A 288358-nucleotide genomic window follows, 5' to 3' on the forward strand; every position below is an offset into this window, starting at 1 on the left:
TCCGCACACGCCTGAGTTTTCATTATCCTTCATTTATTTGGCATTTTTTGTTGAAAATTTAGCAGGTGAACACTGGGTGTGTTTAAAACAATATTGTGGGTGCTCTTAATTCATAATGTGAAGTAAAACAGAGCATGCCATGTAAAAGAAACAGTTTTATTTTTGCTTAATAAACTGTACTATGTGGTCAAGACTATTTCTATTTAGTTTCTTTTGTCTGTATTAGCATATTTGATGTTGGAGTAATCCAGAAGTAATTGAAAGTAATCAAATTACATTACTTTAATATTATGGTACTTGGATTACATTACTGATTACATTTTTCAACAGGTAACTAGTAACTGTACCGGAATACATTTTTAAAGTAACCCTCCCAACCCTGTGCGGGACGTATGAGTCACATGTTGGCATTCGTTGAAAATTTTCAGCATGCCCAAAATTTTTTGAGGAGCTCAGCATATTAGGACGTATATCAGCTTCAATGTGCTCTTAACTTATTAGACTTATGTCAGCATTTTTTAATACGGTTGGCATAATATGCTGACTAAATCCTCAAGGTGTGACATGGCCTTAATGGAGGCCAGCAGGAGTTACTGTACATATGTAGCTACTAAACCTCACTCCCAGCAGCTTATAAGGATTCTCTGGTCGCAAGTCCAGAGCCCTGGGTTTTAGACTTCTGATGAGAGAGTCTGTCCTCTGAGCTGAAAAATAACATTGATCTGAAAGAGCAGGCGGCGGAGAAATGGAAGTGTAGGGACCATCTACGAAGTGCAAAAACAAGACAGCAAAAAATTTTCAACAAAATCATGTCTGGTATCACCAGAAGGACAATCATCTCTGCAGCAATATACCAATCAGGCCTGTATGATAGAGTGGCCAGAGTGACTGTCCTTGAGTGGCCCAGCCAGAGCCCAGACAATCTGATTGAACATCTCTGGAGAAATCTGAAAATGGCTGTGCACCGATGCTCCCCATCCAACCTGATGGAGCTTGAGAGGTGCTACAAGGAGGAATGGGCAAAACTGCCCAAAGATAGGTGCACCAAGCTTGTGGCATCATATTCAAGAAGATTTGAGGCTGTAATTGCTGCCAGTGGTGCATCAACAAAGTATTGATCAAAGGGTGTGAATACTTATGCACTCGTGATTTTAGTTTTTTATTTTTAATAAATTTGCAAAAATTAAAAAAAAAATTTTTTTCATGTTGTCATTATAGGGTGTTGTGATTTTTTTAAAAGAATTTATTACATTTTGGAATAAGGCTGTAACATAAAATGTGGAACAAGTGAAGCAGTGTGAATACTTTCTGAATGGACTGTATGTGCGCTCAGCTGGATCCTTTGCATGAACAGAGAAGCAATTAGCTTGTGAATTTTGGGACAGCTCCATAAAACATCAAAGGTCAGATGTCTTCAGCGTTTCCAGGAAAATCTCAGGCAGACTGATGTGACCCAGAGCCTGTTTACAGTAATAGAGGAACAGAAGAAGCCATTGTCAATGGCACATACAGGACAGAATGAACAGACTCGTCCTGTCCTAGAGTCCAAAGCAAACCCTGGAGACGCATGACTCTGGATGAGTGGACTGCAGATTAAAACACACGAAAGAAAACCACCAAATGACAACTGCTGACCGACGGATACCTACAGAGAGCTGATACAGAAACAGGCAGGAAGATGGAGAAGACCAAGAGCAAATCCTTTTCTTACTACTGGAGGAACAACAAGAAGAGCCGAGATCTTCTGTTGAGATCCAGAAAGCTGCGGCTGGTTCCTTCACAGATGTGAGTCTGATTCTCCAGAACAGGTCCAGGTTCTGGGCTGAAATTATAAACTATGGATTACTGTGTCTTTGCTGATGGAAACGGTCACACGGGAGATTGAAAATTGATCAAAAACTAATCCTGGTGATCTGTCTGTGATCCAGCCAACATGCCAAAACTTATGGGCACATATGAGTAACATTCCCTCAAAAATTACAAATTACAACTGAAATATTTGAAGTTAATGTTGCACAGATCTTTTGATGGCAGTTCATTTAAAATTTCTAAGTAACTCATGTTTTCACTTATTTCATCTTATAGAATTCAAACTAATAATACAGAAACATTTTAAGTGCACCAACCAGAATATTCAGACAGTACTTGAGGGAAAGCTGCAGAGTTAACAGGTAACACTGTTATTTCATGAAATTGGGACTTTAGCTGTTTGGGATTTAGGGACTTTTTCAAAAACACTTTTAGTGGAGAGGTTAAGGCAGAAATTGTTCAGTTTTTGAAGAAAGCATGAAACTTGGCACAGTGATACTATAGGACCTAAGGATCATGAAAAAAATAGACCCCCAAAAATAACGCCCCCTGGTGGCTGCAATACTGGATTAAAAATGGCCATTATTTTCAACATATTTTTTCCATTTACTTTCAAATTAGATTAGATTAGATTAGATTAAACTTTATTGTCCACCTCAGTGGAAACTTGTCTTTGGTTCACCACAAAAAAAGTTTAAACAATCACAAAACATGACAGTTAATATACAATAGATAAAATTACAATAAATAATGGTTTCATAAAAATTCATCCAATTTCATGTGCTGCATAACTTCTGCATAACTTCACTAGCACATTAAGGCAGATAAAAGCACAATTCCAAAATATTTACCAATGTTTTTGGGGTCAGGGAATCCAAATCAAATCAAATCAATTTTATTTATATAGCGCCAAATCACAACAAACAGTCGCCCCAAGGCGCTTTATATTGTAAGGCAAAGCCATACAATAATTACGGAAAAACCCCAACGGTCAAAACGACCCCCTATGAGCAAGCACTTGGCGACAGTGGGAAGGAAAACTCCCTTTTAACAGGAAGAAACCTCCAGCAGAACCAGGCTCAGGGAGGGGCAGTCTTCTGCTGGGACTGGTTGGGGCTGAGGGAGAGAATCAGGAAAAAGACATGCTGTGGAAGAGAACAGAGATCAATCACCAATGATTAAAAGCAGAGTGGTGCATACAGAGCAAAAAGCGGTGAGTAAAAAGAAACACTGGGTGCATCATGGGAACCACCCCAGCAGTCTAAGTCTATAGCAGCATAACTAAGGGATGGTTCAGGGTCACCTGATCCAGCCCTAACTATAAGCTTTTTCAAAAAGGAAAGTTTTAAGATTAATCTTAAAAGTAGAGAGGGTGTCTGTCTCCCTAATCTGAATTGGGAGCTGGTTCCACAGGAGAGGAGCCTGAAAGCTGAAGGCTCTGCCTCCCATTCTACTCTTACAAACCCTAGGAACTACAAGTAAGCCTGCAGTCTGAGAGCGAAGTGCTCTATTGGGGTGATATGGTACTATGAGGTCCCTAAGATAAGATGGGACCTGATTATTCAAAAACTTATAAGTAAGAAGAAGAATTTTAAATTCTATTCTGGAATTAACAGGGAGCCAATGAAGAGAAGCCAATATAGGTGAAATATGCTCTCTCCTTCTAGTCCCTGTCAGTATTCTAGCTGCAGCATTTTGAATTAACTGAAGGCTTTTCAGGGAACTTTTAGGACAACCTGATAATAATGAATTACAATAGTCCAGCCTAGAAGAAACAAATGCATGAATTAGCTTTTCAGCATCACTCTGAGACAAGACCTTTCTAATTTTAGAGATATTGCGCAAATGCAAAAAAAAAACAGTCCTACATATTTGCTTAATATGCGCATTGAAGGACATATCCTGATCAAAAATGACTCCAAGATTTCTCACAGTATTACTGGAGGTCAGGGTAATGCCATCCAGAGTAAGGATCTGGTTAGACACACCAGTTGCTAAGATTGTGGGGCCAAGTACAATACTTCAGTTTTATCTGAATTTAAAAGCAGGAAATTAGAGGTCATCCATGTCGTTATGTCTGAAGACATTCCTGCAGTTTAACTAATTGGTGTGTGTCCTCTGGCTTCATGGATAGATAAAGCTGGGTATCATCTGCATAACAATGAAAATTTAAGCAATGCTTTCTAATAATACTGTTGGGAAGGTGTCGTGACACGGACCCACAACAGGGGCGTTAATGAACAGACAATGGATAAGCCAAAAGTAACAATTTAATGTTGTGAATCGCACAACGAAATACAGACAATAACAATAATGTGGATTGTCAATTATACACAAGGTGACGTGTGGGCAGGCTCGAACATAGAAGACGTCTGGTGAGAGAAGAACACCGGAGCCTCCAAGCCCTGCGCCCCAGGTGGCCACTGTCTTCAGCAGTCAGACCCGGTACTGCTGGCAGAAAACAGAAACAGTTAATGGTGGGTGTGTGAATACACACCCAGCAATCGTGTAAAGCTTAGTTCCTCCGGGAGGGAGAACCTCCACCTCCAGACACAGAATCACCCGTGCAGCTCCTGTCAGTCACTCTCCCTGGAAGGAGTGTGAGGCGAAGACGTCGCAAGTCACACTATCCGCCAATCCAGTTACAGACTGAGTCCACAGGATAAACGGCTGCACACAGAACAATGTTTAAACACTCAGAAAAATCACAGCAGAGAAAGATTACCTGGAACGGTAGCTGATTTCTCGGCGAGGAGGTGGAGTTGCAGTCCGGCTTATATGGTGATGAGTTGAACGAGTGACAGCTGGTGCTGATAAGTGACAGCTGTCACTCCCAGCGGCTCCGACGCCCTCTCGTGCTTGAAGCCCGCACTCCAAGCAGGGCGCCATCTGGTGGTAGTGGGCCAGCAGTACCTCCTCTTCAGCGGCCCACACAACAAATACTGCCTAAGGGAAGCATGTATAATGTGAATAAAATCGGTCCTAGTACAGAACCTTGTGGAACTCCATAATTAACCTTAGTCTGTGAAGAAGATTCCCCATTTACATTAACAAATTGTAATCTATTAGATAAATATGATTCAAACCACTGCAGCGCAGTGCCTTTAATACCTATGGCATGCTCTAATCTCTGTAATAAAATTTTATGGTCAACAGTATCAAAAGCTGCACTGAGGACGAGCACAGAGATGAGTCCACTGTCTGAGGCCATAAGAAGATCATTTGTAACCTTCACTAATGCTGTTTCTGTACTATGATGAATTCTAAAACCTGACTGAAACTCTTCAAATAGACCATTCCTCTGCAGATGATTAGTTAGCTGTTTTACAACTACCCTTTCAAGAATTTTTGAGAGAAAAGGAAGGTTGGAGATTGGCCTATAATTAGCTAAGATAGCTGGGTCAAGTGGGTCAATCCAATCCTACTTAGCATACAGTGCCATATATGTTAAGTATACATCAGAGAATTACCTTTCAAATTAAGTAACTGGTAATAAAGATCTATGTTTTAAATCCTGGAGGTAGAAATCTAGTTCAAACATGTCCATGCACCATGGCAACTTTAAAGGTAAAATTAGATGGGTGGGCTGCCAAATTAATATAAAAAAGGCCAAAAGATTGGTTCATATTAGCCATATCCAGCTAATCAGTTGAATTATTTTAGCCATAGTGGAATAATCTGTATCGCTCCTGGGATACTTCATTATAAAGTGTGTTATTTACAAGGAATTACCTGCGCAAACTGATATTATTGACCCAAATTTATATATATAAAAAAAAAATTAAGATTATAACAAACAGCTGATTTATTATAACAGAACAAAACAGATTATTTAAAAAGCACAATGCAAAAACTGGAGATTTTTATGCTATCTTTGTTACAGCAAACTTGAATATTCATTTTTTTTTTCAAACAGAATGATTTAAAGTTGCATCAGTAAATGTTTAGTGCTTTAAAAACATATATGAACATTTTCGTCCATTTCAAATAGCCCAAGTGTGGGGAAATCTTACCCAGATGGCCAAATGTCCAGCAAGTTTATCATTAAAAGCTGCCCTGCTGGCATGTGTCTGATCAATGTCAGAAGCTTATCCATCGTAGCACTCCCCATTGCATTTGCACAGCTGGGTACAAGTATTTTTAGATAGATATTTAAGATAAATAAGCATTATTAAGCAAACAAGAGATAAAGAATTTAAATAGGATTTTAAGTTGCATTTTGCTTTGGAAATTTAGCACTGTCTTAACTGTAATCTCTGATGTATTGGGCAGCTTGGCAGCATGAAATAGTGCCATAGCATCCATATAGGTGTTTTTATTATTACATACTGGTATAAGAACCTCAAGACCCTCTGAGGTTGACTGTCATTGATATTACTGATTTTAGAACCAAAAAATACTAACTATGATCAACTTCTTCCCTGCATTAGTCATTTTTAAGAAAAAGCAAAGAAAAGTAAAAAACAAGGCAGCCATCTGAAATCCAATATGGCTGCCATATGACTAGATTCAGAAGTTCATTGAAATATATATATATATATATAATATATATAATGCTGCCTCCATAGTTCAGTTATATTTTCTCCACCAAATACACCCTCAATGTTACATGGCAGTGCTGTTTTTAACCCTGTTTATATTCTTCACTTCTTTCCAGAAGCCAGTAACATTGCTGTCAAGCAGTTTTCCAGCCATAGAGTCAGCTCTCAAGGCTTGCTCATGCTTGCAAACAAAGCGTACTGCATATTGGTATCTAGTATTGCTTACCTTTTTATGCTCATAAACCGGCCCCTGCCTAGGTCTACCAGCAATTACCAGGCTTTATGGGCCGCCTTAGCTTCTGCATGGGGGCCAGCGACATACCTATTCCACCCAGGCTGAGCATTTACAGCTTTATTAGGGAGAGTGAGTAGAGGTCTGCTGGCTTCTGATAAGGCAAACACAATACAATTCTACATTTCACAGAGGTCATCACAGTGAGAAGTGTCACTACAGTTAACATTCAAACATCGAATGGCATGCATAGGTAAATGTATTTTTCTCCAAAGTGCATCTGATCTCCCACAATAAACAATACATCCTCTGAGGACAGTTTAGTCCAGTCTATCTTAGCCTCACTTATGAAGTTATCCTCCCTCATTATCTCAGGGAGACACACAGTGTTAAGTATGAACTCAATAGGAAAATGATCAGTTGTGGTCACCTCATATAGTACTTTCATAGGCCCAAGCGTTGCATGAGCATCTGCAGTACATATCAGATGATCAAGCCAGCTAGTTGTTCTATGGGCAAGACTATAGTAAGTAAAACTGTCTGCAGGTAGAAGCACCTGACTAGATAGAACCAAATTATTGTCTTCACACATCCTGATCATATGCTTAGCAAAGGGAAGAAGCATTATCAGAGATATCTGCATTCATGTCTCCAACAACATAAACGGTTGTACAGCAATTATCAACAATAAAAGAGTTAATAAATTGCCAACCTATTCACATATTCATCATCATTATGTCTTGACTCATATGGTGTGTAGACATTCAGAATGATAACAGTCCATATAATAATATGATTTACGGCGAGCACGGTGGATTGGTGGTTAGCACTGTTGCCTCACAGCAAGAAGGTCATGGGATTGCTTCCCACCTGTGGCCTTTCTGTGTGGAGTTTGCATGTTCTCCCCGGGTTTGTGTGGGTTCCCTCCGGGTGCTCCGGTTGTGTTTGTCTGTCCACATGTGGCCCTGCGACAGACTGGCGTCCCGTCCAGGGTCGACCTATGACTGCTGGGATAGTCTCCACCCCCCATGACCATAAATTGGAGTAAGCTGGTATTGAAAATGGATACACACACACATTTTCAACCGCCTAGTCCAATTAAGGGTCGCAGGGGGCTGGAGCCTATCCCACTAGTCATAGAGCGTGAAGCGGGGTACACCCAGGACAGGACGCCAGTCTGTCACGTGGCCACAAACAGACAAACAAACACAGTCACACCCACTTGCACACCTACGGACAGTTTAAAGATTCCAATCCAGTTAACCCACATGTCTTTGGATGTGGGAGGAAACCAGAGCACCCGGAGGAAACCCATGCAAACTCCACACAGAAATGCCACAGGCGGGAATTGAACCCATGACTTCTCGGTGTGAGGCAACAGTGCTAACCACTAAGCCACAGTGCTGCCCCAGCAAATGGATAGTTGGATGGAAATGGCTTTATAAAATAATGGTATTATTGACTCATTCACTAGGGCCTCAAACTGTGTCAAACCTGGAGGGTCCATTGTTGTTGGTGGCATTTCTCCCCATACAGTGCATAGTATAATTAAATGATTCAAGGAATCTGGAGGAATTTCAGCATGTAAAGTGCAAGGGTATGCCCGTGATTTGCGGTCTCTCAGATACCACTGCATCAAGAACTCTTTCATCAATAGCTGATATAACCACATGGGCAAGGGATTACTTTGGGAAATCTTTGTCAAGGATTACAGTACAGAGTTAGATTCACAAATGACACTTAAAACTTATGTTAACCCTGTCTAGAAGCAGCATCAGTATGAATTGAAATGAACTTGTTGTGAAAGTGTAGGAACACGGACCCACAACAGGGGGCGCAAATGAACGGACAATGGAGGAAGTCAAATAACAACACTTTACTGTTGTGAATAAGCACAACAAACAACGGATTACAACAATAGACAAAGAAGTCACTTCACAAAAATGTGTCACGTGGGCAGGCTCGAAGATAAGAGACGTCTGTCCAAAGCAGAACTGGAACCACACGATTTCCTCCGCCACCGAACCCCGGGAATACTGGAGCCGCCAAGTCCCGAACTCCCAGGTGGCCACTGCCTCCGCGTGTTGGATCTGGTACTGCTGGCGAGGAACAAAAATAGTTAAATGTGGGTGCGTCTGCACCCAGCAACCCGTATGGCGGGAAAACCACCTCCACCTCTCGTTGGAAGAATGTCTGCTATTTAACGCACAAAAGTAATAAAGGGTTACTGTCAAAAAAGACAACACAGTCAGCTGAGTACGGTACCTTCTAGGTAGAGCGATATCTCGGCAAAGAGGTGGAGATGTCGTCCTGCTGATAAACCACTGCTGATCAGATGATTGGTGACAGCTGTTGTAGGCGATAAGTGACAGCTGTCACCCCGGCTGCTCCTCTGAGGCGGCAGCGCCCTCTGGTGCCTGGAGCCCGCACTCCAGACAGGGCGCCCTCTGGTGGTGGTGGGCCAGCAGTACCTCCTCTTCAGTGGCCCACACAACAGAACTGAACTTATTAGGCACCAATGCTTACAAAAAAACCCACTCATTTACAGACCACAAAATCAATACAAAAACAAACAAAACAAACAAAACAAAAGTTACAGGAAAGAACAAGAAAACAATGAACATGGTGCCCAAAAGGTGTAGGGAGAAGCAACGCTTAATGTCTCTTTGCTCTGAGGCCTCTGGGTTGGAGCATCACTCGGTCAAAATCTGTATTGTGTTTAACATGAAAACTCAAACACTTGACAATATAAAAGTAGATACAAATGCTGACAGACAGATATCACAGCTCCAGTTTTCCCGGCACACTGTCTGGATTATCCTCACCTGCTTCAACCATCAAACCTGCCAATCATTACACCATCAGTACCGAACTCATCCATTTAGTCACTGTTACATTCATTGCTTTCACTGTTGGTACGACAATACAGACATGATAATAAATAATTTTTTTTTTTTTTGCAGAATGTTATGTATAAAAGAAAAATGGCTGAACTCAGGCAGACAGTGAATCCAGAGCTCTGGAAACCTGAGAAAATGTAGAATTTAATGCAGTCACATTACACAGGGTTATAAATTTAGAAATCTTCCAGGGGAAGCTGGCCCCGGGGCACACTGACACTGCAGGACAACTTTAGCGGCTTCGGTTCTGTCGACTACGCCGTCTGGAAGCACTTTAAAATTAAAATGGCCATGTAAAAGTTCCATGCCCTTCTCCATGTCCGCAGCAAAAGTCAGTGACAGACTTAAAAAAAAACTGCGTTGGCATTAATTAATGAATGCGTTAAGGCGATAATAACACGTTAACTTGCCAAGACCTAATTAATACTACTAATAACTTCATATCTCCTTATACAGATAATGATAGCAGCAAATATTAATAACTTTATGTTGTATGCCATGATGCATACTGTCCTTCTGCTTATCACGCTACACAGACAGAACACAGTTTTACTTTTATACATACAGTAGTGTTCAGAATAATAGTAGTGCTATGTGACTAAAAAGATTAATCCAGGTTTTGAGTATACGAGGTCTATTAGAAAAGTATCCAACCTTATTTAAAAAAAAAAAAAACATATGGATTTGAATCACGTGAGCTTGCGTGAGCCAACCTTGAACCTTCATGCGCATGCGTGATTTTTTTTCACGCCTGTCAGTTGCGTCATTCGCCTGTGAGCAGGCTTTGAGTGAGGAGTGGTCCAGCCCCCTCGGCGGATTTTCATTGTCAGGGAAATGGCTGAGAGACTGCTGCTTTGCTTGATCAAATTTTTTTTTGAAACTGTGAGGCACATCCATGTGGACACCATTCGAGAAATTCAGGTGGTTTTTGGTGAAAATTTTATGGGCTTCAAAGACATTAAGGGATGTTACTGTTGCTTTAAGGACGCCCTCAGCAGCTGTGGGGTGCGCCGCACTCCAGCTGCCATCGACAGGCTGAACGACCATTTCATTTCTAAACGGATCGCTCTGTGGATCCATGACCATCGTGTGCACTTTCTCTGGTTATCACAAGAGCTGGACATCACCCATTTTCCTGCAGATTTCACTTTTAACAAGACATTTTGTCATGGAAAGCCGAGCGGATGCTTCGCGCATCATGATGGATTCGCTGCTGGACCGACACAAACCACCTCCGCTTTGGTCTCACAGGACGGCTTTGAGATGGCGTTCAGACAGCTGTCGGTGGTTTTTCAGTCGAGTGATTATCCAGGAATGTTGGGAAAGTGTAGTGACACGGACCCACAACAGGGGGCGTAAATGAACGGACAATGAAAGAGTCGAATATGAGCACTTTACTGTTGTGAATGAGCACAACCACAATACAGAGGAATACAGAATTTTGCAAACAGTCAATCCACAACAGTGACGTGTGGGCAGGCTCGAGGATAGAAGACATCTGTCCTGAGAAGAACCGGAACCACACAATTTCCTCTGCCACCGAACCTGGAGAATACTGGAGCCGCCAAGTCCCGGGTCCCCAGGTGGCCACCGTCTCCGAATGTCGATCTGGTACTGCTGGCAAGGAACAGAAACAATAAGAAGTGGGTTGTGTGTACACCCAGTAACAACAATGGTGGAGATTCCACCTCCACCTCTCACACACACTCGTGCAGCTCCTGTCTCAACACTTATGGTTGGCTGGGGTTGTGAAGCGAAGCTGTCGCTGATTACACCGACCTCCACTGATAAGGCACTCCACAGGAAAGCAACTGCCGAAATGAATTCAGACTAAGACACAATTAGCTTCTGGCTGAGGATATTACCTTCACCGGTAGATGATATCTCGGCAACAAGATGACGTCCGGGTTTTTATGAGTAGTATGATGAAATGTAGATGGGTGACAGCTGTCATGAGATAATGAGTGACAGCTGTCACCCCCGGCTGTGTCCGTGGCGGCAGCGCCCTCTTCGTGCCTGAAGCCCGCACTTCAGGCAGGGCGCCCTCTGGTGGTGGGCCAGCAGTACCTCCTCTTCTGGCGGCCCACAACAACCAAAGAAATTGTGGATGTGCCTGGACATGCCAGAACATGTTCTGTGACACTTCATCACGGCGTTGCTTTGGCATCGCGGCACCGCGTGTCACGGCGGTGCCGCGTTTAGAAATGAAATGGTCGTTCAGCCTGTCTATGGCAGCTGGAGCGCGGCGCGCCCCACAGCTGCTAAGGGTGTCCTTAAAGCGACAGTAACATCCCTTAATGTCTTTGAAGCCAATAAAATTTTCACCAAAACCACCTGAATTTCTCGAATGGTGTCCACATGGATGTGCCTCACAGTTTCTAAAAAATTTGATCAAGCAAAGCAGCAGTCTCTCAGCCATTTCCCTGACAATGAAAATCCGCCGAGGGGTGGACCACTCCTCACTCAAAGCCTGCTCACAGGCGAATGACACAACCGACAGGTGTGAAAAAAATCGCGCATGAAGGTTCAGGTTGGCTCACGCAAGCACACGTGATTCAAATCCATATGTTTTAAAAAAAAAATAAGGTACGGATACTTTTCTAATAGACCTCGTATTTCTTATTGTTACATGGGAAACAAGGTACCAGTAGATTCAGTACATTCTCACAAATCCAACAAGACCAAGCATTCATGATATGCACACTCTTAAGGCTATGAAATTGGGCTATTAGTAAAACAAACTAGAAAAAGGGGGTGTTCACAATAATAGTAGCATCTGCTGTTGATGCTACAAACTCAAAACTATTATGTTTCAAACTGCTTTTTTTTAGCAATCCTGTGAATCACTAAACTAGTATTTAGTTGTATAACCATAGTTTTTCATGATTTCTTCACATCTGCGAGGCATTAATTTTGTTGGTTTGGAACCAAGATTTTGCTGGTTTACTAGTGTGCTTTGGGGTCATTGTCTTGTTGAAACACCCATTTCAAGGGCATGTCCTCTTCAGCATAAGGCAACATGACCTCTTGAAGTATTTTGACATATCCAAACTGATCCATGATACCTGGTATGCGACTATATAGCCCAACACCATAGTAGGAGAAACATTGCCCATATCATGATGCTTGCACCACCATGCTTCACTGTCTTCACTGTGAACTGTGGCTTGAATTCAGAGTTTGGGGGTCGTCTCACAAACTGTCTGCAGCCCTTGGACCAAAAAGAACAATTTTACTCTCATCACTCCACAAAATATTCCTCCATTTCTCTTTAGGCCAGCTGATGTGTTCTTTGGCAAATTGTAACCTCTTCTGCACGTCTTTTATTTAACAGAGGGACTTGGTGGGGGATTCTTGCACATAAATTAGCTTCACACAGGAGTCTTCTAACTGTCACAGCACTTACAGGTAACTCCAGACTGTCTTTGATCATCCTGGAGCTGATCAATGGGTGAGCCTTTGCCATTCTGGTTATTCTTCTATCCATTTTGATGGTTGTTTTCCATTTTCTTCCAAGTGTCTCTGTTTTTTTTTTTGTCCATTTTAAAGCATTGTAGATCATTGTAGATGAACAGCCTATAATTTTTTGCACCTGCGTATAGGTTTTCCCCTCTCCAATCAACTTTTTAATCAAGCTACGCTGTTCTTCTGAATAATGTCTTGAACGTCCCATTTTCCTCAGGTTTTCAAAGAGAAAAGCATGTTCAACAGGTGCTGGCTTCATCCTTACATAGGGGACACCTGATTCACACCTGTTTGTTCCACAAAATTGACGAACTCACTGACTGAATGCCACACTACTATTATTGTGAACACCCCCTTTTCTACTTTTTTTTTACTAATAGCCTAATATCGTAGCCTTAAGAGTTTGCATATCATGAATGCTTGGTCTTGTTGGATTTGTGAGAATCTACTGAATCTATTGGTACCTTGTTTCCCATGTAACAATAAGAAATATACTCAAAAACTGGATTAATCTTTTTAGTCACATAGCACTACTATTATTCTGAACACTACTGTACCGTTTAATACAACGCATGCACTTACCACAGATAATGGTCAAAATGCAACATCTTTCAACAGGGGCGTAGCACCAATTTCAGGGCCCTAGGTATTAGCCATATTGAAGCCCCCCCAGTTATGTTCTTTTTTATTAACGGAAACACCAAATTTCTAATGTGTAGTCAAACCAGGTCTAAATCATGTATACCTTAGATCACACTTGGGAGTTAAAACCCTTTTTAAAGTTGGGGGAGCAATATTGAGTTGGGGGATCTGGGGGACCAAATTGCACCATTTTCTAGAAAAATGGTGCAATTTGGTGCATTCCCGTGCATTTTAACATACATATACCCCAATGTTAACTTGACTACAAATTAGTGTAGTGTTCTATGTGTAGTACTATGTAGTGTTCGTTGCAGTTTTCCTGACATCTGATAGAATACACTACATTGCTCTGTTTGTAACTAGGGATCCTGTCCTTAGGGTGAACTAATTTTTGTCTCAAGGTGTTAACAGGTTTAAAGTAAACTGGGATTTTGTGCTGTCTGAAGATCCTCTGTAGTTTTTCCCCTACTCCTGCTAAATAAGGGAGAGACACTCCTCTTCTTCCTGTCTCCGTCTCCTGTCTGTCTGGTCTCTTTGTTCTTTGGGATTTCTGCACTTTATCCAGGGACCATCGTGGGTACCCACATATTGTGAGGGCTTTTCCGGACAAGTTGTTGCTCTTTAGCCCTTCCCTCTGTAGTTGTGGGCACCTGTAGGGCTCTGTGTTGAAGAGTCCTGATCACCCCGAGCTTGTGCTCAAGGGGGTATCTGCTCTTTGGCTCAAACCACCCCCTATTTGAAAAAAGAAGGTAATTCCTGTTATTACTTAACAATATTAGACTGAATAAATCAATGAAATATATTTTTGTTTGTTAAAGAAAAAGGTTCATTCATATTATATACGCTCTACATTCACACCATAATAGTTCTATTCTTATTCTGTATACTTTGTAATTCTCTGTAATATTGTATAGTTTGTATAGTCATCTTCTATCTGTCCCTCAGTTCCTGCGACGACAAAGACACACCATTTATTAGGTAATCCTAATATCAGCTCAACAAAAAACAAATACACAAAACAGGAATAAAATGTTGTAAAGGTTACTAAAATTCAATTACATTTTACTTAAATCATTTGCTTTGTAAAGTGGCTCCATAAGCTCACCTTCACTAACGTCCTCATTGTTGCTTGTATTCTTTATGGTTTTATCTTTTTATTGTGTTTTTAAATTTTTAATTCAGTTTTTCTCTGTTTTTATTATGTTGTGTGAAGTGCCTTGAGGCGAACTCATCACAAATTGGCGCTATATAAATTAATAAATTTGATTTGATTTGATAAGATGAGGGACCAACACCTGGACCAGCAGCTTCTGCTTTGTCTGAAACTAAAAGCCATGAGGTTCATAATGTTAATATTGCATTCTGATAATACATTTTTTATTGTAAAAAGTTTAACTACTTTGTGTGTGTGCATGTGTTTTTGTAGGCAGGTGAGTGTGCAGCTGGACTGTGGTCATTTTATATCCCACAGTAGACAGGCAGGCTAATGCATATTTTTTCTGTCATTGTAATAAAACAGACTTTTCCAAATCTGCACATATATGAGGTCTATTAGAAAAGTATCCGACCTTATTATTTTTTCAAAAACCATATGGATTTGAATCACGTGTGATTGCGTCAGCCAGCGACTCCAGTTTGAAGCATGAATCGAAGCAATGCTTCAATTCAATGGCTTGTGGCTCTTTGATTCGCTGCTCTTCAGAAGCGGTAAGTCAGCTTCTTAACCCCTCTGAAAGCCATTAAAATATCATGAGTCACTTTTCTGTGGATTAAAGTCAGTAACTGGGACTCTGGTCTTGTTGCAGTCGAGAAACGAGAATCGGCCTCTGTTTTGTCACAGCTTCAAATGCTGCGCGGCTCTCTGTTGAGACAGAGTCTGCTCGGAATTAATAACTTCAAAACGAATCCCCCGCTTTAAATAAAATGAAGTCCGTGTCATCGGGCAACACAGGTACGGCAGGAGACATACAGCTGTTTATCATCCAAATATCACGGACAAAGTGACAAGAAAAACCAAAACCACTTACTTATAGAAGGAAATATTGTCTCCCTTGTTCCTCCGTTTGTGGCTTTGCCAACGTGCACAGCTTTCCGGCATATTCCACCTGTTTCTTGAACTTCTATGCACGCAAATCACTAACTTGCCCGGAATTAAAATGGCGATCACGCCTCCTTACTGACAGTATTTACTTAATGGTTTTCATTATGCTGTTCTTATTTGAAAGTTCAATAAGTGGACTGATATGTTAAACATGGTGCAAATTTACTGAACAAGTAGTAGACTTTTTTTTGTTGTGTATATTGTTCTGCCACTTTAATTACAAATTAATCCGCACACACGCCTGAGTTTTCATTATCCTTCATTTATTTGGCATTTTTTGTTGAAAATTTAGCAGGTGAACACTGGGTGTGTTTAAAACAATATTGTGGGTGCTCTTAATTCATAATGTGAAGTAAAACAGAGCATGCCATGTAAAAGAAACAGTTTTATTTTTGCTTAATAAACTGTACTATGTGGTCAAGGACTATTTCTATTTAGTTTCTTTTGTCTGTATTAGCATATTTGATGTTGGAGTAATCCAGAAGTAATTGAAAGTAATCAAATTACATTACTTTAATATTATGGTACTTGGATTACATTACTGATTACATTTTTCAACAGGTAACTAGTAACTGTACCGGAATACATTTTTAAAGTAACCCTCCCAACCCTGTGCGGGACGTATGAGTCACATGTTGGCATTCGTTGAAAATTTTCAGCATGCCCAAAATTTTTTGAGGAGCTCAGCATATTAGGACGTATATCAGCTTCAATGTGCTCTTAACTTATTAGACTTATGTCAGCATTTTTTAATACGGTTGGCATAATATGCTGACTAAATCCTCAAGGTGTGACATGGCCTTAATGGAGGCCAGCAGGAGTTACTGTACATATGTAGCTACTAAACCTCACTCCCAGCAGCTTATAAGGATTCTCTGGTCGCAAGTCCAGAGCCCTGGGTTTTAGACTTCTGATGAGAGAGTCTGTCCTCTGAGCTGAAAAATAACATTGATCTGAAAGAGCAGGCGGCGGAGAAATGGAAGTGTAGGGACCATCTACGAAGTGCAAAAACAAGACAGCAAAAAATTTTCAACAAAATCATGTCTGGTATCACCAGAAGGACAATCATCTCTGCAGCAATATACCAATCAGGCCTGTATGATAGAGTGGCAGAGTGACTGTCCTTGAGTGGCCCAGCCAGAGCCCAGACAATCTGATTGAACATCTCTGGAGAAATCTGAAAATGGCTGTGCAACCGATGCTCCCCATCCAACCTGATGGAGCTTGAGAGGTGCTACAAGGAGGAATGGGCAAAACTGCCCAAAGATAGGTGCACCAAGCTTGTGGCATCATATTCAAGAAGATTTGAGGCTGTAATTGCTGCCAGTGGTGCATCAACAAAGTATTGATCAAAGGGTGTGAATACTTATGCACTCGTGATTTTAGTTTTTTATTTTTAATAAATTTGCAAAAATTAAAAAAAAAATTTTTTTCATGTTGTCATTATAGGGTGTTGTGATTTTTTTAAAAGAATTTATTACATTTTGGAATAAGGCTGTAACATAAATGTGGAACAAGTGAAGCAGTGTGAATACTTTCTGAATGGACTGTATGTGCGCTCAGCTGGATCCTTTGCATGAACAGAGAAGCAATTAGCTTGTGAATTTTGGGACAGCTCCATAAAACCTCAAAGGTCAGATGTCTTCAGCGTTTCAGGAAAATCTCAGGCAGACTGATGTGACCCAGAGCCTGTTTACAGTAATAGAGGAACAGAAGAAGCCATTGTCAATGGCACATACAGGACAGAATGAACAGACTCGTCCTGTCCTAGAGTCCAAAGCAAACCCTGGAGACGCATGACTCTGGATGAGTGGACTGCAGATTAAAAACACACGAAAGAAAAACCACCAAATGACAACTGCTGACCGACGGATACCTACAGAGAGCTGATACAGAAACAGGCAGGAAGATGGAGAAGACCAAGAGCAAATCCTTTTCTTACTACTGGAGGAACAACAAGAAGAGCCGAGATCTTCTGTTGAGATCCAGAAAGCTGCGGCTGGTTCCTTCACAGATGTGAGTCTGATTCTCCAGAACAGGTCCAGGTTCTGGGCTGAAATTATAACTATGGATTACTGTGTCTTTGCTGATGGAAACCGGTCACAACGGGAGATTGAAAATTGATCAAAAACTAATCCTGGTGATCTGTCTGTGATCCAGCCAACATGCCAAAACTTATGGGCACATATGAGTAACATTCCCCTCAAAAATTACAAATTACAACTGAATATTTGAAGGTAATGTTGCACAGATCTTTTGATGGCAGTTCATTTAAAATTTCTAAGTAACTCATGTTTTCACTTATTTCATCTTATAGAATTCAAACTAATAATACAGAAACATTTTAAGTGCACCAACCAGAATATTCAGACAGTACTTGAGGGAAAGCTGCAGAGTTAACAGGTAACACTGTTATTTCATGAAATTGGGACTTTAGCTGTTTGGGATTAGGGACTTTTCAAAACACTTTTAGTGGAGAGGTTAAGGCAGAAATTGTTCAGTTTTTGAAGAAAGCATGAAACTTGGCACAGTGATACTATAGGACCTAAGGATCATGAAAAAAATAGACCCCCAAAAATAACGCCCCCTGGTGGCTGCAATACTGGATTAAAAATGGCCATTATTTTCAACATATTTTTTCCATTTACTTTCAAATTAGATTAGATTAGATTAGATTAAACTTTATTGTCCACCTCAGTGGAAACTTGTCTTTGGTTCACCACAAAAAAAGTTTAAACAATCACAAAACATGACAGTTAATATACAATAGATAAAATTACAATAAATAATGGTTTCATAAAAATTCATCCAATTTCATGTGCTGCATAACTTCTGCATAACTTCACTAGCACATTAAGGCAGATAAAAGCACAATTCCAAAATATTTACCAATGTTTTGGGGTCAGGGAATCCAAATCAAATCAAATCAATTTATTTATATAGCCGCCAAATCACAACAAACAGTCGCCCCAAGGCGCTTATATTGTAAGGCAAAGCCATACAATAATTACGGAAAAACCCAACGGTCAAAACGACCCCCTATGAGCAAGCACTTGGCGACAGTGGGAAGGAAAACTCCCTTTTAACAGGAAGAAACCTCAGCAGAACCAGGCTCAGGGAGGGGCAGGTCTTCTGCTGGGACTGGTTGGGGCTGAGGGAGAGAATCAGGAAAAAAGACATGCTGTGGAAGAGAACAGAGATCAATCACCAATGATTAAAGCAGAGTGGTGCATACAGAGCAAAAGCGGTGAGTAAAAAGAAACACTGGGTGCATCATGGGAACCACCCCAGCAGTCTAAGTCTATAGCAGCATAACTAAGGGATGGTTCAGGGTCACCTGATCCAGCCCTAACTATAAGCTTTTTCAAAAAGGAAAGTTTTAAGATTAATCTTAAAAGTAGAGAGGGTGTCTGTCTCCCTAATCTGAATTGGGAGCTGGTTCCACAGGAGAGGAGCCTGAAAGCTGAAGGCTCTGCCTCCCATTCTACTCTTACAAACCCTAGGAACTACAAGTAAGCCTGCAGTCTGAGAGCGAAGTGCTCTATTGGGGTGATATGGTACTATGAGGTCCCTAGATAAGATGGGACCTGATTATTCAAAAAACTTATAAGTAAGAAGAAGAATTTTAAATTCTATTCTGGAATTAACAGGGAGCCAATGAAGAGAAGCCAATATAGGTGAAATATGCTCTCTCCTTCTAGTCCCTGTCAGTATTCTAGCTGCAGCATTTTGAATTAACTGAAGGCTTTTCAGGGAACTTTTAGGACAACCTGATAATAATGAATTACAATAGTCCAGCCTAGAAGAAACAAATGCATGAATTAGCTTTTCAGCATCACTCTGAGACAAGACCTTTCTAATTTTAGAGATATTGCGCAAATGCAAAAAAAACAGTCCTACATATTTGCTTAATATGCGCATTGAAGGACATATCCTGATCAAAAATGACTCCAAGATTTCTCACAGTATTACTGGAGGTCAGGGTAATGCCATCCAGAGTAAGGATCTGGTTAGACACCATGTTTCTAAGATTTGTGGGGCCAAGTACAATAACTTCAGTTTTATCTGAATTTAAAAGCAGGAAATTAGAGGTCATCCATGTCTTTATGTCTGAAAGACATTCCTGCAGTTTAACTAATTGGTGTGTGTCCTCTGGCTTCATGGATAGATAAAGCTGGGTATCATCTGCATAACAATGAAAATTAAGCAATGCTTTCTAATAATACTGTTGGGAAGGTGTCGTGACACGGACCCACAACAGGGGGCGTTAATGAACAGACAATGGATAAGCCAAAAGTAACAATTTAATGTTGTGAATCGCACAACGAAATACAGACAATAACAATAATGTGGATTGTCAATTATACACAAGGTGACGTGTGGGCAGGCTCGAACATAGAAGACGTCTGGTGAGAGAAGAACACCGGAGCCTCCAAGCCCTGCGCCCCAGGTGGCCACTGTCTTCAGCAGTCAGACCCGGTACTGCTGGCAGAAAACAGAAACAGTTAATGGTGGGTGTGTGAATACACACCCAGCAATCGTGTAAAGCTTAGTTCCTCCGGGAGGGAGAACCTCCACCTCCAGACACAGAATCACCCGTGCAGCTCCTGTCAGTCACTCTCCCTGGAAGGAGTGTGAGGCGAAGACGTCGCAAGTCACACTATCCGCCAATCCAGTTACAGACTGAGTCCACAGGATAAACGGCTGCACACAGAACAATGTTTAAACACTCAGAAAATCACAGCAGAGAAAGATTACCTGGAACGGTAGCTGATTTCTCGGCGAGGAGGTGGAGTTGCAGTCCGGCTTATATGGTGATGAGTTGAACGAGTGACAGCTGGTGCTGATAAGTGACAGCTGTCACTCCCAGCGGCTCCGACGCCCTCTCGTGCTTGAAGCCCGCACTCCAAGCAGGGCGCCATCTGGTGGTAGTGGGCCAGCAGTACCTCCTCTTCAGCGGCCCACACAACAAATACTGCCTAAGGGAAGCATGTATAATGTGAATAAAATCGGTCCTAGTACAGAACCTTGTGGAACTCCATAATTAACCTTAGTCTGTGAAGAAGATTCCCCATTTACATTAACAAATTGTAATCTATTAGATAAATATGATTCAAACCACTGCAGCGCAGTGCCTTTAATACCTATGGCATGCTCTAATCTCTGTAATAAAATTTTATGGTCAACAGTATCAAAAGCTGCACTGAGGACGAGCACAGAGATGAGTCCACTGTCTGAGGCCATAAGAAGATCATTTGTAACCTTCACTAATGCTGTTTCTGTACTATGATGAATTCTAAAACCTGACTGAAACTCTTCAAATAGACCATTCCTCTGCAGATGATTAGTTAGCTGTTTTACAACTACCCTTTCAAGAATTTTTGAGAGAAAAGGAAGGTTGGAGATTGGCCTATAATTAGCTAAGATAGCTGGGTCAAGTGGGTCAATCCAATCCTACTTAGCATACAGTGCCATATATGTTAAGTATACATCAGAGAATTACCTTTCAAATTAAGTAACTGGTAATAAAGATCTATGTTTAAATCCTGGAGGTAGAAATCTAGTTCAAACATGTCCATGCACCATGGCAACTTTAAAGGTAAAATAGATGGGTGGGCTGCCAAATTAATATAAAAAAGGCCAAAAGATATGGTTCATATTAGCCATATCCAGCTAATCAGTTGAATTATTTTAGCCATAGTGGAATAATCTGTATCGCTCCTGGGATACTTCATTATAAAGTGTGTTATTTACAAGGAATTACCTGCGCAAACTGATATTATTGACCCAAATTTATATATATAAAAAAAAAATTAAGATTATAACAAACAGCTGATTTATTATAACAGAACAAAACAGATTATTTAAAAAGCACAATGCAAAAACTGGAGATTTTTATGCTATCTTTGTTACAGCAAACTTGAATATTCATTTTTTTTTTTCAAACAGAATGATTTAAAGTTGCATCAGTAAATGTTTAGTGCTTTAAAAACATATATGAACATTTTCGTCCATTTCAAATAGCCCAAGTGTGGGGAAATCTTACCCAGATGGCCAAATGTCCAGCAAGTTTATCATTAAAAGCTGCCCTGCTGGCATGTGTCTGATCAATGTCAGAAGCTTATCCATCGTAGCACTCCCCATTGCATTTGCACAGCTGGGTACAAGTATTTTTAGATAGATATTTAAGATAAATAAGCATTATTAAGCAAACAAGAGATAAAGAATTTAAATAGGATTTTAAGTTGCATTTTTGCTTTGGAAATTTAGCACTGTCTTAACTGTAATCTCTGATGTATTGGGCAGCTTGGCAGCATGAAATAGTGCCATAGCATCCATATAGGTGTTTTTATTATTACATACTGGTATAAGAACCTCAAGACCCTCTGAGGTTGACTTTCATTGATATTTACTGATTTTAGAACCAAAAAATACTAAACTATGATCAACTTCTTTCCCTGCATTAGTCATTTTTAAGAAAAGCAAAGAAAAGTAAAAAACAAGGCAGCCATCTTGAAATCCAATATGGCTGCCATATGACTAGATTCAGAAGTTCATTGAAATATATATATATATATATAATATATATAATGCTGCCTCCATAGTTCAGTTATATTTTCTCCACCAAATACACCCTCAATGTTACATGGCAGTGCTGTTTTAACCCTGTTTATATTCTTCACTTCTTTCCAGAAGCCAGTAACATTGCTGTCAAGCAGTTTTCCAGCCATAGAGTCAGCTCTCAAGGCTTGCTCATGCTTGCAAACAAAGCGTACTGCATATTTGTATCTAGTATTGCTTACCTTTTTATGCTCATAAACCGGCCCCTGCCTAGGTCTACCAGCAATTACCCAGGCTTTATGGGCCGCCTTAGCTTCTGCATGGGGGCCAGCGACATACCTATTCCACCCAGGCTGAGCATTTACAGCTTTATTAGGGAGAGTGAGTAGAGGTCTGCTGGCTTCTGATAAGGCAAACACAATACAATTCTACATTTCACAGAGGTCATCACAGTGAGAAGTGTCACTACAGTTAACATTCAAACATCGAATGGCATGCATAGGTAAATGTATTTTTCTCCAAAGTGCATCTGATCTCCCACAATAAAACAATACATCCTCTGAGGACAGTTTAGTCCAGTCTATCTTAGCCTCACTTATGAAGTTATCCTCCCTCATTATCTCAGGGAGACACACAGTGTTAAGTATGAACTCAATAGGAAAATGATCAGTTGTGGTCACCTCATATAGTACTTTCATAGGCCCAAGCGTTGCATGAGCATCTGCAGTACATATCAGATGATCAAGCCAGCTAGTTGTTCTATGGGCAAGACTATAGTAAGTAAAACTGTCTGCAGGTAGAAGCACCTGACTAGATAGAACCAAATTATTGTCTTCACACATCCTGATCATATGCTTAGCAAAGGAAGAAGCATTATCAGAGATATCTGCATTCATGTCTCCAACAACATAAACGGTTGTACAGCAATTATCAACAATAAAAGAGTTAATAAATGCCAACCTATTCACATATTCATCATCATTATGTCTTGACTCATATGGTGTGTAGACATTCAGAATGATAACAGTCCATATAATAATATGATTTACGGCGAGCACGGTGGATTGGTGGTTAGCACTGTTGCCTCACAGCAAGAAGGTCATGGGATTGCTTCCCACCTGTGGCCTTTCTGTGTGGAGTTTGCATGTTCTCCCCGTGTTTGTGTGGGTTCCCTCCGGGTGCTCCGGTTGTGTTTGTCTGTCCACATGTGGCCCTGCGACAGACTGGCGTCCCGTCCAGGGTCGACCTATGACTGCTGGGATAGTCTCCACCCCCCATGACCATAAATTGGAGTAAGCTGGTATTGAAAATGGATACACACACACATTTTCAACCGCCTAGTCCAATTAAGGGTCGCAGGGGGCTGGAGCCTATCCCACTAGTCATAGAGCGTGAAGCGGGGTACACCCAGGACAGGACGCCAGTCTGTCACGTGGCCACAAACAGACAAACAAACACAGTCACACCCACTTGCACACCTACGGACAGTTTAAAGATTCCAATCCAGTTAACCCACATGTCTTTGGATGTGGGAGGAAACCAGAGCACCCGGAGGAAACCCATGCAAACTCCACACAGAAATGCCACAGGCGGGAATTGAACCCATGACCTTCTCGGTGTGAGGCAACAGTGCTAACCACTAAGCCACAGTGCTGCCCCAGCAAATGGATAGTTGGATGGAAATGGCTTTATAAAATAATGGTATTATTGACTCATTCACTAGGGCCTCAACTGTGTCAAACCTGGAGGGTCCATTGTTGTTGGTGGCATTTCTCCCCATACAGTGCATAGTATAATTAAATGATTCAAGGAATCTGGAGGAATTTCAGCATGTAAAGTGCAAGGGTATGCCCGTGATTTGCGGTCTCTCAGATACCACTGCATCAAGAACTCTCCTTCATCAATAGCTGATATAACCACATGGGCAAGGGATTACTTTGGGAAATCTTTGTCAAGGATTACAGTACAGAGTTAGATTCACAAATGACACTTAAAACTTATGTTAACCCTGTCTAGAAGCAGCATCAGTATGAATTGAAATGAACTTGTTGTGAAAGTGTAGGAACACGGACCCACAACAGGGGGCGCAAATGAACGGACAATGGAGGAAGTCAAATAACAACACTTTACTGTTGTGAATAAGCACAACAAACAACGGATTACAACAATAGACAAAGAAGTCACTTCACAAAAATGTGTCACGTGGGCAGGCTCGAAGATAAGAGACGTCTGTCCAAAGCAGAACTGGAACCACACGATTTCCTCCGCCACCGAACCCCGGGAATACTGGAGCCGCCAAGTCCCGAACTCCCAGGTGGCCACTGCCTCCGCGTGTTGGATCTGGTACTGCTGGCGAGGAACAAAAATAGTTAAATGTGGGTGCGTCTGCACCCAGCAACCCGTATGGCGGGAAAACCACCTCCACCTCTCGTTGGAAGAATGTCTGCTATTTAACGCACAAAAGTAATAAAGGGTTACTGTCAAAAAAGACAACACAGTCAGCTGAGTACGGTACCTTCTAGGTAGAGCGATATCTCGGCAAAGAGGTGGAGATGTCGTCCTGCTGATAAACCACTGCTGATCAGATGATTGGTGACAGCTGTTGTAGGCGATAAGTGACAGCTGTCACCCCGGCTGCTCCTCTGAGGCGGCAGCGCCCTCTGGTGCCTGGAGCCCGCACTCCAGACAGGGCGCCCTCTGGTGGTGGTGGGCCAGCAGTACCTCCTCTTCAGTGGCCCACACAACAGAACTGAACTTATTAGGCACCAATGCTTACAAAAAAAACCCACTCATTTACAGACCACAAAATCAATACAACAAAACAAAACAAAACAAACAAAACAAAAGTTACAGGAAAGAACAAGAAAACAATGAACATGGTGCCCAAAAGGTGTAGGGAGAAGCAACGCTTAATGTCTCTTTGCTCTGAGGCCTCTGGGTTGGAGCATCACTCGGTCAAAATCTGTATTGTGGTTGGACAAATCAGAGTTTCAGGGCCCGTATCCACGAAGCATCCTAAGGCTAAAAGTAGCTCTTAGTGATCTCATTCTAAGAAAAATTTTAGACTTCCTCAAATTCTTAGACATTTCTTAGAATTTTCCCTTGATAAGATAAAACTGATCATCTGCAGAGGAATGGTCTATTTGAAGAGTTTCAGTCAGGTTTTAGAATTCATCATAGTACAGAAACAGCATTAGTGAAGGTTACAAATGATCTTCTTATGGCCTCGGACAGTGGACTCATCTCTGTGCTTGTTCTGTTAGACCTCAGTGCTGCTTTTGATACTGTTGACCATAAAATTTTATTACAGAGATTAGAGCATGCCATAGGTATTAAAGGCACTGCGCTGCGGTGGTTTGAATCATATTTGTCTAATAGATTACAATTTGTTCATGTAAATGGGGAATCTTCTTCACAGACTAAAGTTAATTATGGAGTTCCACAAGGTTCTGTGCTAGGACCAATTTTATTCACTTTATACATGCTTCCCTTAGGCAGTATTATTAGACGGTATTGCTTAAATTTTCATTGTTACGCAGATGATACCCAGCTTTATCTATCCATGAAGCCAGAGGACACACCAATTAGCTAAACTGCAGGATTGTCTTACAGACATAAAGACATGGATGACCTCTAATTTCCTGCTTTAAACTCAGATAAAACTGAAGTTATTGTACTTGGCCCCACAAATCTTAGAAACATGGTGTCTAACCAGATCCTTACTGTGGATGGCATTACCCTGACCTCTAGTAATACTGTGAGAAATCTTGGAGTCATTTTTGATCAGGATATGTCATTCAAAGCGCATATTAAACAAATATGTAGGACTGCTTTTTTGCATTTACACAATATCTCTAAAATCAGAAAGGTCTTGTCTCAGAGTGATGCTGAAAAACTAATTAATGCATTTATTTCCTCTAGGCTGGACCATTGTAATTCATTATTATCAGGTTGTCCTAAAAGTTCCCTAAAAAGCCTTCAGTTAATTCAAAATGCTCCAGCTAGAGTACTGACGGGGACTAGAAGGAGAGAGCATATCTCACCCATATTGGCCTCTCTTCATTGGCTTCCTGTTAATTCTAGAATAGAATTTAAAATTCTTCTTCTTACTTATAAGGTTTTGAATAATCAGGTCCCATCTTATCTTAGGGATCTCGTAGTACCATATCACCCCAATAGAGCGCTTCACTCTCAGACTGCAGGCTTACTTGTAGTTCCTAGGGTTTGTAAGAGTAGAATGGGAGGCAGAGCCTTCAGCTTTCAGGCTCCTCTCCTGTGGAACCAGCTCCCAATTCAGATCAGGGAGACAGACACCCTCTCTACTTTTAAGATTAGGCTTAAAACTTTCCTTTTTGCTAAAGCTTATAGTTAGGGCTGGATCAGGTGACCCTGAACCATCCCTTAGTTATGCTGCTATAGACGTAGACTGCTGGGGGGTTCCCATGATGCACTGTTTCTTTCTCTTTTTGCTCTGTATGCACCACTCTGCATTTAATCATTAGTGATCGATCTCTGCTCCCCTCCACAGCATGTCTTTTTCCTGGTTTTCTCCCTCAGCCCCAACCAGTCCCAGCAGAAGACTGCCCCTCCCTGAGCCTGGTTCTGCTGGAGGTTTCTTCCTGTTAAAAGGGAGTTTTTCCTTCCCACTGTAGCCAAGTGCTTGCTCACAGGGGGTCGTTTTGACCGTTGGGGTTTTACATAATTATTGTATGGCCTTGCCTTACAATATAAAGCGCCTTGGGGCAACTGTTTGTTGTGATTTGGCGCTATATAAAAAAATTGATTGATTGATTGATTGATTAATCACAAAGCATATAAACCCCGTTTACACTGAGTCAACGACCGAGTTGCGATTGAAAAACGTCCTCTGCTTGCCATCGCTCTCACTGACTTCCACTGGAGTTGCAGGCTGGTCACAATGGGGTCTCCACATTCGGAAAAACAATCCCTCTTGGTTGCCATCACTCCCCATCGGTGTCCAACAGGTATGCGAATGTATTGAAGTGTTTAAACACTTGCACAACTTGTGTGATCAGTTAACAGACACATGGGTCTGATAATCGGTCTTGATAAACTCTCACATGTCTCACCTCACTTTCAACTTGACCCTATGGGTTGTAATAGATTCTCAGTTGATTCTGCATGGGGTTGCACTCCATGCAGTCCAGGACCTTGAAATGCTTCTTACAGAGCCCCTCCTTAGTTTCCCTGGCTGTGTGTTTGGGGTCATTGTCATGCTGGAAGACCCCGCCAAGACCCTTCTTCAATGCTCTTACTGAGGGAAGGAGGTTGTTTGCCAAAATCTCACGATACATGATCCCATCCATCCTCCCTTCAATACGGTGCAGTCATCCTGTCCTCTTTGCAGAAAAACACCCCCAAAATATGATGTTTCCACCCCCATGCTTCATGGTTGGGACGGACTTCTTGGAGTTGTTCTCTTCCTCCAAACATGGCGAGTGGAGACCAGAAGTTCTATTTTGGTCTCATCTGACCACATGACCATGACTGTGGTCCCAGCTCTCTTCAGGTCATTGACCAGGTCCTCCTGTGTAGTTCTGGGCTTTCTCAGAATCATCCTTACCCCACGAGATGAGATCTTGCATGAGCCCCAGACCGAGGAAGATTTACAGTCATCTTGTGTTTCTTCCATTTTCTAATAATTTCACCAGCAGTTTTTGTCTTCTCACCAAGCTGCTTGCCTGTTGTCCTGTAGCCCATCCCAGCCTTGTGCAGGTCTACAATTTTGTCCCTGGTGTCCTTAGACAGCTTTTTGGTCTTGGCCAGAGTGGATAGGTTGGAGTGTGATTGATTGCGTGTGTGGACAGGTGTCTTTTATAGAGGTAATGAGTTGAAACAGGTGCAATTAATACAGGTAAAGAGTGCAGAATAAGAGGGCTTCTTAAAGAAAAATTAACAGGTCTGTGAGAGAGAATTCTTGCTGGTTGGTAGGTGATCAAATAATTATTTCATGCAATAAAATGTAAATTAATTATTTAAAAGTCATACAATGTGATTTTCTGGATTGTTTTTAGATTCTGTCTCTCACAGTTGAAGTGTATCTACAATAACAATTACAGACCTCTACACTGTTTGTAGGTAGGAGAACCTGCAAAATCAACACTGTAACAAATACTTATTTTCCCCACTGTAGGTCTTATATAGGGAGTCCAATGTAAACTGGGCATTAGGCCTTAAGAGAGCTCCTAACTTGCCAAACTGTTAAGAGTGGGGAGGAGAACTTTTAAGATGCCTAAGAATGTCTTAAGCAGAGAAGATGGTGGAAAAGACAGAGAAGAAAGAGAGATATTCCCTGTATGTTGAATGTCAGTAAGTCAGTAACATGCTACTGACTTGATGGGGCAGGGATAATGTTTGCTGTTGACCTCATCAGGAATGAGCTTTCTTTTCCCACCCAACGTAGTAACGTAATAACGTCTGCAATGAAGGTAATGTGTGAAACACTATATGGACTGAAGTGGTAATCAGAAATAATCTAATGTGTTTTTATCAGAAAGATGAAAATGTCTCAACTGAAACAAGAATACAAAACGAGTAAAATACATTCAGTTCTCTTTTGACTAAAATTAACAGTCTTTTAGTTGACTAAAACATATGGCACCATTATTTTAGTATTTGCAAAGGTGTATTTCGATCCACAAATGTGTAACCGTGTGTCTGAAAATCAGGCCACTCAATTGAATGTGTTCTTACGTGTGACTTTTGCTACATTTCTGCCGCGGAAGATCCATAAATGCGTGTATCAGTCACCAGAGACCAGGAACATGGGTGGACCTTCTTGCGTCTTTTAATTTTAAGTAAACACAAGAATAAAAATGGTAATAATAAGAATATGTTAACACAAATAGTACTGTATCCTACACAAGAGCTTTGCATTCACAGGATTAAAAAAAGTTCTGATCTTGTAATTACGAGAGCTGGAAGTCTGGAGGGGGCGAGAAGCGGGCTAAAGTTAGCCGATGATGGCTCACTGTGATCGACACAGTGGTGATTCTCCACTAAGGTCTTCCTGGATGAATGAAATTCCTCCAGGGAGGGGCACGGGGCCCCCAGACTGATATGCACCTGGCCGGGACTTCTGGAATCAATAACTTCAAAGTGAATCGCTGTTTGACACTTCATTCCAAATGTTGTAATGTAGACAACAAACTACAACAGACCAATTCCATTTTTCTCCAAAGTGAGACGTCCTGTGTTCTTTGTGAATTATACTGATCTTGACATGCAGCTGACTGCAAGAGACTACCAACATTTTCTTATTATTACCATTTTTATTCTTGTGTTTATTTAAAATTAAAAGATGCATGTTCCTGGTCTCCAAAACACAGGAAAAAGAAAAACCCCACGCCCTCAAAAATGTTCTTCGGGGGCTCCGCCAGGCTTAAAATGGTAGCGGTAACTGATATCATTGGTGCTTGCGCCACCTGGTGATTAGTATCCACACAGGTACAAATCACTGCACGCATTTGTGGATCTTCTGCTGCAGAAGTGTAGCAAAAGTCACGTGTCAGAACAGATGCAATTGAGTGGTCCGATTTTCACAGACACACGGTTACACACGGACTGATTTTTTTTTTTTTTTTTTACACATTTGTGGATCTGGTTACATATCTGCAAATACGTTTGCTACAATAACGGCCCCATAAAAACGCAACTAAATAAAAATGGTATGTGAATGACTAAATATGACTAAAACTAATAAGACATTTGACACATGACTAAGACTAAATTAAAATTAACACTAAACCAAATTCCAGTTATTTCACCTTTAAGAAACAGCAAATATTCATATTGAGAACATCGAGACCTTTAGTCAGGCTGTGGGACAAAAGGAATCAGTATTGTTTTTTCTTGCCGCCTCTGTAAGTTGTCCCAAAGAGACCTGTGTTTGAGTTTCACTTCTTTTCTCTGAGGTAAACCTGTTGTTTATGTTTGAATTATGCTGACATGACAAAATGCTGATTTGTTATCTTAGTAACTTTCACTCGTTCTTACTGACCTGTGTGTCTGTTTGTTCCCTCTACCAAACAGGACACGATTGTTCGGAGACAGTGCAGTTCGGTTGGCATTGCAAAATGCCAGGATGGCTCCTCTGCTGCCCCCTGTTGGTACGGAGGTGTTCAGGCCATTCACATTGGCCTCACTGGAAGAGATTTTGCGTCGACAAAAAGCTGAGCAGGAGACGAAACAGAAGAAGGAAAAGAGCACAGAGGTACTGTGTGTGATTCAGCTATCAATGACAGTCGATACCTGGAGGATAAAACTGTTGCATCATAGAAACCTCAGAAAATATTAAAATCAATCAATCAATCAATCAATTTTTTTTTTATATAGCGCCAAATCACAACAAACAGTTGCCCCAAGGCGCTTTATATTGTAAGGCAAGGCCATACAATAATTATGTAAAACCCCAACGGTCAAAACGACCCCCTGTGAGCAAGCACTTGGCTACAGTGGGAAGGAAAAACTCCCTTTTAACAGGAAGAAACCAGGCTCATGGAGGGGCAGTCTTCTGCTGGGACTGGTTGGGGCTGAGGGAGAGAACCAGGAAAAAGACATGCTGTGGAGGGGAGCAGAGATCAATCACTAATGATTAAATGCAGAGTGGTGCATACAGAGCAAAAAGAGAAAGAAACAGTGCATCATGGGAACCCCCCAGCAGTCTACGTCTATAGCAGCATAACTAAGGGATGGTTCAGGGTCACCTGATCCAGCCCTAACTATAAGCTTTAGCAAAAAGGAAAGTTTTAAGCCTAATCTTAAAAGTAGAGAGGGTGTCTGTCTCCCTGATCTGAATTGGGAGCTGGTTCCACAGGAGAGGAGCTTGAAAGCTGAAGGCTCTGCCTCCCATTCTACTCTTACAAACCCTAGGAACTACAAGTAAGCCTGCAGTCTGAGAGCGAAGCGCTCTATTGGGGTGATATGGTACTACGAGGTCCCTAAGATAAGATGGGACCTGATTATTCAAAACCTTATAAGTAAGAAGAAGAATTTTAAATTCTATTCTAGAATTAACAGGAAGCCAATGAAGAGAGGCCAATATGGGTGAGATATGCTCTCTCCTTCTAGTCCCCGTCAGTACTCTAGCTGCAGCATTTTGAATTAACTGAAGGCTTTTTAGGGAACTTTTAGGACAACCTGATAATAATGAATTACAATAGTCCAGCCTAGAGGAAATAAATACATGAATTAGTTTTTCAGCATCACTCTGAGACAAGACCTAATAATACTGCCTAAGGGAAGCATGTATAAAGTGAATAAAATTGGTCCTAGCACAGAACCTTGTGGAACTCCATAATTAACTTTAGTCTGTGAAGAAGATTCCCCATTTACATGAACAAATTGTAATCTATTAGACAAATATGATTCAAACCACCGCAGCACAGTGCCTTTAATACCTATGACATGCTCTAATCTCTGTAATAAAATTTTATGGTCAACAGTATCAAAAGCAGCACTGAGGTCTAACAGAACAAGCACAGAGATGAGTCCACTGTCCGAGGCCATAAGAAGATCATTTGTAACCTTCACTAATGCTGTTTCTGTACTATGATGAATTCTAAAACCTGACTGAAACTCTTCAAATAGACCATTCCTCTGCAGATGATCAGTTAGCTGTTTTACAACTACCCTTTCAAGAATTTTTGAGAGAAAAGGAAGGTTGGAGATTGGCCTATAATTAGCTAAGATAGCTGGGTCAAGTGATGGCTTTTTAAGTAATGGTTTAATTACTGCCACCTTAAAAGCCTGTGGTACATAGCCAACTAACAAAGATAGATTGATCATATTTAAGATCGAAGCATTAAATAATGGTAGGGCTTCCTTGAGCAGCCTGGTAGGAATGGTAGGGTCTAATAAACATGTTGATGGTTTGGATGAAGTAACTAATGAAAATAACAGACAGAACAATCGGAGAGAAAGAGTCTAACCAAATACCGGCATCACTGAAAGCAGCCAAAGATAACGATACGTCTTTGGGATGGTTATGAGTAATTTTTTCTCTAATAGTTAAAATTTTGTTAGCAAAGAAAGTCATGAAGTCATTACTAGTTAAAGTTAATGGAATACTCAGCTCAATAGAGCTCTGACTCTTTGTCAGCCTGGCTACAGTGCTGAAAAGAAACCTGGGGTTGTTCTTATTTTCTTCAATTAGTGATGAGTAGAAAGATGTCCTAGCTTTACGGAGGGCTTTTTTATAGAGCAACAGACTCTTTTTCCAGGCTAAGTGAAGATCTTCTAAATTAGTGAGACGCCATTTCCTCTCCAACGTACGGGTTATCTGCTTTAAGCTACGAGTTTGTGAGTTATACCACGGAGTCAGGCACTTCTGATTTAAAGCTCTCTTTTTTAGAGGAGCTACAGCATCCAAAATTGTCTTCAATGAGGATGTAAAACTATTGACGAGATACTCTATCTCACTTACAGAGTTTAGGTAGCTACTCTGCACTGTGTTGGTATATGGCATTAGAGAACATAAAGAAGGAATCATATCCTTAAACCTAGTTACAGTGCTTTCTGAAAGACTTCTAGTGTAATGAAACTTATTCCCCACTGCTGGGTAGCCCATCAGAGTAAATGTAAATGTTATTAAGAAATGATCAGACAGAAGGGAGTTTTCAGGGAATACTGTTAAGTCTTCTATTTCCATACCATAAGTCAGAACAAGATCTAAGATATGATTAAAGTGGTGGGTGGACTCATTTACTTTTTGAGCAAAGCCAATAGAGTCTAATAATAGATTAAATGCAGTGTTGAGGCTGTCATTCTCAGCATCTGTGTGGATGTTAAAATCGCCCACTATAATTATCTTATCTGAGCTAAGCACTAAGTCAGACAAAAGGTCGGAAAATTCACAGAGAAACTCACAGTAACGACCAGGTGGACGATAGATAATAACAAATAAAACTGGTTTTTGGGACTTCCAATTTGGATGGACAAGACTAAGAGTCAAGCTTTCAAATGAATTAAAGCTCTGTCTGGGTTTTTGATTAATTAATAAGCTGGAATGGAAGATTGCTGCTAATCCTCCACCTCAGCCCGTGCTACGAGCATTCTGACAGTTAGTGTGACTCAGGGGTGTTGACTCATTTAAAGTAACATATTCATCCTGCTGTAACCAGGATTCTGTAAGGCAGAATAAATCAATATGTTGATCAATTATTATATCATTTACCAACAGGGACTTAGAAGAGAGAGACCTAATGTTTAATAGACCACATTTAACTGTTTTAGTCTGTGGTGCAGTTGAAGGTGCTATATTATTTTTTCTTTTTGAATTTTTATGCTTAAATAGATTTTTGCTGGTTATTGGTAGTCTGGGAGCAGGCACCGTCTCTACGGGGATGGGGTAATGAGGGGATGGCAGGGGGAGAGAAGCTGCAGAGAGGTGTATAAGACTACAACTCTGCTTCCTGGTCCCAACCCTGGATAGTCACGGTTTGAAGGATTTAAGAAAATTGGCCAGATTTCTAGAAATGAGAGCTGCTCCATCCAAAGTGGGATGGATGCCGTCTCTCCTAACAAGACCAGGTTTTCCCCAGAAGCTTTGCCAATTATCTATGAAGCCCACCTCATTTTTTGGACACCACTCAGACAGCCAGCAATTCAAGGAGAACATGCGGCTAAACATGTCACTCTCGGTCCGATTGGGGAGGGGCCCAGAGAAAACTACAGAGTCCGACATTGTTTTTGCAAAGAAGCTTCTTCTTTTTGTTTTAAAAGAAGAAGTTCTAAGGGAAAGTAGTTTGTAGTCTTTCTCTGTTCACTTCTTTTCTGTGTGGAGTTTGCATGCCCCCTCGTGTGTGTGTGTGTGTGTGTGTGTGTGTGTGTGTGTGTGTGTGTGTGTGTGTGTGTGTGTGTGTGTGTGTGTGTGTGCGTGTGTGTGCAGGTTTCCTCTGAGCACTTCACTGTTCTCTCATATCAGCCTGAGGCCACGACTGGATGTCTTTGGTACAGGGTCTCTTTGGAGGGTCCTTGGGTACCTCTGGACTGACTTTGTATTAAATGAGTGCTTAATAAGTAAGACTCAGATGAGGAGCATTTGTTGTGGGTGTACCCGGTCTGTGTCTGTGCATGGATTTGGTCATGTTTATGTTTATGTGTGATTGTCTCCTCCTTATGTTCCTTGGTGTGTCTGGATGTGTGTGTTTCTGGGGTTGGTCTCTGTGCTTTATGTGGGTGTGTCCCGTCTGTCAGCTATGTTTACATGTGATCATGTCTGCCTTCCTGCTTCTTGTCCGTGTCTGGTGCACTCCCTGCATTTGGTGTGTGTGTGCGTGCTCTGCACCTGGGCTCTGTGTTTTCAGTGGTTCAACACAAAAGGTTACAGGAAGTGTGTTAATACTTCCCAGTTAGTAAAATCCCCAGAAAGTGACAGGAAGGAAATACTTATCTTCGAGGGAACAAGGAGTTACCAGGAACTGACATACAGTCAACATACACAAGAGAACATGGAACCAGGAAAGTCTGAATGGCACAGAGACAGATTACTCACTAAGACCAAAACACACTGACAAATGTACTTCAACAAACCCGCCCCGTGTGTCTGTTAGAAAGCCCTGTTAAAGTGCAACGACTGTGAGCACTCCTCTCTGTCTCTCCTCCCCTTTCTCTTCTTTTGTGTAGTAGTGACTGTTTTGTTAAATTTATTGATGAACCAAGCTTGTAAGCCAATCTGCTCGTATTTCAAACGAATTTTCCCCATTGAAAATAATTAATAATTTGAATCCATTCCAGCCTTGTAAAACATCCCCAAACCACTCTAAATTATGAAAAAAAAACCCACATTTTTTACTAACAAATAGACATGTATACTTTACCTGTGCATAATAAAATATATAAAATAAAAGAAAAAAGTTTTATTAAATGTTCTTGCCTTAGAAACACACAAATGCGGTTAACGGAGGTGGGTGGCAGTGGAGAAAGGAGGGAGGGAGGAAGGTTTGCATACATTGTAAACACAAACTAACCTTAAACTGTAAATCCTGAAGAGGATCATACAGACGTAACTATAATTGTAAACCTGCAGGTCTTCTGGATAAAAATCTATCCAAGGAGGTTTGCTTCTGCCTGCCTTTCAAAATGTTGCAGAAATGTGATGGACAAGTGTCAGTAAAAAGTGCTGAAGCGCGACCAGTGGACACCTTTTCTGGGTGTCTCTTTTCATTGAAGCAGCTTCTCCTCTGCTGTTATATACATCCTCAGTGGCACAACACTTCTTGCGGGGCATAGCCTTCCTTTGCAACAAGTGCAGCAAAACGTGTGAGGCATTCATCCGCTGCCTTAACATCCGCACTAGAAGCTTCTCCTCCTTCTTCTCTCCACTTTTCTTTTTGCTCTGGTGGCGTCCTGAAGCGCGACTCGTAACTCAGATTTCCGCTCGTATTCCAAACAAAAATATGGACCGAGCGACGGCTCGTATTTCAAAAAAGTCATACGTTGAGTCACTCGTATGTCGAGGTTCCACTATATTAGAATTGTGGGGTGATTGCCCCCCCAATTATACTTGTATATTTGCAGCCTTGCTTCCAGACTTATTTTGACAGTCTCATTTTCCAGGACCTGTTTGTGTAGTTTCACAGCAGGAAGCTCTGGATTGACCACAATGGCCGGATGCTGGCACAGGATCTGTGTCTTCTTCAGGCTGATTGTTGTGGGCTGGGGTGTTTGGCTGGCTTGGTTTTTGTTTTCTGTTTCTCCCACCAGGTGGTATGCATTCAGGACTGAGTGGCTGAGCATCAGGACCTCACCCTGAACACCTGAGGCTTGTTATCACGTGCAGGTCATCAGGACTCACAGCTGCGGTGTATTTTGTCTTAATCAGAGATTGCTGCATTTAAACCTTGAATGCACAGTGTATGATTGCCAGAGACTCGACCTTGTGAGCAGATGTGTGAGATCGACGTCAGGAGAACAATCTCACCATCACGGATGCAGAGACCTCTCCAGGTTTGACGCCACAGTCTGTGAAGGAGGATTGGGTGAGGTCTCACGCTCTTCAGCACACTTCCTGAGGTAATTAGGTTTTGATGACTTTTATGAAGTAATGACAGTGGATTTGGTGTCCCTCACACCTTGTGTTAGTGAGCTGTCACGTTATGCTAATTGTCTAATCAGCTTCTGCTGCAGTGGAGATTTGAACTGAGTTGTTCCGTGCCTGCAGGGTAAGAAGCTGATGTATAGATTTAAGCCAGGAAGTGTTTGCTGATTGCGTGCACCTTTGAGTTGTGTCTCTCTGTGTGGAGTTGGACTCACCTCATGTTTTCTTTCTTCACAGACTCGGTTTGTCGCGGCCACCTGGGGGGTGTCGGCGGGGTCCCTGGGTCCGAACTGCTGTGGCTCCGGAACGTTTGCGCTGCTGAGAGGGCGCCGTGTTTTCACCTCACCAGACCGCGGACTGTTTAGTTGTTTATCATCACTCACTGTTATGTTTATTAAATTCTGTTATCCTTTGAACCGTGCTCTGCTTATTTTATGCTGGGTCCTTCAAAAGCTGGGTCGGTTCTTCGCCCGCGTCCGACACATAACACTGATGTGAGGATCAAGCTTTGTGTAGGCTTCATTGTTGGCTTCCAAGATTTTTTATAGACTTTAGTCCGTAAAGGACAACACATTGCTGTCTTTTTCATACTGGAGGTCCAGGAGTGAAGTGGTGGTGATTTTCTTCTTGAGAGCGAGCCAGCTGACAAGCAGTGATCGACATGGTAAAAAAAATGTGGACAAACAACACAGAGAAGAAAGAGGAAGGAGAGAGAGCAAGATCCTCACCGGCAGAAGCTTCCCACAGCAACCACGTGCATCATCTGTCGGAAACAGCGCCCGTCAAGACTGGGCCTGTTCAGTCATCTCTGCGTCCACCATCCCCTCCAGGAGTCGATCAGGAAACCATCTTTCTCATCACCGAATGATTGCCATGATGATTTTAATCACGTCTGTCCTTGTTTCTTTAGTTCTCTTTACATTTCCTGTTTCCTTCCTGCGCTCGATTGCCCTGCATTTGCCCTCGTGACTCCCTGCGTATTTAAACCCAAATCCTTTCTCGGATTATTTGTTTCTAATTGTTCTTGTTACCTTTGAATCTTCATGTTGACTGATTTTGGATGCTGTTGCCTTTCTGAACTGATTTCTGTGAACTGAATCTAGACTTGATTCAGTTCACGTGCCTTAACTAAAGCACTCCCTCTGCTGAATCACCTCTAAATTATTTACACATTATTCACTTTGTGTGTTTTTAGGAATCCGCTAACTTAGCGCAGCTACTAGCTCTTAGCCGGTTTAGCATGGCGGCTTCTCCTGTCTCTCCTGTACTTTTCTGCTCTGGGTGTGAAATGTTTAGTTATTCCTCGGCCTCCTTTAGCAGTAATGGTACTTGTAATAAGTGTAGCTTATTCGTAGCTTTGGAGGCCAGGCTGGGCGAATTGGAGACTCGGCTCCGCACCATGGAAAATTCTACAGCTAGCCAGGCTCCTGTAGTCGGTGCGGACCAAGGTAGCTTAGCCGCCGTTAGTTTCCCTCTGGCAGATCCCGAGCAGCCGGGAAAGCAGGCCGACTGGGTGACTGTGAGGAGGAAGCGTAGTTCTAAACAGAAGCCCCGTGTACACCGCCAACCCGTTCAGATTTCTAACCGTTTTTCCCCACTCGACGACACACCCGCCGAGGATCAAACTCTGGTTATTGGCGACTCTGTTTTGAGAAATGTGAAGTTAGCGACACCAGCAACCATAGTCAATTGTCTTCCGGGGGCCAGAGCAGGCGACATTGAAGGAAATTTGAAACTGCTGGCTAAGGCTAAGCGTAAATTTGGTAAGATTGTAATTCACATCGGCAGTTATGACACCCGGTTACGCCAATCGGAGGTCACTAAAATTAACATTGAATCGGTGTGTAACTTTGCAAAAACAATGTTGGACTCTGTAGTTTTCTCTGGGCCCCTCCCCAATCGGACCGGGAGTGACATGTTTAGCCGCATGTTCTCCTTGAATTGCTGGCTGTCTGAGTGGTGTCCAAAAAATGAGGTGGGCTTCATAGATAATTGGCAAAGCTTCTGGGGAAAAACTGGTATTGGTAGGAGAGAATGCATCCATCCCACTTTGGATGGAGCAGCTCTCATTTCTAGAAATCTGGCCAATTTTCTTAAATCCTCCAAACCGTGACTATCCAGGGTTGGGACCAGGAAGCAGAGTTGTAGTCTTACACACCTCTCTGCAGCTTCTCTCCCCCTGCCATCCCCTCATTACCCCATCCCCGTAGAGACGGTGCCTGCTCCCAGACCACCAATAACCAGCAAAAATCTATTTAAGCATAAAAATTCAAAAAGAAAAAATAATATAGCACCTTCAACTGCACCACAGACTAAAACAGTTAAATGTGGTCTATTAAACATTAGGTCTCTCTCTTCTAAGTCCCTGTTAGTAAATGATATAATAATTGATCAACATATTGATTTATTCTGCCTTACAGAAACCTGGTTACAGCAGGATGAATATGTTAGTTTAAATGAGTCAACACCCCCGAGTCACACTAACTGCCAGAATGCTCGTAGCACGGGCCGAGGCCGAGGATTAGCAGCAATCTTCCATTCCAGCTTATTAATTAATCAAAAACCCAGACAGAGCTTTAATTCATTTGAAAGCTTGACTCTTAGTCTTGTCCATCCAAATTGGAAGTCCCAAAAACCAGTTTTATTTGTTATTATCTATCGTCCACCTGGTTGTTACTGTGAGTTTGTCTGACTTAGTGCTAGGCTCAGATAAGATAATTATAGTGGGCGATTTTAACATCCACACAGATGCTGAGAATGACAGCCTCAACACTGCATTTCATCTATTATTAGACTCAATTGGCTTTGCTCAAAATGTAAATGAGTCCACCCACCACTTTAATCATATCTTAGATCTTGTTCTGACTTATGGTATGGAAATTGAAGACTTAACAGTATTCCCTGAAAACTCCCTTCTGTCTGATCATTTCTTAATAACATTTACATTTACTCTGATGGACTACCCAGCAGTGGGGAATAAGTTTCATTACACTAGAAGTCTTTCAGAAAGCGCTGTAACTAGGTTTAAGGATATGATTCCTTCTTTATGTTCTCTAATGCCATATACCAACACAGTGCAGAGTAGCTACCTAAACTCTGTGAGATAGAGTATCTCGTCAATAGTTTTACATCCTCATTGAAGACAACTTTGGATGCTGTAGCTCCTCTGAAAAAGAGAGCTTTAAATCAGAAGTGCCTGACTCCGTGGTATAACTCACAAACTCGCAGCTTAAAGCAGATAACCCGTAAGTTGGAGAGGAAATGGCGTCTCACTAATTTAGAAGATCTTCACTTAGCCTGGAAAAAGAGTCTGTTGCTCTATAAAAAAGCCCTCCGTATAGCTAGGACATCTTACTACTCATCACTAATTGAAGAAAATAAGAACAACCCCAGGTTTCTTTTCAGCACTGTAGCCAGGCTGACAAAGAGTCAGAGCTCTATTGAGCCGAGTATTCCTTTAACTTAAACTAGTAATGACTTCATGACTTTCTTTGCTAATAAAATTTTAACTATTAGAGAAAAAATTACTCATAACCATCCCAAAGATGTATCGTTATCTTTGGCTGCTTTCAGTGATGCCGGTATTTGGTTAGACTCTTTCTCTCAGATTGTTCTGTCTGAGTTATTTTCATTAGTTACTTCATCCAAACCATCAACATGTCTATTAGACCCCATTCCTACCATGCTGCTCAAGGAAGCCCTACCATTATTTAATGCTTCGATCTTAAATATGATGAATCTATCTTTATTAGTTGGCTATGTACCACAGGCTTTTAAGGTGGCAGTAATTAAACCATTACTTAAAAAGCCATCACTTGACCCAGCTATCTTAGCTAATTATAGGCCAATCTCCAACCTTCCTTTTCTCTCAAAAATTCTTGAAAGGGTAGTTGTAAAACAGCTAACTGATCATCTGCAGAGGAATGGTCTATTTGAAGAGTTTCAGTCAGGTTTTAGAATTCATCATAGTACAGAAACAGCATTAGTGAAGGTTACAAATGATCTTCTTATGGCCTCAGACAGTGGACTCATCTCTGTGCTTGTTCTGTTAGACCTCAGTGCTGCTTTTGATACTGTTGACCATAAAATTTTATTACAGAGATTAGAGCATGCCATAGGTATTAAAGGCACTGCGCTGCGGTGGTTTGAATCATATTTATCTAATAGATTACAATTTGTTCATGTAAATGGGGAATCTTCTTCACAGACTAAGGTTAATTATGGAGTTCCACAAGGTTCTGTGCTAGGACCAATTTTATTCACTTTATACATGCTTCCCTTAGGCAGTATTATTAGACGGCATTGCTTAAATTTTCATTGTTACGCAGATGATACCCAGCTTTATCTATCCATGAAGCCAGAGGACACACACCAATTAGCTAAACTGCAGGATTGTCTTACAGACATAAAGACATGGATGACCTCTAATTTCCTGCTTTTAAACTCAGATAAAACTGAAGTTATTGTACTTGGCCCCACAAATCTTAGAAACATGGTGTCTAACCAGATCCTTACTCTGGATGGCATTACCCTGACCTCTAGTAATACTGTGAGAAATCTTGGAGTCATTTTTGATCAGGATATGTCATTCAAAGCGCATATTAAACAAATATGTAGGACTGCTTTTTTGCATTTACACAATATCTCTAAAACTAGAAAGGTCTTGTCTCAGAGTGATGCTGAAAAACTAATTCATGCATTTATTTCCTCTAGGCTGGACTATTGTAATTCATTATTATCAGGTTTTCCTAAAAGTTCCCTGAAAAGCCTTCAGTTAATTCAAAATGCTGCAGCTAGAGTACTGACGGGGACTAGAAGGAGAGAACATATCTCACCCATATTGGCCTCTCTTCATTGGCTTCCTGTTAATTCTAGAATAGAATTTAAAATTCTTCTTCTTACTTATAAGGTTTTGAATAATCAGGTCCCATCTTATCTTAGGGACCTCATAGTACCATATCACCCCAATAGAGTGCTTCACTCTCAGACTGCAGGCTTATTGTAGTTCCTAGGGTTTGTAAGAGTAGAATGGGAGGCAGAGTCTTCAGCTTTCAGGCTCCTCTCCTGTGGAACCAGCTCCCAATTCAGATCAGGGAGACAGACACCCTCTCTACTTTTAAGATTAGGCTTAAAACTTTCCTTTTTGCTAAAGCTTATAGTTAGGGCTGGATCAGGTGACCCTGAACCATCCCTTAGTTATGCTGCTATAGACTTAGACTGCTGGGGGGTTCCCATGATGCACTGAGTGTTTCTTTCTCTTTTTGCTCTGTATGCACCACTCTGCATTTAATCATTAGTGATTGATCTCTGCTGCCCTCCACAGCATGTCTTTTTCCTGGTTCTCTCCCTCAGCCCCAACCAGTCCCAGCAGAAAACTGCCCCTCCCTGAGCCTGGTTCTGCTGGAGGTTTCTTCCTGTTAAAAGGGAGTTTTTCCTTCCCACTGTTGCCAAGTGTTTGCTCACAGGGGGTCATTTTGACCGTTGGGGTTTTTCCGTAATTATTGTATGGCCTTGCCTTACAATATAAAGCGCCTTGGGGCAACTGTTTGTTGTGATTTGGCGCTATATAAATGAAATTGATTGAAATTAATTGATTGATTAAAGCTCTTTTTGTGTCACTTCTCTGTTTTCTCCGCTGTCGCATCCCAGTTTGTGCTCCACTCATTCCAAAAACAGATTTTTTTTAAGTTCAAGCTTAAAAGATTCCACACAACCCTTAAGTGGAATAAGTGGCTGAGTGAGTGAGATTCCACACATGTGGCCTTTCTGACATCTGCAGGTATATTAGTCCAGAACTCTGACTTGACCCTAACCCAAACCAGTTACCCTCCACATTTAGGCAGCTTCTCTGATTGGCTGGCGCTCTGGTTTTCAGATAGCAGAGGAAGACCTCCCAAAACCATCCCGTGACCTAGAGGCTGGAAAACCCCTCCCCTTCATCTTTGGAGATCCACCTCCTGAGTTACTCAACACCCCACTGGAGGAACTGGATCCCTTCTACCAATCGCAAAAGGTCTTAATTCTGACATTGCAAATCTGACATTGCAAAAAAGAATGAATAAATGATTAAAACCTCAAACAGATTTGGTGGGACAGTAATTCTGACCAGATCACTGACCCATGACCTTGTGTGTCTTTGCAGACGTTCATCGTCTTAAGTAAAGGAAACATCATCTACAGGTTTAACACTGAGCCGGCCTGTTACATACTGAGCCCCTTAAACCTGCTGAGACAAATCGCCATCAAGATCCTGATTCACTCATATCCTTTTCTGACCAAAATGGATTTTATCTGATGAAGTTTCTGACATAATTTTTTGTTTTTCTGTGTATCCATGTATTGTGGAGCAGGTAGCTCGGTGGACAAGACCTGGGTTCCATTCCCGGCGGTTATGCTATGCCTCTGTGTCCTTGAACAAGAAGCTTCCTCAGCCAAGCGTTATCGGGATTATCGGGCACAGACAGCATACCAGGTTATTTATAGATACCTGTGACAATTATCCAAAGAAAAGACTTCAGGCTAACAAAGAAACACTAAATCACCAAATAAAACACAAGCACAAAACTCCCTGAACCAAACTTAAACAGGCCTAAAAGGTAACATAATTTACAAAATGAAAAGTTCTGTCTCCTACTCAACTATTTGAAAAACAAGCAAGATGCTCACATGAACAGCATATCTGCTTAAAGCACATGTCGCATGTGTTTTAACGTCCCAGTTAGCAACACAACATCAAAGTACTCATGATTGTAAGTCTCCCTGCGCACATGCGCTCAGAATGAGTAGTTTCTGATGTTTTTTATTCCTCTCCCGAAGCGAGGAAACAGATGCATTTCCGGATAACGTCTCACTTGGCAATTCTCTGCATTTTTCTGTGTGTGACGTAGTTAATAGCATAACAGAAATATCGCAGACTGAGACAGACAGAGGGAAACGAATGCAGTTATATCTGATAACAAAGTTTCAGAGCTTTTCTTTGAAAGTGACAGGCGAGTTTGGTTGGAGGCAAATGCAATGCTCAATGTCATAGCTCTGTGTGCAAAAAGACTTTAATGAATAGGCAAGCAATTGTCGGTACACGGAAAGGCAGTCAAAAAAACTCAGCAGCAGTACAAAGATCATCAGGCGAGACGTGGTCAGAAAAAACAGGCAGGAGGTCGAGAACACACTGAAGCAGGCAGATCTAGAAAACACGAGAACAAGGGTTGGAATGATGGCACAAGGCGCAGCAAACTGGCAAACAATCAACGCAACCTGTGAGCTTATAAAGCCCCAGGTGGCAATCAGCAGAATACAGACAGGTGTGCATGGTGAGACCCAGAAGTTGGGCGTGGCCAGAGAGAGAGAGAGAAAACTACAGACAGACCCCAACACCAAAATCCCACAAGCACAGAAAAATAATACAAAAGCAAGATGAGAATAAAAACAAACCAAAAAAAACCCGCACCAGACCAGACAAACCGTCAGGCCCTGACTGAAAGCAGCGGCTCGGATTTACAGAGGAGATGACGCACTTCACCCCCATCTGTTGGATTTTGGAACTTAAAGTGTCATGACGCTGCTGTTTGTTGCAGCTGTTGGTTTTACTGCTGCTGTGATCACGGACACACCTGGGGCCTGTACTACGAAGCGGGGTTACTGGCCTATCAGGGTAACTTCAGGAGTAAGTTGATGACGTGTGGAGTAACTTCCCGGTTAACCCGTACTACGAAAGGTGGATAGGTTTTGATCGAGGTATGCTGCCATGGCAATTTATGCTGTGTGCCAAACCTGCTCCGAGCAGGTTACGTTCTAGGTTAGCTTGAGGTTTTCTCTTAACCACTCCCTTTATAAGTACCGTCCATCCACCTTCAATCACTCCGAAGACAATGCCGGCCTACCTGGATGATCCGTTTGATATTGGGGCACAAATTGTGAGGGGCTCTCTTCGCAGGGCGAGGGTTTTTAAAGACCGCCAGAATCCGCTGACATACCCGCACAATATTCTCTATGAAAGATATTGATTCTCAGCCGAGGGAATTCGTTATCTTTGTCAGCTGATCGCGCCAGACGTCTGTAACGTCACCCATCGTACACTGTAAAAAAAGGCTGTTTTTACAGGAAAACGCTGGCAGCTGTGGTTACCATGGAATTCCTGTAAAAAATACAGCAGTTAAATGTACAAAAAAAGAGAGCTCTTGTTTGTAGATTTAACAGTTCCTTTAATGTGAGTCAGCCATGGTTCATTCACTGTAAATCCATATACATATTATGTCTGTAATGTTATCTACTGTGCTGCTTTACAGGAATTCCCCGCTGATGAAGCGAGACAAAGGAACACCTCTGTTTCGGAGTGTTAGAGGACAAGTTGGGACATGTCCAGCTTTCCACAAGTTCTTTTATACTCACTCGACTGGTAAGCACTGAAAGCTGAGATAGACATGTCCCAACTTGTCCTCTAACACTCCAAAACAGAGGTGTTCCTTTGTCTCGCTTCATCAGCGAATCGGTTGTGACGCACAAAGCCTCCGCGCGGCTTTCCATGACAAAATCTCTTGTTAAAAGTGAAATCTGCCAGAAAATGGCTGATGTCCAGGTCTTGTGATAACCAGAGAAAGAGCACACGACAGTCTCGTATCCACGGAGCCATCAGCTTAGAAATGATCCAGTGGTTTGTGCCGCATCATCGCAGCTCGCAGCGCGACGCACCGACCGTCCTTAAAGGGGTCCTTAAAGCTGTAGTTAAAGTCCTTATTCTCTGTGATGCCCGTAAAATTTTCACTGAAAGCCAGATAAATTTTTCGAATGGTTTCTAGGTGCCAGTCTCTAACAGCTTCTGAAAAAATTCTGATGGAACAAAAAGTCCTTTTCATTCCGCCATTTCCAGACAGTGAAAATCCGACGAGGGGGCGGGACCACTCCTTCCACAAGGCGTGCTCACAGGTGAATGACGTCACCGACAGGTGTGGAAAAACTCATGCATGCGCACGAGGGTTCAATCAATCAACTTTTTTCTTATATAGCGCCAAGTCACAACAAACAGTTGCCCCAAGGCGCTCCATATTGTAAGGCAAGGCCATACAATGATTATAAAAAACCCCAACGGTCAAAACGACCCCCTATGAGCAAGCACTTGGCAACAGTGGGAAGGAAAAACTCCCTTTTAACAGGAAGAAACCTCCAGCAGAACCAGGCTCAGGGAGGGGCAGTCTTCTGCTGAGACTGGTTGGGGCTGAGGGAAAAAACCAGGAAAAAGACATGCCGTGAAGGGGGGCAGAGATCGATCACTAATGATTAAATGCAGAGTGATGCATACGGAGCAAAAAGAGAAAGAAACAGTGCATCATGGGAACCCCCCCACAATCTACGTCTAAAGCAGCATAACCAAGGGATGGTCCAGGGTCACCCGATCCAGCCCTAACTATAAGCCTTAGCGAAAAGGAAAGTTTTAAGCCTAATCTTAAAAGTAGAGAGGGTATCTGTCTCCCTGATCTGAATTGGGAGCTGGTTCCACAGGAGAGGAGCCTGAAAGCTGAAGGCTCTGCCTCCCATTCTACTCTTACAAACCCTAGGAACTACAAGTAAGCCCGCAGTCTGAGAGCGAAGCGCTCTAATGGGGTAATATGGTACTACGAGGTCCCTAAGATAAGATGGGACCTGATTATTCAAAACCTTATAAGTAAGAAGAAGAATTTTAAATTCTATTCTAGAATTAACAGGAAGCCAATGAAGCGAGGCCAACACGGGTGAGATATGCTCTCTCCTGCTAGTCCCCGTCAGTACTCTAGCTGCAGCATTCTGAACCAACTGAAGGCTTTTTAGGGAACTTTTAGGACAACCTGATAAAGCAACCTGATAAAGGTTCAAGCATGTCTGACGTAAAAACATATGAATGAAATCCATATAGTTTTTGAAAAAAATAAAAAGGTACGATACTTTATGGACAGACTGCGTATCAGACATTCCACGGGTTAATCATCTGTAACAGATTTGGAGAACAACTGAATTGTACGTACGCATTTACCCGATCAGCAATATGTTGCCAACAAGCCTGTCTTGCTTTATTGGCAGATGATGTGTTCGATTTCCCCCTTAACGTTAATTTAAATTCCTCGTAGCTCCGCATAATAATCGTGCATTCTTCTCCGGTAAAGTAAAGTGACCGCGCCATCATTGAAATATGGTGACGTGTGCTGCAACCCGCCCCTTTTATGTGAATGCGCACATACTCCACTTAGGTTAACACAGGTTCAACAAATCAACATCTTATTCAGCGTCGTAGTACCGATTAACACCACTTGAGAAAACCAGGTTTTGTCAACCCCGGTTTGAGAGGTTGACCCTGGGTTACATCTGAGTAAGTTAACCCCGCTTCGTAGTACAGGCTCCTGGACATGCAGATGTATGTCGCGTATTGGAAAAACTCAAAAGTCACTATTTTCAGGATGTAATGGACTCTCTAATGTGCTACAAGGCAGAGCTGTGAACCTGAGAACAAGTGGATCTGGACATTATTCTCTGGCCGAGTGGAACTTGAAAATGGCTCTCTGGCTGTGGATTCGAGTGACAAAGAACGAGTGATGATTGATTGATTTTTATTTGTATAAAATGTAAACGTGTAAGAAAATACCGTATAAAAATGTATTAAATAAACATGGATACATAAATATAACCCACCATGGACCGTTCCATGGCTGGGGTCACAACTGAGATCATGCACGGGCGTGAAGGCTTGTCTTTGTTGTGGACTTATTTGCAAACCTTTACACTGGGGTGAGTGCAATTTTTTTTTTATCTTTTGCTTTGCATTCTTTCAATGAAAGTACTTTTTTTACTTTGTGTGTATGGCAGCTGTTTTAACCCCCAATTTACACGGACTTCACGGAAACTCAGCGCCCACAAGATCTGGACTGTACAGTGGCTGCAGTAACTTCTTGTAAAACTTGAGCCACTGCAATGTTTTTTGACTTGTGTATGGACAATAGACTGTATATATAATGGACAAGATCTGCATGCTGTTTGTTCTTTAACAGTCAAACTTTGTTCAGTTTTTTCATCATGGTGACCATTTTGACAAACTGTGTGTTCATGACGATGAGTGAAGCTCCAGCCTGGAGCAAGAATGTAGAGTAAGTACACACATACACACACACACACACACACACTGATTCACAATTTTGCCGTTTTTCTTGCTATCCTGCACTTTGTCTGGAAGTGTAGGGATCTGTGGTCGTGGGGCTGGACCTCTTCTCTTGGTGGAAATGGAAACAGTCTTTGCTTCCACTTCAGCTTTTTCAATTTTCTATTTATTTCATTTTATCTAGAGCCAAATCATAACAAAGCTGCTGCAAGGTGCTTCACACAAGTAAGGTCTGACCTTACCAGCTCCTAGAGCAAGCACACAGGTGACAGTGGTAAGGAAAAACTCCATCTAATGATACTGAGGAAGAAACTTCAAGCAGACCAGACTTAGAGGGGTGACCCACTGCTTGAGCCATTCTAACCATTACAAACATTTTACAAAGATTTACAAAGGTGAAGAAACAGAAAACAGCTTCAGGCATGGCATCTCGCTGTCCCATTGTCCACAGATGCCAATCCCGCGCAGTGCCCTTTGCACCTCTGCAAAGGTGTTCATATTGCACTTTTTTTCTGGCAGTGAAGCACTGAGAGTCCTGAGCAATGACTCATTCCAGCTGCTCATTGTTTCTATGATAACAATAAAAAAGAACAAATTCTTGCTATCTTGTAATGAGTGCAGGGATAAAAGTACTCACTCTCTGATGGAACATAGAGTGTGTGCAGTCTGCCACTGTAGAGGAGCTTGATTTTATCCCTGTATGATAGATTTTGTGTGATACATATGTTAGTTGACTGTGGACAGAGATGGCAAAAGCATGATTCTTTAGTTTTCTTGGATGTTCCAGCTGATTGTTTGTCTGAAAAGGTGCTGTAGTGATGGCACAGCATCTTTCTGAAAAGTCCAGAGATTTTCAACTTAATGGGCTCAAAGCAGTTGCCCAAAAAAGGCAGACTGCTCTGAACAAAGATGCTGGGCGCAGCACTTTTTCTCTAGGTGACTGCATGCACCCGCTTACGCTCTGTTCTCATTTAGAGCAATTGAATAAAAGACACTGGCACTCAGAAAAAAATGCTACATGGACGTGAGACCTAAAAAGTGTCTCAATTTTCATTAACCCTGGATTGAGACTAAGACCCAAGCTCTTAATGACTTCCTGGGTTTAGCCATCAGTTGTGAATCTTTATGTATTAAAAGTGTCACATTTGTTATGTACTTACATCTCAGCAGTGCTCTGCTTATTTCGTGCTGGGTCCTGTCAAACGCTGGGTCAGTGCTTCGACCGCGTCCGACACATAACATCCTTGGGTACGACTGGAATGACTTTGAGTCATATGAATGGTTACTTAGTGAGACTCAGATGAGAAGGATGAGTCACATTGTGAGAGAACATTAGAGATGATATTTTGTCCATGTGGGATGTTTCTCTGGACATGCTCTAGCACACAGGGGCTGCAGGGTTGATGGCCCCAGTCACTGGAGAAGGTCAAGGACAGGCCCAGGTTCAACCTTGCTTTCAGCAGATAGATGGTTTCTTTGGAGAGGTGGGGATGGACTGGTTGTCAGGTGGGATATAGAGTGCTTCCATGAGGTTGTAGATGGGTTACTATGCTGCACCTGCGTGTGGTTCATGAACTGACCTGTTGTGTAAAACTCTGTCTTCTTTCCATTATTCATGGTGTAAATTTGTGTGTTTCTGCAGATATGTCTTCACAGCCATCTACACATTTGAAGCTGCCATCAAAGTTTTGTCTCGAGGTTTCTGTGTGGGACAGTTCACCTTTCTCAGAGATCCATGGAATTGGCTGGACTTCATGGTCATCACCATGGCGTAATATACAACTCCACACAGACACACAGATAACGTCAACGTTATAGTACATCCAGAACGTATCCACACGTTTCACTTTTTTTTGTTATGTTACAGCCTTATTCCAAAATGGAGTTTGTTTTTTTTTTTTCATTTTTTTCCCCTGAAAATTCTACTCTCAACACCCCATAATGACAACATGAAAAAGTGTTTTTTTTTGGAATTTGTTCAAATTTATTAAAAATTAAAAAAAACTAAGAAATCACTTGTCCGTAAGTATTCATACCCTTTGCTCAATACTTTGTTGATGCACCTTTGGCAGCAATTACAGCCTCAAGTCTTCTTGAATATGATGCCACAAGCTTGGTGCACCTATCTTTGGGTAGTTTTGCCAATTCCTCTTTGCAGCAACTCTCAAGCTCCATCAGGTTGTATGGGGAACATCGGTGCACAGCCATTTTCAGATCTCTCCAAAGATGTTCAATTGGATTCAGGTCTGGGCTCTGGCTGGGCCACTCAAGGACATTCACAGAGTTGTCCTGAAGCCACTCCTTTGATATCTTGGCTGTGTCTTTATGGTCCTTTCACACATAACATGATTTAGGCCGAATGGCGCATGGTGGAGGATTCGATTGGCAGTCGTGAAAAATCAGAGCTGCCTCGAATGCCTCATACAGCAGTTGGCACAGCCATTTGGGCACAGCACATGCACTCCACATTTGTGTCGCGGTCATACTGGAAACCTAATCAAACGGCGTCAAGATGAGGTCATACTGCCATCTGACCATGGTCACAACATTCGTACAGCATGCGCATTCAGGTCAGACCATTCAAGCCACGGTTGAGGAGCTGCATGAAATGATCAGTCACATCGCACCCTGGCTGAATGTGGTGAACGAGCTAGCCTTCATACCAGCAGCAGAATGAGGACAAATGGTGCCGAATGGCCATTCGACCCACACTCAGCCAGAATCAAGGTGCCACCCACAAACTTCCAACAGCAGTCACTGGGCACTTAGAACATGTGGTCCCATTTGTGCAGCCAGCAGGAATATAGAGCACAGGACACCACTTTCAAGCTGCCGTCCAGGTGGCAAAAGCTCAAAGGGCGGTCAGTGTGTCGTGTCCACCCCCAAATAACAAAAATGGTGTGCGAGTGTGTCACCCCCCCCAAACCATGATCCAACATTGTCGAGGTGCAGTTGAGGTGGCGAAGCCTCAAATGGTGACTGGAGTGCAGTACGATCGCTGTGCAATGCAGCGCGAACATCTGGACAGCTGTCATGTCCATGATGGAACAGCTGACAGCTGTGGAAAACACATCATGTCATATCCAGCATGTCCTGCTGGAGGTAGAATCACCAGCTGGCAGCGTGCCCACACAGCCACAACAGAGATAAAAATAAAAACTCAGCTGCTCCAGCTGTGTGTCACAGTGCCAGCATGCCACCTGACCGGACAGCCACGTCACGTGACACATGATTGCTGATGATCACGGCCCAGGTGCACCCACAGGCAATCAGTTGTTGCCACCGTACGCGGGCACGCCAAAGCCGTCAGATGATCACATGTGCGTTCACCATGTCGCAGCTGACCACTATGTCATCACTACTCACAGCTGGAAAACACATATTGTACACGCCACTGCGATGCACATGTGTAGGCAGGCTCTCATGGCATGGTGAAAAATAAAAACAGCTCACCGGCCCGCTGCACCTCACGTGACACGTGATTGCAACATCCACACAGTCAGTCTGTCATGTGACAGCCTGACTGACAGACAGTGTGGGCAGCTCATTTGCCCCTCATCCTGGAGCCAGGAGCCCATTCATGTGAGCGCTTTGCTGCTCCGGACAGGTGGGTGTGTCGCTCATCTGTGATGTGATGTCCGTACTGACATGATCACGCGCTTACACCCGCTACAGTTATGCGTTTGTCAAGAGACTGTTGTTGACATGTAATCACATCATGGGTTGGATGTCATTCGAAATCAAGCAGGGAGGGAGCTGACTGCATTCGTGCAGCACATTACAGACACCGCGTCAACACATCGCAAAGCTGGGGAACACATGTTGTCACGTGTTCCAGTCACCCATGTACAAGGCATGGTGGTGCACACATGTCTGCAAACGATGATGACATGGGAAAAAAATAAAAACATATCACCTATGGAAGGCGTTCAGCTGCGCATCAGTGTGCACTGCAAACACCATCAGACAGGCTGCCCCTTGTGAAAATATCCATCTGATCATGTAAACAGCCAGCTGGCAGGGTAAATGGCACGTCCTCCACGTGAGTTATACTCCACATGACGTGTTCTTCAGCGCATTGCACGCCAATTGGCCAGACACAGCTGGACACGCAGAGCCGGCTCATGTGTTCATGATGTGAACGCATGAATTCATTCATATTTGTTCATTATTTCCTTGTTTACATCCACGGGCATGGTTCGTACACCATCCATACACAGCTGTCCGACCGTCTGTCCATCACAACAGCAGTTGCCACCACCATGCTTCAGTGGAGGGATGGTGCCTGGTTTCCACCAAATATAACACCTGACATTCACCCCAAAGAGTTCAGTCTTTGTCTCATCAGACCAGAGAATTTTGTTTCTCATGGTCCAGAGTCCTTCAGGTGCTTTTTGGCAAACTCCAGGTAGGGTACCATGTGCATTTTATTAAAGAGTGGCTTCCATCTGGCCACTGTACTACATTCAAAAAATGGCTGTTTGGATTAAATCAATTCAATTATGTGCAGGATTTCCATCTAATAAATACGAGGTCTGTATTTATTTAAATACGAGGTCTAGAAAAGTATCCGACCTTTTTATTTTTTTTCAAAAACCTGAATGATTTGAATCACGTATGCTTGCATGAGCCAACCTTGAACCTTCGTGCGCATGCATGAGTTTTTTCACGCCTGTCGATTGCGTCATTTGCTTGTAAGCAGCCTTTGTGTGAGGACGGGTGGAGTCTCTCGTCGTTTTTTTCTTTGCAAGGAAAATGGCGGAACAACTGGAGCAGAGCGACTGCATCAAATTTTGCCAGAAACTGAGCAACAGCCAGGTGGAAACCATTCGGATTATTCAGACAGCTTTCGGTGACGATCCTGTGGGCATCACACAGATTAAGGAGCAGTACAACCGGTTTAAAAACGTCTGCACAAGGGTGGAGAGCGAGCCACGCTCCGGTCGACCATCAACATGCTGAAATGACCAGATCATTTCCAAAGTGAACGCTGTGGTGATGTGGGACCGTCGTGTGACTATCTGAGAAATTGCGGAAGAGGTGGACATCAGCGCTTTTTCGGCACATTCCACTGTGACAGAAGATTTGGCCATGAAAAGAGTGGCTGTGAAATTGAAGTTGATCGAAGCTGATGGCGGAACAAAAGCGCCACCGTGTTGAAGTCTCACAGGACATGCTGGACAAAAAATGATGCCCACCTCTTCCACCATTCGGAAGATTCAGACGGCTTTCGGTGGCTTTTCAGTCGTGTGTCTATCCAAGAAATTGTGGAAGAGGTGAGCATGTCCTGTGAGAATTCAACACGGTGGCACTTTTGTTCCGCCATCAGCTTCGTGCCGAAGCCATCGGCACGGATTTCACAGCCACTCTTTTCAATGCCATATCTTCTGTCACAGTGGAATCAGTCACAAAGATTACATTAAGAACGCATGATGCTGTCATGGTTTAAAATCCTGCAGGGCAGCAAGGTCCCCCTGCTCAAGTCAGCACATGTCCAGGCCCGTTTGAAGTTCACCAGTGACCATCTGGATGATCCAGAGGAGGCATGGGAGAAGGTCATGTGGTCAGATGAGACCAGAATAGAGCTTTTTGGAATCAACCCCACTTACCATGTTTAGAGGATGAGAACAACCCCAAGAAAACCATCCCAACTGTGAAGCATGGGGGTGGAAACATCATACTCTGAGGGTGCTCTTCTGCAAAGGGGACAGGATGACTGCACCATGTTGAAGGGAGGATGGATGGGGTCATGTATTGCGAGATTTTGGCAAACAATCTCCTTCCCTCAGTAAGAGCATTGAAGATGGGTCATGGCTGGGTCTTCCAGCATGACAATGACACCAAACACACAGCCAGGGCAACTAAGGAGGGGCTCCGTAAGAAGCATTTCAAGGTCCTGGAGTGGCCTGGCCAGTCTTCAGACCTGAACTCAATAGAAAATCTTTGGAGAGAGCTGAAACTCCAAACCTGAAAGATGTAGAGAAGATCTATATGGAGGAGTGGACCAAAATCCCTGCTGCAGTGTGCAAACCTGTTGAGAAACTACAGGAAACGTTTGACCTCTGTAATTAACAAAAGCTACTGTACCAAATATTAACAGTGATTTTCACAGGTGTTCAAATACTTATTTGCAGCAGTAACATATAAACAAATTATTAAAACATCATACATTGTGATTTACTGATTTTTTTTTTAGATTATGTCTCTCACAGTGGACATGCACCTAAGATGAAAATTTCAGACCCCTCCATGATTTCTAAGTGAGAGAACTTGCAAAATCGCAGGGTGTTCAAATACTTATTTTCCTCACTGTAATTGAATTGAGTTCATCCAATGCATCAGTTTTTTGAGTACATACAAGCCTGATTGGTGATTGCTGCAGAGATGGTTGTCCTTCTGGAAGGTTCTCCTGTCTCCACAGAGAAATGCTGGAGCTCTGACAGAGTGACCATCAGGTTCTTGGTCACCTCCCTGACTAAGGCCCTTCTCCCCTGATCCCTCAGTTTAGACGGGTGCCCAGCTCTAGGAAGAGTCCTGGTGGTTCTGAACTTCTTCCATTGACGGATGATGCAGGCCACTGTGCTCATTGGGACCTTCAAAGCAGCATAAATGTTTCTGTGCCCTTTCCAGATTTGTGCCTCAAGCCAGTCCTGTCTCAGAGGTCTACAGACAATTCCTTTGACTTCATGCTTGGTTTGTGCTCTGACATGCACTGTCAACTGTGGGACCTTATATGTACACAGGTGTGGGTCTTTCCAAATGATGTCCAATCAACTGAATTTACCCCAGGTGGACTCCAATTAAGCTGTAGAAACATCTCAAGGATAATCAGTGGAAACCAGATGCTCCTGAGCTCAATTTTGAGCTTCATGGCAAAGGCTGTGAATACTTATGATTTCTCAGTTGTTTTTTTTAATACATTTGCAAACAATCTCAAAAAGCCTTTTTCACATTGTCATCATGGGGTATTTTGTGTAGAATTTTGAGGAAAAATTAATTTCCATTTTGAAATAAGGCTGTAACACAAAAGAAATGTGGAAAAAGTGCAACACTTTGAATACTTTCTGGATGCACTGTAAAATGTGAGGTTGGACTGTAAAATCCTTTCATTTATTTTGCTTCCTTCAAGGTGTTTAAAATTTATGTGTCAGTACGTCTTCTACCCCTCACTTAGAACTGAAATTGATCAAAAAGACTGTTTTTGACAATCTGACTTTCTTAAACTGTTTTTCAAAACACTTCATGACTTCCGAGCGATAGGGTGGAACTCATTTAGCACCTTTGGTTGCAGGAATTACTGTAGATCGCTTACAAAATTTTGGGACTTTGATAAATCACAGAGTCTGGTCCAGGACTTTTACTGGCTTTGGAGTGTTTAAAAATCATTACCACAGCTTGTTCCTGAAAAGGAATATGTCCATTTTGCAACAACTGAATTCTCTGTGCATGAGTCACATCCAGTGTTGGGAGCAGTGATGTGCGGTGAGGTTGATGGCTGGTGAGGCACTGACTTCATCACAGTCAGATTTACAAACATATAACCCCACAGAGTAGCTTATTCACTGTTTGATTGGCAGCCGTTAACGGGTTATGTTTAAATCTCATATTAGCATTCTTTACACATACAAACTGAAGCACACAAAAAAGCAGATTTAATTAAAAAAAAAAAAATTATTATTGTCTTACCTTTACTTATAAATGAAGTCCATGTGCCGCTCCTTCTGAACAAAAGCATCGATGACTTGCTTGTGGACGTTTACCTTATCTTCTTTCAGTTTTAAAAGTCTCTGTCTCAGTGGAGATCACTGTCAGGGAAGAAAGTCGTCCTTCATCAGTCCTGCTCCAACTGTATGTTTTGAGTTTTTCTGGCTTTGAATGTGAGTGGTCGACCGCTCGCGTTTGATGAGAAAATTCTTCAGGTCACAATATCCCATCTGAGTCCAGACATTGTCACAAGTGGAGAAAAGAAGACAGGAAAAGCAGAAAAAATTAGTTTCTTGCTGGATATCCACACAGTTAGACTTTAGTGTGTCCTACTCCATTTGAAAAGAGCAGGTCTTCTGTTGTAAGTCAAGTTTAGAAAATTGTTTCAGTTTGGATATGTAATCCTCCATTCTGAAAGTAAAGTCCAGGCAAGAGGAAGAAATAAATGAACGGCTGCTCTCGTAGCTTGCTGTCACTTTTTCTGCAGCTGAGGAGATGCTGCAAGAAGAATCCCTATGATCACTAGCGCCCCCTACCAAGAGGCAGGAGAACTGCTTGCCTCACATGGTGTCTTTTTTGCAGCCGTTTTATGATCATTCAACACACAAAACACGTTACACATATACAGCTGTTGACAAAAAAAAAAAAAACACTGTACATTATGTCCATCAGCTAAACTATGGAATTTAAGTTCATATAACCAAAGTGTTTGACCATTTTAATAGTGACATACAGAGAGACAGTGAGACAGTCTCACTGCACAGCATGCCTGCAGTTAGCCCAGTGATTGTGCAATCCAAGGTGAGGCACAGCTGGCTGCTTCCTCATCACACGTCTCTTCTCAGTATTCGAATGGCAAATGTGAAAATTCAGCGATTTTGAATAAAAAATAATCTAAAACTGGTGAAGTTAACACCATCCAGGTTCCCCTGACCAGCACTGAACCCCCATCCCCCCAACATCCCCAGTAAAAAGCCCCACCCTGCAAAAGCACTTCATAGTTCCAACCACTGGTTACATTGGAGATGTGGGGATGGACCGGTTGTCTACCTAGATGGTTTCTATCGAGGAACCAAGGCGGTTCTGTAGTGTGTTGTTACAGCGAAGCAGGATATACAAAGAGATGCTGCTGGGTCTGACCTGGACATACGGGACTCCTGTAATGACCTTATAGTGTGTCTGTTAAGTGACTGTAAAAACAAGAGAAGTGAAGAGAAATATGTATCAGGATCACAGTAGTTTTAAGATGGAATCTCCTGTTAGAACTGAGCAAAGCCTTTTATTAGATGGGGGTTCATTTAACATGGGGATGTGTGGCAATGCAATTATTACCAGTGTTTCTCAGTGACTTTAGTCCTGTCTGAATGCTCCATTTTTACTGACTGCAGACTACTGTTCTGGTAAAGATTATGGCATCTTTTACCTTCTGTAAAATGATCGGCAGAAATGCCCTCATGTTATACTTATCCTGTGTGAATTAGACAGGAAATAATATCAGTTATCAAGTTGTGTTACCAATGAATTTGGCTTTATACACCCTGAATAAATGGAAAGAATGAAGAAAGAAAAGAAATGGTTTTCTGAAGGGTGTAAAAATCCATATTCATTGGTAAAACAACTTGATAATGATTTTGTCACATACCTATAAATGATAAATGTTGTATGGTTTTCTGAAGGGTGTAAAAAGCCATATTCATTGGTGAACAACTTGATAACGATTTTATCATATATAGTGGTCCCTCGTTTATCGTGGGAGTTACATTCTAAAAATAACCGCAAAATCCGCAAAGTAGTCAGCGTTATTTTTTACAATTATTATAGATGTTTTAAGGCTGTAAAACCCCTCACTACACACTTTATACACTTTTCTCAAACAGGCATTAACATTTTCTCACTTTTCTCTCCTGTGTAAACACTCAAAGTTCAAATCTTAGTAGAAAAAAAGAGAATGTTTTCCTATAAATAATTATGATGGCTTTTAGAACTAGCGAATTTAATTTTAACAATCAATCTACGAGGTTGGACACGCAAGAAATTATTAATAGTGACTCACCAGTATTTCACAGTTCCTCTGACCGCGCCTCTTCGTTGTGGCGCTGCTCCGCTGTCCGTATTGGCTGATTACTCGGGTGGTATGAAAAATATTACCCGTCCGCGAAAAGGGTGTATTGCTATTTATTCTTTAGTGTTTTATCCAATCATATTGGCGTATCATTTATAGGTACATGATAATCCTTGATATCCTGTGGAAAAGGAGAGTTTTCTTTTTTGTGGTTTACCTGAAATATGAATGTGAGTAGGCATTTGGAAGATGGTTAACCCACCAACAGCAGAGATTGGACATTCACACTCGAGTTGTCTTAATGTATGTTTTACTACACCACTTCCTGAATAAAACTGTTCCCGTCCAAACAGGACTAAAGGTTGCTGTTTTATTTCTAATGTAGTCTAATTTACTTTTAAAGAGATAGAAAGGAAAGTGCTGTAAAGGGTGAACAGTCAGTTTCGGGAACAGAAGATGTTGTCAGAGTGTCAATAAGCCTTCTTGTATACTCACTTTTTTTATGCCTTTTTGATCAGGTGTGAGTATTATGACTTTAGATTATTGTATTGGCAATGAGAAAATGAATATTTTCTCATCTCTCTCGTGATTTCTGTCTCTCAGGTATTTGACAGAGTTTGTCGATTTGGGAAATCTTTCTGCTTTGAGGACATTCAGAGTTCTGCGGGCTTTGAAGACCATCACTGTGATTCCAGGTGTGTGTCCGTTCTCCACCTTCTTTAAGCAGTCCTGCAGTTTTTTCAGCAACGTTGGGCAAGAGCCTTCATTCATGAAGCGATAATCTGATCACAAGAACAGGTTAGGGTTATTTCCATAACCCCCAAAAGGAGAACATCCAAGCTCAAAATGCAGCATGAGGGACAAGAGATGTTGGGATGGTAAATGCTTAGAACTGTCGCATGATACGGACATTGGTGTTATTTACGGAACCGCATATTAGCCAGATATGACAAACTCACCTTATTCCGTTTCTAATTTACAGATTCTAATGTTTTCCCAGAATGTATTTCTGCACTGTATAACAATCGAAGAAAGTGACCCAAAACATCCATGCTCTTTACACTTCAAGATAAATGGTAAATGGACTAGATTTACAGTGAGGAAAATAAGTATATGAACACCCTGCGATTTTGCAAGTTCTCTCACTTAGAAATCATGGAGGGGTCTGAAATTTTCATCTTAGGTGCATGTCCACTGTGAGAGACATAATCTAAAAAAACAATGTATGATTTTTTAATAATTTATTTGTATGTGACTGCTGCAAATAAGTATTTGAACACCTGTGAAAATCAATGTAAATATTTGGTACAGTAGCCTTTGTTTGCTATTACAGAGGTCAAATGTTTCTTGTAGTTTTTCACCAGTTTTGCACACTGCAGCAGGGATTTTGGTCCATTCCTCCATACAGATCTTCTCTAGATCTTTCAAGTTTGGAGTTTCAGCTCTCTCCAAAGATTTTCTATTGAGTTCAGGTCTGGAGACTGGCCAGGCCACTCCAGGACCTTGAAATGCTTCTTACGGAGCCCCTCCTTAGTTGCCCTGGCTGTGTGTTTGGGGTCATTGTCATGCTGGAAGACCCAGCCATGACCTGTCTTCAATGCTCTTACTGAGGGAAGGAGGTTGTTTGCTAAAATCTCACAATACATGACCCCATCCATCCTCCCTTCAGTACGGTGCAGTCGCCCTGTCCCCTTTGCAGAAGAGCACCCCCAGAGTATGATGTTTCCACCCCCATGCTTCACGGTTGGGATGGTTTTGTTGGGGCTGTTCTCATCCTCTAAACATGGTAAGTGGAGTTGATTCCAAAAAGCTCTATTCTGGTCTCATCTGACCACATGACCTTCTCCCATGCCTCCTCTGGATCATTCAGATGGTTACTGGTGAACTTCAAACGTGCCTCCAGACCAATTTCAGACCCCTCCATGATTTCTAAGTGGGAGAACTTGCAAAATCACAGGGTGTTCAAATACTTATTTTCCTCACTGTATATGGCACTTTTCCATCTGAATCAGAAGTTCAAAGTGCTTTACAATGATGCCTCGCATTCACCCATACACAGTCACACACCGATGTCAGGGTGCTGCCATGCAAGGTGCTCACTACACACCAGGAGCACCTGGGGAATTAAGGACCTTGCCTGAGGGCCCTTAGTGATTTTTCGGTGAGGCTGGGAATTGAACCGAGGATCCTCTGGTCTCAAAGCCCAACACTTAACCATACAAACACAGGATTTTGCTGTGTACTTTGCCATACTCCGTGGGTCTGTACTTAATGACCCTCAGATGATGAGCACAGACTTTGTGTCCATCTGAAAACCAGATGCATGGACATCACAGACCAAGTTTTCTTCCACGGGGCTCAAATCATGTGATGCACTGATCATTTGTGTGATGCATTTATGGCTCCTCTGGCATTTTGTTCATCACTATGTGGATAGTTATCCCCACAGCTGGGCACACAGCCACACACTGCACTGAGTGACAGATGCCCACCAGATGTGTACTTCAAACTTTAACAATTTAAATGGATTTCAGTTATCAAAGTGCAGCTTTCTGTTAGTAAACATCTCATTTGACACATTGACAGAGAGATCCTGAACACATCGGTAGTTTATGAGTCCAATTACTCTGTCCATGTACTCTGTGATCCATGTACTCTGTGATCTGTGTACTCTGTGATCCGTGTACTCTGTGATCTGTGTACTGTGATCCGTGTACTCTGTGATCTGTGTACTCTGTGATCCGTGTACTCTGTGATCTGTGTACTCTGTGATCCGTGTACTCTGTGATCTGTGTACTCTGTGATCTGTGTACTCTGTGATCCGTGTACTCTGTGATCTGTGTACTCTGTGATCCGTGTACTCTGTGATCTGTGTACTCTGTGATCCGTGTACTCTGTGATCTGTGTACTCTGTGATCCATGTACTCTGTGATCTGTGTACTGTGATCCGTGTACTCTGTGATCTGTGTACTCTGTGATCCGTGTACTCTGTGATCTGTGTACTCTGTGATCCGTGTACTCTGTGATCTGTGTACTCTGTGATCCGTGTACTCTGTGATCTGTGTACTGTGATCCGTGTACTCTGTGATCTGTGTACTCTGTGATCCGTGTACTCTGTGATCTGTGTACTCTGTGATCCGTGTACTCTGTGATCTGTGTACTCTGTGATCTGTGTACTCTGTGATCCGTGTACTCTGTGATCTGTGTACTCTGTGATCCGTGTACTCTGTGATCTGTGTACTCTGTGATCCGTGTACTCTGTGATCCGTGTACTCTGCGATGTGTATACTCTGTGATCTGTGTACTCTGTGATCCATGTACTCTGTGATCCATGTACTCTGTGATGTGTGTACTCTGTAATGTGTGTTTTCTATGATCCATGTACTCTGTGATCCATGTACTCTGTGATCTGTGTACTCTGTGATCCATGTACTCTGTGATCTGTGTACTCTGTGATCCATGTACTCTGTGATCCATGTACTCTGCGATCCATGTACTCTGTGATGTGTGTACTCTGTAATGTGTGTTTTCTATGATCCATGTACTCTGTGATCCATGTACTCTGTGATCCATGTACTCTGTGATGTGTGTGCTCTATGATGTGTGTTTTCTATGATCCATGTACTCTGCGATCCATGTACTCTGTGATGTGTGTACTCTGTAATGTGTGTTTTCTATGATCCATGTACTCTGTGATCCATGTACTCTGTGATCCATGTACTCTGTGATGTGTGTGCTCTATGATGTGTGTTTTCTATGATCCATGTACTCTGTGATCCATGTACTCTGTGATCCATGTACTCTGTGATGTGTGTGCTCTATGATGTGTGTTTTCTATGATCCATGTACTCTGCGATCCATGTACTCTGTAATGTGTGTTCTCTATGATCCATGTACTCTGTAATGTGTGTTCTCTATGATCCATGTTCTCTGTGATGTGTGTTTTCTATGATCCATGTACTCTGTGATCCATGTACTCTATGATGTGTGTTCTCTATGATCCATGTACTCTGTAATGTGTGTTCTCTATGATCCATGTACTCTGTAATGTGTGTTCTCTATGATCCATGTTCTCTGTGATGTGTGTTTTCTATGATCCATGTACTCAGTGATCCATGTACTCTATGATGTGTGTTCTCTATGATCCATGTTCTGTTGTATGGCTGGGGGGCCTGGCTGCCTTTTTGTTTCTGTCTTTTGTTTTTCCTTCCAGGTGGCTTGCATTTGGGACTGAGTGGCTGTGTAGCTGAGTTTATCAGGACCTCACCCTGATCACCTGAGGCTGATCACCTGCGGCTCATCAGGACTCACAGCTGTGGTGCATCTACATGGATTGGAACATGGTGGCATTTAAGACTGGAGTACACAGTGTGTATTTGCCAGAGACTCGACCTTGTGACCAGACGGGTGAGATCGTCGTCTCGAGAGCCATCTCATCATCAGTGGATGCAGAGAACGTCCAGGTTTGATGCATGGTCTGTGAAAGAGGAGGGGGTGAGGTCTCACGCTCGTCAGCACACTTCCTGAGGTACGTTAGATTTTGTGACTAACATTTATACAGTCAGTAAATATGGTGTCCCTCACACCTTTATTATATTGAGCTGTATGTAGTCGTTTAATCAGCTTCCACTGCTGTGGAGTTTTGTGAACTGGATGTTCCATGCCTGCAGGGTGGGAAGCTGATTAGTAATTAAGCCAGGAAGTGTTTGCTGTTTGTGCACCTTTGAGTGTTCTCTCTGTGTGTTGAGTGTGGACTCACATAATGATTCCTTCTTTCACAGACTCGGTTTGTCGCGGCCACCTGGGGGGTGTCGGCGGGGTCCTTGGGTCCGAACCAGTTCTGGCTCCGGACCGTTAATGCTGCTGGGAGCGCACCGCAATCCACCACGCCAGACCGCGCACTTTTATATTTTTCACAGCACTGTTATGTTCATTAAACTCTGTTATCCTTTGTACCGTGCTCTGCTTATTTTATACTGGGTCCTTCAAACGCTGGTCGGTTCTCCGAGCTGCCTCCGACACATAACAGTAGTCTCTGGCCAAACATCACGGACCCAGCGGTAGCAGAGACGGTAACGCGCCGGGAAGGCGGCAGCAGACGTTCAGAAGTTATCCGGATCAGTTGCGGGTGCTCTCCGCCCGGATGGTGCGCGTTGGAGAACCCATTACTGAATACTGATTTGAGCGCTCATGCAGCCGTGTTCCTGTGTTTGTGCCTTATCCGAGGGTCGTGGTGGAGTGTGACTGGCGACGGCTTCGCGTCACGCTCCGACCGGATAAGAGGTTTAAACGGGAGCTGCAAGAGTGTGTCTGTAATGGGTGCACGCGCACGGCGGAGCTCTGTGGCACGGGTTGCTGTGCTTCCCGTGTGACAGTTGTAGCCCCGTTTCCCCGGATGAAGATAACTACTGCATCTGTTGTGTCAGCTCCGGTGTTATTTAGTTGAATCACATTTTTGGTTGTGTGCTGCTCACAGGAAAAGCAGCATGAGTTTGTTTTCTCAGTTACCAAAGGGGGGTTTTATTTTTAGCACTTTGGCTCCCTCTTTTGGTGACTGAGTCACATTACCGTCAAGCTCTTAAGTTGGAACAGGTGTGTTCCATTTGTTTGAGCTTGACGGTATAAATCACTTATTAGTTTTGTGTGTGTTCATTTTGTGTGGGTGTTTTTTGAGTTGGTTTTTGTGTGGGGTTTTTATTTGTACACTAGTTAGTGTCTGGGGTTGTGACCCTGCAGCCTGTCTTGACAAAAAAAAAGGACCCAAGCAACTTTATGTTAGTCTGTTAGTCTTTCTTTTTATTTCCTTCAGTTTCACCTCCCAGGGTTTGATAGGACGGTCCCCTGGGGGGTCATGGGGGGGTAATTGGGTTGTTTTTTTCTTTTTTCTTTTTTTTGTTTTGTTTTTTGTTATGCCCTCTCTTCTCCTCTGACTCCAGCCGGGTGAGCCGTAGAGTCGGCGTTGCTGGAGTGGTGCAGGTTGGTTATGCTGGGCGTTTCCCAGGTAACCTCTGCACCCGGGAGGGGAGGGGGGGGTTTGGGGTATTTCTTTTTGTTCCCTCTCTTCTCCTCTGGCTCCAGCCGTGTGAGCCGTAGTGTCGGCGTTGCTGGAGTGGTGCAGTTTGGTTATGCTGGGCGTTTCCCAGGTAACCTCTGCACCTGGGGGGGGGGGGGGTGTTTGTTGTTTCCCTGTTCCACCTCCGGCTTCAGCACGCCTTTGAGCCATCTGCCATCGGCGTGGCTGAGGTTTGGTGCAGTGGGATATACCCGCAGCTGGTGGCTGGTTTAGAAGTCGGAGGAGTGGCGCCGTTTTGTGCTGTCTGCCATAACCGCTGTTCCACTCCTCCCGGTTGGCTTCTGGGGTATAGTCACGGTTGGTGACACTGGACGTGCTTCCAGTTTCCACTGCGCCAAGGGGGTGGGGTTGGGGTTGTTTTGTTTGTATGTTTTTTTTTTTCTCCTTTTATTTTTTCCCCCCCAGTTTCCGCCCTCAGGGTTTGACTGTGGTGTCCTCTGGGGGGGAAAGGGCTGTGGGTCCATCTAGCCATAGATGGCCGGGGCTGGGTCCGTTGGTCATGAGGGGAGGCGTCTCCTGGGGTTGATGGAATGGTCCTCTGGGAGGCGCTGGGTGTCCCCGTTGGCGATGTTGGATCCCAGAGGGACCTCGGCTGTGGTTATTACTCCTGGAGCTGGTGGGATGTCCTCTGGGGGGTGTTGGTCCCTACATGTCGTTGGGGGGGGTGTTAGCATTTTTATTTGTTAGCTTAAGTTTGGGTTGTTTTTCTTTTCTCCCCTTCCCGGGGTTTGATGGAACGGGCCTCTGGGGAGGGGGGGGGGGGGTGTTTTGGTTGTTTGTGTTTGTCTTTTTTGTTTTATGACTAATCAGACTGTGAACATGGTTGGACAAAGGCTGACCGCACAGGTTCAAGAACTCCTGGCCACACCTGTGCTAATTGACTGATAGAAACAAGGGCAAAGATGCAGCCAGAGGAGAAGACATCTACCGTTCTGTTAGATGAAGATTCTGTTGGAAGATGAATGCGGATACGGTTTCCAGCCATGGTCCCTGGAGGGGGGTGTTTCTCCTGGGCCAGGTTTGTGTGGTCGCCGGGAGGCTTCCCGTGAGGGTGGGGTACTGTTGTATGGCTGGGGGGCCTGGCTGCCTTTTTGTTTCTGTCTTCTGTTTTTCCTTCCAGGTGGCTTGCATTTGAGACTGAGTGGCTGTGTAGCTGAGTTTATCAGGACCTCACCCTGATCACCTGAGGCTGATCACCTGCGGCTCGTCAGGACTCACAGCTGTGGTGCATCTACATGGATTGGAACATGGTGGCATTTAAGACTGGAGTACACAGTGTGTATTTGCCAGAGACTCGACCTTGTGACCAGACGGGTGAGATCGTCGTCTCGAGAGCCATCTCATCATCAGTGGATGCAGAGAACGTCCAGGTTTGATGCATGGTCTGTGAAAGAGGAGGGGGTGAGGTCTCACGCTCGTCAGCACACTTCCTGAGGTACGTTAGATTTTGTGACTAACATTTATACAGTCAGTAAATATGGTGTCCCTCACACCTTTATTATATTGAGCTGTATGTAGTCGTTTAATCAGCTTCCACTGCTGTGGAGTTTTGTGAACTGGATGTTCCATGCCTGCAGGGTGGGAAGCTGATTAGTAATTAAGCCAGGAAGTGTTTGCTGTTTGTGCACCTTTGAGCGTTCTCTCTGTGTGTTGAGTGTGGACTCACATAATGATTCCTTCTTTCACAGACTTGGTTTGTCGCGGCCACCTGGCGGGGTACCGTGCTCTGCTTATTTTATACTGGGTCCTTCAAACGCTGGTCGGTTCTCCGGGCTGCGTCCGACACATAACATGTTCTCTGTAATGTGTGTACTCTGTGATCCATGTACTCTGTAATGTGTGTTCTCTATGACCCATGTTCTCTGTAATGTGTGTACTCTGTGATCCATGTACTCTGTGATGTGTGTGCTCTATGATGTGTGTTTTCTATGATCCATGTACTCTGTGATCCATGTACTCTATGATCCATGTACTCTGTGATGTGTGTGCTCCGTGATGTGTGTTCTCTATGATCCATGTACTCCGTGATGTGTGTGCTCTGTAACGTGTGTTCTCTATGATCCATGTACTCTGTAAAGTGTGTTCTCTATGATCCATGTACTCTGTAATGTGTGTGCTCTATGATGTGTGTTTTCTATGATCCATGTACTCTGTGATCCATGTACTCTGTGATGCGTGTTCTCTATGATGTGTGTTTTCTATGATCCATGTACTCTGTAATGTGTGTACTCTGTAATTTGTGTTCTCTATGATCCATGTACTCTGTGATCCATGTACTCTATGATCCATGTACTCTGTGATGTGTGTGCTCCGTGATGTGTGTTCTCTATGATCCATGTACTCCGTGATGTGTGTGCTCTGTGATGTGTGTTCTCTATGATCCATGTACTCTGTAAAGTGTGTTCTCTATGATCCATGTACTCTGTAATGTGTGTGCTCTATGATGTGTGTTTTCTATGATCCATGTACTCTGTGATCCATGTACTCTGTGATGCGTGTTCTCTATGATGTGTGTTTTCTATGATCCATGTACTCTGTAATGTGTGTTCTCTATGATGTGTGTTTTCTATGATCCATGTACTCTGTGATGTGTGTTCTCTATGATCCATGTACTCTGTGATGTGTGTACTCTGTAATTTGTGTTCTCTATGATCCATGTACTCTGTAATGTGTGTGCTCTATGATCCATGTACTCTGTAATGTGTGTGCTCTATGATGTGTGTTTTCTATGATCCATGTACTCTGTGATCCATGTACTCTGTGATGCGTGTTCTCTATGATGTGTGTTTTCTATGATCCATGTACTCTGTAAAGTGTGTTCTCTATGATCCATGTACTCTGTAATGTGTGTGCTCTATGATGTGTGTTTTCTATGATCCATGTACTCTGTGATCCATGTACTCTGTGATGCGTGTTCTCTATGATGTGTGTTTTCTATGATCCATGTACTCTGTAATGTGTGTTCTCTATGATGTGTGTTTTCTATGATCCATGTACTCTGTGATGTGTGTTCTCTATGATCCATGTACTCTGTGATGTGTGTACTCTGTAATTTGTGTTCTCTATGATCCATGTACTCTGTAATGTGTGTACTCTGTAATGTGTGTTCTCTATGATGTGTGTTTTCTATGATCCATGTACTCTGTGATGTGTGTTCTCTATGATGTGTGTTTTCTATGATCCATGTACTCTGTAATGTGTGTACTCTGTAATTTGTGTTCTCTATGATCCATGTACTCTGTAATGTGTGTACTCTGTAATTTGTGTTCTCTATGATCCATGTACTCTGTGATGTGTGTACTCTGTAATTTGTGTTCTCTATGATCCATGTACTCTGTGATGTGTGTTTTCTATGATCCATGTACTCTGTGATGTGTGTTCTCTATGATCCATGTACTCTGTAATGCGTGTTCTCTATGATCCATGTACTCTGTGATGTGTGTTTTCTATGATCCATGTACTCTGTGATGTGTGTGCTCCGTGATGTGTGTTCTCTATGATCCATGTACTCCGTGATGTGTGTGCTCTGTAACGTGTGTTTTCTATGATCCATGTACTCTGTGATGTGTGTTTTCTATGATCCATGTACTCTGTGATGTGTGTGCTCCGTGATGTGTGTTCTCTATGATCCATGTACTCTGTAAAGTGTGTTCTCTATGATCCATGTACTCTGTAATGTGTGTGCTCTATGATGTGTGTTTTCTATGATCCATGTACTCTGTAATGTGTGTACTCTGTAATTTGTGTTCTCTATGATCCATGTACTCTGTGATGTGTGTTCTCTATGATCCATGTACTCTGTAATGTGTGTTCTCTATGATGTGTGTTTTCTATGATCCATGTACTCTGTAATGTGTGTACTCTGTAATTTGTGTTCTCTATGATCCATGTACTCTGTGATGTGTGTTCTCTATGATCCATGTACTCTGTAATGTGTGTACTCTGTAATGTGTGTTCTCTATGATGTGTGTTTTCTATGATCCATGTACTCTGTGATGTGTGTTCTCTATGATGTGTGTTTTCTATGATCCATGTACTCTGTAATGTGTGTACTCTGTAATTTGTGTTCTCTATGATCCATGTACTCTGTGATGTGTGTTCTCTATGATCCATGTACTCTGTAATGTGTGTACTCTGCAATGTGTGTTCTCTATGATGTGTGTTTTCTATGATCCATGTACTCTGTGATGTGTGTTCTCTATGATGTGTGTTTTCTATGATCCATGTACTCTGTAATGTGTGTACTCTGTAATTTGTGTTCTCTATGATCCATGTGCTCTGTAATGTGTGTACTCTGTAATTTGTGTTCTCTATGATCCATGTACTCTGTGATGTGTGTACTCTGTAATTTGTGTTCTCTATGATCCATGTACTCTGTGATGTGTGTTCTCTATGATCCATGTACTCTGTAATGTGTGTACTCTGTAATGTGTGTTCTCTATGATGTGTGTTTTCTATGATCCATGTACTCTGTGATGTGTGTTCTCTATGATCCATGTACTCTGTGATGTGTGTACTCTGTAATTTGTGTTCTCTATGATCCATGTACTCTGTGATGTGTGTACTCTGTAATTTGTGTTTTCTATGATCCATGTACTCTGTAATGTGTGTACTCTATGATCCATGTACTCTGTGATGTGTGTTCTCTATGATCCATGTACTCTGTGATGTGTGTACTCTGTAATTTGTGTTCTCTATGATCCATGTACTCTGTGATGTGTGTTCTCTATGATCCATGTACTCTGTAATGTGTGTACTCTGTAATGTGTGTTCTCTATGATCCATGTACTCTGTGATGTGTGTGCTCTATGATGTGTGTTTTCTATGATCCATGTACTCTGTGATGTGTGTACTCTGTAATGTGTGTACTCTGTAATGTGTGTTCTCTATGATCCATGTACTCTGTGATGTGTGTGCTCTATGATGTGTGTTTTCTATGATCCATGTACTCTGTGATGTGTGTACTCTGTAATGTGTGTACTCTGTAATGTGTGTTCTCTATGATCCATGTACTCTGTGATGTGTGTTCTCTATGATGTGTGTTTTCTATGATCCATGTACTCTGTAATGTGTGTACTCTGTAATTTGTGTTCTCTATGATCCATGTACTCTGTGATGTGTGTTCTCTATGATCCATGTACTCTGTAATGTGTGTACTCTGTAATGTGTGTTCTCTATGATCCATGTACTCTGTGATGTGTGTGCTCTATGATGTGTGTTTTCTATGATCCATGTACTCTGTGATGTGTGTACTCTGTAATGTGTGTACTCTGTAATGTGTGTTCTCTATGATCCATGTACTCTGTGATGTGTGTGCTCTATGATGTGTGTTTTCTATGATCCATGTACTCTGTGATGTTTGTACTCTGTAATGTGTGTACTCTGTAATGTGTGTTCTCTATGATCCATGTACTCTGTGATGTGTGTGCTCTATGATGTGTGTTCTCTATGATCCATGTACTCTGTGATGTGTGTTCTCTATGATCCATGTACTCTGTAATGTGTGTTCTCTATGATCCATGTACTCTGTAATGTGTGTTCTCTATGATCCATGTACTCTGTGATGTGTGTTCTCTATGATCCATGTACTCTGTAATGTGTGTTCTCTATGATCCATGTACTCTGTAATGTGTGTTCTCTATGATCCATGTACTCTGTGATGTGTGTTCTCTATGATCCATGTACTCTATGATCCATGTACTCTATGATGTGTGTTCTCTATGACAGTGATTCTCATCTGGGGTGCCGCGGCACCCTAGGGTGCCGTGATTGATCGTCAGGGGTGCCATGGGCAATTATCAAATATCACCATTATCGGGTGTATGTGCTGTAATAGTGTGGCAGATGATGTAATGCTCTTTTATTCCAGTAGATGGCAGCGAAGCGCTGTACTATAGTATAATAGAGATACTTGCGCACATAATGTTGTGCGTCTCCATGGTTACGGGTTGCTGACTACAGCATGAATCTCAGCTGCTCATGGAGCATGGCTCCTCTGGGGAAGGAGAAACCGCGTTGGCTGTGGAGGTGTGCGGGGAAGGCGGCCTGACCTCCGTTGATGTCACGGTGGTCAGACTTGGGCCTTCTCGTTCACAACTGGGTTCGCTGAAGGCAGCCTCTGCGCTCCGTGAATATTAGAGTGGCAGATTATTGTGAATAAAAGTGTCGACACGTCTAAAAAAAAACACTTGAGATCAGAGCGCAAATAGCTTGAGGATTTTCGAAATGCGGTGTTTTCTGTATCGATTTTCTATTGCGATAATTGGGTTTTGCGCAAAACCAGAGGTAATAGAATTATAATATTATTTTGGTTGGTGGTGTGCCGCAGGATTTTGTAAATATAAAAAGGGTGCCGCGGCTCAAAAAAGGTTGAAAATCACTGCTCTATGATCCATGTACTCTGTGATGTGTGTGCTCTATGATGTGTGTTCTCTATGATCCATGTACTCTGTGATGTGTGTACTCTGTGATGTGTGTTCTCTATGATCCATGTACTCTGTGATGTGTGTTCTCTATGATCCATGTACTCTGTGATGTGTGTGCTCTATGATCCATGTACTCTGTGATGTGTGTGCTCTATGATCCATGTACTCTGTGATGTGTGTTCTCTATGATCCATGTACTCTGTGATGTGTGTTCTCTATGATCCGTGTACTCTGTGATGTGTGTTCTCTATGATCCGTGTACTCTGTGATGTGTGTGCTCTATGATCCGTGTACTCTGTGATGTGTGTTCTCTATGATCCGTGTACTCTGTGATGTGTGTGCTCTATGATCCGTGTACTCTGTGATGTGTGTGCTCTATGATCCGTGTACTCTGTGATGTGTGTGCTCTATGATCCGTGTACTCTGTGATGTGTGTGCTCTATGATCCGTGTACTCTGTGATGTGTGTGCTCTATGATCCGTGTACTCTGTGATGTGTGTGCTCTATGATCCGTGTACTCTGTGATGTGTGTGCTCTATGATCCGTGTACTCTGTGATGTGTGTGCTCTATGATCCATGTACTCTGTGATGTGTGTACTCTATGATCCATGTACTCTGTGATGTGTGTGCTCTATGATCCATGTACTCTGTGATGTGTGTACTCTATGATCCATGTACTCTGTGATGTGTGTGCTCTATGATCCGTGTACTCTGTGATGTGTGTTCTCTATGATCCGTGTACTCTGTGATGTGTGTTCTCTATGATCCATGTACTCTGTGACAGGGTCGGACTGGGAACAAATTTCGGCCCTGGCATTTTTCCTCTGGACCAGCCCACTATCGGCCCGACGAATCCACCCCCAAACACGCACACCCACCCGTCCATACCGAACCCCCAGTGAACAAATACTATACACCTAAACACCAGAGAGAGAGAGAGAGTTCTATAATGATTATGCTATATAATGCTAACGAGAAGCTAACCACTGCTAGGATTCACACAGCAGCAAATTAAGGAGCTGAAGTCTGTAGCTGTTGCATTTAAAGACTAACAAAAGTAAAGCACAGTTAATTATTAATTATATTATTATATATTATTATTATAGGTCAGGAATCTGGATTATAGCGTCACGAGTCCAAGTTTCATATAGCCTAGAGCAGCGGCCCGCAAGCTTTTTGCACCACCGACCAATTTTCATGTAACGTTAAAACAACATTTTTGCAGACCAATATAGAAAAAACTATAAACAATGTGTGTAAAAAATGTGAGTGGAATGGTAATTTCAAGCGCTCCAATGGGCGTCATAGATCTGTAAATTGTGTTTTCATGATCACAAAACGAACATTGCTGTAGTAGTGCAGCAGATAACCAAAACAATTGTTCAGTTTGTGATAAAAGCATGAAATGTGGCACACGTATTCTAAATTAACTAATGTTTATTTTCAGATATGGAGACATCCTGGAGGTGACCTCTAATGAGCTACAGGGGTCAATAAAGAATTACACAGGGGTCAAAATATAAAAATTCTCCAATCATGTGGAAAACTATACCACACTATTTGTGTGATCATAAGGATTCCAAAAATGTATAGTTTGGGCTATCCATGACTGACTGTTCTGGAGTTATGGGGTAAAAACAGCAAAAATGGTGACAAAGGTCAGTTTCAGTTTGTACAAGGGCGAAAGTTAAAGTTACTTCAGTTTTGGTAAAAAGTGATGCAAATTATTGGTTGAGTGAATAGGATTAATAAATGGAATAGTTTTGACTATGTCGAATGTTTGGTCTCCAAAGTAAAGGTCAAACAAGGTTGACGTCCATTGGATTCTATGACATGTGACATATGTTACCGCGTAACATGATAACTTAGCGTGACAGATGGTGCAAACTATTCCTTTTTAAAATACTATTAACTAAACCAAGAATTTGCTTTTTTTTTTTTTACCAAAATTCAAATCAAATCAATTTTATTTATATAGTGCCAAATCACAACAACAGTTGCCCCAAGGCGCTTTATACTGCAAGGCAAAAGCCATACAATAATTACAGAATAATTAATAATAAAAAATTGAATATTAAGAATTAAGAATAAAAAATTGGAGCAAGTTTAACGTTTGACCCCTGTACAAACTGAAACTGACCTTTGTCACTATATTTGCTGTTTTTACCCCATAACTCCAGAACATTCTGAAATCTAGCTACAACGAAGGTTTTGCCGGCTGATGTGACCAGTGTTGACGTCCGTCCTTGTTTTCAGTTCACCTGAAACGACGAGGGAAACAAGATACCACTGAAAACTTATTCCTCATTGTTTATTAATTTATACTTGGTGAATGTATCAATTTTATATTTCTTTCTCCGCAAAGTTTTCCTGGCAGCCGTGTGTGCTGGCGTGTCGTAGTGTCTTTTAGGGAAACTTCGGCGTCACAACAGGTGAGGTGGGGTGCGAAGCGCAGCTTGTGCTGCATTCATGGGCGCTCAGAGAGCACAGTTTTAGCCGGTTAAAGTCATTTGCGAGGTCCCTTTTTTGAAAAAAAAATGTCACCCACTTCTGATTGGGGTGTGTGTTCTCTATGATCCATGTACTCTGTGATGTGTGTTCTCTATGATCCATGTACTCTGTGATGTGTGTGCTCTATGATCCATGTACTCTGTGATGTGTGTACTCTATGATCCATGTACTCTGTGATGTGTGTGCTCTATGATCCATGTACTCTGTGATGTGTGTGCTCTATGATCCATGTACTCTGTGATGTGTGTTCTCTATGATCCATGTACTCTGTGATGTGTGTGCTCTATGATCCATGTACTCTGTGATGTGTGTGCTCTATGATCCATGTACTCTGTGATGTGTGTACTCTGTGATCCATGTACTCTGTGATGTGTGTGCTCTATGATCCGTGTACTCTGTGATGTGTGTTCTCTATGATCCGTGTACTCTGTGATGTGTGTTCTCTATGATCCGTGTACTCTGTGATGTGTGTGCTCTATGATCTGTGTACTCTGTGATGTGTGTACTCTATGATCCGTGTACTCTGTGATGTGTGTTCTCTATGATCCATGTACTCTGTGATGTGTGTGCTCTATGATCCGTGTACTCTGTGATGTGTGTGCTCTATGATCCATGTACTCTGTGATGTGTGTGCTCTATGATCCGTGTACTCTGTGATGTGTGTTCTCTATGATCCATGTACTCTGTGATGTGTGTGCTCTATGATCCGTGTACTCTGTGATGTGTGTACTCTATGATCCGTGTACTCTGTGATGTGTGTTCTCTGTGATCCATGTACTCTGTGATGTGTGTGCTCTATGATCCGTGTACTCTGTGATGTGTGTACTCTATGATCCATGTACTCTGTGATGTGTGTGCTCTATGATCCGTGTACTCTGTGATGTGTGTTCTCTATGATCCATGTACTCTGTGATGTGTGTGCTCTATGATCCATGTACTCTGTGATGTGTGTACTCTATGATCCGTGTACTCTGTGATGTGTGTTCTCTATGATCCGTGTACTCTGTGATGTGTGTACTCTATGATCCGTGTACTCTGTGATGTGTGTACTCTATGATCCGTGTACTCTGTGATGTGTGTTCTCTATGATCCGTGTACTCTGTGATGTGTGTGCTCTATGATCCGTGTACTCTGTGATGTGTGTGCTCTATGATCCGTGTTCTCTGTGATGTGTGTGCTCTATGATCCGTGTTCTCTGTGATGTGTGTACTCTATGATCCGTGTACTCTGTGATGTGTGTTCTATATGATCCGTGTTCTCTGTGATGTGTGTGCTCTATGATCCATGTACTCTGTGATGTGTGTTCTCTATGATCCGTGTACTCTGTGATGTGTGTACTCTATGATCCGTGTACTCTGTGATGTGTGTACTCTATGATCCGTGTACTCTGTGATGTGTGTGCTCTATGATCCGTGTTCTCTGTGATGTGTGTGCTCTATGATCCGTGTTCTCTGTGATGTGTGTACTCTATGATCCATGTACTCTGTGATGTGTGTTCTCTATGATCCGTGTTCTCTGTGATGTGTGTGCTCTATGATCCATGTACTCTGTGATGTGTGTTCTCTATGATCCGTGTACTCTGTGATGTGTGTACTCTATGATCCGTGTACTCTGTGATGTGTGTGCTCTATGATCCGTGTACTCTGTGATGTGTGTACTCTATGATCCGTGTTCTCTGTGATGTGTGTGCTCTATGATCCGTGTTCTCTGTGATGTGTGTTCTCTATGATCCATGTACTCTGTGATGTGTGTGCTCTATGATCCGTGTACTCTGTGATGTGTGTGCTCTATGATCCGTGTACTCTGTGATGTGTGTGCTCTATGATCCGTGTACTCTGTGATGTGTGTGCTCTATGATCCGTGTACTCTGTGATGTGTGTGCTCTATGATCCGTGTACTCTGTGATGTGTGTTCTCTATGATCCGTGTACTCTGTGATGTGTGTGCTCTATGATCCGTGTACTCTGTGATGTGTGTGCTCTATGATCCATGTACTCTGTGATGTGTGTTCTCTATGATCCATGTACTCTGTGATGTGTGTACTCTGTGAGCCATGCACTCTGTGATGTGTGTGCTCTATGATCCATGTTCTCTGTGATGTGTGTGCTCTATGATCCATGTACTCTGTGATGTGTGTTCTCTATGATCCATGTACTCTGTGATGTGTGTTCTCTATGATCCGTGTACTCTGTGATGTGTGTTCTCTATGATCCATGTACTCTGTGATGTGTGTACTCTGTGAGCCATGCACTCTGTGATGTGTGTTCTCTATGCTCCATGTACTCTGTGATGTGTGTTCTCTATGATCCGTGTACTCTGTGATGTGTGTTCTCTATGATCCATGTACTCTGTGATGTGTGTACTCTGTGAGCCATGCACTCTGTGATGTGTGTTCTCTATGCTCCATGTACTCTGTGATGTGTGTTCTCTATGATCCGTGTACTCTGTGATGTGTGTTCTCTATGATCCATGTACTCTGTGATGTGTGTACTCTGTGAGCCATGCACTCTGTGATGTGTGTTCTCTATGCTCCATGTACTCTGTGATGTGTGTTCTCTATGCTCCATGTACTCTGTGATGTGTGTGCTCTATGATCCATGTACTCATGTACCCATGTACACTTAACCACTAGACCATCACCTTTTTATTTCATGAAATGATCATGAAGTATAAAGCTGTGTGGTTGTAATCAGCCTTTTTTTTATTCGGTTGCACATCAATAATAATAATATTAATAATAATAATCTTCTTCTTCTTTGTCTTTCGGCTGTTCCCGTTAGGGGTCGCCACAGCAGATCAATCGTTTCCATCTCAACCTGTCCTCTGTATCTTCCTCTGTCACACCAACCACCTGCATGTCCTCCCTCAGCACATCCATGAACCTCCTCTTTGGCCTCCCTCTTCTCCTCCTGCCTGGTGGCTCCATCCTCAGCATCCTTCTCCCTATATACCCTGGGTCCCTCCTCTGCACGTCCAAACCATCTCAATCGCGCCTCTCTGACTTTGTCTCCAAACCGTCCCACCTGAGCTGTCCCTCTGATATGTTCATTCTTAATCTTGTCCATTCTTGTTACTCCCAAAGAGAATCTCAACATCTTCAGCTCTGTCACCTCCAGCTCCGCCTTCTGTCTTTTTGTTAGTGCCACCGTCTGTAAGCCGTACAACATAGCTGGTCTCACTACTGTCTTGTAAACTTTCCCCTTCACTCTTGCTGATATTCTTCGGTCGCAAATCACTCCTGCCACCTTTCTCCACCCACTCCACCCTGCCTGCACTCTCTTCTTCACCTCTTTACCACACTTTCCATTACTTTGAACAGTTGACCCCAAATATTTAAATTCATCTACTTTCACCACTTCTACTCCTTGTAACTGCACTATTCCACTGGGCTCCCTCCCATTCACACGCATGTACTCAGTTTTGTTCCTAATGACTTTCAATCCCCTGCTCTCCAGAGCATATCTCCACCTCTCCAGACTAGACTCAACTTGCTCTCTACTCTCACTACAGATCACAATGTCATCTGCAAACATCATAGTCCATGGGGACTCCTGTCTGATCTCATCCGTCAACCTGTCCATAAGCACTGCAAACAAGAAAGGACTCAGAGCTGATCCTTGGTGTAATCCCACCTCCACCTTGAATGAGTCTGTCATTCCGACTGCACAGCTCACCGCTGTCACACTATTCTTGTACATGTCCTGTACTACCCTAACATACTTCTCTGCCACTCCAGACTTCCTCATACAATACCACAGCTCTTCTCTTGGCACCCTATCATAAGCTTTTTCTAAGTCCACAAACACACAATGTAACTCTTTCTGGCCTTCTCTGTACTTCTCCAACAGTATTCTCAGAGCAAACATTGCATCTGTAGTGCTCTTTCTCGGCATGAAACCATATTGCTGCTCACAGATCTTCACCTGTTTTCTAAGCCTAGCTTTTACTACTCTTTCCCATGCTGTGGCTGATCAACTTTATGCCTCTGTAGTTACTGCAGCTCTGCACATCACCCTTGTTCTTGAAAATAGCAACCAGTACACTTCGTCTCCACTCGTCAGGCATCCTCTCACTTTCCAAGATTTTATTAAACAATCTGGTTAGAAACTCTACTGCCATCTCTCCTAGACATTTCCATGCCTCCACTGGAATGTCATCTGGACCAACTGCCTTTCCACTCTTCATCCTCTTCATAGCAGCCCTCACTTCTTCCTTATTAATCTCTTGTACTTCCTGATTTATTCTCACCACATCATCCAGCCTTTTCTCTCGCTCATTTTCTTTATTCATCAGCTCTTCAAAATATTCCCTCCACCTTCTCAGCACACACTCCTCACTTGTCAGCACATTACCATCTGCATCTTTTACCACCCTAACCTGCTGCACATCCTTTCCAGCTCTGTCCCTTTGTTTGGCCAATCGGTACAAGTCCTTTTCTCCTTCCTTACTATTCAACTTCTTGTACAGCTCACAATATGCCTTTTCCTTCACTTTTGCCACTTCTCTTTTCGCCTTACACCGCATCTCCTTGTACTCCCATCTACTTTTTTCATCACCACTCTTTCATGCTTGGGCACACTCTCCACCACCTCATTTAACACACTCCAGAAATCTTCTTTCTCCTTCATCTCACAACCTACCTGTGGGGCATATGCACTGATGATATTCATCATCACCCCTTCAATTTCCAACTTCACACTTATCACCCTGTCAGACACTCGCTTAACCTCCTTTACCAGTCATACTACCAACATTCAAAGTCCCTACTCTCATTTCACCCTTCTAGTTTTCTTCTTCTCCCGCTGTTTGTGGAAACTTTCTCCTCCTCTTCTTTGTCGTCTTCGCCCAGCAGTAGCCCAATTTCCACCGGCACCCTGTTGGGCAACAGCACCGGTGGCAGACGTTGTTAACCCGGGCCGCGACCGATCCGGTATGGAAATTCGATTCTTAGTCTGCATAGTTGGGTTGGCTTGTTTTACGCCGGATGCCCTTCCTGACGCAACCCTCCTCATTTATCCGGGCTTGGGACTGGCACTCAGAATGTACTGGTTGCACAATAATACATTTAATTTATAATGCACTTTACGTTTACAATAAATCTCAAAGTGCTACAGTAATTAAAAAGAAAGATCATTAAAACAGAAACAAAAATAGTCAGATAAAAAAAATTATTACAACAATAGGGGAAGTAAAAAATTTAAAAATCAATTAAAACGTTGGGTAAAAGAGGCAGATGAGGAGGCAGGGCATTCCACAGTTGAGGGGCTGCGCAGAAGAAGGCACGGCCTCCTGTGATGCGGGATCGAGTCCTGGGAATGGGAAGAAGGTGAGTGTTGAAGGAGCGAAGAGAACGTGCAGGACAGTGAGGGGTGAGGAGTTCTGTGAAGTATGATGGGGTGTTACTGTATAAACATTGAAAAGTAAGTAGTGAAATTTTTTATGTGATCCGGGCAGAAATGGGAAGCCAGTGAAGTGAACGGAGGATGGGAGTGATGTGCTCGTGCTTACTCACTCTCATCAGGACCCTGGCGGTGCTGTTCTGAACATACTGAAGTCTTTGTATATTCTTGTCAGGAATCCCAGTGATAAGCAGTGTTGTATAAAGTACCGGAAAATCACACTTAAGTAAAAGTACAGATACCCATTAAAAAAAAATGACTTTGGTAGAAGCTCAAGTCACCGATTGAAATGCTACTCAAGTAAAAGTCTTAAAGTATCTAGTATTTATTGTACTTAAGTATGACAAGTAATGTACAACTAAATGTACTCAAGTATTGAAAGTAAAAGTACAAGTATATGTTAATAATCAAGAACGGACTGATTTTTTATATTAAAGTTTATCTAGGCTTGTAAATGACTGGTAGTATTAGTCAAAATACTGAAAATTGTGTTCACACAAAAACACTTCAGAAACAAAGTTTCAAAACCTAAACGAGAGTAGGCTACTCACTAGGTGTTCACAGGAAACAGTTATTTATTTCTATATGTATTTATTTATTTTCATTGTTACATGGTTTTATCTTTTCTGTTGTTTTGTTTCATTAGGTTATTTTTGTCTCTTTCTCTAAAGTTGTATTGTAACATTATTAGTCTATTATTATTGACTATTATTGTCTATTATGTAGACTGTTATTGTTGTTGCTATAATATATGAATAAAAAAAAATAAAAAAAATTACAATTTGACTCTTTTACAACAACGAACGCTGAGCCATTAATTATACAGAAAACAAATCAGCACAAACATGCTGATGTGAACAGCTTAATGCTAACTTTAACATTGACAATGCCATAGACATGCTAACATGTTAGCATCGGTCCCTTTTTTAAGTTATAAAATACATCAACTGTTTCAGAAGACCATAACAGGTCAGTTTAACATAAAAATATTAAATATTACTCACAGACATATGCTCTTCAGGGTATTAGCGGGAAAAAATTAGGATAAAGCGAAATTAAACAATGAATCCACGAATTGTAGATCGAAGCACTACTTCGATCTGCGAATCACTGCTTCGATTGGTTCAAGGTTCAAAGCAAAGCCGCGCTGCAGAAAAGTTGATTACAGATCCGCTGCAGGTCTGTAATCACTGTAGAGAAATGATCATTTTCCTGACAGACACCCCCCAAGTACGCAACTGCAAAAAAGCCTACCGGACATGCCTCATGACAAATCAGCCTGACTTCGTTGCAGTCACTAGTAATCAGTGGTGTCCCTGGGTGAAAACATGACTTTTTTCGTGTGTGTGTGTGTATGTGTGTGTGTGTGTGTGTGGGGGGGGGGGTTGTAACGAGTAACGGCATGGCAAATACAAAATGTATCGGAGTAGAAGTGAAGTAAAAGTGAAAGTAGGCTGAATTAAAAAACTCAAGTAAAGTACAAAGTCTCCCAAAACGTACTTAAGTACAGTAGTGAAGTATTTTTACTTTGTTACTATACAACACTGGTGATAAGTACATTGCCACAGTCCAGTCTGTAGGAGACAAAGGCATGGATGAGCTTTTCGGAGTTGGAAAGGGAGAGTTGTGGGCCTGAGTTTAGTTATGTTACGAAGGTGAAAAACTGAGGTTTTACAAATGTGTTTTATGTGGGATTCAGAGGTGAGTTGTGGATCAAAAATGACATCAAAGTTAACACCAAACATTGTCTGTTGTACTCCAAAATCAGTCTTCTCACCAAGTTATATGGAAATCCCTGAAAATGTTTATGAATAATCCTCCATTCAGTGTAACAAACCCAAAATGCATGATAGTCGTAAACGTTGATGGGAATGTATCACTGCACATGTTCATTAGTCATAGTGTCAACTTCACACAACACACACTGGACATCCCAACAAAACCAATCATTCAATCTCAAAATCCTTTTGGAACACTTTAGGAAATTTACAAAGTTAGTTCTTGGCCCTTTTAGGAATATGCCTGTTGTATCTTTTGTTTTGTTTTTTTTTTGTTGTTTTTTTTTGGTGCAGTGACATTCTGATTGGATTTGGTACATTACTGGCTGACTGAGACCGGATGCACTCTGCAGGCAGTACAAAAGATACAAACACAGGATTTTGCTGTGTACTTTGCCGTACTCCGTGGGTCTGTACTTAATGACCCTCAGATGATGAGCACAGAGTTTGTGTCCATCTGAAAACCAGATGCATGGACATCACAGACCACGTTTTCTTCCACGGGGCTCAAATCATGTGATGCACTGATCATTTGTGTGATGCATTTATGGCTCCTCTGGCATTTTGTTCATCACTATGTGGATAGTTATCCCCACACCTGGGCACACAGCCACACACTGCACTGAGTGACAGATGCCCACCAGATGTGTACTTCAAACTTTAACAATTTCAATGGATTTCAGTTATCAAAGTGCTTCTTTCTGTTAGTAAACATCTCATTTGACACATTGACAGAGAGATCCTAAACACATTGGTAGTTTATGAGTCCAATTAAACCCTGTCCCTCTGCTGCACAGGTTTGAAGACGATTGTTGGAGCTCTCATCCAGTCAGTGAAGAAACTCGGAGATGTGATGATCCTGACCATGTTCTGCCTCAGCGTCTTTGCTCTGATTGGTCTGCAGCTTTTCATGGGAAACCTGAAGCAAAAATGTATCCGATGGCCACCACTGGCACTAAACAACCTAACATCCAACGGTTACAATGGCAATGACACGGGAATTCCTGGTGTGGATTGGCTGGAGTACATCAATAACGCTGGTACGATGAAAATCGCTATGGAGATTCTGCACACTGACTGATGCTGTCTGTATGTTGAAGTATCCTTGAGCAAAATACTGAAACAAAACTTATGGTTGACCCAGGAACAGACATATAGGGCCCAAAGTGCAGACACAACCTGGAGACAGAGAATGGTTTTTACAGTTTATTTTGGGTGATGTACAGGCAGTCTTGGCTGGAGTGGTCTGATAGTGGAAGACAGGAACAATTGGGCAGGACAAGCAGAGGAGTTGAATATGGGTGGACCAGGGGTGGCGGATCTGAAGCACAGAGAGAGCAAGTAAGCAGAGGTTTCAGGAAGACAAGCATCAAAAATACAAAACATGAAAAGACTTCAGCGATGAGGCTGAGGTGTCAGTACCACAACAGAGACTGGAAGATCTGGCAGCATCCAAATGTCTTAAATCCTGCAGACTTGATTGCAGATTGGTTGCAGGTGCAGACAGAGCGGCTGCAGAGGATCAGATGGGCAGGCCAGAGGAGGGACCACAGAGTCCCCATTCAGTAGCACGGAGACAGACTTAAACAAACATGACACACCAGGGAGGGAAAATGACAAGACACATAAAAGAAAGAGGAAGGGAAAGCCTGAAACCTAACAAAAATTGCTCCCTGTGTGCAGACCACAGACCTTTTTACAAAATTGTGTAAAGGATCTGTATTAAAAGTTAGTGTATGTACAAAAGTGAAAATTGAAATGTATGAATCTGTGTGCAAATACACTACCATGCAGATTTCCCTTTACAAATTTATAAGTGCAAATTCTGCATTTTGCATCACCACTCTTTGCTTCATAGTGGAGTAGAGTGGAGAAGGATATTGTAGGAATGTGTAGCTAAACCTTCAGGTCTTCTTAATCCTCCTCTATCACACTTCATCATGAAGCTGTATAACTGGGGATACAAAATGTAGAATTTGCACTGTGCACAATTTCTCCAAGCCACATAAGTCTACAACTTCTTCTGGGTTGTCTGGGTGTCTTGGTGGCTTTCCTCACTCTTCTCCTTCTTGCACGGTCACTCAGTTTTTGAGAACTGTCTACTCCACACAGATTTACCATAGAGTGCCCTGATGTAAATAAAGTCCAAAACATAATCAGTGACAGCTTTACCATCAGAGAGCATCATCCACAACTACCACAAAAGATTTAACTGATGTTAAAGGGGACAACACATGGTATGAAGAACAGGTGTATGTAAACTTTTGATCAGTGTGATTTGGGTAGTTTCTGTTTTCATTATGATTAAAAATGCAAACAATGGCTTCACCCAACCATTAACCATGAGTGAAAAAAAAGTTTGTGTTATCATTCATATTCTCTGAAAAATGGCCAAAAAAACATTTCTGCCAGGGTATGTAAACTTTTGAGCACAACTGTATGTGTTTGTGTTACGCATTAAGACATTTGTTCTCTAAGAAACAAACTGTTAACACTTTTAAAAAGCCTGACATTTACAATGAATAATATTTATATATTTATTTTTTATGAGTGTGTGTATGACGACATGGGAGTGTCTTGGCTGCTGTAGTCTGTTAAACCAGATACATTAATGCCAAGGTTTCAAACTTGCTAAATACAGACGCTATCTGCCCCTGCTCAATTTTCTTTTGACTTTGATGGATCATATTTGGTGTGCAGACTCCATGTATTTGCATGTTCCCTCTCAGAGTTTTGCACACTCAGGTGGACAAACCCCAGATGGCATATTCATGAAGGCAAATGCACAGAATCACAATACACACGATTTTTGCACATTTGACAGACACTGTCCTCCTTGCACGCTGTTCGTAATTCAGCATCCAGGTGTATTTGTGAGTGCAGTGGTGTTTGTGCAGGTTTTACTACACACAAACCTTTAGACCCCGGTCCCACTGACGTTTAGGAGGATTTGCGTATGGATTGCACACAAAATTGGCTCATATTCGCTTAACATCCGCAATATGCGTGAAACATGCTTGTATGAGTTGGCTGACACCCACACACGTCTGTAATTATCTGCAGAGGCACGTTTTTCCGTTTCCAGGATTTTTGCGTTGTACAAAATTTTGGCTGCGGATGACATCCGCCTTACATACTCCATACATACTCAATACATACACAATACATAATCTATGCGCTGTATATTCGCCGTCATCTGCTGATATTCGCAACTGACAGGGATTTGCGGCTTGGCAGCGCACTGGGACAGTGTGTAAAACAGATATTTTGCGTGCCCATCATGTCCACATCACGAACTAAAATAAGTTGTAGTGACTGCATACAGAATGGCCAAGAATAAAGCATTTATTACGGCTGCTTTGCATCTGATTTGCGGAGGATGCAAATCAGATGTGCTGTGTTCACAGCTGGACGCCGTTCTTTGTTCTACCGGCTGCCACACGCTCTGCGCTGGATGCTGCCTATATAAAATAATTATTTTGTGGCGGATTAATCATTTTATTCTGCAAATTGCCTGTTGATAACGGCTCTAATCACCTCCTGAATCACAGAGGAAGCTGCAGGTGCGAACGGCTAACAAGCTGCAGAAAGCATTTTGAGCCGTCTAAAAAGGTCATTATTTGACTTGTTTACATTGTCAAGGCTTGATAAAACAGTTGTGTGTTTTTTCCTTCTTGTCTGCAACTGTTACACTATTTATTCCTATGTTTATAACAGATTTAACTTCGTGTTATAATCGTTCAGACGAGCTGCGCTCTGATGCGATCCGCTGACGTCACCACTCGCCCTGTTCACTGCTTGTTTACGCCAATCAACTTGTCCAAGTCCAGCAAATGCTCCAGATCCTGTATTGTTGGTGTGAATAGTGATGCTGAAAGGAGCGAGTACGCTTCTTTTATGACCGCAATGCAGATGCCGTGCACATGCAAACATGTGCGTGATGCATTCATAATACACCTGTAATACTGCCGTGATGATCGCAATGCGTCAGATCCGTTTCCTTACTACATGCGTTATACAACTGTGATTGTTCATCATATATTCGCTATACATTATTAATATATCCATAATTCATACTGGGACATTTGGCATTTTTAGCCATTTTTGTTGCTTACGACAACGAACGCCTGTAATGTGTGTACTCAATTCATGCGCAATTAATCCTCTCCCCAGTGGGACCGGCCCTTAGTAAATTGTGCCTTCTGAGTCTTGCTCAAGCACACTTTGACACTCAGGAGCATTTCTTGTTCAAAGTCATGATCCTTGCATTAATGAATGTGACCCTTTTCTACTGGTCAAACTACTGCTGCCCTTCAAATTCATATATTACTAATCATGTTTAAAGTGTTGCTATAAAAATGTTTCCTCTTTTATCTGATAATGTTTTTCTCTGGCAGACAATTATTACTTCTTGAATGGTCAAGTTGATGCTCTGGTGTGTGGAAATGGCTCTGATGCTGGGTAAGTCCAGATATCTCCACCTCACAAACATAATAAATAAATACATGAAGGATGCAGTAACAGCCAGTCAAAGACGGACGGCCTGGTTGGGCAGTCATTAGCACACCTGCAGCTCCACCACAGGAAGAAGGTTCCATTAAATCCTTTCTATGTGGGTACGTAGAACCCACATAGTTTAACGTTGTGGGTTTCGTTTAACATTGTAGTACATATGCCAGGCCTGTGTGTGGTGCTGTAACGTTCCCAGAAAAACAACAGAAGAAGACTAGAGCATGCGCTCCACATTCTCACGAGCGCCACTAGCTTAGCTTATGACAAGCTAAAAGTGGACGCTCTCGTTATGGCCGAACAACTGTTCAGTTTCTGGGTTTTCTATGTTAGTACGCGCCCGCAGCCGACATGCTCGATGAATTCCTGCGCAAAAAGTAGTTACCAGATAATTGTGATATATTCCTGTGAGATAATGATTATATCGCTTCTAAATCAATTCTAAAATTTACCAGTAATAAAATTATAAAGATAACTGAAGTGTTAAGAGTGGCCGTAATAAATCTTTAAGAAACTTAGAGCAACTTCACCTGTTATTGCTCAAGCACATTGTAAACATTGACACGATGGAGTTTGATGCGGAAGAGTTCAGAAAGATACGATTGGAATGTTTTGATTATCATTTACAGTTGGTGATGAAAGATTTGTGTGTTAACTTCGTGTTGAAGTCAGAACAAGAAGCTGCACTGAGACACATTCTGTGGGTGCGAGCTATCCCACAATGCCAAAATAGCCGAGTGGCCTGAGCGCATGCACCCTGCTCAGTGTGCTCTGTGATCTGTGTACTGTATGATTCATGTACTCTGTGATCCATGTACTCTGTGATCTGTGTAATGTATGATCCATGTACTCTGTGATCCATGTACTCTGTGATGTGTGTACTGTATGAGCCATGTACTCTGTGATGTGTGTACTGTGTGATGTGTGTACTCTGTGATGTGTGTACTCTGTCATTTGTGTACTGTATGATTCATGTACTCTGTGATCTGTGTACTGTATGAGCCATGTACTCTGTGATGTGTGTACTCTGTGATCTGTGTACTCTGTGATGTGTGTACTCTGTGGTCTGTGTATTGTATGATCCATGTACTCTGTGATCTGTGTACTGTATGATCCATGTACTCTGTGATGTGTGTACTCTGTGATGTGTGTACTGTATGATCCATGTACTCTGTGATCTGTGTACTGTATGATCCATGTACTCTGTGATGTGTGTACTCTGTGATGTGTGTACTGTATGATCCATGTACTCTGTGATCTGTGTAATGTATGATCCATGTACTCTGTAATGTGTGTACTGTATGATCCATGTACTCTGTGATGTGTGTACTGTATGATCCATGTACTCTGTGATCTGTGTAAAGTATGATCCACGTACTCTGTGATGTTTGTACTGTATGAGCCATGTACTCTGTGATCTGTGTACTGTATGAGCCATGTACTCTGTGATGTGTGTACTCTGTGAACTGTGTACTGTGTGATGTGTGTACTCTGTGGTCTGTGTACTCTGTGATGTGTGTACTCTGTCATCTGTGTACTTTATGATCCATGTACTCTCTCATCTGTGTACTGTATGATCCATGTACTCTGTCATCTGTGTACTTTATGATCCATGTACTCTCTCATCTGTGTACTGTATGATCCATGTACTCTGTGATGTGTGTACTCTGTGGTCTGTGTACTCTGTCATCTGTGTACTGCATGAGCCATGTACCCTGTGATGTGTGTACTCTGTGATGTGTGTACTCTCTCATCTGTGTACTGTATGATCCATGTACTCTGTGATGTGTGTACTCTGTGGTCTGTGTACTTTATGATCCATGTACTCTGTGATCTGTGTACTTTATGATCCATGTACTCTGTCATCTGTGTACTGTATGATCCATGTACTCTGTGATGTGTGTACTCTGTGATCTGTGTACTCTGTGATGTGTGTACTCTGTGGTCTGTGTACTCTGTCATCTGTGTACTGTATTGTCCATGTACTCTGTGATCTGTGTACTGTATGATCCATGTGCTCTGTGATCTGTGTACTGTATGATCCATGTACTCTGTGATCTGTGTACTTTATGATTCATGTACTCTGTGATCTGTGTACTGTATGATCCATGTACTCTGTGATCTGTGTACTGTATGATCCATGTGCTCTGTGATCTGTGTACTGTATGATCCATGTACTCTGTCATCTGTGTACTGTATGATCCATGTACTCTGTGATGTGTGTACTCTGTGATGTGTGTACTCTGTGGTCTGTGTACTCTGTGATGTGTGTACTCTGTGGTCTGTGTACTCTGTCATCTGTGTACTGTATGATCCATGTGATCTGTGATCTGTGTACTCTGTGATGTGTGTACTCTGTGATGTGTGTACTCTGTGGTCTGTGTACTCTGTCATCTGTGTACTGTATGATCCATGTGCTCTGTGTACTGTATGATCTGTGTATATTATCCATGTACTCTGTGATCTGTGTACTGTATGATCCCTGTACTCTGTGATGTGTGTACTTTATGATCCATGTACTCTGTGATCTGTGTACTTTATGATCCATGTACTCTGTCATCTGTGTACTGTATGATCCATGTACTCTGTGATGTGTGTACTTTATGATCCATGTACTCTGTGATCTGTGTACTGTATGATCCATGTACTCTGTCATCTGTGTACTGTATGATCCATGTACTCTGTGATGTGTGTACTCTGTGATCTGTGTACTCTGTCATCTGTGTACTTTATGATCCATGTACTCTGTGATGTGTGTACTCTGTGGTCTGTGTACTCTGTCATCTGTGTACTTTATGATCCACATACTCTCTGATCTGTGTACTTTATGATCCATGTACTCTGTCATCTGTGTACTGTATGATCCATGTACTCTGTGATGTGTGTACTCTGTGATCTGTGTACTCTGTGGTCTGTGTACTCTGTCATCTGTGTACTGTATGATCCATGTACTCTGTGATCTGTGTATTCTGTGATGTGTGTATTCTGTGATGTGTGTACTCTGTGGTCTGTGTACTCTGTCATCTGTGTACTGTATGATCCATGTGCTCTGTGATCTGTGTACTGTATGATCTGTGTATATTATCCATGTACTCTGTGATCTGTGTACTGTATGATCCATGTGCTCTGTGATCTGTGTACTGTATGATCCATGTACTCTGTGATCTGTGTACTGTATGATCTGTGTATATGATCCATGTACTCTGTGATCTGTGTACTGTATGATCCATGTACTCTGATGTGTGTACTCTGTGATCTGTGTACTCTGTGTGTGTACTCTGTGATCCGTGTACTCTGTGATCTGTGTACTCTGTGATCTGTGTACTCTGTGACCTCTGTGATCCGTGTAGTCTGTGATCTGTGTACTCTGTGATCCGTGTACTCTGTGATCTCTGTGATCCGTGTAGTCTGTGATCTGTGTACTCTGTGATCCGTGTACTCTGTGATCCATATGTTCTGTGATGTGTGTACTCTGTGATCTGTGTACTCTGTGATCTGTGTACTCTGTGATCTCTGTGATCCGTGTAGTCTGTGATCTGTGTACTCTGTGATCCGTGTACTCTGTGATCCATATGCTCTGTGATGTGTGTACTCTGTGATCTGTGTACTCTGTGATCCATGTACTCTGTGATGTGTGTACTCTGTGATCTGTGTACTCTATGATCCATGTACTCTGTGATCTGTGTACTCTATGATCCATGTACTCTGTGATGTGTTTACTCTGTGGACTGTGTACTCTGTGTGTGTGTACTCTGTGGTCTGTGTACTCTGTGATGTGTTTACTCTGTGGACTGTGTACTCTGTGATGTGTGTACTCTGTGGTCTGTGTACTCTGTGATGTGTGTACTCTGTGGTCTGTGTACTCTGTGATGTGTGTACTCTGTGGACTGTGTACTCTGTGATGTGTTTACTCTGTGGACTGTGTACTCTGTGATGTGTGTACTCTGTGGTCTGTGTACTCTGTGATGTGTTTACTCTGTGGACTGTGTACTCTGTGATGTGTTTACTCTGTGGTCTGTGTACTCTGTGATGTGTGTACTCTGTGGTCTGTGTACTCTGTGATGTGTTTACTCTGTGGTCTGTGTACTCTGTGATGTGTGTACTCTGTGGTCTGTGTACTCTGTGATGTGTTTACTCTGTGGACTGTGTACTCTGTGATGTGTTTACTCTGTGGTCTGTGTACTCTGTGATGTGTGTACTCTGTGGTCTGTGTACTCTGTGATGTGTTTACTCTGTGGTCTGTGTACTCTGTGATGTGTGTACTCTGTGATGTGTGTACTCTGTGATGTGTTTACTCTGTGGTCTGTGTACTCTGTGATGTGTTTACTCTGTGGTCTGTGTACTCTGTGATGTGTGTACTCTGTGGACTGTGTACTCTGTGATGTGTGTACTCTGTGGACTGTGTACTCTGTGATGTGTGTACTCTGTGGTCTGTGTACTCTGTGATGTGTTTACTCTGTGGTCTGTGTACTCTGTGATGTGTGTACTCTGTGGACTGTGTACTCTGTGATGTGTGTACTCTGTGGTCTGTGTACTCTGTGATGTGTTTACTCTGTGGTCTGTGTACTCTGTGATGTGTGTACTCTGTGGTCTGTGTACTCTGTGATGTGTTTACTCTGTGATCTGTGTACTGTATGATCCATGTGCTCTGTGATCTGTGTACTGTATGATCCATGTACTCTGTGATCTGTGTACTGTATGATCTGTGTATATGATCCATGTACTCTGTGATCTGTGTACTGTATGATCCATGTACTCTGATGTGTGTACTCTGTGATCTGTGTACTCTGTGTGTGTACTCTGTGATCCGTGTACTCTGTGATCTGTGTACTCTGTGATCTGTGTACTCTGTGACCTCTGTGATCCGTGTAGTCTGTGATCTGTGTACTCTGTGATCCGTGTACTCTGTGATCTCTGTGATCCGTGTAGTCTGTGATCTGTGTACTCTGTGATCCGTGTACTCTGTGATCCATATGTTCTGTGATGTGTGTACTCTGTGATCTGTGTACTCTGTGATCTGTGTACTCTGTGATCTCTGTGATCCGTGTAGTCTGTGATCTGTGTACTCTGTGATCCGTGTACTCTGTGATCCATATGCTCTGTGATGTGTGTACTCTGTGATCTGTGTACTCTGTGATCCATGTACTCTGTGATGTGTGTACTCTGTGATCTGTGTACTCTATGATCCATGTACTCTGTGATCTGTGTACTCTATGATCCATGTACTCTGTGATGTGTTTACTCTGTGGACTGTGTACTCTGTGATGTGTGTACTCTGTGGTCTGTGTACTCTGTGATGTGTTTACTCTGTGGACTGTGTACTCTGTGATGTGTGTACTCTGTGGTCTGTGTACTCTGTGATGTGTGTACTCTGTGGACTGTGTACTCTGTGATGTGTTTACTCTGTGGACTGTGTACTCTGTGATGTGTGTACTCTGTGGTCTGTGTACTCTGTGATGTGTTTACTCTGTGGACTGTGTACTCTGTGATGTGTTTACTCTGTGGACTGTGTACTCTGTGATGTGTTTACTCTGTGGTCTGTGTACTCTGTGATGTGTGTACTCTGTGGTCTGTGTACTCTGTGATGTGTTTACTCTGTGGTCTGTGTACTCTGTGATGTGTGTACTCTGTGGTCTGTGTACTCTGTGATGTGTTTACTCTGTGGACTGTGTACTCTGTGATGTGTTTACCCCGTGGTCTGTGTACTCTGTGATGTGTGTACTCTGTGGTCTGTGTACTCTGTGATGTGTTTACTCTGTGGTCTGTGTACTCTGTGATGTGTGTACTCTGTGATGTGTGTACTCTGTGATGTGTTTACTCTGTGGTCTGTGTACTCTGTGATGTGTTTACTCTGTGGTCTGTGTACTCTGTGATGTGTTTACTCTGTGGTCTGTGTACTCTGTGATGTGTGTACTCTGTGGTCTGTGTACTCTGTGATGTGTGTACTCTGTGGACTGTGTACTCTGTGATGTGTGTACTCTGTGGTCTGTGTACTCTGTGATGTGTGTACTCTGTGGTCTGTGTACTCTGTGATGTGTGTACTCTGTGGTCTGTGTACTCTGTGATGTGTTTACTCTGTGGTCTGTGTACTCTGTGATGTGTGTACTCTGTGGACTGTGTACTCTGTGATGTGTTTACTCTGTGGTCTGTGTACTCTGTGATGTGTGTTCTCTGTGGTCTATGTACTCTGTGATGTGTTTACTCTGTGGTCTGTGTACTCTGTGATGTGTTTACTCTGTGGACTGTGTACTCTGTGATGTGTGTACTCTGTGGTCTGTGTACTCTGTGATGTGTGTACTCTGTGGTCTGTGTACTCTGTGATGTGTTTACTCTGTGGACTGTGTACTCTGTGTTTCTCCACCGTCAGAGGAAACAGGTTTGTTCCATTTAACAGGTTGTTTCCAACAGATCTGAAAATTGGTTTTGTTGTTGTCTAGCTCCATACTTTAAATGACGTCACAACAAAATCATAACAACTTAGATTTATACTGTTAGTGACGATCTGCTAATACACTGGGATCACTTTATCAGTGGTGGGCACAGCTGACCAGAAAGTTAGCTTTGATAACTGGTAATCAGCTAACTGAAAAGATACGTTTTTAAAGCTAAACCGATAAACTGTCTAAAGACTTATCGGAAGCTACAGATAACGATAACTTTAAATTTTGTCTCCCATACGCTCTCAGCTACTAAGAAGCTGATTTTGAGTTTAAACACCGCCAAAGCTTCTAATAGAACCAATGGTGATCACAAACCCAAACAGCCAATGAGCCAGCGCTTCTGTCTTTGTACACTCTGCCCCCTGCTGTAGGAAATCATCATTTACCCTGACAGGATACAGTGGTCCAGTGATGAGGTAGAGGTTTTGAAATGGAAAGCAGGTTTGAATTTTGGTTTTGCTTTATAAATAAAATTATTCCGTATAGAATAACTGCATTAATGTAAACTCTTCAAATGTACAAAGTGATATATAACAAATATCTGTTAATTTGAAAATAATGCACTAATTCTGAAGAGCTGAACATTAACACACAGATGCCCAAAGGGGATTATGGGTAACGAAGCCTCCGCTCATACTGATTGGTTGATTCATTCATTCTATGTAAAAACCAACACAAGTGAATCAATGTAATTTGTTGGTGTTTACAAATAAATGTGCTTTTTATTAAATGTGCAAGATCCCACTAGACAGCGCCTAAGCGCACGCGTGATGACATCACAACTCTATCCGGTTAGGGAGACAAGGTTTCTTTCAATAACAAGAACTGTCAAAAAAACTCTCGTGTGTGGTTGGAATTGTGTGGCGATAGGAATCGCCTTTTGAATGCTTTACTAACGATGTCAGCCGCACAAAGAAATCAAATAATAGTGAAAACGTGTTCGGTGCAGTCGCTCCGTGAGGCATCATAACATCAATCCTGATTCTCTCTTGCTTGCCTCTACTGGTGGTTGGCTCTCACTGCGGTATTGTATCATTTCCTGTTCCGGAGCACAGCTGTGTTTTTCTGTATCTGTTAGCTGTTTAATCTGCGCAGTTAGATTGATCTAGTTATCTAGATTACGATTTGTTTCCCAGTGTAATCTTTACGTGCCTTAACTAAAGCACTCCTTCTGCTGAATCACCTCTAAATTATTTACACATTATTCACTTTGCGTGTTTTTAGGAATCCGCTAGCTTAGCGTAGCTACTAGCTCTTAGCCGATTTAGCATGGCTGCTTCTCCTGTCTCTCCCGCACTTTTCTGCTCTGGGTGTGAAATGTTTAGTTATTCCTCGGCCTCCTTTAGCAGTAACGGTACTTGTAATAAGTATAGCTTATTCGTAGCTTTGGAGGCCAGGCTGGGCGAATTGGAGACTCGGCTCTGCACCGTGGAAAATTCTACAGCTAGCCAGGCCCCTGTAGTCGGTGCGGACCAAGGTAGCTTAGCCGCCGTTAGTTACCCCCTGGCAGATCCCGAGCAGCCGGGAAAGCAGGCCGACTGGGTGACTGTGAGGAGGAAGCGTAGCCCTAAACAGAAGCCCCGTGTACACCGCCAACCCGTTCACATCTCTAACCGTTTTTCCCCACTCGACGACACACCTGCCGAGGATCAAACTCTGGTTATTGGCGACTCTGTTTTGAGAAATGTGAAGTTAGCGACACCAGCAACCATAGTCAATTGTCTTCCGGGGGCCAGAGCAGGCGACATTGAAGGAAATTTGAAACTGCTGGCTAAGGCTAAGCGTAAATTTGGTAAGATTGTAATTCACGTCGGCAGTAATGACACCCGGTTACGCCAATCGGAGGTCACTAAAATTAACATTAAATCGGTGTGTAACTTTGCAAAAACAATGTCGGACTCTGTAGTTTTCTCTGGGCCCCTCCCCAATCAGACCGGGAGTGACATGTTTAGCCGCATGTTCTCCTTGAATTGCTGGCTGTCTGAGTGGTGTCCAAAAAATGAGGTGGGCTTCATTGATAATTGGCAAAGCTTCTGGGGAAAACCTGGTCTTGTTAGGAGAAACGGCATCCATCCCACTTTGGATGGAGCAGCTCTCATTTCTAGAAATCTGGCCAATTTTCTTAAATCCTCCAAACCGTGACTATCCAGGGTTGGGACCAGGAAGCAGAGTTGTAGTCTTACACACCTCTCTGCAGCTTCTCTCCCCCTGCCATCCCCTCATTACCCCATCCCCGTAGAGACGGTGCCTGCTCCCAGACCACCAACAACCAGCAAAAATCTATTTAAGCATAAAAATTCAAAAAGAAAAAATAATATAGCACCTTCAACTGCACCACAGACTAAAACAGTTAAATGTGGTCTATTAAACATTAGGTCTCTCTCTTCTAAGTCCCTGTTGGTAAATGATATAATAATTGATCAACATATTGATTTATTCTGCCTTACAGAAACCTGGTTACAGCAGGATGAATATGTTAGTTTAAATGAGTCAACACCCCCGAGTCACACTAACTGTCAGAATGATCGTAGCACGGGCCGGGGCGGAGGATTAGCAGCAATCTTCCATTCCAGCTTATTAATTAATCAAAAAACCCAGACAGAGCTTTAATTCATTTGAAAGCTTGACTCTTAGTCTTGTCCATCCAAATTGGAAGTCCCAAAAACCAGTTTTATTTGTTATTATCTATCGTCCACCTGGTCGTTACTGTGAGTTTCTCTGTGAATTTTCAGACCTTTTGTCTGACTTAGTGCTTAGCTCAGATAAGATAATTACAGTGGGTGATTTTAACATCCACACAGATGCTGAGAATGACAGCCTCAATACTGCATTTAATCTATTATTAGACTCAATTGGCTTTGCTCAAAATGTAAATGAGTCCACCCACCACTTTAATCATATCTTAGATCTTGTTCTGACTTATGGTATGGAAATAGAAGACTTAACAGTATTCCCTGAAAACTCCCTTCTGTCTGATCATTTCGTAATAACATTTACATTTACTCTGATGGACTACCCAGCAGTGGGGAATAAGTTTCATTACACTAGAAGTCTTTCAGAAAGCGCTGTAACTAGGTTTAAGGATATGATTCCTTCTTTATGTTCTCTAATGCCATATACCAACACAGTGCAGAGTAGCTATCTAAACTCTGTAAGTGAGATAGAGTATCTCGTCAATAGTTTTACATCCTCATTGAAGACAACTTTGGATGCTGTAGCTCCTCTGAAAAGAGAGCTTTAAATCAGAAGTGCCTGACTCCGTGGTATAACTCACAAACTCGTAGCTTAAAGCAGATAACCCGTAAGTTGGAGAGGAATGGCGTCTCACTAATTTAGAAGATCTTCACTTAGCCTGGAAAAAGAGTCTGTTGCTCTATAAAAAAGCCCTCCGTAAAGCTAGGACATCTTTCTACTCATCACTAATTGAAGAAAATAAGAACAACCCCAGGTTTCTTTTCAGCACTGTAGCCAGGCTGACAAAGAGTCAGAGCTCTACTGAGCTGAGTATTCCATTAACTTTAACTGTAATGACTTCATGACTTTCTTTGCTAACAAAATTTTAACTATTAGAGAAAAAATTACTCATAACCATCCCAAGGACGTATCGTTATCTTTGGCTGCTTTCAGTGATGCCGGTATTTGGGTTAGACTCTTTCTCTCCGATTGTTCTGAGTTATTTTCATTAGTTACTTCATCCAAACCATCAACATGTTTATTAGACCCCATTCCTACCAGGCTGCTCAAGGAAGCCCTACCATTATTTAATGCTTCGATCTTAAATATGATCAATCTATCTTTGTTAGTTGGCTATGTACCACAGGCTTTTAAGGTGGCAGTAATTAACCATTACTTAAAAAGCCATCACTTGACCCAGCTATCTTAGCTATTATAGGCCAATCTCCAACCTTCCTTTTCTCTCCAGAAATTCTTGAAAGGGTAGTTGTAAAACAGCTAACTGATCATCTGCAGAGGAAGGTCTATTTGAAGAGTTTCAGTCAGGTTTTAGAATTCATCATAGCACAGAAACAGCATTAGTGAAGGTTACAAATGAGCTTCTTATGGCCTCGGACAGTGGACTCATCTCTGTGCTTGTTCTGTTAGACCTCAGTGCTGCTTTTTGATACTGTTGACCATAAAATTTTATTACAGAGATTAGAGCATGCCATAGGTATTAAAGGCACTGCGCTGCGGTGGTTTGAATCATATTTGTCTAATAGATTACAATTTGTTTCATGTAAATGGGGAAGCTTCTTCACAGACTAAAGTTAATTATGGAGTTCCACAAGGTTCTGTGCTAGACCAATTTTATTCACTTTATACATGCTTCCCTTAGGCAGTATTATTAGATGGTATTGCTTAAATTTTCATTGTTACGCAGATGATACCCAGCTTTATCTATCCATAAGCCAGAGGACACCACCATTAGCTAAACTGCAGGATTGTCTTACAGACATAAAGACATGGATGACCTCTAATTTCCTGCTTTAAACTCAGATAAAACTGAAGTTATTGTACTTGGCCCCACAAATCTTAGAAACATGGTGTCTAACCAGATCCTTACTCTGGATGGCATTACCCTGACCTCTAGTAATACTGTGAGAAATCTTGGAGTCATTTTTGATCAGGATATGTCATTCAAAGCGCATATTAAACAAATATGTAGGACTGCTTTTTTGCATTTATGCAATATTTCTAAAATCAGAAAGGTCTTGTCTCAGAGTGATGCTGAAAAACTAATTCATGCATTTATTTCCTCTAGGCTGGACTATTGTAATTCATTATTATCAGGTTGTCCTAAAAGTTCCCTAAAAAGCCTTCAGTTAATTCAAAATGCTGCAGCTAGAGTACTGGCGGGGACTAGAAGGAGAGAGCATATCTCACCCATATTGGCCTCTCTTCATTGGCTTCCTGTTAATTCTAGAATAGAATTTAAAATTCTTCTTCTTACGTATAAGGTTTTGAATAATCAGGTCCCATCTTATCTTAGGGACCTCGTAGTACCATATCACCCCAATAGAGCGCTTCGCTCTCAGACTGCAGGCTTACTTGTAGTTCCTAGGGTTTGTAAGAGTAGAATGGGAGGCAGAGCCTTCAGCTTTCAGGCTCCTCTCCTGTGGAACCAGCTCCAATTCAGATCAGGGAGACAGACACCCTCTCTACTTTTAAGATTAGGCTTAAAACTTTCCTTTTTGCTAAAGCTTATAGTTAGGGCTGGATCAGGTGACCCTGAACCATCCCTTAGTTAGGCTGCTATAGACGTAGACTGCTGGGGGGTTCCCATGATGCATTGTTTCTTTCTCTTTTTGCTCTGTATGCACCACTCTGCATTTAATCATTAGTGATCGATCTCTGCTCCCCTCCACAGTATGTCTTTTTCCTGGTTCTCTCCCTCAGCCCCAACCAGTCCAGCAGAAGACTGCCCCTCCCTGAGCCTGGTTCTGCTGGAGGTTTCTTCCTGTTAAAAGGGAGTTTTTTCCTTCCCACTGTAGCCAAGTGCTTGCTCACAGGGGGTCGTTTTGACCGTTGGGGTTTTACATAATTATTGTATGGCCTTGCCTTACAATATAAAGCGCCTTGGGGCAACTGTTTGTTGTGATTTGGCGCTATATAAAAAAAATGATTGATTGATTGATTGATTCACATGGCAAGATAATTAGGCCGATATCAGACCCGATCGTTCCCTTCCAACAATCTTAAAGACGCCCCGACAATTGTGATGACGCTAAATACAATCTTATCAGATTTTCCTACTGTGTGTGGTTTGTAAGAGCGCTCTGATCTGCTCAGAAGGATGTGAGGAGCTAAATGTGACATGCAGCCAATCAGAAAGCCAGGTGTTTGACCTGGGAATGTTCGTGTGTGAAATCTGTTTGTGTGTCTTGTTTTTACCGTGTGGCTGACACCACACACTGTACAACTAAACCTGTCAGATCTATGATTTTTTTTTTTATCTCCAAGTGTGGGGTCTCAGGTTTTGGAAACCTACAGATAATTTTAAAATCCTGCAGTGGACAACACTGTGATACAATCGGTTGCTAGTAGATGGCAGTGTTCTATGCATTTTGACGCTGGTTATATCACACGGCTTGAATCACAACTGAACAGACTTTTCGGCTTTTGGAAAAGCAACCTGGGCTTCTTCTGGCATTTTCACAAAAAACAAACACAATAACGTCTATAAACCCAGAGAATATATTCACGAGAGTTTCAGGCACAATATACAATGAGTTTAATGCTGTTGTCCGTGTGGAGCCTGATCAGAGCGTCTCAAATGCATTTCTTCTGTCGTGAATACCCATAATGCACTGGGCACAGCTGCATGTCCACACTAAAACATTCAAAATTAGTGCATGACTTTAAAACTAAAACATATATCTGATATTTTCACTTTATAAAACTTCAAACGTGATGTTAATTTAAATAACTTGTCCGAAATTAATTTGGTTAACCATGAGTTAAAACTATATACCTCTGGATGACATGGGCGCTATTGCCAGCATATTAGTATGGGGTCAACAGACATTAGTTTTTTCTTTTCTGTGACCAGTTCTCCTTAACCTGCAGAGGATAGAGTGGTTTCTTCTGGAACCAGCTCTTCTCTGTTTGTAGAGGATAGAACTGTGCATCTACTACAAAAAGCTACATCTGCAAAAATGTTAGCGTACTAAAAATTATCGGACCAAAATGTATCGGAAGATAATTGGTCCGTTCATAGTTTTCAAAGTTATCTGAAGAGCTAATCCTATAATGAAAACATTATCTTCGATAATTAGCGGTTAGTGGATTAGCAGAACTGTGCCCACCACTGCACATTATGCACTTCTGCAAGTGGTCTCGAAGTATACCACATTCGCAAAAAATGGCTATGGAGAGCGTCGAAAACACAGTAGTTGTGAGTACTTGTTTGTCTAAGTGTTTTCAACAGTGTTTCCGTGGCTTTGAGGAAAATGTCTCAGTGCATGCTTGAATAGAATGTAGCTGCTAATGCTAAGAAGGAAGCCACAGATCAATTGAAAAGTTTAAATTAAGTGTGATGTTGTGTTATGATGACTCCTTTTAAGTGATAGCTCTTACTTTTTATGCAGTCACGGTAAAAGCAGCAGGTGCTCTCCACTTTGAGAAGACAGTGCACATGCACATTCATCATGAACACAACCTGTTAAAAACAGTCTCTGCTAGAGACTCAGCTTTGTGCATGCTTATAAGTGTTGTCATTTATATAATTGTGGAAAAATCTAAAAAATGCATCTGTGTGATCAGACAGCCTGAAAAACAGCTGCGAGATCTGCGTCCACATTCACTTTCACAGTGGGAGCTATAATGTGGTTAAAACAGCGTGCTGCTCCATTACAGAGAAGAGACTCCATACACATCAAGATCCAAAATCCAACAGACTCTCTCAAAAAATAATATAGCCTACCAGCTGCACTGAGGAGACCAAAATACAAATAAAAAAAAACTATACAGGGCACTCACCCATTTGTAGAATAATTTCCCAGATTAAATATTCAAAGTCCATACCATCAAAGATGGTATGGACTTGCCCCCTGGACGCCTTGCTGGAGAGGTGTTCCGGGCACGTCCCATTGGGAGGAGGTCCCAGGGAAGACCCAGGACACGCTGGAGTGACTACATCTCTTGGCTGGCTTGGGAATGCCTTGGGGTTCCCCCGGAGGAGCTGGGGGAGGTGTGTGTGGATTGGGAGGTCTGGGCGGCTTTGCTTGAGCTGCTGCCCCCGTGACCCGACTCCGGATAAAGCAGAAGAAAATGGATGGATGGATGGCATACCATCAAAGAAGTCCTCATGTACAGATCATACGTGAATGCCAGGTCCACTCTGCGTCCTCAGTAGGGATGGGTATCGAGAATCGGTTCCTTTCGGGTATCGTTAATAAATGGTTTGATCCACCGACATCAATAACCTTTTTGCTTAACGATTCCCTTATTGGTCCTTCAGAGTGGCCATTGTTTTTGCGGGTGTTTGTCAGGAAAATTATAATTTCTCTACCTTGATTACAGACCCTGCAGCAGGTCTGTAATCAACTTTTCTGCAGCGCGGCTTTGCTTTGAACCTTAAACCAGTCGAAGCAGTGATTCGCAGATCGAAGCAGTGCTTCGATCATTGCTTTGTTGGTTAATTTTTTTCTTTCGCTTTCTCCCGCTAAAACCCTAAAGAGCATATGGCTGTGAGTATTATTTACCTTTTTTATGTTAAACCGACCTGTTATGGTCTTCTGAAACAGTTGATAGATGTATCTTATTACTTAAAAACGGGACCTATGGTATTTTCAATGTTAAGTTAGCATTAAGCAGTTGCAGCTGTCAAGCGTTGGTTGTTGTAAGAGTCAAATGTATTACAAATTGTAATATTTTTTAAATTATTTTTGTTTATAATTATTAATAATAGCAAGCACAACAATAATAGTAATAATAACTAATCTAATGATTATATACAATTTTAGAGAAAGAGACAAAAAGAACCTGAATAAAACACAAAAAAACAATTAACAATGAACATACATAAATAAATACATACATACATACATACATACATACATACATACAGAAATAACTAAGTGTTTCCTGTGAACACCTAGTGACTCTTACACCTCCATTTCATCCCTGTCTTATTTAAGTTTAATGACAGTTTGTTTCGGTCAAACCATATTTTCCATCCATCCATCCATCCATCCATCCATCCATCCATCCATCCATCCATTTTCTTCCGCTTTAATCCGGAGTCGGGTCGCAGGGCAGCAGCTCAAGCAAAGCCGCCCAGACCTCCCAATCCACACACACCTCCCCCAGCTCCTCCGGGGGAACCCCAAGGTGTTCCCAAGCCAGCCAAGAGATGTAGTCCCTCCAGCGTGTCCTGGGTCTTCCCCGGGGCCTCCTCCCAATGGGACGTGCCCGGAACACCTCTCCAGCGAGGCGTCCAGGGAGCATCCGGAAAAGATGCCCGAGCCACCTCAACTGACTCCTTTCGACGTGGAGTAGCAGCGGCTCGACTCCGAGCTCCTCCCGAGTGACTGAGCTCCTCACCCTATCTCTAAGGGAGCGCCCAGCCACCCTGCGGAGGAAACTCATCTCGGCCGCTTGTACTCGCGATCTCGTTCTTTCGGTCATGAGCCAAATCTCATGACCATAGGTGAGGATCGGAACGTAGATCAATCGGTAAATCGAGAGCTTTGCCCCCCTACTCAGCTCTCTCTTCACCACAACGGTCCGATACAGCGACCGCATCACTGCAGATGCTGCACTGCAAACCATATTTTCAGTGTGTTAATTTCTTCAGTGATTTCTGCCAAGCTAGAAAACTGCTGCATCCTAGTAAAGAATACTACTGGAATGAATTTGAATAAGGAAAGTTGTTTTTTTTTTCTCACTTAAATGGATGCTGCACTCACTGCAGTTTATTGTCTGGAATAGTCCCCGATTGCATTTCAGAGCTTCTAGAATTCAAACATTTTTGTGCACGTGGTGTTGGGGGGTAATTTTGGGTTTCAGCTTTTTTTGTTTTTCACCACTTTCATCCCTGAATATGTGAAATCGTGAGTCACTTTAGTGCGGATTAAAGTTAGTTACTGGGACTCTTGTCTTGTTGCGAGAAAGAAACCTCCGTTCTGTTCACACAGCTCCAAATGCTGCACGGCTCTCTGCCGAGTCAAGTTAGAACGATAGAATCCAGTAGGAATTAATAACTTCAAAGTGAAAAACTGTTTTGTTTATTTTTATTTATGTCCAGAGATCAAGGATACAGTGACCAATTTCATATTGATTTACTTTAAGACTCAATGAAATACACAGAAAACCTGTAAAGCCTACTTTTAGTACAAAATTCACAAGAGGTATCAATAAGGGAATCGATAAGGAATCGGATCGATAAGCAGAATCGATAATGGCATCGATATCGATAAAATCTTATCAATACCCATCCCTAGTCCTCAGGCATGGATTGCGCCAACTGGAGAATAATGCCCGATGGCAGCTCCTCACAAAGTTCTCTCACAATTCTGGCATGTTAAATGGCAAATGGACTGCATTTATATAGTGCTTTTCCATCTGCATCAGATGCCCAAAGCGCTTTATAATTATGCCTCACATTCACCCCGATTCACCCCATACAAGGTGCTCACTACACACCGGGAGCAACAGGGGACTAAAGGCCTTGCCCAAGGGCCCTTAGTGATTTTCCAGTCAGGTGGGGATTTGAGCCAATTATCTTCTGAAAATAATGTATTCTGACTTTTTCCAATGTAAGAAATACATCTGTATTTTTAGGCAGCCCATAAAAACAGCATTGTGGAGACATTCCACGTGCATGTTCCTTGAGGCCGTAAAACAGCATCCTGCTACATAAACAGCAGCGTGTCCATTCTCTGTAAATTTGAGCCATCACGTTCAAGTGAAAGCTCAGAGGCTTTGTTATCAGATGTAGCAGCATTCATTTCACTCTGTTGGCCATCGAGATGTTTCTACTTTGCCTAAAATGTACATCACACACCAAAAAATGACGAGAAATACTGTTTTCTGGAAATGCACCCACTAACTGGCTGAACGGGAGGAATAATTAGCAATAAAATACATAAGCAACCACTAATTATAACAGCATGTGCATGGAGAGACTTACAATCATGAATACTTTGATGTTGTGTTGCTGACTGGGATGTTAAATAACATGTGACATGTCCTTTAAGATCTGGTGCCTGTCATTTGCTTGCTGAAAAGGTCTTTCATATGACTATTTCATGGTTCACCCAATATTGCAATAACTGAAGCAGTTGTTTTTAGACTCCACGTTAAATTTTCTTTTCATTTCCACCTTGAGAAATTGCAGCAGTATCAAATACTTTCTGATGGATTGACCCTGATCCCTTATAAAATTGATTGATATAGTCCAACGCTGTAGAACGGTCCACAGTCCCCCTGATGATGATGATGATGATGATGATGATGATGATGATGATGATGATGATGATGATGTTGTTGTTGTTGATGATGTGTTCAGAGTCTGTCCAAATGGATATATGTGTATGAAGGCGGGAGAAAACCCAAACTATGGTTACACCAACTACGACACCTTTGCCTGGGCTTTTCTGGCTCTGTTCAGACTGATGACTCAGGACTTTTGGGAAAACCTCTTTCAGCTGGTAAGTAACACAGACTCATGGTTCCACTTATCTCACTTCTGATCTCAGTAATTTCCTTTGAGATGAACAGTTTCAGTAGCATAGACAACCCTAACTAGATCCAAGTGATCTGTGATCAGGCCCCATAGCCAAAAACACTTTCAGTGTGACACTGTGGGTACAAGGTAAAGACAGCTAAGTGTCACAAAATTGTCTAGACATCTCAGAGCTGTGGACATTTGTGTAAGACGATCGTAGTGCTGGGCGGTATGACCAAAAATGTATATCACGGTATTTTTCTAAATTATATCGGTTTCACGGTATTTGACAGTATTTTTTTCTTTTCAAGCACAACTGGGTGTTTGCCTTATTTTCTAATGATTTAGAGAATAATTACTGCAATAAAATGGCTTGGAATGGCGTATTCTACTGTTATGAGGAGTGAATATTGTAGAAAAATGAATGTCCACACTAGTATTAATGAAGAGGAATCAGAATGCTTGATTGTTGTAGTCAAAATACAGACCTTTTTATTATGCAAGTTTTCCAACTTAAACATCTTTTGAAAACAATGTAAACTATGTAAACTATATGACTCATGTAACTCCAAAGTAAACTTAGTAACTCCAAAGTAACTGAAGTAAAACTTCTTTATTCCCTGAACATTCAGTAAGGAATCATCCATAAATAAATAAATAACATAAACAGAAAAGGTGTGCAGCTTGCTTTGACTTTTGTCGTTCTGGTTGTTCAGTTTCAGAACTTTCCCCCTGTTTTGCCATTATGCTCACCGCTAAACATCCGTTCACTCTACACGGGCTATACTCATGCTGCTTGTTTGGTGCAACCGCTAAACTGTCCCCACTCAAACAATGCCCTGCGGGCACGGCGTTCTGCCACTCTGCGCAACGCACTCACCGGTATGGAGGTATTTCTAAAATTCATATCTTAGAAAAAAAAAAACACCGGTATTCGGTATGAACCGGTATACCGCCCAGCACTACACGATCGTATAAAAAACAGATTTTCACACTAGCAGCAATGCTCTGTAGCAGGAGCTCACGGGATAGATAGTCAAGGGACAGTGTCACTTGTCCTGATGGTCAGTGGCCTGTAGCTGGAGCTCATGGACAACTGACAGATGTCCTACTCTTTCATGAATGGAATTTCAATGTCACTTATTGTGACGGATGATGGTCTGTAGCTGGAACTCACATCATTGACAGATGAGGGACAGACATCCTCCTCTCTGATGAATTAAGGTTCAGTGTCAGTGTCAGACTCAGTGGTGTGAGGCAGTTGGACACAACTGCAGGATTCAGACGTAGGAGCCATGAGTTTGACAGGGTTTAATGAGTGTTCAGGCAAGGTGTGGTACACAACAAGGCTGGGAGTAACAAGCAACAGTATCTGAAGCATGAGGCAAAAACAGGGTCCAAAACACAGGCAAGCAGGTCAAAAACACAGCATGGCGTACAGGACAAAACTCACAGAAGAAACGTTAAAATGAAGGCACAAGGCACGATGATCTCACAAGGAAGTGAGCGGAGAGGTGCAACTTATAAAGGGAAGTGAAAAGCAGGAAATGCAGGACAGGTGTGGTGGAAGGATCTAGAATGGGGTGTGGCAAACAGCAGGTAGGAGTGGAGGGAAATGACCAACACCAAACACCCAGACAAACAACAAGAGAAATCCCACACACAAAAAAACCCAATCATGAACAAAAAGACAGCAAAAAACCCCACAACCCAAACCCCAACCAAAACCCCACAGTCCTTATATGACAGTCATTTGTTCTGATGATTGATAGTCTGTAGCTGGAGCTCACAGGATAGACAGACAAGGGACAGAGATACTATTTTCTGATGAATAAAGGTTCAGTGTCAGTTTTCCTGATGGTCGATCATCTGTGTAGAGGTCTTGCTTGCCTCTACTGGTGGTTGGCTCTCACTGCTGTATTGTATCACTTCCTGTTCCGGAGCACAGCGGTGTTTTGCTGTATCTGTTAGCTGTTTAATCTGCGCAGTTAGATTGATCTAGTTACCTAGATAACGATTTGTTTCACAGTGTAATCTACACGTGCCTTAACTAAAGCACTCCCTCTGCTGAATCACCTCTAAATTATTTACACATTATTCACTTTGTGTGTTTTTAGGAATCCGCTAGCTTAGCGCAGCTACTAGCTCTTAGCCTGTTTAGCATGGCGGCTTCTCCTGTCTCTCCCGCACTTTTCTGCTCTGGGTGTGAAATGTTTAGTTATTCCTCGGCCTCCTTTAGCAGTAATGGTACTTGTAATAAGTGTAGCTTATTCGTAGCTTTGGAGGCCAGGCTGGGCGAATTGGAGACTCGGCTCTGCACTGTGGAAAATTCTACAGCTAGCCAGGCCCCTGTAGTTGGTGCGGACCAAGATAGCTTAGCCGCCGTTAGTTTCCCTCTGGCAGATCCCGAGCAGCCGGGAAAGCAGGCCGACTGGGTGACTGTGAGGAGGAAGCGTAGTTCTAAACAGAAGCCCCGTGTACACCGCCAACCCGTTCACATTTCTAACCGTTTTTCCCCACTCGACGACACACCCGCCAAGGATCAAACTCTGGTTATTGGCGACTCTGTTTTGAGAAATGTGAAGTTAGCGACACCAGCAACCATAGTCAATTGTCTTCCGGGGGCCAGAGCAGGCGACATTGAAGGAAATTTGAAACTGCTGGCTAAGGCTAAGCGTAAATTTGGTAAGATTGTAATTCACGTCGGCAGTAATGACACCCGGTTACGCCAATCGGAGGTCACTAACATTAACATTGAATCGGTGTTTAACTTTGCAAAAACAATGTCGGACTCTGTAGTTTTCTCTGGGCCCCTCCCCAATTGGACCGGGAGTGACATGTTTAGCCGCATGTTCTCCTTGAATTGCTGGCTGTCTGAGTGGTGTCCAAAAAATGAGGTGGGCTTCATAGATAATTGGCAAAGCTTCTGGGGAAAACCTGGTCTTGTTAGGAGAGACGGCATCCATCCCACTTTGGATGGAGCAGCTCTCATTTCTAGAAATCTGGCCAATTTTCTTAAATCCTCCAAACCGTGACTATCCAGGGTTGGGACCAGGAAGCAGAGTTGTAGTCTTACACACCTCTGTGCAGCTTCTCTCCCCCTGCCATCCCCTCATTACCCCATCCCCGTAGAGACGGTGCCTGCTCCCAGACCACCAATAACCAGCAAAAATCTATTTAAGCATAAAAATTCAAAAAGAAAAAATAATATAGCACCTTCAACTGCACCACAGACTAAAACAGTTAAATGTGGTCTATTAAACATTAGGTCTCTCTCTTCTAAGTCCCTGTTAGTAAATGATATAATAATTGATCAACATATTGATTTATTCTGCCTTACAGAAACCTGGTTACAGCAGGATGAATATGTTAGTTTAAATGAGTCAACTCCCCCGAGTCACACTAACTGCCAGAATGCTCGTAGCACGGGCCGAGGCGGAGGATTAGCAGCAATCTTCCATTCCAGCTTATTAATTAATCAAAAACCCAGACAGAGTTTTAATTCATTTGAAAGCTTGACTCTTAGTCTTGTCCGTCCAAATTGGAAGTCCCAAAAACCAGTTTTATTTGTTATTATCTATCGTCCACCTGGTCGTTACTGTGAGTTTCTCTGTGAATTTTCAGACCTTTTGTCTGACTTTGTGCTTAGCTCAGATAAGATAATTATAGTGGGCGATTTTAACATCCACACAGATGCTGAGAATGACAGCCTCAACACTGCATTTAATCTATTATTAGACTCTATTGGCTTTGCTCAAAATGTAAATGAGTCCACCCACCACTTTAATCATATCTTAGATCTTGTTCTGACTTATGGTATGGAAATTGAAGACTTAACAGTATTCCCTGAAAACTCCCTTCTGTCTGATCATTTCTTAATAACATTTACATTTACTCTGATGGACTACTCAGCAGTGGGGAATAAGTTTCATTACAGTAGAAGTCTTTCAGAAAGCGCTGTAACTAGGTTTAAGGATATGATTCCTTCTTTATGTTCTCTAATGCCATATACCAACACAGTGCAGAGTAGCTACCTAAACTCTGTAAGTGAGATAGAGTATCTCGTCAATAGTTTTACATCCGCATTGAAGACAACTTTGGATGCTGTAGCTCCTCTGAAAAAGAGAGCTTTAAATCAGAAGTGCCTGACTCCGTGGTATAACTCACAAACTCGCAGCTTAAAGCAGATAACCCGTAAGTTGGAGAGGAAATGGCGTCTCACTAATTTAGAAGATCTTCACTTAGCCTGGAAAAAGAGTCTGTTGCTCTATAAAAAAGCCCTCCGTAAAGCTAGGACATCTTACTACTCATCACTAATTGAAGAAAATAAGAACAACCCCAGGTTTCTTTTCAGCACTGTAGCCAGGCTGACAAAGAGTCAGAGCTCTATTGAGCCGAGTATTCCTTTAACTTTAACTAGTAATGACTTCATGACTTTCTTTGCTAATAAAATTTTAACTATTAGAGAAAAAATTACTCATAGCCATCCCAAAGACGTATCGTTATCTTTGGCTGCTTTCAGTGATGCCGGTATTTGGTTAGACTCTTTCTCTCAGATTGTTCTGTCTGAGTTATTTTCATTAGTTACTTCATCCAAACCATCAACATGTCTATTAGACCCCATTCCTACCAGGCTGCTCAAGGAAGCCCTACCATTATTTAATGCTTCGATCTTAAATATGATCAATCTATCTTTATTAGTTGGCTATGTACCACAGGCTTTTAAGGTCAATCAATCAATCAATTTTTTTTTATATAGCGCCAAATCACAACAAACAGTTGCCCCAAGGTGCTTTATATTGTAAGGCAAGGCCATACAATAATTATGTAAAACCCCAATGGTCAAAACGACTCCCTGTGAGCAATCACTTGGCTACAGTGGGAAGGAAAAACTCCCTTTTAACAGGAAGTAACCTCCAGCAGAACCAGGCTCAGGGAGGGGCAGTCTTCTGCTGGGACTGGTTGGGGCTGAGGGAGAGAACCAGGAAAAAGACATGCTGTGGAGGGGAGCAGAGATCGATCACTAATGATTAAATGCAGAGTGGTGCATACAGAGCAAAAAGAGAAAGAAACAGTGCATCATGGGAACCCCCCAGCAGTCTACGTCTATAGCAGCATAACTAAGGGATGGTTCAGGGTCACCTGATCCAGCCCTAACTATAAGCTTTAGCAAAAAGGAAAGTTTTAAGCCTAATCTTAAAAGTAGAGAGGGTGTCTGTCTCCCTGATCTGAATTGGGAGCTGGTTCCACAGGAGAGGAGCCTGAAAGCTGAAGGCTCTGCCTCCCATTCTACTCTTACAAACCCTAGGAACTACAAGTAAGCCTGCAGTCTGAGAGCGAAGCGCTCTATTGGGGTGATATGGTACTACGAGGTCCCTAAGATAAGATGGGACCTGATTATTCAAAACCTTATAAGTAAGAAGAAGAATTTTAAATTCTATTCTAGAATTAACAGGAAGCCAATGAAGAGAGGCCAATATGGGTGAGATATGCTCTCTCCTTCTAGTCCCCGTCAGTACTCTAGCTGCAGCATTTTGAATTAACTGAAGGCTTTTTAGGGAACTTTTAATGGAATACTCAGCTCAATAGGTATTGAAGGTGGCAGTAATTAAACCATTACTTAAAAAGCCATTACTTGACCCAGCTATCTTAGCTAATTATAGGCCAATCTCCAACCTTCCTTTTCTCTCAGAAATTCTTGAAAGGGTAGTTGTAAAACAGCTAACTGATCATCTGCAGAGGAATGGTCTATTTGAAGAGTTTCAGTCAGGTTTAGAATTCATCATAGTACAGAAACAGCATTAGTGAAGGTTACAAATGATCTTCTTATGGCCTCAGACAGTGGACTCATCTCTGTGCTTGTTCTGTTAGACCTCAGTGCTGCTTTTGATACTGTTGACCATAAAATTTTATTACAGAGATTAGAGCATGCCATAGGTATTAAAGGCACTGCGCTGCGGTGGTTTGAATCATATTTATCTAATAGATTACAATTTGTTCATGTAAATGGGGAATCTTCTTCACAGACTAAGGTTAATTATGGAGTTCCACAAGGTTCTGTGCTAGGACCAATTTATTCACTTTATACATGCTTCCCTTAGGCAGTATTATTAGATGGCATTGCTTAAATTTTCATTGTTACGCAGATGATACCCAGCTTTATCTATCCATGAAGCCAGAGGACACACACCAATTAGCTAAACTGCAGGATTGTCTTACAGACATAAAGACATGGATGACCTCTAATTTCCTGCTTTTAAACTCAGATAAAACTGAAGTTATTGTACTTGGCCCCACAAATCTTAGAAACATGGTGTCTAACCAGATCCTTACTCTGGATGGCATTACCCTGACCTCTAGTAATACTGTGAGAAATCTTGGAGTCATTTTTGATCAGGATATGTCATTCAAAGCGCATATTAAACAAATATGTAGGACTGCTTTTTGCATTTATGCAATATCTCTAAAATTAGAAAGGTCTTGTCTCAGAGTGATGCTGAAAAACTAATTCATGCATTTATTTCCTCTAGGCTGGACTATTGTAATTCATTATTATCAGGTTGTCCTAAAAGTTCCCTGAAAAGCCTTCAGTTAATTCAAAATGCTGCAGCTAGAGTACTAACGGGGACTAGAAGGAGAGAGCATATCTCACCCATATTGGCCTCTCTTCATTGGCTTCCTGTTAATTCTAGAATAGAATTTAAAATTCTTCTTCTTACTTATAAGGTTTTGAATAATCAGGTCCCATCTTATCTTAGGGACCTCGTAGTACCATATCACCCCAATAGAGCGCTTCGCTCTCACACTGCAGGCTTACGTGTAGTTCCTAGGGTTTGTAAGAGTAGAATGGGAGGCAGAGCCTTCAGCTTTCAGGCTCCTCTCCTGTGGAACCAGCTCCCAATTCAGATCAGGGAGACAGACACCCTCTCTACTTTTAAGATTAGGCTTAAAACTTTCCTTTTTGCTAAAGCTTATAGTTAGGGCTGGATCAGGTGACCCTGAACCATCCCTTAGTTATGCTGCTATAGACGTAGACTGCTGGGGGGTTCCCATGATGCACTGTTTCTTTCTCTTTTTGCTCTGTATGCACCACTCTGCATTTAATCATTAGTGATTGATCTCTGCTCCCCTCCACAGCATGTCTTTTTCCTGGTTCTCTCCCTCAGCCCCAACCAGTCCCAGCAGAAGACTGCCCCTCCCTGAGCCTGGTTCTGCTGGAGGTTTCTTCCTGTTAAAAGGGAGTTTTTCCTTCCCACTGTCGCCAAGTGCTTGCTCACAGGGGGTCGTTTTGACCGTTGGGGGTTTTCCGTAATTATTGTATGGCCTTGCCTTGCAGTGTGGAGCGCCTTGGGGCGGCTGTTTGTTGTGATTTGGCGCTATATAAATAAAATTAATTGAAATTGAATTGAACTGTAGCTGGAACTCACATCATAGACAGACAGACATCCTACTCTCTGTTGAATGAAGGTTCATTGTCACTTATCCTCACAGTTGATGGCATGTAGCTGGAGCTCACATCATAGACAGACCAGGGACAGACATTCCACTCTTTTAGTCAATGGAGGTTCAGTGTCAGTTGTCCTGATGGTTGATGGCCTGTACCTGTAGTTCATGTGGTAGAGACATTTAATTATGTTAGCAGTGATGTTAATGTATCTGGGTCTTTGAGAACAAGAGCTGCCTGGTAAGCGCTTATGGAGTCATGAGGTCAACAGACAGAGGTGTTTGGTAATGCCCCATGTCTTTGAAAGAGAATGAAGATTCATGTTTCTAGGGTCCTAGTGCTTCCTGTCTTGCTGTATGGTTGTGAGACTTGGACTTTTAGTCTTGGATTGGATGTCTCCGGTTCTAGGTTCCTTCTGAGGGTTCTTGGGAACCACTGGAATTACAACCCCAATTCCAATGAAGTTGGAACGTTGTGTGAAATGTAAATAAAAACAGAATACAATGATTTGCAAATCCTCTTCAACGTATATTCAGTTGAATACACCACAAAGACAAGATATTTAATGTTCAAACTGATTTTTGTTTTTGGGCACATATTTGCCCATTTTGAAATGGATGCCTGCAACACATTTCAAAAAAGTTGGGACGGGGCAACAAAAGACTGGGAAAGTTGATGAATGCTCAAAGATCACCTGTTTGGAAACAGGTGAGTGTCATGATTGGGTATAAAAGGAGCATCCCCAAAAGGCTCAGCCATTGACAAGCAGAGAGGAAATGAGGATCACCACTTTGTGAACAACTGCGTGAAAAAATAGTCCAACAGTTTAAGAACAATGTTTCTTAACGTTCAATTGCCAGGAATTTAGGGATTTCATCATCTACAGTCCATAATATAATCAGAACATTCAGAGAATCTGGAGAACTTTCTACATGTAAGCAGCAAGGCCAAAAACCATCATTGAATGCCCGTGACCTTCGATCCCTCAGGCGGCACTTCATTAAAAACCGATATCATTGTGTAAAGGATCTTACCACGTGGGCTCAGGAACAGTTCAGAAAACCATTGTCAGTTAACACAGTTTGTCGCTACAAGTGCAAGTTAAAACTCTACCATGCAGGCCCGGTGCCAGAAAAAAATATTAAGGGGGCGGGGTCGCCTCTGAGCATGCTTAATGAATTGGGTGCGCTCCTGGAAAGCTTGTGTTTTTAGGCTACACCGTTGTAAGAGACTGACTTAGTAAGAGTAAAGAGTGATGACAGTATTTTTTTTTAATTATTATTTGAACGTATAGACCCTCGGCCAAGTGATTTCCTGCATACCACAAAACCAAACCAACAACTGCTCTGAGAAACGACACGAGAAAGTAGATTAACCCCACATACAGCCCTCCATCACAAGTGCAAACACAGCGCAATTGGGCATGACAGTCACACAACGGGTCAAAGATAAACCTTTCATGTAGATATATTTACAACAATACATAACTTTTATCTTACCATAAAAGTCCATATCTTAACATAAAATTCTGTGTGGAAACTAGATGCTAGCCTACCTCAGTGGACTCAGGATCCTTGCCCTCTGCCGCACTGACAAGCTCAGCCCTCAAGGGCCTTTCATGGGCCTTTTACACTGAATACGTCAGATGCGTCAAAAATCGGTCTAAAAAGCATTATTTTCAATGAGACGCATTGCTTTTTAGATGCATCAGATGCGTCAGGTCAAAAGCCGAGCTAAACCGATGCGTCAGGCCAAAACACGGAAGACTAGTGGCAGAAACCACTGATCTCTACAAAACGGATCGGTGTAGAAACCACTGATCTCTATAGAACGGACTGGTACAGAAACCACTGATCTCTACAAAATGGATCGGTGCAGAAACCACTGATCTGTGCAAAACATACGTGTCACAGGACTGCTCATTTATGGAGCAGTTTTCTGAAGAAAAATCTTTCGAAATGTTTTTTGTTGTTTGTTACCTCAGAATTTCTGATTACTGTTAAAAAAAAAAGTTTAGAACACTTGTAATTAAAATAACTAAATAAATCAATAAATGGTTCTTTAAATTAAAACCACCTGTTATTTCAGATTAGATAATTTCTTGTTTAACATAAGGAACCTTGGACATTTATTTTTAGACATATAAAATAACATGGAAACTTGTACATTTTTTAAAGTCTGGTAGATTATTTATCTCATTTCAACCAGAAAAAGACACTAAATAAATACAAATGTTTATTATAAATGTAACAGGAAATAATTTAACAATGACTGCAGTGTGATTGTAAAGTAGGATTTCTGTGACATAAACCTCATGATGAATTTTTTTATAGTCATTTCAACATGTCATTTCAACTTTCGCCAAAATATGTAATTTCCTTTAATGTTGTTATCGGGACAGAGTCATTTCTAAAATATGAATTTGAGCGCAATAAGTGGAGAGCTTCTACTTGTGCAAATGTCTTTTGACTTTGATTTCGTGGACATTTTTAATGATCTGTTCATTTATTGTTAAAACATAAAATGAAACAGCTTTTTAAAAAAGAATAAAATAGTTGCTGTTGAAAGAGCCTTTTATTTAGAAGCAGGTGATGTTCTGCTGGATTCTTTGGACCAGATGAAGGTCTCTTCTGCAGCTTTGAACTCTGGTGGTGTTGCTGAAGACACTTTTGTCCTATTTTGAAGAGCAGAGATGTTTTCTTTCGACTGGACTTCGTGGTGTTCAGCTCATCAATGGAAGTTTGGTTGTCTGCACAGCAAATGTTCCTGATTGGGACAAATAAAAATATTTCTTTAAATATAAAGAAACACTAAACAGTTTATATATAAAAAAGGAAAAAAAACAACAAGAAAAAATGATGGAAAAAAACGACCGAAAAAATAAGTTATTTAAAGTTGAGCTTTTGTGGTGTCTGAAAAAAGCTGTAGCTTTATTTGGTAAAAATAAAAAAGACTGAACCATTTAGAAGTTAAAGTGTTCACTCAGATCAACTGTGCTAAAAGGCTACGCTAACGTTAGCCGATCATTACATTCACAGCAGTTCAGTAAACATCACGTTTTATTTTTACATTATTCTCACCTCGATAAAGCTGCAGAACTAAACTCCGTTGGGCAAACTGGGACTTCGCATATATCCAAAAACTGGGAGACTTCAGACTGAGTGGGTTTGCTCCATCACCCCGGCTGCCTGTCTTGCTCTGCCCAGTGATGATGCCTGAAGGTCGGCTTCTCCGTGCGGGTCGGCCCGCTGTTGCGGTTCGATCGATATCCCACCAAGTCGTCAGTCCTCCCTCGGTCGGTGTCACTCCGAAAAGTAGCTGAAAAAAAGCTTCTCCCAGCAGGGTGATGGGAGAATCGTTCTGCTGCTGTTTTTTAAAGCTTTTTTGTGGTTCAGGCGACACAAATTCAAGATGGCGATCGCTGAACTTTTTTCAGGTTGTGGAAACGGCCAGAGTGTGACGTGGCAAACTCCACCCCCTTGCCGATTCCGAAGCGACGTCGGATGCGTCAACGGATTGGGACGCGTTGACGGATTGGCCTAAAGTATTCAGTGTGAAAGACCCTTCAACCTATCATATCTCTTGAACACAGACACACGCCATATCTGTTTGTTTTAAAATTAATTACTTTAGTTAATTAATTTGGTTTATTTGTTGAAAATGTGATATTATTGAATAACTAATATTTTGCTATATTTTCCAGTATTTCTTTTTCTTTCTTTTTTATTTTTATTTTTTGATAACTCTCACATCCGAGGGGGCGAGGTTGATGACGTGAGGGGGCGTCACCCCCAAACGCCTCCTCGTGGCGCCGGGTCTGCTACCATGCAAAGCAAAAGTCATACATCAACAACATCCAGAAACGCCGCTGCCTTCTCTGGGCCCAAGCTCATTTGAAATGGACAGACACAAAGTGGAAAAGTGTGCTGTGGTTTGATGAGTCCACATTTCATCTTGTTTTTGGAAATCATGAATGTCGTGTTCTCTGAACAAAAGAGGAAAAAGTTCAAAAGCCAGCATCTGTGATGGTATGGGGGTGTGTTAGTGCCCATGACATGGGTAACTTACACATCTGTGATGACACCATCAATGCTGAAAGGCACATCCAGGTTTTGGAGCAACACATGCTGCCATCCAAGCAACGTCTTTTTCAGGGACGTCCCTGCTTATTTCAGCAAGACGATGCCAAGACACATTCTGCACGTGTTACAACAAAGTGGCTTCATAGTAAAAGAGTGCGGGTACTAGACTGGCCTGCCTGCAGTCCAGACCTGTCACCCACTGAAAATGTGTGGCGCATTATGAAGTGTAAAATACAACAACAGAGACCCCGGACTGTTGAACAACTGAAGTTGTACATCAAGCAAGAATGGGAAGGAATTCCACCTACAAAGCTTCAATAGTTAGTGTCCTCAGTTTCCAAATGCTTATTGAGTGTTGTTAGAAGTTGATGTAACATAGTGGGAAACATACCACTGTCCCAGCTTTTTTGAAACATGTTGCAGGCATCCATTTCAAAATGAACAAATATTTACACAAAAACAAAGTTTATCAGTTTGAACATTAAATATCTTGTCTTTGTGGTGTATTCAACTGAATACAGGTTGAAGAAGATTTACAAATCATTGTATTCTGTTTTTATTTACATTTTACACAACATCCCAACTTCATTGGAATTGGGGTTGTAATATCTGTGTTAATTCCTAATTTTACTATTTTATGTTACCAACTCTACTTTCTTTTTGTCCATCTGATCTTCTGTCTGCAGACTCTGAGAGCAGTAGGAAAAACCTACATGATCTTCTTTGTGGTCATCATCTTTCTTGGCTCATTTTATCTCATTAATCTCATCCTGGCGGTAGTCGCCATGGCGTACGCCGAGCAGAACAATGCAACCATCACAGAGGCAAAGCAAAAAGAGGAAGAGTACGCCCAGATCCTGGAGGTGCTGAAGAAACGGGATGAGGAGGTGAGTTCTGCTCAATGTCAACAGATAATTGCTGACAACGTTAAATATTAATTTTCAAAATTAGAAAACATTTGTAATGAGGCAATAAAATGACCCAGTTCAAGTCTAACTAAAATGATTTCCAAGTCTGTTCTACTTCACACCTTTATCATCTGGAGTCTGTATTGGTTTTCTTTGACAGTAAACATTTATTCAAAGAAAAACACCAGATCAGTATCTCAAATGCTGTGGGATGTTTTTTTAGGCAGCGAGCAACATGGTGAAGAATTCATCTGCTGAAACCCAAAACCATGAGCATGAACACACTGCAGTGGAAGGTACAAATACACATGAATAAACTAAACACACAGTTTAACCTCTGTCAGGTTAATAATGACTAATAACCTCAATCAGGTTACCATGTATTTTGGGTCAAAATCCATATAACACTGCCAGCTACGGGATGGAAGTGTAAATATCAACCAACTATCACACGGTCACTATTTGTTGCGCTGAATCACAGTTAAGAGACAGAATTTTTAGTTTTGCAAATGCCTTTTTTTTACAAATAAAAAAAATACATATTGGCAAATACACATTTAGTTGTAAAAACCAACACACACGTTATAGTAGCTTGTGTGTTGGTTTTGACAAATAAATAAACCAACCAACCAATGATGAGCGGAGCCTCATTTTCCTGTTGGGAAGTTTCTGCCTGAGATCCCCATCCCGGTAATTTTATGTGGTGATCGAACTTAAGACACAAATATTGACAGGAGATGGACTTAGAAAATGAGGTGCTGTATTAAAGAGATACCCACATTGAACAAAAAAGTCACCTTTACAGTGCTGGGATCTTGAAAACAGACATCACATGCACCGCTGCTACCAAGAGCCCCGACCTCTGGGCTCTCCTGCATTTTAAGCCTGCACTCAGCCAACCTCCAAGTGTGTGGGCCTTCCGGGCTGGGTGGATCAGTGGAGCTATGTGATTGGGTGAAAATGTGTGACCTTATGTGCGGGTGACATGTTTGCATTGTTCATCTGAACTGTATGTGGTCAAGACCTTGTGATGGATGCTTGTGTCATTACAGTCATTACAGAATGTTTCATGATGCCTGTTTGTCCCAAATGGAGACATGTAGAGCTTCAGTTTTATCAGGCATGTATCAAGTTGGTCTGAGGAGAAGTGTTATGGAATTTTCTGTAGTTAGCGGGTTAGCTGTAGCTTCTGCTTAATTTTTTTAGCGGTTTAATGGTTTAGCACTATAAAAGTTAACTTTTCAGTTTGTGGATTAGCAGTTATCAAAGCTAACTTTTTGGCTAGCTGTGCCCACCACTGGTAGTAGCAGCCGTAATGATCTCTGCCAGGCTAATAATGACTGCATTTAGTTCCGGCAGGCTAATGGCAACCGTAATGATCTCTGCCATGCTAACGATGATTGCACTGACTTCTGGCAGGCTAATAGCGGCTGTAATGACCTCTGTCAGGCTAATAATGACTGCATTGACTTCTGGCAGGCTAATAGCAACTGTAATGACCTCTGCCAGGCTAATAATGACTGCATTTACTTCTGGCAGGCTAAAAACAACTGTAATGATCTTTGACTGCATTTACTTCCGGCAGGCTAATAGTAACTGTAATGATCTTTGACTGCATTTACTTTTGGCAGGCAAATAGCGACCGTAATAACCTCTGCCAGGCTAATAATGACTGCATTTACTTCTGGCAGGCTAATAGCGACCGTAAAGATCAATGCCAGGCTAATGATGATTGCATTGACGTCTGGCAGGCTAATAGCGACCGTAATGATCAATGTCAGGCTAATAATGACTGCATTGACTTCTGGCAGGCTAATACTGACTGTAATGATCTCTGCCAGGCTAATAATAACTGCATTGACTTCTGGCGGGCTAATAGCAATCGTAATGATCTCTGCCAGGCTAATGATGACCGTACTTACTACCGGCAGGCTAATATTGACTGTAATTACCTGCACCAGGTTAATAATGAGTGTAACTACCTCTGTCAGGTTGATAACAACTTTCATTTTTAAAATTTATTTAACATTTATTTAACCAGAAAAAATCCCATTGAGATTAAGAACCTCTTTTCCTCGATTGCGCCATTCGGCCATGGTTCGACATGGCTGATGATTTTGTGCAGCTCCTTGGCCACGGCACAATATGTCTGACCTGCGTACGACATGCCATGCAAATGCTGTGAACACGATCAGATGGCAGTGCAACCTCATCTTGCCTGCTGTTCCAAAGGGTTTCCAGCACGAGCGGCATGTGAATATAGTGTGTATGTGCCACACCCAAATGGATGTGGCGACTGCTGTACGAGGCGTTCAAGTGTGGCCCCATTCGAATCCTCCTTCGTACTCCATTCTGTCTCAATCGTGTTATGTGTGAAGGGGCCATAAACAATGTCCAATCTATCCCTAAATCAGGGATAAGTCCTTTTTTTTCCAATTAAAATTGGATAAATCGTGTTGATATGCTTGTTCATAGAAGTGTTTAAGAGTCCTCTTATTAATGATGCAAGGTTTTGATTTGGGCACCTTAGTGTTTCTGATAGCAGCAACAACACAGTGTTTACTTATATCATTGCAGAAAACACCAAGAGTGTTGTGAAAGTGTAGTGACACGGACCCACAACAGGGGGCGCAAATGAACGGTCAATAGATGAGCCAAAAAATAACAATTTAATGTTGTGAAGGTGCACAACGAACATACAGACAATCTCAGAATATGATTACAGTCAATCCACAAAGGTGACGTGTGGGCAGGCTCGAGGATAGAAGACGTCTGTCCTGAGAAGAGCCGGAACCACACGATTTCCGCCGCCACCGAACCTGGTGAATACTGGAGCCGCCAAGTCCCGAATTCCCAGGTGATCACCGTCCCCGACTGTTGGATCTGGTACTGCTGGCGAAGAACAAAGACAGTCAAGAGTGGGTGTGTGTACATCCTGTAACAACAACGGTGGGAATGCCACCTCCACCTCTCACTCAATATTCTGTAGAGTACCGCAGTGATTCCTCAGGGGAAAAGAGTGCCGTCCTGCACTCACTCAGCTTCCACAGAAAAAGGTACCGGTACTCCTGCAAACACTCACAATATACAGATATATTGCAGAACACAAACGGCTGAGTCTATTACCTCCAAAGAAGTACAATATCTCGGCAACGAGGTGGAGATGACGTCTGGTCTTTATGGAGTGAGATGATGTAGAGTAGATGGGTGACAGCTGTCAAGAGATAATGAGTGACAGCTGTCACCCCCGGCTGTGTCCGTGGCAGCAGCACCCTCTCGTGCCTGAAGCCCGCACTTCAGGCAGGGCGCCACTGGTGGTGGGCCAGCAGTACCTCCTCTTCTGGCAGCCCAGACAACAGGACCCCCCCCCTCAACGGGCGCCTCCTCGGGTGACGGTGGTAGAAGTCAGCCAGGAGGGCCGGATCCAGGATGAAGCTCCTCTTCACCCAGAAGCGTTCTTCGGGTCCATACCCCTCCCAGTCCACCAAGTACTGGAACCCCCGGCCCATCCGACGGATGTCCAGGAGCCGGCACACTGTCCAAGCCGGCTCCCCATCGATGATCCGAGCAGGAGGTGGCGCCGGTCCGGGAGCACAGAGGGGTGAGGTGTGGTGAGGTTTGATCCGTGACACATGAAAAACCGGGTGGATCCGGAGTGAAGCCGGGAGTTGGAGCTTCACTGCGGCAGGACTGAGGACTTTGAGGATCTTGAATGGTCCGATATATCTGTCCTTAGGTTTTGGGGAGTCCACCTGGAGGGGGATGTCCTTCGTGGAAAGCCACACCTCCTGCCCGGGCTGGTAAGCAGGGGCCGGGGATCGCCGGCGGTCTGCATGGGTCTTCGCCCTCGTCCGGGCCTTCAACAAGGCAGAACGGGCGGAGCGCCACACCCGACGGCACTTCCGCAGGTGGGCCTGGACCGAGGGCACACCGACCTCTCCCTCCACCACGGGAAACAACGGGGGCTGATACCCCAAACACACCTCAAATGGGGAGAGGCCGGTGGCAGAGGACACCTGGCTGTTATGCGCATACTCGATCCAGGCCAGATGTGTACTCCAGGCCGTCGGGTGTGCGGACGTCACACAGCGCAGAGCTTGCTCCAATTCCTGATTGGCCCGTTCTGCCTGTCCATTGGTCTGCGGATGATACCCGGACGAGAGGCTCACAGTAGCCCCCAGTTCCCGGCAGAAGCTCCTCCAGACGTGTGAGGAGAACTGGGGACCATGATCAGAAACGATGTCAGTGGGTATCCCATGCAGACGGACGACGTGGTGGACCAGGAGGTCTGCTGTCTTCTGGGGTGTTGGGAGCTTCGGGAGGGCCACGAAGTGGGCCGCCTTGGAGAATCGGTCCACTATCGTGAAGATGGTGGTGTTGCCCTGGGACGGCGGGAGGCCCGTGACGAAATCCAGGCCGATGTGGGACCAGGGGCGATGAGGCACAGGTAACGGCTGGAGAAGTCCTTGGGACCTTTTATGGTCTGCCTTGCCCCTGGCACAGGTGGTGCAGGCCTGGATGTACTCCTGGACGTCGGCCTCCATAGACGCCCACCAGAAGCGCTGCTGGACAACTGCCACGGTCCTTCGCACCCCTGGATGACAGGAGAGCTTGGAACCGTGACAGAAGTCCAAGACTGCAGCTCTGGCCTCTGGTGGGACGTACAAACGGTTCTTCGGACCTGTTCCTGGGTCCGGGCTCCGTGCCAGGGCCTCCCGGACGATCTTCTCCACGTCCCAGGTGAGGGTGGCCACGATAGTGGACTCAGGCAGGATGGGCTCCGGTGGATCCGACAGTGCAGTTTTGACCTCCTCTTCGTGTACCCGGGACAAGGCATCCGACCTCTGGTTCTTGGTCCCGGGGCGATAGGTGATCCGGAAGTCAAAACGCCCGAAGAACAGTGACCAGCGGGCTTGCCTGGGGTTCAGCCGCTTGGCGGTCCTGATATACTCCAGGTTCCGATGGTCAGTGAAAATCGTGAACGGCACAGACGCTCCCTCCAACAGGTGTCTCCACTCCTCAAGAGCCTGTTTCACCGCAAGGAGTTCTCGATTGCCGACATCATAGTTCTGTTCAGCCAGGGTCAACCTGCGTGAAAAGTAGGCACACGGGTGAAGAACCTTATCAGTCTCTCCGCTCTGGGATAGCACGGCTCCTATCCCTGAGTCAGAGGCGTCCACTTCAACCACGAACTGGCGGCTAGGGTCGGGCTGCACCAAAACTGGCGCAGTAGAGAACCGTCCTTTCAACTCCTTGAATGCGGCTTCGCACCGATCCGACCAGGTGAAGGGGACTTTTGGAGAGGTCAGGGCTGTCAGGGGTTAACTACCTGACTGTAGCCCTTAATGAACCTCCTATAGAAATTAGCGAAGCCGAGGAACTGTTGCAGCTTCCTACGGCTTGTTGGTTGGGGCCAATCTCTCACCGCCGCAACCTTGGCCGGATCAGGGGCGACGGAGTTAGAGGAGATGATAAACCCCAGGAAGGACAAAGACGTGCGGTGAAACTCGCACTTCTCGCCCTTCACAAACAGTCGGTTCTCTAACAACCGCTGCAGGACCTGACGTACATGCTGGACATGGGTCTCAGGATCCGGAGAAAAGATGAGAATATCATCCAGATATACGAAGACGAATCGGAGCAGGAAGTCCCGCAAGACGTCGTTAACCAAGGCTTGGAACGTCGCGGGGGCGTTGGTGAGGCCGAACGGCATGACCAGGTACTCAAAGTGACCTAATGGGGTGTTAAATGCCGTCTTCCATTCGTCTCCCTTCCGGATCCAAACCAGGTGATACGCATTTCTAAGATCCAGCTTAGTAAAGATTTTGGCTCCATGCAGGGGGATGAACACGGAATCCAACAATGGCAACGGGTATCGGCTGTGAACCGTAATCTCATTCAGCCCCCTGTAATCAATGCATGGACGGAGTCCGCCACCTTTCTTGCCCACAAAAAAGAAACCTGCCCCCATCGGGGAGGTGGAGTTCCGGATCAGCCCGGCAGCTAATGAGTCCCGGATGTAGGTCTCCATTGATTCGCGCTCAGGTCGTGAGAGGTTGTACAGCCTGCTGGACGGGAACTCAGCGCCTGGAACCAAATCAATGGCACAATCGTACGGACGGTGCGGGGGAAGGGTGAGTACCAGATCCTTGCTGAAGACGTCAGCAAGATCGTGGTACTCAACCGGCACTGCCGTCACATTGGGAGGGACTTTGACCTCCTCCTTAGCCTGTAAACCGGGAGGAACCGAGGATCCTAAACACACCCGATGGCAGGTTTCGCTCCACTGAACCACCACCCCAGACGGCCAATCAATCCGGGGATTGTGCTTCAACATCCATGGGAAGCCCAAAATCACGCGGGAGGTAGAAGGAGTTACAAAAAACTCAATCTCTTCCCGATGGTTTCCAGACACCACCAGAGTTACTGGTTGTGTCTTGTGTGTGATTAAAGGGAGGAGGGTGCCATCTAGTGCCCGCACCTGCAATGGCGAAGGAAGCGCCACCAGAGGGAGCCCTACCTCCCTTGCTCATCTGCTGTCTAGCAAATTCCCTTCTGACCCCGTGTCCACCAGTGCTGGGGCTTGAAAGGTTAAATCCCCGCTCAGGATTGTAACTGGGAGTCGTGTGGCAATCTGTGTGTGTCCCACGTGAATGTTTTGACCCCCCCTTAGCCCAGTCTCTGAGGGCGGTCGTTGTTGTGGCCGTTTGGGGCAGTCTTTCTGTACGTGCTCCTTTGAGCTGCAGAGAAAACACTCCCCGCGGACCAGCCTCCTCATTTTGGCCCTGTGCGTTTCCCTAACAACGTCAGCAGGGGGAGCTGTTGCCCCACGGAGCGCTGCGGCTGTGGAGCGTGGGGAGGGCGGCCCCTTTTCGAACCCGGAAGGGAGAGGGGCGGCGCATATCCGGCCACGTCGTTCGCCTCGCTCCCAACGGCGTTCCTCCAACCGATTGTCTAACCGTATAACGAGATCGATAAGCCCATCTAAATCCCGCGGTTCCTCCTTAGCTACCAGATGCTCCTTCAGGACCGATGACAGTCCGTTTATGAAGGCGGCGCAGAGCGCAACGTTATTCCACCCGGACCTCGCAGCCGCGATGCGGAAGTCGACTGCATATTCGGCTGCGCACCGGCGCCCCTGTCGCATTGACAGCAGCATTGTTGAAGCAGTCTCTCCTCTGTTAGGGTGATCAAACACTGTTCTGAACTCCCCCACAAACCCAGTGTATGCTGATAACAACTGTGAGTTCTGTTCCCAGAGCGCTGTAGCCCAGGCGCGTGCCTTACCCCGAAGCAGATCAATCACATAAGCTATTTTACTAGCATCTGCCACGTACATGACGGGACGCGGTTCAGGAGGATGTTTTGCTCGGTCATTTGTTCCAACCGAGCCGGTAAAGGTGGTGAGAATGTGCTGAAGCTCACCAATCATGCCTCCTGCAGACGCCTGCGCTCCCTGCTCTCCCATTGGTCGTTCAACAGCCGGGTGACGCCCCTCGGAAGTCCATGACGATGGGCGAGATATCCTGTTGTGAAAGTGTAGTGACACGGACCCACAACAGGGGGCGCAAATGAACGGTCAATAGATGAGCCAAAAAATAACAATTTAATGTTGTGAAGGTGCACAACGAACATACAGACAATCTCAGAATATGATTACAGTCAATCCACAAAGGTGACGTGTGGGCAGGCTCGAGGATAGAAGACGTCTGTCCTGTCCTTTGTATTGTGTTATCTGATAGGTTGTTATTGATAGAAGGCTTTGCTTGATTAGCTAGCGCTATGCTGCAAGCGAGGTGTACTCGGCTCTACCAGCGGTCAACTCGGCATGTGGTACAGCTCAGAAAGTGGTAAATGGGCCAATCAGAAGCTGGCAAAATCATTTACCATATAATAACAGCCATTATTAACCTGGTGCAGGTGATGAAATAACAAACACTGCAAGTCAGCAACACATAGACCTGTCCCCTCTTGCAGTGTGGTTTCTTATAGCCTGGAAATAAGCAGCAACTCAGCTATATTGGTTCGGTGGGCTTGATCTGGGTGCCGTCTACCCACCACTAAGGCTGGTACTGCTCTGCTGGGGCCTTCTTCATTCTGTCATTCAGTCATTTTTGATCAGGATATGTCATTCAAAGCGTATATTAAACAAATATGTAGGACTGCTTTTTTGCATTTACGCAATATCTCTAAAATCAGAAAGGTCTTGTCTCAGAGTGATGCTGAAAAACTAATTCATGCATTTATTTCCTCTAGGCTGGACTATTGTAATTCATTATTATCAAATTGTCCTAAAAGTTCCCTAAAAAGCCTTCAGTTAATTCAAAATGCTGCAGCTAGAGTACTGACGGGGACTAGAAGGAGAGAGCATATCTCACCCATATTGGCCTCTCTTCATTGGCTTCCTGTTAATTCTAGAATAGAATTTAAAATTCTTCTTCTTACTTATAAGGTTTTGAATAATCAGGTCCCATCTTATCTTAGGGACCTCGTAGTACCATATCACCCCAATAGAGCGCTTCGCTCTCAGACTGCAGGCTTACTTGTAGTTCCTAGGGTTTGTAAGAGTAGAATGGGAGGCAGAGCCTTCAGCTTTCAGGCTCCTCTCCTGTGGAACCAGCTCCCAATTCAGATCAGGGAGACAGACACCCTCTCTACTTTTAAGATTAGGCTTAAAACTTTCCTTTTTGCTAAAGCTTATAGTTAGGGCTGGATCAGGTGACCCTGAACCATCCCTTAGTTATGCTGCTATAGACGTAGACTGCTGGGGGGTTCCCATGATGCACTGTTTCTTTCTCTTTTTGCTCTGTATGCACCACTCTGCATTTAATCATTAGTGATCGATCTCTGCTCCCCTCCACAGCATGTCTTTTTCCTGGTTCTCTCCCTCAGCCCCAACCAGTCCCAGCAGAAGACTGCCCCTCCCTGAGCCTGGTTCTGCTGGAGGTTTCTTCCTGTTAAAAGGGAGTTTTTCCTTCCCACTGTCGCCAAGTGCTTGCTCACAGGGGGTCGTTTTGACCGTTGGGGTTTTACATATTATTGTATGGCCTTGCCTTACAATATAAAGCGCCTTGGGGCAACTGTTTGTTGTGATTTGGCGCTATATAAAAAAATTGATTGATTGATTGATTGATACTAAAACTGAAAAATTTATCTCAAGATTCAGCTCTTTATTATTACTGTCATACTGCACCAACAGGTCCAAATACTTCATGAGCACAATCTCTTAAAGCCCCTTTCACACCGGGGCTGCCTCGAGCTTTCTGTGGCGTCAAGACAACGCAGGAATGTCTGCGTCAGGTGCAGCAGGGGGCAGAGAGAAGGTGAGAACGCAGCCTGCAGGTTCTCTGCACAGAGGAATCAGAGTGCAGTTTGGCTGCAGACAGACTGTGCACTCTGATTTATCTTCTAGTTTATATTTGTGCTGAGCTGCAGGTCTGCGCTCTGAGTTCTGTTATAGTATATCTTTCCTACTTTGACAGCGAGATACACGTGCGAGATGTGCATGCGCACGCGCACGAATGAACCAATACTTGATGTGGACATGTCCTGTTTCTGTCAATCAGTCTGTGAGCAGGACTTTTATGGACTATATTTAAACACATTTGTGAGAGAAGACCGAGGAGCTGCTGCTTTCAGCAGCGTTTTTGTCTGTGCCCTTAGTTTTTACTGCATTGTGTACACAGCGTCGTCATGACGACGCATGACGCAACTCGTAGCGGGCCAAAGTAGGCATTGTATTGCGTTATCTGATTGGTCGCTATCGATAGAAGGTGTCGCTCAATTGGCTAGCGCTACCCTGCACGCGAGGTGTACTCAGCTCTACCAGCGGTCAACTCAGCATGTGGTGCAGCTCAGAAAGTGGCGAATGGGCCAATCAGAAGTTGGCAAAATCACATACCATATAATAATGACTGTAATTACCTCTGCAAGGTTGATAACAACTTTCATCACCTGCAACAGGTTAATAGTAAGTCCCTTTGGATGCTTCCTTGTTTGCACTTGGGGTCGCCACAGCAAATACGAGGTGGATCTGCGTGTTGAATTGGCAAACTGAAAATTCTGTTTGTTAAGTGTTTTGTGAATGCCTTTTTTACAAATTCAAAAATGACATATTTACAAATGCACATTTATTTGTAAAAACCAACACACGTTACAGTAACTTGTGTGTTTGTTTTTACAAATAAATAAAGCAACCAATCAGTAATGAGCGGAGGCTCATTTTCCCATAATGCCCTTTGGCATCTGTGTTTTAATGCTCAACCTTCAGAATTAACACATTACTAAAAGATATGTGTTATATTTTCACTTTATAAAAATGACAGAGTTGCAGCTGGTCTGCTCTGTGTCAGCCTGATCCCGTCAGATCTCAGAAGCTAAGCAGTGAAGGATCTGGTTAGCACTTGGATGGGAGACCTCTTTGGAACACCAGCGGCTGTGTGTGTTTCTCCTGGTAACACTGGGCATCCGGCATAAACCTGTGCCAAATACCAGTGCGGATCTAGCTGTATCTGCTGTGGTGACCCCAAACAAAAATGGGAGCAGCCGAATGGACAACAACAACAAAAATGACAGAGTTGACATTAATGTCAATAAATTATCTGCATTAATTTGATTTACAAATCAAACCATAAGTCAAACCTGCTTGCTTTTTATGTGTACTGCCACATGTCTGGGACACTGTATGTTGAATGTAAATGACTCTTCCTTACAGCAGTGGGCAGGGTGCACAAAGACAGAAGCGCTGACTCATTGTTTGTGTTTGTGATCGCCTTTGATTGTACTCCGAAGCGTCAGCGGTGCTTAAATTCAAAACTCGCTTGTCATTAGCTGACAGTGTACCGGAGTCAATACTAAAAGTTAGCAGTTACCTGTTAGCTTCCACTAAATTTTTTAGTGGTTTATTGGTTTAGTGTTATAAAAGTTAACTTTTCAGTTAGCGCATCTGCAGTTCTTGAAGCTAACTTTTTGGTTAGCTGTGCCCACCACTGGCTGCTATCCTTTGAATGAGAGCCTCGGGTCTCGTGAGAAACACGAACTGCTTTATGGCACTACAACAACACATACGCACCCCCTATCGAGGAACCGGCAAGCTAGTATCTATAAGAACAAGTCAATGGAGACTTCATTTCTTACATGTTAATCATGGCAGAGTCTGTGAAAAGCAAATAAATAAACATGTGTCTGAGGAAGCAAGGAAGAAAAAAGAGCATGTGACCAAGCAAGTAGTCACACACAAGTCAACTTCAGTCAACTTTCTTGGAATAACAGAGCCGAAAGTTAAAGAAGCATGCAAAGCACATGCAGACCTGGCATTCCTGCTGCTGGAGGAGCTGGATTTGTGTGGAATTGTCGTGGTTTGAAAGCATAATGTCATATTTCCTCACTGTTCATGTGGTGCCCTCACAGCAGGGACGTCAAACAACTCTGCAGCACATGGAGAGAGAGAGAGGCGAGAGAGCCGAGAGAGAGAGATGAGAAGAGACGAGGAGGGAGAGAGTGAGCGGAGAGAGGAGAGAGAGAGAGATCCTGGAACTGAAAAGTTTCCCTGTTTATCACAACTCATGTAACCTAACTGTTGTGTGCTCCAGACTACGCGGATGACCAGAGACCATGTCCTCCATGTTGGTACAGCTTCGCTAACCTCTTCTTGAAGTGGAACTGTTGTCCCTGTTGGCGTTGGACCAAACAGTGGCTGTACACCATCATCATGGATCCGTTTTGCTGATCTCGCGATTATAATTTGCATCATCCTCAACACGGTCTTCATGGCCATGGAGCACTATCCCATGACAGCTGAATTTCAACATGTGTTAAGCACCGGAAACCTGGTCAGTACCTGAAATTTTATGTGGTGTCAATTTCACCTTTTTGCTATTAAAAACAAATAAATATTCTTACATATACAGTAATTACTTTTTTCAGTATTTTTGATGAACATTCAGTGAAGTTTTGAGATCTGTAAATAGTTTTTAAAATGCAAAACTTCACTACAATGTCATTTTGATCTCATGCTATAATTTCCATCCCTCTGCTGATGTTTGACTTATGACCCCCTTGAGGTCTTCACTGGGATCTTCACAGCTGAGATGGTGCTGAAGGTTGCTCGCCATGGACCCTTACCACTATTTCCAGGTCAGACTGCTCTTCCAGTACTGGTAACATGACCTGTAGCTGTTACAATTTTAACACATGACTGTTGTCACGGTTACAGGTGGGGGTGGAACATCTTTGACAGTATTATAGTGACCATGAGCCTTGTTGAACTGGGACTGGCAGATGTTGAAGGTCTTTCTGTGCTGCGTACCTTCAGATTGGTCAGTAGACATTATCATCAATAATGGTGAAGTGGGTGGCTGCAAAGAAAACTGGCACCCTCTTGGCCCTTTCTGGAAATTGAATACCCCCGACTTGCATGCATGAAAAACCTTTCTCTGGATCTACATTGACCACGATGTAGGTTTTCTGTGTGAAAAAAGTGAAGATATACTGTACTGTTCCAGTAATGGAACACTTGGTCCAACTGAAGCTGCAATCTGACGACGGCCTTAGGCCAAACCTTATTATGAACTAAAACAGTGGCAGGACATCATTTATTTTGAGTGTGCTATGCTTTTTCTTTATATTTAAGATATACTACAGTAACATACTAGGTATCATAACTTAGCAGACGGTGCCTTCTCAGTTTGATTCTCCTGAATAATTCTTCCCGTGATTTCTGTCCTTGACTCTTGTCTCTGTCTTGACTTCTGTCTTGACTCTCTACAAGAGTCTAGACAGAAGTCAGACTACCAGAGCCAGAATTTTAACCGAGGAAGCTTCTGCGATTTGAAGCGAAATGTCCTCACGTCAAGCAATCCAGTCCAGTCGAAGATTCAAGCTTCCCTACTATAATAGACTTATGACATCCATTCTAGTTGGAATATATCAGTATTTTCTCTACCTGTCTTCTAACCTGTCTGTTTCTGTTTAGATGCGAGTGTTTAAGCTGGCCAAGTCGTGGCCAACCCTCAACTCTCTGATAAAAATTATTGGGAACTCTGTTGGTGCCCTGGGAAACCTGACACTGGTTCTGGCCATCATTGTCTTCATCTTTGCTGTGGTGGGAATGCAGCTGTTTGGGAAGAACTACAAAGATTGTGTCTGCCGCATCTCATCTGACTGCGCGCTTCCTCGCTGGCACATGAACGACTTTTTCCATGCGTTCCTCATTATCTTTCGGGTGCTGTGTGGAGAATGGATTGAGACCATGGGGACTGTATGGAGGTCTCAGGACAAGCCTTGTGTCTGATTGTCTACATGATGGTCCTGGTCATTGGGAACCTGGTGGTAAGTCTCCACTTAGCTGCACACTTTTTGAATTGAGTCCATGTGAAACTTGGCTGCTCAGTTATTTTGATGCCAAGCTACAGTCTAAACTAAAATAAAACACAGTGTTGACTGTGTTATTTTTTGAGTGAGTGGTGGGTGATTTCATAACAGCAGGGTGACAGTTATCAGGCAGTGTGAGCATCTTTGTGTGTGTGTGTGTGTGTGTGTGTGTGTGTGTGTGTGTGTGTGTGTGTGTGTGTGTGTGTGTGTGTGGTGTGTGTGTGTGTGTGTGTGTGTGTGTGTGTGTATAAACAGCCATGCATTCATAGACTCACTGTTCACAATGGCCTCATTAAATCTCATCTGGAAATATATACAACCATAATCCCATGCTGCGTTCTTCAGCAGAAGACAGTTTTCAGATGTCAATAGATACATTTATCTTTGTAGAAAAGCTTTGTTATAGTGCACATAGACTGCACACAGTACTGTTTTGAACATACCCAGAAGCTGTCGTGTCACGGGTCTGCATTCAACATTACTTGTAGTCTGCAGTAACCTGCTGTATAATAACACGATACACAACTTTAGACCACTGTTGCAATGCTTTGGGCATGATTCTGCAAAAATTCTGCAGGGAGGCCGGTTTAAAGATGAGTTTGCTTTTATTCTCTTGAATCACCCTGCAGTAAATACACTCACTGACTCACTTACTCATCTTCAACCACTTATCCAGGATCAGGTAGCGGGGCAGTAAATACGATATGATACGATACACTTTTTTGTCCCCTCCGGGAAATTTGTCTTGGACTCCAAGAGCTGCACAGATAAAACTGCCATGGCATACTTACATAACTCATGCATATTGCACATAACTTAATACACACACCAATATTGCACATACCCCTTTTGTACAACAGTCTTCACAGTCTGCACAGATGTTTCATGCATAATGCACATATCCCTAATACACATATCTAAACTGCACACAACCCTATTCAACCCACTCACGTGTACTGCTCCAGTCGTCATGAATAGAAAACACCAACTCAATATTTTTCAGGCGTTTAGGAACTGTAAAAGGCACAATATAAGCAGCTGAACTTCACCTCAGCTCTTGGACTTTGTCCCTGCGCTCAGAGATCTCAGGGTGTTGGTGGCTCTTTCAGCAGACACCTCCTGAACTTAACGTGAACCAAAGCATCTGTATCAGAAGGGCTGTTGGTCTTGGATCTGGATTGCTTCAGGTCCTCCTTAGCATGCACTCTGGAGTGCTACTCTTCGAATGTGATTTGGATGAATATGCACTTAACGCTGTGCCTCCAATGCTAACAGCAGAGCTGGGACCTCATGCTTTGTCGTGTGAGATTTACACATCACTGAGCATGTGTAACGGAGGCCAGCAGGTGTCGCTGTGCAGATGTAGTTAGTAAACCTCACTCCCAACAGCTCAAAAGGATTCTCTGGTCACAAGGCCAGAGCCCTGGGTTTCAGCCTTTGGTTAGAGAGTCCGACTTCCATGCCGGAGCTCGTGAGTTTGCGTCCGAGGGGAGCGAATGGGCGGAGTTATAACAACACAACGCAGAGTGCAGCTGCTACAATGGTGCAGTGTACCCGGATGGGAGTGAGTTTAGGGGGGTGAGTGTAACGGAGGCCAGCAGGTGTCGCTGTGCAGATGTAGTTAGTAAACCTCACTCCCAACAGCTCAAAAGGATTCTCTGGTCACAAGGCCAGAGCCCTGGTTTTAGCCTTCTGGTTAGAGAGTCCAACTCCCATGCTGGAGCTCGTGAGTTTGCGTCCCGAGGGGAGCGAATGGCGGAGTCATAACAACACAACGCAGAGTGCAGCCGCTACACATGCACATTGAGAATGTAACATCGATCTATTGTGGTGCTATCTGGGTTAAAGAAGATTACTGAAGAAATGCATACCTGAAACAGCCCATGGGAAATGCTTTTGAATCAGAATTATCATGCAAAAATGCAGACGCTATCATTACCTTCTTAAATTGCCTTTGGGCTTGATAAATCACATTTTATGGGCTAGATTAACCTACTTGCATGGTCTCTTCCCAGTATTTTAACTCGGGTGGACACACCCCAAATTGCATAGTCATGAAGGCAAATGTATGGAATGGACAATATGTGTCATTTTGCTCATTTGTGAGTGTTATGGAGTTTGCCCACATTTTTATACACACAAAACTTTCATAAATCAAGACCTTATGTGTGGGGTAAAATATTTAAAAAATTCCTAGTATTTGACATTACAAAGTGATATAACATGTATTTAGTTTTGAAAAAGTTTGAATCTGTTCTCTGCTTTGTTTCAGGTCCTAAATCTGTTCTTAGCCTTGTTGCTGAGTTCATTCAGTGGTGATACTCTGGCTGCTCCAGAAGATGAAGGAGAGAACAATCTGCAGATTGCTGTAAACCGTATCAAAAGGGCTGTCAACTGGATTAGCATCTGGATACACAAACATGTTCGGTGCTGGATGGGGAAGGAGAACCATACCAACTCGGACACCACTGGTACGTTCAGAAACAAAATCCTACTAGTCTCAACAGCAACTGTTGTAACTGTATTTTTTAATAAGAAAAAAAGCTTTACAACATTTTGATCATACATCATTACAGTGATCAAATGTCATGACCAAACAACTACAAGAATTTTCAGAAATCAGTATACCAGATAAGAAATGCTTCAAAACATTCATGACATTTTGACCCGCTGTGATACACAAAAGTGAACGGATCGGATTGTATTCTGTGCAGATAGGGATTATTATATGACTACGATGGTACGTATGCTCTGATTGGCTGATTTCCAGTCTGATGTTTTCCCATATCAGACAGTTACCATGACAATCGGTCTGGATCACGTATCAGATTTGCGACTTTGTTTACAATTTTTACAGTGCGAAATGAAGCAAAACAAGAAGCGAACAAAGAAAATCTAGGAATCAACAGCAAACGAGCTCGAAGTGGACATACAAAATGAAATGCAGGCCAACAACATGAAAACACAGTTCAGAACAGTCAAGAACAGATAGAAAACTTTTTTGCAATCCAGAAAGATACAAAACATGATTAGAAAAACCAAGTTGGACATGAACAAATCAAATCAAATCAATTTTATTTATATAGCGCCAAATCACAACAAACAGTTGCCCCAAGGCGCTTTATATTGTAAGGCAAAGCCATACAATAATTACGGAAAAACCCCAACGGTCAAAACGACCCCCTGTGAGCAAGCAGTTGGCGACAGTGGGAAGGAAAAACTCCCTTTTAAGAGGAAGAAACCACCAGCAGAACCAGGCTCAGGGAGGGGCAGTCTTCTGCTGGGACTGGTTGGGGCTGAGGGAGAGAACCAGGAAAAAGACATGCTGTGGAGGGGAGCAGAGATCAATCACTAATGATTAAATGCAGAGTGGTGCATACAGAGCAAAAAGAGAAAGAAACACTCAGTGCATCATGGGAACCCCCCAGCAGTCTAAGTCTATAGCAGCATAACTAAGGGATGGTTCAGGGTCACCTGATCCAGCCCTAACTATAAGCTTTAGCAAAAAGGAAAGTTTTAAGCCTAATCTTAAAAGTAGAGGGGTGTCTGTCTCCCTGATCCGAATTGGGAGCTGGTTCCACAGGAGAGGAGTCTGAAAGCTGAAGGCTCTGCCTCCCATTCTACTCTTAAAAACCCTAGGAACTACAAATAAGCCTGCAGTCTGAGAGCAAAGCGCTCTATTGGGGTGATATGGTACTATGAGCTCCATAAGGTAAGACGGGACCTGATTATTCAAAACCTTATAAGTAAGAAGAAGAGTTTTAAATTCTATTCTAGAATTAACAGGAAGCCAATGAAGAGAGGCCAATATGGGTGAAATATGCTCTCTCCTTCTAGTCCCCGTTAGTACGTTTTCAGGGAACGTCTGGTTTTCAGGGAACTTTTAGGACAACCTGATAATAATGAATTACAATAGTCCAGCCTAGAGGAAATAAATGCATGAATTAGTTTTCAGCATCACTCTGAGACAAGACCTTTCTCATTTTAGAGATATTGCGCAAATGCAAAAAAGCAGTCCTACATATTTGCTTAATATGCGCATTGAAGGACATATCCTGATCAAAAATGACTCCAAGATTTCTCACAGTATTACTAGAGGTCAGGGTAATGCCATCCAGAGTAAGGATCTGGTTAGACACCATGTTTCTAAGATTTGTGGGGCCAAGTACAATAACTTCAGTTTTATCTGAGTTTAAAAGCAGGAAATTAGAGGTCATCCATGTCTTTATGTCTGTAAGACAATCCTGCAGTTTAGCTAATTGGTGTGTCCTCTGGCTTCATGGATAGATAAAGCTGGGTATCATCTGCGTAACAATGAAAATTTAAGCAATGCTGTCTAATAATACTGCCTAAGGGAAGCATGTATAAAGTGAATAAAATTGGTCCTAGCACAGAACCTTGTGGAACTCCATAATTAACCTTAGTCTGTGAAGAAATTCCCCATTTACGTAATCTATTAGATAAATATGATTCAAACCACAGCAGCACAGTGCCTTTAATACCTATGGCATGCTGTAATCTCTGTAATAAAATTTTATGGTCAATAGTATCAAAAGCAGCACTGAGGTCTAACAGGACAAGCACAGAGATTGTGTCAGGCCATAAGAAGATCATTTGTAACCTTCACTAATGCTGTTTCTGTACTATGATGAATTCTAAACCTGACTGAATGCTGTGGGATGTTTTTTTAGGCAGCGAGCAACATGGTGAAGAATTCATCTGCTGAAACCCAAAACCATGAGCATGAACACACTGCAGTGGAAGGTACAAATACACATGAATAAACTAAACACACAGTTTAACCTCTGTCAGGTTAATAATGACTAATAACCTCAATCAGGTTACCATGTATTTTGGGTCAAAATCCAATAACACTGCCAGCTACGGGATGGAAGTGTAAATATCAACCAACTATCACACGGTCACTATTTGTTGCGCTGAATCACAGTTAAGAGACAGAATTTTTAGTTTTGCAAATGCCTTTTTTTTACAAATAAAAAAAATACATATTGGCAAATACACATTTAGTTGTAAAAACAACAACACGTTATAGTAGCTTGTGTGTTGGTTTTGACAAATAAATAAACCAACCAACCAATGATGAGCGGAGCCTCATTTTCCTGTTGGGAAGTTTCTGCCTGAGATCCCCATCCCGGTAATTTTATGTGTGATCGAACTTAAGACACAAATATTGACAGGAGATGGACTTAGAAAATGAGGTGCTGTATTAAAGAGATACCCACATTGAACAAAAAAGTCACCTTTACAGTGCTGGGATCTTGAAAACAGACATCACATGCACCGCTGCTACCAAGAGCCCCGACCTCTGGGCTCTCCTGCATTTTAAGCCTGCACTCAGCCAACCTCCAAGTGTGGGGCCTTCGGGCTGGGTGGATCAGTGGAGCTATGTGATTGGTGAAAATGTGTGACCTTATGTGCGGGTGACATGTTTGCATTGTTCATCTGAACTGTATGTGGTCAAGACCTTGTGATGGATGCTTGTCATTACAGTCATTACAGAATGTTTCATGATGCCTGTTTGTCCCAAATGGAGACATGTAGAGCTTCAGTTTTATCAGGCATGTATCAAGTTGGTCTGAGGAGAAGTGTTATGGAATTTTCTGTAGTTAGCGGGTTAGCTGTAGCTTCTGCTTAATTTTTTTTAGCGGTTTAATGGTTTAGCACTATAAAAGTTAACTTTTCAGTTTGTGGATTAGCAGTTATCAAAGCTAACTTTTTGGCTAGCTGTGCCCACCACTGGTAGTAGCAGCCGTAATGATCTCTGCCAGGCTAATAATGACTGCATTTAGTTCCGGCAGGCTAATGGCAACCGTAATGATCTCTGCCATGCTAACGATGATTGCACTGACTTCTGGCAGGCTAATAGCGGCTGTAATGACCTCTGTCAGGCTAATAATGACTGCATTGACTTCTGGCAGGCTAATAGCAACTGTAATGACCTCTGCCAGGCTAATAATGACTGCATTTACTTCTGGCAGGCTAAAAACAACTGTAATGATCTTTGACTGCATTTACTTCCGGCAGGCTAATAGTAACTGTAATGATCTTTGACTGCATTTACTTTTGGCAGGCAAATAGCGACCGTAATAACCTCTGCCAGGCTAATAATGACTGCATTTACTTCTGGCAGGCTAATAGCGACCGTAAAGATCAATGCCAGGCTAATGATGATTGCATTGACGTCTGGCAGGCTAATAGCGACCGTAATGATCAATGTCAGGCTAATAATGACTGCATTGACTTCTGGCAGGCTAATACTGACTGTAATGATCTCTGCCAGGCTAATTAACTGCATTGACTTCTGGCGGGCTAATAGCAATCGTAATGATCTCTGCCAGGCTAATGATGACCGTACTTACTACCGGCAGGCTAATATTGACTGTAATTACCTGCACCAGGTTAATAATGAGTGTAACTACCTCTGTCAGGTTGATAACAACTTTCATTTTTAAAATTTATTTAACATTTATTTAACCAGAAAAAATCCCATTGAGATTAAGAACCTCTTTTCCTCGATTGCGCCATTCGGCCATGGTTCGACATGGCTGATGATTTTGTGCAGCTCCTTGGCCACGGCACAATATGTCTGACCTGCGTACGACATGCCATGCAAATGCTGTGAACACGATCAGATGGCAGTGCAACCTCATCTTGCCTGCTGTTCCAAAGGGTTTCCAGCACGAGCGGCATGTGAATATAGTGTGTATGTGCCACACCCAAATGGATGTGGCGACTGCTGTACGAGGCGTTCAAGTGTGGCCCCATTCGAATCCTCCTTCGTACTCCATTCTGTCTCAATCGTGTTATGTGTGAAGGGGCCATAAACAATGTCCAATCTATCCCTAAATCAGGGATAAGTCCTTTTTTTTCCAATTAAATTGGATAAATCTTGTTGATATGCTTGTTCATAGAGGTTTAAGAGTCCTCTTATTAATGTGCAAGGTTTTGATTGGGCACCTTAGTGTTTCTGATAGCAGCAACAACACAGTGTTACTTATATCATTGCAGAAAACCCCAAGAGTGTTGTGAAAGTGTAGTGACACGGACCCACAACAGGGGGCGCAATGACACGGTCAATAGATGAGCCAAAAATACAATTTAATGTTGTGAAGGTGCAAACGAACATACAGACAATCTCAGAATATGATTACAGTCAATCCACAAAGGTGCAGTGTGGGCAGGCTCGAGGGGATAGAAGACGTCTGTCCTGAGAAGAGCCGGAACCACACGATTTCCGCCGCCCCGAACCTGGTGAATACTGGAGCCGCCAAGTCCCGAATGCCCAGGTGATCACCGTCCCGACTGTTGGATCTGGTACTGCTGGCGAAGGAACAACGACAGTCAAGAGTGGGGTGTTGTGTACATCCTGTAACAACAACGGTGGGAATGCCACCTCCACCTCTCACTCAATATTCGTAGAGTACCGCAGTGATTCCTCAGGGGAAAAGAGTGCCGTCCTGCACTCACTCAGCTTCCACAGAAAAAGGTACGGTACTCCTGCAAACACTCACAATATACAGATATTGCAGAACACAAACGGCTGAGTCTATTACCTCAAAGAAGTACAATATCTCGGCAACGAGGTGGAGATGACGTCTGGTCTTTATGGAGTGAGATGATGTAGAGTAGATGGGTGACAGCTGTCAAGAGATAATGAGTGACAGCTGTCACCCCAGGCTGTGTCCGTGGCAGCAGCACCTCCTCGTGCCTGAAGCCCGCACTTCAGGCAGGGCGCCACTGGTGGTGGGCCAGCAGTACCTCCTCTTCTGGCAGCCCAGACAACAGGACCCCCCCCTCAACGGGCGCCTCCTCGGTGGTGACGGTGGTAGAAGTCAGCCAGGAGGGCCGGATCCGGATGAAGCTCCTCTTCACCCAGAAGCGTTCTTCGGTCCATACCCCTCCCAGTCCACCAAGTACTGGAACCCCGGCCATCCGACGGATGTCCAGGAGCCGGCACACTGTCCAAGCCGGCTCCCCATCGATGATCCGAGCAGGAGGTGGCGCGGTCCGGTGAGCACAGAGGGGTGAGGTGTGGTGAGGTTTGATCCGTGACACATGAAAACACGGGTGGATCCGGAGTGAAGCGGGAGTTGGAGCTTCACTGCGGCAGGACTGAGGACTTGAGGATCTTGAATGGTCCGATATATCTGTCCTTAGGTTTGGGGAGTCCACCTGGAAGGGGGAGTCCTTCGTGGAAAGCCACACCTCCTGCCGGCTGGGTAAGCAGGGCCGGGGATCGCCGGCGGTCTGCATGGGTCTTCGCCCTCGTCCGGGCCTTCAACAAGGCAGAACGGGCGGAAGCGCCACACCCGACGGCACTTCCGCAGGTGGGCCGGACCGAGGGCACACCGACCTCTCCCTCCACCACGGGAAACAACGGGGGCTGATACCCCAAACACACCTCAAATGGGGAGAGGCCGGTGGCAGAGGACACCTGGCTGTTATGCGCATACTCGATCAGGCCAGATGTGTACTCCAGGCCCGTCGGGTGTGCGGACGTCACACAGCGCAGAGCTTGCTCCAATTCCTGATTGGCCCGTTCTGCCTGTCCATTGGTCTGCGGATGATACCCGGACGAGAGGCTCACAGTAGCCCCCAGTTCCCGGCAGAAGCTCCTCCAGACGTGTGAGGAGAACTGGGGACCATGATCAGAAACGATGTCAGTGGGTATCCCATGCAGACGGACGACGTGGTGGACCAGGAGGTCTGCTGTCTTCTGGGGTGTTGGGAGCTTCGGGAGGGCCACGAAGTGGGCCGCCTTGGAGAATCGGTCCACTATCGTGAAGATGGTGGTGTTGCCCTGGGACGGCGGGAGGCCCGTGACGAAATCCAGGCCGATGTGGGACCAGGGGCGATGAGGCACAGGTAACGGCTGGAGAAGTCCTTGGGACCTTTTATGGTCTGCCTTGCCCCTGGCACAGGTGGTGCAGGCCTGGATGTACTCCTGGACGTCGGCCTCCATAGACGCCCACCAGAAGCGCTGCTGGACAACTGCCACGGTCCTTCGCACCCCTGGATGACAGGAGAGCTTGGAACCGTGACAGAAGTCCAAGACTGCAGCTCTGGCCTCTGGTGGGACGTACAAACGGTTCTTCGGACCTGTTCCTGGTCCGGGCTCCGTGCCAGGGCCTCCCGGACGATCTTCTCCACGTCCCAGGTGAGGGTGGCCACGATAGTGGACTCAGGCAGGATGGGCTCCGGTGGATCCGACAGTGCAGTTTTGACCTCCTCTTCGTGTACCCGGGACAAGGCATCCGACCTCTGGTTCTTGGTCCCGGGGCGATAGGTGATCCGGAAGTCAAACGCCCGAAGAACAGTGACCAGCGGGCTTGCCTGGGGTTCAGCCGCTTGGCGGTCCTGATATACTCCAGGTTCCGATGGTCAGTGAAAATCGTGAACGGCACAGACGCTCCCTCCAACAGGTGTCTCCACTCCTCAAGAGCCTGTTTCACCGCAAGGAGTTCTCGATTGCCGACATCATAGTTCTGTTCAGCCAGGGTCAACCTGCGTGAAAAGTAGGCACACGGGTGAAGAACCTTATCAGTCTCTCGCTCTGGGATAGCACGGCTCCTATCCCTGAGTCAGAGGCGTCCACTTCAACCACGAACTGGCGGCTAGGGTCGGGCTGCACCAAAACTGGCGCAGTAGAGAACCGTCCTTTCAACTCCTTGAATGCGGCTTCGCACCGATCCGACCAGGTGAAGGGGACTTTTGGAGAGGTCAGGGCTGTCAGGGGTTAACTACCTGACTGTAGCCCTTAATGAACCTCCTATAGAAATTAGCGAAGCCGAGGAACTGTTGCAGCTTCCTACGGCTTGTTGGTTGGGGCCAATCTCTCACCGCCGCAACCTTGGCCGGATCAGGGGCGACGGAGTTAGAGGAGATGATAAACCCCAGGAAGGACAAAGACGTGCGGTGAAACTCGCACTTCTCGCCCTTCACAAACAGTCGGTTCTCTAACAACCGCTGCAGGACCTGACGTACATGCTGGACATGGGTCTCAGGATCCGGAGAAAAGATGAGAATATCATCCAGATATACGAAGACGAATCGGAGCAGGAAGTCCCGCAAGACGTCGTTAACCAAGGCTTGGAACGTCGCGGGGGCGTTGGTGAGGCCGAACGGCATGACCAGGTACTCAAAGTGACCTAATGGGGTGTTAAATGCCGTCTTCCATTCGTCTCCCTTCCGGATCCAAACCAGGTGATACGCATTTCTAAGATCCAGCTTAGTAAAGATTTTGGCTCCATGCAGGGGGATGAACACGGAATCCAACAATGGCAACGGGTATCGGCTGTGAACCGTAATCTCATTCAGCCCCCTGTAATCAATGCATGGACGGAGTCCGCCACCTTTCTTGCCCACAAAAAAGAAACCTGCCCCCATCGGGGAGGTGGAGTTCCGGATCAGCCCGGCAGCTAATGAGTCCCGGATGTAGGTCTCCATTGATTCGCGCTCAGGTCGTGAGAGGTTGTACAGCCTGCTGGACGGGAACTCAGCGCCTGGAACCAAATCAATGGCACAATCGTACGGACGGTGCGGGGGAAGGGTGAGTACCAGATCCTTGCTGAAGACGTCAGCAAGATCGTGGTACTCAACCGGCACTGCCGTCACATTGGGAGGGACTTTGACCTCCTCCTTAGCCTGTAAACCGGGAGGAACCGAGGATCCTAAACACACCCGATGGCAGGTTTCGCTCCACTGAACCACCACCCCAGACGGCCAATCAATCCGGGGATTGTGCTTCAACATCCATGGGAAGCCCAAAATCACGCGGGAGGTAGAAGGAGTTACAAAAAACTCAATCTCTTCCCGATGGTTTCCAGACACCACCAGAGTTACTGGTTGTGTCTTGTGTGTGATTAAAGGGAGGAGGGTGCCATCTAGTGCCCGCACCTGCAATGGCGAAGGAAGCGCCACCAGAGGGAGCCCTACCTCCCTTGCTCATCTGCTGTCTAGCAAATTCCCTTCTGACCCCGTGTCCACCAGTGCTGGGGCTTGAAAGGTTAAATCCCCGCTCAGGATTGTAACTGGGAGTCGTGTGGCAATCTGTGTGTGTCCCACGTGAATGTTTTGACCCCCCCTTAGCCCAGTCTCTGAGGGCGGTCGTTGTTGTGGCCGTTTGGGGCAGTCTTTCTGTACGTGCTCCTTTGAGCTGCAGAGAAAACACTCCCCGCGGACCAGCCTCCTCATTTGGCCCTGTGCGTTTCCCTAACAACGTCAGCAGGGGGAGCTGTTGCCCCACGGAGCGCTGCGGCTGTGGAGCGTGGGGAGGGCGGCCCCTTTTCGAACCCGGAAGGGAGAGGGGCGGCGCATATCCGGCCACGTCGTTCGCCTCGCTCCCAACGGCGTTCCTCCAACCGATTGTCTAACCGTATAACGAGATCGATAAGCCCATCTAAATCCCGCGGTTCCTCCTTAGCTACCAGATGCTCCTTCAGGACCGATGACAGTCCGTTTATGAAGGCGGCGCAGAGCGCAACGTTATTCCACCCGGACCTCGCAGCCGCGATGCGGAAGTCGACTGCATATTCGGCTGCGCACCGGCGCCCCTGTCGCATTGACAGCAGCATTGTTGAAGCAGTCTCTCCTCTGTTAGGGTGATCAAACACTGTTCTGAACTCCCCCACAAACCCAGTGTATGCTGATAACAACTGTGAGTTCTGTTCCCAGAGCGCTGTAGCCCAGGCGCGTGCCTTACCCCGAAGCAGATCAATCACATAAGCTATTTTACTAGCATCTGCCACGTACATGACGGGACGCGGTTCAGGAGGATGTTTTGCTCGGTCATTTGTTCCAACCGAGCCGTAAAGGTGGTGAGAATGTGCTGAAGCTCACCAATCATGCCTCCTGCAGACGCCTGCGCTCCCTGCTCTCCCATTGGTCGTTCAACAGCCGGGTGACGCCCCTCGGAGTCCATGACGCTGGCCGAGATATCCTGTTGTGAAAGTGTAGTGACACGGACCCACAACAGGGGGCGCAAATGAACGGTCAATAGATGAGCCAAAAAATAACAATTTAATGTTGTGAAGGTGCACAACGAACATACAGACAATCTCAGAATATGATTACAGTCAATCCACAAAGGTGACGTGTGGGCAGGCTCGAGGATAGAAGACGTCTGTCCTGTCCTTTGTATTGTGTTATCTGATAGGTTGTTATTGATAGAAGGCTTTGCTTGATTAGCTAGCGCTATGCTGCAAGCGAGGTGTACTCGGCTCTACCAGCGGTCAACTCGGCATGTGGTACAGCTCAGAAAGTGGTAAATGGGCCAATCAGAAGCTGGCAAAATCATTTACCATATAATAACAGCCATTATTAACCTGGTGCAGGTGATGAAATAACAAACACTGCAAGTCAGCAACACATAGACCTGTCCCCTCTTGCAGTGTGGTTTCTTATAGCCTGGAAATAAGCAGCAACTCAGCTATATTGGTTCGGTGGGCTTGATCTGGGTGCCGTCTACCCACCACTAAGGCTGGTACTGCTCTGCTGGGGCCTTCTTCATTCTGTCATTCAGTCATTTTTGATCAGGATATGTCATTCAAAGCGTATATTAAACAAATATGTAGGACTGCTTTTTTGCATTTACGCAATATCTCTAAAATCAGAAAGGTCTTGTCTCAGAGTGATGCTGAAAAACTAATTCATGCATTTATTTCCTCTAGGCTGGACTATTGTAATTCATTATTATCAAATTGTCCTAAAAGTTCCCTAAAAAGCCTTCAGTTAATTCAAAATGCTGCAGCTAGAGTACTGACGGGGACTAGAAGGAGAGAGCATATCTCACCCATATTGGCCTCTCTTCATTGGCTTCCTGTTAATTCTAGAATAGAATTTAAAATTCTTCTTCTTACTTATAAGGTTTTGAATAATCAGGTCCCATCTTATCTTAGGGACCTCGTAGTACCATATCACCCCAATAGAGCGCTTCGCTCTCAGACTGCAGGCTTACTTGTAGTTCCTAGGGTTTGTAAGAGTAGAATGGGAGGCAGAGCCTTCAGCTTTCAGGCTCCTCTCCTGTGGAACCAGCTCCCAATTCAGATCAGGGAGACAGACACCCTCTCTACTTTTAAGATTAGGCTTAAAACTTTCCTTTTTGCTAAAGCTTATAGTTAGGGCTGGATCAGGTGACCCTGAACCATCCCTTAGTTATGCTGCTATAGACGTAGACTGCTGGGGGGTTCCCATGATGCACTGTTTCTTTCTCTTTTTGCTCTGTATGCACCACTCTGCATTTAATCATTAGTGATCGATCTCTGCTCCCCTCCACAGCATGTCTTTTTCCTGGTTCTCTCCCTCAGCCCCAACCAGTCCCAGCAGAAGACTGCCCCTCCCTGAGCCTGGTTCTGCTGGAGGTTTCTTCCTGTTAAAAGGGAGTTTTTCCTTCCCACTGTCGCCAAGTGCTTGCTCACAGGGGGTCGTTTTGACCGTTGGGGTTTTACATAATTATTGTATGGCCTTGCCTTACAATATAAAGCGCCTTGGGGCAACTGTTTGTTGTGATTTGGCGCTATATAAAAAAATTGATTGATTGATTGATTGATACTAAAACTGAAAAATTTATCTCAAGATTCAGCTCTTTATTATTACTGTCATACTGCACCAACAGGTCCAAAATACTTCATGAGCACAATCTCTTAAAGCCCCTTTCACACCGGGGCTGCCTCGAGCTTTCTGTGGCGTCAAGACAACGCAGGAATGTCTGCGTCAGGTGCAGCAGGGGGCAGAGAGAAGGTGAGAACGCAGCCTGCAGGTTCTCTGCACAGAGGAATCAGAGTGCAGTTTGGCTGCAGACAGACTGTGCACTCTGATTTATCTTCTAGTTATATTTGTGCTGAGCTGCAGGTCTGCGCTCTGAGTTCTGTTATAGTATATCTTTCCTACTTTGACAGCGAGATACACGTGCGAGATGTGCATGCGCACGCGCACGAATGAACCAATACTTGATGTGGACATGTCCTGTTTCTGTCAATCAGTCTGTGAGCAGGACTTTTATGGACTATATTTAAACACATTTGTGAGAGAAGACCGAGGAGCTGCTGCTTTCAGCAGCGTTTTTGTCTGTGCCCTTAGTTTTTACTGCATTGTGTACACAGCGTCGTCATGACGACGCATGACGCAACTCGTAGCGGGCCAAAGTAGGCATTGTATTGCGTTATCTGATTGGTCGCTATCGATAGAAGGTGTCGCTCAATTGGCTAGCGCTACCCTGCACGCGAGGTGTACTCAGCTCTACCAGCGGTCAACTCAGCATGTGGTGCAGCTCAGAAAGTGGCGAATGGGCCAATCAGAAGTTGGCAAAATCACATACCATATAATAATGACTGTAATTACCTCTGCAAGGTTGATAACAACTTTCATCACCTGCAACAGGTTAATAGTAAGTCCCTTTGGATGCTTCCTTGTTTGCACTTGGGGTCGCCACAGCAAATACGAGGTGGATCTGCGTGTTGAATTGGCAAACTGAAAATTCTGTTTGTTAAGTGTTTTGTGAATGCCTTTTTTACAAATTCAAAAATGACATATTTACAAATGCACATTTATTTGTAAAAACCAACACACGTTACAGTAACTTGTGTGTTTGTTTTTACAAATAAATAAAGCAACCAATCAGTAATGAGCGGAGGCTCATTTTCCCATAATGCCCTTTGGCATCTGTGTTTTAATGCTCAAACCTTCAGAATTAACACATTACTAAAAGATATGTGTTATATTTTCACTTTATAAAAATGACAGAGTTGCAGCTGGTCTGCTCTGTGTCAGCCTGATCCCGTCAGATCTCAGAAGCTAAGCAGTGAAGGATCTGGTTAGCACTTGGATGGGAGACCTCTTTGGAACACCAGCGGCTGTGTGTGTTTCTCCTGGTAACACTGGGCATCCGGCATAAACCTGTGCCAAATACCAGTGCGGATCTAGCTGTATCTGCTGTGGTGACCCCAAACAAAAATGGGAGCAGCCGAATGGACAACAACAACAAAAATGACAGAGTTGACATTAATGTCAATAAATTATCTGCATTAATTTGATTTACAAATCAAACCATAAGTCAAACCTGCTTTGCTTTTTATGTGTACTGCCACATGTCTGGGACACTGTATGTTGAATGTAAATGACTCTTCCTTACAGCAGTGGGCAGGGTGCACAAAGACAGAAGCGCTGACTCATTGTTTGTGTTTGTGATCGCCTTTGATTGTACTCCGAAGCGTCAGCGGTGCTTAAATTCAAAACTCGCTTGTCATTAGCTGACAGTGTACCGGAGTCAATACTAAAAGTTAGCAGTTACCTGTAGCTTCCACTAAATTTTTTAGTGGTTTATTGGTTTAGTGTTATAAAAGTTAACTTTTCAGTTAGCGCATCTGCAGTTATTGAAGCTAACTTTTTGGTTAGCTGTGCCCACCACTGGCTGCTATCCTTTGAATGAGAGCCTCGGGTCTCGTGAGAAACACGAACTGCTTTATGGCACTACAACAACACATACGCACCCCCTATCGAGGAACCGGCAAGCTAGTATCTATAAGAACAAGTCAATGGAGACTTCATTTCTTACATGTTAATCATGGCAGAGTCTGTGAAAAAGCAAATAAATAAACATGTTGTCTGAGGAAGCAAGGAAGAAAAAAGAGCATGTGACCAAGCAAGTAGTCACACACAAGTCAACTTCAGTCAAACTTTCTTGGAATAACAGAGCCGAAAGTTAAAGAAGCATGCAAAGCACATGCAGACCTGGCATTCCTGCTGCTGGAGGAGCTGGATTTGTGTGGAATTGTCGTGGTTTGAAAGCATAATGTCATATTTCCTCACTGTTCATGTGGTGCCCTCACAGCAGGGACGTCAAACAACTCTGCAGCACATGGAGAGAGAGAGAGAGAGAGCGAGAGAGAGAGAGAGAGAGAGAGAGAGAGAGAGAGAGAGAGAGAGATCCTGGAACTGAAAAAGTTTCCCTGTTTATCACAACTCATGTAACCTAACTGTTGTGTGCTCCAGACTACGCGGATGACCAGAGACCATGTCCTCCATGTTGGTACAGCTTCGCTAACCTCTTCTTGAAGTGGAACTGTTGTCCCTGTTGGCGTTGGACCAAACAGTGGCTGTACACCATCATCATGGATCCGTTTGCTGATCTCGCGATTATAATTTGCATCATCCTCAACACGGTCTTCATGGCCATGGAGCACTATCCCATGACAGCTGAATTTCAACATGTGTTAAGCACCGGAAACCTGGTCAGTACCTGAAATTTTTATGTGGTGTCAATTTCACCTTTTTGCTATTAAAAACAAATAAATATTCTTACATATACAGTAATTACTTTTTTCAGTATTTTTGATGAACATTCAGTGAAGTTTTGAGATCTGTAAAATAGTTTTTAAAATGCAAAACTTCACTACAATGTCAATTTTGATCTCATGCTATAATTTCCATCCCTCTGCTGATGTTTGACTTATGACCCCCTTGAGGTCTTCACTGGGATCTTCACAGCTGAGATGGTGCTGAAGTTGCTCGCCATGGACCCTTACCACTATTTCCAGGTCAGACTGCTCTTCCAGTACTGGTAACATGACCTGTAGCTGTTACAATTTTAACACATGACTGTTGTCACGGTTACAGGTGGGGTGGAACATCTTTGACAGTATTATAGTGACCATGAGCCTTGTTGAACTGGGACTGGCAGATGTTGAAGGTCTTTCTGTGCTGCGTACCTTCAGATTGGTCAGTATGACATTATCATCAATAATGGTGAAGTGGGTGGCTGCAAAGAAAACTGGCACCCTCTTGGCCCTTTCTGGAAATTGAATACCCCCGACTTGCATGCATGAAAAACCTTTCTCTGGATATACATTGACCACGATGTAGGTTTTCTGTGTGAAAAAAGTGAAGATATACTGTACTGTTCCAGTAATGGAACACTTGGTCCAACTGAAGCTGCAATCTGACGACGGCCTTAGGCCAAACCTTATTATGAAATAAAACAGTGGCAGGACATCATTATTTTGAGTGTGCTATGCTTTTTCTTTATATTTAAGATATACTACAGTAACATACTAGGTATCATAACTTAGCAGACGGTGCCTTCTCAGTTTGATTCTCCTGAATAATTCTTCCCGTGATTTCTGTCTTGACTCTTGTCTCTGTCTTGACTTCTGTCTTGACTCTCTACAAGAGTCTAGACAGAAGTCAGACTACCAGAGCAAGAATTTTAACCGAGGAAGCTTCTGCGATTTGAAGCGAAATGTCCTCACGTCAAGCAATCCAGTCCAGTCGAAGATTCAAGCTTCCCTACTATAATAGACTTATGACATCCATTCTAGTTGGAATATATCAGTATTTTCTCTACCTGTCTTCTAACCTGTCTGTTTCTGTTTAGATGCGAGTGTTTAAGCTGGCCAAGTCGTGGCCAACCCTCAACTCTCTGATAAAAATTATTGGGAACTCTGTTGGTGCCCTGGGAAACCTGACACTGGTTCTGGCCATCATTGTCTTCATCTTTGCTGTGGTGGGAATGCAGCTGTTTGGGAAGAACTACAAAGATTGTGTCTGCCGCATCTCATCTGACTGCGCGCTTCCTCGCTGGCACATGAACGACTTTTTCCATGCGTTCCTCATTATCTTTCGGGTGCTGTGTGGAGAATGGATTGAGACCATGTGGGACTGTATGGAGGTCTCAGGACAAGCCTTGTGTCTGATTGTCTACATGATGGTCCTGGTCATTGGGAACCTGGTGGTAAGTCTCCACTTAGCTGCACACTTTTTGAATTGAGTCCATGTGAAACTTGGCTGCTCAGTTATTTTGATGCCAAGCTACAGTCTAAACTAAAATAAAACACAGTGTTGACTGTGTTATTTTTTGAGTGAGTGGTGGGTGATTTCATAACAGCAGGGTGACAGTTATCAGGCAGTGTGAGCATCTTTGTGTGTGTGTGTGTGTGTGTGTGTGTGTGTGTGTGTGTGTGTGTGTGTGTGTGTGTGTGTGTGTGTGTGTGTGTGTGTGTGTGTGTGTGTGTGTGTGTGTGTGTATAAACAGCCATGCATTCATAGACTCACTGTTCACAATGGCCTCATTAAATCTCATCTGGAAATATATACAACCATAATCCCATGCTGCGTTCTTCAGCAGAAGACAGTTTTCAGATGTCAATAGATACATTTATCTTTGTAGAAAAGCTTTGTTATAGTGCACATAGACTGCACACAGTACTGTTTTGAACATACCCAGAAGCTGTCGTGTCACGGGTCTGCATTCAACATTACTTGTAGTCTGCAGTAACCTGCTGTATAATAACACGATACACAACTTTAGACCACTGTTGCAATGCTTTGGGCATGATTCTGCAAAAATTCTGCACTGGGAGGCCGGTTTAAAGATGAGTTTGCTTTTATTCTCTTGAATCACCCTGCAGTAAATACACTCACTGACTCACTTACTCATCTTCAACCACTTATCCAGGATCAGGTAGCGGGGCAGTAAATACGATATGATACGATACACTTTTTTGTCCCCTCCGGGAAATTTGTCTTGGACTCCAAGAGCTGCACAGATAAAACTGCCATGGCATACTTACATAACTCATGCATATTGCACATAACTTAATACACACACCAATATTGCACATACCCCTTTTGTACAACAGTCTTCACAGTCTGCACAGATGTTTCATGCATAATGCACATATCCCTAATACACATATCTAAACTGCACACAACCCTATTCAACCCACTCACGTGTACTGCTCCAGTCGTCATGAATAGAAAACACCAACTCAATATTTTTCAGGCGTTTAGAAACTGTAAAAGGCACAATATAAGCAGCTGAACTTCACCTCAGCTCTTGGACTTTGTCCCTGCGCTCAGAGATCTCAGGGTGTTGGTGGCTCTTTCAGCAGACACCTCCTGAACTTAACGTGAACCAAAGCATCTGTATCAGAAGGGCTGTTGGTCTTGGATCTGGATTGCTTCAGGTCCTCCTTAGCATGCACTCTGGAGTGCTACTCTTCGAATGTGATTTGGATGAATATGCACTTAACGCTGTGCCTCCAATGCTAACAGCAGAGCTGGGACCTCATGCTTTGTCGTGTGAGATTTACACATCACTGAGCATGTGTAACGGAGGCCAGCAGGTGTCGCTGTGCAGATGTAGTTAGTAAACCTCACTCCCAACAGCTCAAAAGGATTCTCTGGTCACAAGGCCAGAGCCCTGGGTTTCAGCCTTCTGGTTAGAGAGTCCGACTTCCATGCCGGAGCTCGTGAGTTTGCGTCCTGAGGGGAGCGAATGGGCGGAGTTATAACAACACAACGCAGAGTGCAGCTGCTACAATGGTGCAGTGTACCCGGATGGGAGTGAGTTTAGGGGGGTGAGTGTAACGGAGGCCAGCAGGTGTCGCTGTGCAGATGTAGTTAGTAAACCTCACTCCCAACAGCTCAAAAGGATTCTCTGGTCACAAGGCCAGAGCCCTGGTTTTAGCCTTCTGGTTAGAGAGTCCAACTCCCATGCTGGAGCTCGTGAGTTTGCGTCCCGAGGGGAGCGAATGGGCGGAGTCATAACAACACAACGCAGAGTGCAGCCGCTACACATGCACATTGAGAATGTAACATCGATCTATTGTGGTGCTATCTGGGTTAAAGAAGATTACTGAAGAAATGCATACCTGAAACAGCCCATGGGAAATGCTTTTGAATCAGAATTATCATGCAAAAATGCAGACGCTATCATTACCTTCTTAAATTGCCTTTGGGCTTGATAAATCACATTTTATGGGCTAGATTAACCTACTTGCATGGTCTCTTCCCAGTATTTTAACTCGGGTGGACACACCCCAAATTGCATAGTCATGAAGGCAAATGTATGGAATGGACAATATGTGTCATTTTGCTCATTTGTGAGTGTTATGGAGTTTGCCCACATTTTTATACACACAAAACTTTCATAAATCAAGACCTTATGTGTGGGGTAAAATATTTAAAAAATTCCTAGTATTTGACATTACAAAGTGATATAACATGTATTTAGTTTTGAAAAAGTTTGAATCTGTTCTCTGCTTTGTTTCAGGTCCTAAATCTGTTCTTAGCCTTGTTGCTGAGTTCATTCAGTGGTGATACTCTGGCTGCTCCAGAAGATGAAGGAGAGAACAATCTGCAGATTGCTGTAAACCGTATCAAAAGGGCTGTCAACTGGATTAGCATCTGGATACACAAACATGTTCGGTGCTGGATGGGGAAGGAGAACCATACCAACTCGGACACCACTGGTACGTTCAGAAACAAAATCCTACTAGTCTCAACAGCAACTGTTGTAACTGTATTTTTTAATAAGAAAAAAAGCTTTACAACATTTTGATCATACATCATTACAGTGATCAAATGTCATGACCAAACAACTACAAGAATTTTCAGAAATCAGTATACCAGATAAGAAATGCTTCAAAACATTCATGACATTTTGACCCGCTGTGATACACAAAAGTGAACGGATCGGATTGTATTCTGTGCAGATAGGGATTATTATTATATGACTACGATGGTACGTATGCTCTGATTGGCTGATTTCCAGTCTGATGTTTTCCCATATCAGACAGTTACCATGACAATCGGTCTGGATCACGTATCAGATTTGCGACTTTGTTTACAATTTTTACAGTGCGAAATGAAGCAAAACAAGAAGCGAACAAAGAAAATCTAGGAATCAACAGCAAACGAGCTCGAAGTGGACATACAAAATGAAATGCAGGCCAACAACATGAAAACACAGTTCAGAACAGTCAAGAACAGATAGAAAACTTTTTTGCAATCCAGAAAGATACAAAACATGATTAGAAAAACCAAGTTGGACATGAACAAATCAAATCAAATCAATTTTATTTATATAGCGCCAAATCACAACAAACAGTTGCCCCAAGGCGCTTTATATTGTAAGGCAAAGCCATACAATAATTACGGAAAAACCCCAACGGTCAAAACGACCCCCTGTGAGCAAGCAGTTGGCGACAGTGGGAAGGAAAAACTCCCTTTTAAGAGGAAGAAACCACCAGCAGAACCAGGCTCAGGGAGGGGCAGTCTTCTGCTGGGACTGGTTGGGGCTGAGGGAGAGAACCAGGAAAAAGACATGCTGTGGAGGGGAGCAGAGATCAATCACTAATGATTAAATGCAGAGTGGTGCATACAGAGCAAAAAGAGAAAGAAACACTCAGTGCATCATGGGAACCCCCCAGCAGTCTAAGTCTATAGCAGCATAACTAAGGGATGGTTCAGGGTCACCTGATCCAGCCCTAACTATAAGCTTTAGCAAAAAGGAAAGTTTTAAGCCTAATCTTAAAAGTAGAGAGGGTGTCTGTCTCCCTGATCCGAATTGGGAGCTGGTTCCACAGGAGAGGAGTCTGAAAGCTGAAGGCTCTGCCTCCCATTCTACTCTTAAAAACCCTAGGAACTACAAATAAGCCTGCAGTCTGAGAGCAAAGCGCTCTATTGGGGTGATATGGTACTATGAGCTCCATAAGGTAAGACGGGACCTGATTATTCAAAACCTTATAAGTAAGAAGAAGAGTTTTAAATTCTATTCTAGAATTAACAGGAAGCCAATGAAGAGAGGCCAATATGGGTGAAATATGCTCTCTCCTTCTAGTCCCCGTTAGTACGTTTTCAGGGAACGTCTGGTTTTCAGGGAACTTTTAGGACAACCTGATAATAATGAATTACAATAGTCCAGCCTAGAGGAAATAAATGCATGAATTAGTTTTTCAGCATCACTCTGAGACAAGACCTTTCTCATTTTAGAGATATTGCGCAAATGCAAAAAAGCAGTCCTACATATTTGCTTAATATGCGCATTGAAGGACATATCCTGATCAAAAATGACTCCAAGATTTCTCACAGTATTACTAGAGGTCAGGGTAATGCCATCCAGAGTAAGGATCTGGTTAGACACCATGTTTCTAAGATTTGTGGGGCCAAGTACAATAACTTCAGTTTTATCTGAGTTTAAAAGCAGGAAATTAGAGGTCATCCATGTCTTTATGTCTGTAAGACAATCCTGCAGTTTAGCTAATTGGTGTGTCCTCTGGCTTCATGGATAGATAAAGCTGGGTATCATCTGCGTAACAATGAAAATTTAAGCAATGCTGTCTAATAATACTGCCTAAGGGAAGCATGTATAAAGTGAATAAAATTGGTCCTAGCACAGAACCTTGTGGAACTCCATAATTAACCTTAGTCTGTGAAGAAGATTCCCCATTTACGTAATCTATTAGATAAATATGATTCAAACCACAGCAGCACAGTGCCTTTAATACCTATGGCATGCTGTAATCTCTGTAATAAAATTTTATGGTCAATAGTATCAAAAGCAGCACTGAGGTCTAACAGGACAAGCACAGAGATTGTGTCAGGCCATAAGAAGATCATTTGTAACCTTCACTAATGCTGTTTCTGTACTATGATGAATTCTAAAACCTGACTGAAACTCTTCAAATAGACCATTCCTCTGCAGATGATCAGTTAGCTGTTTTACAACTACCCTTTCAAGATTTTTTGAGAGAAAAGGAAGGTTGGAGATTGGCCTATAATTAGCTAAGATAGCTGGGTCAAGTGATGGCTTTTTAAGTAATGGTTTAATTACTGCCACCTTAAAAGCCTGTGGTACATAGCCAACTAATAAAGATAGATTGATCAAATTTAAGATCGAAGCATTAATTAATGGTAGGGCTTCCTTGAGCAGCCTGGTAGGAATGGGGTCTAATAGACATGTTGATGGTTTGGATGAAGTAACTAATGAAAATAACTCAGACAGAACAATCGAAGAGAAAGAGTCTAACCAAATACCGGCATCACTGAAAGCAGCCAAAGATAACAATATGTCTTTGGGATGGTTATGAGTAATTTTTTTCTCTAATAGTTAAAATTTTATTAGCAAAGAAAGTCATGAAGTCATTACTAGTTAAAGTTAAAGGAATACTCAGCTCAATAGAGCTCTGACTCTTTGTCAGCCTGGCTACAGTGCTGAAAAGAAACCTGGGGTTGTTCTTATTTTCTTCAATAAGTGATGAGTAGTAAGATGTCCTAGCTTTACGGAGGGCTTTTTTTTATAGAGCAACAGACTCTTTTTCCAGGCTAAGTTAAGATCTTCTAAATTAGTGAGACGCCATTTCCTCTCCAACTTACGGGTTATCTGCTTTAAGCTGCGAGTTTGTGAGTTATACCACGGAGTCAGGCACTTCTGATTTAAGGTTCTCTTTTTCAGAGGAGCTACAGCATCCAACGTTGTCCTCAATGAGGATGTAAAACTATTGACGAGATAATCTATCTCACTCACAGAGTTTAGGTAGCTACTCTGCTCTGTGTTGGTATATGGCATTGGAGAACATAAAGAAGGAATCATATCCTTAAACCTAGTTACAGCGCTTTCTGAAAGACTTCTACTGTAATGAAACGTATTCCCCACTGCTGGGTAGTCCATCAGAGTAAATGTAAATGTTATTAAGAAATGATCAGACAGAAGGGGGTTTTCAGGGAATACTGTTAAGTCTTCAATTTCCATTACATACTCCATAAATATCTAAACAGCATTGAAAAAACACACAGATTGAAAGCTTACCCACTAACGACATTGACGACCATCTGTTAAGCAAGTTCTTCGTAGAGGTGAAGAAAGCGAACAGGTCTGACTACGGGCCCAACACCGTCAGCAGCTTTTGGGCGACACCGGAAGTTCATATGTTTATACACTGAGGAAAATAAGTATTTGAACACCCTGTGGTTTTGCAAGTTCTCCCACTTAGAAATCATGGAGGGGTCTGAAATTTTCATCTTAGGTACATGTCCACTGTGAGAGACATAATCTAAAAAAAAAAAAAAAAAAAAAATTCCGGAAATCACAATGTATGATTTTTTTTAAATAATTTATTTGTATGTTACTGCTGCAAATAAGTATTTGAACACCTGTGAAAATCAATGTTAATATTTGGTACAGTAGCCTTTGTTTGCAATTACAAAGGATTTTCACCAGGTTTGCACACACTGCAGGAGGGATTTTGGTCCACTCCTCCATACAGATCTTCTCTAGCGCTTTCAGGTTTGGAGTTTCAGCTCCCTCCAAAGATTTTCTATTGAGTTCAGGTCTGGAGACTGGCCAGGCCACTCCAGGACCTTGAAATGCTTCTTACGGAGCCCCTCCATAGTTTCCCTGGCTGTGTGTTTGGGGTCATTGTCATGCTGGAAGACCCAGCCATGACCCATCTTCAATGCTCTTACTGAGGGAAGGAGGTTGTTTGCCAAAATCTCGCAATACATGACCCCATCCATCCTCCCTTCAATATGGTGCAGTTGTGCTGTCCCCTTTGCAGAAGAGCACCCCCAGAGTATGATGTTTCCACCCCCATGCTTCACGGTTGGGATGGTTTTCTTGGGGTTGTTCTCATCTGCGGTGGTTTGAATCATATTTGTCTAATAGATTACAATTTGTTCATGTAAATGGGGAATCTTCTTCACAGACTAAAGTTAATTATGGAGTTCCACAAGGTTCTGTGCTAGGACCAATTTTATTCACTTTATACATGCTTCCCTTAGGCAGTATTATTAGACGGTATTGCTTAAATTTTCATTGTTACGCAGATGATACCCAGCTTTATCTATCCATGAAGCCAGAGGACACACACCAATTAGCTAAACTGCAGGATTGTCTTACAGACATAAAGACATGGATGACCTCTAATTTCCTGCTTTTAAACTCAGATAAAACTGAAGTTATTGTACTTGGCCCCACAAATCTTAGAAACATGGTGTCTAACCAGATCCTTACTCTGGATGGCATTACCCTGACCTCTAGTAATACTGTGAGAAATCTTGGAGTCATTTTTGATCAGGATATGTCATTCAAAGCGCATATTAAACAAATATGTAGGACTGCTTTTTTGCATTTACGCAATATCTCTAAAATCAGAAAGGTCTTGTCTCAGAGTGATGCTGAAAAACTAATTCATGCATTTATTTCCTCTAGGCTGGACTATTGTAATTCATTATTATCAGGTTGTCCTAAAAGTTCCCTAAAAAGCCTTCAGTTAATTCAAAATGCTGCAGCTAGAGTACTGACGGGGACTAGAAGGAGAGAGCATATCTCACCCATATTGGCCTCTCTTCATTGGCTTCCTGTTAATTCTAGAATAGAATTTGAAATTCTTCTTCTTACTTATAAGGTTTTGAATAATCAGGTCCCATCTTATCTTAGGGACCTCGTAGTACCATATCACCCCAATAGAGCGCTTCGCTCTCAGACTGCAGGCTTACTTGTAGTTCCTAGGGTTTGTAAGAGTAGAATGGGAGGCAGAGCCTTCAGCTTTCAGGCTCCTCTCCTGTGGAACCAGCTCCCAATTCAGATCAGGGAGACAGACACCCTCTCTACTTTTAAGATTAGGCTTAAAACTTTCCTTTTTGCTAAAGCTTATAGTTAGGGCTGGATCAGGTGACCCTGAACCATCCCTTAGTTATGCTGCTATAGACGTAGACTGCTGGGGGGTTCCCATGATGCACTGTTTCTTTCTCTTTTTGCTCTGTATGCACCACTCTGCATTTAATCATTAGTGATTGATCTCTGCTCCCTCCACAGCATGTCTTTTTCCTGGTTCTCTCCCTCAGCCCCAACCAGTCCCAGCAGAAGACTGCCCCTCCCTGAGCCTGGTTCTGCTGGATGTTTCTTCCTGTTAAAAGGGAGTTTTTCCTTCCCACTGTAGCCAAGTGCTTGCTCACAGGGGGTCGTTTTGACCGTTGGGGTTTTACATAATTATTGTATGGCCTTGCCTTACAATATAAAGCGCCTTGTGGCAACTGTTTGTTGTGATTTGGCGCTATATAAAAACAAAATTGATTGATTGATTGATCCTCTAAACATGGTAAGTGGAGTTGATTCCGAAAAGCTCTATTCTGGTCTTATCTGACCACATGACCTTCTCCCATGCCTCCTCTGGATCATCCAGATGGTCACTGGTGAACTTCAAACTGGCCTGGACATGTGCTGGCTTGAGCAGGGGGACCTTGCTGCCCTCCAGGATTTTAAACCATGACAGCAAGGTGCATGATAGCACCTTGTTGACTTGCATGGTGGCATCTTGATGACGAGCATGGTGACACTTTTCGAAGACGCAGAGTGGCACCTTGATGAGGCGCACACCTCGTTGCTCTGAAAAAAGCACCATGGAGGTTAGCGCTGTATGGAGTATTTTTTGCATACCAGTACTGGACTGCTTTGTTATTATGACACTGCTGATCATGGTATTCTGATTGAGAAACTCAGGACATGGTTGGGGATCTCTCAGCCAGTCCGGGACTGGTTTTCTTCCCATCTCTGTCACCAGATGTTTCTTTGTTGCTGCCATTCTGTCATGTGGTGTGCCACAAGGTTCTGTCTTGGGACCTGTTTGGCATTACCAAAAGAGCATTTTTGACTTAATAGCCAACTCTCATGTAGCGGTAATTTGTGGGGGTGTTTTTATTGTCAGATTGAACGACAATATTGAATGACAATATTAATTACTGTGTACACCTTAACATTATGAAAACTACATTTAAATATTCGTAATTACCTAAAAAAATAATTACAATATTAATGACTATCTACACCTTAGTAAGTCCAGGGAGTATCACCAGCAAAAACATGTAACACTTTGAAAACTATAATAAAGAGAAAAATAATTTAACTCACCACATATCTGAAGAAACCTACATGACCAAAATCAGGGGACCTTCAGAGAAAATTCAAATGGCTTCACCTTGGAATGTAGTGTAATTTAGTTAATTTAATGGAATGCACTTTCTGTGTTTGTGAATGTTATCATCAGCAACCAAAGGTGAGGAAGAGAACAAGAAGGAACATGTGGCCTTGACTTTTATAACCACTGACCAACCGGCATCAAAGGTCAACATTGTCAGCAGCAACTACCACAACATTATGTCATTGAAAGTCCCAATTGCTGAGGCTGAGTCTGACTTTGAGACACCTGACAATGAAGAAGATGAAGAAGAGAAGACCTCCCAACACTCCCAAGTAGGTGCTTACATTTTTTCCTCTTTCTGTTACGTTGACTGTATACATCACACCCTCAGTTACAACTGACCACAAATGGTCACGTCGCAACTCAATATGGAAACACAGTCAAAGTTTTTCCGACCCATGTGTGATTTTTAGAATGAAGAGTGATATTTTGGAAGTGGGTTGGCCAGGTCACCTGGTTTATGAGTTTGGGAAGAATAGGCAGTAAGTTGCAGGAAGAGAGGTAACCAGATTCTGACCATTGCATAGGAACTGGGCAGAACTGGAGAACTCGGTAGGCCAGTCAGGGTGCAGTGACTGAACAGGGCCTGTTTGTCCTGTGCACATACGTAAACTGCAGAAACAGGAAGTTAGGAGCCAGGATTGCCAAGACCCAATGGAATCTGTCAATGGATTAAGCAGGTATCCTCAGACCAATGACGTGAGTCAACAAGGCAGTGCCTACCGTGAAGCAGCTTGAGGCATCTGCCAGTGTCAGGTACACATCCTCATCCACACACCAAGGAAGACCAAAGCTATGAAGGGGACAGAAGCTACAGGCACTTGCACCCTCAGGCCATGCACACCTACAACTACGAGGGCAAGTCAGGTACACAACATGAGGTCTCATCCTCCCACCCATCGTACATAATCACCGAAACTACCTACAGGTAGTGATGGAGAAACCAAAGCTTTTTTAACCACTGAATCAATATGAATCAATTGTGTTGAAATGGTTCAGCATTTCAAAGCATTTGATACAGTTAAATATGGTGACGTCTGCTGGCCAATCTTCAACATAGCACTTGTATTGAACAATAAAGGGCAAGATGTCGTGAAACAGTCAGGCACTGTTATGTATGTTTAATAATAAAGGTTCTATACGCATCTTGAAATTTTTGACTATATTTTCTTTTAAAGACAATAATATACTTGTTATAATGTGATTGTTGCATCATAAAATACTATATGTAGTACAGATATAAATTGTGAAATGCTTGTGCAACTAGGGACTGTTATGACCATGATTGTACAAAATGATGGTGATTTGGGCACTTCAAAGGTTTTTATTTAAAACAAGATCATTTCAGTGGTGTTAGACTTGAGTCTGTACCTTTTCTTTGTTACTACCTCTCCAGTTTAGGAGAAAACCCTCTCACACGGCACAGAAGTTGCTGACATATGAAGATAGATTTTGTCCACCTTGTAAAGAGTTGGATAAACAGCTGCCTTCATCCTCCCTATATCTCCTTTTGTCACACTCTCAAACACTCACTGCACAGCAAGGGCGTAGGTTTGGTCTCAGCTTTAGGGACAATACCACCCCCCCCGGCCCCCCTGCCCACCACCACCACCCCCTAACCCACTCATACCATTAGACGCACAAGTACAGCATAATACATAACATATGATGACATAATGCTGAATAATTTAACACTTTATTTACAATATTAAGCGTGTAGGCAAACAAACAAATAGCTTAAATAACAAAATTGCACCCAAAATCACGAATCTATTCAATAGGCCTACACCTGAGAGAACAAGACAACAAAAAAATACTTGTGGAGCTAAAAAAAAAAAAAAAAAAGTTTTTGCAACCAAGATGTATAATTTATTCTCTTCATCAATAATGCAGTTGTAGGTATCTGGCAACCTAATAAAAAAAAAAAAAGGGATTTACAATGATATATATGGTGTATTACGGTAAACGAAGCCTGTGATGTCATAACGCAGAGGAAAAACACGGAAGTTTCACACTAATGCGCCGCTGATTCTCATTACCGTAAGTTCTCATGTAAGCCCTCACTCTGAAAAATTTAACACTGACAGCAAGCCAAGAACCCGTGCTTTCCAACAGCATGCTATATGTTGCATATATTACGGTAAAGTGCGTTTGGTGACTTTTGAAACGAGGCAAAAGTATGAAAAAGAGCGCAAAAGTGACAAAAAAGTACAGAGACAGACAGCAAACATAAATGTAGTAATTTCTGAGGAAAAGGCAGGATGTTAGTGTCATTTGTGAAGGTGTGTGTGGGTGTGCAGTTTATTGTAAGTGTGGCGCACAGCATTGTTCGCAAGCCCTCCACCCCGCCCTTCTTGTTTTTCTGCACCGGAGCAGTGTTGCCAGATATGAAATATGAAACTATCGTACCAAAACCTCAAAATTATCGTATTTTGGGAGAAATGATTGTACACAAACAAAACGCATACAACGTAGCTATTTTAGCGTTTTTTTTTTTTTTTTAATTTCCAAAGAATTTTATGTCACATTTTTAAACAGTAATTATAGTAATGGGGAAACTAGAACGCACTACTAGAAAGATTTTTTTTTTCTGTGAAGGGACACAAACGTGTTAATTACCAGACTAGAAAGAGTCGAATTCAACCTCGAGGTCGCTGTCGTCATCCGATGCCACTTGTGCAGATTTTGTTGAACACAGAAAAAATGTTGACACCTCCATAAGGAACTTGAACTTTTTTTATTTTTCTTGTATATCTCTTTGCTCTTGTGTTTTGTTCGTTTGTTGTTGCATTTGTTGAAATAAAGTTTAAAAAAAAAAAAAGATGTTGGTTGGGGAATCTTCCTGTCACGGCACAGATTGGATGGAACTCATTACTTTGTATGGAGAGGGGGCGGGCTTTCAAATGACGTTGTCCCGGGCGGCCAAAGCTGTGTGTGTTGTGTCTTTGATGCCGCCTGAGTGCAACGCCTGAAAAATGATTCTTGGGTGTCAGAGAGAGATGCGTGTTTGGGCAACCAACTGAAATTATCGTACATATTGGATTTTTTCCCATTATTGATCGTACATCGTACAGAGGGCAAAACTATCGTACAAATACGATAATTATTGTACATCTGGCAACACTGCACCAGAGCCACCCATCCTCTGCGCTCCGGGACCTCCCACTTTACAAATTAAGCACTGCCTGCCACGAGATGCGCTTTGTTTACGGCCATGTGAGAAGAACGTGAGCCAATGAAATTGCAACATGGGTAACCCTGTCACTCTGGCACGTCGAAAACACAAAACGTGACGACTAAAATTATAGTATCGAGTTCGCAAAAAAATAGTGAATGATTTTGTTATATAAACAAAAATGCTAAATATTGGTAGGGACTATTTTGCCATCCCAAAATAATGGTTGTGACTTGTCCCTATGGTCCATATGCAAACCTACGCCCCTGCTGCACAGACTATCACGCAAACACTCTCTAATGTTCTCACACTCACTTTACACTTATCGGCTCACTAACCTATTAATCTTTCTCTGGATGTGTATTTGATATATGTAAGAGTGTAAGTGTGTAAATCAGTATGTACAGTGTCTGAATGTTTCTGTGCCAATGTGAGTGTATAAATGTATGATGGTTTATATAATCTAATGATAATCTGACCTAAATCTCTCCCTCTCTCTCTGATTGTCAATCAATGAAATTATAGTAATAACACTAGAGTTGGGTATTGAAAACTGCTTCCTGTTAAGAATTGATACAAAATTATTTGATCCACCATCAATAGTCTTTTTGCTTAATGATTCCCTTATCAGTCTTTCAGTTCCCTTTATGCTGGAGCGGCCATTGTTTATGAGGGTGTATATCAGGAAAATGATCATTTCTCTACGTTGATTGCGGACGCAGTGTTTGTTTCTGCAGCAGGTCGCAGCACTGCTTGAAGCAGCGAAGTTTCTCTGGTTCAGGTCCACAATTTCTTCATTAAACCCACACAAAACCATTTAAAGATGTCAATTGTGACTCACCTTTTTGCTGATTAAAGTCACTAACTGGGACTCTTGTCTTGTTGTGGGCAAGAAACGAGAATCATCCCTTCGTTCCACACTGGAGTTTTTATTTGTTCCTCATTAACTTTTCATGGGGCAGCGCACATGATGGTTCTCTGGCATGAGCTGGACCCCCTTCGCCGGTTCGTAAACTGAAGTTACTGTCCCTCAGGTAAAGGACGTGATATAATAATAATTATTATTATTATCTGTTTTGTGGGACTAACTGCTCAGCACCCAACGTTGGAAGGATAGGTTCCAGCCAGAATTAATAACTTCAAAGCGAATCGTCATTTTGTCCAGTTGTCCAAGAGCCAAGGATCACTTGTGGAGAGCTTCAGAAAGAGCTGGAATTAGCAGGTACAATAAGGCAGCGCAATCTCGTTTGAACCCTGTGTGATATCGCAGGATTTGACAACTTATGCGTTCAGCCACTCCTGTTGCGCAATATATACACAGCCTAACTTCACACGGGAAAATGGTGTACTGTTTTGTTTTTGGCTGCAATCACCGAAGCAGTCGCGAAAACTCAAAGTGCCATTTTTTTTCGGTTCCCAGTAGAGAAGGGAAGATGAGGCAAATGGGAGAGGTCATGTCCGTAAGTGTTAGCCTACACAACTAACCAGAGTAGCTGCGTTCTCTCGCCTGCAGAATTGCCTCGACACGTTTGAGCTCTGCGTCATAAATGAACTGCAACACGTGTCCACTTTCCACCACATCCTCACTTTTTCTTTGCATTTTCATTTTGTTTGCTTGTAAATGCGAAGAAAGTGCCATGTTTCTGTCCCTGGGAGTAGAGAAATGACATCATATGCATCATATTTGACCCCTTTACCACCCTCAAACAAGACTGCGGTGCCCAATTGTTTCAAAGAAAACAGTAAGTAATGCACTCAACCACCATGGCCTGTATGTAAAGGTTTGAGCACCCCTGATGATTTCCATGATTTTCCTTTATAAATCGTTGGTTCTTTGGATCAGTAATTTCAGTTAAATATATCATATAGCAGACAAACACAGTGATATTTGAGAAGCGAAATGAAGTTTATAGGATTTACAGAAAGTGTGCAATAATTCTTCAAACAAAATTAGGCAGGTGCATAAATTTGGGCACCCCAACAGAAAAATACATCAATATTTAGTAGATCCTCCTTTTGCAGAAATAAGAGCCTCTAAACGCTTCCTATAGCTTCCAGTGAGAGTCTGGATTCTGGTTGAAGGTATTTGACCATTCTTCTTTACAAAACATCTCAGGTTTGTTGGTTTCTGTGTATGGACAGCCTGCTTAAAATCACACCACAGATTTTCAATAATATTCAGGTCTGGGGACTGAGATGGCCTTTCCAGAACATTGTACTTGTTCCTCTGCATGAATGCCTTAGATTTTGAGCAGTGTTTAGGGTCATTGTCTTGTTGAAAGATCCAGCCCCGGCGCAACTTTAACTTTGTCACTGATTCATGAACATTGTTCTCAAGAATCCGCTGATATGGAATCCATGTGACACTAAACGTGAACAAGATTCCCAGTACCTGCACTGGCCACACAGCCCTACAGCATGATGGAACCATCTCCAAATTTTACCATACGTAGCAAGCGTTTTTCTTGGAATGCTGTGTTCTTTTTTAGTCATGCATACCACCCCTGGTTATGTCCAAATAACTCAGTTTTAGTTTCATCAGTCCACAGCACCTTATTCCAAAATAAAGCTGGTTTGTCCAAATTTGCTTTAGCATACCTCAAGCGACTCTGTTTATGGCGTGTATGCAGAAAAGGCTCCCTCTGCATTACAGCATCATACAGTATCTCCTTGTGCAAAGTGTGCTGTATACTTGAATGATGCACAGAGACAATGTCTGCAGCAAATCTTGTTGTAGGTCTTTGGAGCAGGTCTGTGGGTTGACTATGACTGTTCTCACCATCCTTCGCTTCAGCTTATCTGAGATTTTTCTTGGCTTGCCACTTCTTAACTACTACTGTGTCTGTGGTCTTCTATTTCCTCACTATGTTCCTCACAGTGGAAACCGACAGCTGAAATCTCTGAAGTAGCTTTTTGTATCCTTCCCCTAAAAACAAAGATGTTGAACAGTCTTTGTTTTCAGGTCATTTGAGAGTTGTTTAGAGGCTCCCATGTTGCCACTCATTAGAAGAGATGCAAAGAGGGGAAATGTGTTATGTTTCGGACGCGGTCGGAGCACCGACCCAGCGTTTGAAAGGACCCAGCATAAAATAAGCAGAGCACAGTTCAAAAGATAACAGAATTTAATAAACATAACAGTGTGTGACGTGCTAAACAACTAAAAAGTCCGCGGTCTGGTGAGGTGGAAACGCGGCGCGCTCTTAACAGCGCGAACGGTCCGGAGCCACAGCAGTTCGGACCCAGGGACCCCGCCGACACCCCCCAGGTGGCCGCGACAAACCGAGTCTGTGAAGAAAGAAAACATGAGGTGAGTCCAACTCCACACAGAGAGACCCAACTCAAAGGTGCACGCAATCAGCAAACACTTCCTGGCTTAAATCTATACATCAGCTTCTCACCCTGCAGGCACGGAACAACTCAGTTCAAATCTCCACTGCAGTAGAAACTGATTAGACAATTAGCATAACGTGACAGCCCAATAACACAAGGTGTGAGGGACACCAAATCCACTGTCATTACTTCATAAAAGTCACCAAAACCAAATTACCTCAGGAAGTGTGCTGAAGAGCGTGAGACCTCACCCAATCCTCCTTCACAGACTGTGGCGTCAAACCTGGAGCGGTCTCTGCGTCCGTGTTGGTGAGATTGGTCTCCTGACGTCGATCTCACACGTCTGCTCACAAGGTCGAGTCTCTGGCAATCACACACTGTGCATTCAAGGTTTAAATGCAGCAATATCTGATCAAGACAAAATACACCACAGCTGTGAGTCCTGATGACCTGCATGTGAAAACAAGCCTCAGGTGTTCAGGGTGAGGTCCTAATGCCCAGCCACTCAGTCCTGAATGCATACCACCTGGTGGGAGAAACAGAAAACAAAAACCAAGCCAGCCAAACACCCCAGCCCACAACAGAATGTTTGCAAATGGCCACTTGAAATACTCTTTCTCATGATTGGATTCACCTGTGTAAGGAGGTCAAGGGTCAATGAGCTTACAAAACCAATTTAGTGTTACAATAATTAGTGCTGAATGTATTCAAATCAATAAAATGACAAGGGTGCCCAAATTTATGCACCTGCCTAATTTTGTATAAATAATTATTGCACACGTTCTGTAAATACTAGAAACTTCATTTCACTTCTCAAATATCACTGTTTGTCTGCTATATGATGTATTTAACTGAAATTTCTGATCGAGACAACAACAATTTATGAAGGAAAATCATGAAAATTATCAGAGGTGCCCAAACATTTGCATACAACTGTAGCACATGAAAAACAACATACTCAAAAATCTCCTGTACGTTTGGTCCAAATGTGTTCAACATTTGACATTTCTGGTTTTGGTGTCGACTAAACATTTGGCATGTCTGGTTTCAGTGTTGACTTTCCACTGAATTCCTGCAAGATCTCCTCTTTAAAAAATTATTATTATTATTGTTTTTTTAAATTGAGACAAACAAAAAATTACACAAAAACTTTACAGAGATTAAACATACCACGGCAAAACCAACAAACTGAAAAACAAGTTAATCTCCTGTACTGTTGGCCCAGGAAGTGTCACAGCAAAAACATCATAGTGAAATACATGTTAATCTCATGTGCTTTCGCTGCAGTAAGTGTTCAACATTTCAGGTTTCGGTATTGACTGAACATTTGGCATGTTAGGTTTCAGTGTCGACTTTTCCACTGAATTCCTGCTAGAGCTCCTCTTTTCACACGAGATCTCTGTCTTCTTTTTTTATTTTATTCATTTTTTAAAAATTGAGACAAACAAAAAGTAACACAACCTTACAGCGGATGAACATACCACAGCAAAAACAACGTCGTGAAAAACATTTCCTGTTTCATTGTGGACTCAAAATTTGGCATTTCCACTTTCAATGTTGACTTTCCACTGAATTCCCACGAGATGTCCACTATTGTCAATCCAGGAAGGACTCAAAATTTGACATTTCCTGTTTGGGCTTCCCTGTTCCATGAGTGAGCTTGCACCTGCACCTTTGGCACCATCACTTCACTCATCTTACACATAACTTAATTTAGGTACTTACTTGATTTCTTTGCACGTGTGGATTACTCGGATTGTTAACAATAGCTGGTGAAAATTTCAATAAATCAATAACACCTTTATCTACTGTGAAAAATGTAAATAAATTTTACCATTTATGCGCACTTAGAAACATTGACTAGTGTGTCAGTGGGTTAGTAGGCAGGCTCCTGATGGCACAGCAGTTTGGCTCACCAGTGTAGAACTAATTTTGTTTATGTTGAGCAGGTAACTCTGTGGGATAAGAGCTGGAGTACCAATAATCTGGGTTTGATTCCCAGTCATGCTACCTTTTGTGTGGGTCCGTGTCACTACACTTTCCCAACAAGTTGATCCAGAAAAAGCCACTGTTACTTTACTTAATTACTTTACTTAATTGCTTTATGATGCCCACCAATGCGATGGAGAACTTTAAAAGTGTTACGTGCACGTCAGTGTCATTGCATGGCCACAGAGTTACGGAGCTGTAGAAGCATAAATCAGGCTTTAGGATTATAAGGTACCAAACTGCAGTCAACTTAAAAAAGAGTGACTCAAACAAATGTACATTTTTTAATACACATAATTCCTAATGCTTATTTAAGGCAGATGTTTATTTTTTCAAATGGAGTTTTGATCCGGTCATTAAATGAGGCACACCCCTATTCAAGGTCAGACATTTAATCAAGGAAATACATAAATCTAATTGAAGCTGGGGATTCCCCGTAGATCATTTGGCACCTCCTGACTGTAACCAATTCATTACAAACATAGTGGATTTTGTCTGTTTTATACATATCGCAGATTTTGATTATAATGGGCAAAACTGGCTGGTCCACCTGAATCCATTATAGGCGAGTTTTACTGTATATGTATGTATGTGAGTGGTTGGAAACCATACAAGCAGCAGTGGAGTCAGTCGTACCACATTCGTACTGCTGTAGGAATGGACAATCGAATGTCATTCGTGCAAGTTGACCTGCAATCGTACTGCATTCGACCTGCAGCACGAATTGCATGAATTCCGTATGAAGTGAAGATCAAACTACATTTGTGCAAGTAGTGCTGCATCCGAGCTGCATCCGAGCTGCATCCGAGCTGCATTTGAATTCCTTGTACAGCAGACCAGCACAAATGTAGAGAGCATGCACACTACTGTCGTGCTGCAGTCGAACTGGGGAATAGTCGTACAGGGGCTGTACCAGTGGTGGGCACAGTTCCGCTAATCCGCTAACCACTAATTGTCAAAGCTGATGTTTTCATCATCAGATTTAGCTTTTCAGATAACTTTGAAAACCAGCAAACCAACCAATTAGCTTCTGATAAATGTAGGTCCGATAATGTTTAGACCACTAACATTTTTTGCAGGCATACCGAATAAAGCTTAACAGTAAAAAACATTTATGAAGTCTGAAGTCAAAAATTTTAGCACCTACCTGTTAAATGTTTCCTAGCACACATACAGCTCTATCCTCTGCAGGCAGAGGAGAGCTGGTTACAGGAGAGAAAGGAAGAGAGAGAAAAAAGATGATTTGCGCTAATTTTGAAGGTTTTAGTGTTTGGACCACATATGCCACAGTGCATTATGGGTAACGTTTCATGACAGGAGAAATGCATTGAGACACTGCATACGGACAACAGTATTAAACTCTTTGTATATTGTGCCTAAAACTCTTGTGAATATGTTCTCTGGGTTTATAGACGTTGTTATTGTGTTTGTTTTATGTATGCATGCCAGAAACTCATGTTATTAAAAATTTTCAGGGTCTATCCTGCCATCTACTGGCCAGTAGATGGCAGTACTGGCCAGTTGCTGCAGTCTAAACCACAGATATACGGCCTCAACAGCACAGAGAATCCACATTACGACAATTGTAAATGAACATTATACAACCAAAATGTACATTTTTATGCTTTTCATCACATTAATAAGAGGCTGCAGCAACTCTCTGGTGTGCAAAGAATATGGCCAATACTGCCATGAACACTGCCACTTACTGGCCAGTGCATTACTTTAAAACTAAAACATAGCTGATATTTTCACTATATAAAACCTAGAAGTGACGTTAATTTAAGTAACTTGTCTGGAATTAGTTTGGTTAAAATTTTAACCATAAGTTAAAACTGTATGCCTGTTGATGACTTGCGTGATATGCCGGCAAGTCATTATGATGTAAAGAGAAATTGTTTTTTCGCTCTCTCTTCCTTTCTGTCCTGTAATCAGCACTATCTTCTGCTTGCAGAGTATAGTGCTGTCTCTCCTGTAACTAGCTCTCCTCTGTCTACATCTCTTTTGCTGAGAGAAAGCTAATCTGACACAAAAGCGCTGGCTTGTTGTTGTGTCAGTAGCTCCAAATGGGACAAATTTATCCATGTCTTGTGACATACAAAGCACCAATCAAATGACAAGGATCCACTCAGCCATTATATAATCTGTTCTGCTGTTGGATGTGTCTTTGCAGTGTGAGGAAAAGTCCTCAAAGTGCAGCACAGTGCAAAATCTCCCTGACGTTCATGAAGATATTGATGAAGGTGGACCTGAAGATTGCTGCACTGAGAGTAAGAAAACACACACACACACACACACACACACACACACACACACACACACACACACACACACACACACACACACACACACACACACACACACACACACACACACACACACACACACAGACATGTTGATGGTTTGGATGAAGTAACTAATCAATCAATCAATCAATCAATCAATCAATTTTTTTATATAGCGCCAAATCACAACAAACAGTTAAACAAACAAGGCGCTTTATATTGTAAGGCAAGGCCATACAATAATTATGTAAAACCCCAACGGTCAAAACGACCCCCTGTGAGCAAGCACTTGGCTACAGTGGGAAGGAAAAACTCCCTTTTAACAAGAAGAAACCTCCAGCAGAACCAGGCTCAGGGAGGGGCAGTCTTCTGCTGGGACTGGTTGGGGCTGAGGGAGAGAACCAGGAAAAAGACATGCTGTGGAGGGGAGCAGAGATTGATCACTAATGATTAAATGCAGAGTGGTGCATACAGAGCAAAAAGAGAAAGAAACAGTGCATCATGGGAACCCCCCAGCAGTCTACATCTATAGCAGCATAACTAAGGGATGGTTCAGGGTCACCTGATCCAGCCCTAACTAACTAATGAAAATAACTCAGACAGAACAATCTGAGAGAAAGAGTCTAACCAAATACCGGCATCACTGAAAGCAGCCAAAGATAACGATACGTCTTTGGGATGGTTATGAGTAATTTTTTCTCTAATAGTTAAAATTTTATTAGCAAAAAAGTCATGAAGTCATTACTAGTTAAAGTTAAAGGAATACTCGGCTCAATAGAGCTCTGACTCTTTGTCAGCCTGGCTACAGTGCTGAAAAGAAACCTGGGGTTGTTGTTATTTTCTTCAATTAGTGATGAGTAGTAAGATGTCCTAGCTTTACGGAGGGCTTTTTTATAGAGCAACAGACTCTTTTTCCAGGCTAAGTGAAGATCTTCTAAATTAGTGAGATGCCATTTCCTCTCCAACTTACGGGTTATCTGCTTTAAGCTGCGAGTTTGTGAGTTATACCACGGAGTCAGGCACTTCTGATTTAAAGCTCTCTTTTTCAGAGCAGCTACAGCATCCAAAGTTGTCTTCAATGAGGATGTAAAACTATTGATGAGATACTCTATCTCACTTACAGAGTTTAGGTAGCTACTCTGCACTGTGTTGGTATATGGCATTAGAGAACATAAAGAAGGAATCATATCCTTAAACCTAGTTACAGCGCTTTCTGAAATACTTCTAGTGTAAGGAATCTTATTCCCCACTGCTGGGTAGTCCATCAGAGTAAATGTAAATGTTATTAAGAAATGATCAGACAGAAAGGAGTTTTCAGGGAATACTGTTAAGTCTTCAATTTCCATACCATAAGTCAGAACAAGATCTACGATATGATTAAAGTGGTGGGTGGACTCATTTACATTTTGAGCAAAGCCAATTGAGTCTAATAATAGATTAAATGCAGTGTTGAGGCTGTCATTCTCAGCATCTGTGTGGATGTTAAAATCTCCCACTATAATTATCTTATCTGAGCTAAGCACTAAGTCAGACAAAAGGTCTGAAAATTCACAGAGAAACTCACAGTAACGACCAGGCGGACGATAGATAACAACAAATAAAACTGGTTTTTGGGACTTCCAATTTGGATGGACAAGACTAAGAGTCAAGCTTTCAAATGAATTAAAGCTCTGTCTGGGTTTTTGATTAATTAATAAGCTGGAATGGAAGATTCCTGCTAATCCTCCGCCTCGACCCGTGCTACGAGCATTCTGGCAGTTAGTGTGACTCGGGGGTGTTGACTCATTTAAACTAACATATTCATCCTGCTGTAACCAGGTTTCTGTAAGGCAGAATAAATCAATATGTTGATCAATTATTATATCATTTACTAACAGGGACTTAGAAGAGAGAGACCTAATGTTTAATAGACCACATTTAACTGTTTTAGTCTGTGGTGCAGTTGAAGGTGCTATATTATTTTTTTCTTTTTGAATTTTTATGCTTAAATAGATTTTTGCTGGTTATTGGTGGTCTGGGAGCAGGCACCGTCTCTACGGGGATGGGGTAATGAGGGGATGGCAGGGGGAGAGAACCTGCAGAGAGGTGTGTAAGACTAACTCTGCTTCCTGGTCCCAGCCCTGGATAGTCACGGTTTGGAGGATTTAAGAAAATTGGCCAGATTTCTAGAAATGAGAGCTACTCCATCCAAAGTGGGATGGATGCCGTCTCTCCTAACAAGACTAGGTTTTCCCCAGAAGCTTTGCCAATTATCTATGAAGCCCACCTCATTTTTTGGACACCACTCAGACAGCCAGCAATTCAAGGAGAACATGCGGCTAAACATGTCACTCCCTGTCCGATTGGGGAGGGGCCCAGAGAAAACTACAGAGTCCGACATTGTTTTTGCAAAGTTACACACCGATTCAATGTTAATTTTAGTGACCTCCGATTGGCGTAACCGGGTGTCATTACTGCCGACGTGAATTACAATCTTACCAAATTTACGCTTAGCCTTAGCCAGCAGTTTCAAATTTCCTTCAATGTTGCCTGCTCTGGCCCCTGGAAGACAATTGACTGTGGTTGCTGGTGTCGCTAACTTCACATTTCTCAAAACAGAGTCGCCAATAACCAGAGTTTGATCCTCGGCGGGTGTGTCGCAGAGTGGGGAAAAACGGTTAGAAATGTGAACGGGTTGGCAGTGTACACGGGGCTTCTGTTTAAGGCTACGCTTCCTCCTCACAGTCACCCAGTCGGCCTGCTTTCCCGGCTGCTCGGGATCTGCCAGAGGGAAACTAACGGTGGCTAAGCTACCTTGGTCCGCACCGACTACAGGGGCCTGGCTAGCTGTAGAATTTTCCACGGTGCGGAGCCGAGTCTCCAATTCGCCCAGCCTGGCCTCCAAAGCTACGAATAAGCTACACTTATTACAAGTACCATTACTGCTAAAGGAGGCCGAGGAATAACTAAACATTTCACACCCAGAGCAGAAAAGTGCAGGAGAGACAGGAGAAGCCGCCATGCTAAACCGGCTAAGAGCTAGTAGCTGCGCTAAGCTAGCGGATTCCTAAAAACACACAAAGTGAATAATGTGTAAATAATTTAGAGGTGATTCAGCAGAGGGAGTGCTTTAGTTAAGGCACGTGAAGATTACACTGTGAAACAAATCATTATCTAGGTAACTAGATCAATCTAACTGCGCAGATTAAACAGCTAACAGATACAGCAAAACACCGCTGTGCTCCGGAACAGGAAGTGATACAATACCGCAGTGAGAGCCAACCACCAGTAGAGGCAAGCAAGAGCCTCTTGCTTGCCTCTACAGCCCAACATGAACTTTGTGTAGTTCCTCAGTCCTGCAAAAAATGATATAAGAAATCCTAACAGCTCTTCATGTCTCCAGATGGCAGCGTAGTGGATTTGGTTTGTATTTTGTTAGAAGAATTAGTAGTGTCAGTTAGCTGCTTTAAATGTTTATAGTGGAGCAGCTTAACTACAATTTCCATAATAATTGTGCATTTTGTGATAAAAGCATCAAATTTGGCAAACATATTCTAAATTAACTAAACTATATCACATTATTTGTCTGATCATAACAATTCCAAAAAGGTATAGTTTGGACTATCTATGACTGAATGTTCTGAAGTTATGAGGTTAAAAACTGCAAAAATGGTGAAAAAGGTAAGTTTCAGTTTGTACAGGGGTCAAAACTTAAAGTTGCTCCAATGTTGGTAAAAAAAATTATGCAAATTATTGGTTGAGTTAATAGCATTTTAAAAAAAATAGTTTGCATGATATGTCATGCTTAGTTATCATGTTATGGGGTAACCTCACCAGATCATTATTGTAAATAAGATTTTTTTCTTAATAACTTACCTGGTTAAATAAAGGTTAAATCAAATCAAAATATCAATCAATCAATCAATCAATTTTTTTTTATATAGCGCCAAATCACAACAAACAGTTGCCCCAAGGCGCTTTATATTGTAAGGCAAGGCCATACAATAATTATGTAAAACCCCAACGGTCAAAACGACCCCCTGTGAGCAAGCACTTGGCTACAGTGGGAAGGAAAAACTCCCTTTTAATAGGAAGAAACCTCCAGCAGAACCAGGCTCAGGGAGGGGCAGTCTTCTGCTGGGACTGGTTGGGGCTGAGGGAGAGAACCAGGAAAAAGACGTGCTGTGGAGGGGAGCAGAGATCGATCACTAATGATTAAATGCAGAGTGGTGCATACAGAGCAAAAAGAGAAAGAAACAGTGCATCATGGGAACCCCCCAGCAGTCTACGTCTATAGCAGCATAACTAAGGGATGGTTCAGGGTCACCTGATCCAGCCCTAACTATAAGCTTTAGCAAAAAGGAAAGTTTTAAGCCTAATCTTAAAAGTAGAGAGGGTGTCTGTCTCCCTGATCTGAATTGGGAGCTGGTTCCACAGGAGAGGAGCCTGAAAGCTGAAGGCTCTGCCTCCCATTCTACTCTTACAAACCCTAGGAACTACAAGTAAGCCTGCAGTCTGAGAGCGAAGCGCTCTATTGGGGTGATATGGTACTACGAGGTCCCTAAGATAAGATGGGACCTGATTATTCAAAACCTTATAAGTAAGAAGAAGAATTTTAAATTCTATTCTAGAATTAACAGGAAGCCAATGAAGAGAGGCCAATATGGGTGAGATATGCTCTCTCCTTCTAGTCCCCGTCACTACTGTAGCTGCAGCATTTTGAATTAACTGAAGGCTTTTTAGGGAACTTTTAGGACAACCTGAAATATGTCACATGTCATAGAATCCAATGGACGTCAAACTTCTTTGACCTTTACTTTGGACACCAAGCATTCAACATAGTCCAAACGATTCCATTTTTTAAATCCTTTTATTTCAGCCAATAATTTGCATCACTTTTGTTACCAAAAATGGGGCAACTTTAACTTTTGACCCCTGTAGAAACTGAGACCTTTGTCACCATTTTTGCTGTTTTTACCCCATAATGGGCCTTTCACACTGAACGCGTCAGAAGCATCAGAGGAGTCAGGAATTGGTCTAAAAAGCATTATTTCAATGAGACGCGTTGCTTTTTAGAGGCGTCAGAAGCATCGCGTCAAAAGCCAAGCTAAAGCGACGCTTCTGATGGGAGCGCGCATTGCCACTTGTCGGCAGACTGACGCGGTCAAAGTTCAACCCAATCCAACTTTCGACGCTCTGAGCTGTGACGTAGCTTTGCGCTGTCCAATAGGAACGATGCGTCGGGCCAAAACACGGAAGACTAGTAGCAGAAACCACTGATCTCTACAAAACAGATCGGTGCAGAAACTACTGATCTCTACAAAACAGATCGGTGCAGAAACTACTGATTTCTGCAAAACAGATTGGTGCATAAACCACTGATCGATACCAAACAGAAACGTGTCACAAGACTGCTCATTTATAGAGCAGTTTTCTGAAGAAAAGAAACCACTCTCATTTCAACCAGAAAAACAGACACTGTAAATAAATACAAATGTTTATTATAAATGCAACAGGAAATAATTTAACAATGACTACAGTGTGATTGTAAAGTAGGATTTCTGTGACATAAAACTCATGATGAATTTTTATAGTCATTTCAACTTGTAATTACGTCAAAATATGTATTTGCCTTTAATGCTGTTATCAGGACAATCATTTCTAAAATATGAATTTGAGCACAATAAGTGGAGAGCTTCTACCTGTGCAAATGTCTCTGGACTTTGATTTCGTGGACATTTTTAATGATCCGTTCATTTATTGTTAAAATATAAAATGAAACAGCTTTTTAAAAAATAATAAAATAGTTGCTGTTCAAAGAGCCTTTTATTTAGAAGCAGGTGATGTTCTGCTGGATTCTCTGGACCAGATGAAGGTCTCTTCTGCAGCTTTGAACTCTGGTGGTGTTGCTGAAGACACTTTTGTCCTATTTTGAAGAGCAGAGATGTTTTCTTTCGACTGGACTTCGTGGTGTTCAGCTCATCAGTGGAAGTTTGGTTGTCTGCACAGCAAATGTTCCTGATTGGGACAAATAAAAATATTTCTTTAAATATAAAGAAACAGTAAACAGTTTATATATTAAAAAAATGGAGAAAATGATGGGGGAAAAAAATGCCAGAAAAAAGTTATTTCTTTAAAGTTACTTAAAAGTTATTTAAAGTTGAGCTTTTGTGGTCTCCGAAAAAAGCTGTAGCTTTATTTGGTAAAAATAAAAAAGACTGAACCATTTAGAAATTAAAGTGTTCACTCAGATCAACTGTGCTAAAAGGCTACACTAACGTTAGCCGATCATTAAACCTTCACAGCAGTTCAGTAAACATCACGTTTTACTTTTATATTATTCTCACCTTGATAAAGCTGCAGAACTAAACTCTGTTGGGCAAACTGGGACTTTGCATATATCCAAAAAGTGGGAGACTTCAGACTGAGTGGGTTTGCTCCATCACCCCGGCTGCCTGTCTTGCTCTGCCAAGGGATGATGCCCCAAATCCCGGCTTCTCCTTGCAGGTCGGCCCACTGTCGCGGTTCGATCGATATCCCACCAAGTCGTCAGTCCTCCCTCGGTCGGCGTAATTCTGAAAAGTAGCTGAAACAAAGCTTCTCCCAGCAGGGTGATGGGAGAATCGTTCTACTGCTGTTTTTTAAAGCTTTTTTGTGGTTCAGGCGACGCAAATTCAAGATGGCGATCGCTCAACTTTTTTTCGGGTTGTGGAAACAGCCAGAGTGTGACGTAACAATTTCCGCCTCCCTTGACGCTTCCGAAGTGAAGCAACTGACATCATGACACATTGGAAACGCATTGGCCTGGCGTTACGACACGTTGGAAAGCTTTGATGCATCATCCTGAAGCTTTCAGTGTGAAAGGCCCATAACTCTAGAACATTCAGTCATAGAGTGTCCAAACTATACCTTTTTGGAATCGTTATGATCAGACAAATAATGTGGTATAGTTTTCAACATGATTGGAGCATTTTCAAATTTTGACCCCTGTATAAATCTTTATTGACCCCTGTAGCTCATTAGAGGTCAGCTCCAGGATGGTTCCATTTCTGAAAATAAACATGAATTGATTTAGAATATGTGTGCCAAATCTGATGATTTTATCCAGGAATGCACAGTTGTTTTGCAATGCCGCCCCACTATTAGCTAAACACCGTAGTGTGCGCATGTGAGGTTGTTGGGATGTGCAATAGCAAACTTCACCAAAATTGCATGCTAAAAAGTACTATTGCATGGTCAATGAAACACAACCGCAAATAGTATGAATAATCCATGTCACGTGACATACAACCCACCAATCAAATGACAAGGATCCACTCAGCCGTTATACAAAGTTTAACAAATGAGGTTCCAGATCAAGGAGAGGTTAATGTTAGTTTCAAATTTCAGACAAAACCAGAGTGTGCTGCTGGCTCCTTTGCATATTTTAATGAGGGCATCTCTTTTCCTTACTTTAACTTAAGAAAATTCCATGATATACAGTGCCATGATCCTAAAGTCTGCCCCCTGGTGTTTGTTTACTTTTTATTTCTATCTCTGGCGCCCGCTCTGCTCTTCACGGGAGGTGCACAGCTTCATCATCTCTGTGGAATTGAACCTACAAACCTTTTTGTTCCACCATGCTGCTCAAAGGTCTCATTGTTTTAATATGTCTCTGGCTGTGGGACCATGTTGGAATGTTTTTTGAAATGTGGATTCAGCGTGTTGTGTTGTTCAGAACTCTGCTGTGTGTGTCTGTGTGTGTTGTGTGTGTCAGAGTGTTACAGACGGTGTCCCTGCCTGGACATAGACACGTCTCATGGCAGAGGGAAGACCTGGTCTAACTTCAGGAGAGCATGTTTCTCCATAGTAGAACACAATTACTTTGAGACGTTCATTATCTTCATGATCCTGCTGAGCAGCGGAGCGCTGGTGAACAAACACATTCATCCTAAAACTGTGTGAACAGTTTATCTGAGTGTTTGTCTGTTTTAACACAATGACTTATCACTAACTTTCACACTGACACTGTAAATACATTTTAAATTAACCAATTTTTTTTGTGCCCCAACACAAAAATACTGTCTGCATCTTGATAAAGTTTTAATTGTCCCACAAAATGCAGTATGAATGAATGAATTAATTAAATTTATTTTGAACAAAGGAAAAATAAAAAATAGTCCACAAGAAAGTATGTCAGCTAAGAAACAATGCACAAAAAGAAGTAGGAAGAAGTAAACTCCTAACCCCTTCTTAATATTCAAATATTTAATATTAAAAGACAACTCAATTACATCAGCATGTAAATCCAAGGTATTTACAGCCCAATACCCCCATGCCAAAAAAATAAATGATAAACAAAAATAAGTGCTGTATATTGGTGCTTCTGTAATTCTTCATCCAGCCTGTTCCACAAATCCAGCCCACAAACTGAAATACAAAGTTTTGGACATTCGACATATGTAATTTATGTGTAGAAGGAACTGTTTGGACCCAAAACTGATCCCTGAGGTACCCCACATGTAACATTCATACATCATGATCATTTATATTCACAAATATGTACAAATTGATGCCTGTTAAATAGGTTTTCAACCAGTTTAGCACAGTTCCCCTGATATGGCCTCATTCAGTGAGTGATCTAGACCTGGGTGCATGTTGGTCCTTGGAAAGAATTTGGTGATAAATGGATATGTTTAATGAGATACAATGAGACATTTGGAGACTACTGCAAAGATCTTTGCACAGCAAAGCATAGCGTAGCATAGTATAGCAAGCTCCTTCAATTACTCCATTACTTTAGGTTTCAACAACACATAATTTAACCAGTCAGTTCATCCCAATGTGGGCTGTGCCCTGTAGAGGATGAAAACATTGCCTGATTTTTGTTTTTAGCTTCATAGACTGTTTCATAGTGTCTAATGCTGTGAGAAGAGCTTCCTGATTGAAGAAAAAACATTATTATTCCTTAGATTAAGGGACGCGATCCTCTAAACAGTGTGTAAAATGGCTAAAAATTGATTTTTACCATATGTGCTGTGCACCATCAGGTTTAAAGTCTCCACAGTGATCATCTCTATGCTTATTAACAGTGAAGCTCAATGTAACACCAACGCTGAAGATCCACAGCATGAGCTTCTGGATCTGTTTGGTCTGACTGGCTGTCAGGAATGTATGTGTACTAACAAACACAGCTGATGGCTGCTGGAGAACCACTAACCTGGTTAAGCCAAACCAGAGGTGAGTTAACTTGAACATCACATTAGCATCCAGAGAAACAAAGCCAGCAATTCAGTAGCTAAGATGTTTTTGTCCAAACCTCTGTGATGTTTTCAGAAACTACAGGAATATGCCACTTAAATTAGTAACCTCAATTTTTTAAAAAAAATGTTTATCAGTGAAAAGTGATGCTTTGTGTATTTTTGCATTTTAATATGGATGTTAGAGGATTGTGGTACGAAATAGCAAAGTACTATTATGTTCAATTCAGTAAACTACGGAATTGTAGGTGATCATCAGTGCAGCCGGTTGTTTTTACTTTAAATTAAAATTTATTTTAATTTAATAATAATAAGAACTTTATTTTTAATACGGCTTTCCAGAAATCAAAGCACCGAGAAAGATAAACACAAGACTAAAACTACAACAGTGCACATACAAATATACATACAGTAGTGTTCAGAATAATAGTAGTGCTATGTGACTAAAAAGATTAATTCAGGTTTTGAGTATATTTCTTATTGTTACATGGGAAACAAGGTAGATTCACTAGATTCTCACAAATCCAACAAGACCAAGCATTCATGATATGTACACTCTTAAGGCTATGAAATTGGGCTATTAGTAAAACAAACTAGAAAAGGGGGTGTTCACAATAATAGTAGCATCTGCTGTTGATGCTACAAGCTCAAAACTATTATGTTCAAACTGCTTTTTTAGCAATCCTGTGAATCACTAAACTAGTATTTAGTTGTATAATCACAGTTTTTCATGATTTCTTCACATCTGCAAGGCATTAATTTTGTTGGTTTGGAACCAAGATTTTGCTCATTTGCTAGTGTGCTTGGGGACATTGTCTTGTTTAAACACCCATTTCAAGGGCATGTCCTCTTCAGCATAAGGCAACATGACCTCTTCAAGTATTTTGACATATCCACACTTATCCATGATACCTGGTATGCGATATATAGGCCCAACACCATAGTAGGAGAAACATGCCCATATCATGATGCTTGCACCACCATGCTTCACTGTCTTCACTGTGAACTGTGGCTTGAATTCAGAGTTTGGGGGTCGTCTCACAAACTGTCTGCGGCCCTTGGACCCAAAAAGAACAATTTTACTCTCATCAGTCCACAAAATATTCCTCCATTTCTCTTTAGGCCAGTTGATGTGTTCTTCGGCAAATTGTAACCTCTTCTGCACATGTCTTTTATTTAACAGAGGGACTTTGCAGGGGATTCTTGCAAATAAATTAGCTTCACACAGGCATCTTCTAACTGTCACAGCACCTACAGGTAACTCCAGACTGTCTTTGATCATCCTGGAGCTGATCAATGGGTGAGCCTTTGCCATTCTGGTTATTCTTCTATCCATTTTGATGGTTGTTTTCCATTTTCTTCCATGCATCTCTGTCCATTTTAAAGCATTGGAGATCATTGTAGATGAACAGCCTATAATTTTTTGCACCTGCATATAAGTTTTCCCCTCTCCAATCAACTTTTTAATCAAACTACGCTGTTCTTCTGAACAATGTCTTGAACGTTCCATTTTCCTCAGGCTTTCAAAGAGAAAAGCATGTTCAACAGGTGCTGGCTTCATCCTTAAATAGGGGACACCTGATTCACACCTGTTTGTTCCACAAAATTGACGAACTCACTGACTGAATGCCACACTACTATTATTGTGAACACCCCCTTTTCTACTTTTTTTTTTTACTAATAGCCCAATTTTATAGCCTTAAGAGTGTGCATATCATGAATGCTTGGTCTTGTTGGATTTATGAGAATCTACTGAATCTACTGGTACCTTGTTTCCCATGTAACAATAAGAAATATACTCAAAACCTGGATTAATCTTTTTAGTCACATAGCACTACTATTATTCTGAACACTACTGTATATACACCTATTCCTGCATTTCAGACCTGCAACACATTCCAAAAACAGTTGGAATGAGGGCAGTTTAGTAATGAGGTAAAATAATAATAATGATTATGATTTCAACAGGTGATTGCAATCATGATTTCGTACAAAAGCAGTAGCTATCAAAGACTGAGTCTTTGAGAAGCAAAGCAGAGGATCTCCAGTTTGTTAGCAAATGCTTTGAAAAACTTTTTAAAACCAATTTTCCTCAAAGTTTTGAAGGAATTTGCATATTTCTCCATCTATCTTCTATATACTAAGCGTGGAGGTCCCATTTTTTGTCCTCAATGTTCTCTGGATCTGCTCACCTCACACATCATCTCTACGCTCTCGATCTTCCCATATCCTCTGTAGTTACAAACGCACATCATGTCTCTTTCACAGATCCCCTTAACTGACCACATTTTGCAGTTAATTAGAACCGCCGATCTGTGATACACCGCCAGTTTCCGCCAGATGGCATTTTTGCCTAGCGAGTATGAATCCGTCCAGCTTCTATGTATGACATTCAATGCATTGTCACTGAGCACTGCTTTTTTGTCTGTAGTTCATAAAGGTAGGTCATGGAAAATTATGTGAAGATGTTTTCTAGGACAAAAACATCCACAGATTCCAAATCTGCCATCACATTTGCACCAGCTATTATGGTTCGGGCGCTATGGGCCCCCGTTTTGACACCGAAAATAGCTCTCGGGCAAGCCCCCCCAACAAAATGCATAAAAACAGTATAGTTTTGTGAAAATGTTGCTTATTTATTGCAAACAAATGTCAGCATTTTTTATTACACTTTGTTTCCAGTCTTGACGTGAATTTTGTGCATTCTCATAATTTATTATAATCTGTCATTCCCATCATACTTCAGTATACACTAGGTGGCGCTGTTACTGCTGCAAATGTCTTTTACTGCCACCTGGTGTTGTGATAGATACATTTTATTGACAACTTCATAACATAATCAGAAAAAATTAAAAGTTACATCCATTTTCATTACACTACAGAGTCAGTCATTTCATAATTATTAGGACTTAAATAAAGGCTCAGTGTATCTGTTATAGCTGCTACTTCAAAATGCTTTGAAAGCTTTCTTTTGGAATCTAATACGTTGTCTCAGTATACTGCTGCACACTTTCCTGTATACTTTGTTAGTATATAATATTATTAAAATATTCAAGGAATCTGGAGGAAGTTCATTGCATGAAGGACAAGAGGGTAAGACTACACTGAAGACCAGTGATCTCCAATCCCTCAGGGGACACTGCATCAAGAACTGTCATTCATCAATAACTGATATAACCACATGGGCAATGGATTACTTAGTCAAGCACAACAATGCGGAATTAGATTCACAAATAATGCTTAAAATTTGCTGTGTAAAAATAAAGAAAGCCTTATGTTAACCTTGCACAGAAGTGGCTTTGACGTCTCTGGGCACAGAGACATCTGGGTTGGACCACTGCACAGCAGAAATGTGTGTTGTGGTCAGACAAATCAGTATCCCAGGTGTATTTTTTGATCAGGACTATAGAAGACAAGGACATCCAGAGTTATCATAATACAGAAAAGTACATTCATATTTTAAGGAAGCATATGCTGATTTCAAGAGATGTTTTTCAGGGATGTCCATGCATTGCTGTGTAAAAATAAAGAAGCCTTATGTTAACCTTGGAGAGAAGCAAGGATAACAACGCATGACTTCTCATGTTTTCCAGGAATGTCCATGCAGTTTTCTGCAAGACAATACAAACCACATTCTGCACACATTAAAAAGGCACGACTGTGGAAGAAGAGGGTATGGGTACTGGACTGGCCTGCCTGTGGTCCTGACTTGTCCCCAATAGACAAAGTGTTGAGCATTTTGAAATAGAAAATGCATCAACAATGACTTGTTACTGTTGCACAAATTAAGATGTGTTTACAGGAAGAATGGAACAAAATAACACCTGAAATGCTTCATCACTTGGTTACCTCAATGCCAAAATGTCTTTTGAGTGTTGTGATAAAGAATGGCAATATTGCAATGCAGTAAATGCTTTAGCATCCCAACTTTTTTGGAAAGTGTTGGAGGCCTTTAAATGCATGAATGGGTGTACAAATAAAGTTGACCACAGAAAATATGAAATATATTGGGTTCATAATCTGCAATGAAATAAAAGTCAAAGTAAATGTAAGAATCACTTTTTTCTGGATTTTTCAAACTGTCCCAACTTTGTCTGATTTGGTGTTGTAAAAATTTTGGTGTATTTTTCCTGTTTTATTTTGAATTTTTCATGAGGATAACTGGGGATTTTCACAAAGTATTTAAGTCAATTGATTCTGCTACTATGTGTGACATTTTGAGAATTTGCATGGTCCCCAGTAAATTGATAGACATTATAGTCAGTTTATGTTCAGGTACTACTTCTTGAGGACGAAATGGTAATAGAGTGCATTTCCGGAACACTTTCCTTCTGAAGCAGATGCTCAAAGTGATGCCTCAACCTACATGTCAGCATGCTGTCATGCAAGATGGTCAACGACACACTGAGAGCAACTAGGGATTAAAGGTCTTACCCAGGGACCCTTGGTGATTTTCAACTCTGACAGGGATTTCAACCAAGGATCCTCTGTTCTCAAGCCTACTGATTAATCTCTTGGCCATCACCTGTCCAAATGGACTTTGATGACCTTGGCACTGCAACAGAACACAAAATGAAAAACATGATGGTATCTGAAAACTTTCAGAATGATCAAATAACAGTAGTGTCCAAATGAAAGTACTTTATGCTAAACTGAAACAGGACAGGTACAGTTGCATGCAAAAGATTGGGCACCCCTGATAATTTTCATGATTTCCCTTTATAAATCATTGGTTGTCTGGATCAGAAATTTCAGTTAAATATATCATATAGCAGACGAACACTCTGATTTGAGAAGTGAAATGAAGTTTCCAGTATTTACTGAAAGTGTGCAATAATTATTTAAACAAAATTAAGCAGGTGCATAAATTTGGGCACCCCAACAGAAAAAAATACATCAATATTTAGTAGAGCCTCCTTTTGCAGAAATAACAGCCTCTAAACGCTTTCTATAGCTTCCAATGTGAGTCTGAATTCTGGTTGAAGGTATTTTGGGCTATTCTTCTTTACAAAACATTTCAGGTGTTGTGTGGACCGCCCAAAGAGGAGGTACTGCTGGCCAACACCAGAGGGTGCTCTGCCTGTAGACGGGCTTCAGGCACCAGAGGGCGCAGTTCGCCAGGGACCCTGACAGCTGTCCATCATCTCATCTAGCCATCCATAAAAGCCTGGAGAAGACACCAAATCATCTGACGTTCTCAGGTAAACTCTCAGCCATCTTCATTCTGTTTCAGCTAAGCTTGTTGTTGCAACGTATTTTGCTACTAAGCTCGAGAAGCTGTACTTTGCATTCTGAGTTTGCAGACATTTCAGTACACTTGCAGCTGGTCAGGAGGAGTTGGCGTTTCCGCTCCTCAGCTGTTAAGTGAGAGTAGGATCTGCACAACTGTGAGAAGTGGGAGGTGGTGTTTTTCTCCCTTCATTATCAGAACTCTGCTGACTGTTTGCTGGGTGTGTGCACACACCCACCCTTGACTGTTTCTGCTCCCTGCCAGCAGTACCCGATCTGACAGCTGAGATGGTGGCCACCTGGTGACTCGGGACTTGGCGGCTCTGGTGTGTTCCAGATCCGTTGGCGGTGGAAATCGTGTGGGTCCCGACTCTTATCTGGACAGGTGTCTCCTATCCTCGAGCCTGCCCACACGACACCAACTGTACAAATTGACTGTAGTATTGAATTGTATCTGTATTCGTTGTGCACATTTCACAACATTAAAAGTGTTACTCTTTACTTCCATTGACCGTTCATTTACGCCCCCTGTTGTGGGTCCGTGTCATTACACTTTCACACAACAGGATTTCTCGGCCAACTGTCATGGATCCTGAGGGGCGTCAACCATAGAGTGAACCACCAATGGAAACGCAGGAGGCACAGGGACCAGCAGGAGGCATATTAGGTGAGCTGCAGCAAATTCTAACCACCTTCACTGCTCGGTTGGACTTGGTAACCGAGCAGAACGTAATCCTCAATCGGAGGATGGAGGCTCTCACCGCTCAGGTGGAAGCGCACGCACAGGGCGCTGCTGCGGCACCTCCTCCTGTGTGAGTGCCAGATACAGATATTCCAGTGGCCGTTCAACGAACCCCCCCCCCCTTCCCCTGAAGCATACATAAGTCCTCCTGAGCCGTATAGAGGCTGTGTCGAGACATGCGGTGATTTTTTATTGCAGTGTTCGCTGGTCTTTTCACAGCGTCCGGTCATGTACGCGTCTGACGCTAGCAAGGTGACTTATGTGGTGAATCTGCTTCGAGGAGAGGCACGCGCCTGGGCTACGGCACTTTGAGAGCAGAACTCACGGCTCCTTACTACATACACTGGGTTTGTGCGGGAGTTCAAACAAGTGTTTGATCATCCTAACAGAGGTGAGACCGCTTCGAACGTGCTGCTGTCGATGAGACAGGGGCGTCGGAGCGCAGCCGAATATGCAGTCGACTTCCGCATCACGGCAGCGAGGTCCGGCTGGAATAACGTTGCGCTCCGCACCGCCTTCGTAAGCGGACTGTCTCCAGTCCTGAAGGAGAATTTGCTGGTGAAGGAAGAACCGCGGGATTTAGATGGGCTTATTGATCTCGTTATATGGCTTGACAGCCGACTAGAAGAACATCGCCGGGAGTGAGGCGAAGGGCGTGGCCGGGCACGAGCCGTCCCTCTTCCTTCCGGGTCCGAACGGATGTTGTCGTCCCCCCGCTCCACTGCCAGAGCCCTCCGTGAGGTGACAGCTCCCCCTGCTGACGAAGCTATGGACACGAGCAGGGCTAAAGTAAAATTAGAAGACAGACAAAGGAAGCTGGCCTGTGGGGAGTGTTTTTTCTGCGGCTCGAGTGAGCACATACAGAGAAATTGCCCCAAACGGTCAAACTACAACGCCCGCCCTTAGAGACTGGGCTAAGGGTGGGCCATAACACACATGAGGGGAAATCCCGCAAATCCGCACGAATCCCAGTTACGATCCTAAGTGGGGATTTAACCCTTCATGCCCCAGCACTGGTGGACACGGGGTCGGAGGGGAATCTGCTGGATAGCAGATGGGCAAAGGAGGTTGGGCTCCCTCTAGTGGCCTTACCGTCACCATTGTCGGTGCGGGCTCTAGATGGCACCCTTCTCCCTTTAATCACACACAAGACACAGCCAGTGACAATGGTTGTGTCTGGAAATCACAGGGAGGAGATTGTGTTTTATGTAACACCTTCTACCTCCCGAGTGATTCTGGGTTTTCCATGGGTGTTAAAACACAGTCCCCGGATTGATTGGCCGTCTGGGGTTGTGACGCAGTGGAGCGAAACCTGCCACCGGGAGTGTTTAGGATCCTCGGTTCCACCCGGTGTGACAGCTAAAGAGGAGGTTTTAGTCCCCCCCAATCTGGCGGCGGTGCCAGCTGAGTACCATGATCTTTCCTTTTTGCTAAAGCTTATAGTTAGGGCTGGATCAGGTGACCCTGAACCATCCCTTAGTTATGCTGCTATAGACGTAGACTGCTGGGGGGTTCCCATGATGCACTGTTTCTTTCTCTTTTTGCTCTGTATGCACCACTCTGCATTTAATCATTAGTGATCGATCTCTGCTCCCCTCCACAGCATGTCTTTTTCCTGGTTCTCTCCCTCAGCCCCAACCAGTCCCAGCAGAAGACTGCCCCTCCCTGAGCCTGGTTCTGCTGGAGGTTTCTTCCTGTTAAAAGGGAGTTTTTCCTTCCCACTGTAGCCAAGTGCTTGCTCACAGGGGGTCGTTTTGACCGTTGGGGTTTTACATCATTATTGTATGGCCTTGCCTTACAATATAAAGCGCCTTGGGGCAACTGTTTGTTGTGATTTGGCGCTATATAAAAAAAAAATTGATTGATTGATTGATTGATCTTGCTGACGTCTTCAGCAAAGATCTGGTGCTCACATTGCCCCCGCACCGTCCGTACGATTGTGCCATTGATTTGATACCGGGTGCTGAGTACCCGTCCAGCAGGCTGTACAACCTCTCACGTCCGGAACGCGAATCAATGGAGACCTACATCTGGGACTCATTAGCTGCCGGGTTGATCCGGAACTCCACCTCCCCGATGGGTGCTGGTTTCTTTTTTGTGGGCAAGAAGGACGGCGGACTCCATCCATGCATTGATTACAGAGGGCTGAACGAGATCACTGTTCGCAACCAATACCCGTTACCCATTCTGGATTCGGTGTTCACGCCCCTGCATGGAGCCCAAATATTTACAAAGTTGGATCTTAGAAATGCGTATCACCTGGTTCCGATCCGGAAGGGAGACGAGTGGAAGACGGCATTTAACACCCCGTTAGGTCATTTTGAGTACCTGGTCATGCCGTTCGGTCTCACCAATGCCCCCGCGACGTTCCAAGCCTTGGTTAATGACGTCTTGCGGGACTTCCTGCATCGGTTTGTCTTCGTATATCTAGACGATATACTCATCTTTTCCCCGGATCCTGAGACTCATGTTACGCATGTACGTCAGGTCCTGCAGCGGTTGTTGGAGAACCGGCTGTTTGTGAAGGGCGAGAAGTGTGAGTTCCACCGCACTTCTTTGTCCTTCCTGGGGTTTATAATCTCCTCCAACTCCGTCGCCCCTGATCCGGCCAAGGTTGCGGCGGTGAGAGATTGGCCCCAACCAACAAGCCGTAGGAAGCTGCAACAGTTCCTCGGTTTTGCAAACTTCTATTGGAGGTTCATTTAGGGCTACAGTCAGGTTGTTAGCCCCCTGACAGCCCTGACCTCCACTAAAGTCCCCTTCACCTGGTCGGATCGGTGCGAAGCCGCGTTCAAGGAGTTGAAACAGCGGTTTTCGACTGCACCAGTTCTGGTGCAGCCTAACCCTGATCGCCAGTTTATTGTCGAAGTGGATGCCTCTGACTCAGGGATAGGAGCCGTGCTGTCCCAGAGTGGGGAGTCCGATAAGGTACTCCATCCTAGTGCCTCTTTTTCCCGCAGGTTGACCCCGGCTGAAAGGAACTATGACGTCGGCAATCGGGAACTTCTGGCGGTGAAAGAGGCTCTTGAGGAGTGGAGACACCTTCTGGAGGGAGCCTCGATTCCCTTCATGGTTTTCACGGACCATCGGAACCTGGAATACATCCGGACCGCAAGGCGTCTGAACTCCAGGCAAGCCCGTTGGTCACTGTTCTTTGGTCGGTTTGACTTCCAGATCACGTATCGCCCCGGGACTAAAAACCAACGGTCCGATGCACTGTCCCGGGTGCATGAAGAGGAAGTCAGGCCAGAGCTGTCGGATCCACCGGACACCATCATCCTCGAGTCCACTGTCGTCGCAACCCTCACCTGGGACGTGGAAAAGACCATCCGGGAGGCCCTGACACGACACCCGGACCCCGGAGATGGACCTAAAGACCGGCTGTACATCCCACCAGAGGCCAGGGCTGCGGTCTTGGACTTCTGTCATGGTTCGAAGCTCACCTGTCACCCAGGGGTGCGTAGAACTGTGGCAGTGGTCCAGCAGCACTTCTGGTGGGCGTCGATGGAGACCGACGTCCGGGAGTACGTCCAGGCCTGCACCACCTGTGCCAGGGGCAAGGCTGATCATAAGAAGGCCCAAGGACTCCTCCAGCCGCTGCCGGTGCCTCCTTGCCCCTGGTCCCACATAGGTCTGGACTTCGTTACGGGTCTCCCTGTGTCCCAGGGCATGATGACCATCCTGACGATAGTGGACCGGTTCTCCAAGGCGGCCCACTTCGTGGCCCTCCTGAAGCTCCCGACGGCCCAGGAGACTGCAGACCTCCTGGTCCACCATGTCGTGCGTCTGCATGGTATCCCCACGAATGTAGTCTCGGATCGTGGTCCCCAGTTTTCCTTGCAAGTCTGGAGGAGTTTCTGTAGGGAACTGGGGGCCACTGTGAGCCTCTCGTCCGGGTAGCACCCTCAAACCAATGGACAGGCAGAGCGGACGAACCAAGACCTGGAGCAAACTCTGCGGTGTGTCACCTCCGCACACCCGACGGACTGGAGTCAACACCTGGCCTGGATCGAGTACGCCCACAACAGTCAGGTCTCGTCTGCCACCGGCCTCTCCCCCTTTGAGGCGTGTTTGGGGTACCAGCCCCCATTGTTTCCAGCCGTGGGGGGAGAGGTTGAGGTCCCCTCGGTCCAGGCCCACCTCAGGAGATGCCGTCGGGTATGGCGCACTGTCCGCTCTGCTCTTCTGACTGCCCGGACGAGGGCTAAGGACCATGCAGACCGCCGGTGTTCCCCAGCCCCTGCATACCAGCCCGGGCAGGAGGTTTGGCTATCAACTAAGGACATCCCTCTGCAGGTGGACTCCCATAAACTAAAGGACAGATACATCAGACCTTTTTCTATCATCAAAGTCCTCAGTCCAGCCGCAGTGAAGCTGCGGTTGCCAGCTTCACTGCGGATTCATCCAGTCTTTCACGTGTCCCGGATCAAACCGTATCACACCTCCACCTTCTGCACTCCCGGACCAGCGCCACCTCCTGCCCGGATCATCGATGGTGAGCCTGCGTTGACCGTCCGCAGGCTTCTGGACGTCTGTCGACAGGGCCGGGGGTTCCAGTATCTGGTGGACTGGGAGGGGTACGGACCCGAAGAACGCTCCTGTGTGAAACGGAGCTTCATTCTGGACCCGGCCCTCCTGACCGACTTCTACGCCCGATACTCCGACAAGCCTGGTCGGGCACCAGGAGGCGCCCATTGAGGGGGGGGGGGTCCTGTTGTGTGGGCCGCCCGAAGAGGAGGTACTGCTGGCCAACACCAGAGGGCGCTCTGCCTGTAGACGGGCTTCAGGCACCAGAGGGCGCAGTTCGCCGCCAGGGACCCTGACAGCTGTCCTTCATCATCTCATCTAGCCATCCATAAAAGCCTGGAGAAGACACCACACCCCTGCCGAGAAATCATCTGACGTTCTCAGGTAAACTCTCAGCCATCTTCATTCTGTTTCAGCTAAGCTTGTTGTTGCAACGTATTTTGCTACTAAGCTCGAGAAGCTGTACTTTGCATTCTGAGTTTGCAGACATTCCAGTACACTTGCAGCTGGTCAGGAGGAGTTGGCGTTTCCGCTCCTCAGCTGTTAAGTGAGAGTAGGATCTGCACGACTGTGAGAAGTGGGAGGTGGTGTTTTTCTCCCTTCATTATCAGAACTCTGCTGACTGTTTGCTGGGTGTGTGCACACACCCACCCTTGACTGTTTCTGCTCCCTGCCAGCAGTACCCGATCTGACAGCTGAGATGGTGGCCACCTGGTGACTCGGGACTTGGCGGCTCCAGTGTGTTCCAGATCCGTTGGCGGTGGAAATCGTGTGGGTCCCGACTCTTATCTGGACAGGCGTCTCCTATCCTCGAGCCTGCCCACACGACACCAACTGTACAAACTGACTGTAATATTGAATTGTATCTGTATTCGTTGTGCACATTTCACAACATTAAAAGTGTTACTCTTTACTTCCATTGACCGTTCATTTACGCCCCCTGTTGTGGGTCCGTGTCATTACACTTTCACACAACATCAGGTTTGTTGGTTTCCGTGCATGGGCAACCTGCTTAAAATCACACCACAGATTTTCAATAACATTCAGGTCTGGGGACTGAGATGGCCATTCCAGAACATTGTACTTGTTCCTCTGCATGAATGTCTTAGTAGATTTTGAGCAGTGTTTAGGGTCGCTGTCCTGTTGAAAAATTCAGCCCCGGCGCAACTTCAACTTTGTCACTGATTCATAAACATTGTTCTCAAGAATCTGCTGATATTGACTGGAATCCATGTGACCCTCAACTTTAACAAGATTCCCAGTACCTGCACTGGCCACACAGTGACACAGCATGATGGAACCACCTCCAAATTTTACTGTAGGTAGCAAGTATTTTTCTTGGAATGCTGCGTTCTTTTTCAGCCATGCATACCGCCCCTTGTTACATCCAAATAACTCAATTTTAGTTTCATCAGTCCACAGCACCTTATTCCAAAATGAAGCTGGCTTGTCCAAATGTGCTTTAGCATACCTCAAGCGACTCTGTTTGTGGTGTGTACGCAGAAAAGGCTTCCTCTGCATTACAGCATCATACAACATCTCTTTCTGCAAAGTGCGCTGTATAGTTGAATGATGCACAGAGACAAGCGCTGCAGCAAGAGCATCGTAGGTCTTTGGAACAGGTCTGTGGGTTGACTATGACTATTCTCACCATCCTTTGCTTCAGCTTTTCTGAGATTTTTCTTGGCCTGCCACTTCGGGCCTTAACTAGTACTTTGCCTGCGGTCTTCCATTTCCTCACTATGTTCCTCACAGTGGAAACTGACAGCTGAAATCTCTGAGATAGCTTTTTGTATCCTTCCCCTAAACTATGATGTTGAACAATCTTTGTTTTCGGATCATTTGAGAGTTGTTTAGAGGCTTCCATGTTGCCACTCATTTGAAGAGACGCAAAGAGGGGAAACATTTGCAAATGGCCACCTTAAATACTCTTTCTCATGATTGGATTCACCTGTGTAAGGAGGTCAAGGGCCAATGAGCTTACCAAACCAATTTTGTGTTCCAGGTATGTATTCAAATAAATGTAAATGTATCAAATCAATAAAATGACAAGGGTGGCCAAATTTATGCACCTGCCTAATTTTGTTTAAATAATTTTTGCACACTTTTTGTAAATACTAGAAAGTCCATTTAACTTCTCAGATATCAGTGTGTTCGTCTGCTATATGATCTATTTAACTGAAATTCCTGATCCAGACAACCACTGATTTGTAAAGGAAAATCATGAAAATTATCAGGGGTGCCCAAACTTTTGCATACAACTGCATAAATCACAGGAAAAAATAGAATGGTCACCTCCTCCACATAAACAAACAAACAACCAAAAGCCCAGACTGACCCTTTAAGGGCCTGGTCTCACGGCGATAGCTGTACGAAGGATAAAAAGTCAAAAGGTAGATGAAAGATCCTGCAACTTACCCATTACCGAAAAGCCTGTGAATCAAAAGTGCAAAAAAAAAGGATTGAAACAAAACCAAAACTAATGAACGAAAAACAAAGTGAATGTTGACCTTGATGCTTTAAATGAAACATTCATGATGACGTGACCGAAAGCGAGTATAAAACTGAGCGCAGGCAGCCTTGTCCTCATGTCTGCAGTACTTGCAGGTACGAGATTTTTTTTTTTTTTTGTCTTCACATTCTGAGTTCTCACGGTGTGTCTGTACCTTGTTGTACACTTTATCTATACACTTTACTTTGTCTTGGCATCAGCCATGGGGAACTGCCTGTGTCAGACGAAGGCTGCTCCCGAAGACACGCACACGCAGGCCAGCCGCAAACTGTTGAAACGTGTAAATAAAGTAGTTGATCAAATGTTTTAACGCTATTGTTTCTATATTAAAATGTTGCTTTTTCGTCCCAAAAATGAACAATTCATTAGCGATACAAGGCTGTTTCGTTCAGCTCGATGAAGCTTTAGTTATTGATTCGTTCAGATATCGTTGTGTTCGTCAACCTTCATTCAATACATCGGACTTGGGAGGTTGAACGAAGTTGAATGAAAGTCAAACAAAATGCTAAAGTTATGATAACAAACCATCAAAAACTCAAACAGATGAATTGAGGCAGACTGCGGTATTCATTCAAATTTTTCAACAGTTTAACATTTTTGGCTGTGTTGCGACAGCAGGAGGAACAAAGCTGAACGAAGTTTAAACACTGCCTCCGAAAGTCAACGAAAGTCCAGATTTCTTGTTTCGTTTGGGCTTTGTTGTCCATTAGTGTCGTGTGACTGGGGCTTAAGTTAGAGAGAAAGGATCAGGACTGAATAAAAGTTGTGCTCATAGTACTGATAGTATGTGTAGTTTTCATTCATTCACTTTGCATCTGCAAGAGAGATACTATATATATATACTGCTTACTTTTATTTCACTTTTTTAACTTCATAATTTATTACATTTTTTTTCTAAACCAGGCATTTGAAGACATCTACCTGGAGCAGCGTCGAATCATAAAGACCATCTTGGAGTATGCCGACCAAATCTTCACCTTTGTGTTTGTGCTGGAGATGGTTCTTAAGTGGTTTGCCTATGGCTTCAAGACCTACTTCACCAATGCTTGGTGCTGGCTGGACTTCTTGATTGTAGATGTAAGAATCACTGTGTCATTACTGCTATTATTAAGAATTAAGGAATAAAGGAATAGACAGACAGCATACGAGGTCTGTTAGAAAAGTATCCGACCTTATTATTTTTGAAAAAAACCATATGGATTTGAATCACGTGTGATTGCGTCAGACAAGCTTGAACCCTCGTGCGCGTGCGTGAGTTTTTTCATGCCTGTCGGTTGTGTCATTCGCCTGTGAGCAGGCTTTGAGTGAGGTGTGGTCCACCCCTCTCGTCTATTTTTTATTGCGAATAAATGTCTGAACGATTTGGAGCTTTGCTGCATCAATTTTTTTTCCAGAAACTGTGAGAGACCTCCAGGTGGACACCGTTTGAAAAATTAATATGGCTTTCAGGGACGATTTTATGGGGATTAAACAGATTACGGGGTGTTACTGCCGCTTTAAGGACAGCCCACAACTGCTGAGAGCGCAGCGGGGTGTCAGCCTGTCGAAGGGGGCTGGACGCTGTCTTGATCCGGCACATTAAGACAGACGTGCGGAGGAGTTCTGCGCGTCGCGGTGCAGCCGCTCGGCGCAAAGCAACACCGTGATGAAGCCTCACGAGACATGTTCTGGCATGTCCAGCTCATGCACAATCACAATCGGATATTCACACAACTGGAAAGCAACCGGAATCCGTCTGAAATCCACCTGAAAGCTATCCTGAGAGACCAACACCGAGGTGGTTTTGTCCCGCGTAATGAACAGCTCCGTGGCGCGTCCCTCCGCTTTTCTTTCCATGAAAAAACTCCTGTAACGGTGGAATGTGCTGGAAAAAGTGCTGATGTCCACGTCTTTTCACAATTCCTGTGCTAGTCAGATGACATACCAGATCAAGACAGCGTCCAGTTTAAAAATGAAGGGCACATTTCACTGTTACACGAGTTTTTGTCATGGAAAGAGAAGCTGCTCCACCGCGCGTCGCAGTGCAGCCGCTCGGCGCAAAGCAATGCCATGATGAAGCCTCACAGGACATGTTCTGGCATGTCCAGCTCATGCACAATCACAATCGGATATTCACACGACTGGAAAGCAACCAGAATCCGTCTGAAATCCACCTGAAAGCTGTCCTGAGAGACCAACACCGAGGTGGTTTTGTCCCACGTAATGAACGGAGCCGTGGCTCGTCCCTCCGCTTTTCTTTCCATGAAAAAAACTCCTGTAACGGTGGAATGTGCTGGAAAAAGTGCTGATGTCCACATCTTCTGCCTTTTTGTGAAAGATCAACAAAGCTTTCACGTTGGAAATGATCTGGTTGTTCCAGCGGGGTGTCAGCCTGTCGATGGGGGCTGGGAGCGCGCCGCGCTCTCAGCAGTTGTGGGCCATCCTTAAAGCGGCAGTAACACCCCGTAATCTGTTTAATCCCCATAAAATCGTCCCTGAAAGCCATATTAATTTTTCGAACGGTGTCCACCTAGAGGTCTCTCACAGTTTCTGGAAAAAAATTGATGCAGCAAAGCTCCAAATCGTTCAGACATTTATTCGCAATAAAAAATAGACGAGAGGGGTGGACCACACCTCACTCAAAGCCTGCTCACAGGCGAATGACACAACCGACAGGCATGAAAAAACTCACGCATGCGCATGAGGGTTCAAGCTTGTCTGACGCAATCACATGTGATTCAAATCCATATGTTTTTTTAAAAAAATAATAAGGTCGGATACTTTTCTAACAGACCTTGTATAGTGCTATATACAAAACAAATAACAAAGGACCCAACACAGAACCTTGGGGCACTCCATATTAACTGTTGAAAATGTGGATGTGATTACAATATAGAAAACATATTGGCGGGCGGCACAGTGTCTTAGTGGTTCACACTGTTGCCTCACAGCAAAAAGGTTGTGGGTTCACTTCCCACCTCGTCCTTTCTGTGTGGAGTTTACATGGATTTTGTGTGGGTGCTCCAGCTTCCTTCCACTTCCAAAGACATGCAGGTTAGGTGAATTGGAAACATTAAAATTGGCCATAGGTGTGCGTGTGAAACAGTTTATCTGTATATATGTGGCTCTGTGATAGACTGGCATCCTGTCAAAGGCATATCCTGCCTCTTAGCCTATGACTGCTGGGATAGCAAGTATAGAGAATGAATGAAAACAAACTTTCCCTGTCAGATAAATATGATCTCAACCATAAAGATTTCCTTTACATAGGGATGGCAAGGCCTGTCTTAGTCTGATACCTGTCTCCCAACTGAAGGAGACGATTCTTTGTAATTGAGACGATCATCTCCTGCTTCCTGAAGAAATTCAGCACAGATTCCTGCAGCTTTTCCTTTCATGTGTTTCAAAATATTTACAATCCTCAGGACAAATCCACATCTTCCCATCAATGAAGTGGCATGAGGTGTTGTATGGCTGGGGGGCCTGGCTGCCTTTTTGTTTCTGTCTTTTGTTTTTCCTTCCAGGTGGCTTGCATTTGGGACTGAGTGGCTGTGTTGCTGAGGTTATCAGGACCTCACCCTGATCACCTGCGGCTCGTCAGGAATCACAGCTGTGGTGCATCTATATGGATTGGAACATGGTGGCATTTAAGACTGGAGTATACAGTGTGTATTTGCCAGAGACTCGACCTTGTGACCAGACGGGTGAGATCGTCGTCTCGGGAGCCATCTCATCATCAGTGGATGCAGAGAACGTCCTGTGGAGGGGAGCAGCGATCTCTGCTCCCCTCCACAGCATGTCTTTTTCCTGGTTCTCTCCCTCAGCCCCAACCAGTCCCAGCAGAAGACTGCCCCTCCCTGAGCCTGGTTCTGCTGGAGGTTTCTTCCTGTTAAAAGGGAGTTTTTCCTTCCCACTGTAGCCAAGTGCTTGCTCACAGGGGGTCGTTTTGACCGTTGGGGTTTTACATCATTATTGTATGGCCTTGCCTTACAATATAAAGCGCCTTGGGGCAACTGTTTGTTGTGATTTGGCGCTATATAAAAAAAAAATTGATTGATTGATTGATTGATGCACGGTCTGTGAAAGAGGAGGGGGTGAGGTCTCACGCTCGTCAGCACACTTCCTGAGGTACGTTAGATTTTGTGACTAACGTTTATACAGTCAGTAAATGTGGTGTCCCTCACACCTTATTATATTGAGCTGTACGTTAGTCATGTATCGGCTTCCACTGCAGTGGAGTTTTGTGAACTGGATGTTCCATGCCTGCAGGTTGGGAAGCTGATTAGTAATTAAGCCAGGAAGTGTTTGCTGTTTTTGTACACCTTTGAGTGGTCTCTCTGTGTGTAGAGTGTGGACTCACATAATGGTTCCTTCTTTCACAGACTCGGTTTGTTGCGGCCACCTGGGGGGTGTCGGCGGGGTCCTTGGTTCCGAACGGCTTCTGGCTCCGGACCGTTAGCGCTGCTGGGAGCGCACCGTATCACCACCACGCCAGACCGCACACTCTTTTGTTGTTTTGTATCACATCACTGTTATGTATTAAATTCAGTTAGCCTTTGTACCGTGCTCTGCTTATTTCATACTGGGTCCTTCAAACGCTGGTCGGTTCTCCGAGCTGCGTCCGACACATAACATGAGGTGTAGGTTTAGTGAAGAGTCATGATTTACTTCGTCTGTGGTCAGGTGGAAGCTCACAAGCCTACAAATGACCTACCGAGTATTCTGACATTTATTGTACCAGAAGAGAAGTTTTGTAACATTTGTACAGTGGTGGGCACACTTCCGATAATCCGATAACAGATAATTATCGAAGATAATGTTTTCTTCGGATTATCTTTTTAGATGACTTTAAAAACCATTATCGGACCAATTATCTTCCGATTGTTTGTCTGATAACTTTTAAACCGATAAACAAAATAAACAAAGCTGAACAGCGACAAGCATTTTTAAAATTAGTTTAGCACTCACCTGTTAAATGTTATGTAACAGACGCACAGCTATAACCTTTGCAAACAGAAGAGAGCAGCTTGTATAAAAAGCATCTCAATCCTCTGCAGACAAAGGAGAAACAGCCCCAAAAGAAAAAAAAAAACATTTCCTTTAACACCATGCCAATAGGCTGGCGATATCACCTAAGTCATCCAGAGGCATACATTTTTAACTTATGGTTCAAATTTTAACCAAACAAATTTTGGACAAGTTATTTAAAATTACTGTCATGTCTGAAGTTTTATTAAGTGAAAATATCAGATATATGTTTTAGTTTTAAAGTAGTGTGCTAATTTTTAAGGTTTTGTGAGCACATCCTGTGACCCGCAATGCATTTTGGGTAGGATGATGTAATCTCAGTACATCACGACAGGACAAATGCATTTCAGACACAGTTTTAGGCACTAGAGTTTAATGCTGTTGTCCGTGGAGCCTGAACAAACTCTCTTGAATATATTCTCTGCGTTTATAGATGTTGGTTTTATTTGCGTTTGTTAAATTCCACGCATTTTAAATGTAGCAGACAGGGATTACTGTATCTGGAATTTTGTTTTCAAGGCCTCTCCTGCCATCTACTGGTCAGTAGTGTTCACTAAGTGTGTGGGAACCAGTAGATAGCAGTGTTCTATTTATTTTGACCCCAGTTATGTCAGATGATTGTCAAATCAACTTTTTGGCTTTGCAAATGGCTTTTTTTGTGTGCAGTGAATGTATACATGATACAAGTTTCACTTTTTTAATGGAATTACAACCTTATTTCTTTTTCAAATTCTCCCATTTTTTGCATCCAGCCTTATTTCCTTTAGAAATTTCCTTGACAAATAATATCAGTCTATTAGTACGTCAGATTATGTGTTACACATATACGTGTGTGTATATATTTTCCAACTTATTCCCATTGATGAAACTTTTCATTTTCTGCCTGAAAGCTTATTAGATGAGTGTGTTCAGGGCTCCGTTTGTTTACAAAATACACACACGTTACAGACCTTGATATCCAACAGCAGGGATTGATATTATCCAAAGATTTATGAACATACAAATTAACGTGCTTACACTTTATCATGATTTTCTCCATTGTGAGATATAAAAGTGTCTTATCGTATCGTTCGTGTGTATGTGCATTATAACGCAGTGCACGAGCGACGTTACGATATTCCTCAGAATGACAACATACGCAACATGCATCCAGCAGCATACACGTTGCTGTCATAGATAACTGCCTGTAAAGTTTTTTGGCAAGTTATAACTTTCTAAACAGTGTAATTTGTAATGAAATCCGCTTCATTTATGCGGCTCTTTCGGCACCATGTTTGTTTTTTCAGAGACAGCAGTAAGCTCCTCCTACCCCTCCAAACGGAGGGATTTGTAGCCCTTCGCCTTCCCCTCCGCCTCGCTCCAAAAAGAGAGACTCAATCAATGTTTAGCAGAGGCACTTTTACCCAGAATCCTTTGCGATCTGTCTGTCAACATTAAAAGATATATGTTATATTTTAACTTTGTACAAACGACATAATTGGCATTAATGGAGTTATTCTATCGGTATTAATGTTATTTATAATCAAAACCATAAGTCAGCATGACTTTATTTTTCAAGACCTGCGCCTGACCGGAGTGTCAGAATTGATAGAGAGTTGGCTTTATGGCCGTTCTCGGAGTGCCTCTGTGCTGGGAGCTCTGTAGTAAACAAGAGCTTCCAGCAGAGGCCAAATGTTGAAAGAAAATTGTGGTCTCATTGTTGGGGTCTGTTGTTGTTTTTAATATTATTATAAGCTATTAAATTTGTTCTACTACTAGTTATAGATGTGTCAGAGGTAATATTGGAATTTATCAGTTATCTGTAACTTCTGATACATTTTTAGGTGGTTTATTGTTTTATCTTTATCAAAGATAACTTTTCAGTTATGTGATTATCTGTTATTGAAGATAATTTTTTGGTTATCTGTGCCCACCATTGCATTTGTACAACTACTACTGCAGTGTTTTGACACTTTTCAAGCAGTGTTTATTATCTTTTGTTTTATTTTATCCTATGACTGTGCTATTCTGCTTCTATTCAACCAGTCATTGTTCAGTCATTGTTTTTTCCCAGTACTGTGGTATTCTGTATCTCTAGGTGTCCCTGGTGTCTCTGACAGCCAACATCCTGGGATTCTCTGAGCTGGGACCCATTAAGTCTCTGAGGACATTGAGAGCTTTGAGGCCTCTCAGGGCTCTGTCTCGTTTTGAAGGCATGAGGGTAAGACAGGAAAAAAACAAACAATGACACACAGACAGATGTAAAAGGAGACATCTTTACTGACTGCATACACGTATTCACAATATTCATAAAATGTCAGGAAAACAAAGACCTCTCTCATCATATTATACAAATTGAACCAGACACTCTTATTTGGGGTTGAGTCTCACCCTGTCTCATGATCCACCTGTCTGTCTCTAACCGAACACTCTTATTTGGGGTTGAGTCTCATCCTGCCTATTTATCCTCCTGTCTGTCTGTAACCAAACACTATTATTTGGGGTCGAGTCTCACCCCTCCTATTTATCCTCCTGTCTGTCTGTAACCAAACACTATTATTTGGGGTCGAGTCTCACCCCTCCTATTTATCCTCCTGTCTGTCTCTAACCAAACACTATTATTTGGGGTCGAGTCTCACCCCTCCTATTTATCCTCCTGTCCGTCTGTAACCAAACACTATTATTTGGGGTCGAGTCTCACCCCTCCTATTTATCCTCCTGTCCGTCTCTAACCAAACACTATTATTTGGGGTCGAGTCTCACCCCTCCTATTTATCCTCCTGTCCGTCTCTAACCAAACACTATTATTTGGGGTCGAGTCTCACCCCTCCTATTTATCCTCCTGTCCGTCTGTAACCAAACACTATTATTTGGGGTCGAGTCTCACCCCCCTATTTCTCCTCCTGTCTGTCTCTAACCAAACACTATTATTTGGGGTCGAGTCTCACCCCCCTATTTCTCCTCCTGGCTGTCTGTAACCAAACACTATTATTTGGGGTCGAGTCTCACCCCTCCTATTTATCCTCCTGGCTGTCTGTAACCAAACACTATTATTTGGGGTCGAGTCTCACCCCTCCTATTTATCCTCCTGGCTGTCTGTAACCAAACACTATTATTTGGGGTCGAGTCTCACCCCCCCATTTATCCTCCTGGCTGTCTGTAACCAAACACTATTATTTGGGGTCGAGTCTCACCCCCCCTATTTATCCTCCTGGCTGTCTGTAACCAAACACTATTATTTGGGGTCGAGTCTCACCCCTCCTATTTATCCTCCTGTCTGTCTGTAACCAAACACTATTATTTGGGGTCGAGTCTCACCCCGCCTATTTATCCTCCTGGCTGTCTGTAACCAAACACTATTATTTGGGGTCGAGTCTCACCCCGCCTATTTATCCTCCTGGCTGTCTCTAACCAAACACTATTATTTGGGGTCGAGTCTCACCCCGCCTATTTATCCTCCTGTCTGTCTCTAAAGCCCCTTTCACACTAAGTAGAGTTGCGTATTGCGACCTACCATCTACGCTGAGTTGAGCAGCTCTATGTCCACTTTAAGCAGCTCTACTCTGAGTTCTTGCTGCCCTATGCAGCAGTATGCTGAGAGCTACGTGAGTAGGACGCAAGAAATTAAACGTTTAATTATGTTGGTGTAGAATGCTCGACACAGAAAATCAAATCAAGGCGCTTTATATTGTAAGGCAAAAGCCATACAATAATTACAGAAAAACCCCAACGGTCAAAACGACCCCCTATGAGGAAGCACTTGGTGACAGTGGGAAGGAAAAACTCCCTTTTAACAGGAAGAAACCTCCAGCAGAACCAGGCTCAGCGAGGGGCAGTCTTCTGCTGGGACTGGTTGGGGCTGAGGGGAGAGAGTCAGGAAAAAGACATGCTGTGGAAGAGAGCAGAGATCAATCACTAATGATTAAATGCAGAGTGGTGCATACAGAGCAAAAAGAGGTGAATAAAAAGAAACACTCAGTGCATCATGGGAACCCCCCAGCAGTCTATGTCTATAGCAGCATAACTAATGGATGGTTCAAGGTCACCTGATCCAGCCCTAACTATAAGCTTTAGCAAAAAGTTTTAAGCTTAATCTTAAACGTAGAGAGGGTGTCTGTCTCCCTAATGCGAATTGGGAGCTGGTTCCACAGGAGAGGAGCCTGAAAGCTGAAGGCTCTGCCTCCCATTCTACTCTTACAAACCCTAGGAACTACAAGTAAGCCTGCAGTCTGAGAGCAAAGCGCTCTATTGGGGTGATATGGTACTATGAGGTCCCTAAGATAAGATGGGACCTGATTATTCAAAACCTTATAAGGAAGAAGAAGAATTTTAAATTCTACTCTGGAATTAACAGGGAGCCAATGAAGAGAAGCCAATATGGGTGAAATATGCTCTCTCCTTCTAGTCCCTGTCAGTACTCTAGCTGCAGCATTTTGAATTAACTGAAAGCTTTTCAGGGAACTTTTAGGACAACCTGATAATAATGAATTACAATAGTCCAGCCTAGAAGAAATAAATGCATGAATTAGATTTCAGCATCACTCTGAGACAAGACCTTTCTAAATTTAGAAATATTGCGCAAATGCAAAAAAAAGCAGTCCTACATATTAGATTAATATGCGCATTGAAGGACATATCCTGATCAAAAATTACTCCAAGATTTCTCACAGTATTACTGGAGGTCAGGGTAATGCCATCCACAGTAAGGATCTGGTTAGACTCCATGTTTCTAAGATTTGTGGGGCCAAGTACAATAACTTCAGTTTTATCTGAATTTAAAAGCAGGAAATTAGAGGTCATCCATGTCTTTATGTCTGAAAGACATTCCTGCAGTTTAACTAATTGGTGTGTGTCCTCTGGCTTCATGGATAGATAAAGCTGGGTATCATCTGTGTAACAATGAAAATTTAAGCAATGCTTTCTAATAATACTGCCTAAGGGAAGCATGTATAAAGTGAATAAAATCGGTCCTAGCACAGAACCTTGTGGAACTCCATAATTAGCCTTAGTCCGTGAAGAAGACTCCCCTGTTATGTTGGGACGCAGGTTAGAGGAGCGAACCAGCGTCTGACAAGGACCCAGCGCTAAAGAAACAGAGAGCGGTTCCAAAGAACATAACAGATTTATTTCAAGTGCAAATATAAACAAAGAGTGAATTAACAGCCTGGCGGGGTGGAGGACGATGCGCTCTTCCTAGCGCCCAAGGGATTGGAGCCCGACAGTTCTGGACCCAGAAATTCCCGCCGGCACCCCCCAGGTGGTTAATGAATCGGACAGCGCCTGTTAAGGATGAGAGGCGAGATAAGTCAACACTGTTCACACAAATACTGTTTAGGGTTCACACCATCAGCAAACACATTCAGGTTCTAATTGAGACTCAAATTACAGAAACAGCTCTCACAGCCCGTGGAGAACCATCAATCCGCACGCCACGGCTGTGAAGAGCGAATTTACACAATTATCAGAGTAGCTCAAATATAGCTGCGTACAAAATGCCAAATTACTATTGTTAATTACTCAAAGTCATTCACAGCTTTAGTTACCTCTGAAGTGTGCTGATGGAGCATGTCCCTCACCCATCTCCTTAACAGGCACGGTGCGTCAAACCTGGAGCGATCCTCAGCGTCACAATGTTAGACAAACAATCGTCACACAGCAGCAACAAGGTTGAGTCCCCAGCACCTTACACAGAGCAGTCATGGCTTAAATGTAGTACATCATTAGGATATCTACTTCAGCTGGAAGTCCTTTGGAACTGCACGTGGAGTGCTGATCAGGATATCCACTTCAGCTGGTAGTCCTTTAACTCTGCACGTGAACTGCTCATCAGGTGCATCCACTTCAGCTGGTAGTCCTTTAGCTCTACACGTGAACTTCTCATCAGGTACATCCTCTTCAGCTGGTAGTCCTCTAGATCTGCACATGAACTGCTCATCAGGTGCATGGGGTTGGCATGATGACAGTGGAGGGTGAGAGATGCTTCATCCATCATCACAGCCTCAGACACGCCCCCCACAAACCACCCGAAGTATACACAAAACACACAAACAGTATCTTGGCCAGCCAACCCCCCCCCCAACACACAACAGTACCCCCCCCCTCAACGGGAAGCCTCCCGGCGACCACACAGACCTGGCCAGAAAACAGCTTCCCCCCCCCCGGGGTCCACGGCAGGAACAGGCGGTGCGAAACCCCAGGGTCCACAGCAGGAACAGGATATGGCAGCGAGGGCAAGACAATGTGGCAGGGAGGCCAGCTGGCAAGAAAACAAAAACAATCCCAACACCCCAAAAAAGTCCCACAACACAGTACAACATAAAACACAAAGCACACAGTAAAACCCCAACATACCCCCCCAGAGTACAGCACAACTACAACCCCAGGGACGCAAGCTGGGGAATAACACAAAATAAAAACACATGACCACCCCAAAACCCTCCCCAGGGGACCGTCCCATCAAACCCCAGGGAGCAAATCCCAAACCCAAAAAACCCAACAGAGCCCCATATAACACAATATAACACAACATGCACAAAGAAAATAACAAACACCCCCCCCCCAGACGACAAGTGGAGAACAACACCCCCTAGAGGACATTGCCGCCAGCTCTAGGAGTAATAACCGAGACCGGGTCCACCTGAGATCCCCAGGTATACACGGGAGCTACAGCGCCCCCCAGAGGACCGTTCCATCAAACCCCAGGAGACACCCCCACGACCCAGAAACCCCAGGCCCGGCCACATCCGGCTAGTCGGCCCCACAGTCCTTTCCCCCCCAGAGAACCGTCCCATCAACCCTGGAGGTGGAACCTGGGAGGAAACACAAATAACATAAACACCCCACACCCCCAGCGGACACCAATAACAACCCCGGGGGCAAACAAAACAAATGGGAAATCCCGTTGCCCCCCCAGCACCCCGAAAGACCCCGGAACACCCCAGAGCCAATCGACAGATACATCGTGGCGAACGGCACAGGACTACTGAGCCGGGGGAGAAAACAGGAAAAAACTAACCCAGTCCCACCCCAAGCGCAGAGGAAAACCGGCAGTACGTCCGGTGTCATAACTCAGACTGTGCTTCAGCCTACCGGGAGAGGTGGACAGCGGAAAAGGCAAATGGCACGAATCGGCGCCACTGCTCCGACCGAAGCACATTCCCACTGCACTACACACCAGCGACGCCGATGACTAACGGTCAAAGGCTCGCTGAGGCTGGAGTGGAACCGGGAATCAACTAAATAGAAATAACGGCCCTGAAAACCCCCCCCCCCCCCCCCCAGGTGCAGAGGTTTCCTAGGAGACGCCCAGTGTAACCAACCTGCACCACCCCACACACTAAAGACGAACGGTACAGAAGTGTGTGAGGTCAGGGCTAGGGGACAGGAAAATAAAAAACAACAAAGAAAAAACGACCCAACCCACTAACAAAAAATAAAAAACTACAAATAAGTAAAAAATACCATTACATGGGTCCAGAAGAGCTCCAATCGGCCGGTCTGTCCACTCCACCAGGAATGTTAAAATGTGCTATAATAATCACAAATACATTTTGTGAAAATCCCTTAATAAAACCCCACAAATGTTAACCACTAACTAACCGATAAGTGTTTTGCTCCGTCAAGGTCAGAGAGCAGGAAATATGTCTTTTCCCTCTCTGAGCTCTTGACGGCAATGTGACTCTGTTGCCAGCAGGGGGAGCCAAAGTGCAACAAATAAAAAGCCCTGTGGCCACAGAGAAAAATCAACATACTGCTTTTCTGTGAGCAGCTGAGTGCAGCAAACGTGACACCTTACTAAAGTGGTCCGGAGCTGACACAACAAATAGCGGTACGCAAAGCGACCCGTGCTGCAAAACGATGCCGTGACTCCGCCATGTGCGCGCCCACGCACACAATCTGGGCGGAGAGCACCCGCAATGGATCCCGGATTGGTTCCAACATTCGCTGCCGCTTTCCCGGACTAAACCAGCTCCTCTGCCACTGGGTCCATGCTGGTTTGGCTGGGGACTTCTGTTATGTTGGGACGTAGGTTAGAGGAGCGAACCAGCGTCTGACAAGGACCCAGCGCTAAAGAAACAGAGAGCGGTTCCAAAGAACATAACAGATTTATTTCAAGTGCAAATATAAACAAAAAGTGAATTAACAGCCTGGCGGGGTGGAGGACGACGCGCTCTTCCTAGCGCCCAAGGGATTGGAGCCCGACAGTTCTGGACCCAGAAATTCCCGCCGGCACCCCCCAGGTGGTTAATGAATCGGACAGCGCCTGTTAAGGATGAGAGGCGAGATAAGTCAACACTGTTCACACAAATACTGTTTAGGGTTCACACCATCAGCAAACACATTCAGGTTCTAATTCAGACTCAAATTACAGAAACAGCTCTCACAGCCCGTGGAGGACCATCAATCCGCATGCCACGGCTGTGAAGAGCGAATTTACACAATTATCAGAGTAGCTCAAATATAGCTGCGTACAAAACGCCAAATTACTATTGTTAATTACTCAAAGTCATTCACAGCTTTAGTTACCTCTGAAGTGTGCTGATGGAGCATGTCCCTCACCCATCTCCTTAACAGGCACGGTGCGTCAAACCTGGAGCGATCCTCAGCGTCACAATGTTAGACAAACAATTGTCACACAGCAGCAACAAGGTTGAGTCCCCAGCACCTTACACAGAGCAGTCATGGCTTAAATGTAGTACATCATTAGGATATCTACTTCAGCTGGAAGTCCTTTGGAACTGCACATGGACTGCTGATCAGGATATCAACTTCAGCTGGTAGTCCTTTAGCTCTACACGTGAACTGCTCATCAGGTACATCCTCTTCAGCTGGTAGTCCTCTAGATCTGCACATGAACTGCTCATCAGGTGCATGGGGTTGGCATGATGACAGTGGAGGTGAGAGATGCTTCATCCATCAATCACAGCCTCAGACACGCCCCCCACAAACCACCCGAAGTATACACAAAACACACAAACAGTATCTTGGCCAGCCAACCCCCCCCAACACACAACATCCCCATTTACATGAACAAATTGTAATCTATTAGATAAACGGCATGCTCTAATCTCTGTAATAAAATTTTATGGTCAACAGTATCAAAAGCTGCACTGAGGTCTAACAGGGCGAGCACAGAGATGAGTCCACTGTCTGAGGCCATAAGAAGATCATTTGTAAACTTCACTAATGCTGTTTCTGTACTATGTTGAATTCTGAAACCTGACTGAAACTCTTCAAATAGACCATTCCTCTGCAGATGATCAGTTAGCTGTTTTACAACTACCCTTTCAAGAATTTTTGAGAGAAAAGGAAGGTTGGAGATTGGTCAATAATTTAGCTAAGATAGCTGGGTCAAGTGATGGCTTTTTAAGTAATGGTTTAATTACTGCCACCTTAAAAGCCTGTGGTACATAGCCAACTAATAAAGATAGATTGATCATATTAAGATCAAAGCATTAATTAATGGTAGGGCTTCCTTGAGCAGCCTGGTAGGAATGGGGTCTAATAGACATGTTGATGGTTTGGGAGGAGTGACTAATGAAAATACTCAGACAGAACAATCGGAGAGAAAGTCTAACCAAATACCGGCATCACTGAAAGCAGCCAAAGATAACGATACGTCTTTGGATGGTTATGAGTAATTTTTTTCTCTAATAGTTAAAATTTTGTTAGCAAAGAAAGTCATGAAGTCATTACTAGTTAAAGTTAATGGAATACTCAGCTCAATAGAGCTCTGACTCTTTGTCAGCCTGGCTACAGTGCTGAAAAGAAACCTGGGGTTGTTCTTATTTTCTTCAATTAGTGATGAATAGTAAGATGTCCTAGCTTTATGGAGGGCTTTTTTATAGAGCAACTTTATAGAGAAAGTATGCAGTTTTTAAGCAAGTCTACACCGCACATTGCAACTGTTTGTAAATCTACACAACAGTGCACTAATGTACAACAAGCCCCCCCAATTCTACACACCAGGGCGACAAATCCTTTTGTCAGTACATACCTGGATCGATAGATTTTATTTATCCCGCTGGACTTTGCTGGCACTGAAGCTTCAAAACCACAGAAGAAGAGGTGAGCCAAGCTTCCACTTTCAGAGGACATGTATACTTTCCCCCCTTCACTTTTCACGGCGGGTCGCGCACAACCGCCAGAGGCAGCTTCACTTTGCTTCATTTTTCACCTCATCCAATGTGTCAATTGTGGCATGTTAAAAGAGTCCATCAACAACTCCTTACGGAATGATAGCTTGCGGGAGGACAGGTCCACATCCAGGTTAACTTCTCACGGACACGCGCCAGCAGGAGGACATGTACACTCTCCCCCCTTCACTTTTCATGGTGGGTCGCGCATGCGGCCACCAGAAGTGGTTCTGCTTTGCTTCACTTTGGTTTGTTTGTCTGTCTCTAACTGAACACTTACTTTGGGTCGAGTCTCACTCTGCTTATTTATCAACCTATCTGTCTGTGATTGAACACTCTTACTTGAGGTTGAGTCTCACCCTGCCTGTTTATGCACCTGTCTGTCTGTCTGCAGGTGGTGGTGAACGCTCTGGTTGGAGCAATCCCATCCATCTTTAACGTGCTGCTCGTCTGTCTGATCTTCTGGCTGATTTTCAGCATCATGGGAGTGAATCTGTTTGCTGGCAAATTCTACAGCTGCATTAATGAGACTTCAGGGGAACTGTTATCCTCTGACATAGTCAACAACAAAACAGACTGCATGAATCTGATCTTCAGCAACTTCTCTGAGGTCCGCTGGGTGAACCTGAAGATCAACTATGACAATGTGGGGATGGGCTACCTTTCATTGCTGCAAGTGGTCAGTGTGGACACTGTTAAAGATTCATTTCAATGAAGCTTTTTTTTTTATCTGTGATTGTTTAAAAATAAGGCCTTAATTACATTTAAACTTCAGCCTACTATGAAATGAAGACTTTTCTGTTGTCTAACTCAGGCAACCTTTAAAGGCTGGATGGAGATCATGTACAGAGCTGTGGACTCCAGAGAGGTCAGTGCATGATTTATTGTCAGGAAGACAAGTTATTATTGTTATTATTGTTGTTGTTATATTATTTGATCTTTCAACACTGAGTTAAAGTTACAACTACTGACACACATTTTCTAAATGTGCATTTGTGAGTAAAGCTACTTAAACTTTATGTATTTAAAAAAAACTCATTTCATCTGTAATAATGTTCAGAGTAGGCCTGAAACTACACTCAACAAAAATATAAATGCAACACTTTTGGTTTTGCTCCCATTTTGTATGAGATGAACTCAAAGATCTAAAACTTTTTCCACATACACAATATCACCATTTCCCTCAAATATTGTTCACAAACCAGTCTAAATCTGTGATAGTGAGCACTTCTCTTTGCTGAGATAATCCATCCCACCTCACAGGTGTGCCATATCAGATGCTGATTAGACACCATGATTAGTGCACAGATGTGCCTTAGACTTGCCCACAATAAAAGGCCACTCTGAAAGGTGCAATTTTGTTTTATTGGGGGGGGGGGATACCAGTCAGTATCTGGTGTGACCACCATTTGCCTCATGCAGTGCAACACATCTCCTTCGCATAGAGTTGATCAGGTTGTCAACTGCGGCCTGTGGAATGTTGGTCCACTCCTCTTCAATGGCTGTGCAAAGTTGCTGGATATTGGCAGGAACTGGTACACGCTGTCGTATACGCCGGTCCAGAGCATCCCAAACATGCTCAATGGGTGACATGTCCGGTGAGTATGCCGGCCATGCAAGAACTGGGACATTTTCAGCTTCCAAGAATTGTGTACAGATCCTTGCAACATGGGGCCGTGCATTATCCTGCTGCAACATGAGGTGATGTTCATGGTGTCTAATCAGCATCTTGATATGGCACACCTGTGAGGTGGGATGGATTATCTCAGCAAAGGAGAAGTGCTCACTATCACAGATTTAGACTGGTTTGTGAACAATATTTGAGGGAAATGGTGATATTGTGTATGCGGAAAAAATTTTAGATCTTTGAGTTCATCTCATACAAAATGGGAGCAAAACCAAAAGTGTTGCATTTATATATATATATATTATATATATATATATAATATATATATATATATATTATATATATATATATAATATATATGACTCCAGATGAATTTTTCTTGATGGGAGGGGACAAAAAGATGGCTCTTTTATGGGAAAGTTTACAGACCCCTGGTTTAGTCTTTTATAGCAAAAACCGTTTGCTGCAACCATAGTTTAAAGTATTAGTAATATCATGATGATTGCAAATTTATTAACATTTAGATTATCTTAGATTAAATTAGACTAGATTAGATTAGATAGGACTTTATTAGTCCCTTGGGAAGACTCCCTCAGAGAAACTGAGGTTCCAACAGCATTTATAGCAGCACACTGGGTAAGAAGCACACAGAGTATCAAAAGTGAAAGTAAAAAAAAAAAACAGTTTGCAAATATAAATATAAATACACAAATGTAAATACCAGAAATACTGCTTGCTACTGGTTTACTGGCTACTGCTGTTCCTTTCCTTCCTGTCCTCTGTCTTCCCGTTGCTCCTGCTCCCTCTGAGTGAGGAGTTGTACAGTCTGATGGCCTGAGGGACAAAGGAGTTTTCAGTCTGTTGGTCCTGCACTTGGGAAGGAGCAATCTGTGGCTGAAGAAGCTCCTCTGGTTGCTGATGACAGTATGCAGAGGGTGACTGGCATGGTCCATAATGTCTAGCAGTTTGTCTAGTGTTCTCTTCTCTGCCACCATCACCAGAGAGTCCAGCTTCATGACAAGCATTTGTCATCAGTTCATCAGTTTCGATCTCAGTTATAACTTAAGGTGTTTGTTTTGTTTTGTTTTGTGTGTGTATATGTGTTTCAGGTGGAGTCGCAACCAGTATACGAGGCCAATCTCTATATGTACCTGTACTTTGTCTGCTTCATCATTTTTGGCTCATTCTTCACTCTGAACCTCTTCATTGGAGTCATCATTGACAACTTCAACCAGCAGAAAGCAAAGATATGTATCTACTGAGAGTGACACACATCTGACACCTGATCCCACGCATGTGACCTTGGACAAGACATTTCATCTTCATTGTCTCCGTCCTCCCAGCTGTGAAAGAAAGGGTACCAGCCTTGGCTGGGGAAGTAAATGTGAGGCTTCATTGTAAAGCACTGTGAACATCTGCTCAATGGAAAAGAGCTATAGAAATGTAGCCCTTTCTTCTTCTTCTTCTTCAGAGTACACAACCAAAACGTGTTTCACTTCCTGAATGCATCCACGGAGTCCGGCCTCCCGCATACACCATAGAGGTGAATATGAACAGCGGTCATTTTCTCATGATGGAGTCATTTGTTTCTGACATCTTATCCAAATTAATTAATTTACTGCATTGTGTGTGTGTGTGTGTGTGTGTGTGTGTGTGAGTGTAATGAAAAAAGTTTATCTTCACTGAACAACTGTTCAAAAATGAGAGACATGAGCAGGATGGTCCTCATCCAAAGACTGAGAGAGTCATAATCCGTCCTCCTATAAGGTTTTTCTATCTTGCTTTTCATTGTATCTTTGACAACTTAGACTGGTCTTGCATTAAAAAGAAACAAACTTTGATTTTTCACACTGAGCCTAATTGTTTTGTTTTTATTTTCTTACTGTATTTTTATGGCACATCAGTTCCGTGGATAAATTGACTGACTTCTATAATGTTTTTGCATCTAAGGTCAAAGTGCTTTACAATGATGCCTCACATTCACACTCTGATGTCAGCTTGCTTGTTGTGAAAGTGACGTGACACGGACCCACAACAGGGGGCGTTAATGAACGTACAATGGATAAGCCAAAAAGTAACAATTTAATGTTGTGAATCGCACAACAACGTACAGACAACAACAATATGGTGGACTGTCAATCATACACCAGGTGACGTGTGGGCAGGCTCGACGATAGAAGACGCCTGGAGAGAGAAGAGCTGGATCCCCACACAGCTTCCACCACCAACGTCCCAGTAGGTCCGACGCCCTCTCGTGCTTGGAGCCCGCACTCCACGCAGGGTGCCATCTTGTGGTGGTGGGCCAGCAGTACCTCCTCTTCAGCAGCCCACACAACAGGACCCCCCCTCAACAGGCTTGTCCGGGTGCCGCCGGTAGAAGTCGGCCAGGGAGGGCCGGGTCCAGGATGAAGCTCCTCTTCACCCAGGAGCGTTCTTCGGGTCCATACCCCTCCCAGTCACCAAATACTGGAACCCCGGCCCTTCCGACGGACGTCCAGAGCCGGCGCACGGTCCAAGCCGGCTCCCCGTCGATGATCCAGGCAGGGAGGCGGCGCCGGTCTGGGGTACAGCGGGGTGACACGTGGTGAGGGTTTGATGTGGGACACATGGAAAACCGGGTGGATCCGCAGTGAAGCTGGCAGCTTCAGCTTCACTGCGGCTGGACTGAGGACCTTGAGGATAGGGAAAGGTCCGATGTATCTGTCCTTCAACTTTTGGGATTCCACTTGCAGGGGAATGTCCTTTGTAGAAAGCCAAACCTCCTGCCCAGGCTGGTACGCAGGGGCCGGGGCACGCCGGCGGTCTGCATGGTTCTTGGCCCTTGTCCGGGCTTTGAGCAGGGCAGAGCGGGCGGTACGCCACACCCGACGGCACCTTCTCAGATGGGCCTGGACCAAGGGCACCCCGACCTCTCCCTCCACTAGCGGGAACAATGGGGGCTGGTACCCCAAACACACTTCAAATGGGGAGAGGCCGGTGGCAGATGAGACTTGGCTGTTATGAGCGTACTCGATCCAGGCCAGATGGCCACTCCAGGCCATCGGGTGCGCGGAGGTCACGCAACGGAGGGCCTGCTCCAGTTCCTGGTTTGTCCGCTCTGCCTGCCCGTTCGTCTGGGGGTGGTACCCAGACGAGAGACTGACGGTGGCCCCCAGTTCCCTACAGAAACTCCTCCAGACCTGGGGAGGATAACTGAGGACCACGATCCGAGACAATGTCTGATGGAATCCCATGCAGACGCACGACGTGGTGGACCAGGAGGTCTGCAGTCCCCTGGGCCCGTCGGAAGCTTCGGGAGGGCCACGAAGTGGGCCGCCTTGGAAACCGGTCCACTATCGTTAGGATGGTGGTGTTTCCCTGGATGGCGGGAGGCCCGTGACAAAGGTTCCAGCCGATAGGAGACAGGGTGACGAGGCACTGGCAGAGCTGGAGAGGCCTTGGGCCTGGATGGTCAGCTTTGCCCCTGGCGCAGGTGGTGCAGGCCTGACTACTCCCGGACGTCGGCTTCCATAGACGCCCACCAGAAGTGCTTGCCGGACCACTGCCACGGTTCTTCGCACCCCTGGGTGACAGGAGAGCTTGGAACCGTGACAGAAGTCAAGGACCGCAGCCCTGGCCTCTGGTGGAGTACAACTTGTTCTTCGGACCGGTCCCCGGGTCCGGGCTCCGTGTCAGGGCCTCCCGGACGGTCCTCTCCACGTCCAGGTAAGGGCGGCCACGACAGTGGACTCGGGGATGATGGTGTGAGGGGGTCGACAGCTCAGTCTTGACCTCCTCTTCGTGCACCCGGACAGGGCATCAGATCGTTGGTTCTTTGTCCCGGGGCGTAGGTGATCCGGAAGTCAAAACGCCGAAGAACAGCGACCAGCGGGCTTGCCTAGGGTTCAGACGCTTCGCGGGTCCGGATGTACTCCAGGTTCCGATGGTCCGTGAAAACTGTAAATGGTACCGATGCTCCCTCCAAACAGGTGTCTCCACTCTTCAAGAGCCTCCTTCACCCGCAAGAAGTTCCGATTGCCGACATCATAGTTCGTTCAGCTGGGGTCAACCTGCGGGAAAAGTAGGCACATGGATGGAGAACCTTGTCGGACTCCCCGCTCTGGGATAGCACGGCTCCTATCCCTGAGTCAGAGGCATCCACTTCAACAACAAAACTGGCGCTTGGGATCGGGGCTTGCACCAGAACTGGTGCAGTCGCGAAACCGGTGTTTCAACTCCCTAAACGCGGCTTCGCACCGATCCGACCAGGTGAAGGGGACTTTTGTGGAGGTCAGGGCTGTCAGGGGGCTAACTACCTGACTGTAGCCCTTGATGAACCTCCGGTAGAAATTTGCAAAACCAAGGAACTGTTGTAGTTTCCTACGGTTCGTTGGTTGGGGCCAATCTCTCACCGCCACAACCTTGGCCGGATCAGGGGCGACGGAGTTGGAGGAGATTATGAACCCCAAGAATTACAAAGAAGTGCGGTGGAACTCACACTTCTCGCCCTTCACAAACAGCCGGTTCTCCAACAACCGCTGTAGGACCTGACGTACATGCTTAACATGGGTCTCAGGATCCGGAGAAAAAATGAGTATATCGTCTAGATATACGAAGACAAACCGATGCAGGAAGTCCCGCAAGACGTCATTAACCAATGCTTGGAACGTCGCGGGCGCATTGGTGAGGCCGAACGGCATGACCAGGTACTCAAAGTGACCTAGAGGGGTGTTAAATGCCGTCTTCCACTCGTCTCCCTCCCGGATCCGAACCAGGTGATAAGCATTCCTAAGATCCAATTTCGTGAAATTTGGGCCCATGCAGGGGCGTGAACACTGAATCCAACAGAGGTAACGGGTATCGGTTTCGAACCGTGATCTCGTTCAGCCCTCTGTAATCAATGCATGGATGGAGTCCGCCGTCCTTCTTGCCCACAAAAAGCAACCAGCACCATCGGGGAGGTGGAGTTCCGGATCAACCCGGCAGCTAACGAGTCCCGGATGTAGGTCTCCATTGATTGCGTTCCGGACGTGAGAGGTTGTACAGCCTGCTGGACGGGTACTCAGTGCCCGGTATCAAATCAATGGCACAATCGTACGGACGGTGCGGGGGGCAGCGTGAGTGCCAGATCCTTGCTGAAGACATCAGCAAGGTCGTGGTACCGTGGCTCGGCTGGCACCGCCGCCAGATTGGGGGGGGACTAAAACCTCCTCCTTAGCTGTCACACCGGGTGGAACCGAGGATCCTAAACACTCCCGGTGGCAGGTTTCGCTCCACTGAACCACAACCCCAGACGGCCAATCAATCCGGGGATTGCGTTTTAACACCCATGGAAAACCCAAAATCACTCGGGAGGTAGAAGGTGTTACATAAAACACAATCTCCTCCTGTGATTCCCAGACACCACCAATGTCACTGGCTGAGTCTGGTGTGTGATTAGTGGAAGAAGGGTGCCATCTAGTGCCCGCACTGACAATGGTGACGGTAAGGCCACTAGAGGGAGCCCAACCTCCCTTGCCCATCTGCTATCCAGCAGATTTCCCTCCGACCCCGTGTCCACCAGTGCTGGGGCGTGAAGGGTTAAATCCTCACTCAGGATCATGACTGGGATTCGTGCAGATTTACGGGGTCTCCCCGCGTGGGTATTGTGACCCACCCTTAGCCCAGTCTCTAAGGACGAGTGCTGCTGTTTTGATCGTTTGGGGCATTCTCTCTGTGTGTGCTCAGTAGAGCTGCAGAGAAAACACTCTCCACGGATCACCCTCCTTTGTCTCTGATCTGATCGTTTTTTGGCCCTGCTCGTTTCCATAGCAACGTCAGCAGGGGGAGCTGTTGTCACGTGGAGAGTCCTGGCAGTGGAGCGTGGGGAAGGCGGCTCCCTTTCAGACCCGGGAGGAAGAGGGACGGCTTGTGCCTGACCACGCCCTTCATCTCGCTCCCGTCGGTGTTCTGTTAATCGGTTGTCTAACCGTATAACCAGGTCGATAAGCCCATCTAAATCCCGCGGCTCGTCCTTCGCCACCAGGTGCTCCTTGAGGACCAGAGACAGTCCGTTTACAAAGGCGGCACGGAGCGCAACAGCATTCCAGCCGGCTTGCGCTGCCGCGATGCGGAAGTCGACTGCATACTTTGCTGCGCTCCGATGCCCCTGTCTTATCGACAGCAGCACACTTGAAGCGGTCTCGCCTCTATGAGGGTGGTCGAACACCTGTCGGAACTCCCTCACAAACTCAGTATAAACCGTTAGGAGCCGTGAATTCTGCTCCCAAAGCGCCGTAGCCCAGGCGCGTGCCTCTCCTCGAAGCAAGTTTATAACGTAAGCCACCCGGCTGGCGTCTGACGCGTACATGACGGGACGCTGTGAAAAGACGAGCGAGCACTGCATCAAGAAGTCCGCGCACGTCTCCACACAGCCTCCGTACGGCTCCGGAGGGCTTATGTTTGCTTCAGGGGAAGGTGGGGGGGGTCGTTGAACGACCAGCAGAATGTCTGTTTCTGGCACACGGTCAGCAGGAGGAGGTGCTGCAGCAGCGCCCTGAGCACGCGCTTCCACCTGGGCGGTGAGAGCCTCTATCCTGCGATTGAGAACACTGCGCTGCTCGGTAACTAAGTCCAACCGAGCGGCAAAGGCGGTTAAGACGTGCTGCAGCTCACCCAACACGCCTCCTGCCTGTGCACCCTCGCTCCTCCCCATTGGCTGTTCAAGCGATGGTTGACGCCCCTCGGGATCCATGACGCTGGCCGAGAAATCCTGTTGTGAAAGTGACGTGACACGGACCCACAACAGGGGGCGTTAATGAACGGACAATGGATAAGCCAAAAAGTAATAATTTAATGTTGTGAATCGCACAACAACGTACAGACAATAACAATATGGTGGACTGTCAATCATACACCAGGTGACGTGTGGGCAGGCTCGACGATAGAAGACGCCTGGAGAGAGAAGAGCTGGATCCCCACACAGCTTCCACCACCAACGGAGCTGAAGAACACCGGAGCCGCCAAGCCACTGCGCCCCAGGTGGCCGCTGTCTTCAGCAGTCAGACCCGGTACTGCTGGCAGAGAACAGAGGACAGTCCAGATGAGTGTGAGTTCGCACACTCAGTAATCCCACAGTCTGTATTAAGTAAAGGAGGGAAAACCTCCACCTCCAATCACACACACTCGTGCAGCTCCTGGTCAACCACTTATCTGAGTTGGGGTGTGAGGCGAAGCCGTCGCTGTCACACCAAACGCCAATCCTCCAGATAAGGCAACACTCCAGGAAAACGGCTGCAATAGAAGTTCAAGTTATTACACACACAGTGTTAGTCAGCAGAGAAATTACCTGAATGGTAGTTGATTTCTCGGCGGGGAGGTGGAGTTGCAGTCCGGCTTTTATGGAGGATGTGGTTGATGAGTGACAGCTGGTGTTGATGATGTGTGACAGCTGTCACTCCCAGTAGGTCCGACGCCCTCTCGTGCTTGGAGCCCGCACTCCAAGCAGGGCGCCATCTTGTGGTGGTGGGCCAGCAGTACCTCCTCTTCAGCGGCCCACACAACATTGCTGCCATGCAAGGTAAATGGAGCAACTTGGGGATTATGGACCTTGCTCACTTATATCTGAATTATTTGTCCTGTGTCATCAGAGAACTGAACTGAAAATCCTCCAACTTCCAGGACTGTGAAGACCTAGAATTTGTCAGAAGAATCCAGAAATCAACACTGGTTCTATTAGGCATCTCAGCAGATCCAACTGACACAGTTATTCCATTCCAGTTCTTGTAGAGCTTACGTATCCAAATGCATTACTTGAAATTTTTATCAGATTTTCTTGTATTGCTAAAAGTAATCCCTTATATTTTGTTTTACAGTGTATCCTCACTAGTGAAAGTTAATTTGTGGCCACAGACACATTTTTAGGGAAACACTGTTATTGATCAAACAAAACTGGCAGCAAAATAAGTGCAGCACAGTGTTCTTGTTTTATGTTTTACTACATAAATAAGTTTTTTTTTTAATGTTTGTGCTTTATTTTGTTACTTTACATAAGTAATTTTTTTTGTTGTTGTTTTTTTACTTGGGAGGAACTGATATCTTCATGACAGAGGAGCAGAAGAAATATTACAACGCCATGAAGAAACTGGGATCAAAGACACCACAGAAGCCGGTTCCACGACCTCAGGTGGGCTCCATGAGTTTCAACATCATTCATTAATGCCACAGTCTGGTCAATCAGGCACTCTGTCACTTTCCACAGAGCGTATGAGTTCAAGTTTAGGACACAAGCTCAGAATGGAGCATGGACCATCTTGCTGTGAGGCAAGAGTCCTAAGTATGGATCCACCATTACACCAAGTTCATCAGTGAAATCAGTTTTAGAGAATCAGTCCATGGATCTTTATGCTCAAGGTTTTTGGAACATTTGATGTAAAGTTTGTCCTAATGGTAGTGCTGAAAAAAGATGATGGGGTCATTGTAGTTTGGAGCAAAAATAGGGTTCTTGAAATGTGCTGGTCTGAAGATGTATTAACCCTGTACTCAGACATGTATCGGCCCAGGACTGTATTAGTCTTCCAGACATTCACTTATCTTGGCACTGACATACCGTATTTTGTGGAGTATAAGTCACACTTGTCAAAAAAATGCCTCTTGGAGAGGAAACAACCATATTTAAGTCACACCAGACTATAAATCACACCTTTTCCTGTGTTATGAGCTCTTTAATTTGGGATTTTTGTGCATTGTTGTAGTGTATTTTTATTGCTGCCATTTATTCTTTTGTTATTGGAGTTTATTTTGTTTAGTGCTTTGATTCTCGGGAAAGTTCAATATAAATAGTCATTACAATTACTATTATTAATAACAAACGTGTGAATTTTCAGTATGCAAGTCGCACCAGAGTTTCAGTCGCAAAGCTTCCCAAATTAGTTTAAAAAAACAAACCTGTGACACATACACCGGAAATACGGTGCATGTCTGTGGGTCCTCAGACTTTGCGATTGAGAGGCACTGGACAAAATTATAAGACCTTATGGAATCATGAGGTCACTAGACAGAGGTGTTTGGTGATGCCGATCTTTGCAGGAGAACAAAGTTTCAAGTCTTTAGGGTCCTGGTGCAGCCCAGTGGTGGGCACAGTTCCGCTAATCCGCTAACTATTGAAGATAATGTTTTCATTATCAGATTAGCTTTTCAGATAACTTTGAAAACCATTATTGGACTAATTATCTTCCAGTAAGTTTTGGTCTGATCATTTTTAGACCGCTATCGTATTTTTGCAGATGTGGTAAACAAAGCTGAATAGTTACATACTTTACATGAGTTGAAGAAAGGGGGGGAAAGAAACAGAAGCTCTCCCAAAGAGATGACCACTGTTTATGCTCTCTCCAATTCCGCATCGGTATTTGCACAGGCACAGTGCGAGAGGTTGGACGCTTGTAGCGCTTCAGCAGCGGGATACCCTCACGACGGCCGACCAAAATATCAACAGGTTTGATTTTCATCCGACCATACTATTGCTGATCAGGAGGTGGTCGTGAGAGGTTAAACGCAGCTCGTTACTCCATGTATACTATGTGTGATTAAGCTGAAACTTGACGCAATCCAAAAATTCTCGCATGAGTGAAAAATTGGCTGAAAAAGGGCCAAAAGTCACACAGTGTAAGCCCAGCTTAAGTACTGAGCGTCTGGGCACCAGTAGATCATGGCAGTGTTTTATTTATTTTGACACTGGTTATATCAGATGGTTATCTGAAAAAGAGAGCTTTAAATCAGAAGTGCCTGACTCTGTGGTATAACTCACAAACTCGTAGCTTAAAGCAGATAACCCGTAAGTTGGAGAGGAAATGGCGTCTCACTAATTTAGAAGATCTTCACTTAGCCTGGAAAAGAGTCTGTTGCTCTATAAAAAAGCCCTCCATAAAGCTAGGACATCTTTCTACTCATCACTAATTGAAGAAAATAAGAACAACCCCAGGTTTCTTTTCAGCACTGTAGCCAGGCTGACAAAGAGTCAGAGCTCTATTGAGCTGAGTATTCCATTAACTTTAACTAGTAATGACTTCATGACTTTCTTTGCTAACAAAATTTTAACTATTAGAGAAAAAATTACTCATAACCATCCAAAGACGTATCGTTATCTTTGGCTGCTTTCAGTGATGCCGGTATTTGGTTAGACTCTTTCTCTCCGATTGTTCTGTCTGAGTTATTTTCATTAGTCACTTCATCCAAACCATCAACATGTTTATTAGACCCCATTCCTACCAGGCTGCTCAAGGAAGCCCTACCATTATTTAATGCTTCGATCTTAAATATGATCAATCTATCTTTGTTAGTTGGCTATGTACCACAGGCTTTTAGGGTGGCAGTAATTAAACCATTACTTAAAAAGCCATCACTTGACCCAGCTATCTTAGCTAATTATAGGCCAATCTCCAACCTTCCTTTTCTCTCAAAAATTCTGAAAGGGTAGTTGTAAAACAGCTAACTGATCATCTGCAGAGGAATGGTCTATTTGAAGAGTTTCAGTCAGGTTTAGAATTCATCATAGTACAGAAACAGCATTAGTGAAGGTTACAAATGATCTTCTTATGGCATCGGACAGTGGACTCATCTCTGTGCTTGTTCTGTTAGACCTCAGTGCTGCTTTGATACTGTTGACCATAAAATTTTATTACAGAGATTAAGCATGCCATAGGTATTAAAGGCACTGCGCTGCGGTGGTTTGAATAATATTTGTCTAATAGATTACTATTTGTTCATGTAAATGGGAAATCTTCTTCACAGACTAAAGTTAATTATGGAGTTCCACAAGGTTCTGTGCTAGGACCAATTTTATTCACTTATACATGCTTCCCTTAGGCAGTATTATTAGACGGTATTGCTTAAATTTTCATTGTTACGCAGATGATACCCAGCTTTATCTATCCATGAAGCCAGAGGACACACACCAATTAGCTAAACTGCAGGATTGTCTTACAGACATAAAGACATGGATGACCTCTAATTTCCTGCTTTTAAACTCAGATAAAACTGAGTTATTGTACTTGGCCCCACAAATCTTAGAAACATGGTGTCTAACCAGATCCTTACTCTGGATGGCATTACCCTGACCTCTAGTAATACTGTGAGAAATCTTGGAGTCATTTTTGATCAGGATATGTCATTCAAGCGCATATTAAACAAATATGTAGGACTGCTTTTTTTTGCATTTACGCAATATCTCTAAAATCAGAAAGGTCTTGTCTCAGAGTGATGCTGAAAAACTAATTCATGCATTTATTTTCCTCTAGGCTGGACTATTGTAATTCATTATTATCAGGTTGTCCTAAAAGTTCCCTAAAAAGCCTTCAGTTAATTCAAAATGCTGCAGCTAGAGTACTAACGGGGACTAGAAGGAGAGGGCATATCTCACCCATATTGGCCTCTCTTCATTGGCTTCCTGTTAATTCTAGAATAGAATTTAAAATTCTTCTTCTTACTTATAAGGTTTTGAATAATCAGGTCCCATCTTATCTTAGGGACCTCGTAGTACCATATCACCCCAATAGAGCGCTTCGCTCTCAGACTGCAGGCTTACTTGTAGTTCCTAGAGTTTGTAAGAGTAGAATGGGAGGCAGAGCCTTCAGCTTTCAGGCTCCTCTCCTGTGGAACCAGCTCCCAATTCAGATCAGGGAGACAGACACCCTCTCTACTTTTAAGATTAGGCTTAAACTTTCCTTTTTGCTAAAGCTTATAGTTAGGGCTGGATCAGGTGACCCTGAACCATCCCTTAGTTATGCTGCTATAGACGTAGACTGCTGGGGGGTTCCCATGATGCACTGTTTCTTCTCTTTTTGCTCTGTATGCACCACTCTGCATTTAATCATTAGTGATTGATCTCTGCTCCCCTCCACAGCATGTCTTTTTCCTGGTTCTCTCCCTCAGCCCCAACCAGTCCCAGCAGAAGACTGCCCCTCTCTGAGCCTGGTTCTGCTGGAGGTTTCTTCCTGTTAAAAGGGAGTTTTTCCTTCCCACTGTAGCCAAGTGCTTGCTCACAGGGGGTCGTTTTGACCGTTGGGGTTTTACATAATTATTGTATGGCCTTGCCTTACAATATAAGGCGCCTTGGGGCAACTGTTTGTTGTGATTTGGCGCTATATAAAAAAAAAATTGATTGATTGATTGATTATCTAATTATATTTAGAATTACATTATTTTTGAAAATGCTTTTTTTTTTTTTACATATAAAAAAATTGCATATTTTACAAAGACACATTTATCTGTAAACACCAACACATGACACACCTCACATTAACGTGTCAGAATTAGTGCATTATTCAACATTAAAAGATATGTTATATTTTAACTTTGTTCAAATGACAGAATTTACATTAATGGAGTTATTCTATCAGTATTAGTTTTATTTATAACCAAACCATAAGTCAGCACTGCTTTATTTCCAAGACCTCCACCTCACAGCAACACTGTTTACTGAGTAGAGAGTTGAGCTTCGCTGCTCCTCTCAACTGCTTCTCTGCTGAAAGCCATGTAATAAACAGGAGCTTCCAGCAGGGGGCAGCGTGCACAAAGACAGAAGTGCTGACTCATTGTTTGGGTCTGTGGTCGCCTTTGATGCTACCAGAAGCGATCATGGTGTTAAAACTCAAAATCAGCTTGTTAGTAGTTGCAAGTGTACCGGAGACAATACTGGAAGTTATCGGTTATCTGTCGCTTCTGATAAACGTTTGGGTGGTTTATCAGTTTTGCTTTATAAAAGATAACTTTTCAGTTAGCTCATTATCTGTTATTGAAGCTAATTTTTGGTTAGCTGTGCCCAACACTGGTGCTGCCTGTCTTGCAGTATGGTTGTAAGAGTTGAATACTAACCAGTGACCTGAGGTGACGACTGCATGTCTTTTGGTAGTAATATCGAGTACCACTATGACTTTGTATCAAACCAGTAGTTATTAAGAGAGACTAAGATGAAAAGTATCACTTGCCTTGTGAGGGGGCATCAGCTTCAACATTTTGGCTGTGTGGTGCATTTCTCTGTGTGTGATCCAGCACACCGGTGTTTTGAGTGTTGAAGAACCCAGTAGCTGGAGAAGGTCAAGTGAATGCCCACATTTCACCTGGCCACAGTGAATAGATGGTTATTTTAGAGATGTGGGAATGGACTGGCTGTCTGCCTGGACCCAGGGGCGTTCCATGGTGTCGTAATTGTGGCGATGCACAGCACAAGTGCATGTTTCCAGACTTGTCTTGACTTGGGTTAGTCTTGACCTTAGGCCTATGCAAGCTTTGGGTTACGCATGTTTTTGAGCTTAAGAGACTGGTGTTCAGCCAGAGATCAGGCTTGTGTTGTGTAGATATTTTGTTAATCACAGTTGATCTGTTGCTAGAGGTCAAACTTGCCAGGTCCAGATGGGCGTCAGTGGCAGCAAGCATGCAGGAATTACAACACCCTGTCTCAGATCGGTGTTTCATCTGGGTTCTGGCCTGCACTAATTCTCATGTTAAGCCTGCAGTCTAAATTTATGGGTTCTAGATTTAACCTATGTTTAATATTTTTCTCTGTTTTCTGTTACTCTTTTGACCAGAATAAGTGCCAGGCTCTGGTCTTTGACCCTGGTAACCCAACAGGGTTTTGACATCTTCATTATGGTTTTGATTTGCCTGAATATGGTGGCCATGATGGTGGAGACTGATGAGCAGAGTGAAGAGAAAGAATTTATCCTATTCTGGATCAACCTGGTCTTCATCGTCCTCTTCACTGTTGAGTGCATTTTGAAGCTCTTTGCACTCAGGCGGCACTTCTTCACCGTCGGCTGGAACATTTTCGACTTTGTGGTCGTCATCCTTTCTATCTTAGGTGGGTCAGAAAAAGGTCATCTAGCAGTTACCAATGCTATTTTTTCCCCTTTTGTCCAGATTCTTAAAGATTATTTCAATATTTTGTGTTTCATTGAACATCTCAAAGTGTTTTAAATTTGGTTAATAAACATTAATTTTCACACAAACTGAACAATTAATATGCAGTCAGCCTTGGCGCATCTTTTCCTCAGACCTTGGTCTTGGATGCCTTGCAGGATCAAAGCCTTGGTCATCTCAAGAACTTTTAAGGAAACAGACAAAAGTTGCTCTATGTTCAGTTTCTCCATTCACAGCAACAGAAGCCTATAACTCCTTCAGAGTTGTCTGGGTGTCTTGGTGGCTTCCTTCACCTGTATCTCCTTGTATAGTCACTCAGTTTTTGAGAACTGCCTCCTCCAGACAGATTTTCCATACAGTTTCATAGTGTTTGCATTTCTGAATGATTGATGAAAATGTTCATGTACCAATCCTCTGACTTATCTAAAGAAAACTGGCTGAAAAAGTGACCATTAATATTCAAAATAATCCTTCTATTTAGTAGGTCTGATTACTAATCGGCTCTGAAAATTGAGTGACTGCATGAAAATTTGTGTAATTCCTAAGTGATTAATGTGATACTTGTGCGTTGCCCGTGGGGATCCACGGGCTCTAGATTGGGTAGTGTTTATATAATAGGTATCTGACATTTTTCAAAGGTAGTAATAAATTATGCAAATTTCTATAATGATTTGGAATGGCGTGTGAGCCTAGAATGTAATTATCAATGTCCATTGTTCACTGTAGTTAAGCAATATCTGTAATTTCTCCAAAAATATTAGTCTTATCAACGTTCCGTTTTGGTGGCGTTCACCCTTGACCCAAAATACATAAGCATACGAAACAGCAAATGTCAGCTTTTTTTGTCCCGCTTTGTCAGTGATCACAGTTCTGCACAAACACACACACACATGCACGCATTTTCAATTTCAATTTTCAATTTATTTTCATTTATATAGCGCCAAATCACAACAGTGTTGCCTCAAAGTGCTTCACACAGGTAAGGTCTAACCTTACCAACCCCCAGAGCAACAGTGGTAAGGAAAAACTCCCTCTGAGGAAGAAACCTCAAGCAGACCAGACTCAAAGGGGTGACCCTCTGCTTGGACCATGCTACAAACATAAATTACAGAAAAATTCACAGAACAATTCACGGACAAATATACAAGAAATGCTGTTAGCGCACAGGACAGGAGGGTCGGCAACACAATTACAACTCCCATCTCTGGATGGAGCTGCAACTTAAACAGAGAGAAGGTGCAGCTCCAGCCTGTGTGTACATGCGCACATGTACACACAGGCCACTTGGCTTTTAATATATAGATGATTTATCCCCCCCTGCTGGAATGGTATGTCAGTCCAGAATTTAATTATCAACTTCTATTGTTCACTGTTGTTAGGTAATATCCCTAATTTCTCCAAAAAATATTAGTCCTATCATTGTTCTGTTTTGGCGCCGTTCACCCTTGAACCAAAATACATAAGCATACCAAACGGCAAATGTCAGCTCTCCCACTTCGCTCTCCCACTTCGCTTTTAATACATAGATTTTTGAATGAAAATTGAAAGTTGACACAACAAAAACATGTTTTGTTTAATTTTTAACCCCATTATGCTGGAAAACAAAGACAAAATGCTGAACTGACTGTCGGTACCTACACAACTTGTACACAGAAAATGGCTTTTACTGGAAACAACTGTTGTTCTTCAGTTTACTTTTATAATACACCACGTTTTGAATGCAAAATATTCTTCACCTGTTTTTATGTGGACCATTTTCTTTTTTTTTTCCTGTTTATTTGTGCTTGGCCTTGAGGGTTTGAGCCTTGACTGCAACACTGTTGAAAGGTCTTTTTTATTACTATTATTAATTAAAGTAATGCTGCTTTTACACATAACGACAGCACATCACGAATGCCACGAAGTATACATTCTTGGCCACTGATCACAAATGTGATGATTTGAGGCAGAGGCGTCAGGTGTCCTCAAGAACTGCTGCAACCTGTTACCATGTGTTATGCTTAATAGCACGTGTTGCTGGAGAATTATCATGAACCATTACGCACAGTCAAGAATAATGTTGCGCACTGTTGCATGCTATCCCGCATAACAGCGCATCGTTAAGTTCTATCATGTTGTGAATGAGGCAAATTGTCTCCACACACACCCCCATATTCATCCAACTGTCAGTTGCGGAACAGTTCAGATCGCTCCAGTTTGCTCCTCAAAATCCACAGCAGAAGAACATTATGACTGCATGCTTAGTTGAGCTCTGTGCCGTGGAGTGGCACAGAGAGGAGGAGGAGGAGATGGAGAGAGCCAGATGTGTGGCTCCACATGGCTCTCGTCTCGTGTGTTTTCCCAAACATCAGGCACATATGCAGCAGGTGGAACACCTGCAGGAGCACGCTGAGGAGCATTGGAACAAAACCTTTAGCCGACTTGGCGTCACTGTCCTTTTTCACCATACTGCAGCAATGAAACTGAATGTGGTGCAGCAGAGTTTAATTGTGCGCACGTCAGAGAAAAACGCTGTCACACTCTGTTAAGGATCACCACTAATAAAGACGGATTAACGCACTCAGTTGCGACCTCCATGACATGAGGCGAAATGAGGGTGGTGCGTGACATTCGTGTAAGATTTTTTGACAGCCAAAAACATGCTCCACGAAAATCTTATATATCACGCACCAACACGCACTATTAAGAAACCTATTCAGATGCGTTAAGTCACATTAATAATGTCAGGAATGTGCCAAGAATGACGCAAATATGACATTCGTAACACATTTTGCCTATGTGTAAACGCAAAAAGTTTTCTTTGTGTTTTGAACACTGCAGGCATCATCTAGCCATCTGGCATAAACATTAATTGTAAATTCTGTAATAGTAGTTTAATATTTTTTGTTATTTTAATTATGTTAAATTTATTGTCTTTCTTTCAGGCTTATTTCTGGCCGATGTGATTGAGAAATATTTTGTTTCACCCACTCTCTTTCGTGTGGTCCGTCTGGCTCGCATTGGCCGTGTCCTTCGTCTGATTCGTGGGGCAAAGGGCATCCGGACCCTGCTCTTCGCCCTGATGATGTCCCTTCCTGCCCTCTTCAACATCGGCCTCCTCCTCTTCCTCATCATGTTCATCTACTCCATCTTTGGGATGTCAAATTTTGCATATGTCAAAAAGGAGGGCATGATGGATGACATGTTCAACTTTGAGAATTTTGGCAACAGTATGATCTGCCTCTTCACCATCACTACTTCGGCGGGGTGGGACGGCCTACTTAGCCCCATCATGAACATGCCACCAGACTGTGACCCACACGTGGAAAATCCTGGAACATTGGTCAGAGGGAACTGCGGAAGCCCTGCTGTGGGCATTGTCTTCTTCACCACGTACATCATCATGTCCTTCCTGGTGGTGGTCAACATGTACATTGCCATCATTCTGGAGAACTTTAATGTTGCAACAGAGGAAAGCAGTGAGCCGCTAAGCGAGGATGACTTTGAGATGTTCTATGAAACTTGGGAGAAGTTTGACCCTGATGCTACACATTTTATACAGTACAGGCAAGTTTTTACTTCTTCGACAAACTGGTTATCTTGAGTCATTGTATGACCACATTATTGTGCAGTGGCCTATCCTGTCAGGTTCTAAGGAACTGAGTTAAACTCTACTCCTTTTCACTCTGTAGCATGTTATCGGAGTTCTGTGACACCCTCCAAGATCCTCTGAAGATTCCCAAACCAAACACCATCAGACTAATCCACATGGACCTGCCATTGGTTCCTGGAGACAAAATCCACTGTCTGGACATCCTGCTGGCACTCACATCACAGGCAAGAACAGCCTTTAAAATGTTCTCACAGCTTTTCCGTAAACTTGAATAATTTTTCCAGATAAAGAAATAACAGTGCAAAAGTAAATTTATTTCTTCAATACTTGATTTGTGACATGCCAGAAGAGTTTGGTCACACTGTCTGCCATAGCACCTGATGATACTTACTGACCTCAGGTTTTTAATCTAAAAACTGTTACGGTTCGGAGAATCAGGTTGAGTGGTTGACCCAAGTGCATGAGCAGTAAGGAACACAGAAAGGTTTAAACAAGAGTTTATTAAATAAGAACTGCACCTTTGGGGAACAACAGAGGATGGACCACAAAGACTGGATGGGACTGACAGGACCACATGACAGGGACTAGAGTCAGGGAAGGGAGCCTGCGGAGGTGCTGGGGCTACAGGAGAAAAATGAGGGCAGGTGAGAATAGTTACGGTGCATTTGGGCACACATCAGGAAACAAAAATGAGTCTAAACCAAATGATTTAAAGGTTCTGTTCATTCAGGATTTCAGTTCAGAAAGAAATTCTCATTTTAGAAGTCTCAGTTCATTCCAGATGGTAGTTTAGATAAAAGATGCAGTTCATTCAGGAGTCCAGTTCAGATCAAAGTCTTTGTTCATTCAGGATTTGAGTTCTACAGGACACACCATAAAGGTGGGCTCACGTGGCAGACCGACAGAGACAGATGACAGCTCCAAGTTCCAGGCTTAGATGCATACAGTAACTTAGCAGCTCACACTCTCTGGGGAACTGCACTCAGAGAACTACAGTTACATAAACTCAGCTGCTGCGTGTGGATCACTCCGGACTGTCAACAGATTAGATCATAATTAAATGAACGGTTCAGCCAGTTGCATAATAAGATGACTGCACGCTGGTCCTGAACAGCGCACAAACCCGAACTACAGACTAACCATTGACATTCACAAAACTCCATCAAGGAATGGACTCAGAACAGAATTTCTGCTGAGCACTGAGCAGCGTTGAGATGAACATTGTTATGTGTCGGACGCAGTCGGAGTACTGACCAGCGTTTGAAAGGACCAAGCATGAAATAAGCAGAGCATGGTTCAAAAGGATAACAGAATTTAATGACATAACAGTGAGTGCTAATTAATAACAAATAAGTGCGCGGTCTGGCGAGGTGGAAGAACGGTGCGCTCCCAGCAGCACAAACGGTCCGGAGCCAGAACAGTTCGGACCCAAGGACCCCGCCGACACCCCCCAGGTGGCCGCGACCGACCGAGTCTGTGAAAGAAGAAACCATCATGTGAGTCCACCACTCCACACACAGAGAGACCACTCAAAGGTGTACATAAACAGCAAACACTTCCTGGCTTAATCACCAATCAGCTTCCCACCCTGCAGGCATGGAACACCCAGTTCAATTCTCCACTGCAGTGGAAGCTGATTAAACGACTAACATAACAGCTCAATATAATAAGGTGTGAGGGACACCACATTTACTGACTGTATTCATGTTAGTCACAAAACCTAAAGTACCTCAGGAAGTGTACTGACGAGCGTGAGACCTCACCCCCTCCTCTTTCACAGACCATGGCATCAAACCTGGTACGGTCTCTGCATCCATGATGATGAGATGGTTCTCTGAACGTCGATCTCACCCGTCTGGTCACAAGGTCGAGTCTCTGGCAAATACACACTGTGTACTCCAGACTTAAATGCAACCATGCCCCAATCCATATAGATGCGCCACAGCTGTGAGTCCTGACGAGCTGCACATGACCAGCCTCAGGTGATCAGGGTGAGGTCCTAATAACTCAGCCACACAGCCACTCAGTCCTGAACGCATGCCACCTGGAAGGAAAAACAAAAGACAGAAAACAGAAGCCAGAAACAAAAGCCAGCCAGGCACCCCAGCCACAACAGAACATACTTTAATTACCAGCATGAGTGAAGCGCTGCGGGTGATTACACACCGGACAGAATAAGTCAAGGTTAAAACGTGAAACAGAAAAACGTGACATGGAAAAACCTGTATGATCTGCTCAACATAACAGGGGGTAATGTATTAGAGCAGGGAAAAACACAATTAATAAACGTCCTCCTTCGAAACTTTGCAGAAAAAATATGACATGTAATACTCTGAGCCTGGACAATCTGGAGAGGAAAAACACGGCGTGTTACAGACATGCACCGAGAAGCGCCAGTGGAAAAATAACACTGGATGGACATGGGAGCCCACAGCGAGAGGGTTACGACAAGAGCGCGGAATTATAGTCCGGAAAAACTGAGCTCCAAACGTGACGACGGAACATCAAATAAAGAACACTAAGAGAAAACATAAGCTCGGGTTACCGGCTGGCTGCGATGGAAGAGCATAGCTGGGAACCCGTGTCAACCCGGTTCCAACCCAGAGGGTGTGAAGGTTCTTCGGGTGGACTGCAGCAGATATCAGCTGTTGTAGCAATAGATTCTGGCCCCGAACCCATGACAGGTTCGGGGTTAAATCTGGGATGGTGAGGATCATCAGCTGTGAGCACCCACTCAGCTGCTCTGTCAATCCCATGCGCTGTCGTGACGGATGGGGGCGGGACCCACGTGCAACATGGCAGCCAGGAATGGAGCCCTGACATAGCACACAGAGGATGCATCCAGCCACTACTCAGCAACCAGGGGCGTGCTGGGAACATTTTTCAGCCCGGGAGTTTCATATCCATCCAGCCCACAAACCACCAGCACACAGGGATAATAATGCTGTGGCATTTAAATCCAGCATTTATGTGCTGACTGTGAAAATTGGGCGGCTTATAACAGAAAATCACCAGTACATCACCTAAGGCTGGGCATACACTGTACGATATTTTCAATCGTTGTACTTGGCTCCAGCTCAAACTGTGCGACAAAACCGCAGGGGTTCAGAGTTCAGAGCACATGATTCATGTTCTCACACTGTATGGCCCGATGCTCTGATGCGATCTGACTCCTCACATTGTACGTTCAAAAACCACACGTCCGAAGCTTTTTTTTCTTTAAAAAAAAATTATTTCATGCCTATCAGCACGCACAGTGAGTGAAATCAGGTGGGGAGACTGAATGTATATGCGCGCGCGCACACACAACAGACAGCAACATGATTCATGAGAGGACAGTAAAAAAAGAAAACATAAACATTCATAACAGGTGTTGCTACTTACACTGTTGTATAAATAAACTATATTTCATACGGAGTCATACAGCTGTGCTCATCTGTCGTAAATCCTGTTGTTGTCTGCTGTGTGTGTGCGCACGCGCGCATATACGTTCAGTCTCCCACCACCTGATTCCACTCACTGTGTGCACTGATAGGCATGAACTTTAATATGATATTAGGTTATTGCGAGGGAACGCAAAAAAAACAAAAACAAAAAAACACAGACTTTACATCACTGTTTGCTCTCTCCGGTGTTTGCACAGGTACAGTGCGCGAGGTAATCAGCGCGTAGATGCTTGTAGCGCTGCTTCAACAGCACGGAACCCTCACGAGTCACGACGGCCGACCAAAATATCAAATAGGTTTGATTTTTATCCGACCATACGATTCCCCATGGGGAGGTGGTCGTGAGATGTTAAACACAGCTCATTACTCCATGTAGACTGCACGATGCAGGACGCACAATTATGCTGAAACTCGGCGCAATCCAAAAAATTCTCGCACGAGTGAAAAATCGGATGAAAAAGGGCCAAAACTCGCAGAGTGTAAGCCCGCCTTAAGTCAGTGAAGTCTATAAGTAGCTGGAACAGGTGGTACTGTACTACAAATGTTGATACGGCTGACATCCGGGCATAACAGGCATGTAGCCTGTTATGCCCAGCCCTATTTACCGTTTCCCTCTTCGCTCTGTCTTCTTGAAAAAATATCTGTGAGCTTTGCACACTTGGCAGCATGTTCCTCCAAAGCTTTTCTTTTTCGTAATCTAGCTTTTTCAGCTCCACCTGGCTTTTTTCTGTCCATCTTTTCACTCATGGGGCACTCCTCCTATACTTGCTCCTAGCGCAAGTCCCATCTGAGCACACATGGCTTGATTGGACTGAACTAACTGTAATGAATGCATAGGGGTGTTAAACGTGTAATGGTATTAGGCTTAGGCTTTGGAAGAGATAACAGCGTTGCAAAAGAAGCAGTCTTAAGTTATTTTCTTGTGAATTTTCGTGATTGTAAAATATTTATAACACTTAATGTCTTCTCTTTAAGATACAGCAGCCCAAGTGTCTTGCTGTGTGGCCTAACAGTTAGTGGTGGTCATATATGTATGCATATATATTAACACCCCCTCACAACGGCCCCAGGTTGGACCCGCCCACCGGGAAAACTCACGACTCTCCCGATTACCCAGCACACGGTAGCCAGCAACTCCACCTCAGCTTCACCTGAAAACACAGACAGACAGAAACCAGCAGACCAGGGGCAAAGCGCAACAAAAAACAGTCCGTTCATGACACGTTGAAGCAAACTAGATTTTATTCTTTGACAAAGAGGGTAGACAGAAATGGACTAAAGCTTCCCAGACATTAAGTGAGCAAGCAGCTTCAGCACAAGCTTATTGTGTTCATACGTGACGCTAATAGTCAGGTGTTCTGTTCTGTGCATGTAGGTGCTGGGTGATTGTGAGTCAGGACAGATGGATGCTCTGAAAGCCAGCATGGAGGAGAAGTTCATGGCCAACAACCCCTCAGAGGTATTAAATATCTGTCATTAAGAACGTTTTCACCTGCAGATGTTACGTTGGGTCTGTCATGGCACAAAAACCATTGTACAAGGTCTGTGAGAAAAGTATCCAACCTTTTTATTTTATGCAAAAAATATATGGATTTGATTCATATGTTTTTACGTCAGCCAAGCTTGAACCTTTGTGCACATGCGTGAGTTTTTTCACGCCTGTCGGTTGCGTCATTTGCCTGTGGGCAGGCTTTGAGTGAGCACTGGTCCACCCCTCTCGTCATTTTTTCATTGCGAGGAAATGGCGGAATGATTTGGGCTTTGTTCCATCAGAATTTTTTCAGAAACTGTTAGAGACAGGCAGCTGGAAACCATTCGGAAAATTCACATGGCTTTCGGTGAAAATTTTATGGGCTTCACAGAGATTAATGAGCGTTACTACCGCTTTAAGGACGGCCCACAATGGCGCACGGCGCGCCGTGCTCCAAGCCGCGATCGACAGGCAGAAACCACCAGATCATTTCTAAACGGATGGCTGTGGGGATCCGGGACCGTCGTGTGCAATTTCTCTGGTTATCACAAGAGCTGGACATCAGCCATTTTCCGGCAGATTTCACTTTTAACAAGAGATTTTGTCATGGAAAGCCGTGCGGAGGCTTTGCGCATCACGACGGAGCCGCTGATGGAGCGAGACAAAGGAACACCTCCGTTTTGGAGTGTCAGAGGAGAAGTTGGGACATGCCCAGCTCTCCACAATTTCTCTTATACTATCCATTATCCATTGCTGTTTTTTGACCTGCATATCGACCGCCCATTTGATTTGAGCAATCCTGTTGTAAAACATTGATTTCTGTTCTTGTGTCCTTCAGAAGTGACTGCCTGCTCATCTGAGGGTGGATTTTAAAAGTTGCTAAATGTCTACCTGCCATCTTATATGGCTGAGTTGGTTCGGCCCTATGTGCCGCCTGCCATGTCAACAAAAGCTTATGAAAAAACAACACATCCGCACCATCCAAGCACCAATGTTAAGAAAAGGGTCAAGAAATGAAGCTGGACAGTCGAGTTCACTTTACGTTTCCAAAAGTACATTTCAGACTATTCTTTTCGTTTTATTCAAACATGTTCTGTAAATATTATTTCAGTCAACCAAACTCACATAGAAGCAACAGCAGCATCCAGTCTTGGGTTTGGTAGATGGGCTTCGATCATCATCACTCCCCTGTTATAAGAGAGTGATGATTAGACACACACACACACACTTTCCCCTCCGACCAGAGACCACAGGTGGATGCTGGGCTGCAGGCGGTGCTTAGCCACAGCAGAGACGTGGCAGCAGCAACGGTGACAGTCAAAGGGGGAGATTAGTAGGAGATATTTGGTAACTATGTGCATGTAAGTTGATATGTATCATGCAGGTTAAGTCGTCTGCCAGAACCAGCTCACGGGTTTGCTTCATTTGTCTTTTGGCTTCCCCCTGTTGCTTAGGGTCGCTGCGGTGCATCAAATACAGATCCTAATTGAGATTTGGCGTAAATTTTACACTGGATACCCTTCCTGACTCAACTCCAGTTCTATATAAAGAAACCTGCTCACCGCTCCTGATGTTCTCAAACCGTCTCCCAGTCAGGAACTAATCAGGATGTACTCTTCTTCCCGTCTTATACAACCCCAATTCCAGTGAAGTTGGGATGTTGTGTAAAATGTAAATAAAAACAGAATACGATTTGCAAATCCTCTTCAACCTATATTCAATTGAATACATCAGAAAGACAAGATATTTAATGTTCAAACTGATAAACTTCATTGTTTTTGTGCAAATATTTGCTTATTTTGAAATGGATGCCTGCAACACATTTCAAAAATGTTGGGCCGGGGCAACAAAACATTGGGAAAGTTGATAAACACTCAAAGAACACCTAATGGGAAACAGTTGAGTGTCATGATTGGGTATAAAAAGAGCATCCTCAAAAGGCTCAGCCATTCACAAGCAAATATGGGGCGAGGTTCACCACTTTGTGCTTGGTTTGCATTGCCGGTAGTAAGTCAAACCTGTTTCCAGTGCACGTTGGCCTCCGCCAGGGCTGCCCTTTGTCACCGGTTCTGTTCATTACCTTTATGGACAGAATTTCTAGGCAAAGCCAGGGTATAGAGGGGGTCTGGTTTGGGAACCACAGAATCTCATCTCTGCTGTTTGCAGATGATGTGGTTCTGTTGGCTTCGTCAAATCAGGACCTTCAGCGTGCACTGGGGTGGTTTGCAGCCGAGTGTAAAGCGACCGGGATGAAAATCAGCACCTCCAAATCCAAGGCCATGGTTCTCGACCGGAAAAGGTGCCTTGCCCTCTTCAGGTCGGTGGAGTGTCCTTGCCTCAAATGGAGGAGGGACGGATGGAGCGTGAGATTGACAGATGGATCAGTGCAGTGGATCGGGGGGCAAAGCTCTCGATTTACAGATCGATCTACATTCCGACCCTCACCTATGGTCATGAGATTTGGCTCAGACCGAAAGAACGAGATTGTGAGTACAAGCGGCCGCGGTGAGTTTCCTCCGCAGGGTGGTTGGGCGCTCCCTTAGAGATAGGGTGAGGAGCTCGGTCACTTGGGAGGAGCTTGGAGTCGAGCTGCTGCTCCTCCACATTGAAAGGAGCCAGCTGAGGTGGCTCGGGCATCTTTTCCGGATGCCCCCTGGACGCCTCACTGGAGAGGTGTTGCAGGCACGTTCCATTGGGAGGAGGCCCCGGGGAAGACCCAGGACACGCTGGAGGGACTACATCTCTCGGCTGGCTTGGGAACGCCTTGGAGTTCCCCCAGAGGACCTGGAGGAGGTGTGTGTGGATCGGGAGGTCTGGGCGGCTTTGCTTGAGCTGCTGCCCCCTCGACCCGACTCCAGATAAAGCAAAAGAAAATGGATGGATGGATGGATGGAAAAAAGTCTATCAGTTTGAATATTAAATCTCTTGTCTTTGTGGTGTATTCAGTTGAATATAGTTTGAAGAGGATTTGCAAATCATTGTATTCTGTTTTATTTACATTTTACACAGCATCCCTACTTCATTGGAATTGGGGTTGTATTTGATGGGATCAAACGCCCAAAAAGCAGCATTGCTGCCTTGAAACTACAATACAAATAAGCATTGTTATTATTATTCATCTGGATAGAAACACGCTCATGGGTTTCTTCAATCAATCATAAGGTCAGTCAGATTCATGGCTGCTGAACTGGAGAAGATGTGGTGTGTACTCTAAACCCAGAGTGTGAGAATGGTTTGCTCCCCCTTCCAAATTTCTGACCATCTTTTTGGAGAATATTCTCATTTTGTTCTCATCATTTCCTCTTCTTCTTTTAAATGACCACTTTCAGAGATTATCAGTTCCTTATATACTTCAGATGGCGGCAGATGTTTGTTGTCTGCTGCTTTCTTTGGCCTAAGCCAGATCAAGCTGCTCTTGTATGCAGACAGTCAGATGTTACAGATCCATATAATCCATTTCTCTTCACAGGTATCATATGAACCAATCAGCAGCACCCTGCGGAGGAAACAAGAAGAGGTGGCAGCATCAGTCATTCAGAGGGCCTACAGGAAACATCTCTTGAAACGGACCATCCACTTGGCATCCTATAAACACAGAGAGAAGACAGAGGATGAATGTCCACCAGAAACAGTAGGTCTGCTCTGCACACGCATGGATCAGCTATACGGAGAGAAGGAGGAGGCTGACAGCCGAGAGCATCCTGCTGTCCAGGTGGAGCTTCAGAATGAAATAGTTCTCCATGCTGCTCCTCCACTCGATGCTTCTGACATCCTACCCGATGATGACCTGAGAGAGTCCAACATCTGAAGTCACACCATGATGTCAACCTCTCATTTCTTCCTTACTAACCTGTAACAAGGACTAACCACTCTCATGGTGTAAGATGAGCTTCTTGCTAAACTGCACAAGATGGTCCGAGAACTCAGGTGACTGAGTCTGATGAGGACAACACTGTCAATAACTCTGAGCTGCTTTAGTCGAAGGATGAAGATTTTGGAGTTGATCTTCTTCATGGAGACTTCAGTGTGGATGTTAGCTGAAAAAATCATTTCCATTTTTTTGATTCAAGTTTATTCTTCAACAGGCAGTTCAAAGGTCAGCTGATGACTGTTCCAGGTCATGCTCCTAAAAAAAGGTTTACAAAAAGTATGAATGTGGAACAGTAAACAGAGATGTGTGTTGAAAGGTCTCTTCACTCATGAAAGAGTGATCTGCCAAAATATTTTATTCTTGCATCCAATTCCTTTATAAGTTTAACGAGTTTAAAAGTTTTCCTTTGATCAGCACTTATTCCTCACAGCAAGAACATCCTAGGTTGACTTCCATCGGTGTCCAGGTTCCTCCAGTGTATGAATGGGCCTCCTGCCTCCACAAAGGAATCAGTACCTATGCAAGGCCAGTCACAAAGTCAAGAAACCTGGTGCAGAGGCCACCAGTATTCTTGCCAACATGAGTGTCTACAGAACGAAGATATGGTTGGGGGTAAAACCGGACTCTCCAGGAAACTGAGCAGGAAGAGGCTAGCACTACAACCTTTTCCAGAGTGGGACAAAATAATCTTCCAAGTCCATTGGGATAATACTTGGAGGTGCAGGATTTGGTTGTCTTGAGAGATGTTGTTTGTCTTCACAACAACAGCATGTGCACACGCAGCCCAGCTGCAAACGGCTGGAACGTGCGTAAATAGTTAAAGTAGTTGATAAAATGTTCTTTCCACTATTGTTTCTGTATGACAACATTGCTTTTCGTCCCACACATGGATGAGTCATCAGTGATACAAGGATGTTATGTTCAGCTCATCTGAGCTTTAGTTATTGATCCTTTTAGATAGCGACAACATTCATGCAAGACGTCGGACTTGGGAGGTTGGAAGAAGTTGGACAAAAGTAAAACGGAACGCTGACATTACAGAAACTATGCAAATGATAAGAAACCATCGAGACAGACAGCAAAACAAAATGCGGACAAATTGAGGTTGTCATCGGGATTCGTTCACATTTTTCAACAGTTTGAAAATTCTGATGAAGCGCCAGCTGCAGGAACGAATCTTGACAATGGTTAAATGATGTCAATGTAAGTCAATGCAAATCCACATTTCTTGTTTCATTTGGGCTTTGTTGTCCTTTGTTGCTGTGTGACTGGTGCTTTACCAGATTCAATCATTCACAGCTGACTCCTACCATGGGAGGTGCGTAACATCCTGACAGGAGGACCATCCTGCAACAGCTTAAAGTAGAGAGCCCAACAGGACAGTACCTCAGAATAGTGTTAATTTTGTCACCTGTTTTAAATTTAAGCCCCCGTCACACATAGCAAGAATGTGGAGGAGCATTCCGGCACGGCAAATATTGCCATAATCCGACGCAGTCGGGAGGAAAAGAAGCGTGGCCAGCCGTGGTCCGAATGCATCTGGACTGCCTCGTGCACACCTGCAGGATGCAGCCCAAACATATTTCAGACAACAGTCAGATGACACAGACTTCTGTCAGACAGTACCAACATTGGAGCTGACACTCACCCACTCATTCACCCACCCAATCAAATCTGTGCTCATCCTCAGATTCCCAGCGCTAAACTGACCTCACATCAGTGTGTGTCTCACATGATGGAGCGTGCACGTGTACGTGCATAGAACAGGTGATCAGAGTGTGTTCACAGTGGCTGAATGAGCCACGTGTGCCTGCGTGTGTAGAGCATGTGATCAAAGCAGTGTGCAAGTGTGTGGCCGAAATGTTTGCTCAGCTGTGTGTATGAGTGTTCATAAACGTCATACCAGCCGCTCCACATCCAGAGAGCGCATAAACAGGCTGACAGCTGTCCGTGATCACCTGCTTGTGTACAGTCTGTGAAAAATCCCTTTAGGTGTTTGATCAGTATATACTTGCTTTGCTAGATTTTATTTGTCCGGCTGGACTCCATAACTGCTGTTGACTGTGCTGACAGTGCGCCAATTTACCACATGTGTGCAAAATTCAGATACAGCCAGTGGACTTTCTATTTTCTCTTTTTTAAACTCTTTCTTGTGGCCATTTCACTTGATACGCATCTTAACACAACTGTAGTTGGATTATCGTTGTGGGACGGCACTTTACATGGGCTTTATTTATGCCAGAGGTGGCTTATGCTTTTGTCAGCTGATAAATGTTGCACACAGCGCAGCCGGGTGAACTTGACCAGCTGTCTGCGCTGCAGAACGCGAGGTACCGGAGGTGAGTTACATGTTTATTTATGTCGTCATGTGCTGGGAAAACATTTCCACATCATACCTGCTACAGACGTAGGAGGTGAACATGTAATAATATGTGCATTACAGCGGTGACATCCCGTTCAGCTGCTTTGCACCGCTGCACAGAGCCTGTGACATGCGCACAGTGCCACATACATGTTATTACATAACAACATTTCCTACGCCGTCCCTGGCTGGGGTCCAGTGGAGGTGGACAAACATGGCACAGCATGCCGGTAGGCTTTGCTGTGACCGATCGATCTCAGAGCTCAATCAACCATGATCAGATTGTTTCAAATGCTGTTTTGATGATGTCAGAATATGTAAATTGCTGTCAATTGGTCATCAGATTACACATGGACTGTCGTCGGATAGGTGCCCCATCTCAACGGCACCTGGAGAGTTTTGAACATGTGCGTCACACTCGGGGCTGCCTGCCAATTTTGACCAACTGTGTCGACTTCCGCAGATGGCTGTCAGAACGTTTTGGAACTGAAATCCAACACTTTTCGGATGTGCGCCAATTCATAAGTCTATGTGTGTCGGGGGTATTAGTCTTTGTTTTTTGTCAAATGTCCTTTTAATTTTTAGTCATATTTAGTCATTTTGTTTAGTCAGTTTAATTCTAGTTTAATTCTTAATTTTAGTCAAAAGAGGACTGAATGTATTTTAGGCTCTTTTCAGTTGAGACATTTTCGTCTTTTAAAAAAAAACACATTATTTCTGATAATCATTTCAGTCAATATAGTGTTTCATCCATCTGAAATACTGAATATTATCATTACCTGACAAAATACACTTGTTGAATGATTGAAGACTTGTGGTGCCACCCCGATATTTTTGTCAAATACAATTAGACATTTGGTTTTCTTATAAATCCACAGCGCTGTAGAGGTGCACGTCTTTTAAAATTAAACATTTTGTTGGATTTAGTTATTCTATTTGCATGTTCAGAATTGGCTGTCCGATTGTGATTGTGCATGAGCTGGACATGCCAGAACATGTCCCATGAGGCTTCACACGGCGTTGCTTTGCGTCGAGCGGCTGCACCACGATGCGCGGAACTCCTCCGCACGTCTGTCTTAATGTGCCGGAAAAGTGCTGATGTCCACGTCTTTTCACAATTCCTGTGCTAGTCAGATGACATACCAGATCAAGACAGCGTCCAGTTTAAAAATGAACGGCACATTTCACTGTTACAGGAGTTTTTGTCATGGAAAGAGAAGCTGCTCCACGGCACATCGCAGTGCAGCCGCTCCGCGCAAAGAAACGCCGTGATGAAGCCTCACGGGACATGTTCTGGCATGTCCAGCTCATGCACAATCACAATCGGATATTCACACGACTGGAAAGCAACCGGAATCCGTATGAAATCCACCTGAAAGCTGTCCTGTGAGACCAACACCGAGGTGGTTTTCCCGCGTAATGAACGGCTCCGTGGCGCGTCCCTCCACTTTTCTTTCCATGAAAAAAACTCCTGTAACGGTGGAATGTGCCGAAAAAGTGCTGATGTCCACATCTTCTGCCTTTTTGTGAAAGTCAGACGAAGTCCCGGATCAACAAAGCCTTCACGTTGGAAATGATCTGGTTGTTTCAGTGGGGTGTCAGCCTGTCGATGGGGGCTGGGAGCGTGCCGCACTCTCAGGAGTTGTGGGCCGTCCTTAAAGCGGCAGTAACACTCCGTAATCTATTTAATCCCCATAAAATCATCCCTGAAAACTATATTAATTTTTCGAACAGTGTCCACCTGGAGGTCTCTCACAGTTTCTGGAAAAAAACTGATGCAGCAAAGCTCCAAATCGTTCAGACATTTATTCGCAATAAAAATCCGCTGAGAGGGTGGACTACACCTCACTCAAAGCCTGCTCACAGGCGAATGACGCAACCGACAGGCATGAAAAAACTCACGCATGCGCACGAGAGTTCAAGCTTGTCTGACGCAATCACACATTATTCAAATCCATATGGTTTTTAAAAAAATAATGTCGGATACTTTTCTAATAGACCTCGTATTTCATAATTTTTTTTTATATTTTATGTCATTAGTGATATATTAGTCATAAGTAAAATTCTAAGTAAAAAATTGATATTGGATGGATACAGGGTTTGTTGCTGTGTTCAAAAATCTACACATAGTATCTTTAATCTGAGCTTCAGAGAGCCGATCGGACACTTTAACACTGTGAGACAGAGTGTAAATCAATCAATCAATCAATCAATTTTTTTATATAGCGCCAAATCACAACAAACAGTTGCCCCAAGGCGCTTTATATTGTAAGGCAAGGCCATACAATAATTATATAAAACCCCAACGGTCAAAACGACCCCCTGTGAGCAAGCACTTGGCTACAGTGGGAAGGAAAAACTCCCTTTTAACAGGAAGAAACCTCCAGCAGAACCAGGCTCAGGGAGGGGCAGTCTTCTGCTGGGACTGGTTGGGGCTGAGGGAGAGAACCAGGAAAAAGACATGCTGTGGAGGGGAGCAGAGATCGATCACTAATGATTAAATGCAGAGTGGTGCATACAGAGCAAAAAGAGAAAGAAACAGTGCATCATGGGAACTCCCCAGCAGTCTACGTCTATAGCAGCATAACTAAGGGATGGTTCAGGGTCACCTGATCCAGCCCTAACTATAAGCTTTAGCAAAAAGGAAAGTTTTAAGCCTAATCTTAAAAGTAGAGAGGGTGTCTGTGTTGTGAAAGTGTAGGAACACGGACCCACAACAGGGGGCGCAAATGAACGGACAATGGAGGAAGTCAAATAACAACACTTTACTGTTGTGAATGAGCACAACAAACACGGCAGGTCACAATAGTATACAATGGAGTCAATGTACAGAACGTGTCATGTGGGCAGGCTCGAAGATAAGAGACGTCTGTCCAAAGCAGAACCGGAACCACACGATTTCCTCCGCCACCGAACCCCGGGAATACTGGAGCCGCCAAGTCCTGAACTCCCAGGTGGTCACTGCCTCCGCTTGTCGGATCTGGTACTGCTGGCGAGGAACAAAAACAGTTAGATGTAGGTGGGTTTACACCCAGCAACACGTATGGTGGGAAAATCCACCTCCACCTCTCATCAAAAAAAAACTGGTAAATGCAGGAGTATGGTTACTTATCAACAGGTATGAGAAAAGTCCAACTCGGTCTCCAGCTGTAAGCACTCACTCTGCTGTCAAAAACACAAAGCAACAATATTCTGCTGTCAGAAAGATAATTCAATCGGCTGAGCTCGTTACCTCCTAAGAATAGCGATATCTCGGCAAAGAGGTGGAGATGTCGTCCTGCTGATATACAGATGAAGATCAGATGATTGGTGACAGCTGTCATAGGTGATGAATGACAGCTGTCACCCCGGCGGCTCCTGTGAGGCGGCAGCGCCCTCTTGTGCCTGGAGCCCGCACTCCAGGCAGGGTGCCCTCTGGTGGTGGTGGGCCAGCAGTACCTCCTCTTCAGCGGCCCACACAACAGTCTGTCTCCCTGATCTGAATTGGGAGCTGGTTCCACAGGAGAGGAGCCTGAAAGCTGTAGGCTCTGCCTCCCATTCTACTCTTACAAACCCTAGGAACTACAAGTAAGCCTGCAGTCTGAGAGCGAAGCGCTCTATTGGGGTGATATGGTACTACGAGGTCCCTAAGATAAGATGGGACCTGATTATTCAAAACCTTATAAGTAAGAAGAAGAATTTTAAATTCTATTCTAGAATTAACAGGAAGCCAATGAAGAGAGGCCAATATGGGTGAGATATGCTCTCTCCTTCTAGTCCCCGTCAGTACTCTAGCTGCAGCATTTTGAATTAACTGAAGGCTTTTTAGGGAACTTTTAGGACAACCTGATAATAATGAATTACAATAGTCCAGCCTAGAGGAAATAAATGCATGAATTAGTTTTTCAGCATCACTCTGAGACAAGACCTTTCTGATTTTACAGATATTGCATAAATGCAAAAAAGCAGTCCTACATATTTGTTTAATATGCGCTTTGAATGACATATCCTGATCAAAAATGACTCCAACATTTCTCACAGTATTACTAGAGGTCAGGGTAATGCCATCCAGAGTAAGGATCTGGTTAGACACCATGTTTCTAAGATTTGTGGGGCCAAGTACAATAACTTCAGTTTTATCTGAGTTTAAAAGCAGGAAATTAGAGGTCATCCATGTCTTTATGTCTGTAAGACAATCCTGCAGTTTAGCTAATTGGTGTGTGTCCTCTGGCTTCATGGATAGATAAAGCTGGGTATCATCTGCGTAACAATGAAAATTTAAGCAATACCGTCTAATAATACTGCCTAAGGGAAGCATGTATAAAGTGAATAAAATTGGTCCTAGCACAGAACCTTGTGGAACTCCATAATTAACTTTAGTCTGTGAAGAAGATTCCCCATTTACATGAACAAATTGTAATCTATTAGACAAATATGATTCAAACCACCGCAGCGCAGTGCCTTTAACACCTATGGCATGCTCTAATCTCTGTAATAAAATTTTATGGTCAACAGTATCAAAAGCAGCACTGAGGTCTAACAGAACAAGCACAGAGATGAGTCCACTGTCCAAGGCCATAAGAAGATCATTTGTAACCTTCACTAATGCTGTTTCTGTACTATGATGAATTCTAAAACCTGACTGAAACTCTTCAAATAGACCATTCCCCTGCAGATGATCAGTTAGCTGTTTTACAACTACCCTTTCAAGAATTTTTGAGAGAAAAGGAAGGTTGGAGATTGGCCTATAATTAGCTAAGATAGCTGGGTCAAGTGATGGCTTTTTAAGTAATGGTTTAACTACTGCCACCTTAAAACCCTGTGGTACATAGCCAACTAACAAAGATAGATTGATCATATTTAAGATCGAAGCATTAAATAATGGTAGGGCTTCCTTGAGCAGCCTGGTAGGAATGGGGTCTAATAAACATGTTGATGGTTTGGATGAAGTAACTAATGAAAATAACTCAGACAGAACAATCGGAGAGAAAGAGTCTAACCAAATACCGGCATCACTGAAAGCAGCCAACGTTAATAGTTAAAATTTTGTTAGCAAAGAAAGTCATGAAGTCATTACTAGTTAAAGTTAATGGAATACTCAGCTCAATAGAGCTCTGACTCTTTGTCAGTCTGGCTACAGTGCTGAAAAGAAACCTGGGGTTGAAGATCTTCTAAATTAGTGAGACGCCATTTCCTCTCCAACTTATGGGTTATCTGCTTTAAGCTACGAGTTTGTGAGTTATACCACGGAGTCAGGCACTTCTGATTTAAAGCTCTCTTTTTTAGAGGAGCTACAGCATCCAAAGTTGTCTTCAATGAGGATGTAAAACTATTGACGAGATACTCTATCTCACTTACAGAGTTTAGGTAGCTACTCTGCACTGTGTTGGTATATGGCATTAGAGAACATAAAGAAGGAATCATATCCTTAAACCTAGTTACAGCGCTTTCTGAAAGACTTCTAGTGTAATGAAACTTATTCCCCACTGCTGGGTAGTCCATCAGAGTAAATGTAAATGTTATTAAGAAATGATCAGACAGAAGGGAGTTTTCAGGGAATACTGTTAAGTCTTCTATTTTCATACCATAAGTCAGAACAAGATCTAAGATATGATTAAAGTGGTGGGTGGACTCATTTACTTTTTGAGCAAAGCCAATAGAGTCTAATAATAGATTAAATGCAGTGTTGAGGCTGTCATTCTCAGCATCTGTGTGGATGTTAAAATCGCCCACTATAATTATCTTAATTATATATTATCTAATGTTTAATAGACCACATTTAACTGTTTTAGTCTGTGGTGCAGTTGAAGGTGCTATATTATTTTTTCTTTTTGAATTTTTATGCTTAAATAGATTTTTGCTGGTTATTGGTAGTCTGGGAGCAGGCACCGTCTCTACGGGGATGGGGTAATGAGGGGATGGCAGGGGGAGAGAAGCTGCAGAGAGGTGTGTAAGACTACAACTCTGCTTCCTGGTCCCAACCCTGGATAGTCACGGTTTGGAGGATTTAAGAAAATTGGCCAGATTTCTAGAAATGAGAGCTGCTCCATCCAAAGTGGGATGGATGCCGTCTCTCCTAACAAGACCAGGTTTTCCCCAGAAGCTTTGCCAATTATCTATGAAGCCCACCTCATTTTTTGGACACCACTCAGACAGCCAGCAATTCAAGGAGAACATGCGGCTAAACATGTCACTCTCGGTCTGATTGGGGAGGGGCCCAGAGAAAACTACAGAGTCCGACATTGTTTTTGCAAAGTTACACACCGATTTAATGTTAATTTTAGTGACCTCCGATTGGCGTAACCGGGTGTCATTACTGCCGACGTGAATTACAATCTTACCAAATTTACGCTTAGCCTTAGCCAGCAGTTTCAAATTTCCTTCAGTGTCGCCTGCTCTGGCCCCCGGAAGACAATTGACTATGGTTGCTGGTGTCGCTAACTTCACATTTCGCAAAACAGAGTCGCCAATAACCAGAGTTTGATCCTCGGCGGGTGTGTCGTCGAGTGGGGAAAAACGGTTAGAGATGTGAACGGGTTGGCGGTGTACACGGGGCTTCTGTTTAGGGCTACGCTTCCTCCTCACAGTCCCCCAGTCAGCCTGCTTTCCCGGCTGCTCGGGATCTGCCAGGGGGTAACTAACGGCGGCTAAGCTACCTTGGTCCGCCCAGCCTGGCCTCCAAAGCTACGAATAAGCTACACTTATTACAAGTACCGTTACTGCTAAAGGAGGCCGAGGAATAACTAAACATTTCACACCCAGAGCAGAAAAGTGCAGGAGAGACAGGAGAAGCCGCCTTGCTAAATCGGCTAAGAGCTAGTAGCTACGCTAAGCTAGCGGATTCCTAAAAACACGCAAAGTGAATAATGTGTAAATAATTTAGAGGTGATTCAGCAGAAGGAGTGCTTTAGTTAAGGCACGTAAAGATTACACTGGGAAACAAATCGTTATCTAGATAACTAGATCAATCTAACTGCGCAGATTAAACAGCTAACAGATACAGAAAATGGAAACTAACGTACAGTATCTTTAATCTGAGCTACAGAGAGCCGATTGGACACTTTAACACTGTAAGACAGAGTGTAAATGGAACCTATTTTTTCATTAAATGTTTGTCATTGACGTCGGATGAATTTATTCTGCAGCACGGTTATTATTTAATTATTTTTTAACTTGTCCGTGACATGTAATGTAATTAGTGCCGTTGTCTTTTTTAAACACACAGTTATTAAACACAAACATTTTGGCTTTTAGGTTCCTGGTTTGTCAGAAAAGGTTAACTTTCTGGAGGCTGGTGTCCACTCTAGTGGCCTTTACAGAGTCAGGATGGCCCCCAAACCGCATACAGGAGACAGAAACAACAACAAAATGGAGACAACGCTATTTTAAAAGCCAATTTTTGAACGTGCCGCGCATTCAAAAGACAAAAATGGAGAGATTTCAGTTTTTATTTCATGCAAAAACATTTTAGTCTCATCTTTTTCGTCAACCATAATGCTTGTTAATTTTGTTAATGTAATATTGTGTCATTTTTGTCATAAAAAAAGGTTTTTGACAAATATATTTTGTCTGATGAAATTAACACTACCTGAGAGGCGTCTGTCAGGACTGAGCTGTCACCCTCCATGACCGCGATGGAATTGTAAGTGCAAAGTACTTTGATTCCGCTGTAAGCAGGCAGAGGGTCAGTAGACCACAGATGACGAGTCACCTAATGTTCCTATAATAAACCCCTCCTTGTCTACCCTCAGTGCCACCACAGCTCGTTTTTTTCCCTGAAAAACCTTTGAGCAACAGAAACTCCAGTGCAGGTCTAGGCTTCCTTCAGGGTCTTGACTCACAAGAACAGATGTAACATCAGCTTGGTGTAAAAGTAGTGGTGGTGGTGTTGGCGTGCATGTGTCTGTGTTTTAAATATATTTTTATTGCCATTTTTTCTTAAAAGCCAAAAAGGGACAGGGAGACAAAACTTCAGTCTTGGAATGAGACTAGGCAGGCTGCAGACAGTAAGATGTGATACCTGGTAAGTGCTTTAAGCCAGCAGAGCTCAGTGTGAAAGAGAGAAGCTTCTTCTCATCCATGCATCAGCCACGTTGGCAGCTGAACAATTTGTGCATATTTGGATGATGGGAAGAAATTCAAGGAAATCCACACATCTCACAAACTAAACTCCACTTGAAAAGGAACTTTGAATTGCTGGAACTGAACACTGGAGGCAAGAGTGACCACCATCATGCTGCAAACATAGTAAAACTCATAATCATCTTCAACCGTTTATCCGAGATCAGGTCGCGGGGAATAGTAAAACTGTGTTAGTAAAAATGTGTTAAAGTGTCAGGCTGCAGAAACTTGATTTCATTTTGTGATGAAAAACATACTTTAAAAATATTTTGTTGAAGGAATGATAATGGATAATAATACTGAAACAGAATGTGGACTTGAGTTCAGTGCTGAGTTGCCTGCAAACATCACGACCTTCACCTGCTTTTCAGCAGTAAGATTTTGGACAGAGGGTGGAGTTTGAGCTTAATGTGAACTCTTGTTATATCTTAGTGGGACGTTTTATACGTACGTGCATGCTTGCATGTGTGCGTACATGCCATCATCACCAGCCCGGGGTGTTGCAGACTTCTGCCGCTGTTGCATTGAGCCTAACATTTTCCTCGAGGCTTTTCTCTTGCTGTTGTTGTGCAGCTTTATGTGCTGCAGTGTTTAATGATGCTGCAAATTGGACATGACAGTACAGTAATAAAGATCAAGTGAGAATTGGTTCAAAGCTTTAAACTGACTTAAATAACTGCCTTCAGATGAATCCAGGTCTGCATCCTTTCTCAGTCTACTACTAATCTATGTAGTACTATATGTATTAAAGGAAGAATGGCATGCCACCAAACATTTATTTTTGTGTCACTGTCACAAATGACAAATTTCAAAGTGACCTATAAAGGTAATACCTCTACTACTAAGCTAACAATTAAAAACACCATTAAAAGTGAAGATTAAAAATTGCATCATAAAGATAAATGCAGTACAGTGTCCATGTTTGTACTAAGAAGTTTAATTTTTTGTAAATGATGATTAATTGATTTAATTAAAGCAGATTTACCAATGTTATTTTCTTATTACTAATTTGATGTTAGTTTGTGTTCATATTTCAGTGTAGAAGTCTGACACAGATGCATTATTCCTACCTTGTGGAAGGTTTTCCATTTGCTTTGGTTTCTTGGTGAACAGATTTAATGTGAATCAGTTTCTCATTAAAGGAAAAACAGTCACCAAACCTGTGATGTGATTGGTTACTTAATGATTTATCAATTAGTAAAGATTGTAAAAGATGAGACATTGATTAAAGTTTGGACAAAACTTTTACTGAATTTCAGTCTTTATTGACGTCCTCTTTAATTTGATAAAGTAATGAAGGGATCATGGATGCTGTATGGGGGGTGGAATGAGGATGACTGTCAGGGGCCATGACAGACAGGAGCCCGAAAAATTTAAGAGATTTTCACAAAATGATTTTAAAATTTAAATCATTAACCTATAATTATTGAAAGAATCCCAGATTTGATGCTTGTCCCCATCATGGCAGAGAGTAGACTTGAGATGATTGTAAATCTTGCCGATAGAAATTCCAGGGGCGGAGCCTGCACCCAGGCAGAGGATTGGGATCAACCGGTGGAGGTAGGGTAGAGGAGGGGATGTCTTGTCAGTGATCTGAACGCAGGGAGATGTGAGTGAGAACATGAATATTTTAAGGAATGTGTGCAGTTCCTATTGGTTGGGAGCTGATAACTAATAAGAAACACCTGCTTCGGAAGAAAAAGGCACTATGCAACTGTCATGAAAGCATCCTCACCAGATGCCCAAATCACCTCAGCTGGCTCCTTTCAGTGTGAATCCTCTCAAACGGTGTATATATAAAAATGTGGAATGGCTGTATTTATTACTGACCTGATGTGCACATAATAACCTGAGCTGACGTCAATACAGCGGGCGTGGTTCATATTACAGGGCTGCCCTTTGTCACCGGTTCTGTTCATTATTTTTATGGACAGAATTTCTAGGCGCAGCCAGGGTGTAGAGGGGGTCTGGTTTGGGAACCACAGAATCTCGTTTCTGCTGTTTGCGGACGATGTGGTTCTGTTGGCTTCGTCAAATCAGGACCCTCAGCGTGCACTGGGGCGGTTTGAAGCCGAGTGTGAAGCGTCCGGGATGAAAATCAGCACCTCCAAATCCGAGGCCATGGTTCTCGACTGGAAAAAGGTGCTTTGCCCTCTTCAGGTCAGTGGAGTGTCCTTGCCTCAAGTGGAGGAGTTTAAGTATCTCGGAGTCTTGTTCACAAGTGAGGGACGGATGGTGCGTGAGATCGATAGACGGATGGGTGCATCATCTGCAGTGATGCGGTCGCTGTATCGGACCGTCGTGGTGAAGAGAGAGCTGAGTAGGGGGGCAAAGCTCTCGATTTACCGACCGCTCTACGTTCCGATCCTCACCTATGGTCATGAGATTTGGCTCATGACCGAAAGAACGAGATCGCGAGTACAAGTGGCCGAGATGAGTTTCCTCTGCAGGGTGGCTGGGCGCTCCCTTAGAGATAGGGTGAGGAGCTCGGTCACTCGGGAGGAGCTCGGAGTCGAGCCGCTGCTCCTCCACATCGAAAGGAGTCAGTTGAGGTGGCTCGGGCATCTTTTCCACCTTTTATTATGTTCCCCTCAAAATTCTACTCACAACACCCCATAATGACAACATGAAAAATGTTTGGTTTTTTTGCAAATTTATTAAAAAATAATTAAGAAATTACATGTACCTAAGTATTCATACCCTTTGCTCAGTACTTTGTTGATGCACCTTTGGCAGCAATTACAACCTCAATTCTTCTTGAATATGATGCTACAAGCTTGGTGCACCGTTTTGCCCATTCCTCTTTGCAGCAACTCTCAAGCTCTGTTAGGTTGGATGGGGAGCATCAGTGCACAGGCATTTTCAGATCTCTCCAAAGATGTTCAATTGGATTCAGGTCTGGACTCTGGCTGGGTCACTCAAGGACATTCACAGAGTTGTCCTGAAGCCACTTCTTTGTTATCTTGACTGTGTGCTTAGGGTCATTGTCTTGCTGAAAGATGAACCATTGCCTCAGTCTGAGGTCAAGAGTGCTCTGAAGCAGGTTTTCATCCAGGATGCTTCTGTATGTTGCTGCATTCATCTTTCCTTCAATCCGACGAGTCTCTCAGTTCCTGCTGCTGAAAAACATCCCCACAGCATGATGCTGCCACCAACATGCTTCACTGTACCTTTTACTAACGAGTGTTTTCCATCTGGCCACTCTACCATGCAGGCCTGATTGGTGGATTGCTGCAGACATGGATGTCCTTCTGGAAGGTTCTCCTCTCTCCACAGAGGAATGCTGGCGCTCTGACAGAGTGACCATCAGGTTCTTGATCACATCCCTTACTAAGGTCCTTCTCCCCCGATCCCTAAGTTGGGGATGGGTGGCCAACTATAGTCAGAGTCCTGGTGGTTCTGAACTTCTTCCATTTACAGACGATGAAGGCCAGTGTGCTGATTGGGAACTTCAACGCAACAGAAATTTTTCTGTACCCTTCCTTAGATTTGTCCCTTGAGACAATCCTGCCTCGGAGGTCAACAAACAATTCCTTTGACTGCATGTTTGGTTTGTGCTCTGACATGCACCCTGTGATTTTGCAAGTTCTCCCACTTAGAAATCATGGAGGGGTCTGAAATTTGCATCTTAGGTGCATGTTCACTGTGAGAGACATAATCTAAAAAAAAAAAAATCCGGAAATCACAATGTATGATTTTTTTTAATAATTTATTTGTATGTTACTGCTGCCACTTCTCCCATGCCTCCTCTGGATCATCCAGATTGTCACTGGTGAACTTCAAACTTTGCCCCCGTCCTTGCCGCCGCTCGCTCCCGCCCCCGGGGGCCGTGGCCTTGGTGGCGTGGTTCTAGGGCTCCCCATATTGGTGGGCCTATGCCGGTGCCCTGTGTGCTTCCCTTGGGTATGGGGCAGCTCCCTGTGCCTCCATGTGGGGGGTGGTGTCAGGGATGCGTTCCTGCACCACTCCCCTGTTGGTTTGCTGTGCTGTCCGGTGGCTCTGGGGGCTGCCTTTCTTGGCCCCTGTGCCCTTCCACTGCCCCTTTTCTCCTGGTTCCCCCGGAGCCCTGAGTTCTGGACCCACTTCTGTCCATGCACGCGGCTGGCCGCGTGGCTTCTGACGTGCCGGAGTGGTCCATGTCATATGGTAAAGTTCTGTACTCTTGTCTTGGCCCAACACACCAGCCACAGTAGTGATAGGATATTTAGCTGTGATCTGGGTTTCTGTGTGTGGATGGTTGCATGTTTGTGCACCACAATTCGTTTTTGGGTGCTTTTAAGAGGATTAACACTACGGTGTTCTAGATTAGGGTATGGATGCTCACTAATTAGACAACAGACTGTTGCTGTTACTGTTTCTTCATGTGTGGTTGTTTGTCATAGTATGTTGTATGGTTGGGGACCTGTCTCCTCTGTGTCTCACGTCACAGTTATTGTCTTCACCACTTGTCTCTCATTCTTGTTTGTGTTTGTGTTGTTTTGGTGGTCGGCCCTTCCTGATAGAAGTTGTCGGTTGGCTTTGAGTAGGATGTTGTAGGCTGATCGGGAAAGGCGAATGGGGGGTCACACACACACCACATTCACTCATGCACTACATGCCTTTTGTCTTGCAAGAATAAATTGCATATATGGTCATTAATGTTCATAAATGGTTCTGCCAGTGTGGCATTTACCATTACTATATATGCAGACAGGGAGGGGGGGGATGAGACAAAGATGTTACTTTAACACAAGTTTAGACGTAAAATCGCCGTTTGTTAAAGTGTGCTTCCCACCAATGGGATAAGTAACGTTAAACGGTGCTTTGAAGCAGACTACAAAGAAAATCACAAAAACACTTACCATCCGTCGCACCCAACAAAGCCGTGGCCGAGTTGCAGTCATCCTGCCTCTGGGTGTTCGCCGGTCAGTGTCCGTAAACAGCGTTCCTTCGGTCGAACCGTTTCCAGCCCTTACAGTCCGACCTACTCCGGTCGTTGTGGTCCTGTAATCACTTTTAAGATTTTTCAGCTGTTCTCTGCGTTGCTGTAATGTTCGGTACCCATGAGCGGCTAAAGGCTGGGAGATTTTCTCATGTCGGATTGCTTCATCCACCTCTCTGTATTCTCTCCTCCGCCACCAAACCCACAAACAACCGCAACTCATCCACAGACCAGTGCGAGTAAAAAAAAACTCGCTGTGAAACGAAAGAAAAACCCGGTTTCTGTAACACCGCTGTGACTATTTAAAAATGGCGGGCTTAATTCTTGTCTCGGACGGCGCACTCACGACTCGTCCAGTGACGACATTCTCTGACCAATCAGTCTCCGGCAACCTGTTGACGTCACATTTTAGTATCAGCTCGGCTCGCTTGGAACCGCTCCTGAACAGGTACTAAAAAAGCACGCGGTATCAGCTGCTAATCCTAATGAAAACGCAAAAAAAAAAAAAAACGAGTAGAGTCGAGCTGAGTAGTGCTGAGTACTGCTACTTTTGTTAAGTAGAAAAGCGCCTTTAGTACCAAAGACATCCAGTCATCACCTTAGGTCATTGGTTAGTGATCAAGTCTCACAACCATATAGCAAGACAGGCAGCACCAGGATTCTAAAGACTTGAACATTACTAGGACTTGGTTTTGTTACTTTACAATCTCCAGTAATTCCTGGGTTTTGCCTCGTTAAATTGGCTCTCTGATGGACTTTTCTGTATCATCTTTTTTCACATTGAAACTCTTCAGTCACATTTTTAAGTTGATTCAATAATAAAAAATGACTCATGATCCCGTGTTCTGGGTTGGTCCACCGGTTTGTTCTTGCGGGTACTCTGATGGATTTGTGTGAAAACAGTAATTGATTTATGTCAAGCTGTTTATTAATGAGCTGTTTGTTGTTTCCACTCGTTAACATTTATTCTTGTTCCTCTGTTGGTGTCGCTGTCATGAGCTTTTGAATCTATTCACGTTCCTCTGATGTAAATCTGGAAACCTCAGATCACTGACAAACGTGAATAAATTCAGTGGGCAGTTCGTGTCTCACAATCTGATTCTGTTTTCTTTTTCTAAAAGTAGATTTTCTGACGTCAGACGTTTGACCCTCCAGTTAGAAGGTAAACGCCCTCTCTATTCACTACTTAATCTAATATCTTTTAACAATCATTTCATTTAGATTTGTAATGTTTGTAAAGGTTTAGCTGTTTTAAAAGGGTCATAGTTTTTAACCAGGTTTGTTGGTTTGTTGATTTCAGGTCGATCACAGTCAAAGATCCAGTCTCAGGTACAGACAGCAAAAGACCTCAACCCACAGAAGAGGCTTCATAAGACAGAATCAGAAATACTATAGTGATAAATGGTAAATGGACCGCATTTATATAGCGCTTTTCCATCTGCATCAGACGCTCAAAGCACTTTACAAATAATTCCTCACATTCACCCCAGTGTCAGGGTGCTGCCATACAAGGTGTTCACTACACACCGGGAGCAGCTAGGTGATTAAGGACCTTGCCCAAGGGCCTTTAGTGATTTTCCAGTCAGACTGAGATTTGAACCAAGGATCCTCTGATCTCAAGCCCAGTGCTTAACCACTAGACCATCACTTACCCCAAATACCTTAGTGAACACCTTAAACCATTTTAACAGCAACTGAATACAGTTAATGCCGTTACATGCCCAGTAAGTAGAATTCATTGAGACTGAAAGCTTACTTCTAGGAGTTATGATGAATCAGGTGAAAGGACATCATGGAAGTTATGACATACTTGGACCTACTTGGAAGTAGCTGCATCTTGGCAATCCTCTAAAATCCTGAGATAAATTATTTGCTTTAAACTGTTTTCCCCCCTTGTCTCTGTTGGATGATACTGAAGACATACTGTTAGAAGAGATGTTTGAAGATATACAGGAATGCTTCTACTCTGACAGCAACTGGTACCTTGGTTCACCATCATGGAATTAAGACTGAGAATCGTCTGATCCGAGATTGCCTTGTGTATGGAAACGGCAATGCCAGATGGTGTTCTTGTGAGAAATATAGTGGCTGAGACAGATTGTAAGCCTCTGTGACTGAGTGCTGATAGTCATTTTGTATGCAAGCATCAGAACCATGAATTTGATTTGTGGCAGCCAGGGGAAGTCCATGAACAGTGAGGTAGCATGTGATCTTTTGGGTTGTTCGAACACTAGACATGCCACTGAGCACTGATATCTGGAAGAGCTTCAGCGCACTTGGTGGGAATCCTATTACATATGTATTTAAAATACATAAAGTATATTGTTTGAATTGCATAATAATTATGTTACCAATGCCATTTATCTTGTATAGGTAACATGATTATTATGCAATTCAAACAATATACTTTATGTATTTTAAATAGATACTCATTATTATTGATTTAGTGTAATTATGTTTTATTAATACTAAATACATAAAGATGAAGATTATGCATTTCAAATAAATAGGATTTATTACAGTAATGAATATGCATCATGTAAGGTTTATTTGGTAGGTTTGTATTAAAATTATCTAAAAAATTTTAATGGGAATTTATAAGTTAGGGTTAAATATTTCTGTGAGTGTATGTATGTATATATTGCACTTAGCAACAGCATTCTGAACCAGTTGAAGACTTCTGATATCATTTCGCAGCAAGTCAGTACTGATAATAATCAATTTTAGATAAAGCAGAAGCCATGAATCAGTGACAGAACAGGCTGAATTTAGGAGAAATTCACAAATAAAACAAAGCATTCATTGCAATGTCTAAAATGTGTATTATGAATAGACAGAGGCCAGTAATCGGTCTATCCCTAATGTGTATGTTGAAGGCCACTGTGGGGTCAAAGGTCATATTAAGATTTTTTCACTTTATTACTATGATGAATGACACAGACACATATTCCAATTTTATGTTAACTGATCAAACTGCTGTATGTGTTACAAAACACCAATGACCGTCATCTCATTCTCTTCTGTGTTTAAAAGTAAGAAATTGTAGGACATGAAGTTTATCTTCTGGAATCATAATTTCAGATTATTTGCATTAACTGGCAAGTAGAGTTGAGTGTCATCAGCATAACAGTTACTAGTAATTCCATAGTGTCACAGTATCTGTCCAAGAGGTGCTATGTAAATGAAACAAACAAACAAACAACAAACAAACAAACAAAAAAACAATGAAAAAAACAGTGGGCTTAATACAGAACATTGCTGTAGCCCATATTTCACTGTAGAAATTTTGGTAGTAGTGCTACTGTACAAGATACATTATGATTGGGTTAATAAATACACCAACAATGAGAGAACCTGACCAGAAATGACAAAACTAATTTTTAATTTGAACAACAAATGATGATCAGGAGTGTCAAAAGCTGTGCTGATGTCCAGCAGCAGTCCTGGGATGATGTCTTAAACCATGGTGAGCAGACGATCATTAGTAAGTGATGGCTCTGTGGAGTGATAAGTCCTAAATATCAACTGCATTGATTCAAAAAGATTACTATCAAACAGATAAGACACAAGCTGCTGTGAAACTACTTCTGCAAGAATTTTCAAACAAAAAGATAATTATGATATCGGTCCCAAGTGAAGACCACAGGTCCTTAAACAAGGACCTGTGGTCTTAACAAGACAAGCTGACAAGTTGTCTTGTTAACTTGTGTAGTTGACAAGACAAGTTGTGTTTTTAAGCATCATTCACAATCTTCCACAGTGTTGTCAAGAAGACATTGTCAAAATCTGTAAATATCAGTTTTCCATCAGAATTAGCACCTAACATCATTATGGGCTCATTCAGCCTCACTGAAGTTTGGAGACATAGTTTTGTCTCACTATCGTTAGTTTCCTCGTCTTAATAATCCAAAAAATCTGGAATGTCGAGCAGCTTGCAGATGATTAAATAAGGTTGACTTGTTTTGAAATTAATTACACCTAAATTTGATCCTTTACAGTAAAAGTGAGAATGTTTGCTAATAGCACAGTTTATAGTGCACAAAGCACTGCAGTGTTAGTGTTAGTGCACGTTAGTGGATTAGATAACGTGTTTATCAGAACATGTTAATATTCTAACGTTAGTGTGTGTGAAGTGATCACTAAACATTAGTCTGACAAGCAGATCCAGACTGGTTCAAATGTGACACCGGTCTGACACAAACACACACACACACACACACACAGATGTGTGTGTGTGTGTTTGTTTTGGATGCTTCATGTTTCCTTTTTGATGAATTTAATCATTTTTTTTGCTGCTATAAAACAACAAGATCAGAACACTGAAAACTGACCTCAGCTCAGATTAGTCAAACCTGACTTTACCCAGCCTGAGTTCTCGTACACTCAAGTCGCCATGGACAAAGGTAAGATTTCTCTTTTTTGTTTAAAGTTTTCTTCAATGAGCCATTATCGCTCTTTGCCACAAGTTGACTCAAACTGAAGTCTGTGTTTTGATCCTGTTCTTTGTTAATTACAGCTGTGAAATCACTTATGCTTTGTCATGTATAAACCAGCTTTGCCAAAATCATCCTTTATCAGTTACGATGTGAGCAGATTTATGAGCGCTAAATGTGGGGAGCATAATCCACCCCAGCAAACACAACACTAAAAGTATTGATTCCAAACAATTAAGTACTGCTGATATAACGTAGTTTGAGATATTTGCAGAAATCCATCATCAGTCACTCAGATCAGCATCCAGACTGTATCCAAACTGAGTCCATACACCAAAAACTGTATACAAACTAACAAAACTACGATCAAACTGTTTCTAAATTGTATTCAACAATCCAAACTGTAAGGAAATCATGCAATCTGTATCCAAACTGTTACCAAACTGTATCCAAGCTGTGTGCAAACTGTGTCCAAACTGTATCCAGACTGTCCATGCCGTATCCAAACTTTATCCAAGAGAGTATCTAAATTAGGGGCCCATAACTGGATAAGCGACAAAAAATGAACAAATGAATGAATAAATTAAATTTCTGTCATGACAAGCAGACACAGACAGACAGACAGACAGACAATACAAAGGTTCATTAAAACAGATTTTACACATTTTGATGGCTTTAAATATGTGATGAAGCTGCAAATATTTAACAAACATTTAAATAGTTGTAATGTTACACTATTAACAGGTGTGCACATAACTGGTGCGCAGGTGTTCATGCCTGCTAAAAATACATGATGTGCAGCCAAAAACACAGAGGGAAGCACTTCGCAGGAGCAAAGCGATGGTGACAGATGGACTTCTCATGAATGTGCTGTGTAACATTATAAAACAGGAATAAAGTCTAACTTAAAATGTTTATAAAATACAGATGTCAGACTCAGCATCACCTGATATTCAACAATATAGGTCTTAAATTGTTTGGGTGGGCGGTAATTTTTTTTTATTTTGGATGTTGTGTGCAATAAAAGTTTATGTCTTGCTGGAGATTAGTGACACACTAACATGTTCGTTATCTAAGCATTGGGGTGGTTTTAAATTTTGTACTACAAGTGAACGTCAGTGTGGCACAAAAACATTATTAGTGTTGAATTGGTCAAACTAATGCCTCTGAAGGCTTCTACGTGTTATATCCATGCATCAACAGGAAGGTGACATGTACATCAGAAGGCAGCAGATCTCTTATCAGAATGCACCAAATTTTGAAGAAATTCACTTCATCATGGAAACATTAGTTTCACAGTTGCCTGAGGTCATTCTGTCAAATTATTTGGTTTGTGCTGATCGTCACAGTGCCTGCAAAAAACAACAACAACAACAACAACAATGAAGTAATCAGTACTCACTTTAATACTTCATTTATAAATATTGTGTAGCTTTAAGAGATGTATTTCAAAGTCCTGCCGCATTGTGCCGCCAAAATCACACTGAAAAAAAATTTGGAGTGACATTTACTTGAAAAAGCCTAGGCAAGTTTTTTCACTCAGAAATTCCAATTAAATTTTACTTGCATATTAGTTTATCTAAAAGAATAACTCAAGTAACATTTACTAGCAATTATCAACTGAATATTTTCATTGAATTTTACTCTCTCTTTATTCATAAAAAGTGAAACTTTTCAGCTGTTCCCCTTGTTTTCACAGCAGATCCATTTTGCATCTGCATGTTGATTTGGCACAAATTCTATACTGGCTGCCCTTCCTGATGGACCTCCACATTACATGGAGAAATGCGGCAGGGATGGGGTTTGAACCGGGAACCTTTTGCACTGAAACCAAGTTGCACTAAGCACTTGGCCACACCTCTGCATACTATGGATTATTAAAAATACTTAAATTTGTCAGACAGTGAGACAAAAGAAATTCTGTTTAGAAAAAAGATGCATCAAGATGCATCAATGGTTGTTTTATAATGAACACATTCATGAATTAATGATCAAAGATCTGCTGTGGCAACTCCGAGTGAAAACAAGGGAAGCCAAAGGGACTTAAAACTCAGTGCAGGGGTGGTGGACAAGCAGTTCGTGCACTTGGTTTTAGTGCAAAAGGTTCCCGGTTCAAATCCCACCCCTGCCACATTTCTCCATGTAATGTGGAGGTCCATCAGGAAGGGCATCCAGTGTAGAATTTGTGCCAAATCAACATGCAGATCCAAATTGGATCTACTGTGGCAACCTTGAGTGAAAACAAGGAGAACAGCTGAAAATTTTTACTTTCCACAAGTTCTTTTATACTCACTCGACTGGTAAGCACTGAAAGCCGAGATAGACATGTCCCAACTTGTCCTCTAACATGCCGAAACGGAGGTGTTCCTTTGTCTCGCTTCATCAGCGAATCGGTCGTGACGCGCGAAGCCTCCGCGCGGCTTTCCATGACAAAATCTCTTGTTAAAAGTGAAATCTGCCGGAAAATGGATGATGTCCAGGTCTTGTGATAACCAGAGAAAGAGCACACGACGGTCTCGTATCCACAGAGCCATCAGCTTAGAAATGATCCAGTGGTTTGTGCCGCATCGTCGCAGCTCGCAGCGCGGCGCACCGACCGTCCTTTAAAGGTGTCCTTAAACCTGTAGTTAAAGTCCTTATTCTCTGTGAAGCCCGTAAAATTTTCACTGAAAGCCAAATAAATTTTTCGAATGGTTTCCAGGTGCCAGTCTCTAACAGCTTCTGAAAAAATTCTGATGGAAAAAAAGTCCTTTTCATTCCGCCATTTCCAGACAATGAAAATCCGACGAGGGGGCGGGACCACTCCTTCCACAAGGCGTGCTCACAGGCGAATGACGTCACCGACAGGCGTGGAAAAACTCACGCATGCGCACGAGGGTTCAAGCATGTCTGATGTAAAAACATATAAATGAAATCCATATAGTTTTTGAAAAAAATAAAAAGGTACGATACTTTACAGACAGACCTCGTATGCAAGTACAATTTACTTAAGAATTCTCCTTGTAAAATTTACTTGGAATTTCTGAGCGAAAAAACTTGCCTAGGTTTTTCAAGTAAATATTATTCCACATTTTCTTCAATGCATATTATACAGAGCAAAATTCATTGTTTTCTTGATTTTACTCTACCTCAGGAAATTGTCCTTTTTAAAGGTACTGTCTAAAGGTGTAATTTCTTGCATATCAAAATGTTCACAACAATCTCCGCTTTCGATGAAAACTGAAACGTGGTGGCTCTGAGGGATAACAGCATTTTAAAACGTATTTAAAATCTGTTTTTTTTTTGTTTTGTTTTGTTTTTTTCTTATTTAACATCAGTTAATGACACACTCTTTGGTACTTTTCCTCCAGTGCAGATTTCTGGTATTTTATAAACCACTAATTCTTTGTGTGTCAGATATCTGCAACTTTTGTTTCCTGGCTTTGTGATCTGGCTTAGGTAGAACTTCTAAGACTTTCTGTCTGACGTGCTTCTATCCCACAGTCTACATCCTGGTCTGTGTCTTGTGTCTCGGTGTTTCTGGTCAGCCAATCACAGACTCTCAGCGTCTATTTTCCATCGCTATCAACCGGGTGCAGCATCTCCACCTGCTGGCCCAGAGACTCTTCTCTGACTTTGTAAGTCTGTCAAACACTCAGTCAGTGGACATTCATGAACTCACTCATTTTCAACCGCTTATCCGGGATCGGGTCGCGGGAGTGGACATTCAGTGGGATTTAAATAACCAACTGTGTCTGTGTCTGTTAGGAGAATTCTCTACAGATGGAGGAACGGCGTCAACTCAACAAAGTTTTCCTGCATGATTTCTGCAACTCTGATTATATCATCAGTCCCGTCAACAAGCATGAGACACAACGTAGCTCTGTCAGTGCACACAGCACTTCAGCACATTTTACAACAAACAGTAGAACACACACACCAGACCCTGTGGTACACCTGGCACTACAAAACAGCACCAGTGTCATTTTCACAAGCAGCACCTGCAGACGAACGAAGGTCCAAGTCCTTCATTCTTCTGCAAAGATATCAGCATCATAAAACACCTCTGATGTTTGACCTCATGACTCCATAAGATCTTCTCTGGATCTCAAAGAGACATGAGTGTCACTGCTGAAATACCGTAAGTGAATGTCTCTACAGGTTCAACACTTTCAGGGACCACATACAGAGACACTTCTGATGGCCAGTCCAGGAACTCATTAAAAGCCTGGATCTTGATAATAATAATAATAATAATAATGCTTTATTTACTTATAGCACTTTGAAATGAAAAGTCTTAAGTCTACAACCCCAATTACAATGAAGTTGGGATGTTGTGTGAAATGTAAATAGAAACAGAATACAATGATTTGCAAATCCTCTTCAACCTATATTTAATTGAATACACCACAAAGACAAGATATTTAATGTTCAAACTGACAAACTTTAATGTTTTTGTGCAAATATTTGCTCATTTTGAACTGGATGCCTACAACACGTTTCACAACATGTTTCACCACTGTGTTACATCACCTTTCCTTTTAACAACACTCAATAAGCATTTGGGAACTGGGACACTAATTATGAGTGTCATGATTGGATATAAAAGGAGCATCCCCAAAAGGCTCAGCCATTCACAAGCAAAGATGGGGTGAAGATCACCACTTTATGAACAACTGTGTGAAAAAATAGTCCAACAGTTTAAGAACAATGTTTCTCAGCGTTCAATTACAAGGAATTTAGGGATTCCATCATCTACAGTCAATAATATAATCAGAAGATTCAGAGAATCTGGAGAACTTTCTACACGTAAGCAGCAAGGCCGAAAACCAACATTGAATGCCTGTGACCTTCTATCCCTCAGGCAGCACTGCATTAAAAACCGACATCATTGTGTAATGGATCTTACCGCGTGGGCTCAGGAACACTTCAGAAAACCACTGTCCGTTAACACAGTTCGTCGCTACATCTACAAGTGCAAGTTAAAACTCTACCATGCAAAGTGAAAGCCATACATCAACAACATCCTGGAACACCGCCGCCTTCTCTGCGCCTGAGCTCATTTGAAATGGACAGACACAAAGTGGAAAAGTGTGCTGTGGTCTGATGAGTCCACTTTTCAAATTGTTTTTGGAAATCATGGACGCCGTGTCCTCAGGACAAAAGAGGAAAAAGACCATCCAAACTGTTACCAGTGCAAAGTTCAAAAGCCAGCATCTGTGATGATATGGGGGTGTGTTAGTGCCCATGGCATGGACAACTTACACATCTGTGACGGCACCATCAATGCTGAAAGGTACATCCAGGTTTTGGAGCAACACATGCTGCCATCCAAGCAACGTCTTTTTCAGGGACGTTCCTGCCACATTCTGCATGTGGTACAACAGCATGGCTTCATAGTAAAAGAGTGCGGGTACTAGACTGGACTGCCTGCAGTCCAGACCTGTCACCCATTGAAAATGTGTGGCGCATTATGAAGGGTAAAATACGACAACGGAGACCCCGGACTGTTGAACAACTGAAGTTGTACATCAAGCAAGAATGGGAAAGAATTCCAACTACAAAACTTCAACAATTAGTGTCCTCAGTTCCCAAACGCTTATTGAGTGTTGTTAGAAGGAAAGATGATGTAACACAGTGGTAAACATACCACTGTCCCAGCTTTTTTGAAACGTGTTGCAGGCATCCATTTCAAAATGAGCAAATATTTGCACAAAAACAATAATGTTTATCAGTTTGAACATTAAATATCTTGTCTTTGTGGTGTATTCAATTGAATATAGGTTGAAAATGATTTGCAGATCATTGTATTCTGTTTTTAATTTACGAGGTCTGTTAGAAGAGTAACGGACCTTTATATTTTTTGCAAAAACTATATGGATTTGAATCATGTGTGATTGCATCAGCCAAGCTTGAACCTTTGTGCGCATGCGTGAGTTTTTTCACGCCTGTCGGTTGCGTCATTCGCCTGTGAGCACGCCTTGTGGGAGGAGTGCTCCAGCCCCCTCATCGGATTTTCATTGTCAGGAAATTGGCTGATCGACTGCCGCTTTGCTTCATCAAAATTTTTTCAGAAAGTGTGAGAGACAGCCAAGTAGAAACCATTTGGAAAATTCAGATGGCTTTCGGTGAAGATCTTATGTGGATCACACAGATTAAGGACAATTACAACTGGATTAAAGATGGCCCACAGCAGCGGATGGTGCGCCGCGCACGGAGTGGCGATCGACAGGCTCAAACGGGACGTCGTCTGACTACCAGAGAAATGGCAAGACAGCTGGACATAGCACTTTTTCGGCACATTCCACTGTTACAGGAGTTTTTGTAATGGAAAGAGGAGCGGAGAAATTCGCCACGGAGCCACTCATGGCGCGGGACGAAAGCACCTCCGTGTTGGTCTCACAGGACAAGCCCTAACATGCCCAGCTCTTGCACCATTCTGACTGAGTGGCTTTTCAGTCGTGTGACTATCCAAGAAATTGTGGACGAGCTGGACATGCCACAACATGTCCTGTGAGGCTTCATCACGGCATTGCTTTTTGTTCTGTGCCCTGCGCCTCGGTCCCGATGCGCGAATTCCTCCGCACGTCTTTTCATGACAAAAAACTCCTGTAACAGTGGAATGTGCCGTTCATTTCCAAAGTAAACGCTTTGTTGATCCGCGACGTCATCTGACTACCACAGAAATGGCAGAAGAGTTTGACATCGGCACTTTTTTGGCATGAAAAGACATGCGGAGGAATTTGTGCGTCGGGATGGAGGTGCAGGGCACAGAACAAAAAGCAACGCCGTGATGAAGCCTCACAGGACATGTTGTGGCATGTCCAGCTCGTCCACAATTTCTCGGATAATCACACGACTGAAAAGCCACCGAAAGCTGTCTGAATCTTCCGAATGGTGCAAGAGCTGGGCATGTTAGGGCTTGTCCTGTGAGACAAACACGGAGGTGCTTTCGTCCCGCGCCATGAGCGGCTCCGTGGCGAATTTCTCCGCTCCTCTTTCCATTACAAAAACTCCTGTAACAGTGGAATGTGCTTCGAGGCGGCAGCGTCTCACCGTTTCAAGTTGAAAACTTCCACATTTCAGGTTCTGTTGATCCAGGAAGTCGTCAGAGAACAGAGAACTTTCAGAAGAAGTCGGCATGAGGAGTTTATTCGGACATTCCATTGTTAACGGACATTTTGTAATGAAAGAACATGCGGGCAGAGGCACATGTCGGGCTGGACCCGACCGCGGGGGGTCGCGACAGGAAAAACACCTCCGTTGCAAACCTTAACGGGCAAGTTGGAACATGCCCAGCTGTTAAACAATTTCTCAGTTACTCACTTGTTGAAAGCCATCAAAAGCCGCCTGAATTTTACAAATGGTTTTCAACACGGAGGTGTTTTTCCTGTCGCGGCGCACACAGATTTGCCGAGTTGTCACGGAAACGACTCGGCGAATTTGCGCGCACGTCTTTCATTACAAAATGTCCTTAAACAGTGGAATGTCCGCATAAAGTCCTCATGCCGGCCTCTTCTGAATCTTCTCTGTTCTCTCACGACGTCCTGGGTGAATTAAGCCTTAAATTAGGATGTTTTCAGGTCGAAACAGGCCGACGACGGCGCCTGGAAGCGCTGCACAACGTCCCGCTCCGTGGGAAGTCCTTACAGTGACAGAAACACCCCATAATCTCTCATCAGCCGTTAAACTTTTCACCGAAAACCAGCTTAATTTCTCAAATAGTGTCCACTCGGATATCCCTCACAGGTCCAGAAAAAATGTTGATAAAGCAACGCGTGCCATCTCGAGCAGCGTGTGAAACAAAGGAATTCAGCCGAGAGGGCGGGACCACATCTCACTCAAGGCCTGCCCACAGGGAAATGACGTCACCGACACGCGTGAAAAAACTCACGCATGCGCACGAGGGTTCAAGCATGATTGGTGTAGTCGCACGTCATTCAAATCCATATAGTTAAAAAAAAAATAAAAGGGTCGGTTTATTATCTAATAGACCACGTAAATATACGAGGTCTGTCAGAAAAGTATCGGACCTTTTTATTTTTTGCAAAAACCTGATGGATTTGAATCACGTGTGCTTGCACGAGCCAACCTTGAACCTTCATGCGCATGCGTGAACTTTTTCACGCCTGTCGATTGCATCATTTTCTGGTAAGCAGCCTTTGTGTGAGGACATGTGCAGTGCTCTCGGCGGATTTTCATTTCAAGGAAAAAGACGGAACGAATGGAGCAGTGCCGTATCAAATTTTGCCAGAAACTGGGCGACAGCCAGGTGGAAACCATTCAGATGATTCAGACGGCTTTCGGTGATTTTCAGTCGTGTGACTATCCGAGAAATTGAGGTGGGCATGTCACAGCATGTCCTGTGAGACTTCAACACGAAGGTGCTTTTGCGCCGCCGTCAGCAGCAGCATGAATTTCACCGCCACTCTTTTCATGGCCAAATCTTCTGTCACAGTGAAATGTACCGAAAAAGTGCTGATGTCCACCTCTTCCGCAATTTCTCGGATAGTCACACGATGGTCCCACATCACCACAGCATTCACTTTGGAAATGATCTGGTCATTTCAGCATGTTGATGGCCGACCGTAGCGCGGCTCGCTCTCCACCGCTGTGCAGACGTCTTTAAACCGGTTGTACCGCTCCTTAATCTGTGTGATACCCATAGCATTGTCACCGAAAGCCGTCTGAATCTTCTGCATGGTTTCCACCTGGCTGTCACCCAGTTTCTGGCAAAATTTGATGCGGCGCTGCTCCAGTCATTCCGTCTTTTTCCTTGAAATGAAAATCTGCCGAGCGCACAAGACACGTCCCACACAAACACTGCTTACCAGGAAATTATGCAATCGACAGGTGTGAAAAAGTTCACGTATGCACACGAAGGTTCAAGGTTTGCTCATGCAAGCACACGTGATTTAAATCCATCAGGCTTTTGCAAAAAATAAAAAGGTCCAATACTTTTCTAACAGACCTCGTAAATACACAATATACACAATACACAAAAAACAGACATACTGATCAAAACTACTGTACTGGCTACTACTCTCCTCTCATTCCTTCTCTTTGTTCCGTGTCATCCCAATCTAAGATGAGGTTCAAACTGAAACAGTTGAAATGAGGTGTGGTCAGGAAGAGAGATGGCACTTTGATATCTTTTGTCACCAGAAACCATTTGCAACTTAAGCAACTAAAAGCCAGGTCTAAAGTCCAGCACTGTACAAGGAGTACCACAGTCAGCGGTGCCTTACATAAGCGGTTTCACAATGCCCATACAATCTGCCGGCACATAACATCACCAGTCACTTGCGGCAGTATTATATTAATGTTACAGTGTATTATGGCCACTGTACATAAAAGTGGTGCATGGGGAGGGAGAAAATAACTCATATTTTATTAAGTTCTCTCTCTCTGTGTGTTCACTGTGTTTAATTTATTGCAGGTGCTAAAGCTGCTGTCAATCTCTTATAATTTGATTGAGTCTTGGGAGTTTCCCAGCCATTCTTTGTCAGGAGGATCCGCTCCCAGGAATCAGATTTCACCCAAACTGACGGAACTCAAGACTGGAATCCTTCTGCTGATCAGGGTAAATTTTTTCAGGGAAACACTTAAACAGAATACATCATAATAAATGCAGAACATGCAGTTATTTCACAGTACCAACTCAAATCAATCAGTACCTCCCCAAATAAAACACGGGAATGCTGGACATGATCCAGTACGCAGGTGCCTCAGTGTTGAGAACCCAGCGGCTGTAGAAGGTCAGGAATGCACCCATGTTCGACCTGACCAAGGACACACCCACGTTTGACCTGGCCAAGGACACATCCACGTTTCACCTGGCCAACAACGCACCCACGTTTGACCTGACCAAGGACACACCCACGTTTCACCTGGCCAACAACGCACCCATGTTTGACCTGACCAAGGACAAACCCACGTTTCACCTGACCAACAGCGCCCCCACGTTTGACCTGGCCGACACATCCACGTTTCACCTGACCAACAACGCACCCACGGTTCACCTGACCAAGGACACACCCACGTTTCACCTGACCAAGGACACATCCACGTTTCACCTGGCCAACAACGCACCCACGTTTGACCTGACCAAGGACACATCCATGTTTCACCTGGCCAAGGACACACCCACGTTTCACCTGACCAACAACGCACCCACGTTTGACCTGACCAAGGACACACCCACGTTTCACCTGACCAACAACGCACCCACGTTTGACCTGGCCAAGGACACACCCACGTTTCACCTGACCAACAACGCACCCATGTTTGACCTGACCAAGGACACACCCACGTTTCACCTGACCAACAACGCACCCACGTTTGACCTGGCCAAGGACACATCCACGTTTGACCTGGCCAAGGACACATCCACGTTTCACCTGGCCAAGGACACACCCATGTTTCACCTGACCAACAACGCACCCATGGTTCACCTGACCAAGGACACACCCACGTTTCACCTGGCCAAGGGGACACCCACATCTCCCCTGGCCAAGGACACACCCATGTTTCACCTGACCAAGGACACATCCACGGTTCACCTGACCAAGGACACACCCACGTCTCCCCTGGCCAAGGACACACCCACGTTCACCTGACCAACAATGCACCCACGGTTCACCTGACCAAGGACACACCCACGTTTCACCTGGCCAAGGGCACACCCACATCTCCCCTGGCCAAGAACACACCCACGTTTCACCTGACCAAGGACACACCCATGTTTCACCTGGCCAAGGACACATCCACGTTTCACCTGGCCAAGGACACACCCACATTTCACCTGACGAACAATGCACCCACGGTTCACCTGACCAAGGACACACCCACGTTTCACCTGGCCAAGGGCACACCCACGTCTCCCCTGGCCAAGGACACACCCATGTTTCACCTGACCAAGGACACACCCACATTTCACCTGACCAACAACGCACCCACGGTTCACCTGGCCAAGGACACACCCACGTTTCACCTGACCAAGGGCACACCCACGTCTCCCCTGGCCAAGGACACACCCACGTTTCACCTGACCAAGGGCACACCCACGTTTCACCTGACCAAGGACACACCCACATTTCACCTGACCAAGGACACACACACGTATCACCTGGCTGAAGCAGATATCAATCAATCAATCAACTTTTTTCTTATATAGCGCCAAATCATTTTGGCGCTATATAAAAAAAAATTGAAATTGAATTGAAATCACAACAAACAGTTGCCCCAAGGCGCTCCACATTGCAAGGCAAGGCCATACAATAATTATGAAAAACCCCAACGGTCAAAACGACCCCCTATGAGCAAGCACTTGGCCACAGTGGGAAGGAAAAACTCCCTTTAACAGGAAGAAACCTCCAGCAGAACCAGGCTCAGGGAGGGGCAGTCTTCTGCTGAGACTGGTTGGGGCTGAGGGAAAGAACCAGGAAAAAGAGATCGATCACTAATGATTAAATGCAGAGTGATGCATACGGAGCAAAAAGAGAAAGAAACAGTGCATCATGGGAACCCCCCCACAGTCTACGTCTAAAGCAACATAACCAAGGGATGGTCCAGGGTCACCCGATCCAGCCCTAACTATAAGCCTTAGCGAAAAGGAAAGTTTTAAGCCTAATCTTAAAAGTAGAGAGGGTATCTGTCTCCCTGATCTGAATTGGGAGCTGGTTCCACAGGAGAGGAGCCTGAAAGCTGAAGGCTCTGCCTCCCATTCTACTCTTACAAACCCTAGGAACTACAAGTAAGCCCGCAGTCTGAGAGCGAAGCGCTCTAATGGGGTAATATGGTACCACGAGGTCCCTAAGATAAGATGGGACCTGATTATTCAAAACCTTATAAGTAAGAAGAAGAATTTTAAATTCTATTCTAGCATTAACAGGAAGCCAATGAAGGGAGGCCAACACGGGTGAGATATGCTCTCTCCTGCTAGTCCCCGTCAGTACTCTAGCTGCAGCATTCTGAACCAACTGAAGGCTTTTTAGGGAACTTTTAGGACAACCTGATAATAATGAATTACAATAGTCCAGCCTAGAGGAAATAAATGCATGAATTAATTTTTCAGCATCACTCTGAGACAAGACCTTTCTGATTTTAGAGATATTGCGTAAATGCAAAAAGGCAGTCCTACATATTTGTTTAATATGCGCTTTGAATGACATATCCTGATCAAAAATAACTCCAAGATTTCTCACAGTATTACTAGAGATCAGGGAAATGCCATCCAGAGTAACGATCTGGTTAGACACCATGCTTCTAAGATTTGTGGGGCCAAGTACAATAACTTCAGTTTTATCTGAGTTTAAAAGCAGGAAATTAGAGGTCATCCATGTCTTTATGTCTGTAAGACAATCCTGCAGTTTAGCTAATTGGTGTGTATCCTCTGGCTTCATGGATAGATAAAGCTGGGTATCATCTGCGTAACAATGAAAATTTAAGCAATACCGTCTAATAATACTGCCCAAGGGAAGCATGTATAAAGTGAATAAAATTGGTCCTAGCACAGAACCTTGTGGAACTCCATAATTAACTTTAGTCTGTGAAGAAGATTCCCCATTTACATGAACAAACTGTAATCTATTAGATAAATATGATTCAAACCACCGCAGCGCAGTGCCTTTAATACCTATGACATGCTCCAATCTCTGCAATAAAATTTTATGGTCAACAGTATCAAAAGCAGCACTGAGGTCCAACAGAACAAGCACAGAGATAAGTCCACTGTCCGAAGCCACAAGAAGATCATTTGTAACCTTCACTAATGCTGTTTCTGTACTATGATGAATTCTAAAACCTGACTGAAACTCTTCAAATAGACCATTCCTCTGCAGGTGATCAGTTAGCTGTTTTACAACTACCCTCTCAAGAATCTTTGAGAGAAAAGGAAGGTTGGAGATTGGCCTATAATTAGCTAAGATAGCTGGGTCAAGTGATGGCTTTTTAAGTAATGGTTTAATTACTGCCACCTTAAAGGCCTGTGGTACATAACCAACTAACAAAGATAGATTGATCATATTTAAGATTGAAGCATTAAATAATGGTAGGACTTCCTTGAGCAGCCTGGCAGGAATGGGGTCTAATAAGCATGTTGATGGTTTGGATGAAGTAACTAATGAAAATATCTCAGACAGAACAATCGGAGAGAAAGAGTCTAACCAAATACCGGCATCACTGAAAGCAGCCAAAGATAACGATACATCTTTGGGATGGTTATGAGTAATTTTTTCTCTAATAGTCAAAATTTTGTTAGCAAAGAAAGTCATGAAGTCATTACTAGTTAAAGTTAATGGAATACTCAGCTCAATAGAGCTCTGACTCTTTGTCAGCCTGGCTACAGTGCTGAAAAGAAACCTGGGGTTGTTCTTATTTTCTTCAATTAGTGATGAGTAGAAAGATGTCCTAGCTTCACGAAGGGCTTTCTTATAGAGCAACAAACTCTTTTTCCAGGCTAAGTGAAGATCTTCTAAATTAGTGAGACGCCATTTCCTCTCCAACTTACGGGTTATCTGCTTTAAGCTACGAGTTTGTGAGTTATACCACGGAGTCAGACACTTCTGATTTAAAGCTCTCTTTTTCAGAGGAGCTACAGCATCCAAAGTTGTCTTCAATGAGGATGTAAAACTATTGACAAGATACTCTAACTCCCTTACAGAGTTTAGGTAGCTACTCTGCTCTGTGTTGGTATATGACATTAGAGAACATAAAGAAGGAATCATATCCTTAAACCTAGTTACAGCGCTTTCTGAAAGACTTCTAGTGTAATGAAACTTATTCCCCACTGCTGGGTAGTCCATCAGGGTAAATGTAAATGTTATTAAAAAATGATCAGACAAAAGGGAGTTTTCAGGGAATACTGTTAAGTCTTCTATTTCCATACCATAAGTCAGAACAAGATCTAAAATATGATTAAAATGGTGGGTGGACTCATTTACTTTTTGAGCAAAGCCGATAGAGTCTAATAATAGATTAAATGCAGTGTTGAGGCTGTCATTCTCAGCATCTGTGTGGATGTTAAAATCGCCCACTATAATTATCTTATCTGAGCTAAGCACTAAGTCAGACAAAAGGTCTGAAAATTCACAGAGAAACTCACAGTAACGACCAGGTGGACGATAGATAATAAATAAAACTGGTTTTTGGGACTTCCAATTTGGATGGACAAGACTAAGAGACAAGCTTTCAAATGAATTAAAGCTCTGTCTAGGTTTTTGATTAATTAATAAGCTGGAATGGAAGATTGCTGCTAAACCTCCGCCTCGGCCCGTGCTACGAGCATTCTGACAGTTAGTGTGACTCGGGGGTGTTGACTCATTTAAACTAACATATTCATCCTGCTGTAACCAGGTTTCTGTAAGGCAGAATAAATCAATATGTTGATCAATTATTATATCATTTACCAACAGGGACTTAGAAGAAAGAGACCTAATGTTTAATAGACCACATTTAACTGTTTTAGTCTGTGGTGCAGTTGAAGGTGCTATATTATTTTTTCTTTTTGAATTTTTATGCTTAAATAGATTTTTGCTGGTTATTGGTGGTCTGGGAGCAGGCACCGTCTCTACGGGGATGGGGTAATGAGGGGATGGCAGGGGGAGAGAAGCTGCAGAGAGGTGTATAAGACCACAGCTCTGCCTCCTGGTCCCAACGCTGGACAGTCACAGTTTGGAGGATCCAAAAAAATTGGCCAGATTTCTAGAAATGAGAGCTGCTCCCTCTAAAGTGGGATGGATGCCGTCTCTCCTAACAAGACCAGGTTTTCCCCAGAAGCTTTGCCAATTATCAATGAAGCCCACCTCATTTTTTGGACACCACTCAGACAGCCAGCAATTCAAGGAGAACATGCGGCTAAACATGTCACTCCCGGTCCGATTGGGGAGGGGCCCAGAGAAAACAACAGAGTCCGACATTGTTTTTGCAAAGTTACACACCGATTCAATGTTAATTTTAGTGACCTCCGATTGGCGTAACCGAGTGTCATTACTGCCGACGTGAATTACAATCTTACCAAATTTACGCTTAGCCTTAGCCAGCAATTTTCAAATGTCCTTATTTTGGAGAGGTGGGGTGGAACAGTTGTTTACTTGGCTGGTTGCCATCCAATACCCAAAGCTGCTCCATTTTGTGGATGCAGCAATGTGTGGCACTGTTGCATGTTCTCAGACACAAGCTGAGCATCTGTAAATGTTTCAAGAAACCTAAAATTTGATTAAAAAGTGTTATGTCCTTCTTAAAAAAGATCAGAATCCTCTTCAATATTATTAAATAAAACAAACAATTGTCAAATGCATGCAAACATTTTTCAAACAGAAAAAGGTTTGATTCCATTGTAAGTTACTATTTAGGGCATAATGACACAAAGATCATCACTCAGTTCTTTTTAAGTATTAGTATGTGGTTGACTGCAGGCTAGTCAGGATGGAACAGACATGGCTCCAGATCCCGCTGAGCTACAGCTCGCGCCATACGGAAACTACTACCAGAGTGTTGGAGGGGAGGAGTCGCTGCGCAGAATGTATGAACTGCTAGCCTGCTTTAAGAAAGACATGCACAAGGTGAGGAGGAAGAGGGTGGTTATGATGATGATGATGATGATGATGATGATGGTGATGGGGATGATACCTGTGTCTTTTCAGGTGGAGACGTATCTTTCAGTGGTGAAATGTAGACTGTCTCCAGAATCCAACTGCACCCTGTAGCCACGCCCATATACGGTGTGACCACGCCCTTTACAGTGTGGTTCGGTCTGCCCCCTGCTGCTGATATAATGCAATGTCACAGCTGTGAGATTTTCTAAAGCCGCGATGATGAAACTTGTGAAACAAACTATTTCAGTGTATCCACTAAACTTTGTGCTGCATCACATTCTGTTGTCACTGACTGTCTTTTTGTTGTTGTCATTATGGTTTTAAGTTTCAGCTCTTTATCATTCAATTTATTTCATTTATATAGCGCCAAATCACAACAAAGTTCCCTCAAGGCGATTCACACAAGTAAGGTCTAACCTTACCAACTCCCAGAGCAAACACACGGGTGACAGTGTTAAGGAAAAACGCCCTCTGATGATTTGAGGAAGAAACCTCAAGCAGACCAGACTCAAAGGCGTGACCCTCTGCTTGGGCCATGCTACCGACACAACTGACAATAGAAATATACAGGAAATTTTGGGACTCCATGCTGGTGTCCGGGACGGGAGGCTTGCAGAATAAGACACCCACTCCCATCTCTGGATAGAGCCACACCTCAAATAGAGAGAAAAAACAGAATCAGACGGCAGAAAGACAACAAATACAGTATAATTTGTCAGCATTAAGCAACAAGAAAAACAGAAGAAATACTAAAGTGATCACTGGCCACTCGCCGGCCATCCACTAAAAGATCCAGAAATTAGATAAAGTTGAGACCACGGCACGCTCAGTTTCCTAATAAAATGAATTTAAAAGAGTAAAAAGCATAGTAATGTACTATGCCAGTATGCTAGCCATATGAAAGGGAAAATAAGTGCATCTTAAGTCTAGACTTGAAAGTCTCTGTAGAATCTGACCGCTTTACTGATGCAGGGAGATCATTCCACAGAACAGGGGCATGATAAGAGAAAGCAGAGCCTGGGCCAGTACGTAGGGTTTAAGTAGGTCAGCTAAGTAGGGAGGTGCCAGTCTGTCAATAATCTTATAGGATAGTAAACAGAACCTTAAAATCTGGTCTCACAGGGACAGGAAGCCATTGAAGAGATGCCAAAATCTGTGTAATATGGTCAAACTTTCTGCTTCCTGTCAAAAGTTTTGCAGCAGCATTTTGAACCAACTGGAGACCCCTAATGTTGGACTGCGGTAAACCAGAAAATTGAACATTGCAGTAGTCCAATCCAGAAGAGACAAACGCATGAATCAGGGTCAGACATAGACAGGATGGGACGAATCTTTGCTATGAGGTCTGTTAGAAAAGTATCCGACCTTTTTTATTTTTGCAAAAACCTGATGATTTGAATCACGTGTGCTTACATGAGCCAACCTTGAACATTCGTGCGCATGCGTGAATTTTTTCACGCCTGTCGATTGCGTCATTTGCTGGTAAGCAGCCTTTGTGTGAGTATGGGTGTAGTCTCTCGTCGGATTTTCTTTGCAAGGAAAATGAAAGAAAGCAGTCCTTGTGGAGGTCAAAGGACAACGTAGGATCAAAAATTACCCCAAGTATCCTCACTTTGTCAGTGTGATGTATGACACACGAGCCTAGGCTAAGTGTTAACTGGTCAAATTGATGCCAATGTCTCACTGGACCAAGAACCATCATTTCAGTCTTGTCAGAGTTGAAAAGTAGGTTTGCTCTTGAAGCAAACCATGCAAACACCTATACTATTTTTCTAGATCTCTACAAACGTGATCCCCTGCAATTACGCCACGTGTTGTTCTGCAGATATTAACGACACTCAGTTATCTTCATCATTTCATATGAATGTTTTCATTGTGCAGGAGAAAAGTGCTACATGATTTTTTTGTAATTCTGTTGATCAGGTAAGGTCAGATCGAGGATTATGTTTTGCTGCTGCATGTCGCTGCACCCACTACACCCTTTATCACCCCCAACTCTGACACCCAGTTAAAATCCTGCCCACTTTCATTCCCAAAATGATCCTTACATGTTCTTTGTTTCACACAGTTACCACACAGGGCTCCGTGTTCATTATTTAGACCCTTCTCACAGCCAGAAGGACCAGGTTTCAAAGCGAATCCACCCCCAGTGTCCTCACCTGTGTCACAAACAGTGTTGAACTCATCCTTTATATGATCCACCTTATGGCCATGTCACACCTTGACGATTTAGCCAGCATATGCAGAAGTATTAAAAATACGCCAAATACGCTGGCATACATCAGAGAGTAAAGTCAGACACTTTCTGCCACATAAATCATCCACACCCCCTCCCTATGTTATTTCCTAGCTTTGCCCTTTTTCTTTTGTTCATGTTAATTATTGTTTGTGTGGGGCACATCATGATTTTTACCGCTGGGTTTTTCTGTCACTTTATTCTCTTGCTTTGGTTTGCTTTGATTTTTGTGTCAAAAAAAAAATGAGGTGGGCTTCATAGATAATTGGCAAATCTTCTGGGGAAAACCTGGTCTTGTTAGGAGAGACGGCATCCATCCCACTTTGGATGGAGCAGCTCTCATCTCTAGAAATCTGGCCAATTTTATTAAACCCTCCAAACTGTGACTGTCCAGCGTTGGGACCAGGAGGCAGAGCTGTGGTCTTATACACCTCTCTGCAGCTTCTCTCCCCCTGCCATCCCCTCATTACCCCATCCCCGTAGAGACGGTGCCTGCTCCCAGACCACCAATAACCAGCAAAAATCTATTTAAGTATAAAAATTCAAAAAGAAAAAATAATATAGCACCTTCAACTGCACCACAGACTAAAACAATTAAATGTGGTCTATTAAACATTAGGTCTCTCTCTTCTAAGTCCCTGTTAGTAAATGATATAATAATTGATCAACATATTGATTTATTCTGCCTTACAGAAACCTGGTTACAGGGATGAATATGTTAGTTTAAATGAGTCAACACCCCCGAGTAACACTAACTGCCAGAACGCTCGTAGCACGGGCCGAGGCGGAGGATTAGCAGCAATCTTCCACTCCAGTTTATTAATTAATCAAAGACCCAGACAGAGCTTTAATTCATTTGAAAGTTTGACTCTTAGTCTTGTCCATCCAAATTGGAAGTCTCAAAAACCAGTTTTATTTGTTGTTATCTATCGTCCACCTGGTCGTTACTGTGAGTTTGTGATTTTTCAGACCTTTTGTCTGACTTAGTGCTTAGCTCAGATAAGATAATTATAGTGGGTGATTTTAACATCCACATAGATGCTGAGAATGACAGCCTGAACACTGCATTTAATCTGTTATTAGACTCAGTTGGCTTCGCTCAAAATGTAAATGAGCCCACCCACCACCTTAGCCACACTTTAGATCTTGTTCTGACTTATGGTATGGAAATTGAAGACTTAACAGTATTCCCTGAAAACCCCTTTTTGTCTGATCATTTCTTAATAACATTTACATTTACTTTAATGGACTACCCAGCAGTGGGGAATAAGTTTCATTTCAGTAGAAGTCTTTCTGAAAGCGCTGTAACTAGGTTTATGGATATGATTCCGTCTTTGTTATGTTTTTCAATGCCATATACCAACACAGTGCAGAGTAGCTACCTAAACTCTGTGAGTGAGATAGATTATCTCGTCAATAGTTTTACATCCTCATTGAGCACAACTTTGGATGCTGTAGCTCCTCTGAAAAAGAGAACCTTAAATCAGAAGTGCCTGACTCCGTGGTTTAACCCACAAACTCGCAGCTTAAAGCAGATAACCCATAAGCTGGAGAGGAAATGGCGTCTCACTAATTTAGAAGATTTTCATTTAGCCTGGAAAAAGAGTCTGTTGCTCTATAAAAAAAGCCCTCCGTAAAGCTAGGACATCTTACTATTCATCACTAATTGAAGAAAATAAGAACAACCCCAGGTTTCTTTTCAGCACTGTAGCCAGGCTGACAAAGAGTCAGAGCTCTATTGAGCCAAGTATTCCTTTAACTTTAACTAGTAATGACTTCATGACTTTCTTTGCAAATAAAATTTTAACTATTAGAGAAAAAATTATTCATAACCATCCCAAAGACATATCTTTATGTTCGACTGCTTTCAGTAATGCTGGTATTTGGTTAGACTCTTTCTCTCCGATTGTTCTGTCTGAGTCACTTTCATTAGTCACTTCCTCCAAACCATCAACATGTCTATTAGACCCCATTCCTACCAGGCTGCTCAAGGAAGCCCTACCGTTAATTAATGCTTCGATCTTAAATATGATCAATCTATCTTTATTAGTTGGCTATGTACCACAGGCTTTTAAGGTGGCAGTAATTAAACCATTACTTAAAAAGCCATCACTTGACCCAGCTATCTTAGCTAATTATAGGCCACTCTCCAACCTTCCTTTTCCTCTCAACAAATTCTTGAAAGGGTAGTTGTAAAACAGCTAACTGATCATCTGCAGAGGAATGGTCTATTTGAAGAGTTTCAGTCAGGTTTTAGATTCATCATAGTACAGAAACAGCATTAGTGAAGGTTACAAATGATCTTCTTATGGCCTCAGACAGTGGACTCATCTCTGTGCTTGTCCTGTTAGACCTCAGTGCAGCTTTTGATACTGTTGACCATAAAATTTTATTACAAAGATTAGAGCATGCCATAGGTATTAAAGGCACTGCGCTGCAGTAGTTTGAATCATATTTATCTAATAGATTACAATTTGTTCATGTAAATGGGGAATCTTCTTCACAGACTAAGGTTAATTATGGAGTTCCACAAGGTTCTGTGCTAGGACCAGTTTTATTCACTTTATACATGCTTCCCTTAGGCAGTATTATTAGAAAGCATTGCTTAAATTTTCATTGTTACGCAGATGATACCCAGCTTTATCTATCCATGAAGCCAGAGGACACACACCAATTAGTTAAACTGCAGGAATGTCTTTCAGACATAAAGACATGGATGACCTCTAATTTCCTGCTTTTAAATTCAGATAAAACTGAAGTTATTGTACTTGGCCCCACAAATCTTAGAAACATGATGTCTAACCAGATCCTTACTCTGGATGGCATTACCCTGACTTCCAGTAATACTGTGAGTATACTTCAGTTAATTCAAAATGCTGCAGCTAGAGTACTGACAGGGACTAGAAGGAGAGAGCCTATTCATCCATATTGGCTTCTCTTCATTGGCTCCCTGTTAATTCCAGAATAGAATTTAAATTCTTCTTCTTACTTATAAGGATTTGAATAATCAGGTCCATCTTATCTTAGGGACCTCATAGTACCATATCACCCCAATAGAGCGGTTCGCTCTCAGACTGCAGGCTTACTTGTAGTTCCTAGGGTTTGTAAGAGTAGAATGGGAGGCAGAGCCTTCAGCTTTCAGGCTCCTCTCCTGTGGAACCAGCTCCCAATTCGGATCAGGGAGACAGACACCCTCTCTACTTCTAAGATTAAGCTTAAAACTTTCCTTTTTGAAAAAGCTTATAGCTAGGGCTGGATCAGGTGACCCTGAACCATCCTTTAGTTATGCTGCTATAGACATAGACTGCTGGGGGGTTCCCATGATGCACCCAGTGTTTCTTTTTATTCACCTCTTTTTGCTCTGTATGCACCACAAACCGACAGGCGTGAAAAACACTCACGCATGCGCACGAAGGTTCAAGCTTGGCTGACGCAATCACACGTGATTCAAATCCATATGATTTTTGCAAAAAATAAAAAGGTCGGATACTTTTCTAACAGACCTCGTACAAAAGCCAAAAGTCAAGTTGTGATTAGACAACCGTCTGATATAACCGGGGTCAAAATGCATAGAACACTGCCATCTACTGATGCCCAGACACTCAGACCCTAACCCATAACCCTTTGCGTGCCAGAGTTGCTGCGGTTTAAACAGCACAGAAAGGAAATCATGGCGACAATTGTAAATTAACATTATACAACCAAAATGTATATTTTTATGCTTTTCATCAGCTGCAGCAAGTGGCTGCAGCAACTCTCTGGTGCACAAAGGATTATGGGATATCTCAATACTTAGGGCAAATACTGCCATGAACACTACTGGCCAGGAGATGGCAGCAGAGACCCTGAAACGTGCTAAAACAAATATTCCAAATAATAATCTGTCTGCTACGCTGAAGATGCGTGGAATTTAATTAACGCAAACTGAATTTCAGACATCTTATATATATTATTCTGGAACAAAGAGGACAGACAGTGTTTGACATAAGCAGGACGTTAAGGAGATTACATCTCACAGTGCGATTGCATCTCAGATATTCCAATTGAAATAATGGAGAAGCACCTGAGCTTCTTCTGGCATTTTTACATAAAACAAACACAATAACAACATCTATAAACCCAAAGAATATATTTACGAGAGTTTTAGGGACAATATGCAAAGGGTTAATTCTGTTGTCCGTGTAGAGCCTGATTCAGAGTGTCTCAAATCCATTTGTCCAGTCGTGAACTTTTACCATGATGCACTGTGTGGAGACACCATGTCCACACTAAACCTTCAAAATTAGTGCATTACTTTTAAAACTAAAACATATATATGATATTTTCACTTTATAAAACTTCAGACATTACATTAATTTAAATAACTTGTCTGAAATTAGTTTGGTAAAAATTTAACCATAAGTTAAAACTGTATGCCTCAGGATGACTTGGGTGATATTAAATGTCAAAGAAATTAGCTTTTTTCTTCTTCTGCTTTCTTTCTTTTCTGTGATCAGTTCTCCTTTGTCTGCAGAGGATAGAGTGGTTTCTCCTCAAACTAGCTCTCCTAGCACAGTTGGCCCAAGACTGGGCCAGCAGTTGTTATGGTTCGGTGTGAGTCGAAGACAAACCCAAAAGCAGGGAGCAAAAAGCAGTAGGTTAGAAAACGGATTTATTTACAAGGAGCTATTTACAGAGGAGTTAATGTACAGAAGACTGCCGAGCCGAATAGAGACCGGCCCGCACAGCGGTGGAACCAGGGGAACCGCAGTCCAGATGACTTCATTCCAGATGGGATGGATCTGGAGCCAGATGGCCACCTGCAAGCTGTCAACGCCATCTGGAGAGGATACACAGGTGAGTGAGTGCTGAGCTGAATTAGTTCCACAAGTATGTAATCACAGTCAGTTGGTAACAGATTGTCTTACAGTGGGGAAAATAAGTATTTGACCCCATCAGTTTTGCAGGTTTTCCCACCTACAAAGAATGGAGAGGTCTGTAATTTTTATCGTAGGTACAGTACAACTGTGAGAGACAGAATCTAAAACAAAAATAAAAAATCCAGAAAATCACATTGTATGATTTTTAAATAATTAATTTGCATTTTGTTGCATAAAATAAGTATTTGATCCCCTAGCAACCAGCAAGAATTCTGTCTCTCACAGACCTGTTAATTTTTCTTTAAGAAACCCTCTTATTCTGCACTCTTTACCTGTATTAATTGCACCTGTTTGAATGTGTTACCTGTATAAAAGACACCTGTTCACACACTCAATCAATCACACTCCAACCTGTTCACCATAGCCAAGACCAAAGAGCTGTCTAAGGACACCAGGGACAAAACTGTAGACCTGCACAAGGCTGGGATGGACTACAGGGCAACAGGCAAGCAGCTTGGTAGAAGACAACAACTGTTATGATTTATTTATTAGAAAGTGGAAGAAACACAAGATGACTGTCAATCTCCCTCAGTCTGGGATTCCATGCAAGATCTCACTTTGTGGGGTAAGGATGATTCTGAGAAAGCTCAGAACTACATAGGAGGACCTGGTCAATGACCTGAAGAGAGCTGGGACCACAGTCACAAAGATTACATTAGTAAACATGATGCTGTCATGGTTTAAAATCCTGCAGGGCAGCAAGGTCCCCCTGCTCAAGCCAGCCACATGTCGAGGCCCATTTGAAGTTCACCAGTGACCATCTGGATGATCCAGAGCAGGCATGGGAGAAGGTCATGTGGTCACATGAGACCAGAATAGAGCTTTTTGGAGTCAACTCCACTTACCATGTTTAGAAAATGAGAACAACCCCAAGAAAACCATCCCAACCGTGAAGCATGGGGGTGGAAACTCATACTCTGGGGGTGCTCTTCTGCAAAGGGGACAGGACAACTGCACCGTATTGAGGGAGGATGGATGGGGTCATGTATTGCGAGATTATGGCAAACAACCTCCTTCCCTCAGTAAGAGCACTGAAGATGGGTCATGGCTGGGTCTTCCAGCATGACAATGACCCCAAACACACATCCAGTGCAACTAAGGAGGGGCTCCGTAAGAAGCATTTCAAGATCCTGGAGTGGCCTGGCCAGTCTCCGGACCTGAACTCTATAAGAAATTGGAGGGAGCTGAAACTCCAAACCTGAAAGATTTGGAGAAGATCTGTATGGAGGAGTGGACCAAAATCCCTGCTGCAGTGTGTGAAAACTTGGTCAAGAACTACAGGAAACATCTGACCTCTGTAATGGCAGACAAATGTTTCTGTACCAACTGTTAAGCTTTGTTTTCTAGGGGATCAAATACTTATTTATGCAACAAAATGCAAATTAATTATTTAAAAATCATACCTTGTGATTTTCTGGATTTCTTTTTTAGATTCTGTCTCTCACAGTTGAAGTGTACCTACAATAAAAATTACAGACCTCTTCATTCTTTGTAGGTGGGAAAACCTGCAAAACTGACAGGGGGTCAAATACTTATTTTCTCCACTGTAGCTGAATCCAGTATGCTGGAGAGAGCTGAAGCTGTGGAAACAAGCTGAAGCTAAGAAAATGCTGTCACAAAAACACACAGAGCTCTGACAGGCTGCAGGACAAAAAATACTGAACACTAGTCAGGAGCATGGAATCTCAGAATCTATCAGAAAAGTACTGCGTAGGAACGCACAAAGAGAGGCCAGTTACCGTGGAAGGTATGCTGAGTTTCTGGTGAAGATGGAGTGAAGAGCCAGGGTTCATATGCAGGTGCTGATGAGATGTGGATCAGGTGGGTCGATCATCTTGAGGCCTGCCACCTGTGCAGAGTATAGAGCAGCAGAAGCAGGAACAGAACAGGCAGCCCACAACACACAGGTCCTTAAACAGTTTTGTTGGTATATGATAAAATAAGCAGGTTGTGCTTTTTGTAGATGTTACGAGTTTCATCAGCACACCTATTGAGATACTATGAAATTCTGTAAATCTAGGTAAAACCTCAGTAATGTCACCCACTTCAATAGCAGGGTGTAGTGGCTGAGTTAAGGCAAGCTGGGATATGCTGAACCTAATGTCTTCTATTTTCTTCTCAAAGTAATCCAAGAAATCTTGTGCTGTAAAAGGAGAGTGACTTATAGGCGGTTGTCCATGAAAAAGCATTGCCACCGTGTTGAACAAGAACTTTGAGTTATGCTTGTTTTTGTTGATCAAATCAGAGTAATAGGCCCGCTTTGTAGCCATTAGTGCATGTTTATAGTCTACGATAGCATCACGCCATGCAAAGTAATTTTGAACTTTGCCATTTCCATTCTAGCCCTCCAGCCTTATGCTTGAGGTCATGCAAGTAACCACTGAACCAAGGTGACTGTTTTTTTTTTGGGGGGGGGGGGGGGGGGGGGTTGTATAGTTTTGAGCGCTGAGGTTAAACTATCCACAAGACTGTCTACTCATTGGAAATTTTCCAACTGTGAAGCTAAGGTATCAGGCAGTCTAGCTTCGAGTTCATTCGTAGTTGAGGAGTTGATACGTCACCTCAGTGATAAATAAGGTTGTTGTTCCACTAAACACGGCTGTGAAACTGTAAACCTAATAAATGAGTGATAAGAGAACACTGAAGCAAGAGGCATGATGTCAATATTCGTGACAGCAAAACCACGTGCGAGAACCAAATCCAGGGTATTTCCACAAATGTGTGTCAAGCCCCTATGCATTGCCGAAATCCTAATGCATCCACAATTTCCATAAATGATTTCCAGAGGGGATCAGAAGGGTTATTTATATAAATGTTAAAGTCTCCAATAATCAGAATGTTATCTGCACTCATTGACAAGTTAGAGATGAACGCACCAAATTCATCTAAGAATTCAGAATATGGGGCAGGGGGCCTATATACAGTGACAAAATAATACATCTGATTTTTATTCTTCTGACCTTGGCAATACGTAACATCATGGGCAGAGTGGAGAATCAGATGTTCAAACGAGTTATATTTGTGACCCCCAACAGCTAATAAACTAAAGCTAGATTAATAAGTGAGAGCAACACCCCCGCCTTGCTTTGCATCAGGAGGGATGTGACTAAATGTGTACACCAGTGGGCAGGCCTCATTTAAGGGGAGGACAGCTGTAGGTTTAAGCCAGGTTTCACATAACCCAATCATATCTAAGTGATGTGATCCATAATTAGATCATTAATCAACAATTATTTTGAGGACAGTGATCTTATGTTAATGAGACCCAGACTAAGGACATCAGTGGGGTTGACAGTTGGACTGTTTGGATTTACAGGTGGTTCCAGAGGAGCATATATAAGATGCCTAGTAAGTAAGTTTAGGTTTGGAAAGTGAACTTGAGATCCTCTATTGAAATTCACAATATTGATTTCAGTCTTCTTCTGGGATGCACTTATTAGTTTCCGTTTCCCATTTTTGTTTGATATATGTGCTATCTACTATTTTTATATCCTGTAGTCCAGGGGTGCCCAAGTTTGGTTCTTGAGATTACCTTCCTGACACTCTTAGTTGTCTCCCTGCGCCAACACACCTGAATCTAATGAAAGGCTCATTAAAAGCCTCCTAATGAGTTAGCAATTATCTGGGAACTACTTTTTGCGCAGGAATTCATCAAGCACATTGGCCACGGGCACGTAGTAACACAGTATCCCCAGAAACTGTGGAAAGTTGTTTGGCCATAATGCGTCCACTTTTAGCTTGTCATAAGTTAAGCTACTAGCTTAGCTTATAATTGTGATATATAATTGTGATATATTCCTGACAACCGCAGCAAAGAAGAGGGTAAACCGGACCAAATGTCTGTTGAATATCCAAAGTAAAACGAATTTCACTGCGGTGACTGAACAGCCGCGCAGACTAACTCTGTCGGTCTGCGTGGCTGTGGGAGAAGTTCTCCTGCTGCATGCTGCACAGCCAGCGCTGGAAAATTTTAAAAGTTATAAATCTCTGAAACACTGTTGCCTGCATTTTGAGGGCCACATTTTGTGAAGTAAAGCCATAGTTCTTTTTTAACCTTTGTTTACAGCCTTACTTTAAACCAAAAGAACTGTGGCATCAGGCCAAAACATGGAAGCCTGTAGAAATGTACCGGTGTCAGGCCCAATGAACCAACTACCTCTGGTGCCCTCTTTTGGCTGCCCTTCAGCGTGTTTGTAAAATAAAAATACTACTCTATCATTCTGGGAGGGGGATTGGTCCATGCCATCAGTCTTGTAGCCATCACTAACTATCAATACTTTATTAATTTGCTGTCATATCTTAATATAATACTAGTATTAATATGTTGCATAACTAGACAATCAGGTAAAACAGGCAAAAAACAGTTTTAATAACACTAACCTAAATCAATATTGGATCGAATCGAATTGAAACAATCGATTTGGAATCTCAATAATCAGAAACAAATCAATTCTTGAAATTTGAATCGATACCCAGCTCTATTCATGAATAGTCATCAGAGGTCAGGTGCTGCACATCTTGTGACACAATTCCAATTAAGCAGGGCTTGACTTTTAGAAACATCCAGTGCACTAACCACTTGTCCACCACCCCTGCACTGTAAGTCTCTTTGGCTGCTCCCTTGTTGTTGTGTGGGCCGCCAGAAGAGGAGGTACTGCTGGCCCACCACCAGAGGGCGCCCTGCCTGAAATGCGGGCTTCAGGCACGAGAGGGCGCTGCCGCCACGGACACAGCCGGGAGTGACAGCTGTCACTCATTCTTCATCATCGCACTCCATAAAACCCAGACGTCATCTCCACCTCATCGCCGAGATATCGTACTTCATTGGAGGTAATATCCTCAGCCATTTGTGTTTACTTATAAGCTGTATATTGTGAGTGTTTGCAGTAGTACCGGTCCCTCTTCCTGTGGAGGCTGAGTGAGTGCAGGACGGCACTCTTTTCCTCTGAGGGACCACTGTAAATTCATCAGCATATTGAGTGAGAGGTGGAGGTGGCATTCCCACCGTTGTTGTTACCGGGTGTGCACACACCTACATTTGACTGTCTTTGTTCTTCACCAGCAGTACCAGATCCGACAGTCGGGGACGGTGATCACCTGGGAATTCGGGACTTGGCGGCTCCAGTATTCACCAGGTTCGGTGGCGGCGGAAATCGTGTGGTTCCGGCTCTTCTCAGGACAGACGTCTTCTATCCTGGAGCCTGCCCACACATCACCTCTGTGGATTGACTGTAATCTTATTCTGAGATTGTCTGTATGTTCGTTGTGCTCCTTCACAACATTAAATTGTTAATTTTTGGCTCATCTATTGACCGTTCATTTGCGCCCCCTGTTGTGGGTCCGTGTCACTACACTTTCACAACAGGATATCTCGGCCAGCGTCATGGACTCCGAGGGGCGTAACCCGGCTGTTGAACAACCAATGGGAGAGCAGGGAGCGCAGGGCGTCTGCAGGAGGCGTGATTGGTGAGCTGCAGCACATTCTCACCGCCTTTACGGCTCAGTTGGATCAAATGACCGAGCAAAACATCCTCCTGAACCGCATGGTGGAGGCTCTCTCTGCGCAGGTGGCAGCGAGCGCTCAGGGCACTGCTGCAGCTCCTCCTCCTGCCGACCCTGTGCAGGATATGAAACGTTCCAGTGGTGGTTCAAACAACCCCTCCCCACCATCCCCTGAAGCATACATAAGCCCTCCTGAGCCGTACGGAGGTTGTGTGGAGACGTGCGCGGACTTTCTCATGCAGTGTTCGCTCGTCTTCGCACAACGTCCCGTCATGTACGCGTCAGATGCTAGTAAAATAGCTTATGTGATTGCTCTGCTTCGGGGTAAGGCACGCGCCTGGGCTACGGCGCTCTGGAACAGAACTCATGGTTGTTATCAGCATACACTGGGTTTGTGGGGGAGTTCAGAACAGTGTTTTGATCACCCTAACAGAGGAGAGACCGCTTCAACAATGCTGCTGTCAATGCGACAGGGGCGCCGGTGTGCAGCCGAATTTGCAGTCGACTTCCGCATCGCGGCTCTGCGAGGTCCGGCTGGAATGACGTTGCGCTCCGCGCCGCCTTCATAAACGGACTGTCATTGGTCCTGAAGGAGCATCTGGTAGCTAAGGAGGAACCGTGGGATTTAGATGGGCTTATCGATCTCGTTATACGGTTAGACAATCGGTTGGAGGAACGCCGTCGGGAGCGAGGCGAAGGACGTGGCCGGATACGTGCCGTCCCTCTCCCTTCCGGGTTCGAAAAGGGGCCGCCCTCCCCACGCTCCACAGCCGCAGCGCTCTGTGGGCAACAGCTCCTCCTGCTGACGTTGTTAGGGAACGCACAGGGCCAAAATGAGGAGGGTGATCCGCGGGGCGTGTTTTCTCTGCAGCTCAAAGGAGCACACACAGAAAACTGCCCCAAACGGCACAACAACAACCGCCTCAGAGATGGGCTACCGGGGGGGTCAAAACATTCACGTGAGACACACACAGATTGCCACACGACTCCCAGTTACAATCCTGAGCAGGGATTTAACCCTTCAAGCCCCAGCACTGGTGGACACGGGGGTCAGAAGGGAATTTGCTAGACAGCAGATGGGCAAGGGAGGTAGGGCTCCCTCTGGTGGTGCTTCCTTTGCCATTGCAGGTGCAGGCACTAGATGGCACCCTCCTCCCTTTAATCACACACAAGACTCAACCAGTAACTCTGGTGGTGTCTGGAAACCATCAGGAGGAGATTGAGTTTTTTGTAACTCCTTCTACCTCCCGCGTGATTTTGGGCTTCCCATGGATGTTGAAGCACAATCCCCGGATTGATTGGCCGTCTGGGGTGGTGGTTCAGTGGAGCGAAACCTGCCATCGGGTGTGTTTAGGATCCTCGGTTCCTCCCGGTTTACAGGCTAAGGAGGAGGTCAAAGTCCCTCCCAATCTGACAGCAGTGCCGGTTGAGTACCACGATCTTGCTGACGTCTTCAGCAAGGATCTGGCACTCACCCTTCCCCCGCACCGTCCGTACGATTGTGCCATAGATTTGGTTCCAGGCGCTGAGTTCCCGTCCAGCAGGCTGTACAACCTCTCACGACCTGAGCGCGAATCAATGGAGACCTACATCCGGGATCTCATTAGCTGCCGGTGCTGATCCGGAACTCCACCTCCCCCGATGGGGGCAGGTTTCTTTTTTGTGGGCAAGAAAGATGGCGGGACTCCGTCCATGCATTGATTACAGGGGGCTGAATGAGATTACGGTTCGCAACCGATAACCCGTTGCCATTGTGGATTCCGTGTTCACCCCCCTGCATGGAGCCAAACTCTTTACTAAGCTGGATCTTAGAAATGCGTATCACCTGGTTCGGATCCGGAAGGGAGACGAATGGAAGACGACATTTAACACCCCGTTAGGTCACTTTGAGTACCTGGTCATGCCGTTCGGCCTCACCAACGCCCCCGCGCCGTTCCAAGCCTTGGTTAATGACGTCTTGCGGGACTTCCTGCACCGATTCCTCTAGTATATCTGGACGATATTCTCATCTTTTTCTCCGGATCTGAGACCCATGCCAGCATGTACGTCAGGTCCTGCAGCGGTATTAGAGAACCGACTGTTTGTGAAGGGCGAGAAGTGCGAGTTTCACCGCACGTCTTTGTCCTTCCTGGGGTTTATCATCTCCTCTAACTCTGATCGGCCAAGGTTGCGGCGGGTGAGAGATTGGCCCAACCAACAAGCCGTAAGAAGCTTGCAACAGTTCCTCGGCTTCGCTAATTTTCTATAGGAGGTTCATTAAGGGCTACAGTCAGGTAGTTAGCCCCTGACAGCCCTGACCTCTCCAAAAGTCCCCTTCACCTGGTCGGATCGGTGCGAAGCCGCATTCAAGGAGTTGAAACGACGGTTCTCTACTGCGCCAGTTTTGGTGCAGTTCGTGTTGAAGTGGACGCCTATGACTCAGGGATAGGAGCGTGCTATCCCAGAGCGGAGAGACCGATAAGGTTCACCCGTGTGCCTACTTTTCGCAGGTGACCCCAGCTGAACGGAACTATGACGTCGGCAATCGAGAACTCCTTGCGGTTGAAAGAGGCTCTTGAGGAGTGGAGACACCTGTTGGAGGGAGGTCTGTGCCGTTCACGGTTTTCACTGACCATCGGAACCTGGAGGTATATCAGGACCGCCAAGCGGCCTGAACCCAGGCAAGCCCGCTGGTCACTGTTCTTCGGACGTTTTGACTTCCGGATCACCTATCGCCCCGGGACCAAGAACCGAGATCGGATGCCTTGTCCCGGGTACATGAAGACGAAGTCAAAACGGTGTGCTGTCGGATCCACCGGTGCCTATCATTCGGGAGTCCACTATCATGGCCACCCCTCACCTGGGACATGGAGAAGACCATCCGGGAGGCCCTGGCATGAGCCCAGACCCCGGAACCGGGTCCGAAGAATCGTCTATACGTCCCACCAGAGGCCAGAGCTGCCAGTCTTGGACTTCTGTCACGGTTCCAAGCTCTCCTGTCATCCAGGGGTGCGAAGGACCGTGGCAGTTGTCCGGCAGGCGCTTCTGGTGGGCGTCTATGGAGGCGACGTCCGGCGAGTACATCCAGGCCTGCACCACCTGTGCCAGGGGCAAGGCAGACCACAAGAGGTCCCAAGGGCTTCTCCAGCCACTTCCTGTGCCTCATAGCCCCTGGTCCCATATCGGCCTGGATTTCGTCACGGGCCTCCGCCGTCCCAGGGAAAACACACCATCTTCACGATAGTGGACCGATTCTCCAAGGCGGCCCACTTCGTGGCCCTCCCGAAGCTCCCAACAGCCCAGGAGACAGCAGACCTCCTGGTCCACCACGTCGTCCGTCTGCATGGGATACCCACCAACATCGTCTCTGATCGTGGTCCCCAGTTCTCCTCACACATCTGGAGGAGCTTCTGCCGGGAACTGGGGGCCACTGTGAGCTCTCGTCGGGTTATCACCCGCAGACCAATGGACAGGCAGAATGGGCCAATCAGGAATTGGAGCAAGCCCTGCGCTGTGTAACGTCCGCACACCCGACGGCCTGGACGTGAACATCTGGCCTGGATTGAGTATGCACATAACAGCAGGTGTCCTCTGCCACCGGTCTCTCGCCGTTTTGAGGTGTGTTTGGGTATCAGCCCCCATTGTTTCCCGTGGTGGAGGGATGAGGTCGGTGTGCCCTCGGTCCAGGCCCCACCTGCGGAAGTGCCGTCGGGTGTGGCACTCCGCCCGTTCTGCCTTGTTGAAGGCCCGGACGAGGGCGAAGACCCATGCGGACCGCCGGCGCTCACCGGCCCTGCTTACCAGCCCGGGCAGGAGGTGTGGCTGTCCACGAAGGACATCCCCCTCCAAGTGGACTCCCCTAAGTTGAAAGACCGTTACATTGGACCATTCAAGATCCTCAAAATCCTCAGTCCCGGGTGGATCCGCAGTGAAGCTGGGAGTCAGAGCTTCCACTGCGGATCCACCCGGTTTTCATGTGTCCAGACTCAAGCCTCACCACACCTCACCCTCTGTGCTCCCGGTCCGGCGCCGCCTCCTGCCCGGATCATTGACGGGGAGCCGGCTTGGACAGTGCGCCGGCTCCTGGACGTCCGTCGAATGGGCGGGGGTTCCAGTATTTGGTGGACTGGGAGGGGTATGGACCGAAGAACGCTCCTGGTGAAGAGGAGCTTCATCCTGGATCCGGCCCTCCTGGCCAATTTCTACTGTCGACACCCGGACAAGCCTGGTCGGGCGCCAGGAGGCGCCCGTTGAGGGGGGGTCCTGTTGTGTGGGCTGCCAGAAGAGGAGGTACTGCTGGCCCACCACCAGAGGGCGCCCTGCCTGAAGTGCGGGCTTCAGGCACGAGAGGGCGCTGCCGCCACGGACACAGCCGGGAGTGACAGCTGTCACTCATTAATTCCTGACAGCTGTCACTCATTCTACTCATCGCACTCCATAAAACCCCAGACGTCATCTCCACCTCATCGCCGAGATATCGTACTTCATTGGAGGTAATATCCTCAGCCATTTGTGTTTACTTATAAGCTGTATAATTGTGAGTGTTTGCAGGAAGTACGGTCCCTCTTCTGTGGAGGCTGAGTGAGTGCAGGACGGCACTCTTTTCCTCTGAGGGACCACTGTAAATTCATCAGCATATTGAGTGAGAGGTGGAGGTGGCATTCCCACCGTTGTTGTTACTGCGTGTGCACACACCTACACTTGACTGTCTTTGTTCTTCGCCAGCAGTACCAGATCCGACAGTCGGGGACGGTGATCACCTGGGAATTCGGGACTTGGCGGCTCCAGTATTCACCAGGTTCGGTGGCGGCGGAAATCGTGTGTTCCGGCTCTTCTCAGGACAGACGTCTTCTATCCTCGAGCCTGCCCACACGTCACCTCTGTGGATTGACTGTAATCTTATTCTGAGATTGTCTGTATGTTCGTTGTGCTCCTTCACAACATTAAATTGTTAATTTTTGGCTCATCTATTGACCGTTCATTTGCGCCCCCTGTTGTGGGTCCGTGTCACTACACTTTCACAACACTTGTTTTCACTCGGGGTCACAACAGCAGATCTTGGATCATTAGTTCATGAATGTGTTCATTATAAAACACGGTTTATCATCTACACCGACCACAAAAATCTTGAATACCTATGAATAGCCAATGGTTTCAACTCCCGCCTGGCCCAATGGGCCATATTTTTCAGTCGGTTTAATTTCACATTCTCCTACCATCCTGGCACAAAGAATGGTAAGCCCGACGCATTATCCCGACAGGGGGACCTGGTAGACGTGTCCGTAGATCCGGGGACGATTTTACCATCGTCATGCTTTGTATCCACACTAACCTGGGACATTGAGTCCAAATTAAAACTGGTAGTTGGGAATACACCTGTTCCCGCTGGGTGTCCGCAGGGAAAACATTTTGTCCGACGCTCTCAGGGGGGAAACTATCCGCTGGTGTCATGAACTCATCTGTTCTGTCCTCCCGGTATCAAGAAAACCTTGTTTATTGCACAGCAAAGGTTCTGGTGGCTTGCAAAGACTTTACCAAATATGTGTCTGCCTGTGAAGTATATGCTATGCATAAATCTTCTAACTGCTCACCTGCGGGTTCCTTGCTGCTGTTACCTGTCCCGACTCACCCATGGTCCCACATTTTAATGGATTTTGTAACCGGTTTTCCACCCCAAGGTCCATATAGTTGTTATGACAGTGGTTGATCACCCTCTCCAAGAATCTATCCATCCATCCATCCATTTTCTACACTTCATCCGAGGTCAGGTCATGGGGGCAGCAGCTCAAGCAAAGCTGCCCAGACCTCCCGATCTACACACACCTCCCCCAGCTCCTCCGGGGGAACCCCGAGGCATTCCCAAGCCAGCTGTAGTCCCTCCAGCGTGTCCTGGGTCTTCCCGAGGGCCTCCTCCCGATGGGACGTGCCCAGAACACCTCTCAGCGAGGCATCCAGAGGGCATCCAAAAATAGATGCCCAAGCCACCTCAGCTGGCTTCTTTCGATGTGGAGGAGCAGCGGCTCGACTCCGAGCTCCTCCAGAGTGACCCTATCTCTAAGAGAGTGCCCAGCCACCTGTGGGAGGAAACTCATCTCTGTCACTTGTACTCATGATCTGGCCCAGCCTGAAAGAGCGATGTGGGGTCCGCCCTCCTGTGGGTTCATCACCTGCAGAAGGGGCTATGGGGGTCAGGTGCAGATAGGACTTTGTGGCGGTTGAGGGCGGGTGGCCTGGCGGCCCGGTGTGCACTCACAGCGTCTGGCTGAAGGGGACGTGGAATGTCACCTCACTAGGGGGGAAGGAGCCTGAGCTTGTGAGGGAGGTTGAGAGTATTGACTTGAGATAGTTGGGCTCACCTCCATGCACAGCTTGGGCTCTGGTACCCAACTCCTGGAGAGGGGCTAGGCATTCCACTTTTCTGGTGTTGCCCATGGGGAGAAGCGGCGTGTGGGGGTAGCATTGCTCATTGCTCTCCAGTTCAGTCGCCATGTGTTGGAGTTCACACTAGTGAACGAGAGGGTCGCGTCCCTATGTCTTTGGTTGGGGACAGGTCTCTCACTGTTGTCTTGGCCTACAGGCTGAGTGGCAGTGCAGAGCACACGACCTTCTTGGAGTCCCGGGGAGGGGTACTAGATAGTGCTCAGACTGGGGACTCCATTGTTCTCCTGGGAGACTTCAATGCCCACGTGGGCAGTGACAGTGAGACCTGGAGGTGGGGGATCGGAAGCATGGCCTTCCCGATCTGAACCTGAGTGGTGCTCAGTTGTTGGACTTCTGTGCTAGCCACAGTTTGTCCATCATGAACACCATGTTCGAACACAAGGGTGTCCATAAGTGCACATGGCACCAGGACACCCTGAGCCAGAGGTCAATGATCGACTTTGTTGTCATATCATCTGACCTTCGGCGACGTGTTCAGACACTCGGGTGAAGAGAGGGGCTGAGCTGTCGACTGATCACCACCTGTTAGATCCACTGGGAGGGGCTGAAGCCGGTCAGACCTGGCAAGCCCAAATGTGGGTCTGCTGGAATGATGGCGGAACCCTCTGTCAGTGAGGTCTTCAACTCCACCTCTGGGAGAGCTTTTCCCAGATCCCGGGGGAGGTTGGAGACATGGAGTCCGAGTGGACCATGCTTTCCACCTCCATTGTTTGATGCAAGCTGCTCACGCTGTGGTTGCAGGGTCTCTTGTGCCTGTTGGGGCGGCAATCCCCAAACCTGGTGGTGGATGCTGGAAGTAAGGGATGCTGTCAAGCAGAAGAAGGAGTCCTACTTGTCTGCAGCTTGTGCAGTCGCAGAAGCAAAAACTTGGGTCTGGAGGTGTTCGGGGAGTCCATGGAGAAGGACTTTCTGTCGGCCTCAAAGAAATTCTGGCAAACCCATCTGACGCCTCCGGAGGCGGAAGCAGCACTCCACCAACACTGACTACAGTGCGGGTGGGGAGCTGTTGACCCTGACTGGGGATGTTGAAAGAATACTTTGAGGATCTCCTCAATCCCATCATCACGTCTTCCAAAGAGGAAGCAGAGACTGGGGACTCATAGACAGACTCATCCATCATCCAGGCCGAAGTCACTGAGGTGGTCAGAAAGCTCCTCGGTGGCAAGGCTCCTGGGATGGATGAAATCCATCCAGAGTACTTTAAGTCTATGGATGTTGTCGGACTGTCTTGGTTGACACATCTCGGCAACATCGTGTGCCGTCGGGGACAGTGCCTCTGGACTGGCAAACTGGGGTGGTGGTCCCTTTGTTTAAAAAGGGGGACCGGAGGGTGTGTTCCAACTACAGGGGTTTCACACTCCTCAGCCTCCCCAGTAAGGTCTATTCCAGAGTGCTGGAGAGGAGAATTTGACCGATAGTTGAACCTTGGATTCAGGAGGAGCAGTGTGGTTTTTGTCCTGTTCGTGGCACACTGGACCAGCTCTACACCCTCTATCGGGTAGTTTGATTAGATGAATACCTGACTGAGCTGATCTGCTCTGATTAATGCAGGGACAAATCAAAAATGTGCAGTACTTTGGGTCCTGACGGCCCTCAGATTAGGAAACACTGTTGCAACCAACCTCGAACATAGTCGAACCTCGGATTCAGGAGGAGCAGTGTGGTTTTCGTCCTGATCGCGGCACACTGGACCAGCTCTACATGCTCCATTGGGTGCTCAAGGGTTCATGGGAGGTCGTCCAACCAGTCCACATGTGCTTTGTGGATCTGGAGAAGGCGTTTGACCGTGTCCCTCGGGGCACCCTGTGGGGGGTGCTCCGGGAGTACGGGGTCCGGGGTCCTTTGCTAAGGGCTATCCGGTCCCTGTACGACCGCAGCAGGCACTTGGTTCGCATTGCAGGTAGTAAATCAAGCCTGTTTCCTCTCCAAGATGGTTCATTTTATCCCCCTGTGTAAGTTATATCAGCTAAGGAAACTGCAGTAGTTATGCTGAACCAGGTTTTCAAACTGCATGTTTACTCAGGATATTGTTTCAGACCGAGGGCCGCAATTTATGTCCCATTTTTAGAGGGAGTTTTGCTGGCTTCTCTGGGTCACATCCAGCTTTACTTCAGGCTACCATCCACAGCCCAATGGGCAGGCAGAACGGTTAAATCAGGAAATAGAAAAGGGCCTCCTATTACTTGCTTCACAACACCCTGCATCTTGGTCAGATGAGCTTCTTTGAATTAAACTCATCCATAATCGTTTTACCCTCAGCTTCCACCAGTTATTCTCCATTTCACATAGTTTTTTGGTCACCAGCCTGTGCTATTTCCTCCAGTTAGCCTCAATTCCCCAATCCCCTCAGCACCTAGTCTGATTCTTCATTGTCACTGGACCTGGAAGCAGGCTTGGAAGATTTTATTGCATTCCACTGAGGCTTATAAATCCGCTGCTGACCGTAAACGAACTGCTGCCCCGTCTTATGTGTTTGGAGGCAAAAAGGATTTTTAGTGAAATTGTCTGAGACTGTTTGTGGGAAAAGTCAAGGAATTGGCACCTCCCTTCTGCTGCTCCCTTGTTTGCACTTGGGGTCGCCACAGCAAATCCAAGGTGGATCTCCATGTTGAATTGGCACAGGTTTTACGCCGGATGCCCTTCCTGACGCAACTCCACTGAAACCAAGCGCATTAACCACTTGGCCACCACCCCTGCAGCATGTTAAAAGGTAACACTTTATATTAACTGCATGCTATTCACCTTATTCAGGCGGCATCATTTTCAAATCAAATCAATTTTATTTATATAGCGCCAAATCACAACAAACAGTTGCCCCAAGGCGCTTTATATTGTAAGGCAAGGCCATACAATAATTACGGAAAAACCCCAACGGTCAAAACGACCCCCTGTGAGCAAGCACTTGGCGACAGTGGGAAGGAAAAACTCCCTTTTAACAGGAAGAAACCTCCAGCAGAACCAGGCTCAGGGAGGGGCAGTATTCTGCTGGGACTGGTTGGGGCTGAGGGAGAGAATCAGGAAAAAGACATGCTGTGGAGGGGAGCAGAGATCAATCACTAATGATTAAATGCAGAGTGGTGCATACAGAGCAAAAAGAGAAAGAAACACTCAGTGCATCATGGGAACCCCCCAGCAATCTAAGTCTATAGCAGCATAACTAAGGGATGGTTCAGGGTCACCTGATCCAGCCCTAACTATAAGCTTTAGCAAAAAGGAAAGTTTTAAGCCTAATCTTAAAAGTAGAGAGGGTGTCTGTCTCCCTGATCTGAATTGGGAGCTGGTTCCACAGGAGAGGAGCCTGAAAGCTGAAGGCTCTGCCTCCCATTCTACTCATACAAACCCTAGGAACTACAAGTAAGCCTGCAGTCTGAGAGCGAAGCGCTCTATTGGGGTAATATGGTACTATGAGGTCCCTAAGATAAGATGGGACCTGATTATTCAAAACCTTATAAGTAAGAAGACGAATTTTAAATTCTATTCTAGAATTAACAGGAAGCCAATGAAGAGAGGCCAATATGGGTGAGATATGCTCTCTCCTTCTAGTCCCTGTCAGTACTCTAGCTGCAGCATTTTGAATTAACTGAAGGCTTTTCAGGGAACTTTTAGGACAACCTGATAATAATGAATTACAATAGTCCAGCCTAGAGGAAATAAATGCATGAATTAGTTTTTCAGCATCACTCTGAGACAAGACCTTTCTAATTTTAGAGATATTGCGCAAATGCAAAAAAGCAGTCCTACATATTTGCTTAATATGCGCATTGAATGACATATCCTGATCAAAAATGACTCCAAGATTTCTCACAG

General features: G+C 43.6%; 2 protein-coding genes and 1 long non-coding RNA gene across 3 annotated transcripts; 2 read left to right on the top strand and 1 right to left on the bottom strand.

Annotated features, from left to right (window-relative positions):
- Window positions 1–17544: 17544 nt before the first annotated feature.
- On the top strand, window positions 17545–231852 carry scn4ab (sodium channel, voltage-gated, type IV, alpha, b). Its single transcript, XM_034189852.1, is given in 32 exon segments — window positions 17545–17706; window positions 30304–30484; window positions 42186–42323; window positions 42453–42571; window positions 47329–47418; window positions 49072–49200; window positions 57799–57890; window positions 80178–80420; window positions 83778–83841; window positions 101338–101479; window positions 113709–113909; window positions 114154–114226; window positions 143310–143548; window positions 143783–143854; window positions 143934–144035; window positions 144691–145047; window positions 147370–147568; window positions 154142–154347; window positions 164743–164839; window positions 172590–172744; window positions 187986–188159; window positions 194167–194289; window positions 202599–202883; window positions 203019–203072; window positions 204941–205078; window positions 211870–211974; window positions 217373–217399; window positions 217401–217644; window positions 220628–221249; window positions 221375–221519; window positions 226117–226200; window positions 229682–231852. Coding segments are annotated over 32 exon segments (5346 nt in total). The 5' UTR covers window positions 17545–17599; the 3' UTR covers window positions 230021–231852.
- On the bottom strand, window positions 78804–101907 carry LOC117527487. Its single transcript, XR_004565542.1, has 4 exons — window positions 101709–101907; window positions 82009–82011; window positions 79987–79997; window positions 78804–78814 (listed from the first exon to the last, which is right to left on the bottom strand). It is a non-coding gene; the product is annotated as an uncharacterized LOC117527487 (long non-coding RNA).
- Window positions 231853–249723: 17871 nt separating the features above from the next.
- On the top strand, window positions 249724–265751 carry gh1 (growth hormone 1). Its single transcript, XM_034190361.1, has 7 exons — window positions 249724–249869; window positions 253383–253516; window positions 253647–253763; window positions 259318–259461; window positions 265295–265441; window positions 265523–265587; window positions 265621–265751. The coding sequence occupies exons 1-6, from the start codon at window positions 249860–249862 to the stop codon at window positions 265583–265585; spliced, it is 615 nt and encodes a 204-aa protein (XP_034046252.1). The 5' UTR covers window positions 249724–249859; the 3' UTR covers window positions 265586–265587; window positions 265621–265751.
- The last annotated feature ends 22607 nt before the right edge of the window (window positions 265752–288358 follow it).

This window comes from Thalassophryne amazonica, chromosome 16, assembly GCF_902500255.1.
Source record: "Thalassophryne amazonica chromosome 16, fThaAma1.1, whole genome shotgun sequence".
Classification (NCBI taxonomy): domain Eukaryota; kingdom Metazoa; phylum Chordata; class Actinopteri; order Batrachoidiformes; family Batrachoididae; genus Thalassophryne; species Thalassophryne amazonica.

Coding starts and splice junctions, on each gene's coding strand:
- gh1 (XM_034190361.1), top strand. Junction 253,764..259,317: donor ATGAGACACAACGTAGCTCT/GTCAGTGCACAC, acceptor AATTTATTGCAG/GTGCTAAAGCTGCTGTCAAT. Junction 265,442..265,522: donor TTAAGAAAGACATGCACAAG/GTGAGGAGGAAG, acceptor GTGTCTTTTCAG/GTGGAGACGTATCTTTCAGT.